The 230573-nt window shown below is 48.7% G+C and overlaps 5 protein-coding genes across 14 annotated transcripts; 2 read left to right on the top strand and 3 right to left on the bottom strand.

Moving 5' to 3' along the window:
• Positions 1–10836: 10836 nt before the first annotated feature.
• On the bottom strand, positions 10837–39740 carry C11H6orf89 (chromosome 11 C6orf89 homolog). 5 transcript variants are annotated; one of them, XM_030870885.2, is made up of 10 exons: positions 39607–39740; positions 36152–36243; positions 35070–35177; positions 31461–31668; positions 30791–31004; positions 19411–19565; positions 19141–19280; positions 17850–17979; positions 14865–14988; positions 10837–11993 (listed from the first exon to the last, which is right to left on the bottom strand). In XM_030870885.2, exons 4-10 carry the CDS (start codon positions 31647–31649, stop codon positions 11899–11901), a joined length of 1047 nt encoding a protein of 348 aa, XP_030726745.1. In that variant the 5' UTR covers positions 31650–31668; positions 35070–35177; positions 36152–36243; positions 39607–39740; the 3' UTR covers positions 10837–11898. The 5 variants fall into 5 exon arrangements, with proteins under 5 accessions (XP_030726745.1, XP_030726747.1, XP_030726746.1 ...); XM_030870887.2 differs by lacking the exon at positions 35070–35177; XM_030870886.2 differs by lacking the exon at positions 36152–36243 and having other exon boundaries at positions 39607–39702.
• A 3956-nt stretch (positions 39741–43696) lies between these two features.
• On the top strand, positions 43697–71449 carry PPIL1 (peptidylprolyl isomerase like 1). Its single transcript, XM_030870904.2, has 4 exons — positions 43697–43992; positions 46504–46658; positions 63383–63451; positions 63992–71449. The coding sequence occupies exons 1-4, from the start codon at positions 43937–43939 to the stop codon at positions 64210–64212; spliced, it is 501 nt and encodes a 166-aa protein (XP_030726764.1). The 5' UTR covers positions 43697–43936; the 3' UTR covers positions 64213–71449.
• Positions 71450–78813: 7364 nt separating this feature from the next.
• On the top strand, positions 78814–180980 carry CPNE5 (copine 5). Of its 5 annotated transcripts, XR_009565803.2 has the most exons (23): positions 78814–79561; positions 93491–93531; positions 95546–95592; positions 119989–120092; positions 121558–121597; positions 121812–121888; positions 123656–123715; positions 125856–125906; positions 126192–126255; positions 137580–137683; positions 142463–142567; positions 149937–149978; positions 152048–152123; positions 156111–156164; positions 159440–159501; positions 162611–162657; positions 164279–164460; positions 165370–165497; positions 165738–165840; positions 166612–166669; positions 167099–167172; positions 176918–176994; positions 180655–180980. XR_009565803.2 is itself a non-coding variant. In XM_060307813.2 (22 exons), the coding sequence occupies exons 1-22, from the start codon at positions 79467–79469 to the stop codon at positions 168604–168606; spliced, it is 1830 nt and encodes a 609-aa protein (XP_060163796.1). In that variant the 5' UTR covers positions 78814–79466; the 3' UTR covers positions 168607–169665. The 5 variants fall into 5 exon arrangements, 4 of the variants coding, with proteins under 4 accessions (XP_060163796.1, XP_030726752.1, XP_030726753.1 ...); XM_060307813.2 differs by lacking the exons at positions 176918–176994; positions 180655–180980 and adding an exon at positions 168388–169665 and having other exon boundaries at positions 125859–125906; XM_030870892.2 differs by lacking the exons at positions 176918–176994; positions 180655–180980 and adding an exon at positions 168388–169665.
• Positions 178095–203078, bottom strand: RAB44 (RAB44, member RAS oncogene family). Its single transcript, XM_030870890.2, has 13 exons — positions 202861–203078; positions 195799–195910; positions 193927–194101; positions 192523–192669; positions 191766–191856; positions 191266–191361; positions 189081–189268; positions 187016–188478; positions 183638–183719; positions 182472–182586; positions 181297–181398; positions 179661–179737; positions 178095–178185 (listed from the first exon to the last, which is right to left on the bottom strand). The coding sequence occupies exons 1-13, from the start codon at positions 203065–203067 to the stop codon at positions 178095–178097; spliced, it is 2946 nt and encodes a 981-aa protein (XP_030726750.2). The 5' UTR covers positions 203068–203078.
• Positions 203079–218473: 15395 nt separating this feature from the next.
• On the bottom strand, positions 218474–226899 carry CDKN1A (cyclin dependent kinase inhibitor 1A). 2 transcript variants are annotated; one of them, XM_030870906.3, is made up of 3 exons: positions 226792–226899; positions 221542–221997; positions 218474–219995 (listed from the first exon to the last, which is right to left on the bottom strand). In XM_030870906.3, the coding sequence occupies exons 2-3, from the start codon at positions 221984–221986 to the stop codon at positions 219946–219948; spliced, it is 495 nt and encodes a 164-aa protein (XP_030726766.1). In that variant the 5' UTR covers positions 221987–221997; positions 226792–226899; the 3' UTR covers positions 218474–219945. The 2 variants fall into 2 exon arrangements, with proteins under 2 accessions (XP_030726766.1, XP_030726767.1); XM_030870907.3 differs by having other exon boundaries at positions 226779–226861.
• Between the last annotated feature and the right edge of the window lie 3674 nt (positions 226900–230573).

The following is a 230573-nucleotide window of genomic DNA, read 5'->3' as shown; positions in this document are numbered from 1 at the left end:
CAAACAGGGAATCTTCACTATCTTTGCCAAGAGTGGGGCCCCAAGGTCAGGCCAGCCTCCAGCCAGCCCACAAGCTGTGGGTAAATCGTGCGCTTCTCGGGCTGAGCTGAGCCCCTACACTTCCCTCCGCCCATGATGAACACAGAGAGAAAATGGCTCCATTCTTTGGAACCACAGACCATTGAGAGAACTTCGTAAGATGGCTTTTTTTCTTCCTTTTGAGAAAAAAAGGTAAGTATGAAAAAAGAGAAGACACTAGTCATAAAAGATCAAGACAATGAAACAAAGGAATAAATATAGAATCTGAAACAGAGAACCTAACAAATGGAAAAGAAAAAGTAGTCATTTTAAAGAAAATACAAACCACCTTCCCCAGAATGAAGAATGGAATTGCAACTCAAAAGAGCATACTTTGGGAATTCCCTGGCAGTCCAGTGGTTAGGACTTGGCACTTTCACTGCAGGGGCCCGGGTTCAATCCCTGGTCGGGGAACTAAGATCCCCCAAGCCACACGCAGTGTGGCCAAAAAAAAAAAAAAAAAAAGAAAGCGCACACCTTTTTCCAGGAAAAACTGATAAACAAGAAAGAAGGAGGAGGACTTCCCTGGTGGCTCAGTGGTTAAGAATCCGCTTGCCAATGCAGGGGACACGGGTTCGAGCCCTGGTCCGGGAAGATCCCACATGCCGCGGAGCAACTAAGCCCGTGCGCCACAACTACTGTGCCTGCGCTCTACACCCCGCGAGCCACAACTACTGAGCCTGCATGCCACGACTACTGAAGCCTGCGTGCCTAGAGCCCATGCTCCTCAACGAGAAGCCACCGCAATAAGAAGCCCGCGTACCACAACAAAGAGTAGCCGCCGCACGCTGCCACTAGAGAAAGCCCTCGCACAGCAACGAAGACCCAACGCAGCCAAATAAATAAATAAATACATTTATTTGGGGGGGGGGAAGAAAAAAGAAGGAGGAGGAAAGGAGAAGAAGGAGAGGAAGAAGAATGAGGAGCAGGGGGGGAGGGGAGGAAGAATAAGAAAGAAAAAGAGGGGAGGAAGAATAAGAAAGAAAAAAAGAAAGGCACCTTCATTTTAAAGGGGAATCTTAGGCTGGCCTGTCTTGTCCCTACCAACAGTCAATGCTGCCAAATGACAATGGAGAAATGCCTCCGAAGTTCTGAGCAAAAGGAAATGTGATGCAAGAATACTTTACTCAGCCAAGTCATATTCAAGCACAAAGACCACAGAAACATTCTCAAATACAGAAAACACAGCGTTGATGAGCCATCCTTGAAAAACTTAGTGATGATTCAGCCAACTGAGAGTTTAAAAACAACTCAGGAATGAAGAAGTGATGGTAAAAGTACTGGTGATGAGTCACAAATCATTTTACATATAAAGTGAAGGCTAAATAACTCTGAGAATTATGGTTTCAGAGCAGAAGGAAAGGCAATAGACCCTGATAATGTCAATGTAGTTATAATTCACACAAATTGGGAAGTAGAGGAAGAGATGAGGTTGGTAAAAGAGCAGGCTATTCCCTTATCTTCAGAGCCTTGAACCATGACATCTAAAAAGGAAACCTTATTAAGAACAGCTGTAGTTTCTCAATGTTTCTCATCATCTTAACTTCACAGAGATCTTTTAGGAATTAATTTTTTTTTTTTTTGTGGGAAAGAAATGTCTACTTCACTTTCTTTTTCTTCTGTTACATTCACATAAAATTGATGTAGTGTTTTTATTCTTTAAATGGCATGACTGGGCCCATTTTAATAAAAGCATTTCTATCTAGCCTTCTAACTAGAAATACCCTCGAGATACCTAGAATGCTGTTCACCTAAAGTCAGTAGTTATCGCTGGGTGGAGGTTTTCATAAGATCAAACTGTCTTCAATTCTTTATAAGATGAATCATTTTTATAGAAATAATAAAAGTCATTATTATGAAAAAATAAGATTGGTGAAATATCTATCTTCAACATGGTACCTAGAGGCTTGTCAGTTTGATTTATTAAGAAAGCCTAAAGTACATGTGTCATGTTGAAGGAATGTGCCCTAATACAATGGAATTCAAACTGAGCAAAAGGACATATTGGAGTATAAAAATATTATCATGGGATAGGAATTATAACTTCTAATTTAAAACAACCTGGATGCAACTAGATCTGCAGAGTCAACGCAATCTCAATCAAAATTCCAGCAAGTTATTTTGTGAATTTCGACAAACTGATTCTGAAGTTTACGAAAGGCAAAGGACCCAGAAGAGCCAACTCAATATTGGAGAACAATAAAGTCAGACAACTGACAATACTGGACCTCAAGACTTACTATAAAGCTACAGTAATCAAAACAATGTGGTATTGGAAAAAGAAGAGACAAAGTACCAAGAGAGCAGAGTAGGGAGCCCAGAAATAGATCCACATAAATATGGCAAATTGATCTTTGACGAATGAGCAAAGGCAATACAATGAAGCAAAGACAGTATTTTCAACAAATGGTGCTGAAAGAACTGGACACCCACACGCCAAAAAATGAATCTAGGGCTTCCCTCGTGGCGCAGTGGTTGAGAGTCCGCCTGCCGGTGCAGGGGATGTGGGTTCGTGCCCCGGTCCAGGAAGATCCCGCATGCCGCGGAGTGGCTGGGCCCGTGAGCCATGGCCGCTGAGCCTGCATGTCCGGACCCTGTGCTCCGCGATGGGAGAGGCCACAGCGGTGAGAGGCCCGTGTAACGCAAAAAAAAAAAAAAAAGAATCTAGACCCAGACCTTATACCCTTCATAAAAATTAACTCAAAATGGGTTATGGACCTAAATGTAAAATGCAAAACTATAAAACTCCTAGAAGATAACATAGGTGAAAACCTAGGTGACCTTGGGTATGGGGATGACTTTTTGGATACAACACTAGAGGCATGATCCATGAAAGAAACAATTGATAGGCTGGACTTCATTAAAATTTTGAATTTCTGCACTATGAAAGATAATGTCAAGAGAATGAGAAGCCACCAACTGGGAGAAAATATTTACGAAAACATACGTTTGATCAAGGACTATTATCCAAAATATACATAGTCTTAAAACTCAACAATAAAAAAATGAACTACCTGATTACAAAAGGGGTCAAGGTCTGAACAGACACCTCACTGAAGAAGATACACAGATGGCAAGTAAGCATATGAAAAGATGTTCAACATCATATGTTATAGGGAACTGCAAATTAAAACAATGAGGTATCACTATACAACTATTAAACTGGCCAAAATCCAGAACGCTGACAACACCTAATGCTGATGAGGATGAAGAGCACAGGAACTCTCATTCATTATCAGTGGAAATGCAAAATGGTACAGACACTTTATAAGAGCTTGGCAGTTTCTTACAAAACTAAACATTACTCTTATCATACGATCCAGCAATTGTGCTTTTTGGGTATTACCCAAGGGACTTGAAAACTTATGTCCCTACAAAAACCTGCACATGGATGTTCACAGAAGCTTTACTCATAATTGCCAAAACTTGGAAGCAACCAAGTAGGTGAATGGATAAACTGTGGTACATTCAATGGAATATCATTCAGCGCTAAAAAGAAATGAGCTTTCAAGCTATGAAAAGACATGGAGAAAACTCAAATGCATATTTCTAAGTGAAAGAAACCAGTCTGAAAAGGCTACATATTGTGTGATTGATGTCAACTATATGACACTCTGGAAAAGGCAGAACTATGGAGACAGTAAAAAGATCAGTGGTGGCCAGGGGTTAACAGGGAGGGAGGGTTGAAGTGGCAGAGCACAGAGTATTTTTTAGGGCAGTGAAACTATTCTATATATTATATTGTGTATGATACTATAATGATGGATACATGTCAGTATACATTTGTCCAAACCCACAGAATGTAGAACACCAAGTGTGACCCCTAATGCAAATGGACTATGGATTCTGGGTGATGATGTGTCAGTGTAGGTTCACTGATTGTGACAGATGTACCACTGTGGTGCAGGAAGTCAGTGGTGGGGAAGCTGTGCCTGTGTGGGACCGGGGGTATACAGGAACTCTCTGAACTTTTTGTTCAGTTTTGCTATGAACCTAAAACTGCTCTTAACACACACACACACACACACACACACACACAAAACACACACATAGCCTGGATGCTTCTAGGAATTATGGATGGTCTAGTAGAGGTGGGACACAGGAGATGAGGAGGGGAGGCAAAGCCAAGAAGTGGAATGAGGCTGGAGGGGCCAGCCAGGACTTCTTGTCTTGTGGGTAAGGGAGAGCCATTGAGGAGTGCTGAGCACGGAAGTGAAGTAACACGTGCTTTAGAAAGATCACTGCGGCAGCTAAGTGGACGGTGAATTGGGATGGTGGGATGTGCGTGAGAAACAAATGAGGTGGGGGGTCGGGGGGGTGGGAGGGAGGTCCAAGAGGGAGGGGATATAGGTATATATACAGCTGATTCACTTCATTGTACAGCAGAAACTAACACAACATGGTAAAGCAATTATACTCCAATTAAAAAAAAACTGGAAAAAAAATAAAGTCATGAATTCACCGCCTAAAAAAAAAGAGAAACATATTAGGCAATTACTGGCAAAGCCTAGGAGTGAAACAGCAAGGTTCTAAACTGAGGCAGTAGCCAGGGGGTTGGACATGTGACAAGGAGGCAAACGCTCCAGAGCTTGGTCCTGACCAGAAGCAGAGGTGCTTTGGGAGACAGCTGATGGAGATGAGCTCCTGACACTTGGATTTACAGGACTAGAGCTCAAGTGAGAAGTGGGCTGGGCACGGAGGTTGCCCATGGGTGGAAGGTAAAGCACAGAGTTGAGATCTCTCCCGGGGAGAAAGAAAAGAGGAGAACCCAAGGGCAGACTGGTAGGGGAGACCAGTGTTTCAGAGACAGGCAGAAGATCCTACAGCGGAGACAATTGGAAAGAGGAGGTTCAGGAGGGGAGTAGTGAGTTTCACAGAAGCCGAGGGAGGGAGGTGTTTTCCACAGGTCAGTGTCAAGGGCTACAGAGGGATTGAGAAAGAAAAGGACTGAAAACAGGCAACTCTGCCACCTTTTTCCATGGAATCAAGCCTTACTTTTATTTATTTATTTATCTACCTACCTATTTATTTATGTTGAAGTGCAGTTTTCAAGCAGGTAAATGAATAGCACTGTGGAATGGGATAATTTTTGAAGAACCTACATGAGACTTGGAGCAAATGAGAAGGGATATACATTTTTTAAAAACAAGTATTTTAAAAATTAACTGCAGACTTCTTGACTTATAATCCGGATAATCATTTAACAGGATGTGACTTACCAACAAGACAACGGTTGAATTCATACCATGGAATATTAGCCATTAAAAAGAATGGATTAGAGAGCTATGCCAGCTGACTTGAAGAGAACTCTGTGGGGTATTGAGTAAGAAAAGCAAGAAACATCAAGTGCCTGTAATATGATCCCAATATTGGCAAAGCAATGACAAAAATCTTATGATTTCTGATTGTGATTAGAGAACAAGGAAGAAAGTGTGGAAAGATACATGGCAGGGTATGGCTGTGTATATATTACATTTACCTGACATGGGAAGGGAGGGAGAAGGGTGCAGCAAGTAATAAAAGAAAACAGGACACTAAACACTATATAAGAAATGGCCATATTTATGCATTTATATAAAACTATGCATATATTAAAAAGAAATTATAAAAAAATGAACACACAAAAATGACTTAAATCAAATCTCGATTGAGTTGAGTGCTGAGTGGCCCTAATCTTGTGGCAGCGGAGGTGAGCCAGCAAGGGGGCCTGGCTGTCCTCCTGCAAGGACCAAGGACATCCACGGATGAAGTGACACTGTGAGGGCACCTGGGCCGTGTGCAGCCGTCTGGGAGAAGGAAAATGGCGTTGAGGGTCTCATTTGAATTTGGGGCAGAGTGCAAGAACAGGGGAGAGTATTAACAGGAGGACTGAGATTTGAGAACTCATGGAACAGGAGATCAGAAGTCATTGTGGGCAAAGGGTTAGAACAGGGATAACAGAAGAATCTGTGAATGCAGGCGAGTACAAAGCCGGGTGTAGGTGTTAGAAGGACCAAGGCCCATGTGGACAGGTAACCCGGAGGCCCACAGAAGAGCCTTGAGGCCTGCCTCACGAGTAGGATGTGGCTACAAGTCTCCGAGTTATGGGCGAAGAGAAAACTGGAAACCAAAGAATGACATCAAGTACAGGAAAGTTCTTATCAACCAATGTACACACTTTTAATTGCAAAAAGTAAAAATTTTTGTTACATAAAACTTTAATTTACATACATTCTTTACAAGTTTGCAGGACATTAAGTTATGGTCAACATTCCACACTGAACACAGAGTAAGAGCTTAGACCATTTGGAGCACTCGTGGCGGGACAGGTGTCCCCCTTCCTCTGCTCACTGGGACCACCCAGGCCCACCACCCTGGTTCCCTGAAGACGAGCTGCAGCCGTCCTGGCTCCCGTCCCTGATGGCGGCGGGGAAGAGGCTGAGCACTGAGTTCCTGCTTCCCTTTGCCTCTCCAGTGTTCTCCCCCAGCCTAGGCGTCTGTTACTGACCTTTCCCCAGGAGGGAGGGGGAGGAAGAGACCACAGCCAGCACTTTTCTGAGGGTGAAACTATGGAGAGAAGTTAGGAGGGAAAGTCGCCTATGAGGCTGGGGCTTCTCTGGGAATGCCACAGGTCTGTCAGTTTCCGTCACCAATTTTCATAGGTTAAGTGCGAGTTTGTTCCTTGACAGGCTGGAAGTGCTCTGAGGGGCTGAAGTTTGAAGGGTGGGACACTGCTGACCTCACCTACCCCACAGAGCTGTTGTTAGGAATAATGAGGACAATTATGCCTGGCACAAAGCAGATGTCCCAACACTCCAATTTCTGTCTGAAACTCTAAATTGGTTTCCCTCCTCAGCACGGGTGCTTGCAGCTGTGGCTCACTCTTGGATTGATGTGGGCTGACTGACAGATTTCAGCTGCATGAAGACAGGAGGAATGGCCTGTGGGCAGCCCCACCATGTCTGGACAGTTCCAGGCCTCCACTTGCAGTTAACATTTCTTCTCTCTACTATTCTGAAGAGGGCTGGACATTTCACAGTCTCCAGAGAGGGAGAAATAACAGATTTATAGCTCTAATGCTTAAATTACGCAGGACAGGGAAACCAGACACTAGAGGACCTGGACCATAGACGAGCTGGCTGGAAGGTTTCTCACCAAGGCCAGCACTTAAAGCCACGTTGCGCCCGGTGGGTGGACTCGGATGTGGTGCACAAGGGAGACCGCCCGTCCATCTTCTCTGAGATGCTTTTGCAGAAGAAGCTGCTGGAGATATGGGGAGGCTGATGGCGACACAGCACGTTCCCAGAGCCTCCCATTTTTCATTTGTGACAGGGCTCTCTCCATAAGCGCCTGACCTTCATAGCCTCCTGGCTCAGATATGCGTCTGCTCTGGACCCAATATACGCAGGTCCAAACGTGGAGAGGCTCTCAAACCAAAATGCTATTTTAAAGCACATCTCTGGCACTCCCGTCCTTCAACCAATTTTAGTGGGTGAAAAAGTTTAAAAATGAAAGTTAATGAGTGTGGAACTTGTAACTCAGGAGAGTTTTTCTTCCATCGATAGGAGAACTCAAAAGCCTAAGAGATTCCTGTTTAATAATTGATTCTCAAAAGGTAGACAAGAGCGTCTTTCTCCTTGCAACCAGACTTCACTTTCCCCTACGACCTGGCCTTCTGCTGGACAAGGATTAGATGAGAAGCAAACATCTGCTTTGAGGTTTTGAATTTTCACAATGGAAGGCACTGGTTAATGAGCAAAATATCATCTAGACTGTACTAAAATGATTGAGGCCATCACCTGCAGCTGAGGAACTATTTTGTTTTAAAATAATTGTTCCTACGCTGAGGTGTATGCTGGGTTTTGGAAGAAGGGAATAGAAAACCGAGAACTCGAAAACAAGTGATGTAAACTCCAAGGGGACCCACAACCGGAATTGGGCAGAGTCCTTCTTCTGGTCACACATCTGGAAACTTGTGGTGATGGGAAGATGGCTGGACATGGTTGTGTTCCAGCCACATTCACTCTTAAAAGAGCTTTCAGATGGGGAGGGAAAAAGTGAAAGGCTTTTTACAAAAGTCATCTGTTAGATTCTCTCCATTTCTGGCTAAAACAGTTTTGAAAACAAACCCTGAAGAGTTCCCGGCTTGCTGACCCTGCCCCTAGGTTCTCCCACCTGGCTGGGCACACCTGAGTCAATTAAACCCACAGCTTCATTCCTGGGCACCATACTTGCTGTAGCAGGAAAATAATGTGGAACCATTATTGGTGGAACCAGCCATCTACAGGACAGTCCTCAGCCCCAGGACTGTCCTGTTTCTTTACTTGTAAAATGAGGATCTAATACCTGCTTTACAGGACTGACAAAAGATCAGAGATCATGTATATCGAGACACTTTTTTTTTTAATTAATTAATTAATTTTTTTTTTTTGGCTGTGTTGGGTCTTTGTTGCTGCACGCGGGCTGTCTCTAGTTGTAGCGAGCAGGGGCTACTTTTCTCTGTGGTGCATGGGCTTCTCATTGCGGTGGCTTCTTTTGTTACAGAGCACGGGCTCTAGGCGCGCAGGCTCAGTAGTTGTGGCGCACGGGCTCAGTAGTTGTGGCGCATGGGCTTAGCTGCTCTGCGGCATGTGGAATCTTCCCAGACCAGGGCTTGAACCCATGTCCCCTGCATTGGCAGGCGGATTCTAAAACACTGTGCCACCAGGGAAGCCCCTCGAGACACTCAAGCTGGAATGGACTGGACAAATGTTACTATTTCTTTCTCTCAGAAAATGACCCCAAATTTGTCCACTGCATAGACGTTTTGTATTTTGCCGAAGAGGCAGATTCTGTTTTCATAAACCAGTTATTTCACTCTCTCCTTTCCTTGAAAAATTGAGAGTGGCGAGAGGATAAGTTCTACCTCTCTTCATAAGCCAGAACAGGTGTAGAGTCTGTTCAACACCTGACTCCTGGGGACCTCAGGACACCTGGATATAATACTTCAAACTGGTGCCAAAGCAGCCTTTCTCCCCTGAGAGTTGAAATCTGGGGACACGAGCCTCTGCTCTGGGAACTGACAAGAAAGGGAACCTAACCCATGCGCGGAGGTCACCGCATGTGACCTCTTACTAAACAACTCAAATTCATGAGAGCAAGTCCCTCTGTTTAAAGCAAGCTCTGCGGTTTTGCTCTTACTGTGGTGGTAGAGATGGGGAGTTATGTAGTCCCACCAGCCCCCCGACCCTGTTTCCTCATCTTTATGACCCTTTTCCCACACCGGGAAACGTGGAGGGACTTTTGCTGCTTCAATGGAGGAGCTGAGAGCTAGGTGAGCAGGGGAGATCCTGCGGCACCCTCACACAAAGACTTGGATAACTAGAAAGGAATTGGCCGGCAACCCATTGATCATTGACTGGTCAGTGGTAGATTCTGCTTTTCAGAATTACCTTGAGAAAAAGGTGAATTACTTCTCAGTATCCAGTAATTAAAAGTGGAAAACCTCTTTGGAGAACTTCTCCCCTAACATAAATCTATATTCAATTCTGAACTGGACAGATTTTTAAATGATTTTAAAAAGTCTCTACTTATCTGCTGCCATACCATTCTTTGTTGAACTGTAGACAGCTCAGGGGACCTCCCAGAGGATGACTCAGAACACCAACACATACAAGGGTTTTTCAGTTTTGAGCTGAGGAAGGTATTTTATGAACATTTAAGGTGTAAAGGGCTGGAGTAAAATGGGGAAGGAACACAGGGTAATTCATAAAAACACAAATTTCCATCAACAAAACACTTACTTTGCTCCTAAGGAACCCTGTCTTTTGTTAACCCAGAGGACCTAATTTAAGGAAAACGCTGAGAGGCCTCTGAAGAACTTGTCTAGGTATAAACCTTCCCCTTACGCAGTAGGGGTAAGGACACTGAAAAGGCTCAAAAAACTTGCACAAAGCTGGCCTCCAAATGATCTCTCTGATCTAAAACCTCTTAAATTGTAACTGCTTAGCAGCGTGACTTTCATATGGACACAAAGTTTTGTTTTTCCTGTATCAATTCACACAAGGCCTGATTCTTTTAAGGAAAAATTCCCTCAGGTACAATTCATCCTAGTTTCACTCAAGACCATGGAGGAGGCTCTGAGCTTTTCCACCCTGGACTCTGCGAACCCTCCATGTCCTTTACAAGCCCACACACAGGCCACTCAAGCACCTGACGATCCTCACTGCTGCTCGTGAGATGTGTAGAGAAAGAGGGCCTGGGGACAAGGTGCAGGGGTGCCTGCAAGGATGAAGACCCCATAAGGAGTCACACCCACCCTCTTCCCTCACCACTGTCTGCCTCTGGTCTGTAACTCGACACAGACACCTCCAGTATCTGTTTGATTTCTGCAGTTCAGAACCAGGGCTGCAGTGTGGTTTGCTTTTTCTTCAACTTGGCAATGGCATTTTCAGAAGCCAGATTTTTAAGAGTCGATAAAGGAATAATAAAGGGAAAAAGGAAACAAGAAAAGAGTGTCCTTCTTTACACACTTAAGACACACTAAAAGCACTTGGGGAAAACAATGAGCACAGTGAATCATCCAATCAAAAGAACATGATTTGGGCTTCCCTGGTGGCGCAGTGGTTGAGAGTCCACCTGCCGATGCAGGGGACACGGGTTCGTGCCCCGGTCCGGGAAGATCCCACATGCCGCGGAGTGGCTGGGCCCGTGAGCCATGGCTGCTGGGCCTGCGCGTCGGAGCCTGTGCTCTGCAATGGGAGAGGCCACAACAGTGAGAGGCCCGTGTACCGCAAAAAAAAAAAAAAAAAAAAGAACATGATTTTATAATTTCACAAAAAATAAAAACACCTCACCTTGGCTCCCAGTACAGAGAGAGAAATCATTTCAAGACAGAGGGTCACACAGTCGTACGCCCAGCTGGCCAAGACTCTGGGTCTGGAGTTCCTTCCCCAACCACATTACAACATCAGCTTGACACGTCTGTAAAACATCTTTCCTACAGAAAGTTGGACCCTAAAGATCAAACCCGGGGAGGCACCCTCTCCCCCTCCGAAGACAGTTGGTAAAAGCAACATAGTTGACAAGAGCAGTGCTGCCTCAGCAGTAGAGGGCGCTGGCCCATCCAAGGGAGGGAGACCAGGAGCCCAACTTCTGAGAAGCCATCCAGATAGGCAAGGGAGAAGGGGAGGGAGGGGAGAGGCATAAGAACTGATAGAATGGAGACAAGAACTACCTTAGGAATTACCATTTCAATTACAATCAGACTCCGACCTGGCATCGCTGATACTCCAAGAGCCATGGACACTGGGAAAGAAGTGCACTTCTTGAGTGCAGTTTGAGGTTATTTGATCCTTTTTCACTGGTTCTAGATTCCATTCTGCTTGGGAAACTGCAATGACTTCTTTAATCATCCATGGCTTTCCAAAAAAAGTACAGGGTGGTGTGACCAGGAAGAGAGGACAGGCAGGCCCACCTGGTAGAGGATGGCTCTAAAGTCAGGACCTGGTGACTGCCCTCTCGTGGCCAGGGAGCCAGCAGAGGGGATCATGTCATGCAAGTGAGGGAAGGTATCAACCGTGCTCCCTGCCTGAAGGGCAGCCTCAAGGCTTTGGTGCCAAAAGGCCTGGAAGAGGCCAGTCTCTCACAGATGGGTATTGGCAAGGTCCTGGCCAAGCAACTGGGCTGGAAGAGTTGGGAGGGCTGGGCTCTGGCCTTTGCTTCCAGCACACAACTGGCTCACACACGCATGCACAGGGCAGGCAACCAACCCCTGGAAAGTGGTTTCATCGTTTTTTGTTTTTATTTTCCCCCTTTCGATCCGGTCTTCAGCTCTCAAACCTGTTCCTTTAGTTCTGTTTCCTACAGTTCTGAGAGGGTGGTTCCATCACAAATGACCAAAGGCTGGACCCCTCTGGCTATAATGTAGACCTTCCAGTGGGTGGCGCCAGCATAGCCTTGAAGGGAGACACGAACAAGGAAAGCATGTGAATGTCAGGCCTACCCGTGGGCACGAGCAAGGCAGGTCCACCAGAGCTGCCCTCAGACTCACCTACAGACTCAGAGGCAATGCTTGCTCTGGAGGTCTTTTAGCTCTTCCTGGCATAAGTATCCCCAGTTATTATCAGTCCTCTCTGTAACCTGACAGCCAATAGGAGCCACTATGAACCAAAGTGCTTCATCACCAGCCCTCACCTGGGTAATTGTGAATCACCATTCAGCAGGTTTACAAAAGCAGGATGCTCTAGATAAGGCTGATATGGGACATCAATTCTCAGGTCTCATTTTTTTCAGCAAGAAGACAGAACGGGTTCTGAGGGGCGCCAGGACCCCCTATCCAATTCTCCTGAGGTTATACATAATATGGTCTCATTACAGAACTTCCAGATTAACCCAAACCAGTATTTCCTAAATTGTATTCTGCAGACAGTAGCATCCCATAAAACAGTCCAAGGAAAAAGGGTTCCCTGGTCAAGTAAGTTTGAAAAACACTGGATTTCTCCAAGGCTTCTCAGAGCCTTTTGTACACTAATGTATACTATGTTTCAACAAGACAGGCATTTCCCAAAGTCAATGACTCAAGAGCCCTATTTGCCAAGGGTCTTTCCAAGGGGCTCCTGTTTGCCCCCTAGGGTCATGAGTGATCCGAAGAATCGATTAGGAAACACTGACCTATATCATTTGAGTGACAGGAATAGGCTAGGAAGGTAATGTTACACAATTTTAACACTTCAATAACTTCCTGATGGAAACATTTCTAGAGAATGATATATACCACCCATCTTTAAACTGACAGTGCTGAACGGATGTGCCCTCTACTTGGTGACTCCAGAAAGGTTACTACGAGCCGTGACTGTACCATCATGGCAGGTGTGTGGGCTCACCAGCATCAACCTCTGATGCCCGACTGACACCCACGTCATTCTTGAAAACGCCGCCCGTCACAGGTTTTCTGGTGATCCCCTTCCCCTCCGCTTTCACAGGATAATGCTTATTTTGTCAAAAAAACACAGAACCTGCTTGTCACAGTGCTATTCTTAAGGGTCTCTTAGGTGCAGGAGCTGCCACCTGTCCTACAGCCACTAAATTAGTCTCCTCCACTGTCAGGGTCTGCTTTCTTGCCCTCATTTTTCACTGTGGCAGCTGCGGCCACTGCTTCTATTTCTGCCGCTGCTTCAAGTGTCCACTGTCCTCCTCCGCCCTCTCCACCTCCACTCTTCTCCTGACTTGCCCGCTTCCCCTTGCTCTGGTCCGTCTCCATTAGTTCTCAACGTTCCTGTCATGTGCTGGCCTTCATGGACACTGCCGACCACAGGGCTCCTTCCCCTCTGGTCAGCAGTCTGCCGGTAACAGCACAACAAGCATCAGGCTCTGGATTTTAAGCTGTTCTGGACTAGCCAAAGCAGCCTTTGTGGCGCAAAGCTTCTTGAATCACTGCCACTCACCCATCTTTTTTTCTTTTTCCCTAATTCTATAATTGGCATTCTGGATGCTTGTGGGAGCCGAAAACATGGAATTTGGATAACTCAAGTGTTTCTGTAGCTGTCTGAACTGTCAGGCGTTTGTAGAACATAAGACAGAAACTTTTTCAAGCACAACTACACACTCCAAACCCAGAATGCCATACAGACTTGTGCAGCATCACTCCACTAAAGGAAGACGGTTTTGGAATAATTTCCACATAAGAATCCTCTTTTCCGCAGTAATTCTCAAGTGCCAGACCAGCTGTGCTCCATTATCGGTTAATGCTTAATTTGTGCATTATTTTTATTTTTTCATTTTTAAATGGAAATAAAAGTTATGTAACTTGGTTGGGTTAAAGTTTGGCAGTTCGCAGTCTGCATCCGACCTCCAAATGAGATGAGAGGTTTCTAGGGATTGGGGTCTTCCGAATAGATAAAATTAAAAGAAATCAACTGGAAAACCAGTCTGGGCTCTGCCAGGAACTCCAGGGCTCCCCTAGGTTTTGTGAGGCAAGAAAAACAAGGAGGATGATGGTGATGCTTGCTGATTTATGTGCTTCTGCCAAGGAAATTCCACTGTCAAACTGACAGCTACTGACAGCAGTTGATTCAAGGCTGTTTCTTTGGAACGGATTTTTAGAATATCAGGTACAGAACAAGTCACATTGGGAAATCATGGAGCCAAGGGTGAGTGATGACTGTGAGGCTGTGACCTGGCTGTGGGACACACACGGAAGGCAGTATTTCCTTGGGTGGCTGCTGCCCTTACATCCTGCCTGCATCATTTTATTAGCAAAATAGGCACAGAAAGGCTTTCCTCAAATCTGAACTGTACCTCCTCTGGCCTGACTCAGTGAAAGGAGTCACTTGACACTGATGCTTTGCCTAACTGATGGTGGGGCCTTGAGGTGGTCACCTCTCCTCTCTGGATCTCAATCTCCTTATCCGTAAAATAAAGGATCACTCTAAATACTCCCCATAATAATTCGTTCTAAATTGAAATCTCTAAAGCCAATGGAGGGAATTCCCTGGCAGTCCAGTGGTTAGGACTCCATGCTCTCACTGCTGAGGAACTGGGTTCGATCCCTGGTCGGGGAACTAAAATCCCACAAGCCACGTGGTGTGGCCAAAAAAAATAAATAAATAAAGCCAATGGACACATACATTCTAAATGTGCATACATTTCTCTCTGCTACATTTTCTCACTACATCTAAGCATAAATATTGACCTTTTTAATAAAAGAATGCTATTTTGACTCTACTTAATGAATCTTTGTGAAGGCAATATTTAATTTTTAGAATGTTTTTTGAGTTAAAAAGTAAAAAGACCCTCCAGTGACCTTGCCCGCCGGAGGCTCCACCTACCAATATCCCCTGGCTCTAGTGGCATCGCCATGGACTGGCAATGTCTTCGGCACTGGAAGGGAGGGATGAGTTGCAACATGGCCTCGCCGCTGCCAATGGTAAACAGGTCATGCATCCTATGCATCTGGAGGAAAAGACATGGGGGAAGAAAAGGAAGGAAAGGAAAACAAAATAAAACCCCTGAGCACGGGACAGTAATACACAAAAACTCTTACACATATGGCTCTGAGCTTCCTCGCAGCCTAAGCAAAGAGGAAAACAGTACCAAGAACACAATTCACAGTTACGTCCAAAAGACAAAAACAAACTAGTTCCTCCTAAGTATGGCATCTCCTGGTACTGAGACCAGGGTAAGATTTCTTCTATGGTTTTTCCTAAAGAGACATCGTGTAGTTTTGTGGGCAGCATCCTCAATGACAGCCCTGTAGCAGAAACGGCACGAGCTTCATAATTCACAACTATTTCTAGCCACAGTTTCAAAGTAGGTCAAAGGCAAAGTATCTAATTGTATTTTAACAAAAGTCTAGCAGAGGCCAACACGTGGTGATCTAAATAGGCAATCTTCTGAGGGTCTGGTTTGACCCAGATAGATAGTTTGCATATCCTTCGGACAACGGTCCATGGAACATTATCACTTACTGTTAGGCTTTTGACAGCAGCAAGTTCAAGTTTATACTTTTTGGCAAGACTCAAGTGAGCAGATACATGTTGCTACTGATTAAAAACTAATGACAGTAAGATCAGCCTCTGATTTTGAAAGCTAAGGAGATAACAGGATATACACCTACACAGGTAACTACTGCACTCCTGAGGGCATAATACTGCTACCAACAGGCATTAGGTGCAACCTGCTGTGCACCAGGTAGAGCTGTGAACCCTGGGGTTGGGGAGGGGCAGGGAGTAGAGATAAAGGGAGAGGTTGGTCTTGCTCAGGCTTCTCTTCCTGTCTAGATGGTGAGAGAAAACCCTAGCGTCTCCCGTTCCCTCCCCTCTTCCCCCTCCTCCCAGCCCCTGCCCTCTAGGGAAGCTCTTTATATGCCCTTATAAAGCAGGGGTAAGAAGTCTGACTCCCTGGGCCACATCCTGGTTTTTCCTTCACCGCTTGGGTCCTCTAGAGCCTTGGGATGTGGCCCTATCTTCTCCTGCTTCCCAACCCTGGTCTCTTGGTTGCTCCCACAGGCCCTGGCCATGACTCTGTGTCCATGGAAACGCTAGAGCCATTTCAACTGCTGCTATAGTGACAGAAGGAGGACTAGTGTCTTGAGCTGGCCTGTGACTAACTGGTAGTAACACTGGCAGAAGCCCTGACATATGCAGTCTTGAAAAAATCCCAGAAGACAAAAATAAGTGGATGTATCTCTGTTTCATATAGGCCTGAGGGGGGTGGGACCATGTTCCTCCACATTCAGGATGAGGAGGAACTGACAACGGGATGGAGTGGGCCAGCCCTAGGCAACACCGTGGGGTGGGTAAAGTGGGCCTTGGAGCCCCTCACCCCTTCCCCCAGGGCCTCTCAACAATCAGCCCCCACTGCTTATCTTCTATCCCAAGGCTTCCTCTTGAATTCTGGGCCCACAGACATGTGACTTTACCAGGGTCCAGGGCACAGGGATGTGGACCAAGGGAGGAGTAACAAGGCTGTGGAGGAAGGACAGCCTGGGCCAGGGTGGGGAACAGATGCTCTAAGAAATCAGACTCTCAGGATTTTTGACTATTTGGGCCACTCCCCTTCCCAAAACATCCTTGAGAACTGCAACAAGATGACTCTGACAGTCTGTGTAACTGTGTATTTAACCCTTTGGCTGGGCTCCTTGGTGTCCCTGTTAAGCAGACTGGTGAAATTAACTTAAGGTTCAAGTGGGAAAACCCAAGATAAAGATCAAGGCCCTCACCCAGAATTATATCATAATTATGAAGATGAAATCATACTAGGGCCCCGAGTTCTAGCCGAAAACAGCAGGATAAACTTCTTTAAAATCTGAGGCAACAGCCCAGCACCTCCACCCTACAGCTGGCAGACAGAAGTTCTTACTTCTAGATGGAAGGATTGTTTTTAAAGGCTTTGAAATTCCTTTAACACGATTCAGCAAATTGGAGCCAAACAATAGTGTCAGGAGGTTAAAGACACAACCCAGAGTTGGTAGGGTCACAGTTCAGCAAATTTAATTTTTTAATAAAGGAAAATTCATCCTTTTAATTATTCCAAACCAATCCAGGCTCAAAAACCTTCTTCAGGAATGAGACTCAAAAAAAGAGCAATTCAGAGAAAAGTAAACAGACACAAACACAGAACAGCTATGCCCAGTCCGCTGGCCCCAGAGACGGTAAATGTGGGCTCTGGGTACTTGGCCACGGACTGAGATGAGAACCACTACCACACACACTGGGCTGCCTGCCTCAGGCACAGGCTTGTCAGCCTTTTTGTTCCCAAACCTCTCCATGCTCCCAAGCTTTTTGCTTTCCCGGTTCTCTATCTGAAGTTTCTCATTTGTTTTTTTCTGGGGAAAGCCAACCTGGGAGTGGAGGGTGAGGAGAGACCTCTTATTAACTTGCTGTGTTCTTGGGCAAATGACACTCTCTCTGGGGCTTAGTTTCCTTCTCTATAAAATGAGTAAGCTGGACTATTCATTTACATACTATTCATTCATAGTCTGCCTGCTTTCTACTTGGAGGTAGGGAAGTCAGACTAACGGGATGCTCAGGACCCTTCAAATTTTAGGATTTTACTTCCTTTAATATAGAAAAGTAACTTGCCCCCAGGTGTTAAGGGCAGGAAATACATCTGCAAGGTAACTAGACTTTCTGTAAGTGTGTCTTCAGTAAAAAGTCAGGTCTGTTGGCAAGCAGGAGGAGGAGAGAACTTTAGATTATGTGGCTGACCCCTCAATTCAGCCCCTAAGTTGACACACAGGGAAGGCTTTATGACATCAGCCCAGGTACCAAATGAGAAAAATTCTAGAGCCAAGTCCTCTCAAAATTTCCTACCTTACTCCCCACAATAGGTTCTGGTTGAAGAAAGAAGCACTTTTTCAAGGAGGCTTCTTTTGGAAACGGCAGGTAGGTGAACACAGGAAAAAGCTCACGTAAAAGGTGTGATCTGTTCAGAGGTCTTCTCCTGTAAAATGTGTAAAAGAGAAAAATGTAGTTAAACTGGGCAAGCCAGCCTAACTCCGTGACTAACAGAGAGCTCGGCAAGGGTGGGAAAACTGTGGGCGGTGGGTGAAGAGGGAAAAATGTCAGGACGATATCTGAAGTATTAAGTCCATGAAGAACAGTCATGCCAAATCAATTAATAGTAAAATGTACACACACACACAAACTCTACTGCCATGATTTGTCTGTGTGGGTGGGGTGTTTATAAAATCCAGCTAAAACAACATATAGAGGGAGAAAAGAAACACTCCATTCATCCTCTCTTGGCAAAGAGACTGAAGTAACAGCAGACAGGGCAAGATAGAAGAAGGGAGGAGGAGGAAGCAAAAGTCATGAACCTTCTGAGGTGGAGCAGCATGAGGGAGGAAGCCTGTATCAGCTTGTTACACCGAGTATTTGATCATGTAAATAAACGGCATTTAAAGAAAGGCGGAAGCACAGAAATCATCCAACAAAAGGCCTGAAAAAGCAGTTTTAATTCTCTTCGGAATGGTTCTAGAAGTAAACTGGCCTTCCTTTTCTTCTAGAAAACAACTTCACCTGAAGAAACAGACCATGTCTTCTATAGGACACAGCAAGGAACAAGGAGATAGACCTGGGTCTCAATTCTGGCTGGGTGACCTTAAGCAAGGTACTTAACCTGATTCCCACTTTTCTGATCTGAAAAATGACAGTGATAATTCCTACTTCCCAGAGCTATTATGAGCATCACCAATGAGTAACAGATACTCAGTACCAAGGCACACAGCCTGGCTGCCAAGAAATAACTTTCCCTTTTATTCTTTGTGCTCTCTCTGCAGTCCTCAATGCTCAGGACCCACTCAGCATGAACACAAATGCTAACCACATACTTAGAAGTAAATTATGAGTCTATCAGGCAATCTCGGTGTCCACCACAGTGGTGCCCCTCTTGACACACCTCTTTGGACTCACCCACTTTCTCTCATCAAGTTTGCAACAGTGCACCCCTGAGTATCATTTGACTTGAAGAGTATATTGTAAAGTGCTTGCACAGTGCTGGGCATAGTAGCGTCTTGGCAGTAATTATCCATAGTACGGTTCTGACATTTGGTCTGCCCCCTCTCTGCACACATGCACGCTGAGCGGCCCTTTCCACACTCACCATGGGTAAGGAAACGGGAACCACCGTTCAGGAAAGCAGCGCCACCACTTGGTGAAAAACCCTTCGGTGAAGCCTTCTGCAACCTCAGGGTACTGGCACAAAAAGCGCTGAAGCCCCTCAGATGACAGGGGTTGTCCGGTCTTGGCAAGGCAGAAAACAAAAGTGCAACAAGACAACACGGAATTACTAATCACGAATGTCACAGCGCTTGATGTTTCCTAGCCATGAAATGGGTAATCGATCAGTGGGAGAATCTGCCTTCTTGCTCACCTTGATCACCAGAGGATGGAGTCTCTCAAATTTCCTTGGGGTGTCTTCCAGGAGCATCACCTTGAGGGGTAATTTCTGGGCACAGCCGGTGCAGTTGGCAGGGATGGGGTCCGACTCATTCTGCTCACACTCATTGGTCCACCAGGGGTCAAAGTCTGAGAGAGGATGAGATATGGAGAAAGCAGATAGAGCTGGTAAATCTAGTCGCCACAGCAATGGAAGCAGAAAGACATAAGAATAATTTTAAAAGCTAACAGTGTTATCACTGTGACCTCTGAAAAGGTACATATCAAAAAAAAGGTACATATCAAATACATTAACCCCAGAGAAGGGAACAGAGGGCTTAGGGGCCAGAGGTGGAAAGGAGAGGTACTTTTCTCTGTATACTCTTCTAGGCTTTGTGGAAAATATTTTTTAACACATACAAGTATCTCCTAAGTGAAATCAACAACTGAAGTCGAACAGTTTGAGGAGCTATATTTGGAGACATGGGGTTGGAGATGCAGTTCTTCCACCGTTTTCTAACCTGCAACCCATAGGTCTGACCCGGCTACAGCACATGGGGGAGGGGCAGGCAGGAAGGGTGGTCCCGTCGTCAGTGATGAGCCCCTCTGCATGCATGTCTTCTCTGACACCCTAGGCCCTGGGTTCACAAGTACAAGTGGAGGCCAGGACGGCTCTGGGAAGGAAAACTGAGAAAAGGGCACAGACAGTAGGGATGGAAAGGAGAGACAGGACTTTTCAGGGGCCCATCTTTGGAGTAGTGAACTGCATCTGCCCGTTAAGCACTCTGTCCGAGCTCAGGGTGGGTAGGGGCTACTAATCATGGTTTCTAGCCCCAAGGACTGCAGGTTGGTCAGAACTAGAAGAATGCCCCACCCAGACCCTGATGTGACAGCTTGCTGGCTCCCCACACCTTTCTCTGGTCCTTCTGTGAGGGGTTGGCTCTGTTTCTATGCAGCTCTTCTCAGTTTCTCTGTGTTCCTTCCCTCTGAGACTATTCTGTTCATATTATTATTACATTATTTCTTGTTTGCTTTCTGTTCCGTTCTGGGTTTCACCTGTGTTCTCTGAGATAGATGTTTCTTTCCTTTTTTTTTTAAGATGAATTTTCCCCCAATATTTTATTATGAAAGATTTCCAGAATACAATAAAGTTGAAAGAATTTTGCAGTAGATATCAGTATATCCACTACCTAGGTTCTACCATTAACATTTTACTATGCTAGTTTTATCATATATCACTGCTACTTTATTGCTTACAGAAGGGATTTAGAGAGACAAGTAGTAGCTTTCTAACCAACAACTTCCTGTTCTGAGTCACACATAAAAGTTAAAGTATAGTAGACAGTACTGTATTGGTCAAGAAAGAGTTGTAACTGTTCACATGTGTTTCAAACAAGTGGGGCTTTTCAAATACCTCAACTAACAAATCACCATCTCCCTTTAGTTCATTTAAATGTTCATATTTTTACTCATTTGATTAGTAGTAAAAGAACTGAGATATTTAATGTTAAATTGCTTTATATTAAATCATTACATATAATTGAGTTTGTGATTGACTTTATTCACAACTAATTCTAAGGGACCAGATACAACGTAACCATATAGCACTTTAATTTTAGTATTTGAAGCATACATGCTGGGAGGCTAATGTAACATAGCAGGTCTTTTGAGTGGCCATTGTTGACTGCCCAGAATCCCAACATCTCAGTTTTCTTGAATCTGCTATAGTTAACAGAGAACATTTCATGTAAAAAAAATATGCTAGAGAATTGAGATAGATGTTTCTGATAAACTCTAATTTGAATCCAAAATGTTTCACCACATGGTTTCTGATTAAAACCCAATGGAAACCCAATCAGGAGAGAGCCTACAACAAAAGACGACAGACAACCAAATGTGGCCGAAACCAAGTCAGTTCTTTAAACCAATAAACACATGTGGAAACCGACTCTTAACCACAAAACATTTTCTGTAGTCAGCAGAAGGCAGCAGTCGTGCAGTATAAGAAATCCTCATGGGGGGAGGGCTGTGTTTGTTCTCAGCACGTCTCCTGAGCATCCTCCGTCTCCTGCAGACATAACCTGTGTTTCCCTGAGGCAGTTGCCACCCACTCTTCTCATCCAGGGGACTACGCACACCTTGGCACACACAGTGTTCACCATGAGCTCCAGGGGCAGCAGAAAACCCTTTCGTGGAACTTGTTTCAGTGGCACACTGAGGCTGCAGTATGCTTTTTTTTTCCAGTGGCATACTCAGGCTGCAATTAAAGTGTTTTTTTTTCCCTTCTGGAATATTTTCAAATGTTCCTTATTAGAGGTCAAATATGATGAATTCTTGCCAAAATACAAGAACTCTGGGTAATGGACATACAATGAGGTATAAATAATCATAACAACATGTTACAATTATACAGCATTTCCATTTCCAAAGTACTTGTGAAGGAGGGGGTAGGAAGCGGAAAGAAAACTTAACGTGCTCAGCGCCAAGCCCAATACGAGTCATTTCTGCAGGTAATATATCGTTTACTCTTTACCACATAATTACTGAGGAGGCACTGCTATTCTCATTTTACAGATGAGCAGACTGAGACTGAGAGGCAAGAGGAATTACCGAGGCACCTGGGTGCAGTGGGAAGAGCACAGGGGATGCGGTGGGGCGGGGATAAGAGGAGAGAGGCTGCTGAGGAAGACCGTGATGAGGACTTCTAGGGCTTCCTTCTAGGAAGGTTATTCTGGATTGTGACTAGGGTGTCCTGGAAGAGAGAGGCTGGGAAGAGGAAGACCCGGTTATACTTTGTTTTTGTCCTTTTTTGGGGGCGGGAGGGGTTGTACTGTGATGAGAGGTGAAATACGAGAGTCTTTTTTCTTTTAAAAAAAAATTTGTTTTTTGGCCGCAATGTGCAGCATGTGGGATCTTAGCTCCCCAACCAGGCATTGATCCCACACGCCCCTGCACTGGAAGCACGGGGTCTTAACCACTGGACTGCCAGGGAAGTCCCTATAATGAGAGTCTTAGCTGAGGTAGTGGGCTTGGGAAGAAAGGGGTGATTCCGGAGGCAGTGATAACACAATCTACGGCTCTAAGAAGCACTATGGAGAATGTCTGTGCAGGCTGAGATGGCGCAAGAGCTCCTCATCTAAGGGAGACACTGGAGAGCTGCATATATTTATCATCACATTTTTCTGTAGTAATGTGTCATATTCCAAATGAATCCATTAATTATGACAATCTTCCCAGGAGATAAGAGTAAAGTGTCAGGAGAAATTCTTCTAATTTATACAAAGGTGCTTCATGGGCTAGTAGCAGGCAGTTCTGAACCTAAGGGTATCAAGAGATTATTATTATTTTTTTTTTTTGCGGTACGTGGGCCTCTCACTGTTGTGGCCTCTCCCATTGCGGAGCACAGGCTCCGGACGCGCAGGCTCAGCGGCCATGGCTCACGGGCCCAGCTGCTCCGCGGCATGTGGATGATCCTCCCGGACCGGGGCACGAACCCGCGTCCCCTGCATCGGCAGGCGGACTCTCAACCACTGCGCCACCAGGGAAGCCCAAGAGATTATTTTAACTGTAACTTATTTTAGTTTTATTCTGAGCTTTAGATATTCTTGGGATTAACAGGTAGAGATATGTGAAACGCAGGTGGAGGAAGAAAACCCAAAGAAAGTCAAGAAAGGAAAAGAAAACAATAACAGATAATTTAACAAGGTGGCAGAACACAAGATAGAGATCTGTAGACATGTAAACATCAATAGTGTTCTTACAGTGCTGACCATAATCATTTAAAAATGGAAATGGAAAATGATCTCATTGATAAAAACTGGCAATAAATTTAACAAGAAAGGTAAAACTAGAAAATTTTACTGAAGGATATAAAATAAGACCTAAATAAACATATCATACCATGATCCTCGATGGGAAGACTAAATATCATAAAGATGTCAAGTCTACTCAAAAAATACATATATGAACCTTAATACAACTTGGATAGAATCCCATCAGAGTCTCTTACTGGTGAAGGTGCAGATGGGGTGGGGTTGTGACCACGGCATTCTAAAGTTCATCTAGAAGAGAAAATGTGTGAGAATGGCAACAGGCAACAACCCGCCCCCTGACAAATTAACTCTGGGAAATACTTAAGTGCCAGAAGGCATGCCGGGGTAATGCAAATGAATCCCGAAGTATGGTCACGGCTTAAAATCTACAGCGGATACTCCCCTCAGTGCACAAATAGAGTCAGAGACTATATTAAGAGCCTCATGTGACAGACACTAGGCAGACTGTGGACCTGAGGACCCTCACCTCTGAGTGCTCATGGGTCACTGGAGAGCTCGAGCCTCTCTTTGTGCCACACATGAGGAGGGCAGGACTAGAGGGAAAGGGCATTGCTTTGCTCTCTCTGTGTAGATAATATGAACAAGTAATTCACGAAAAATAAACACAAATGGCCTAAAAGAAACACATGAAAAGACATCCAACTCCACTAAAAGGTGACTTAAAGTGAGATACCACTTTTCAGTTTCTTGACTGGCAAAACAACGGCAATATCCAGTGTTGATGATCTACATATGCTGTTAATAAAAGTTACACATCGGTGTAAGTTTACGTAGATAATTTGTTAGTATTTATTAAAATGTAAAATGTGAATGATCTTTGACCCAGCTATTCTACTTCCGAGAATCTATCTTACAGAAATAATAGTATATGTATATAAAAGTGTGTGTATATGAATGTCCCAAGTCTTTTTTTTATAATAGTAAAAAATCTAGAAACTGTTCAATTATGGAATACTCACAGAATGGAATAATATAAAATCCTGAAAAATGTGTATACTGGGTTGAAGAGCGTCCCCCTTAAAATTGAAGTCCTTCTGGAACCTCAGAAGATGACCATATTTGAAAATAGGGTCCTTGCAGATGTAATTAAACATGAGGTGGTACTGAAGTAGGGTTGGTCCTAAATTCAATCTAAATGGTGTCCTTATTAGAAGAGGAGAGGACGCACAATGACACACAGTGGGAACATGGCCCTGCAGAGATGGGGACTGGAGTTATGCTACCACAGCTAAGGAATGCCAAGGATTGATGGCAACCACCAGAACCTGGAAGAGGCAAAGAAGGATTCTTCCCTAGAGCCGTTGAGAAAGAGAAGAGCCCTAAAACACCTTGATTTTGGACTTCTAGCCTCCAGAACTGTGAGAAAATTAATTTCTATTGTTTTAACCCACTTGCCTTTGGTACTTTGTTACGACAGCCTTGGAAACTAATACAATGTGTCTAGCCAAAAATATGGACATAAGCCCTTTCTTGCATGTGTGACTCAAAAACTATTTTATATTTATAGATATTAAGTATAGCTATCTGTACAGCCATGGAAAAATTCAGAAAGATGTATATCAAATTATTACCAGTGGTTGCTTGGGTGGAAGAGTTAGAGGGATAGAGGTGAGAAAATTCACTTCATTAAAAGTATATTTTTAAAAATCAAAAATCTCATACCTCTTTTTGTTTTCGTATGTAAGCATTTTTTTTGGCTGCGCCGGACGGCATGTGGGATCCTAGTTCCCTGCTAGGGATTGAACCCTCACCCCCTGCATTGGAAGCACAGAGTCTTAACCACTGGACTGCCAGGGAAGTCCCTGTATGTAAATGTTTTATGTTATTTTCCAAATAAAAATGTCTTTGGAGGGAATTCCCTGGTGGTCCAGTGGTTAGGACTCCACATTTTAACTGCCGAGGGCCCAGGTTCAATCCCTGGTCAGGGAACTAAGATCCTGCAAGCCGTGCGGCATGGCAGGGGAGAGGGGCGGAATAGATATATGTATATGTATAACTGAATCACTTTGCTGTACACCTGAAACTAACACAACATTGTTAACAACTATGCTTCAATATAAACTAAATTTTTTTTAAAAAAAAAGGTCTTTGGAAACCATGAAAACTCAAGCTGAGATTGTTACCTTTTAATGTAGAGTTCAGTCATCTTGGAAGGCAGGCCCCTGGAGAGGTACCCGACAGAAGAAGAGGCACTGTGGCTAGGCTGGCGGCCAGCCAAGGAAGAGGGGAGTGATGAGGAAAAAGGATCACTGGAAAGGGGTAGTTTATACCATCCCTCTGAATTACGGGAGCACACTGCAAGAGGAAGAGCTACTTTTGATTTCTCTGCAGGCTTCGTCCTCAAGGTGGATAAAGAATGTGCTTATATTTGGTCTGAGGGACTGAGGAATGGCCAGGCAGTGAGTAGGGGGCAGTGTACAGTTGGGGCTCTTTCTCCCCTTCGCATAGAATTTCCAAAAACAAGGAGAAGTGCCCAGACTTCAACTTGGCCTCCATCTCTCTGAAAAGGTTTTATCTGATGTGTGCACTATACAACTGGCTGGAGCCAACATACCACAGAGTGATCAAAGTCCCATGCTAGAAAACAGCCAGTAGCACACAGCAAACCATCCCATGCCAACCCAGGCCACAACTTTTCTTCAATTACCTAACATGCTGCATCTCACTTCTCTGCAGCCCTCCTCTGCTTCTATCCACTCCTCCAGCACCAGACAGAAAGGCGAGTGGAAGCTGGATAGCGACTTCCTAACTTTCTTTTGATTTCCAAGGCTTCTTTATGCAAGATATCCTTCTTATACTAGCTATTTCATACTAAAAAAAGGTGTGACAAAGAAGTGAAACTCCACGTCTAAGAGTTCAATAGAACACCATGGTCTGTATTCCAAATTTCTCACCGTGATTATGGAATCATTTTGCTGTCTGAGGTGTCAAAAATGGTCTTGCAGACAAAACACAGCCTTGAAGTTAAGAAAGGCAGAAACTGTAACCGCCCAGCCTTCTCTGCAAGTTGGGCACTCTGCAGAACAATGGCGAGCCAAGACTGTCAGGAGGCTTCCTGGTGCCTGAGAGTTGTTTACAAAGAAAACGCACTCAGGCTGGCTCGCTGTGGACAACCATAACATACTCTGGAATTCTAAGTGGAGAGAGTCCTTTTACACAGACTATTAATCTGGTGAAAAGCAAAAAGCAAAAAAATAAAAAACAGATTTCTTTCCAGGACCAAAAAAACCTCCCTCTGGGTAAAAAGGATAGAGAAGGAGAAAGGCACAAAGCCAAGACTAGCTCCGCAAGAGGAGGGGGACTGTTTTGTTCACTGCTCTGTTGAGAACAGTTGCTGGTGTACAGTAGGGTCTGAATACACACTCACTGAATGAATGAATGAATGAATGAATGAATGAAACCTTGACTTTTCAGAAGCTTTAACAATAGGATTAAGTCCATGGGGAGAAAAATCAAACAAGTAATCTGAACTTGGAGAAACCTCAAAATAAGGATTAAATAAATATAACCTCATGATTTCTTAGATTTCTCATATTAGAAACGTATCCAAGAAAACTTGCAAAAGTCCACGACAAAGTCTCTGTGACTTTCACTGGTAGGTGCTCAGTATTTAATCAGGCTACTCTCCAGCAGCTTGTTTTGCTTAGCACTTCTAGCATCCTGGGCATGAGGCAGGGGTGAAGTCTTGACCTTGGCCAGGCCCCCTGCATGGGTGGTAATAGGCCCAGAGCCACTTTCATATACCGTAGGGATGGAAGGAACCCAAGAAATCATCTCGCCAACAGCTTTGCCTTCAGGAAGCAACACGTTTGAACCATTCCAAACCAGAGAGTCCATCTATTTTTATAAGTTCTCCTTGTATAAAAATTTGTCTCTAAATGTGAGACTTTTGGCAAGTTAGTCAACCCCCTTGCTCATCAGCTTCCTCATCTTTGAAATGGACATAAAAATATTAACTACCTTTCGTGACTAATGTGAAGACTGAGGAATACATGGCACAGTACACAGCATAGTGCCAAGTATACTGTAAGTGCCCGACAGAGCTGTTATCACTTTACTCTTTTATTTGTAAATAAACAGGTCCTAGCATTTCACGCTGAGCATTGGCCTGGACTCTAATTCTGATTAGGTCCTTACCTTAGTTCTAAGTCAGTGAATGATCTGCTATTCCCCAAACTCCTTGATATTGGTAGATCTACTTCAACCTTCCCTTGAAAGTTCATGGGTACATAAAGTTCCAATTATGCAGTACAGATACGGAGATGCAGCTTCTCATTGTATGTGAGAACTGTCCCAGGCCTCCTCAGTATATATGGATGTTACAATTACAAATTATAAATGCCCCAAGTAAACAAAATAGTTGGGCCTAACATTCTGGAACCTGGCTTGAATGAGGGCAGAGGCAGCAGGCAGTAACTGTAATGTGCTAGACTAAAGAAACTAAGGTTCAAGTGCTAGTCTGTCACATCTAGCTGGGTAAGCAAGCTATTTCACCTCTCCTGGTTTCAATTTCCTCTTTACAAAACAGGGGTATGTACCAGGTCAACTCTATAAAGTTCCTTTTGAGCTCTAAGACTCAATGATTCCACAGAAGGGTGAAAGCCAAGAGGGTGGCTGGCAGGGTCAAAGCAGATATAAAGATATGAGGCCAGGGGCGGGGGTGGGTAAGAACTAAGAATGTGAATGTGAAGAGAAAACTGCAGGTTAATAAGAGAAAGGACTTAGTCAAACAGTAAGTCAAACCTTACCTATAAGGGTGCAGACTGGGAGGATGAGCTGGGCTGAATGCCTAGGAAAAGACTAGTTCAGGAAAATTCTAAAGGGCCAATGGCTTGGAGGACCATTTATTTTTGGACGTGCAGTACCAGCCAGAAAGAACCTTATTTCTTCGGGGACTAGGGAGCTGAGAGAGAAGGCATCTGGTGACCTGAAAGAGTGTTGAATTCCAAAATCAAACTTACAGCTAGACTCTTCAGGTATACCATGTAGCTACAAACTACTCATATCAGAGGTTAAGAGCTCAGACTCTGAAGATGGGCGGCCTAGGTTCAAATCATGGTTCCATGACTAACTAGCCTTATTAGATCAGGCAAGTGAGCTAATCGCACTCTACTTCAGTGTCTTCATCTGTAAAACAGACATAAAACCAGAACCTACTGCATAGGGATATTGTAAAGATCAAATGAGCCAATATATGGAAAGCCCTTTGAACAGGGCCTGGCATCTGGTAAGTACTAAATAAGTCAGCTTATTTTCTGCTGCAGAGTGGGATGTTTACATGACTCACTGCAGAGTCACTTCATTCACTCCATGAAGAGGAGTTAGGGGCAGGGTATCCTACCCAAGGCTGAAACTTAGAAAAAGAACAACTTCTGTTGCCTTTTGTTCCCTGGGTAGAGTCAAGCGGAAAACCCACCAGTGGTCAGGAAGAAACCTAGCAGCACTGGAGGTGGTGAAGCCGGTAGGTCACTGCTGCTCCCTTCAAGGAGTGTCAGATGATCCCCGGGAGCATTAGGCCAGCCCTTAAGGAAACAATATGCTGAAGGGCTTTCCCAAGGGAGCTACATTCACTTTACATTCTCCCTCGACATTTACTTTAAAGGTATTGCTAAGTAGTCCTAACTGAAAGGCAGCTGCTTTGGGGTACCATGACAATAGGAATGAGTTATATATTTTTTACTTTTCTGGCCCTCTTTCAGGCCCAGCAGTTTGCCCTTCTTATACCTAGTTCTCCCCAATATGTTTCTATTCACCACTTAATTATGCATTCTTAAGTTTCCTTCCAAGTGCTAAGCAAAATGCTGTTAGTTTTACATGTCTACAGCTTCCCAGAATTATCACACATAGGAAAATAGGGTGCAGTATCTCCATTTACAAGTAAAAGCAGCACTTTAATAGAATCAACAACATTAAAGACCTAAAACCACACCCTTCCAATGCTCTCTCTATACAAGTGAGCTCTAAGGACTCATTTTTATTTCTATCTGCAAGGCAAAATATTCATTTGGAGTGGCCAAACAACCTGGCTTGTTGACAAGACACCTATGTTTCTTGACTTTTTAAACTCCGATACACAGAATGAGCAATCACTGTCCATTGACTATTATTGCTTAACTCAACAGTCTGTGGAGATGTGCTTCATAAGATGGGGAGAAAGAAAGTAGGTGCCATCAACTTGGTCCTAAAAATTGTTGACTTCATCTCATGTGCCAAAGAGTAGAAAACGACTTTAGGGAGGCTGTGAGGGGAAGACAGGAAAGGCGGCAGATGCATCCGAGGCAGCAGCACAGGCTGGCCTAACTGACACGTTTCTCTGGCTCTTTCCCCTACATGCTCTGGACCTTCCTGATAGGAGCTGGAAACTTCATTTTTTTGAGCTTTGTTGTTTCAAAAACAACCTCCCCAGTAAATACAAGAAAGTTATATATTTGGAATTTAAATGTTTAAATACATAAGCTGATTTTTTTAAAAAACTTACGAGGCTGGGTTTTTGTTTTACAATGTTCCTTTCCTCTGATTTTGATATAATTCTCGAAATCTTTCCATGATTTCCTCAAGTGCACAAAAATAGCTTTCAAAGGAGACCCAAACCAAGTGATGATTTTTATGACTGATTAGATATTGGCTTAAAGAGTAGCATTATGATTATAAAGCTTAGTTTCAACTGCTAAATATTTTTTGAAAACACTGAAGAGAAAATATACTTCCTCAACAGTTATGCTGAAACCTAAAGGTTTCAGAACACAGTTAAACAAAAAGTTCTATAATCCATTTGTGATATTAACTTACATATTCCTTCATACAGGCAAATAAGATAAACACTAAGATAAAACAATAATAAATGAATAAAATAAAATCCCCAAATAATACCCCCTTATTCTTTCTCAAAAGTAAATTTCGAATCTTACCACATTACACTATTCTCAAAAGGGAACTCCTCAAATGGTCTATCGGACCAGGAATTCCTATGCTACCATTGATACATTGTTACTAAATTTAAGTGCTTCTTTAATTCAACTTATTGGCAAAATTGTATACGCAGGAGCACTACATAGTGAACTGTGAAACAGAGAGAAAAGACTCAATTGAAAGAGAGGGATATACCTAGACAAAAACCTAGCCAACAGGCTAAGGATTATTAGCGGATATGGACTCAGATGCTTTCAATAAAGCAGTAGCTATTTATTAAAATCTATTATGGATAGGGATCACAGGAGAGAAAACAGTAGAGTAAGATACACTCAAATCCCTCCTATGAGCGAAAACACTCATCCCCATCATGTGTGTTTTATAATCAGGGGGCTTGAATTTGGCTCCACCCGGTGTGTTTCTCTGACAAGCTTCTTAATCCTCTGAGCCTCAGTTTCTCAATCTGCAAAATGGGGTAATAAAACCCATCCCATAGAGTTTCCCGGAGGATTGAATTAAATGAGACAACATAGGGAAAGTGTCTCTCATTAGATGTCAGTAAATGTTATTTCCTTTCTCATGATATACTGCCAAGAAAGCTGTATCTAATAAATAACAAATGCAGTATTCTACCTGGAAAGGGTCGGTCTGCATCACCCCCATGCAGAGGAACTCCCTTATTTTCTGGCATATACTTCTTGGTAATGGGCAAAGACATCAGCCGGATGTGATGGATGAGTGAGCGCCAGGTATGAGCTCCAGAAAGCACTGGTTCAGGTGGTAATGGGCTGAAAGGTTGAATCACAAAGTAGGCAGTGAGCAAGATTAATCCCAGGGTTACGACGACCTACAAGGAAAGACAGGAAATGGATTAATAATTGTTACAGCAAACAAAATACTTTTAGGCCAAGGAAAAAAAACAGGCATGTTCTACTATTTCCAGTGTGCTTTAAGAACTAATCCATTTTCATAAACAAGCCATTGACATTCACTTCTGAAAGCATTTAAAGCTTGAGAACTGTGAGGACTGCAAGGCTCACCAAGCTTTTATCATACAGACCAGGGGCTATTTCCATCATTTAAAAATATACACCGACACAGTTAATGATAAATACACATCTTTCATCTAGAACATTTAACAAAGTAATCAAATTTGCTAATAACACATCGTAACAAAGAGTAAAGGCCAATTTATTCATAGAAAAACCAAGGTTCAGTGGTGGAATCAGTCAACAGTAATATTTGGGGAGAATGTTGAAGAGTTTGTGCTCTAAGCTATTTCCAAGTCAGAACACATTTTTACCTTGTACACAGCTAGAAGGAGGGGATACTGGGGTGGCCCCCTCTGAGGTTCATTCTTTTCCAGTAGCTGTCTGATAAATTTTTCAATTGCTTTCTCTGACATGCCACACTGATGGCCCGTCTGTCTTACCAAATCAACAGTCTCTGAAAGTTTGTCATAAATGCTGAGCTCATTAGCAGCAAGATCCATGTCTTCTAATACAAAATCCCTGAGAGAGAAAGAAAATGAATGCAAAAAGAAAGATGGTTTCTTTAAAGTACTTCCTCCACAAAGTTACTTCCTATAGAACAGTGCTTTTTGACCAGCTTTTTGACCACCTGTGGGGAAGGAACAATTCTTCTGTAAAACACAATGAATACACTGAGACAATGTCAAGATGCAATACAAGTTTTTAAGTGTTTTTTAATTGTGGGCTAGTAATAAATGGTTCACAGGCCAGCACTGGTTTCCAAACACTTTGAGGAATACCTGTCCAGAGCACAATAAATCCCTAATGGGACTCAGAAACACTAGTGCCATCCAAAATGATTTCTGAAACCAATCACAGGAGATCTGCTGCTGGTAATTTACTAAAATAAAAAGAAATGGAATATGGAAAGTGTTGTTGATCAATTATTTCTTTCCTTTCACATCAGATGAACCTTTTAGCAACACAAGGGGAGGAACTTATCACTGAAGGCAAGATTTACAGAGGAACACATTGATATGCTTTGTTCCTGACAGACCAAGAATTTCAGACAACACAAAACCATGGCATGGTAGCGCTTCAGACTTAGCAGGTTGCAGTTCTCGTGCTTTTCTGCAAATACAATCTCAGACGATAAAGGGCATTCTGTTTATATTTTACATACTTAAAGGCCTAAGATCTATAACTCATTTCAAAATTCAATTTGCATTCTAATAGTTATTTTAAAGCCAGATTGTTTCACAGTGGTCATAGAATCAAAGGCAAAAAAGAATTCTCTCTGTATCATGTTTCACAGTGGCCACAGAATAAAAGACAAAAATTAAAGGCAAAATAGAATTCTCTGTATCATTTGTAAAATGAAATAAAAAAGTTCTTTTTAAAAAATGCTTGTGCTACAGAACAATGTTTTTCTTCATTTGTAGGAGGAAAAGCAGTGCTTGGGATCTGTGCTCTCTTCTGTTGTTTGGGTTTTGTTGTTTTTGTTATTTTCTTGCTTTTACATTGCAGAGGGTCCTCTTATTTCACATATTTCATCCCCAAGGTGTTGCTAAGATCAAAAAGCACTGACATGGTACAACTATTTCCTCAGTAAGGAGATGCTGCCCCCTGTAGAACAGAGGACAACAGTCATGAAGCTCCAGCAGAAGAGGTCTGCACTGCCACAAACCAGCACACATCCTGGCATAGCTCCTCTTCTAACAATGCCTCCTCTGATGACTCCTTCCCTTTGGTCCTCTTTCTATTAACCTTTTACTTCACTGGTTCTTAACTGCGCCTGCACATTAGAATCACCTAGAGAGCTTTTAATGAATGCTCATACCAGGGCCCCAACCCAAGACCAACTAAATCAGCGTCAGACTTCTAATGGTGGATTAACAGGCAGGTAATCTAGACTTTGGGGATTGGGGGAGGGAGGGAGGAACCCCACATTAAAGGGGACACAACCTTTCTCCAAACTCTCTGCCGTTGCTCAAACTGTTTTTTTAAGACCACAAAGGCCTTCATTTCAAGGTTCAGGTAAAAGGATGGTGAAAACTCTATTTTAAAATGTGTAGTTTTGGGAATTCTGTGGCGGTCCAGTGGTTGGGACTCAGCGCTTTCACTGCTAAGGGCCCAGGTTCAATCCCTGGTCGGGGAACTAAGATCCCACAAGCTGTGTGGCGTGGCCAAATAAAATAAAATGTGTATTTTCCACAAATGGTGCTGGGACAACTGCATATCCACATGCAAAAGAATGAAGTTGGATGCTTCCTTATACCACAGACAAAAATTAACTCAAAACGGATAAAAGACCTCAACTTAAGAGTTAAACTATAAAACTCTTAGAAGAAAACAAAGGGGGAAATTTTTATAACACTGGATTAGGCAATGGCTTCTTAGACAGGACACCAAAAGCACAAGTAGCAAAAGAAAAACAAATTGGACTACATCACAATTAACAATTTTTGTGCTTCAGATGATACCATCAAGAAAGTAAAACGACAACCTACAGAATGGGGGGGAATATTTGCAAATCATATATCTGTTAAGGGACAGGTATTCAGAGTTCATAAAGAATTCTTACAACTCAATTATAAAAAGACAAATACCCAATTAAAAATGGGCAAAGTATTTGAATAGATATTTCTCCATAGAAGATATACAAATGGCCAATAAACTCATGAAAAGATGTTTAACATCATTAGCTATCAAGGAAGTACAAATCAAAACCACAATAAGATACCACTTCTCACCCACTGGGGTGACTATAATCAAAAAGTCAGATAATAACAAGTGCTGGCAGTGGAACTCTTGTACACTGTGGCTGGGAATGTAAAATGATGCAGCTGCCTTGGAAAACAATTTGGCAGTTCCTCAAAAACTCAAATGTAGAGTTACCATATGACTCAGGAATTCCACGTGTATGTACCCACGATAATTTAAAACAAATATCCACACAAAAACTTGTATGTGAACGTTTAAGCAGCATTATTCATAATAGCTCAAAAATGGAAGCAACCCAAATGTCCATAAATGGATACACAAAATGGATATTAATAATATCCATACATCAATAATATTCATACCATGGAATATTACTGGACAATAAAAAGGAATAAAGTACTGATACATGCTACAACATGGATGAACCTTGAAAACATTATGCTAAGTGAAGGAAGACAGTCACAAAAGACTACGTATTACATGACTGCATTTATATGAAAAGTCAAGGATAGGCAAATCTATAAAAACAGAAAATAGATTAATTAGGGGTTGCCTAGGGGAGGGGGTGGGGAGGAATGGGGAGTGACTGTTAATATAGGGTTTCTTCCTGGAGTGACAAAAATGTTCAAAACTAATCGTGATGGTTGCACAACTTTGTGAATATACAAAAACCACTGAATTGTACATTTTATAATGAATTTCATGGTGAATTTCATGGCATAGAAATTATATCTCAATAAAGATGTTGTAAAATGTGTACTTATAGAATCTGAACTTACCCTGTTGTGGCATTTATTACACTCATTGCTACGATTTTGGCTAAGTCACTCGGTCTATTTCCTCATCCAAAAGATAAGAGGATTGAACCAGAAAATTTTTCAAGTTTCCTCTAGCTCTAAAATTCTAGGAGTATATGAATATTTCAGGAAGCAGAAAAAATTCAATACATTAGAAGTTAAAGCCTTATGTCCAATTGCATTCCTATATTACCATTTCTTGTTATGCCATCTGATATGCCAGGTGTTGTGCTAAGCACTGCAGAAACATTATCTCAGTAAATCGTCACAGCAATCCCATAAGGTAAGTGTGATTAATCCCGTTTCACAGATGTGGAAACTAAGGCTCAGAAAGGTTTCATAACTCGCCAGGATGTGAACACAAGTGTGCCTGACTTCAGGGCTGGTGCTTTTAATCTTTATGCACGCTGCCTCCCTTACCAAGTATGTTCCTATTCTGAGCAGGCAGTTCCGAAACCACAACACCGTGTCCCTTGATTATCACAAATGAGTGGCTGAAAACTGGAAAGTGATCGACTACAATGATTCCTGAAAAAAGAATAAAGCAATAACTTATTACAATATTTTTCACATCTTGCTTTTGTGACCAGTGATTCCAGAGACACAGCATTTTCCTGTTTAAATGAACAAAGATATTCCAAGCAAGCAAGCAAGCAAGCTACAATAAATTATCCAACAATACCCAGTCAAAATCCATTAAAACTCAGTAGAGGACCAGAAAAGGAAAGCAGTGGGAATTCTAAAAAAAAAATTCCAGTAAAAAACTTTAAAGATTTGAGAGATGGGGGCACCTGTAGGTATCCTCAGGGAGGAGAGAACGTCACATTGGTGTGCACTTAGGGGCACCGTCAAGGGGAAAGAAGAGCAGGTGAGGCTAAAAGGAGAACCAACTATCATCGGTTTTGAAGACTGTTTCACAATCTTTGTAAACCTCTACCCACTTGTGATACGCATAAAAATCTCATTAAACTCCCAGTTTGTGTTGCAAATAGGGTTTTTTTTTATTTCAAGTACACAATGGTAATATGATACTGAATACATACATTTTTGCAAGCTGTACATCCTTCTTCTCCGAGATTCTGACACATTTCTCAAGTTATCAGAAGGGTAGTTACTAATAATTTAGTGAAGTTTTCAAGAGCACATGGAGGTCTTGATAAAAAGCCTTCCTTTCGCCTTTGGTAAGATCAGTGGTTCTCAACTGGGGGCAACTCTGCCTCTGAGGGGATATTTGTGATGGTCACACTTGAGGGTACTACTGGCATCTAGTGGCTATGACGTTAATTAAACGACAAAAAAATCTTGTCCCTTTAGGTCAGACTATAGAGCAGCTCCCTTGCTGCGATCTGCTGAAAGTCAACCCTCAACACGACAGTTTGTATTAAAAACAAAAACAAAAAACTTGTCCCTTAAAAAAAAAACACACAAAATCATGGCTAAGCATCAAGTATATTCATTTAGACTGAGTGAAATCAGCTGAAGCTTCATGGCAATCCCTTTACCTCCAGAAAGAAGGTCCAACTCTGGCAGAAATGAGCTTTGCCACAGAGGGAAGTTCCGATGAGCGAGCTTGACTCTTAACAGTGGCTTATACCTGCAAGGGCACAGGCAGAATCACTTGCAGAGTTGCAAAAATCAAGGTATCATGCACCACCTTGGATATACTGAATTGTCAGAACCTTGGGAATGGGACCCAGGTGCAGATTTCAAACCTCTTCCCTGCTGATTACAGACACACCCCACAATTAGGAGACATTGCTGTGGAACAGTGGAATCTCAACTGGGGTGATTCTGCTCCAGAATCATAGCTATTAAAATGAATAATTCTCTAACATCACCTAATATCTAGTCCACAGTCAAATTTCCCCCAAAGGTCCAAAAAAAAGAAAGAAAGAAAGAAAGGCAAGCCATATAACTTTTTAGAAGTCTAGGATCCAACCAATGATCACATTATCACAGTGAGCTGTCATGTCTCTTTGGTCTACTTAAATCTACAATAGATGCTGGTGTGTGTGTGTGTGTTTTTTTTTTCTGGCCTTTTATGACATTGACATATTTGAAGCAGGAATCCCATCTTTAAACATATTTCTACTTATTCCTATCTTCACCACTTCTAGTTTCTACCATTAAAAAAAAAAAATCCTTCCTCTTCAGATTTCCAGAGCTCATACTCTTCCTCCCTTCAGAGCCAAGCTCCCTTAAAAAAAAAAAAAAAAGTATCACTTCACCTTCTTGTTTCTCAGGTCACCATTCATTTCTGACCCCCTCATGCCACTGATACTGCTCTCACTAAGGTCACCAAAGGCTTTCTACACATGCCAAGTCCAAAGGACGTTTCTTCAGTTAACACCTTATCTGACCTCTCTGCAGCAGCTGCCACTGCTACCCATTATCTCCCTCAAGGGCTCTCAAACCCTGGCATAATTCTCTTGTTCTCTTCTGAGTCTATGTCCCGGAATGTTGGTATTCATCATGGTTGTCCTTGACCGTCTCATTCCCTCCATGGCTTTAACCACCAGCTATTAGTGATTTCCAAATCTCTTCTCCAGTCTAGAACTCTCTCCAAAACTCAAGACCCATTTATCTAACTACCTACCAGACATCCGGGCCCAAATTTCCTATAGTCCCCTATATGTAATGTGTTCCTGACTTATTTTTCCCCTGCAAACCATTTCTCCTACTATATTCCTTTTCTTAATTAATGGAAACACCAGTTCTCCAAATTTAAAACCTCTCCTCCTGCTTCTTCATCCCCACTAATGAACCAATCACCAAATCCTCAATTCTACATCCTGTATAGGTCTCACATTCATCACCTCCTCTTCAGCTCTACGTGAGCAGCAGTCAAGGCCCTCAACATCTCTCCCACACACGATCACAAAGATATATTTAATCTCTATATTTCCAATCCTCTTTCTCCTTTCTGATCCATCCTCTACAAGTTATTTTTCTAAAACACAAATTGGTGCACATTGCTCATCTATTTAAAGCATCCTCCTTGACTTCCCATGCCCTGCTAGGGAACAATTTAGCATGGTGGTTAAGAACACAGGCACCAGAGTTAGAAAAAGCTGAATGCAAATACTGGATTCTCCATCTACTGTGTGGCCATGAGTCACTGTTTACCCTCTTTAAGCCTCAGAGTTTTCATTTATAAAATGAGGATAATTGTGTCTTTCCAACCATGTTGTTAAGGGATTATAAGGTGATGTATCAAAAACATCTGTCTCAATACCCAAATTAAATACTTAATAATTATTATAAGATGAAGTCCAAATTACTTAGCATGGCCCTTTATGATCTGGTTACTGCCTACCTGTTCAGTCTCATTTCCCATTCCTCCCTCACAGTTTTCATTGCCATACTATTTCACATCTTTTTGCTTTTGTACACATAATTTCCTTTGCTTACAAAACCTAGCCGCCAGTGCTTTGCCCAATGACTGAACGCTATCCCAACCTTCATTTTTGCCCTATGAACCTTAAACACAACTCTATCATTTTGTATTACATCTACTTCCTTGTCTTCCTCTCACACTAAATTGTTTCTTGAAAGCAGAGATAAGTGGAGAAAATAACAACACAAATAACAGACATGGAAATTCACCTCAGAGACATGGAACCTTATCAGTGTCTGTTGAACAAATTTATAGAAAGGACCTAAAGTGATCATTCTGTTCTCAAACTAATTTGATGTAAGTAATGGTTCATTTATTTTACTTTTTCTTATTTTTTAAAAATACATCAGCCTAATGAGAGGTTAGGTGAGCAAGTTAGGAACTTTACACTTGGATATTTTTTGTGGAGTTTGAGAGCAGCTGTGGAAGAATAGGGATTCACACTGGGTCTTGAAAATTGTTTTGGTCCAAAGCAGAAAGGGTAAACAGGGCCTATAGTATTCAAGCTGGGCGATGTGAACTTCAGTCAAAACTTCAATGTAGGGCTTCCCCGGTGGCGCAGTGGTTGAGAGTTCGCCTGCCGATGCAGGGGACGCGGGTTTGTGCCCCGGTCCGGGAGGATCCCATGTGCCGCGGAGCGGCTGGGCCCGTGAGCCATGGCCGCTGAGCATGCGCGTAAAACTTCAATGTAGCAAAGCTAAATTTGGTTAAGGCATGTTGTTCCTTAGAGGGAAACTGTGATAACTCAAACTCAAATAAGCAAACTTATTAAGGGAGAGATGCCCAAAGAACATTTCACCATGGGAACAACTAAATGAGCAAACAGAAAAAGCCAGAATAATAAGTATCTGGGAATAGTCTCTATTATAAGGAGACGACCAAATACTTTAAAAGAAGTATACTGGTGAATACCAAGGCTATGCAGGCTCTTAGACCAGAAAAAGTGTGGCTTGAAGGGTTAATGGTCTTAAAATACTACGCGGAACACGAGGCAGGCAAACTTCCTTGTTCTAAAAGGAGATTACAAACAGCTCATTTACTTGGGTTAATAAACCAAGTCATATTCCTTTCTGAAATCCGAGATGCCATGTTTATCATATACCAAGATCACACTTTAAAAAAGCATTCTCTCCCTAACAATTATTAGAAAAAGATGTTTCGGAGGGGGGTCGGGGAATCTACTCTCAACCTACCAAAAAGAAAAAAAATTAGAAATCTGTCAAAAGGGCAGTGAACTCTAGACTTTGCTAGCACCGCTGTGTTGGACGCTGCTTATGACGCCCGCGAAACAAGTTCAATTAGGGTCGAACTCGCTTTGCTCACCCCGGCAGAGCCAAGGAAAAAAAGAGGAAAAGTCACAAGGGAATCGACCCCGGGGGAGTTGCAGGAGGATGCCGTCAGTCTGCAAAACGCCAAAGGCTCAGAAAAGGGGTCAGCGCAGGGGCAGGAGTGGCAGTGGCCCCGAAAGGTGGGCTGCGCGAGGATGTCATAGACGGGTGCGGTGACGAGGCTGTCACGAAGCTGCCTCCCCCCTCCCGGCCTCGGGCCCGAGTCACTCACATGCGGGGCCCGCGCCCCCTCGGGCTCCTCCCGCCTCGGGGACACTAAACTGCCGGGCGTGGAGTATAGGCCGACAACTTCCTGCTTCCGGGCGCGCAACCCGGAAGCAACTCCTACGCCAAAGGCGAGGCAGCGCTCTTTCTACCCGCCCCACGCTTCCGCCAGAAGCCGAAAGCACAAAGACTCGGAGCGCTCGGGAACTCTCGCGAGATCTGGAGAGAACGGGTTCCTACTCCCCCTGGCGTTGTTTCTTGCTCCTCGGTCCTCTTCAGTTCTTGCCAGGGTTTCTTCTCTTCGTGGGCTACCACGGACTTCATAGCTGAACTGATTCATTCAATGAGCGTTTGCTGAGCCTACTACGTGCCAGGCAGCGTGTTAGGTATTAAGGGGTGGGAGTGGGAGGGATAATGTAAATAGTGGGCAGGCCCTTACCCTTGGGATCTAAAAGAAAGGCAGGCAAACAAATCACTCAGATTTACACACTGCCCACTCATTAATGTTAATTGAGAGTTTACTCTTTGCCAGACATTACGAAGGACTTTACATTCGCGAAACTGCTTCATCAACCTCCATTTACCCTCATACCAAACAAGCTGAAGTTTATGGAAAGGTTAAATTGCTCGAGATTACACTGGAAGCTCCCTCTGTTCAGGTTCTGGTGTGGAACAGGCCGTGTGAATGTTGAACTGAACTGAATTAGGACATGGTCCCTAACATGGGCTGTTAACAATCTTCTCGGTGAGAAGAAAATCTGACACAAGCAGTTAGACAACGATGGAAGGCGGCACTGAATTAAAGACCAAGAAGAGAGAAGGGGAGAGAGTCTGCTGTAGACAGAAAGAGTAGAGAGGTTTTCTGAAGGAGTTGGAACAAGGACATGGGCGAAGTTTGGGAAAGCATTGCAAGGAAAAGGACTAGCTTGGGCAGAGGTCTGGAAGTGGGAATGCTGGTGCCACATTTAAGACTTGGATAATAAAATAATAGGAAATCAGGCTGGAGAAGTCAGTGAGTGGTCAATGATGAAGGGCCTTCAAGCCCAGGCCAAGTGATTTGGGACTTTAATGGGCAAAGGGAAGCCATTTAATACTTCATGGCAATATCTTGTAGTATTTCGGGAGGAGGGCTTTGGCTGCTATGTGTAAGATGTATTAGTGGGGGGAAGCCAAAAGGCAGGGAACCCAGCAAAGGGGCTTCTGAAATAATCCTGGTGCTAAAGGTCTGAAACAGCGGTGGGAATGGGAAGGAAGGGATACAATTTGGGGATCTTTGGAAAAAAGAACTGACACGTCTTGATGTGTCACTCATAGGGAGCAGAGAGAAAGAGGATGATCTTCAGGTTTCCAGCTCAAAAAATGATGTTTCTGTAAAAGTTTATAATTTTGTTTTTAGTAAGGGACATTTATTCAGAAGACACATTAAGCTTAGATACAGAATAAATGAAGTATTATACAAGCTACAATTTAATAGTGAATTTAGAAAAGGAATCCACGCCTCTTTGTCAACTCTGTCCTGAAGTCACTGACACCTAGTGTTCTCTTGGGGACAAAAAGGCCAACAAATACTGAGCCTCTTGAGGAAGGATTTGGAATGAGCCAGCAAGATGCTGTCTTATTCTTGTGTTAAACCCCAATACATCCTCATTGTACCCTAAGCCTCCCAAGATATACAGTAAGGAACTACATAAAGTCCAAAGAAAGGAAACTCAGATAACAGACAGAAAGGACCAATGATGAAAACTTTTCCATCCAGCTCAAGGGTCATAACACAAAACTGCAGGAAGTCTAAAATTAATTATACCTTACATTAGCACAACACTCATCAGTCTAAAAAGCTATTTTCTGTCCATTAGTCATTCAATGAAAGCTGAGCATCCTATGTTCAGTCCTCTTCAAGGAGGGCACAAAGATGAAGGAGGCACAGTTATACTTTCAAGGAGCTCACTGTCTACTTTGACCTTTACAACCTTGTATACCCTTATTCCTGCTTGGCAATTAAGGAAACTAGGATTGAACTGCGGTCAAGAGCACAGGCTCACAGCTGTGGTACTTTGAGCAAATTATTTAATCTCTGTAAGCCTCAGTTTCCTCAAAGTAAAAAGGGAGTAGTGATATCTACCTCCTGTGGGTTTGAAGATTAAGTGTTGTCAAAAGTTCAGAAATAAGCTACAAGGATATATTGCATAGCACAGGGAATAGAACAATATTTTATAATAACTATAAGTGTAGTAAAACTTTTAAATATTGTGAATCACTAGGTTATACACCTGAAACTTACAAAATATTGTAAATCGACTGTACCTCAGTTTTTGTTTTTTTAATTTTTATTTATTTATTTATTTATTTATTTATTTATGTCTGTGTTTGGTCTTCGTTTCTGTGCGAGGGCTTTCTCTAGTTGCGGCAGGCGGGCCTCTCACTGTCGCGGCCTCTCTTGTTGTGGAGCACAGGCTCCAGACGCGCAGGCTCAGTAGTTGTGGCTCACGGGCCTAGTTGCTCTGCGGCATGTGGGATCTTCCCAGACCAGGGCTCGAACCCGTGTCCCCTGTGTTGGCAGGCAGATTCTCAACCACTGCGCCACCAGGAAACCCCTGTACCTCAGTTTAAAAAAAATTTTTTTTAAATCTTTGGCTGCGTTGTGTCTTCATTGCTGCATACGGGCTTTCTCTAGTTGCGGCAAGAGGGGGCTACTCTTCGTTGCGGTGCGCAGGCTTCTCATTGCTGTGGCTTCTCTTGTTGTGGAGCACGGGCTCTAGGCGCAGGGGTTTCAGTAGTTGTGGCATGTGGGCTTAATTGCTCTGTGGCATGTGGGATCTTCACAGACGAGGGATCGAACCTGTGTCCCCTGCATTGGCAGGCGGATTCTTAACCACTGCGCCAGCAGGGAAGTCCCTGTACCTCAGTTTTTAAAAAATTTCAGAAATAGCAGAAGTAAAACACTGGATCACTGGCATAGTAGTTAGTAAAAGTTTATTGCACACACACACAATCACACACACACACACACACACACACACAACAGTTTGCAAACTGGGGCACTCAGAACGTGGAAAGAGGCTCAAAGGTATATTTTTATAAAGCCTCTTATACAGTGAGGAGGCAGTGGTTGTTTATTCTTCACAGTGGTTGGTTATACTATTAAGAGTTTTCCTAGTGATAGGGAATGGGTTAAAAGTGGTTACCTCACATTAATTTTGGGGAAGTTTAGGTTTCGTTTATGATTTTCAGAGGCATTAACAAGAAGGGGCCCAAGTTAAGTTTTGCTTGTTTTACAGAATAAGCTAAATTAAGTTTTACTTGTATGACTAATCTGATTTGTCTGCTCAGGGAACTTCCAAGTCTGGGCTCCATTTGTGTTTGATTTTTAACAATGTGAAAGTACACAATAGTCCTTAGCTGGATGCCAGGCACAAAGTAAGCATTCATTTAGCCATCATCATTAAGTGGTGTGCAAAGCATTTACTATATGTTTATTTACCCCATTTCCTTTTTGTCCTCCCTCCAAACCTCGTCTCATTGCCTCTACTTTGCTTCTCTTTGATCCTGAGCAAACTCTAACAACCTTGGAGCATCATCTATCCCAGCCACAGTCACTCTAAGCCTTGCTCTAGCCCTAATCTATTTGATCTTCATTCTCCTGTCTCTCCCTTTCCTTATCTCTCATTTTCTTCCCTGTCCGTCCCTCTCCCCTCTCTCCAGACTCTGCTTTTGGAGTCTAGAAGCTCTGATTTGCGGTATGGCTATGGACAAATAAGTCATTTAATTGCTGAGTCTCAGTTTTCACATCTGAAAAATGGGAATAACAACATCTACTTTATATGATTGTTTTGCGCAGTAGATTATAATGTTCAAGTGCTCTGTAAATATACAGCGCCTTACAAGCGTTAGTTACTGGCGTCTCTCATCTTTATTCCCTTCCACTCTTCCTCTCCTTAGACTGTGGGACTTAGTGAATTCTTCCAAATGAAAGGTTAGGATTTAACGCCAATAGAAGTGCAGATTTGCTGGTTGGTCACGCCTTCCACGCCTAAAAGAACCAATCAGAGCGTCCGGAGAGTGGCGCGGCCTCTCTCCACTAGGAGTCCACCTTTTATAGAACTTGCACTTTTCTCCGTCCTTGCGGACAGCTTGCTTTCGCCTTGCACCCCAGATTCTCGTCCTTGGAGGTGGGGGTCCCTCCCCTTCCTCGTCTCAAGCACCCAAATTTTGGCATCGCTCGAGGTGAATGGCGGGAACCGGAAGTGTGTGCAGCGGCGGCGGGTACCCGGCGAATCGGGTCCCAGGCGAATCGCCGGAAGTAACAATTGCTACGGCAGGTTTCCCCCAGCTTAGCTATGGCGGCGATCCCTCCAGATTCCTGGCAGCCGCCCAACGTATACTTGGAGACCAGGTGAGGGTCTGGCCTCTGGGCCTGGGCTGGCGGAGGCGACGCGGAGCCCAGGCTTAGCCGCGGGGCTGGGTTCCCGGCGCGCTCCTTCGGGAGGCCGACCTCCTCGTGGAGCCGCGGTCGTGGGGGCGGCCTGAGGGCTGAGTGGGGACCGCCGCTGCCCGCGTCCGAGCTCCGCACCGACTCGCGCTGAGACTTTAGCGACAGAGGCCCGATTGCCTTCCTCTCACCCCTCCGTTCATTCATCCTTTCATTCAACTAACGTGTATTGAATCTACAGGCCGGGGACGTAGGATCTGAGGGTCAGAGGTGGATAAAACACAGCCTTGCCTTTAGAAGCTTACAGTATAGTGAAGGAGACAGATTTGTAAATATTAAGGCTGTAAGTAGCACAGTTGTATAAACAGATTTTTAGGAGAACACAGGAAGAAGCACATTTATTCTCTCCTATCAAAGAGTGATAACATTGAGCACAAACAGCTAGTGCCGTGCCCCTGATGTGTAGCATCCCATTTAGTTTAATCCTCTTAGCAACTCAGATCATGTAGGTACAATTCCAGCTTCTCTCCAGTTTTAGCAGGAGAAATGTCAAAATTTGCAGAGTAAGTGGCTTGATTAAACCCATGTAGCTAGTAAGTAGGGGAACCTCATTTGGAGCCTGGTCTGTCTGCCTCACGTGCTAGGTTCTTTAGCCCCATTCATTCCATTACCTCCTTGGAAAAAGTTAAAAGTGATCTTTCCAAAGTAGAACAAATAACCTTAAGTAACTTCTTACTACTACAACAGTATAAAATTGAAATTCTGTAGTATGACCTTCATCCTGGCCTTTGCCTACCTCTCTCCCTACATCTGCTGTTCTCACATCAGCAGCCAAGGTCCAGCCATCGTCTTTCCATCTTTCTATTCTTGCTCATGCTGCTTTACCATCAGAGCACAGTTCTCTCAGATGCTGCTCTTGCCCCTTGGCCATTTTCCCCACCTTCTTAATGAGAAAATTCTACTTTTTCTGGCCTCAAGTTGAAAGTATGTTATTTCTGAATTCACCTGTTAGTTTTTTTAATTACAACATAAATCAAAATTTAAATCCAAGCAGTTGTAGAAGTGTATAGAATAAGAAGTGAAAGCAACTCCTCTCTGTAAAAATACCATTAATAGTTTGTTGGATGACCATCCAGATCTTTTTCTCTGTACACATAGGCATCTCTTTTATGTTCTATTTTTAAAGAATAATAAGATTGTATGAACATATTATATATATATATTTTTTCTGTAATTTGCTTTTCTTTCGCACACTAGTACATGCAGCCTTCGGTAGTATGGATATTTCCTAATTTAGTCATTCCCTCTTTGAAGACTTAAATTGCTTCTCATATTTTTTTTTCTTAGGACAAATACTGGCATAAACATCCTTGCACATATTGTATTCTTAAGCATTTTTGTAAGTTTCTCCATCGAATAGAAACTTAGAAGTTGAAATTGCTGTCAAAAGGTATGCACATTTCAAACTTGTATAGGTATTTTCTGATTGCCATTCCAAAAAGTTATTCCCTGTATTTTACAAATATCCACCAGAATGTTGCTCCGTGAGAGGAAAAGCACTTAGAACTGTATCCTGCACAGAGTAGTTGTTAATCCGTGTTGAATGTTAGGAGTGTGAAGGATGAATTGCCAGTAGAAAGGCTTTTAGAAAGCTATGTTCTAGCACATAGTACATTTATTAATAGAGTGCTTACACTGTGCTTGGCACTGGGTATTCATGCTATACAGAGTTGACTCAGTTCACACATTCTTGGAGCTTAAAGTCTAGGTGAGTGATGACATGGAGGGGAAGGCACCTGTCCTAAGTCTTACTTCTTCCTTTTCCTTAGCACTACTTCTAGGGGAAAAGCACTTATCACATTGGGCAGGTATAAAGCTTTGAAGTAATCAGATTTTGCCTTTGTTGTACCCTTCCTAAATACACACAAACTGTACCTTTTTTTTTTCCCATTAATTTTTTTAATGAATAGGTAGTAATTTACGTAGCTCTAAACTACAAAAGCTTAAAAAAGATATTCACTGAAAACCTTCCTGTCTCCCATTTACCCACTTTCCACCCCCACCCAGAAACTTATATATGTATAAATAAATTTGAATTCCCAATTTTTTAATGTCCAACTTAAAAAAAATTACAAATTAAGTGTAAGATTTTTTTCCCCTAATTCAGGGGTTGGTTATATTGGTTTCCAATGATCAGTGATTTCTTGTATACAAGGTGTTAGAATTTTTAGTTGTCCATGGTTATTTTGCTTAAAAGAAGTACCAGAAGCCCCTGCATGTTTTACTCAAAGGAGGTATCTGTGTTTATGTTATTTGCATTGTGTTGTTTTCCTTTGCTGAGCATGAAATCTGATATTTATCGTAATTTCATGATTTATAAGCTTGAAAAGGAAGAGTCATGGAGCAGTCCCATAACGTTTCTGTCTGCTGTGACCTTGTTCTTGACTGGAGCTCTACTGTCCTCTCCCCCTGCAGCATGGGGATCATCGTGCTGGAGCTGTACTGGAAGCACGCTCCAAAGACTTGTAAGAACTTTGCTGAATTGGCTCGTCGAGGTTACTACAATGGCACCAAATTCCACAGAATCATCAAAGACTTCATGATCCAGGGAGGTGACCCAACAGGGACAGGTACAGTTAAGTCAACGTTAGTTTCTGAAGCCTCATGCTGTTATAACTGAGTAGAAGGTAGCCAGGGCTCTCTTCCACATACCAGGGACTGGGTTAGTTGATTCTGGTGACTACTTCTGCCCTTGCTAGCACACCCCCTTCCCCAAACACACACAAGTGGAATTGACCAGAAACCAATCTTGACTCCCGGACTTTATAGAGTTTCTCATAACTTCCGTGTATTGCTTACTAAGAGCAAATAATGTTTGCCTGAATTATAGTAATGCATAGAGTAGTCTGGATAATCAGGAGGAAAGAAGGACATTTTCAGTGTTTTGAGGAAAAGAGAATAGTGGTTTCTTAGATTGATTCATTCATTTAACAAATACTGAGCACCTGCCTTGTGTCATATATTTTTCTGAGCTCTGGGATATGGCTGTGCCTAGAGGAAAAAAACAAAAAACTTCCTGCTCTCAATAAAGCAGGAAAAGGATGTGGGGATGGGATTTTAGTAGAAAGGTCAGGGAAGTCCTGTCTGAAAGATGTGGTTGGAACAGAGATCTGAAGGAAGTGAAGGAATGAGCCTTGTGACTGAGAGAAGAACATTCCCATGGAGGGAAGAGTAGACCCAGAGGCTGTGAGTCAGGAGCCTAGATAGGAGATCATGTAGGACCTTGTAGGGCATAGTAGAGACTTTGGGTTTTATTCTGAATAAGATGGGAGCCATTAGAAGGTTTTGAGCAAAGGAGTGACATGATCTGACTTATTCTTTAAAAAGATCACTCTGGGAATTCCCTGGCAGTCCAGTGGTTAGGGGTCTGTGCTTCCACTGCAGGGGGCACGGGTTCGATCGCTGGTCGTCAGGGAACTAAGATCCCACATGCTGTGTGGCACAGCCAAAAAAAAAAAAAGGTCACTCTGACTGCTGTTTGGAGAATAGATGATGTGGGGCAAGAGTGAGAGCTGGGAACCAGTTAGAAAGCTGCTGTAGTCATCCAGTCTAGATATATGTGGTTGGACTAGCCTAATAGTATAGACGGTGGTGAGAAGTGACTGGATTCAGGTTATGTTTTGATAGAAATGGAGCCAGTGCTGAGGTTGGAAGCTGGGAAGGACAGGCGTGTGAGAAAGAGATGGTCAAGGATGACTTCAAGGGTTTTAACTGGAGTTTAGTGAAACGTGAAGGTGGAGAGAGGAGCATGTTTGGAGGGGGAACATCAAAAATTTGGTTTTGGTTCTGGACACACTATGTTTGAAATGCTTGTCAGATCTTCTGGTGGAAATGTTGATTAATGGGATATGAGTGTGGAGTTCATGGAAAGGTTGGGGATGGAGGTATGAATTTGGGAGTTATCATTGTTGAGTTGGGATTTATTAGTGAAATTGGTAGATGCCAACATTTATAATTTTCAAGGGCCCTTGCTTCCCAGTCTGCATTTTCTCTCTGGCTAATTCCTATTCCTGCTCTTTTGCCTTTAAATAAGCTTGGTTCTCTCTGTGGCAGTTTTTTCTCAGTCTTTTTCTTCCTTGTCATTCTCAGTTGTCCTTTATCCTTTATGATGAAGAGGCATTCTATTTTTTCAATATATATGGACGCATTTCAAAATATAGAATATAGAGGAAAGTAGAAAAAAGAATGGAAAAATCACTCATAAGAGGGAATTTCCTTGTGGTCCAGTGGTTAGGACTCTCTGGTTGGGGAGCTAAGATCCCGCAAGCCACGTGGCGTGGCCAAAAAAGAAAAGAAAAGGAAAAAAAAATCACTCATAATTTTAGCTCCTAAAGATTCCTAACCACCATTAGCTATTCCCCCAATGTCCCACCTCTCAGAAATGATGAACATTAACTTTTGGCGGCCATTATTCTAGACATCTTTCATTTCAGATACCTAGTTAAAAGGATGGATAACTAGCTAGATGGAAATAATTTCAAGAGAATAGGCTATGTCATGCATGCTATTGTTTTTAAAACAAAAAGTATTTAATTTTGTATATACTTAACAGAAAAATTGACTTCCTACTGTGAAAGATGAGACAGTTAGTACTTAAATTTCTACCCATTCGTATTGTCTAGGGAAAACTTAGTTTTACTTGCTTCCTATGTTGGGAAGAACTCAGTTCTTCCCTCCTGGGTTTTTCCTTTACTTTTATATGGTCGCACAGAACACTTCACTGACACTTCTGGTCACCAAATGTATGGAATTTTTTTCCCCACAACAAGCAGTTCCCTGTGACACCAGCTGTGTTTGATTAATTTGCTAGAGCAGGTCAGAGAACTCAGGGAAACCTAAATGCTTACTTACATTTCCCAGTTTATTCAAGGATATTGTAAGGGATACAGATGAACAGAGGTGCTTCAGGTGAGGTCTGGGAAGGTGCTGAGAATGGGAAATTCTGTCCCCATGGAGTTGGGGTACATCACCCTCCCAGGGTGGATGTGTTCGTCTGCTTTGAAACTCTATAAACCCTGTACTATTGGGATTTTATGGAGGCTTCCTCATGTAGGCATGATCAATTATTAGCTCCATTTCTAGCCTTTCTCCCCTCCTTCCCTCTCTGGAGAAGGGGGTGGGGCAGGCACTGAAAATTCCAAGCTTCTAATCATGACTTCGTCTTTCTGGTGACCAGCCCCCATCCAGGATCCACCCAGAGTCACCTCATTAGAACAAAAGATGGTCCTAGTGCTGTCATCACTTAGGAATTTATAAGGGTTTCAGGAGCCCTGTGTCAGGGATAGGGTCAAAGACCAAATATTAGAACAAGAGATGCTCCTGGTGTTCTTACCACTTAGGAATTTACAAAGGTTTTAGAGGCTCTGTATATATAGATACATCTTTTTTTCTGTTATCGCACACCTGTCCTCCCTCCCTTGCTCCCACTTTTTTGTTGTTAGTTTTATTTTTCCTTATCAGAGTTTACAGCATTTTCCATTCTGCACCTGTGAGTCCCTCAGTTACAGTGTGGGTTCTACATTTCAGAGGGTTCAGTGCTCACCACTAGGCTTTTCTATTCACGAGTGGTAAAAGGCAGAATTTATTGTTGAGTGGTTTTTATTGCAAGGGCTGGAAGGTGTTATATTTTCAAACTCAATCATGTTTGAGAATTTCTGCCAGTTACGCTTATAGTTGAAAAAGATCATGGGGCTTCCCTGGTGGCGCAGTGGTTGAGAGTCCGCCTGCCGATGCAGGGGACACGGGTTCGTGCCCTGGTCCGGGAAGATCCCACATGCCGCGGAGCGGCTGGGCCCGTGAGCCATGGCCGCTGAGCCTGTGCGTCCGGAGCCTGTGCTCCGCGGCGGGAGAGGCCACAACAGTGAGAGGCCACGTACCGCAAAAAAAAAAAAAAAAAAAAAAAAAGGATCATGACTTATTTACTGTTCTTGGGCCAGACTAATTCTCTCAGATCTTTTTAGACAATTCTGCTCCATTGCCTTCTGGTTTTGAACCTGGCTTTGGAGAATACTGAGGCCAGATTTACTCCTTCCTTCAGTTCAGGGAAATTTTTTTATTTGTATTTCTGAATATTTTCTCTGTTACACTTACTGGATTTTCTGTTTCAGGAAACTAGTTATTCTTTATTTCATTGCCTTTGCCTTCCATATCTGTCACATTTCTCCTGAGTAAGTTAGATGATGTTTTTCTATTTTTTCCTGCATCCACTGAAATAATCTCAGACCTTTACTCTGTGCCTTATTCAGTTTTGAGGCCTGTCTGTTCTGTTCTTTACTGCTCTAATTTATTTATTAGAGCTGTCTTGGTGTCATTTGGCTCTCAGTCTGTTTTCTCAGCTCTGCAATCTTTTCACCTTATTCTGTTGATTTGTTATCTTGTCTTAGAGCTCTTGTTTTCTTGGATTCTTATTTTTGTTGAAGCATCTGTAGCTGAGACAACCATGGAGAAGCCCTTCTTGGATTATATTTTCTCCCTTCTTTTTTTTTTTTTTTTTCCGGTACGCAGGCCTCTCACTGTTGTGGCCTCTCCCGTTGCGGAGCACAGGCTCTGGACGCGCAGGCTCAGCGGCCATGGCTCACGGGCCCAGCCGCTCTGCAGCATGTGGGATCTTCCCAGACCAGGGCGCATGAACCCGTGTCCCCTGCATCGGCAGGCGGACTCTCAACCACTGCGCCACCAGGGAAGCCCATATTTTCTCCCTTCTTTCTCTCCTTCCATTTGTTGTGTATGTTTGCATAGTCTCCGTGCCATTTCTTGTTGTCAAATCCACGCTTAACGTCGGAACCTGCATTGACCTTATCTTTTATTTGCTTGGGTACAGTGTAAGTGGATTCTCTTTGTCACTCTCCCTACCTTTGTGGGACCAGTCATCTTCCCCATCCCAAATGCTAGGTTGCTTTCTTTCCATTTTATTCTAGCCTGCTGAGGGTGTGGGAGAGAACACCAGCTCAGCCCACAGTGAGCCCCTGTGGGAGGGCTGACTTCTGTTCTATCTTCCCAGACTCCATGCCGATGGTGTCCCTCTACCCCCACCCCAGGCCCTGGGTAGCCCCTGAGTACAGCTGTAGCAGAGGAAAAAGAGGCCTCATACCTTTTTTTCGTTTTCAGCTGGGTTTCTATAACAGAAGACATATTAGCGAGAGAAAAGCATACAAATTTATTTAATATAAGTTCTGCATGACATTTCCTTTATAGGAAAATGAAGACCTGAAGAAGGGGTTACCTTGAGCGTTTTTAGGCTAGGTTTGTTAGAGTGGAAAGTTGTGGGAAAATGTGAGCGGACAAAAGGGGTATGAGTATAAGCTCAGTGTAGTAAACTAGGGGAGACTTAGCAAGGCTTGTTCATTCAGATTCCTCTTGGGTGTCCCTCTTTCATGAAAGTAGGGATGTTCCTTTCCTCCAAGTATATGGAGGGGACCTCTCATTTGAGAGTCTTATGACCCACTTCAGAGGAATGTCAGAAAGTCCTTCCTGCACCTGCTGTTTCTCACATTCCTTCAACTTGAAATACTCATTATGCCAGGGTGCCTTATTTTGGAGTAGCATGTTCTGATCCCTGTCATGGCCCTGTGTTCCTCCACCTGACTAAGGTGGTCGTTGCTATTATCCTGACCTGCCACTCCTGAGCGCCTGTGGTGTGTGGGCTTCTGTCTTCAAGGGCTTCTTAACTGCTTCAGGGTTGTTCACCCACTCCCCTTGTTGGCTTCTCAAAATTGGAGGGTATTTGTAAGAATTCTCTGGGTGACACTCCTCCTTTCCTGATTACTACTTTTCAGAAGTGCAGGCAGAAGGATCTCTTATTTCTTTCCCTGACTGACTCTTTTCAGAATCATTGGAATAAGTTTGTCTCCTTTTTCTTATTTGGTTGTTGCTGATGAATTTTTGGCTTTGAAAGAAAGTGAATTTTTTGTGTTTGCTTCATCAGTTATTGGGGAAGGCTGAGTCTAATTCTGCTTCAGTCCACTTTCTTTATCTGAAAATGTCCTGTCAACACTTTGTTGTACTTCTTTCCTGTCTTCTTCCTCTTTCTTGTTGTTATGAGATAAAATTTTAGTTCATAACACCAGTGAACTGAGAGTTCTTGATTAGTGTACAAGAATTGGAAGTGACTCAGATGTGAGTGCTCTTGTCAGAGCTTCCTTGTATTTCTGTAATTAGTTTGCAATCCTTCATAATGTCACATTTCCATGAGGTAATTTTAATGAAATTGAATCACTCAAAAGATTTCCAGATAATTGTGTCCAGCCTCAAGTATAGTGAGTGGTTGAGCTAAGCCTGTTGGCAGGCTTATGGTGGAAGGCAAACAGGAGTTAGGCCCTCCTGGGTCACTAGTATGGACTGCTGGCTGACTAGGTAACGTAATTTTTGCTTAACATCTCAGATGACCAGCATGTGGCATTCTGGGCTCTTCAGCAGGTCGATGTAGCTTTTCTATCCCCGATGTATCCTTTCTGTCCCTCAGTCCGGCTCCTCTGGAACTATACTTTCCATGTCTTTCTTTCTTTTTTTTTTTTTAATTAATTAATTAATTTTTGGCTACATTGTGTCTTCGTTGCTGCGTGCAGGCTTTTCTAGTTGTGGTGAGCAGGGGCTACTCTTCATTGTGGTATGTGGGTTTCTCATTGTGGTGGCTTCTCTTGTTGTGGAGCACGGGCTCTAGGCGCGAGGGCTTCAGTAGTTGTGGCACATTGGCTCAGTAGTTGTGGCTCGTGGGCTCTAGAGCACGGGCTCAGTAGTTGTGGCACACGGGCTTAGTTGCTCCGTGGCATGTGGGATCTTCCCAGACCAGGGATCGAACCCGTGTCCCCTGCATTAGCAGGAGGATTCTTAACCACTGTGCCACCAGGGAAGTCCTCCAGGGTCTTTCTGATACACCTTTGCCGGATGTTTTCTCAATTCAGATGTCTTTGACCTCCTGCTTCATTTTAAACCATTTTTCTTCTTTTAAATTTCCTTTATTGTAATAACTCTATGCTGGATCTTCTCTTAGCCCTCTGAATGTCTTTTCTCTGTTTTCTACTAACTTCTTCTCTTTATCCTCTTCCTATAAGACATGGCATCCTATCAAGCTCTTCCTTTCACGTTTCCAGCTCTGCACTTAGCCTCACAGTGCTCACCAGCTGCCGTGATTACAGTGATTAATTACGTGCTGATTATGCTGTGTGTCACCCTCATTCTGATTTCATCTCACCTCTTAGTAGCTCCAGGAACACCTGAAATTTAACGTGTTGAACAGCAAGCTCTTGTTAATTTTATTCATTTGATGAATATTTGCTAAGAATCTGTGGGGTATCCTGTACTATTCTAAGGCCTGTGAGGAGTATTTAAGCATTAGAAGCCAAGGCATTTTTCTCTTCGTTGCAGAGAACCCTGCCCTGCCAAGAAGACAATGTATTCATTATAAGAGACAACTAGAAAGTAATAATATGATAAATATGCAAATGCATTGTGGTATGCTATGGATTATGTATAGAACATTTGTTGGAATAATTCATAATGAGAGAAAAAGTACAGTGGAATGGGGTTAGAATGGGATGGAGTAATATTTTGAGGTGGGCCTTGAAGGAAGTGTAGAATTTTAACTTTTGACAGGACAGGGAAGGGCATTTTATTGATAGATTTAGGAAGAAGAGTGAATACAGAATGGAGGCACAAGTGACACACCTGTAGGGTGTGAAGGAGAACCCACCACCCCAGGTGTCACGTCTCATGCTGGACTGGCTCTGTGACGTGACCCAGCCACCTCTCCACGCCCAGGACAGATGCATAAAATGTGATTTCTAAGACCCCCGAACTGCATGCTTAGGGGAGAGTAAGGGAGGAGCAGTTTGGGGCAGAGTGCACAGAGTAGTAGGAGACAGCATGGGGGTTAAGATTGGGCCAGTTCGGGAGTTCAGATTTGAATTAGCATCATTCGGGGACCATATGGGACTCTTGATAAGAAAAATGTGTGAGGTCATTTAATCCAGCCGTGATATACGGCAAGGTAGTGTAGTGTGGGGGTGAACAGAGGGTTGAGGAGCCCGCTGGGCTTGGGGTTGAATCTTGGCTTCACACGAACACTTACTAAGTGTTATGTTAGACAACTTATGTGACCTTGCTGAGCCTTCTTATATATAAATGGGGAGTGTGGTTATATGTACCTCATGAGGGTTTTTGTGAGTAGTAGATGAGCAGATGTTTACAAAATTGTTAGCACAGGTTCAACACAAAATAGGAGCTCAAAAAAGTATGGGTGTTTATTATTTATTTTGGTTGTTAATTCATTTAACAAATGTCTGTTGGACTCCAGGCATTATTCTAAGAGCTGGGGATAAAATAATGAATAAGAAAGCCCTTATGGAACTCTCATTCTGGTGGGAGAGGCAGTGAACAAATAAGTATGTAGTACACTGTCAGGTTGTACATGACAAATGATATGGAAAAGGGGTTAGAGCAGGGATTCTCAGCCTTGGCAGTACTGACATTTTAAGCTGGATAATTCTTTGTTGTGGGGGCCGTCCTGTGTATTGTAGAATGTTCAGCTGCATCCCTGACCTCCACTCCCTAGATGCCAGTACAAGTCCTCGGTGTGACAGCCAAAAATGTCTCCACGCATTGTTCAGTGTCCCCAGGGGGCAGAGTCACCCCTGGTTGAGAACCACTGGGATAGTGAGGGAGGTGTTACTGTGGATAGTGTGATTAGGGAAGACTTCTCTGATAAGAAGGAATTTGAGCAGAGCTCTGGATAAAATAAAGTAATGAACCATGAGAATGTCAGGGACAAGGACAATCCAGAGGGAACGGCAGTCAGAGGTCTTAGAACCAGAATGTGCTCTGCAAGAAACAGCACAGAGGCCACTGTGGCTGGAGCAGGTGAGTGAAGGGGAGAGTGGCAGGAGGTATCAGAGAACCAGATCATGAAAAGTCTTGTAAGTTGTGATGAAGACTTTGGACTTTGTCTGAAGTGTGATGAAATGTCACTGGAGGATTTTGAGCAGAGGGCTGCCATGATGAGACTTGTTTTAAAAGGATCCCCTGACTTCCACATACAGAATAGACTGGTGTGGAAAGCAGGAGGCAAGGCCGGAAGCAGGGAGATGAATTAGAAACTTTCATTGTTGTCAAAGCTAAAGCTTATAGTTTGCACTATGGTGATAGGGGTTCTGTTGGTTCTGGTCCTCTGGGAAGCACATGCCAAGACAGAGTGAGAAATCCAAGAGATTTAATGGGGTAACACTTGTGAAAGGTAAAGGGGGGAGGGAGCAAGTGTTGGAAGGAGAAGTCTTCACATAACAGTGCAGGTCTAACGTCTGTGAAAGGAGAGAGGGAAGTGGAGAAGGAGCCAGTAGAGGAAAATGAAGAGCTGCCAGTAAGGTGGGATTTCAAGAAAGGTGACATCAACTGTCTGATGTTGCTGTTGGATCAGGCAGGGTGAGGCCTGAGGATTGACCAGTGGATTTAATGACAACGTGGTGGTTCTGATGACCTTGACAAGAGCAGTTTCAGGGAAGTGGTGAGGGCAAACATCTGAATGGAGAGCGTTCAAGAGGCTGGAGAAGAAGTGGGATGGGTTTTTTCTGGAAATTGATGAAGAGAAATGGGGAGATACTTGGAAGACAGTGTTGTTGTCGTTTTTCCAAAATGTGAAATAGTAATACCATGTTTTTATGCTGATAGGAGTGATCTCTCAGAAAGAAAAACTGATACAGGAGAAGGGAAAATTGTAGCTGTAAAGTTCCTTAAAGGTGAATGGGATTGATTAGTATGTGGTGGTGGGATAGTCATTCGAACAATTTATTTATACAGTGTATTAATAATGGATGAAGCAAGGTAAATGGGTAGAGATGTAGGAAGGAAAGTGGATTTGGTGATGAGAACATGTGAAAGCTCTCTTCCTTTTTCTCAGTGAAATAAGAAGCAAAGTTATCCACAAAGAGCAAGGAGCAGAGGGGGAATGGTGGAGGTTTGAAGACAGAGGAACTGGCGTAAACTTGGGCAGACTGCCTCCCAAGGTGGACTATTGGTCACAACCTGCAGTCGTCTCTCAAAGAAAATGCTCAGATTATCTGAGTTAAAGGAGGCTCCTCATCACTGATACTACTGTGTTTGCTTCATGTTATATACTACATGGTTTCCATGCATTGTCTTATTTAATTCTTTTAACAGTCCTATGAGACATAAGTGCTACTACTGTTCCTATTTTTTGGACAAGGAAACTGGGGCTTAGAGAGGGTAAGTATATTGCTTAAGGTTACACAGCTAGTAAGTGGTGGAGTGGGAACCGAAATCCAGATCTCTCTGACCCCAAAGGCAAGTAAGGAAGAGAGGACTCTATCTTAAGAGCTAAAGCTTCTTGGAGAACTGTAGTATTGTTTGCTGTGTTAGATCTGGTATCTGGCATTTGCCCTGGTAATCCAATAGTAGCTCCACTAGTCAGTTCACCCTTTCTGCTGTTACTAACAAAGTGATTGTATCAATTTGGGATGCTTCTGGCTGCAAGTAACAGAAAACTCAACCACAGAGGCTTAAACAAAGAGAGCTTTTGTTTTTCTCACATAACAAAATGTCAGGAGGTAAGCGGTTGCAGGCACTGGTTCATCTGCCCAGCAGAGTTGTCAGGGACCCAGGCTTGCTGTGTCCTTCCACTGCAGCATTCTCAGTGTGTTGGCCTTTGGTCTCAAACTTGTCTTATGGTTGCCAGGTGGCTGCTGCTGCTCCTGACATCACCTCTGCTTTCAAAGAAGGAAGATGAGGAAAGAGCTATGGGTGAAAGACAGGAGTGTGTTGTCCTTTTTTAATCAGGAAAGCTATAGCTTTCCTAGAAGCTCTACTCAGTGGCTTCTGTTTAGGTCAGTAAGTCAGAACTGGGTCATCTGGCTACCCCTCGCTGCAAACGGGACTGGTCAGTACCTGCCTTTTTTGTCTCTGAGGTTGAGGTAGGCCATGGAGAAGGGGTTGGAAATGCTCAGAGGATATCTGCGGTATCTGTTAGAGGCTCTCTTGCTGGAAGAGAGGCTTTGATTGGTTTGGTTAGTTGCCTTCTTGTGTCGAATGCCCCAGGTAGAGCTTTCACGTGGGCCTCCTAATGGCTAACTGGCTGACCTGTGGCTGCTTTAGGGCTGGATATTAATCCGTGATTCCATCAGCTGTGGCATGGGAGTGGTAGGCACAGGTAGCACCAAGTATGGTAATCTTTGTGTAAGAGACCACTCTCCATGTCTTAGATGCCACTCTAGTTCATCTTGAGAGGTTTCTACAGTCAGTGAGCAGGAGAAGGAGGAAGCACATCAGAGCAGTCTTGGGGATAAGACAGGTTTTTTGTTTTTGTTTTTTAAAGAAACAGAAAGCACAGATCATAAAGAAAAAAATTAAGGAATTTCAACTGCAAAAAATTCTTTGCATGAGAAGATCCCATTAAAAGAGTGAAAAAAGTAGGAAGATGGTGGAAGAGTAAGACGCGGAGATCACCTTCCTCCAAACATTTAGAGAAGAGCTAACACCTATCCTTCTCAAACTCTTCCAAAATGTAGCAGAGGGAGGAACACTCCCAAACTCATTCTACGAGGCCACCATCACCTTGATACCAAAACCAGACAAAGATGTCACAAAGAGAGAAAACTACAGGCCAATATCACTGATGAACATAGATGCAAAAATCCTCAACAAAATACTAGCAAACAGAATCCAACAGCACCTTAAAAGGATCATACACCATGATCAAGTGGGGTTTATTCCAGGAATGCAAGGATTCTTCAATATATGCAAAACAATCAATGTGATAAACCATATTAACAAATTGAAGGAGAAAAACCACATGATCATCTCAATAGATGCAGAGAAAGCTTTGAACAAAATTTAACACATATTTATGATAAAAACCCTGCAGAAAGTAGGCATAGAGGTGAACTTTCCTCAACATAATAAAGGCCATATATGACAAACACACAGCCAACATCGTCCTCAATGGTGAAAAACTGAAAGCATTTCCGCTAAGATCAGGAACAAGATAAGTTTGCCCACTCTCACCACTCTTATTCAACATAGTTTTGGAAGTTTTAGCCACAGCAATCACAGAAGAAAAGGAAATAAAAGGAATCCAAATCAGAAAAGAAGAAGTAAAGCTGTCACTGTTTGCAGATGACATGATACTATACATAAAGAATCCTAAAGATGCTACCAGAAAACTACTAGAGCTAATCAATGAATTTGGTAAAGTAGCAGGATACAAAATTAATGCACAGAAATCTCTGGCGTTCCTATACACTAATGAAAAATCTGAAAGTGAAATCAAGAAAACATTCCCATTTACCATTGCAACAAAAAGAATAAAATATCTAGGAATAAACCTACCTAAGGAGACAAAAGACCTGTATGCAGAAAATTATAAGACACTGATGAAAGAAATTAAAGATGATACAAATAGATGGAGAGGTATACCATGTTCTTGGATTGGAAGAATCAACATTGTGAAAATGACTCTACTACCCAAAGCAATCTACAGATTCAGTGCAATCCCTATCAAACTACTACTGGCATTTTTCACAGAACTAGAACAAAAAATTGCACAATTTATATGGAAACACCAAAGACCCCGAATAGCCAAAGCAACCTTGAGAACGAAAAACGGAGCTGGAGGAATCAGGCTCCCTGACTTCAGACTATACTACAAAGCTACAGTAATCAAGACAGTATGGTACTGGCACCAAAACAGAAAGATAGATCAATGGAACAGGATAGAAAGCCCAGAGATAAACCCATGCACATATGGTCACCTTTTCTTTGATAAAGGAGGCAGGAATGTACAGTGGAGAAAGGACAGCCTCTTCAATAAGTGGTGCTGGGAAAACTGGACAGGTACATGTAAAAGTATGAGATTAGAACACTCCCTAACACCATACACAAAAATAAGCTCAAAATGGATTAAAGACCTAAATGTAAGGCCAGAAACTATCAAACTCTTAGAGGAAAACATAGGCAGAACACTCTATGACATAAATCACAGCAAGATCCTTTTTGACCCACCTCCTAGAGAAATGGAAATAAAAACAAAAATAAACAAATGGGACCTAATGAAACTTCAAAGCTTTTGCACAGCAAAGGAAACCATAAACAAGACCAAAAGACAACCCTCAGAATGGGAGATAATATTTGCAAATGAAGCAACTGATAAAGGATTAATCTCCAAAATTTATAAGCAGTTCATGCAGCTCAATAACAAAAAAACAAACAACCCAATCCAAAAATGGGCAGAAGACCTAAATAGACATTTCTCCAAAGAAGATATACAGACTGCCAACAAACACATGAAAGAATGCTCAACATCATTAATCATTAGAGAAATGCAAATCAAAACTACAATGAGATATCATCTCAGACCAGTCAGAATGGCCATCATCAAAAAATCTAGAAACAATAAATGCTGAAGAGCGTGTGGAGAAAAGGGAATCCTCTTGCACTGTTGGTGGGAATGTAAATTGATACAGCCACAGTGGAGAACAGTATGGAGGTTCCTTAAAAAACTACAAATAGAACTACCATATGACCCAGCAATCCCACTATTGGGCATATACCCAGAGAAAACCATAATTCAAAAAGAGTCATGTACTAAAATGTTCATTGCAGCTCTATTTACAATAGCCCGGAGATGGAAACAACCTAAGTGTCCATCATCGGATGAATGGATAAAGAAGATGTGGCACATATATACAATGGAATATTACTCAGCCATAAAAAGAAACGAAATTGAGCTATTTGTAATGAGGTGGATAGACCTAGAGTCTGTCATACAGAGTGAAGTAAGTCAGAAAGAGAAAGACAAATACTGTATGCTAACACATATATATGGAATTTAAGGAAAAAAAATGTCATGAAGAACCTAGGGGTAAGACAGGAATAAAGACACAGACCTACTAGAGAATGGACTTGAGGATATGGGGAGAGGGAAGGGTAAGCTGTGACAAAGTGAGAGCGAGGCATGGACATATATACACTACCAAACGTAAGGTAGATAGCTAGTGGGAAGCAGCCACATAGCACAGGGAGATCAGCTCGGTGCTTTGTGACCGCCTGGAGGGGTGGGATAGGGAGGGTGGGAGGGAGGGAGACGCAAGAGGGAAGAGATACGGGAACATATGTATATGTATAACTGATTCACTTTGTTATAAAGCAGAAAAAAAAAGTGAAAAAAGTAAACTGGAAAAAAGTATTTGCAAAAGCATTAACTGACAAAGGATTAGTATCTAGAATAATCCTGCTAATAAAAATATATAAATTTTAAAATGTGAAACCACTCGGTAGAAATGTGGCTGTTGACAGGAGGGAAGCTAAATAGCCAGTAAACAGGAAATTACGCACAGCTTCAGGGAAACGCAGTTTAAAACACACAAGAGATCTGACACCTTTCAGACCGACAAACATTAGAAAAAGCCTGGCAAAAGGACCTCGAGCAGTAAGGGTAAGAGTGAGAGCACTGTGGGTGGGGCGCACATTGGGGCCACTTCTGGCAAGATAGTTGGGGAAATCTAGTAATGGTGAAATGCTGATACACTGTGAGCCTGCATATCCCCCATGAGGTATAGTCCCTGAGAGCTCCTGCACTTGTGTTTGGGAGACAGTATAAGAATGGTATTGCAGCATGGTTTATGATACCAAAAACAATGGAAAGATACTAACTATCCATCACCGTGAGAAAAGATGGTGTTGTAATCATTTAGTGGAACGAATGCTACAGAGAGCTGCATGGAACAAAATGGATGAATATCACCTACAGTGGTGACCCAAAAAAAGCTAACTGAAGAAGAATATATAGAGTATAATACCATTTATATAAACCTAAAAACATGCAAACAACAGTACATTTGTTTAGGGATACATACAATATGTAGTAGAAAAGAAAATGCACGGAAATGACAAACTCCTGGTCAGAAAGGGTAGTGGTGACCCGAGAGGAAGATGAGATCCTTCACAGCAGTTGTTAGCTCTTGGGGGAGTGGTGGAGTTGGGGTAGGGAAACAGGGTGTGTGTGCCTGGGGTCTTCGACTGGATTGGCCACACTTTATTTCTTGAGGGGAGGCTGCACAGTTGTTTGTCGTATTATTCTTTGTATCTTTTTATGTCTGAAATATTAAATACATTGAATAAATGTTTAAAGGAGAGGGCAGAAGAGTGGAAGGACTTTGAGGGCACAGAGTTTGGAAAACAGGCCTGTGCCTGTCTCCCTTGTATCTGTACTAGAGGAGGCACACAGCACGTTTTTACCACAGAGCTTCCTAAGTTTTGGCTTTATATGTGATCATTGACATCTGTTGCCTGCTGTGCACCGGAGAACTCTTTAATCACTCCCTGTCCATTTCTCCACTATTCCGCATGCCCAAAGGAATGTTTTGATTGGAATTATTTGTCTTTCTGACAATTTGCTGCAAACCCTACTGAGTTGAATTAGGTTATGAAAAGATAACATATTATGATTAAATGGTGCCTTCGAGGCCCAAACTACTTGCAGTTGGTCAAACTATGCCTAGTGAGTGAAGTGGGGCTTCCATGCCCTTTCCTCTCATCTCCTTCCGATTGCTTAAGCCCCCAGGCTTTATCTGTGGCTCTTGACTGGCCTATCCTGTTTGTGGTGCCATTCATATGTTGGGTTTCAGTTCCTTGAGAGTGGGGCCCTGAGGTTCTGGCAGTCCTTGGCTTGCAGAGATCACACTTCCAAGGCTCAGCCTGCAGACAGACAGTGCACTGCTGAGTTTCATCCTCGTCATGCTCATTCAAGCCCTGGAGGTAGGGCTTGACCTTAGTTTGTCCCCATAGCCCTCTTTCTCCTCTCTCATCTTCAGCCCTAGCACTTCTACTAACCAACCCCCCACCCCAAGCTCAAGCAGGAACCTTGACTCTGTAGTCAGAGGGAACATACTGGTTATATAATTGCTGTTTGGAGGTATACTGGCATGTTGGAATTTTTGGAATGAATTTTTACATAGTTTGGTAGTTCAGTAATTTTCCAGAAGCATGGGTAGCCTGGGCCAGGTGGGAGGTTTCCCCAACTCTGTTAACATTCACCCCCATTCCTCTTTGCATGAGAACAGCGTTTTCTTCCTGAACCGGGGGCTGTGACAGGCTCCCTGTGGTGGAGCATCCTAAAAGACACAGCAAAGGATTTTTTACCATGGAAACACCTTAGCAGGGCCCAGGGGCCTCTGGGGGTGGACATGGTGCTTTAACATGCTACTTTCACAGCAGGCTGTAAGAGGAAGTGAGCTCCTTGCCTCTGGCCTGTTTCCTGTCTGCCAGGCAAGCAGAGTAAGCTGATAAATCTGTTCACTTTGTTTCAGGCTGTTTTGTCTTGACTGGTCAACTTGGAGAAACCAAAGTAGTTCAACAAGACATATGGTTGACTAAATAATTAAGAGAGCTATCTCCTATTAGGACATTTTTTCCTATGGAAAAATCTTATTTAACGTACCATTTTTCTCTAACAACAAAACCTGGGTGCCCAGAACAGCAAGGGTATGGACTCTTGTGGATATATAAATAACCTGTGATGTTGCTAGCAAATCATTCCCAATGCCATGTTTCTTCATATTCTCCTTACAGCATACTGCTTCTCCTCCCAATGAATTCTCCCTACTGTAAGATTATTCTTTTCTGCCACATTGCCACCCAGCACTGTCCTTGTTTCTCCTTAAGCTAGTTATCTTTGACTCAAATGAATTTTATTTTCCTTCATCTAGGTTAAGGATGACAAATAGGTTTCAATTCTTATGCTGCATCTGATCCATTAAAAATGGCTGCCTGGATTTCTGGGTTGGTAAGGATTCAGAGGCCAGTCTAAGCTCAGCAGGGAAGAGTGCTGATTGATTAGCAGTGTCTGTGATGGGCATAGGGTTAGGACTTGGAGCACTCCTGTCTAAAGTACCCATAAAAATGTAAAAAATCAGGAAACCTCTTAACACATCAAACCATGAATGGTGGTTATTTGTAGATGGTTAGATTACAGGGGACTTTAATGTTCCTTTGATAATGATTTATGTTTTCTACATTTTGACAGTGAAAATGTATTACTTTCATAAGCAGGAAAAAAGCACTCAGTGTTATTTTGAAAAGAAACGTCTTACCTAAATGAAACCAGTGATTTGAATGTGCTGTGCCAATGCTTGATTCTGCTGCTGGGCTGTGTAGTTGCAGTGTACTTAGCACAGTGCTAGGCGTGCTCACTGATTTTCCTCGTCTGTACTCCAAAAGTCATTAAACCCTGGACCGTAGTTCTTGGTGTGAGGTGGAATGTGGGCTGATTGGTTTCCTGTCTTCTAACTGGCAGGTCGAGGTGGTGCATCTATCTATGGCAAGCAGTTTGAAGATGAACTTCATCCAGACTTGAAATTCACAGGTAGGTATATGACCTGTCTGGACTGGGTAGGAAGAGGGAGTGGATTTTAAAAGCTCACTCTTTTGGCTGTGATTCAAGGTGAATGCCTGACACCGTGGCCTGGTGCCGTGTAGCTGCCCAGCTGCAGAGCCACAAAGAGCTCTGGTGGATTAGAGCAAGCGGCCTCAAGAGTCCTGAGCGATTCAGAGTGCCGATCTGAGTGATCTTGATTCTAACTACTTGTTGAATGTTGCTGTTACCAGCTTCCTCAAAGAAGCAGTTGACCTTCTTGAATTTTTGAGGGGAATTGAGAACATGGTCCAGAGTTAGCAGGGATCATCATGGATAGAGGCTAGGGAGTAGGTGAAGACAAGGAAGATGAGGCCATCGGGTAGTGCAGTTGTTAGCCCTTGTGCAAGGGCAGAGAGCCTGCCCTGAGGGGAAGGTTGTCTGGTCGGGTGGTTGGTCTGGCTTCTTTTTATCCCTAGGCTGGTGTTGCAGATCCAGGCTGGAGCTATGGGGGTTATTCATACTCTTTCCTCTCTTCCTTTTTCCCGCCAGGGGCTGGAATTCTCGCAATGGCCAATGCCGGGCCAGACACCAACGGCAGCCAGTTCTTTGTGACCCTGGCTCCCACCCAGTGGCTTGACGGCAAGCACACCATTTTTGGCCGTGTGTGCCAGGGTATAGGAATGGTGAATCGAGTAGGAATGGTGGAAACAAACTCCCAGGACCGTCCTGTGGACGATGTGAAGATCATTAAGGCATACCCTTCTGGGTAGACTTGCTGCACTCTTGGGCACACCCAGGTCTTCTGAGATGGCCCCAGTGAACCAGTTTCCAGATGACCTAGAATGACACGTAACTGTAAACTGCATTTTGGTCTTGCAAATCTGAGGCGCTGAGGAGGCCTGGGGCCTTGGGTGAGTTAGAGATGGAAGTGTATTTTAATAGGATGCTTCTTTTCTCTTCCCCAGTGCCTGTGTTGACAGAGCATTTGCAGAAATGCCCATGCGTGATTGTTCACAGGTTACTGCTCACTGCAAATGACCCATACTGCTCCTTCTTGTGTGTATCTGCTCTATACACTTGGAACGAAATGAAGCCAACTCTGTCATTTTGCAGTGCCTAACCAGCCTCTTCTTGCAGAAATTTATATTCTGGGCTACACTGCAGTCTTTGGTGGCTGACAGCCGTAGAATTCAGAACCAAGTAGTGTCTATCAGCCTTCTTAACTGTGTGCACCCCCTATTTCAGTCCTTTGCCTTTGTTCTTCCAGGGATTGTATGCATCCTATATATATTTTCCCTCTCAAAACCAGAACATCAACACTGCTGTTTCTGACACTTAGACATCCCACGCAAAGCCACATTGAATTTTTGCCAAGTGAAAAATGCATCCAACAATCAAGTTTCTAAGAATGTGTCAAGTGGGGAATGATAATGTGTAATAATTGAGAAATTAATTTATTAAAAAGAAGCAGAAGCATTGACCATTTTTTCCCCAGGAAGGAGTAGAAATCTATAGTGAGCATACGGAAAGACTATGAATTCTTCTTAAAAAGCAGTATCCTCATAAAGGAGAAGCACCACTTAAGTTTTTTTTTTTTTTTTTTGCGGTACGCGGGCCTCTCACTGTTGTGGCCTCTCCCGTTGCGGAGCACAGGCTCCAGACGCGCAGGCTCAGCGGCCGTGGCTCACGGGCATAGCTGCTCCGCGGCATGTGGGATCTTCCTGGACTGGGGCACGAACCCGTGTCCCTTCCATCGGCAGGCGGATGCTCAACCACTGCGCCACCAGGGAAGCCCACCACTTAAGTTTTTTAACCTAAGACTTTAGAGAAACTAGATAAGAGATTTTATATATATATTTTTTAATCTTTCTGATTTTTTTAGGGAGGGGGCGGTGAGAGAAAGGAAGTTAATACCTATGGAATACATAGAACTTCCAAAATAAAATGCCATTGATGGTTGAAATCACTGCTGTAGTTTGATTTTAAATATTGTAAGAGGTTCTAACAGCCATTTGGACCTCTGAACCCTTTCAAGTAGTATTGCAGGACTGATATTCAAGTTTTCATATCATTTTAGGTTTTTGCATCTCTAGTAGACTTCTCCCATCCAATAGTAGGTTTGACTTTAAAAAAGCAACACCAAAGAAAGAAGTAAGTGATGTTGATTAGCATTTCTGAGTGAGGGGGAATCCCCTGTAGATTAACCAAGTGGATGTGCTGAGAGACCTGAACCATTCCCTGAACTTGGAAGAGATACACCTGCATGTCATCACAAGCCCAGAGGCAAAATGTGTTGTGGTGTTTGTTTTCTTTTTTTTTTTTGCGGTACACGGGCCTCTCACTGTTGTGGCCTCTCCCATTGCGGAGCACAGGCTCCGGACGCGCAGGCTCAGAGGCCATGGCTCACGGGCCCAGCCGCTCCGCGGCATGTGGGATCTTCCCGGACCGGGGCACGAACCCGTGTCCCCTGCATCGGCAGGGAGACTCTCAACCACTGCGCCACCAGGGAAAGCCCCATTGTGTTTGTTTTCTTAAATGGGTAGTATGTTGATTGAAAAGGGGATTATAGCTTAACTGTTCATCCTTATCACTCTACATATTTTGGAAATGGTGATTTACTTTATGGAATGGCCAAACAAGGTTCTGTTCCCCAAGCCTTCCCCATGTTCAGCCTCTTTCTCCATCTTTCTGTCTCTCTTCTCTGAAAAACAAAAAAGCAGAACCCATCAACAAACTATATAAATGACTTTGTAACCTCCCAGAGATGGTTTTGGGGTATAGAGTACTATTCTGGGAAAATAGAAATACATTTCTTTCAGCCTGGACTGGGTGGACATAATTGGACCCACCTCTAGGAGCAAGGAATAAGACACTCAACCACTGACCTTCCAGAATTATAATCCTGAAAATCCCTGCTTTCACCCAGGTCATTGAGAGAGGTGGAAACGTATTATCGCTACTTTGAGAAGTAAAGAAGGTTGTGATTACACTGGGAAGAGCTACACAGGCACAGCTCCTTGTTTCTGGATAATATACCAAATGTATGCCAAGGTGATCACACATGCAACATATGCCAGTTTTCATAAAGGATGTGACCTCAAAGAGTAAAACTTGAACTGTTTCAGTTTCCAGTGATTCTGCCAGTTAGCCAGAGATATAGAAATTCCTGACTCTGTGTAAAGGGAGCTTGTGTAAAAGGAATCCTGGTTGATCCCTTTGTCATACGAGTGTCTACACCCTCTCTGGAAAAGTACAGTTATGACAAGTCTTGTGGAAGTGGGGTGTGCTAGGGCACAGATAGCTCATTTCAGTCACAGCTCAAATAGATCAAGGTGAAGGTAGGTTACACAGAGAATGCAGGATGAGTTTGTAACTTAGGTGGAGATTAATGAAGATAGGTTGTGGGACTGTGAGAGCTAATCAAGGGACAGGAGATATATAGCTTTGGTGGGAAGGGTAGGAGATTCCAGACTTTTTAGAGAAGGCTTGAAGTTGGGAGTAGATAAGCCAACGAAAGAAGCCTTCAAACAACTGCCCATGGGATGGGTTAGAAGTTTGGTACCCAGACTGGAAAGTGCGTGGCCCCCAAGGGTCTTAGCCCAGGGCTTCTCACTCTTTGCCACACTCAAGAATCACTGGGGAGCCTGCTAGAAAGCAGATCCAGATTCAGCATCCGACTAGAGATTCTGGGTTTCTAACCAGCTCCCAGGAGATGGTGACTGCTGGTCCAGATACTACACTTTGAGTGGTGAGAGCCTAAAGGTCATGTTTGTCAACGTGAAATTGGGGTGGGGAGTGGTTCCTAGAGCATGGAGCAATCAGGACAGTAACCTTTTCTTCTGCCTCCTAGACCAGTAGTGGTCTTAGAAAACGGAAGGGGTTCAAAGCTCTTGGCTTTGGCTGCTAAGATTGAGCTTTAAGAAACAATGCTCTTCCACCTTCCGTTCTCATTTAGTACACCGCGGACATCAGGCCATGTGTGACACTAAGATCCTGTGAGGGTACCAGAGGGGGTGAGATGGTATGGTTCAGTAGATATCACAGAAATTCAGGGGAGAGAGAGGTCATCAGCAATTATGACATTGAGGATAAAGGGCTCTGGAACCAGACTGCCAGAGTTCAGAGCCCAGCTTCACTGCTTAGCAGCAGTGTGATGAACTATTAATAGTTTCTTAATCTCTCTGTGCCTTAGTTTCCTCAACTATAAAATGAGGATAATGGTCCTAACCTCATAAGGCTATTGTGAAGATTAAATGAGCTAGAGCAGGTACTTAGAACAGGGACCAGCATTTAGGAAACAGCTGTCCTTATTACCGGCGGCCCTCGAAGCCACCACATACTTCTGCCTTTTCACACCAACGTTTCAGCAGCCTGACCTTGCACACCTCTCCCTCCCGCTGGGCTAACCTCTGAGAGCAAAAGCCCTTGTCTTATTCCCCTCTGGGAGTTCTCTTAGCACCTTATGCAATTCTTTGAGGTTATTGCTGAATAAATGAAATTAAAAATTGTTCTCTGTCAGGAAAAGATTTGAGATCCATTTGCAGAAATAATAGCATTACCCCAAGTCTCCAAACCCAGGCTTTAGCTGGTATGGTAGCAAAGCCTTTCCACTAAGCCCTGTGGAAGTCCTCAGCTTGATTTATTTTTGGACTGTGTCTCCAGAATATGTCAAAATAGCTTTCCCTGCACAAGGGAAACGATTCCTACCCTCAGATCCTCGAGCCAATCTGAGCTGTCACCGTGGCCCCTTCTGGCACTACATTCTTGCAACGTGTGGAGGAGGAAACATTGAAGAGCACATTTGTTTAAGTGGCAGAGTTTACTGCCTACAAAGCACTTCATGGCCTCAGAGCCCTGTTGCCTGTAGGGTAGATTACTATTTTTCCGGTAAATATCGGATAGGGATCTTCCAGCAACATTTTTTTTACAGATAAAAGAGGGGAGAAAAACAACAAAAAAAAGAAGCAAAGTATAGGGGAAGAAAGCATGTTAGGGTCTCACTCTAAGGCCGGCTTGGTCTGATTTTGAAAAATGGGTCCTTATTTGTTCTTCCAAGTAGGTAATCCATGATCCCTAACTGTCTGAAACCACAGATGGCCAGTTTTGGGTCAGGTTTGTGGACAGTGAGATGTGAGGCTTTTGTGTGACCTTGGGTGAATCACTTTACCTCTGAAACTTGGTTTTCTCATTCATCAAACGAAGATCAGAGCAAGGCCCCATTAGCCCTAAATTTCTGAATCTAGGTCATTCTGAGAAGATTCCTTCAGCTGCCGAATTTCCATTTAGAATGCTGTTTTGGAAATTTGCCACTAGAGGCCAGTGTGAATACAGTTTAGCCTTGCAGCTTCTTCAAACGGCAGATGCCTACCAATGCCTTTTCATGATTCTAAGCCAGGCCTGGCACCCCTTGGGTGTGGAAAACCAGCAGCTGCTCAGACTGAGTGGGGCCAGAATTGAGACATCAGCCTGGCATTGAAAAGGCCTGGGAAGACTCTGTCGGCACAGGCCCGCCAGCCCTCTTTCCTGTCTACTGGACTAGACGGAGGAGAAGCCCTCCGTGCATGGTGAGGGTGCTTGAGCCCCTGTGCCCGGGGCCTGGTTCTGTAGCATGCCTCATTGTAAAGAGCCAGCTCCCTCTTAGCCACTTAATATTGCACTTTACAGTTGAAGCCATTCATTCAGCAAGTAATCTTGGAGCCCCTCTTTTAGGTCCAGCAATAGCAAATATTTTCAGAGTCAACCAGAAGGAACCTTAGAGGACTTCCCTGGTGACGCAGTGGGTAAGAATCCGCCTGCCAGTGCAGGGGACACAGGTTCGAGCCCTGGTCTGGGAAGATCCCACATGCCGTGGAGCAACTAAGCCCGTGCGCCACAACTGCTGAGCCCACGTGCCACAACTACTGAATCCCGTGCTCCTAGAGCCTGTGCTCAGCAACAAGAGAAGCCACCACAATGAGAAGCCTGCTCGCCGCAACTAGAGAAAGCCCGCATGCAGTAACAAAGACCCAATGCAGCCAAAAGTAAATAAGTGAATAAATTTATTTTTAAAAAAAAGAACCTTAGAAGAAATTATTGCCCTTTCTCTGTTCCATGGTCTGTGGAAGCTTCTTATATGTATTTTTCTCTTAATCTCCAAAGCCATCTTCTGTGGTTGGCATTATTATGCCCATTTGCAGGTGAGCAGACTGCGGACCAAAGACAAGTAGCACTGAGCCTTGTACAAAGTGAATGAATGTATGGAATAACAGGCCCAGTGTTGCAGGGCTAGTAAAAGGCATGTCTAGGACTTGAACTTGAGAACTTCTGATCCCAAGTTTAGCCCTTTTATCTCTACCTTTGATGTACAGAGGAGGAAGATGAGGTGCAGAAAAAGAGAATGATCTGGTGGCAGGGTAGGCATTAGGACCCGAAACTCCTGCCTTGCAGTCTCTCCATCCTAGAGCATCCTCAGCCCAAGCTGGCTGGGAGGCTCCAGCCTTAGTTATCTCCAAGACCCTTCTAAGCAGAGCCTGCCAAGGCACAGCAGGAGGGGAGAAGGAGGGAGGGAGGAAAGGAGCACAAATGACCCTAATCAGTGTGTTTATTGGATCATAACTGTATTAGCCTCACCACTCAGCTAATCTCATAGACTCACTTTCCTCTTTGTGAGGATCTGGCCACAGCTCCATTAAAAGCTGCTGGCCTGAGTACCTGTGAGGAAGCTCTTGTACAGCAGAGGTGGTGGGGAAGGAGGGAGAAAGCAATATTTCTACTTCCTCGTTATGCTGACGGGGAAAACGGCCATTTCACATTCACTGTATAAGGAAAGCCCCCAAGGAAAGGGAGTCCAAGGTTCACAACTGTCTTTGGAAACATTCAGCTCTAAGAGAAAATGTTCCCTTTGTGCCTCCCCTTTTTGAAAGCATTTGTGATACTTTAAGAGAAAACGAGAAGGGAAGAAACTCATGTTTGGGGAACATACCACATGCCAGGTGCTTTACATGTATTATTCCATTTAATCCTCTGAAGGCCTGTGAACAAGACATCATAATGTCCGTTTCATAGATGAATCCGTTTCATGGATGAAGCTCCACGTCAGATGGCTGGGTTTTGGCAGAGCTGAGCTTCAGGCTTGGGGTCTGCTGTCTCCCTCGGTCATACCCGAAACTCCCACAGGAATGGTTTCCATACCATTCTCTGCCCCCTCCTCCCTCCAGCTCAGAAAATATGGAAACTGGTTTTCGAGCCAGGTCATTGTGTAACCTTGGCAACTTCCTTGAGCCATAGTTTTTCCATCTATGGAATGAGAAGGCCAGACTTGGTTTCTCTGGTCTAAACCTGGGCAATTTTATGATGGTATTTTCTTGCAGCACATTCTCATCTAATTGGACTCTTATACCAGTTTGGAGGGGATGGGCGTATGGGTATCATCATCCCCATTTTTTAAGCTAGGGGAACCTGAGAAGCAGAGATAGAATGAGGGGTTCAAGGTCATAACATGAATGGTTGGAATGGAGACAACCCAGCACTGCCTCTTGCCCCCAGGCAGGCGGGCAGGCGGCCTCTGAGAGGCTGTCAGCAGCAGCTCCCAAACCCTGACACCTGAGCCTCACCCTGGCTCCTGATAGAATTATCAGAGAACTGGGGAACACATACTTACTGTAATCAGAGCAACTTTTCTTAGCTAGGGGTGGAGGAGGCAAGATGTGAAGTGTGTCTGATGAGCTCCTCTTGCAGTGCAGAGCCCAGAGTTAATAAAACTCAGGGAAATCACATCAGGCAGCTGGAGATGCAAGCAGACGGGCTCCAGGGGCAGGGCCACTGGGACTTCAGCTTCCACACAAAGCCAGGCTCGTGGCATTTTGTGCACATTTCAGTTTTCTTCAGCAGCCAGGCAGGCAGATAAAAGCAGCTTGGCATGAAAATGAATTTAGCGCTTGGGGAAAAAAAAAAAGAATGTTTCACCCTTGGTGGCTTTTCAGACTGCCCAGTGCAGGTACAGCCAGGGGACATGCTAAGGAGCAGCAGTGTAGGGAAAATCCGAGGGCGGGGGTGGGGTGGGAAATAGCCCCCTGCCCCACCCCATCAGCCTGAGGTGGGGAGGGGCACAGAGTCCTGAGGCCTAGGCAGACCCTCAACTGTGGCAGGGGAGAAATGGGAGGGATTTGGGGGAATAGACTCGATCAAGCCTTTCCAGTTGAAAGTCCAGCTGTTTCATCCCTCACCCAGGCCAATCAGGAAATCATCAAGTGTGTTGATGGGAGGCTGGGACTCAAGCAACTGTGGTAGGGGAGAAATGGGAGGGATTTGGGGGAATAGACTCGATCAAGCCTTTCCAGTTGAAAGTCCAGCTCTCTCATCCCTCACCCAGGCCAATCAGGAAATCGTCAAGTGTGTCGGTGGGAGGCTGGGACTGCAGGGAGGGACATAGGCTGCTTTTAAGCTTCTGAAGATTCAAATGCGAGGATTCATTCTCCAGTTCCCAAGATGCGAAAATAAGAGGAAATGGGCTGATATCAAGTGGAGAGAGAGTTCAGGAGGCCCAAGAGCAGACTGGCCGACTGGGGGGTAATATATTCAAATGTAATCAAATCCAGCAAAAAGGAAGAGAGGGAAGCTGAGGCCTGGGAAAGGCTAGGCTGTGGAGGACCAAGATCCAAGACCAAGACCTTCAGGGCACGCCCCCTGCTAGGCAGGAGAAGAGAGAAGTGTCTACCTAAGAGAAGTGTTTTGGAGGTTCAATGGAAGGAGAAACTCGGTGACCTTGGGTGAATCCAGGCTAGCTTTCTGGAAGAGATTTTACCTGAAAGAAGCGTAGAATGTGGGCCTGGTGGAGAGGAAATGGCAGGAAGAAAGGCCGGGGGCAACCATGTGGCTGGTCCTGGTTGGGTGTAAAAGGCTGATGTTGGGGGTGGGGAGATGGAGGTTCACATTGGCCCTATCGCGAAAGGCCCAGAGATAGGACACTTGCATTTATAAATAAAGTCAAGGGGACCCATCCCTTCTTGAAGGAGCTGAGATGAGAAAAAAGGTCTAGGAGTTGATTCTAATCTGAACTCCTGTTAGTTTTTACCTCCAGTTGCTGCTTATTAGCAAAACAACCTTGGGCCAATTTCTTTCCCTCTCTAGGACTCAGTCTTCAGATTTGTAAAATCGAAGTGAGTTGCATTATCTTAAAAGTCCTTTGCAGCACTGAGGTTTCCAATACCGCAACTAACAATACTGAGCTAAATACTGGGTTAAATGTGTGTGTGTGGCGGGGGGAGGGTGCACAGTGACACGCTGTGATGTCTATGCTGGACAGGGTGAAAAGTGGAAGGGACAAGGCTCTGAGCACAGATCACATGGTGCTGGGACTAGGTCCCATGGACATGCGAGGGGCTGTCTTGCAGACACTGAGTCACCTAGACAAGCCCTGAGTGAAGATTGGAACAAGAGAGGCTGGTGTCAGGCGAAGACAGGGGCTTTGGTCTCACACAGTCCTGGGTTTGCATCCTGTCTCTGCCACTTAACCGTGTGAGCTTGGGCAAGTTAAGGCCCGTATTCTACAGATTCCTACAGCATAACTCAAAACGAGTGCTCCAATTCCACTGGACAGGGCTTCTGAGGAGACTGGGTCTCCCTCATCTCTCTATCCCTGGCAGTGAACTAGCCCAGCTCACTGCACAGGGTAGTAAAGTTTTATCAAACGAGACAATAGCATCATAGTTATTGTGAGGATTCAGTGTGTGATGGATGTTAAATTCTTATTGCTAAGCTTATTACATGGTAGGTTCTCAGTAAACAAAATAAATAGATAAGAATCCCTTCCCAGGCTTCCCTGGTGGCGCAGTGGTTGAGAGTCCGCCTGCCGATGCAGGGGACACGGGTTCATGCCCTGGTCCGGGAAGATCCCACATGCCGCAGAGCGGCTGGGCCCGTGAGCCATGGCCACTGAGCCTGCGCGTCCGGAGCCTGTGCTCTGCAACGGGAGAGGCCACAACAGTGAGAGGCCCACGTACCACAAAAAAAAAAAAAAAAAAAGAATCCCTTCCCTTCTCTGTGCTACTGGTCAAGGAGCCCAGAGATTCTCAATCTGATAGTTGTCAATTCAACAACTGAATTCGTAATAGATGCTCAATAAATGCTTGCTCAATAAATGGAAGGCTAGATGTGAGATGTATGTGGTAGTGAAGACTTGGGCCCTGTTTGGGACTGCTAGGTGGAAGCCAAGGGTCCTCATGAAGGAGTCAGTGTTTCAGAGGGGAGAGATGAACTTTTCATGTAGTCATACGATCAACTGAGCACCTATTACGTGCTAGGCACTGTCTTTGGAGCTGGGAGTGTAACCATGAACAAGGCAAAGTTCTTGCTTGCATAAAACTTGTATTCTCATGGGGGAACAGACAAGGGTACTGCTCTGAGGAAAAATAAAGGAGGGTCAGGGGGCTGAGAGTAACAAGGTACTGTGTTAGGTAGTGTGGCCAAGGAAAGCCCCCTGCAGGGAGGGGATTTGGGCAGAGACCTGGGTGACCCGGGACAAGTGTTCTAGGCTGAAGGATCAGTAGGTACAAAGGCCCTGAGACAGGGGCCTGCAGGGCCCATAAAGAGGCCAGTGTGGCTGGAGTGAGGACTGTGAGGGGGAGAGAAGGACGAGATGAAGTCAGAGAGGTCACAGAGCCCATGGCCCATCAAGTCCTTTTACCACAGAGAGAGATGGAAGCCAGGGCAGGGTCTGAAGCAGAGGAGTGACATAACCCGACTCTGGTTTCAAGTGGATCCCCTGTCTGGTGTGAAGATTCTAGTAGCTAGACTGAAAAGGCAGGGAGGCCTCCCTCACTTGGAAAAACAGGAGAGGCTGGAAGGAGGAGCACAAGAGAAGTGAGAGAGGAAGCCCAGGGGTGGGAGTGGGGGGCGCAGATGGGATCCTAGGGGCGGGAAAGGCTGCTGCACCAGCAGCTGGAAGGCCCTGGGGCTTCCCTTTGCCCAGATGACTGATCTAGCCATGCTGTGATGTGGGGAGAGGCAGAAAGGAGGGGAAGGGTGGGGTTCCAGTTGGGATGGTGGGGCATCTCCAGGAGGAATGGGGGCTGGAGGTGTGGAGAGCCCTGTGGCCAGCTTGTGCCTCTTCCTCCACCCCAGCAGAACATGGCTGCTCCTCAGACCTTCTCAGGCAGGTCCGCACTGCACTTGGGTGCCTGACCTTGCTGTTCTTAGTGGAGTTTCTTATTGAGGGAAGAGTCAGGTGACCTTGAGTCCTTTACTCCCCCTCTCTAAACTTTTGAGTGAAAGAAGGGGTTTAACCTAGATGGTCTCCAACCAAGCCCCTTCTAGCATTTCTATTAATGGATGGAATCAGACACTGCATCTCCCCTACCTCTCTACTGCCACAGTGGTTTCAGGTTCCTGTCACGCCCTCTGTCTTTCCATCTCCCCAGGGCTCCCATGTACAGTGGTGCAGGGCATTCACCTCACAGGGGCACCCAGCCAAGGGAGTAAGTGGAGGCTCAAATCAAGCCCATAGTCTGCTCCACAAGCCATGTGCCCTGGCTGGCTCAGGGATGCATTTACCCAAAGTAAAGAAGGCCTTTTTCCAGCTTGTTCTGAGGTGCAGTATGGTTAGCCCCCACTCCCCTGTCCCATGCTCACTCCATCTTCTGCTCCTCTGTGTTCCTTTTGTCTTACCATCCCCAGCCTCAAACAGGGCAGATCTGAGGGCAGCATTTACACGACAGGCCTGGGGGAGGGTGGAAGACAGCAGCTGCCTCATCTGTGAGCTCTGCCTCCCAAGCCCTGTGGTGCTTTTCCTCTCCTTATCAATGCTGCGGGTTGCCTCTCGAAATTGCTCTGCCGTCATTAACACTGTGGATTAGGTCAGATGAGAGTATGTTTGCAGTCTTGGATGGCAAAGACAAAACGCTGATGCTGATTATTCCAAATCTTCTGGACATGGCCCATTCTGTGCTCACAGTTTGTAATCAGAGGGACAAGCATTGGTTACATGGTGGGGTGGGCAGAGCTGTGGTTGGCTCTAATCTGGTTGCCAGGCCCAGACAACACGTCTGCAGTGCCTGATGGCCTGCCGGCTGGCTTGCCTAAATATCACAGGTGACCTCAGTTACTTGACACTATCATATCCCTCAAAGAAGAAATGACCTCTCCAATGTCAACACCCATAGACTGCTTTTGAACCATCAGCAATTCATTTGCACGAGCACTGTGAGCATTTTGCTCTGGGCCTGATCAGCAAGTTTTGTGTTCTGCGGTCACTGGTTAGCTATGTAACTATGGGGTGTCTTTCAGACCACCTCTCCTTCAGTGTCCCCTTCTGAAAAGCCTCTGTGCCCAGAGGAGGCCAAGGCCCATGGCCTTGCATCATGGCCCCTCACCTTCTGCCCTCATATTCTATCTCTGCCACTTTCATCCTGTGCTCCAGCCACACTAGGGTCCCCAAACACAGCTCTCTGGCCCTTAATCATGCTGGTCCCCTGCCAGGAGCACCTGTTCAGCCTTGTCTTCCAGGCAGAAGTTAGTTCATCATCCGTAGCAGCCACCGTCCTGTCTGTACCCTCACCTTTACCACTTCAGTGCACTCCAGCCCCACATCCAACTGTCAGCACCTGTACTTCTTTGCCTGATGCTTTCTCTGGCTTCTGGAACCTGCATTGCCACTTTGTGCTGGTCAGGCCAGAAGTGTCAGGGAATTAAAGCCCTCCAGAAGCGGCCCTCAGCCACTGAGCCAGTGACTGATGAAAGTTGGTGTATACATACCCCTGCTCCCTCGCCCCTCTGGTGGGCTAAGTGTGAGGTGTGTTTTGTATGGTCTCCTAGAGCTTCTCAGTGGGAATGAGCCTTAGTTGCCCACAGTGATAACTGGTTTGATAAACCACCCTTATAGGCTGCCTTCCTTACCTCACCTCCACACTCCCCACATAGCATTTCCTTAATCTCCCCAATAACCTGCTCACATTTAAATCTTTCTCTCGGGGTCTGCTTCTGAGGGAACCAAACAGACATCATCAATGTCTATCTCAGTGTCACCTCCTTTTTGCAGTTGCTCCTGACCCTCCCTTGTGCCCATTCCTGGGGTAGAGCTGTTGGTCACTCTTCTCTACTCTCTGGGCCCTTTATACCTACCTCAACAGCATTCCTCATGCTGCATTGTCATTTATTTTCTGCATGTCCTGGGGTCCCCACTGGCCTGGAACTCTTTGGGGACAGATACTATGTCCTTTTCACCTCTTTATTCTCTGAGCCTAACACAGCACCTAGCACAGAGACGGTGCCCAGTATAATTTTTTTTCCCCAAAGAGCCAGCCATGGAAATGCAATGACTGAGGGGGAACGGAGAGAAACAGACAAGTTCCAGAATTTTTCTAGAAAGAGAATCAGGGGATGCTGTCACATTACAAGGTTATGTGACCAGATGCTGTCACATTACAAGGTTATGTGGTAGAACTTCAGTCTCACCACTCACCTGCTTAATTACCTACAGTGGGTCCCACCTGTTGTCCTCCTCAACTGGGCCTAATTTCATGGATGACTTTTAAGACCCTCCATCATCTGGCCCCATCCTAGGAGGCAGTCAAGGTTTGTTCAGTCAGGCTTTGGTCTCAATGGCTGGGGTTCAAATTCTCACTCTGCCAGTTCCCAGCTGGGTGATCATGGGCGAGTTACTTAGCTTCCCTGGGATAATAATACCTCATGCCTGTACTTATTTTGAGAATTTATACTCACGCATAGTCCTTGTGAATATATTTAAAACCACTGAATTGTACACAAAATGGTGGAATTTTGTAGTATGCAAATAATATCTTAAAAATTAAGCATGGTGTCTGGCCCAGGATAGTCTCTTCGAAAACGGAATGGTGGTTATCACTGTTACCAAGGAAGTTTTCCAAGGGGCCCTAGCACCTGGCCAGGCACAGGGCAGGTATTCTGTAAATACTGGTAGAATGAATGGATAACATATTCCACAAGTATGTCTGGAACATGTGTAGGACAGGTATGGGGTGGGGGGAGGGAACAGAGAGTCCAAGCCCAGTTTTGCATCCTTCAGAAAAGGAGGCCCGACTTATCCTGCAGAGAGGGTCTTAAGCCCAAACCGGAGAGTGGAGCCTTCTGACGCAGCAAGCCCCCGCTGCCCTGGGCATCCCAGCGCCTTTGTTCTTGCTGTCGGGTCCCAGGTTGCAGAACACAGTGCAGCCAATCCTGAGCCATGGGTAAAAGGAAAACACTTAACCCGGGCCGATGAATGTGTTCTTATTTATCTTTGACTCTGGCTGTATCTGATGTTCTGGGAATTGACTTCAAACAGAATCTCGAGGCGCCTGTTAAGGCGCAGCTGCCAAAGCCAGGCCCGCGGGGCGTGGCTTTTCCAGGGCCAGCCTCAGGCTCTAGGCCTCGCCAGGACCCCTCCCCGGGGCACAGGGGCGCGTCGCGTCCAAACGCCCGCCCGGCGGTGGGCGCGGAGGAGGTTTCAGCTCCGCAAGGGTGAGACTGAGGCTGAGAAGGGGTCGCTGGAGATTTCCTGGAGACGACCCTCTGTGCGAAGCCCTGGAGAGACGCCACAGCGCAGCAAACCCAGAAGGGCGAAACTGGGGCAGGGTGGGGCCGCAACGGGCCTGGCTGGGAGGGGGCCCGCCTGAGAGGTGCCTCAACTCTCTCCTCGCTCCCACGGCTGGGATCAGAGCCCAGCACACAGCAGGCGCCTACTTGGTGCAGGTTGCAGAGAACCCCCGAGGATCTCGGGCCGCCCTCTGTCTGGCTGGAGGAAGCTTCTAGACCTGGGGGCTGGTTAAGCCGTGTGGTCACGACGGGCCGGGGATGGGGAGGGCACTGTCGCGTGGCTTAGGTGGCTGACTTCGCGTGGCCAGGCCCGGCGAGAACCAGAGGCGGATGGGGGAGCGCCCATGCACCCACTCTGCCTAGGCCTAAGGACCCTCACTGGGAAACCGAGGCGGCTCCTCCAGACACCGGGGTCGGCCCCACATGCTTCCCCAGGAGATGTGTAATCTGTTTCTGGACTGAGACCTGCCCTCCGTTGGAGCGCACCCTCAGCAAAGATCCCCCCCTCCAAACCTCTGGTTGGGGGTTGCTGTCTCTTTTGCACAGGTCCCTCCCCACCCCCGCTCCGCATAGACCCTTCTCATACAGATGCCCCTTGGTTCACACATCCCTTTCCCTCCCCGGAGATGGAGACCCCTCAGGGAGGTGGGGAGTGGAGGGCGGGCGCAGACGGAGACGCGCACGGCCGAGACCATCTCTAGCTGTCACTCCCCAGGCTCACAGCATCTGGAGCCGCGTCTCCACGCCCGCCACACGCACAGAGATTCACATGCTCGCACGGACACATTCACACTAGCGCGCAGACCCCGCCCGCGGCCCCGCCCCGGCCCCTGCGGGCGTCCCCTCCGGCGCTCGCGCACCCGGCGCGCAGCCCGCCCCGGGTGGCGGGAGGCGGCGGCTTCGGGCAGATTTGATTTTCCCGCAGCCCGGGAGCCCCGGAGCCAGAGCCCGAGCCGAGGAAGTGGCGCTCGCAGCCGCGTCCCCACCCCCGCCGCGGAGACCCAGCGAGAGGCGCCGCAGCCCCTGCGCTCCGGGCTCGCTCCGCGCTGCCTGAGTTCGGCCACCCCCGCAGCTCGCGCCCCATCCGGCCCCCCACACCCCTCTCCTTCTCCTGCACCCTTTCTGTCCCCGCCCCAAGCTCCCCGCCCCTCTCCCGGTGCCCCCTCCACGACTCCGCGCGTCCCTCCCGGTGCCCTCTCCCCGCGCTCCTCCGCCTCTCCCGGCTGCGCCTCAGCTCTCTGTGCTCTTTGCGCCTCTCCGCTGGGCCCCCAGCCTCCTCGTCGCGTCACCCGCGCCCCCTCCTGTATCCTCTGCCCCCGCTCCCTCCGCCCCGCTTCCCTCTCTCACTTCCCACGCCCCCTCTTCGCTCTCCTCTTTCCTCCCTTTGCCGCCCAGCCCCGGCTCCGGAGTTGGGGGAGAGCCCAGGGTTTCGGTTGCTCCGGAGGAGGCGTGAATCGCGCAGGGATTTACTAATTTGGGGTGGAGGGCGCGGTGGGCTATGGAGCAGCCCGAGGACATGGCGTCGCTGAGCGAGTTCGACTCCTTGGCGGGCAGCATCCCGGCCACCAAGGTGGAGATCACCGTGTCCTGCAGGTGAGCCCGCTGGTCCTGGCCCCCGGCCCCGCCCCTGGCCCCGGAGGCCCTGCGCCCCTTTGGCTCCGACCATCTACCTCCGTGCGCCCCCTTACAGAGTGACCTCTTCTCCAGGACGCCCCTTTGCCTGTCCTGCAAGAGCCCCTGCCCAGCCACGGGTGGCGACCGCGGAATGGGAAGCCAGGCTTAGGGTCGTATCCCAGAAAGTTTGCACTCTGGGCTGTTGTTGCGAGGAGAGAAGACACAGGAACGGGGGTCCAGACGCCCGTTTGGGAAGAGGGAGGTAGTGAAAAGACATAGCAGGGTCTTCACAGCAGTCTATTTCTGATCATCCCCTCCCCAAATCCAGAAGAGAATGATCTGCCTCATCCCTCCCAGGCGTGCCCAGCCTCTGCCTTTTGTGCCCTCCTTCCCTCTCTTCTCCCCCCTCCTTTGCCCCAACACCCTCACCCTCTCCTCCCTTACCCACCCACCATTCTAGACCCCAGGATTTGAAAGCCTTTCTTCACCTCCAACAACAAAACTGACTCTCAGGAAAGGATCAGATTGACTCATTCGTCCTGAGATGTGGATAATTGATAACGACTTAAAGTTGCACCATTAAAAAAACAATAACTGGGGGTACAAAATCTTAAGCCAAAGGACTAGAACGTTGAGTGTGGAATTTTAGAGTCCAGCAGGGGAGGGGGAGGAGAGTTTTTGTGGGCTGCCACCCCCAAATCCTCAGTCGTGTCACACAGGCTTTGGGAGTCACTTCTTCATCTAAGCTGGGTCTCCCCCAGGTTCTCCTATGTGAGAGGAAGGCTGCCACAGGCAGTAAGGGATACAAGTGGGGAAGGGGGAATTTATCCCTAGTGCAGGCACCCTGTGGCTGGCCTAGGGTCACTGCCTTGCTGGGATTGTGAGGGGGCACTGTGGCCTACGCAGAGGCTACCTCTTGAGTTTCTGCTGGAAATTCCATTCCCCTGCCCCAAGTGACCAACAGCATTTCCGGGGTCCTGGGTGTGCACTTGTTCCAAATCGCCCAGGCCTCTCTTTGATCAGACTTTTCACCCACCCTCATGGCACCCCCAACCCTGTGTTCCCAAGTTGTGGCATTGGGGAGGTGTAGGTGGAGCCAGGGGAACTGGGCTGGGATGTGAAAGAGGGAAGGAATTGGCAGAGGGCTGCGGTTTAGGGTGAGTGGGAGTGAGGGCTGATGAAGTTGAACATAGCTGGCCCCTGCATCAGGCCCTTCTGGGGGCTCCTGTGATAACACCACATGTCTCCCCTATGGTCCCACATACGGTTTTGTCAGAATTATCTCCCAAGGCCATTTGCATCTTGCCATTACTCTGCTGGGAGATTCCTGACTGCCCATTAGCGCCGGCCTCACCTCCTCAGCCATCCACAGCTGCCCCAGCCTGTCCTCCCTTCGCTGCTGGTGCATAGCCCTGCGCCAGATGCTCCTTCCCAGCCTTCAGTCATGCCTGTGTCGGAGCTGTCTCGGGAGGCTTTTCACCTCAGAGCCTCTGAACAGCACAATCTCCATCCATATCTCACCCTGCCTTCATCTCTGCCAGTTCGTGTCCCCCCATCCTGAAAAGCCCGGCCTCGTGCTCCGCACTTCCAGCCATCCTTCTCACCCTTGAGAGACACGCAGCCCAAATCACGGCCTTCTGTGTTCCCTGGGTCCTGAGCACTCAGCCTGGGCCACCGGGTCTCTCACATATTGAGCACAAAACCTCTGAAGACATCTCAGGTGTGCAGACTTCATTCCTCTTCCCCCAAAGCAACTTTGTAAGCATTTGAGGGCAGCGATCCCCACCCTGACTCAGACCCACGAACCCCGAGGAGGCAGAGGGCACAGGGCATTGTGGCTTTGGAATCAGATTCTTTAAAATGGAATCTGCTCTACCACTTGGGGCAAACTTTTAACCTCGCTTTCCCCCATTTGTCAAGTGCAAACAACGAACCTGTTATTCGTGGAGAAACCTTATTCACAGAGGTACCCCTCATGCTTGGAAGCATGGCTGGCATGTAGCAGGTCCTCACCGAATACTGTTGGAGGACTTAATTTACAGGAGTAGAGGGTCATGAAGCATCCAGCATGCTGCTTTGCACTTGCTTCGCACACAGTAGGTGCTCAATAAATAACTACAGTGATTATTGTAAGGCAGTAGCACTTGGCCCCTCCTGTTTGCTCTCTGGAAGCAGAGGTGTCCAAAGACTCAAACCTTTTGCCTAAGCAGTACCTAGGGATGCGGTTGAGTTCCTGGGGGATGTGGTTCTGGGATCAACCCTGGTGTTCATTCCCTTTCATGGGACATCAACCTGAGAAGGGCATGACCCAGGCTCTGCTCCTGCCCTCCCAAAAGCCAGAGAGTGGGGAATAATGAGTTTTGGTAGGAAGGGGTGAGGAGGGAGGAGTCACCTGGAACGGAAGGGAGGCAAGAAAACAATGTGGATAAACTTGAAATTGTAGATCCATCTGTTTGCCTCAACAGGTCTAACTATCCAGTTTCTAGAACAGATCGAGAGAGGGAGAGAGAGAAAAGGAAAAGGAGGCAAGAAGGAGGAGGATGGGGAGGAGGGAGAGCTGCACAGAGTGGCTCTCTCCAGCATATTCTATACTCCATGGCCACCAGTTAATGAGAGCCAAGGCCTCCTCCCCTGCATCTCATGGTCAGCATTGACTGAGCCCGGGGGAGGAGGCTACAGGGTGCCCCTGCCCTGAGCATCTAGGTGACACCTGCTGGTGGGCAGGGAATAGTAGGGCAGGCAGAGGGGTTGGTGGACTGAGAGCTCCAGGGGGCTTCAGAATGGGCAGCTGGGGATGAGGGGGCCAGTGTTTCAAAGGAACTGGAAACTAGGATTCCTGGGAGCTAGTTCCCTTCCCTTCTGCTCCTTAGGAAGGTCCCTGCCATCCCCTCCAGCCCTAGGAGGTCTCTGCTGTTGCCTAGGGGAGGACCTGACCCCCACCATGCCTATCCTAGGACACTTCTAGCTGAGCAAAGCTGTCTGGCACAGGGGCATATCTGAGCCCTAGCACAGGACCACAGCAGAGGCCCATCCAAGCCTCTGCTGAAGGCAGGTGACACTGTGGGATGGATGTGTTTGGGCCCCTGCTTCTTTGTGTTGGGTGTCTCCTGGGCTAATCTATAGTCTACTCCCAAACAATTGTTTTCACTGATTTTGGTAAACTCGGGCCAAAGATTTTAAAGCCTCTGGTTGTCTGGCTCAAGGCTTGTAAGAACATGAGTCTATGGGGTCTGTCTACCTGGGTTCAAATCCCTGTGATTTTGGGTAAAGCACTTAACTTGGGCTGTGGTTTCCTCACCTGTAAAGTAAGTGTAATAATCCTTATCACAGTAGAAGGAGTAAATGGATTAAGCCATGAATAGTAATTTATGTTGCCTATTATTTGACACCTGAAAGTAAATAAAAATCTGTCTCTATAGCTGGTTTGTTTGGGTCCTGGAGATCTGATCCATCTAGAAAGTTCTATTTCCCCCCACCCCCAGCTTTATTGACATATATTTGACATACTGTGTACATTTAGAGATTCTGAGGGGTTGTTTTGGGAGTAAGGTAGATGGTTTGTGAAACCAGATTCCAGCAGACATCGTAGAAAGTGTGAGCCACGAGCTTCTCTTTTCTCTGTTGGTCTGTTCCAGACCTTTCCTGACTTTATTAGCCTCCCTGCAGACCCAGTCAAAACTCACCTGTCCAGTGTCCTGTTCCCAAGGGCCCCACTATTTCTCTATGCCTCGTCTGATGCAGGGATCCAGACCAGCGTGTTGGTTAGAAAGAGCAATTTGCATTTTTTATGTAACAGGAAACCTGTGCACTTCCACGGGGTCTTGCTGGCAGAACCACTGAACGATTCTACATGGCGGGGCTCCTGAGACCCACAGGGAAGGCAAGGAGGGGACAGTCCAGAGGCAGGTGGTGGCTTAGCCCTGCTGGGATCTCTCAAGCAGCTGCCCTCTCCCCTCCAGCTGACGTGGGGCTGGTGGGCAGCTGTTGCCTCTGCCCCAGAGATGTTGTTTTCTGCTGTCTGTTCAGGTTGGCGTTTTGGAGAGGCAGCCTAGCTCAAGAGCTGTGCCCTCAGCCTCTCAGAAGGGGTGTGAATGGGCTCAGAACACTGTCTTCTGACAGGCAGGGGGAGGGTGGCTTTGGGGGAAGGAGGAGCCTGGGGGCAGTGTGGCAGCTGTTAGAGCCATTGCTAGGAAAAAGAGGTCTATTCAGCCACTGACTACATTAAGATACTGTTTAGTGGAGCCAGAGGAATAAAAACAGTGGGATTTATTGAGTGCTTACTACATGCCAGGCATTAACATCTGTACTAGGCTGAACCATATGCAATTGCCTGTAGTCAGCTGTTTTTAACCTACTCAAATAGCAATTTGGTACAAACTCAGACTATTATATTAGTTTTCAATTGCTGCATAACAAATCACCATAGTCCTAGAGCTTGAAACAACAGCCATTTATTACCTCACAGTTTCTGTAGGTCAGAAGCCCAGGCACAGCACAGCTGACTTGTCTGCTCTGGGTCTCTCCAAGCTGAAATCAAGGTGCCTGCAGGGGCTGTGATCTCATCTGAGGCTTGGGGTCTAAGCCAAGCTCATTTAGGTTGCTGGCAGAGTTTAATTCCTTGCAGCTGTAAGGTTAAAGTCCTGTGTTCTTTTTGGTTGTTGGTTTGGGGCTCTTAGCTCCTACAGGCTGCCCTCAGGTCCAGCCATGTGGGCCTCTCACAACATGGCAGCTTCCCTCTTCAAAGCCAGCGGGATAATCTCTCCAGAGTCTGCTACTTGATATAAAGTAACAGAAGTGAGTATCCTATCATATTCCCAGGTCCCACTCACACTCAAGGGGAAGGGATTGTGCAGGCTTGCACACCGGGGGTGGGAATTGCAGGGACCATCTTAGATTTCTGCCTACCACAATTACTGCATCTTTTTTAAGCTTACAACAATCCTATGAACTAGAAAGATACTAGTAGTATTTTCCCCTTTTTGCTGATTAGGAAATCGGGGCTCAGGTTAAGGAACCGGCCCAAGGCTGTACAGTTAGTGTGTTTTGGAGAAGGGGATCCAAATCCAGTTTCCTCAGACTTCAAAACCTTGAGAGCCTCTTGAGTTTGAGGATTGGGGTCTCCAAGGATGAGAATCATGGTAGGGCCTGGGTACCAACCATGGTAGATGTAGCCAAGAAGTAGGTACTCTATCTGCAAGGATGAGAGGCCTTCCTTGCTCAGGGATGCCAGGCAAACCCGGAACCAGAGGAATCCCTAGGGAGCAGAGACCAGAAAGAGTCATGGGATTGCAGCTGGCCTTCCCTGGCATCTAGACCATAGGGTAGTAGCTTACCATCTGTCCTCTTCCAGCCCACAGGTCTCCCTGCTCAGACCTAAGTCCATTGCTGGAGATGACCTACCATTGGGAAGAGAGGGTGGGGAGGAGGTGAGGGGAATAAGGCTGGAACAAGTTTTGGGCACAGAGGAATCAGATTCAGTTAGGAATGCTTTGGCTGTAGGTAACAGAAAATCTGATGGTAGGTCAAGCCCAAAATACATTTATTTTTCTCAGATCACAGTGAGTCTCTACGTAGGTTATCTCAGTTCCGATTTGTCAGCTCACTTTGCCATCAAGGATGCAGCTATCTTTCTATTCTGCCATTATCCAAATGGTGGGCCTCATTGTTACAAAATGACTGCCTCTTTTCTAGGTATCACAACCACATCCAAAGACAGGAAGCAAGACATTGGACCAAAGGCCTCTCTCTGAAAATTTCTTTTTATCTAGAAAGCACAGTCACTCCCAAAATCTCTCAGCAGACTTCCCCTTCTATTTCAGTGGCCAAAGGCAGGTCTCATGTCCACCCCAGGCCAGTATATTAGTCAGTTTGGCTGGCAAAACAAAATACCATAGACTGGGTGACTTAAACAAGAGAAAGAAAAATTTATTTCTCACAGTTTTCAAGGATGGAGGTCCAAGATCAGGGTGTCACATTCTGGTAAGCCCTCTTTCCTGGCCTCAGATGGCCACCTTCTCACTGTGCTCGCATGGCAGAGAGAGAAGGTGAGAGCAGAGAGCAAGCTCTTCTTATAAGGGCACTAATCCCATCATGAAGGACCCACCCTCATGACCTCAAATAACCCTAGTTACCTCCCACAGACCTCATCTCCAATACCAGCACATTGGGGGTTAGTGTTTCAATGTATAAATTTGGGGGGATACACAATCAGTCAACAGCAACAAAGGACAGGAGCCTACCTTCTCTGACTTTAGGCCATCTGCATCAGATAACTGAACCAGCGTGGATTCTATTAGGAAGGGAGTGAGGAATGCTTGCTGGGTGGACAGCCATGGCCTCTGCCACAAGGAGGCTTTCCAGGTGACCCACAGAGTATCTGAGATCCCTGGGGCTACAAGGGGCCTCGAGTTTGGTGTCTTTGAGGACTGACTCCTCAGATTTTCCTGCAGTCAGTGGACAGCCAGTGTTAAGTGACTGGGGACTGATTTTCCAAGCACAGCTTGGCTGGACCCCTGACAACCTCTTTTCCTGCTAGTTTCCTGGTCAAGAAAAAAAGACTTAGCGTGATTCCAAAACATTACAAGGTGCCTCTGTCTCCTAATGTCACTCACCTCTGCTGGCCTAGCCTAGTGCTCCCAGTAGGAGAAATTTTAAGACTTGATGAATGGGATGGGGGGTGGGCGTGAGGGAAAGAAAAATCAAGCACACTTCCTACATTTCTGTTGTAAGCTATTGGCTTCACAACTGCACAAGGCAGGTATGTGACTGCGTGCACAGATGAGGAAACTGAGGTTAAGTAGCTTGTGCAAGGTCACAGAATTACCATGTGGCTGTGTGGAGATTCTAGTTTGAATGGATCTGAGGCCAGAGCTCAGGCTGTTTTTCCTCGGTCACGTAGCTTAAGAGGGACAGTTATTACAATAATTAATAATAACAAAACTGCAAATAGCTCCAGGAAGGAGAGCTCTTTAAGCCACGTGAAAATTGCCTTTTAGACCTTGCTGAGGTTGCCTGGCAGGGAGACAGTGCACGGGAGTGAGGAACAGGATTTGAAAGGGGAGATGGGCGAGTGCCAGGGGCTGGATGCCAAGGTCCCTCTCCTTTCCTGGGATTACTTCTGCCTGTTAGGACAGGGAGCAGGGCAGGGAGAGATGGGAAGCCCTCCAGTCCTCTTCAGCTGTTCCTTTGAGAGCACCCCTGATGAAGCTGGGGGTAGGAAACGGGAGAGTGAGGATGTGAGGGGCGCTGCTGGTGGGGATTTGGGAGACCCTGGATTTTAGTAATGCAGGCACCTCTGAATGGTCTCCGACTTCAGAGTTCAGTTTTGGTGCTCCTGGCAAGCTGGGTGACCCTGGCACACCTCAGCCCCAGCTGTCTTGCCTGTACAATGAGGCAATGTCTACCTCCCAGCATTGATACGTAGGGTGAACAGGGTGTCATAGGTTAAGTACACAACAAAGGATTTGGTGCCGATTATATCCACGGTTAATGTGGCCCCCTCCCACCCTCTTTGCCTGCTTGGGGTTAACCAGATGTTTGGTGTTAAAGTGCTCCATGGAGAAATAGGGTGCATCTGGAGGGCCCCTCAAGCTTCGGGGCCTCTCCAGCCTCTTCAGGATTCCTGTTTCTCCCTGATAGTGGTTTACCTGTCCCCAGTCTGCTCTCCTCAATGAAGGCTATACAACAGAGAGGTGGACCCTGATGGGCGAGGACATGAAGGTGCTCGAGGTCCTGATCAAGCCCAGCAGTAGGGAGCAGGGAGGGGAGAACATGGGGATTCCCTAGAAGCCACCTTATTCTCCACAGGGCTTTTGTGAGCATTTATTGTATGCCAGACACTTAAATGCAAGTTAGTATGTGCCAGACACTGTTCTGTTTTGCATATATGAACTCCATTAATTCTCAGAAAACCTGTAGGAGAGAGGGACTGTTATTACTCCCACCTTACAGATGGGGATACTGATGCATAGAGAGGCTAAGTGAGGTCATACAGCTAAGGGGTAGAGCTGGGTTTTGGACCCAGCATTGAAGATCCAAGCAATGTGCTCATCACCACCAACTTTTTGTCAGAGGTTGGAGGGATGCTTAGGGAGGCTTGTTGCAAAGAAGTTAAACCATATTTTTGGGGACTTCCCTGGTGGTCCAGCGGTTAAGAATCCACCTTCTAATTCAGGGGACGCGGGTTCCATCCCTGGTCGGAGAACTAAGATCCCACATGCCCCGGGGCAACTAATCCTTTGCGCCACAACTACTGAGCCCGCACACCATAACTAGAGAGCCCACGCATCACAACGAAGAGCCCTCACGCTCTGAGTCTGTGCACCACAACTACAGAGAAGCCCGTGCACTGCAACTAAGACCCGACGCAGCCAAAAATAAATAAATTAATTAAAAAAAAAAAACCCAAAACAAACAAACGAAAAACCCCCATATTTCCTTAGCCTTTGAACTTCAGGAAGCTCTTTGGGAATATGATGAAAATTCTGCAAAAAAAAGAATGCATCCATATGGACCAATATGCCACATTTTGCTTATAGTTTCAGGGGGATCCATGGACCTCTAGGGACCGCCAGTCCAGGAAAAGCTGAGATGAGTGTTCTTGGTGTGTTTCCTTTTATTCTATAGCCAGAGTCATTTGCTAGTAAATCCACGGAGCGTGTATGGGCTTCGTTTAGAGACGACCTGAATGTGTGATAATCAGTTCACTGAGTAATTTAGCACAGGAGGGACTGTGTCTCCCCGCTCGGACTTCCTGAGGCATGGCTGTGTCTCTTCTCAGACTGGGACTCCCTGAGGGCAGGGCTGTGTCTCCCCTCAGACTTTTGCTCCCTGAAGGGAGGGCTGTATTCCCCCTCAGAGTAGGCCTCCTAAAGGCAAGGCTGTTTTCTCCCTCTCAGACTGAGGCTCCCTGAGGGTAGGATTGTGTTTCCACAGACTGGGGCTCCATAAGGGTCAGGCTGTGTCTCCCCTCAAAGTGGGACTCCCTGAGGCAGGACTGCGTCTCCTCTCAGACCGGGGCTACCCGAGGACGGGGCTGTGTCTCCCCTCAGACCGGGGCTTCCCGAGGACGGGGCTGTGTCTCCCCTCAAACCGGGGCTCCCCGGGGGCGGGGCTGTGTCTCCCCTCAGACTGGGGCTCCCGGGGGCAGGGCTGCGTCTCCCCTCAGACCGGGGCTCCCCGGGGGCGAGGCTGTGTCTCCCCTCAGACCAGGGCTTCCCGAGGACGGGGCTGTGTCTCCCCTCAGACCGGGGCTCCCTGAGGACAGGGCTGTGTCTCCCCTCAGACCGGGGCTCCCTGAAGACAGGGCTGTTCTCCCCTCAGACCGGGGCTCCCCGGGAGCGGGGCTGTGTCTCCCCTCAGACCGGGGCTCCCCGGGGGCGGGGCTGTGTCTCCCCTCAGACCGGGGCTTCCCGAGGACGGGGCTGTGTCTCCCCTCAGACTAGGGCTCGCTGAGGACAGGGCTGTTCTCCCCTCAGACCGGGGCTCCCCGGGGGCGGGGCTGCCTCTCACCTCAGACCGGGGCTACCTGAGGACAAGGCTGGGTCTCCCCTCAGGCTGCAGCTCCCTGATGGCATTGCTGTTTTTCCTCCGACAAGATTCCCTGAGCGGAGGGCTGCATCTCTTCCTGTTTCTGACTGGAGAGCCCCAGCTTGTATTCTGACTCTTGTAAGCTTCTCATTGCGAAGGTGTCACCCTCAGGCCCTGTCCTTTAGCACCAGGCAGGAGTTCTCACTTCAGCCTTTCCAGTGCTTTCTGTCTTTGCTGGGGTCTTCTCAACGCCCAGTGCATGGTCGTTCTTCCTGCAACCGTTTTTGAAATGATTTTGGGGGGGAGAGCAGTGAGGAAAAGAGCATTTTGCTCTGCTCCCTGATCTTGATTTAAGGAACAAAAGAAGCCAAGCTTTAGGCTGTCACTAGGACATCTGAAGAATTTTATGCTTTTTTTGGGGGAAAAATACATTTGCCTGTTGGAAAAAAGTCTCTTTGAGCTCTCCAAAGAAAGATAGTGGAGAAAAGCACTTATGGTCTGGTCTCTCTGTGTCCTTGCGGTTTGAGCCCTGCTTTGCGTTGGAAGACCTGGTTTTTTACCCCTTGGCTTCTTACTGGCTCTGTGCCTGTGGGCAAGTCACTCACCATCTCTGAGCCTTGGAGTCCTCAGTGGATCAACCCAACAGGGCACTGGGAGTGTATATGATGGGATGGGCTTCCTGGGACCTGTAAGGAGAAGTGGCTTGTGTCACCTGTCCCGTCTCTCCATTGTCACCACGTGAGCCTGAGCACCCACCAGGAGAATGACCGCTCCGCTCAGCACCAGGCCGATGAGGAAGACTCACCTGTGTGATGCACCTCACTCTGTCCAAGTGCTCCACAGCAGTCCTAAGGGAGGAACTGTGTTCTAACTCCACTTTACAGGTGGGGAAACTGAGGCACAGGAAGGCAAGTAACTTGTCCAGAGGTGGGATGTGAACCCAGCTTATCTGGCTGCAGTCCATATACTTAACCATTAGGCTCTACAGCTAAGAGGAAGTATAGGGGCCGGCCCTGAGCATGACCATGTTGGGAGACAAGGGGCTTGCTCACCCATTGGCCATTCCTTTTGGTTTTCCTTCATCCATCCAATTTGCCAGGACCCTGCTCTGAGTCAGGTGCTAGGCTGGCCTGGAGCAGAGTTGGGGACCCTGCCCCGTGTGAGAGACAGAGGCACCCCTGATTTTGCAGTCCAGGGTGTGCTGAGTATGGTAACGGGTCCTATAAGTCAGAGGATGGCACAGTACAGGCCAGAGAGAGCTCAGAGGAAATGGTTGTTGGTCAGTGTCTGTCCAAGGAAGGCAGAATTGAGGAGAATGAACAGGAATGGTTCTGGAAGGATGGTAAGGATGATCTCAGCAGAGTAGGGGGAAGAGGGTTTGCATTATCTTCAGGTGCCATAGCCAGGATGACCCATGCCACGAGGCTCAGTGAGAGTCCGGAGGGTCACTGGGCAGGGAGCCACCGAAGCTAGGTGGCTGGGTTCTATTTCTTAGTCCAGCTGTGTGCCTCTCGCCCAGGCAGGTCCCATCTGCTTCTCTTTCAAGATAAGACCCCATATCTGTATCTCTCTCTCTTTCTGTCAATCTCTCCCTCTCTCTTTCTCTTTCTCTCTCTCTCTCTCACACACACACACACATACACACACACACACACACACACGGTCTCACTCTCTTTCTCACTAGCTTAGACATGACTGAACCTGAGTTCCAGAACTAAACTTGGAGGAGGCACAGACCTTGGAGAAGTCAATTGCCTTCTCTCCGAGTCTCACACTCCTGATTTATAAAGGAATTAGAAAAGGTGACCTCTGAGGTTCCTTCCAGATTGAACATTCTAGAATTTTATGTAATTATAGAATTTCATTACAGAATTCAAAGATAAACTTCAGCACTTGCTTTAGTAGGAGTCCCCCTCACCCCGCCCCCTCTTCCTCCATCCCCCAACCCTCTGTATTACTTTCCAGCTCCTCACCGCATCTCAAGTTCCACCACTGTAGAGGCATCTTTGGAATTTAGGCATTTTGTCCTTTGTTTAAATCAAGACAGACACTCCTGCCCCGAATCCTAGCACACTACAGGAGGGGAGGGTCAGCCCAGGTCCAGGTCAGCCCATCTCGGTGTGGATGAGCATATATCAAATTGGTATCTTACCTGTAGCTCCTGCTGCCTACTTTTCAGAGCTGCCTGTGTATCATTTCATCTGATGCTCACGGCAGTGGGCTGGGAGGTTTATCAGAAGGTTTCCAAAGGGACAGCCGCTGGGAGCAGGTCTGAGAGAGGGGTGATGGAGGCCAGCAGAAGGGTCCTGTGCCTTTGGGTCATAGAGGGCTAGCAGGGTAGCTGCCTCTGGGGAGAGGACCCTGAATGAAGAGACTGGAGCAGAGGATGGGAATCTGGTCGGGGACCAGAGCTGGTATGATTGATGAGCACCATCTGGGACCTCCCCGGGTAGCAGAGGATGCCGTATCCTGGCACCAGGCTGCTGTTGCATCTATCTGTCTGTTGGTTGGTCTTTGGCTCCCACCTCAGAGTGGGGAGCATGGGTGGTGGGGTTGACTGTGGGTCAAGTTGTCCAGACAGGCTGTCACTGCTGATGGCTTCAGTGATGGTGACTTAGGGTGAGGTCTCCTTCTAGACCTTTCTGGCTTTGCCACTGCTTGTGCAGCATGGCTACTCCCTGCCCCTCCCTGGACCTCAGTTTCCCCCTCCTCAAGGAGAAGGTGGAACAGATGATCCTGAGGGGCCCATCCAGCTCTGATATTTGGAGTTGGCTGGCAGGAAGCCACATAGCCTAGTGTTTCTCCTCTCTGGGGAAAGGGTGCAAGGGACATCGGGGCCCGTGGGGGAGTAGGGGAGTGGAGGAGGGGACGAGAAGACCCCCGGGGACATCTGGGAGGCAAGTGGGACATGGGTAAGATGGTTGGCAAGGGCAGAGCTTGACCTTAGGACAGTGTATGAAGGAGTCAGTAGCTCCAACAGGTGGGAGGGCTCACAGGAAGCCCCTTCAGCAAATAAAGCCCTTGCTCGAGTCAACAAGGGTCTTCAATGAGTGGGTCTCCCGGTGGGCACCTCTGGGAGGCTGTGTGAAGCACAGCTCAGAGCTGTCCCGGGGGGGGGGGTCAGGAAGCCGGGCATTTATCCTCCAACTCCTGCCCGTCATTGGCTGCCGTGGGGAGTGTAAACTTCCTGGTATTTGCAGCCCTGCCTCCCCGAGAAAGCCCTTGGAAGAGAAGTAGGAGGAAACTGTGGGTGTGTACAGGAACTAGGAGGGCTGAAGGGGTAGGGCCGAGCATCAGCAACCTGCAGAGCTGGCACTCTTCTCTCTATTGTACAGATGAGGAAACAGACTCAGAGAGGTTAAGTCACTTCCCAGCCAGAGACCAAGTTTTCTTTGAGCCATGTTGCTTCCTGACAGCAGTGGGTCACTGTGGAGTGAGGGACACCAGATGTGCAGGAGATGCCCTTGCCTGATCTCCCTATGATCTCCCATCTGTGAGATGGGATAATGCTTACCCAGTACTGATCTTGCAGGACAGAGTGAGAATTGGGAGCTAATATTTGCAGAACGCTTAGCGCAGTGCCTGGGGTTCAGTGAGTAGGAGCCACGATTGCACAGAGGCAGGGAAGGAGGGGCTCCGCTCCTGTTGTGAGAGCTCTCTGCCTCCAAACATTGTGTCCATCATTTTTTGTTTGTTTGTTTTTTTGGCCACGCTGTGTGGCTTGCAAAATCTTAGTTCCCCAACCAGGGATTGAACCTGGGACTCTGGGAATAAGAGCGCGGAGCCCTAACCACTGGACCACCAGGGAATTCCCAGTCATCTTGCTGCATGAGTTCACATCTAATTGTTAGGACCATGTGTTAGCTCTGGCCTTGACCACAAAAGGACCCTGTTCAAATGAGTCTGCATCCCCTGGGAGGTATCATTAATTAATCCACTGGCACAGGTGAGATGATTGAATAAACTGGCTGTAAGTAGAGCCCTGAGAGAATGGTACATTAGTGGCTTGATTTCACTTTATTTTTTCAGAGACAGAGAAGTGGTAAAAGGAGAATTTCTAGAACAATTTCTACAACATTGGGCAGATTGTGTTTTGGCCCAAGAGCAAGGGGCTGTGGGATCCAGGGCACCAGGGTCCACAGGAGTGTGTGTTGGTGGCAGGGGGTGAGAAGCAGGAAGCACCACACACCCTAGGAGCTGAGCTGAGGAACCTCTGGGGCCCAGCCAGCTCCAATGACCCCTAATAAACTGTGCTGAAGGAGCCTCCTGCTTCCCATTTGCCTGAAGCCAGGCCCGAGGCAGCCTCTGGATCTCAGTAACAGCCTGAATCCCCTGAGATCCTTGGGCTGTGCTAACTCCTGCTCTCTCCCCCTCTTTCAGGAACCTTTTGGACAAAGACATGTTCTCCAAGTCTGACCCATGTAAGTCCTGCACTGACAGTAATAACAGTAACAACAACAGCAACGGCATTGTTTTATTTTTTTCTTTTCCATGATAGTTTATTCCAAGATATTGAATATACTTCCCTGTGCTATACAGTAGGACCTTGTTGTTTAACTATTTTATATATAGTATTAATTCCAAACTTCTAATTTATCCCTCCCCCCTACCTTTCCCCTTTGGTAACCATAAGTTTGTTTTCTATATCTGTGAGTCTATTTCTGCTTTGTAAATAAGTTCATTTGTATCACTTTTTAGATTCTACACATAAATGATATCATATGATAGTTCTCTTTCTCTGTCTGACTTACTTCACTTAGTATGATAATCTCTAGGTCCATCCATGTTGCTGCAAATGGCATTATTTCATTCTTTTTGTGGCTAATATTCCACCATATATGTGTACCACATCTTCTTTATCCATTCATCTGTCCATGGACATTTAGGTTGCTTCCATGCCTTGGCTATTGTAACTAGTGCTGCTATGAACATTGGGGTGCATGTATCTTTTCAAATTAGAGTTTTCTCCAGATGTATGCCCAGGAGTGGGATTGCTGGATCGTATGGTAGCTCTATTTTTAGTTTTTTGTGTTTTTTTTTTTTGTTTTTTTTTTTGCCGTATGCGGGCTTCTCACTGCCGTGGCCTCTCCCGCCACGGAGCACAGGCTCTGGACGTGCAGGCCCAGCAGACATGGCTCACGAGCCCAACCGCTCCGCGGCATGTGGGACCCTCCCGGACCGGGGCACGAACCCGCATCCCCTGCATCGGCAGGCAGACCCCCAACCACTGAGCCACCAGGGAAGCCCTATTTTTAGTTTTTTAAGGCACCTCCATATTGTTTTCCATATTGGCTGCACCAATTTACATTCCCACCAACAGTGTAGAAGTATTCCCTTTCCTCCACACCCTCTCCAGCATTTCTTCTTTGTAGACTTTTTGATGATGGCCATTCTGACTGGTGTGAGGTGATACCTCATTGTAGTTTTGATTTGCATTTCTCTAATAATTAGCGATGTTGAGCCTCTTTTCATGTGTCTATTGACCATCTGTATGTCTTCTCTGGAGAAATGTCTATTTAGGTCTTCTGCCCATTTTTTGATTGGGTTGTTTGCTTTTTCTGTTATTGAGCTGTATGAGCTGTTTGTATATTTGGAAATTAAGCCCTGTTGGTCGCATCATTTGCAAATCTTTTCTCCCAGTCTGTATGTAGGCTGTCTTTTTGTTTTGTTTATAGTTTCCTTTGCTACAACGGTATTATGACTACTACAGTAGCCAACACAGGAGCCTGTACTGAGTGCTCACTATGTACTAGGCATCGTTCCCAGTACATCAAGGCTATCTAATGTTTCACAGATACTGTCTGGAGAAAGAAAACTTGGAGGTCTGACCCTTCCCAGCCCCCGTACTTGTGAAGCCTCAACACAACCAAGTGGGCAGGGAGGGCTCAGAAGGTCTCAGCCCCAGGGAAACCAGTGCATTTAAGATCCCCAAATATCTGTGGCCTAGGGGGATGAGCACTGATTTTGGAGCCCAGGGTTCTAGCCCTAAGCAATGCTGCTCAAGTATATGACCTCAGACAACTCATTGGCCTCCTCTGATCCTCAGTTTCCCCATCAGGGAAGTGGGGCTGATGATAATAATAGGCCCCATGAGGCCACCTTGGGCTCTAAAGGGACAAGCGGGTTTCAGATGCTCTCTCCTGCCACACCTCTGCCACTCAGTCCTCCGTCATGCACACCTGTCTACCTGCCTCACACTTTACACTTGCTCTAGCCTAGATGTGAGTGACCCCGGCCCTCCTCCCAAAGGGTACCCCTCCCAGGCACACCTATGTTCTGGGCCCCCTCCTCCAAGCCGACCCCACCCAGACCCAACACTGCTACCCAGGCCGTAGTGTCCTAAGGCGCCTGACCCTCCAGGGCCCTCCGCATCTGGGGCCCACACCTTCCTCTTGGCCTGGGCTGTTAACCCTTTTTTCTCTCCTCTCCTCACAGTATGCGTCATGTATACTCAAGGGATGGAGAACAAGCAGTGGCGGGAGGTAGGTACAGCCCCTCTCCCACCGTGGAAACATCAGCCTGTTCCTGATTGTCTGTCTGTCTGTTCATCTAACTCTGCAGTCATCCCACCTGATGTGTTTCCAACTTGAGCATCTAAACCCCCGTGAAGGATAGTAAGGCGTGCAGAGTGTTGTCCTTGCTGATGCAAGAAGAGACTAAAGGTGGAGAGAAAGTTCCTGTCCTCAGGGAGCCCCAGTCTGAGGGGGGAGACAGGGAGTCCAGGCCCACCAAGATCATGACCAGAGACATGGGTACAGCCTCTAGCACCATGTCTCAGCCAGAGCAGCCTTCCCGTGGTTTTTGACTAATGTGAGTGAGTGTGGCTTTAGTTAGGTGATTCTCCTGCTCAGAAACGTTTGGTGACTCCCCTCTTCTTTGAATCAAGTCTCAGCTGCTTAGTCTGACTTCCAAGCTCTGCCATACCTCAGGATGGCCCGCTTTTCCAGCCTTGTCTCAATTCCATTGTCCCCACCAGAGGCCTTTTGCCCCTTGTGATAGGGTGTTTAAGGAGAGGGCAGACTTGAAGTGCTCGCTCTTAAGAATCACAGACACTTTTAGTGGGTGGCTGCTAGATACCTTCAGTCTATTCCCCACCCAAAAGCCAGAGGAATCCTATTAAAACCCAAGTCAAATTCTGTCCCTCCTCTGTTCAGAACCATCCGGTAGCTCCCATCTTGCAAAACTAAAGTCTCTGTGGTGACCCAACAGGCCCTACAGGATCTGACTTCCTTTACCTGACTGACCCATTCCCTCCTGCTCATCCCCTCCATCACTCCACTCCAGCCACACCTGCCTCTTCCTGCCTCAGGACCTTTGTACTTGCTGTTCCTTCTTCCTGGAATGCTCTTTCCCCAGATGTTCACGTGGCCCCTCCACAGTTCCCTCAGATCTTGGCTCAGACATCACCCTATCAAGGTCTTCCCTTGGCTACCCCATCTAACATTTCAGCCTCTCCACCCTTTCCTGCTTAATTTTGCCTCCTTATCACTTTTCACCATAAGCCATAAACGGTACTCTGGTTTACTTATTTATCTTGTTTGTCATGTGTCAGCTCCATGAGGGCAAGGATTTTCATCTGTCATTAACTCTTACATTTTGAGCACCTGGAAAGATGCCCAGCACACAGTAGGTGTTAATAAATGGCTGTTGAAGGAATGACTGGATTAGGAAAAGGAGCCAGGTGACAGAGGCTGGCAAGGATGTGGCAGCTGTTGTCTCGTTCCCGTCTCTGCTTCCTTCTTCCCTTAGACCTACTGTGCCAGCTGGTTTTCAGGTGCAGAGAATAAAAGGGGGAACTGGTCAAGGGGGAGGGTCCTTGCAGCCCCTGGCTCCTGTCTGAACAAAGAAGGAGCAGACCTCCTTACTCTTAGAGAAGAGGATCTGGCCAAGCAAGGATGAGGTCAAAGTCTGGGAGGTGAAGAATGTTTTCTTCCAGGGTTGAGGAGGTGGGGGTGAATTTACTGGACTCAGAGCTGAAGGGAGTTTCCCGTGACCTTCATATGAGCTGTGCTCATTCCTCCTGGTGATCAGAAGAGGCCCAAGGATGGGACGAGAGGGAATTTGACCTTGGCAGCCCTATCCATGCCCTTCTCTACCCAGACCTGGGAGGGAGGCCCAGGGGCTCTGGATAGAGACTCAGCTTGGTGTCTCCACTGAGAGAGGGAAGTACCAATGACTAATGGAACAGAGGCAGCTCCAAAGAGCAGAAGGACACAGGTCCAGACCCCAGGGCCTGCGGAAAGGGAAGGAAGAGGAGTGGTGCGTGAGATGACCAAAGCCAAGAGCCCACAGGGGCGGTGGTCCCAGGTGACTTGATGAGAATGAGAACGGCCAGTAAAGCTTCAGTAACTCAGACTTCAGAAACGAACCTCCCCTTCCTCGTTGGTGGACTGACTGGAGCATCACCTGCCCTGCTCCCTGATCTGCCCTCCCTCAGGCTTGGCAGAAGCAAGCGGCCAAAGGGAATGAATTTTATCCATAAAGTGTATGGGAAATATTTCCGCAGGGGCTGGGCTAAAGTTGACTTTTTCTCCCTCTCCAATACTCTAAGCCAATTAAAGCGTAAACCAGATTGCTGGGGAAATGTTTAGCTTAAAGGAACTAATTACTTTTGAGACCTTTTGGCCGAGCTTCATAGAGAACAGTAATGTCCTAACGTCTCGGTGATTCATTCAGGAAAGTCTGGAAGGGCTCTTCAGAAGGGTGCTGCTCCATGAACCCTTAATTACATCCTGTAATGAGACTTGTCTCATTTGGGTCAGGGCCCACGTTGCATCTTTTTTTTTTTTTTTTTGGTTATGCCTTGCGGCATGCGGGATCTGAGTTCCCCAACCAGAGATTGAACCCATGCCCACTGCAGTGGAAGTGCAGAGTCTTAACCACTGGACTGCCAGGGAAATCCCCATGTTGCATCTTGTTATCACACACACTGCAGGGTGGAGCAGAGGAATGGGTGATAGGCCTTGGAATCAGATACACCTGTGCTTTCACTTCTGGCTCCAGCCCTTTCTGGAACAAGTTACTTTTTTTTTAAATTAATTTATTTTTTTCCCATTAATTAATTAATTAATTTATTTTTGACTGTGTTGGGTCTTCACTGCTGCGCACAGGCTTTCTCTAGTTGCGGTGAGCGGGGGCTGCTCTTTGTTGCGGTGTGTGGGCTTCTCATTGCCGTGGCTTCTCTTGCTGTGGAGCATGGGCTCTAGACACGTGGGCTTCAGTAGTTGTGGCATGCAGGCTCTGTAGTTGTGGTGCGTGGGCTTAGTTGCTCCACATCATGTGGGATCTTCCTGGACCAGGGCTCGAACCCGTGTCCCCTGCATTGGCAGGCGGATTCTTAACCACTGAGCCACCAGGGGAGTCCCTGTTTTTTTTAATCACAGTGTTTATTTATTTATTTTTCTTTATTTCTTTATTTTTTGGCTGCATAGGGTCTTAGTTGTGGCACTTGGGATCTTCATTGAGACATGCAGGATCTCTTGTTGCGGTGTGTGGGTTCTTTGCTGTGGCGTGTGGGCTCCAGAGCAAGTGGGCTCTGTAGTTTGCGGCACGTGGGCTCTCTCGTTGAGGTGCGTGAACTCAGTAGTTGTGGTGTGTGGGCTTAGTTGCCCCAGGGCATGTGGGATCTTCCTTCCCAGACCAGGGCTCGAACCCACGTCCTCTGCATTGGAAGGCGGATTCTTTACCACTGGACCACCGGGGAAGTCCCCTGGAACAAGTTGCTTTTAACCTCTGTGTTTCCACATATGTAATACGGGGGTAACGCCTACCTTGTAGGCCTGTGGTGAGGGCAAAGCAAGATGATGGATATAACATACCTGCTGTGTAGTCATTGTCTGGTAAATATCATCGTACAACATCATCCAGAGTGTTCGGGCCTTACTGGTCCCTCCCCCACTTCAGTCAATATTTACAACAGTAAGCATTCTTGAGATGGGGCGGGGGGAAGAGGGAGATAAGCCGAAAGAAAAGTGTTTCACCAAAAGCGCAAGCTGGAACTAGGGAGTTTGCAGCCTAGAAGGGGAGATTCCCATGCATGAATGATGCTAACAGAGGATGTGATGAGAGGTATTGATGAGAATAGAATGGGAGTTCAGAGGAGAGAAAATTACAGCCAGAATGTCATTTGGATTTTTCAGTGGAATTTGAACCTCAACACCAGCCATCTGGCTAAGGGATGCATGATGTGGAGCAGAGGAGAATGTGGGTTGGAAGGAACTTCAGGGCTCAGCTGGTTCACCCTCCTCATCCTATAGAGGAGCAGGACTGGCCTCATGTGTTGGAATCAGGGTGCTGGACCCCAGTGCAGTGGCAGCGTCCACTTGGAGGAGCTGAGTCGATCTGGGTTTCAGTGAAGCCGGGGGGCATACACAAGGGCCCAGCATCAAAGATGGTGGTGAGGGCTTCCCTGGTGGCGCAGTGGTTAAGAATCCACCTGCCAATTCAGGGGACGTGGGTTTGAGCCCTGGTCTGAGAAGATTCCCACATGCCGTGGAGCCACTAAGCCCGTGTGCCACAATTACTGAGCTTGTGCTCTAGAGCCCGCAAGCCACAACTACTGAGCCCACGTGCCACAACTACTGAAGCCCGTGTGCCTAGAACCTGTGCTCCGCAACAAGAGAAGCCACTGCAATGCGAAGCCTGCGCACCGCAGCGAAGAGTAGCCCCTGCTCGCTGCAACTAGAGAAAGCCCGCACACAGCAACAAAGACCCAACGCAGCCTAAATAAATAAATAGATAGATAAATAAATAGATAAGTAAATTTGTAAAAAAAAAGATGGTGGTGAAAGCAAAGGCATGGAGGTGGCTGGAGTAAGCAGGCCAGTCCAGGTCCTGCAGAGTTGGGAGATATAATACAGGGCTAATTATAAAGGAGTGGGTGGGGTTCAGGGAAACCAACGTGGGCTGGTGAATCACAGGGGCTGGGGACAGTGGGACTACTCCAGACCTGAGGAGGTAAGGGGTGGGGGTGGTTCCTGGAACCCCAAGGGAGCTTGTCTACAGGAGCAGGGGCCCTCAGTGGAGGGACATGGTCAGCCTGGGCAACCTCACTCTCTCCCCACCCTCTGCTCTCCTGCCTTCACCTCCCATTGGTGGAACCCCACTGGAAGACTTAGAGTGGGGGGCGGCTGTTGATCCAGTCCACACTGGATCCCGGGCATAGAGCAGGGTGGGGAAGGGCTGGAAGTAGATCCAGAGGGCCAACGGAGACCATCCAAAACAGAGGGTGAGCAGATGAGTGAGGCTGGTGTTCAGGGTGTGAGGCTGGTAAGATACAGGGAGAGGCAGCTGAAGGGAGCTCCTGACTCTCAGGCTGAGGACTGCTGGGGTCATAGGGTCAGAATGTCAGAGAGGAGACTGACCCCATTTACAAGAGACCATCAGCGCCATGCCCAGCCTTCAGGGGTGACGGTGGCAGAGCTCTGTTGCATGGGCTACCCCTGGGACACAGGCTTCAAGCTATTTCTGTAGGAGGAAAGATACCCTCAAACATATCAAGGCCCTACTTTGCCTGATTCTTTGTGTGACCTGCAGAGGAAAGTATCAGGAAGGGAGAGTTTAAAGAATAATCCAGATCCATCTCTATGGAACTGTCCCTGGGATGGAAGCCTGTTTTTCCTAGTAAACATGAACCCATTCCCATGGCTCCACCTGCTAGTTCATTGCAAAAAGTCTCTCTGTTAGTGGAATCTTGGCCAAGAGATACTCATTCCATGGCCGGAGGGAGTCAAGTGCAAGCACAGCAGTTTCCCTAGGCAGGGTCTCCCATGTTTGCATAAGACCACAGAAGGATGAAAGCTGCTCTCGCAGCCCCTGGCTGCCTGGTTTCAGCTGATTTTAACCGTTTGGGTCATTGTAATGCCTTCTGAGAAAGCTCCGTCTTCCCATCACCTAAATCTGTCACTGCACTTTGTGAAAATTGACTCAAGATGTAATTTTAGCCCAGGAAATCGACCACTATTTGCATCAAGGCTTACTAAGCCCTTCTGCATGTCCCAGGAGAGGCAGGATGGCCAGGTAGGAGGAGTCCCAGAAACTCTGTCACTAGGAAGAGGGAGCTGTGCTTGGTTCCCCATTTGAAAAGCGTAGGCGTGCAGCAAATAATAATAATAATAATGAATTTCACATTGGGAATTCCTTGGCAGTCCAGTGGTTAGGACTCCATGATTTCACTGACGAGGGTGAGGGTTCAATCCCCGGTTGGGGAAATAAGATCCCACAAGCCCCACAGCCAAAAAAAAGAAAAAAGAAAAAAAAAGAAAAGTGTAGAGGTGATCCCTGCCCCTCCCTTGCCAGGTGGCTGTCCAGGCTGAGGGCCCTTCAGAAAGGAGGAGATGGGTATCATGGAATCTTAGGGTGTCCCGCTGATCAACCCACACCACCTGCAGAGCATGTGGCCCCAGCCGCCACGCCCACATGTCCCTGCCTGAGCGCTCAGTCTATTTTTGAGCAACCTCAGCCTGCTGAACATCTTAACACCAGCTGGGAATGACAGTTCATCTCTGAATATTCGGGATGATCTTCCTCGGAGCATCTTGACATGAGCCTCCACATAAATTTGGCTCAACTTACTGTGTGCTGGGAGATGAATGCTGGGGACACAAAGGGTGACCAGACACTATCTACAGCCAGAGCTCACTTTCAATTCAGGGAGGTAACAAAAACAACAATAACTGCAATAGTAATGCTAATAGCAAACATATCTAACAGTGATGTACCAGGCACTGTTCTAAAAAGCATTTACTGTAGTAACTCATTTGATCCTCACAACAAACCTATGAAGGAGGTAGCAGCGGCATTATTACTGTTATTATTATTATTGGCCTCATTTAACAAAACAGGAAACTGAAGCACAGAGTGGTTAATGTGAAAGTAGTTTCTAGAACATGACGTCAGAACTATAATAGAGTTATACATAAAGGGCATAATTCCACTCGTTCCTAATTCCACACTCCTTAGATGTGCAAGTAAGTTGATTTTCTCATTCACATATTCTTTATTTTTTTAAAAAAATTTATTTCTTTAATTTATTTATTTTTGGCTGTGTTGGGTCTTCGTTGCTGTGCGAGGGCTTTCTCTAATTGCAGCAAGCAGGGGCTACTCTTCGTTGCAGTGCACGTGCTTCTCATTGCAGCAGCTTCTCTTGTTGTGGAGCACAGGCTCTAGGTGCGTGGGCTTCAGTAGTTGTGGCATGCAGGCTCAGTAGTTGTGGCTCGCGGGCTCTAGAGCGCAGGCTCAGTAGTTGTGGCTCACAGGCTTAGTTGCTCTGCGGCATGTGGGATCTTCCCAGACCAGGGCTCAAACCTGTGTCCCCTGCATTGGCAGGCAGATTCTTAATCACTGTGCCACCAGGGAAGTCCCCCACATATTCTTTCAATGTTTGAGGACAGCTCACATGGCCCTGTTAGTACGCTTTGGGGCAGACCTAGAATGTGACCATTTCTATCAAGAGTTCCTCTTTATATAACTGTCTCTTGTCCCTTTGCTAATCTGGGCACACTCCCTGGAACACACGTCCATTTGTCAATGTTCTTCCCAAAGTGTGTGTCCTGCACCATTCCCTTCTCCAGCTCAGAGCATCGTGGGCTGGCTCCCTCCTCACAGGGGCTTGGACTAGACAATCATGCATTCTGTGTGTTTGTTTCCAAGGGTTATATATCTATCGACATTACCTAGAATTCCACTGGCCTTTTTGTCAGGTGTCTTCGACTTACTTCATATTGAGTTTGGGGGCTCCTGTATCCTCCTCAAACAAGCTGCTATCCAAACAGAATTCCTCCAGCTCAGATTTGGCAATTGAGTTTTTGAATCTAAATGTGAAATTTTACATTTATCTCTGTTACATGTCATTTGGCAGATTCAGTCTGTTGTTATGGTCTGTGAAGATCACGTTGAATTATGGTTGTGCCTCCTGGTCCTGGGTCAGGGGCAGTCATTGTCCACGCGAGTGATAGGGGTTGAACGGGATGGAGTGCTGTGGTCCTCCACTAGAGACCTTTTCCCAGATTGATCTCAGTTACCTAGTTGACCTTTGGGGAGTGCTGTTCAGCCACCTAGGATCTGCATAACTTTGTTATAACCCATCTCGTATTTCTGCGTCTGGTCCCTAAGGACGTCATGAATAACAGTCAAATACCTTGTCAGATGACGCCCTGAACTTGATGCCCATCCCAGCTCTGAGATTTACCACATGACCTGGGTGAGGTATTTATCTTCTCCAAGTCTCATCTTACTCATCTGTAAAATGGGGTTAGGAGAGCTTCTTGGAAGGACTAACTAAGATAATGCTTGTGAAATGCCTGGAAATATCAACTGCAGTGTGCCATTGCCCAGCTCGGGCCCCTGGGCGCCCTTCACAGGGGGAATGACCACACTTGGAGACCCTGGGAACTAAACCAACCCTGCCCGCACCAGGAACCCAGGAGCAACAGCCAACATTCTCAAATACTCAAGCTTCCTGGGAAACCCGAGTTCCCTCCTCAGCCTGGGGCTGTAGGACCTGATTCGCTCCAAGGAGTGAGGGCTTCCAGGGGGAGAGGGACTTGAAGGGAAGCATCCCAACCATGTGTGTGAGGAGTCCTTCATCAGAAGGGGCTCTTTCAGGAAAGGCCGGACACAGGGATGTCATCCCTGTGTCGTGCCCAGAGCATTGTAACATGACATACTGGCCACGAGGATGGTGGCTGCGGATGGTGCAGGAGACCCACTCCCAGACTCTGTGGCGCCTTTGTCCCCTGCTGGTGTTTATCCTGGGTATCTCCTCTCAGTCTGCCCACAAAACTCTGCCTCTCTGGTGGTGGCCTGTCTGCCTCCTGCCCCCTATCAGACCCCGACTATCCTCCCTGGCTCTGGCCCCAAAGGTCACCCCCAGGCTCATCCCCAAAGTCTCCTTTTTAGCTCCTCCTGAACAGAAGAGGGCTTTTTCCTGTGGCTGTCCAAATGACAGCTCAGGAATTCACCCATTTCTCAAGGCTCTAAGACAAAACATCAACTTCTTAGCCTGGTGTTAGAGCCTCTCCCATTTGGACTACCCTAAGCATGGCCATAAGCCAGGAACTACCATGGATTCAGCCCTTGCTGTGTGCTCTGCTGGCGCATCCCTAATGCTGCAGCCAACTGTGAGGAGATGTGATTGGCCCAGATCACAGGTAGGAACTGAGACGGGAAAAGCTGAAGTGGCTTGTATAAGGCCATGCAGTTCATCAGTGTGGGGCTGGGACTCAATCTGTTATGAAGCCACCTAACCACAGCTGCCAGTTCTTTGGGGCAGCGACCTGCAGCCTCCCACAGTCAGGAGTGGATACAGGCACATCTCTGCTTCCGCTCAACCTCGACGCCAGGGCCTACACAACCGTGAAAGCAGGTCTCAGGCTGATTTCTGCCTCACGCACCTGTGAGTTAGATTGAACCGTATGAATCTGCAATTTGAAAATTTTGGCAATTTCATATGGTCTAACAGTTAAGGTTAGACTCTAATCTAATATTAGTAAGTGGCCGCTAGTCACACACCTGTCCTTACAAGCTCAGAGAGGTCCCTGGGCCTGCCTCTTGCCTGAAAGGCTTCTGAAAGTCGGCCAAGGGATGATGTTCCAGGGTTGGTAAGGATCAGGCCACAGCAGGCTCCATCTGTGGGAGAACCCAGGGGTATCAGAAGCCCAGGCCCACTCCCAAGGCGTGAGGTCACGTCTCTGCAGATTCTCACTCCCTGCTTGTGCAAGTGCTTAAGTGCTTGTACAGCAGTCCTAACCATCCAGGTGTCTCACTACCCCTTCCTGTTGGTTGTGAAAAATCATTGCTAACATCCCTCTGTTAATAGGGCTCTCCAGTACCCAGGAGATAACGTATTAGAGGTGAGGCCTCCTAATTAGGGTCTTTCAAATGTAACTCCCACTCATAAGATGGATGAAACTCATTAAAAAATAATCTAAAATAATGTGTTACAGACAGTAGAACAAAACCCAAGCTGTTTGACTCCAGGCTTTTCCCTCCCTACCTCAGGGCCTGTTACCCGCTATCTTAGGGAAGAAGCTCTTCTTAGCTCTGTCCCTCTCCCTGCATCCAAACACTCATAGCCCCCAGTCTGGTGTACTGCCCACCCTCACTCTATTCCTCCAGAGGAAATACTCCACCATGCCCTTTCCTTTAGCCAGCTCTGATCCACCTTAAGCTGTCTCTGAGCTCCCCAGACACCTCTGTCCCAGCAGCCATGATTGCTCCCTGAGAACTCTGATTATTTAAGCTACTCAAAGAATCAACCAAGATGTATGGAAAATCTGTGTGACAACAGGCATCCTTTACTGAGTGCCTGCCATGTGTCCAGCATCTCATACTCATCATCCCTAATCCTTATAACAACTTTGCAGGCAGGTACAGATTATGCCCAGACCACGGAGGAGGGGTGGGATCCTGAGCACTTTTAAGAGTCAGACAAACCTGGGTTTGTTTCAGGACCCTGGTACTTAGAGCTGTGTGGCCTAGACACTTGTCCCCTCTGAGCCTCAGATTCCTCACATGTAATATGGACAACTAACAATACTTACCTTCTGGATTGTCTAAGGATTTGAGGTAACATAGGATAAGTTGGAGGAGCCAGGTAGGCACTTGGTAAAAGATAGCTCTTGTTAATAGATCACTGATGGTGCCGGGCAATGTACCAGGCAGTTTATATACTTTATCTCAGGTAGCCCATTCTATAAATAGCAGTGTGGAGGCCAAGAGAAGGGAAGTAACTTAGGTAAGACCCTGTGGTATCCTCCAGGGTGCAAAGCTGTAGCAGGGAGGTCCCTGCCCTCAGAGACCTTACAGGGAGCTGGGGAGAACAGACACATATATAGAAGGATTTATTTATTTATCTTTTAAATTTTATTTTATTTATTTTTATTTTTTGGCTGTGTTGGGTCTTTGTTGCTGCATGCAGGCTTTCTCTAGTTGCGGCGAGCGGTGGGTTCTCTTGTTGCGGACCATGGGCTCTAGGCTCGCAGGCTTCAGTAGCTGCAGCACGTGGGCTCGGTAGTTGTGGCTCATGGGCTCTAGAACACAGGCTCAGTAGTTGTGGCGCATGGGATTAGTTGCTCCGCGACATGTGGGATCTTCCTGGACCAGGGCTCGAACCCGTGTCCCCTGCATTGGCAGACGGATTCTTAACCACTGCACCACAAGGGAAGCCCTATAGAAGGATTTAAAAGCCTCATTTATTCATCTTGTTGAGGGTGTTGGAACAGATCCTCTCTGAGGCCCCAAGTTTCAGAGCACAACTAGTCCAAGAGCCTCCCAAGTAGTTTAGACATGAATTCTCAGCACTTCACAGCAGGGAGAGATCAAGAGGGCTAGGGAGGCTTCCAGGGGGAGACAACACCATACTTTGGACTTGAAGGATGGTGGGAGGAGGAAAGGGCATTCCAGGAATGGGACCCGACATGAGCAAAATCTGGGGGTGGGAATGGCCTGCGTGTCCATGAGCTAGCTGGCTGTGACTTAGTCCAACTGCAGCCAAGTGTGTGCTGGAGGGAGGTTAGAGATCAGCTCCAGAGGGGAGGGCGGCGCCCCCCTGGGAGCCCTGTTGGGAGTATGTGGTCTTAGATTTTATCACGGTTTCCAGAATCAGTAGTCAGGGAACTGGCATTTATTGAGCACTTACTATATGACATACACTGATCCAGGCATACAGTGGAGAACAAGACAGGCAGAGTCCATGCTCTGGAGAGGCTTAGTGTAGTCAGCAAAGAAATTGGATAATTTCAGGTACTGGTTGATCAGTGCTGAGAAAAAGATAAGACAGTGTGATGAGACAGTGACCTGGGAAAAGGGAGCTGCCTTAGTTAAAGGGGCATCAGGGGAGGCCCTGCTGAAGGGCTGGTGATGCGAGTTGAGCCCCAAGTGGTGCCATGCATTAGTCTGGTGGTGGGGAGGTTCCAGGCAGAGGGAACAGCGAGTGCAGAGGCCCCAAGGTGGGAACAAGCTCTTTTCGTCAAAGGACCAAAAGAAAGACTGGTACAGTTTGAGTGGTGTGAATAATAAAGACAGTGGGCCGTATGGTCACAGAGGTTGCACGGGCAGATCCTGCAGGGCTTTGTAGGCCATGTAGGAGTTCAGACACTGCTCTAAGTGTGATGAGAAGCTATTTGAGGGTTTTGAGCAGGGGAGTGATGTAGCCTGTTTATGTTTCAGAAAGATAACTCTGTCCCCTGTGTGCAGAGCAGATTGTAGGGGAAAGGGCAGCCGCAGGAAGACAATTTGCAGTGTTTGTGGAGCTCCTGGGATGAGATGGGGTGGGCAAGGGCAGTGGGGATCCGCTTGATCCAATGGCCAAGAGTTTAAGTGTGAAATGAAATGACCTTCCACCCACTAGGCTGTGAGCCCAGTTGGGATCCCTGATGACCAGAACAGGACCTGGCCCCCGTCATAAAATGTAGACCTTTATCAAGAGATTTAAAGTAATGAATGGACTGTTATTGTTACTAAAGCCCAAAGCAGGAGGCTAGCCTCGCTAGGAGGTGGATTCCCAGGCCAGCATGGGGTTGGCTTTCCGACTCTCCCCTTTTTGCAGAGAGGAGTCTGCCTCTGCAAAGAAAGGTCCCTCTTGAGCCTTGGGTCCCTTGGGCAGCCTTTAGTGGTTTTTGCTCTTGTCACACAGCTGCATTTCCAGGGCCTTGACTCCCTGTCATCAGGAGCAGGCAGTCTAGGACCAAGGCCTTACTTCAGGGACCAGGTGAGTCCACAGGTACCTTTTCCCAGTTTTAAGTTTAGGGCTTTAGAACCTGCTTACAATGTCCCTTCAGATCCTGTCTTTTCCACTCCCCATAACCTCTCTCAATCCTAGTTTTTTTCATCAGCAAAATGGGACCCTGGGACCCTGATGCCTGCTCACTGGGCTGTGATGGGACGTAATGACAGAATCACCTCAGTGCCTTGTTGTGCTCAATACTTTAAATAGTATTATTATGCAATACAGTCAGACAAAGCTATGAGGCGGCTCTGTCCCCCGTCCTGCTGATCCTCAATAGGAGGATGACTGACATTCCTACTGCCCATGCAGTCTCCACCTCAGCAGCACCGTGTGATCTGCCTTGCCCTCACCACATCCCAGATGAGGAAGCAATTGGATGGAGGGGTCCTTGCTTCGTCCAGTGACTGCTAGCAAGTGGCAGAGCCGGGGTGTGATGTGGTCTTGAGTCTGAGTCCAGGCTCCTTTCATCTGCCCAGGCCACTGACTTTCAAAATGGGCTTTTCTGGCTCCAGGGTTTGATGTGGTGCCTCAGGGTCCAACTGTGAATCTGTGTGTGGCTCCTGCCACCCCTTCCCCCATTCAGCCAGAGGTGTTTGTTAGTTCTGTGTGATACATTAGACAGGAGCCTAAGATTCCCTTTAAAGAAAGGAGTCTGCCTTTCTAGTAAACCCCGAGGATCTAGGCCAGGTCCCTTGGTAGCTGATAAATCTATTTATTCCTTGGCGTTAGTGTCCAGGCACACTTCATAGCTGCAGCTGAACTGTTGAGAGCGCGGGCTCTGAAGTCAAGGTAACTGGGTCCAAATCCAGGCCACCACCTTCCCAGCTGGGGCGCTTAGGCAAATGCTTAGGCTCAAAAGCCTGCTGTGAGGATTAAAGGAGTTAACTCATGTAAAGGGGCTGGCACGTAGAGAATGCTCAATAATGGCTCTTCCTGTAAGAAGCCCTTAAGTGAGAAACCACCGATGCTATCATTTCACTGATGGTGTATAAGGAAGGAACCACTGATGCTATCATGTCAGATGTCATGATGCCATTTGATAGGAACCATAGACATTTTGGGGTGTGCTGGGGGACAGGTGCTATTGTGACAGGCTTTCTCAGGCTCCCCCATTCCCCCAAAAGCGGCTGCTCAGGCAGGACCAGAAGCACAAGCCAGTGGAGAGTGTTTTGCCGGCAGGTTGGCAGCCAGGCTTATTGGTAAAAGGGCCACTCCCCCAGGAGCTGGGACAATTTAACAGATTATCAGAAACAATGGCTAATTAGGAACTAAGCTTTTTGGCAGGAAGTCTTTTATTATAAAGCTTGATAAAATTTCACAGGCCACTGCTGGTGTCTGGGGCCAGAACAGGAACCTTCTCTGTCCAGGCCTGAGCACTGGGAAGGCCATTGGAGCCTCAGGCCCCCCATCTCCCCCTCTGCCCTTCCTCACCTAGAGGCCTTGACAAAACAGGAAATGGTCTGGGAGGCCACCAGGCCACAGAAGTCATGGTTCACTCCGTGTGCCTTTAGGTAAGCCCCATGCTTTCTCTGGGCCTCGTTTTCCTTACTCTCTAAGGAAGAGATGGCCACAGGATCCTGGACCCCTCCCGTGAGAGAACCTGAGAGAAATTTCCAGACCCAAGACGGTGGTGGACCTGGCATGGGACTTCTGTGCCCCTCTGCACAACCCATGCCCTCCTGCCTGATGCCCAGACCTCTGGCCATTCTCCCCAGCCCTGGACACCCACCCAGTCCCCTATTCCCAGAGCCAAGCAGATTCCCTCGTCCTATTTGTATTTGAGTCAGATAGATTTCTGGCCTCTAATTTTAATCCCAGTGAACATGATTCATGAGGATCCAGGGGCTGGGGTCTGCAGCAAGATGTTAGACTCTGCCGTTAAGGAGCCATCAGTAATATATGAAAATTATAGGGGAGCTCCGGCTGGGGAAAGGTGGGCAGCTTGGAGGTAGAGAGCAGCCTGTCAGCTCTGGCCTCCTTCTGTCCTGGCCAGCACAGTCACCGGGGGCTTCGCAGCTGGGGGGGAAGGTCTCTGAGGCTTCATCCAGCTGTAATTTGTAAAAAGGCAAGAGCTGCTTAAATCAGGGGCCGTTAAGATTGTTCAGGCTTGCAGAGCCACCCACTCACTACTGAGGCAGAGGATCGCAGTGAACACCGTGATCCTGTCACTCCTGGGAGCCCTGGCCCTCCCCCCGGGCCTCCTGGAGCTCTGCTTCTTCATGTGTAAAATGGGGATGATAATAAAATCATCTCCATGGGGGTCGGGGGGGGGTTAAATGAGATCATGAATGTGTGGAAGTGTTGTGAAGATGAGAAGTCACGATACAAAGCGGAAGGAGGAGGAGGATTTGATGGAAGGGAGAAACCTGGGAAAGGGGGGCATAGACAGGCCTCTGGGACAAGAGGGCACTGCTCAGAGCCAGAGCCCCGCCTGGCCTGGGCTCTTGTCACTGCCCGTTTCCTAATCAGCTATGTGACCTCTGTCAGAGCACCCCATCCCCGCTTCCCTGCCTCTCTTTTCTCATTGGTTGAGAGGATTTGGTTCCTTCTGGCCCTAAAATCTTCAGTTCTGAGTCAATTTGTTAGTCAATGAATGTTCACAGAAATCATAGGAAGGACCAGGACTGTGGTGTGTGTGTGTGTGTGTGTGTGTGTGTGTGTGTGTAGGGGTTAGAGGTGGTGTGGAGGTTGAGCAGAGGAATAGATCGGGGCGCTCACCTGTGCCACCTGACCTGTAGAACCACCCAATTCCACAGGAAGAATTAACCAGGTGGAAGGGACAGTCAGCACTGAAGAAGTTCAGAGGTTGGGCTGGGGTAAAGACTGATAGGACATATTCCCAGCCTCATTCACAGTATTAACCTCTTATTGTTGAGTGACTCAATCAACTCCTAATTGATTAGGAGCCAGAATGCCTGAGTTTGAATCCTGTTCCTTCCACCCATTAGCTGTGTGACCTTGGGCAAGTCACTCAGTCTCTCTGAGCCTTATCTTAGTTTACTTTTCTGTAAAATGAAGATGATAATAGTACTGCCTCATAAGGTTATTATGAATATTAAATGAGTTAATATATGGAAAACACTTAGCACCTGGCACCTGGTAGGGCTTGGTGACAGTTGTCATCGGTATTGAAGACCAACTGGGCAGCAGATGCTCTGTGCAGCCTTTCATGCACATTTCCCTCTAGCCTTCCCCTGGAGAAGGAAGGATGTTCTGTTTTAGCGATGGGGAAATGCACCTTCCGAGGGGTTACCCAGGTGGTCTCACATAGATAATAAGTAACAGAACCCTGGCCAGTGGGGCTCCTGGGCCACTGGCCTGGCTACCCCTCTGCACCTCCCTGGCTCCAGCCATGGGCATCTGTGGGGAGTTGACCGACATGTTGGGAGACATCCCTGAGCTGCTTGCTGTCACTGCCCCCAGCAAGTGGGTTGTGAGGAAGAAGAAGAGGACCAGATTTTGGAAATCTGGAAGCAACAGAGAGAGCCTCTTCCCAGGCTGCCTTTGTTCTGCATCTCCAGTGTCTGAGCTGGGGATGAGTGGGCCAAGGGCACCACTCCCCCCATTCTCACTAGCAGCCTCCTTGCCCAAGGGCTCCTCCTGCCTTCCCTTTCCTGCAGTGGCCAGAGTGAATTTTCTTCTCTAGGCCTGGGTGGCTAAGCAAAATTTACACATTCTACTTCCTTTTTTCTAACTGAGGCCTGGGCATTGCTAGGTGTTGAGGGGAGCCCACAGGGAGGGCAGAACCTTGATCTTAATGGAGCAGCTAGTTTGCAAGAGCAAAGGGCCAGCCCTGAATTTTCCCCTCAGCCTTACCCTGTATGTGGAAGTTATTTGGAGAGAAACCACACAGAACTGGGACCTCCAGGGGACTTAAGCACAGAGGACCCCTTTAGATGGAGGATAGAAACCTTCTCAGGCATGGAAGATGGGTAGGAAATGTTAGCAGTTAGGGCCAGGAGCATCTCAGAGACAGGGCAGAGTTCAGAGACTTGGGAGGTATATACCTCCTGGGTGGTTGGGCCAGGGTTTGGGATTTATAAAGAACCAGAGTGTGGAATCACAAATTTACAGAGCATGTTTTATGTCCCAGGCTCTCTTCTAAGTATATTACATACATTAAATCATTTAAGCCTCCAACAACTCTATAAAGTGTGGATAAATGGTCATTTCCATTTTATGGAAGAGGAAATTAAGGCAAAGAGGTGAAGGTGTTGCAGGAAGGGGGACCCCTTCCAGGGCCCAAGGGTGGGCTCTTGTCTAACACTCAGAAATTAATTGTCTGAGGAGACACACACACTGACAAAGCAAAAGACTTTATTGGGACGGGGCGCCTGGGTGGAGAGCAGCAGGGTAAGGGAACCCAGGAGAACTGCTCTGCCACATGGCTCACAGTCTCAGGTTTTATGGTAATGGGGTTAGTTGCCGGGTTGTCTCTGGCCAGTCATCTTGCTTGGCCCAGACTTGGTCTGACTCAGGGTCCTTCCTGGTGGTGCGTGCATCTCTCAGCCAAGATGGATTCCAGCGAAAGGATTCTGGGAGGTTAGTAGGACATATTATGGGCTGGCGTCTCCTCCTTCCTTTTGGCCCCTCCCAAATTCTTCCAGTTAGTTTTACAAGACGTATTATGGGCTGGCATCTCCCCTCTCTCTTTGGCCCCTCCCATATTCTCCCAGTTAGTTTTCAGCAGCAGTACCATGTTCCTTATCAGGACCTCCTGTTGTGAGAAACTTATGCAAGTGGTTATCATGGTGCCTGGCCAAGGTGGACAGTTTCGGTCAACGGTTCCCTAACAAAGGGATTTGGCCAAGGTCACACAGCCAGTGAATAGCAGAGCCAGGATTTGAAACCAGGAAGCCTGGCCTCAGACTGCTCTATTAACTATTTCACTTTACTGCCTTATGTGCGAACCCCCAAGATCTGCCTTCCAAAGCTAGAATTAGTGGTTCTTAAAGCTTTCTGCTTCCCTTTGAGAAATTGATGAAAACCATGGCTTCTCTCCCCAGAAAATGAGCACATGTACAGATATTTGCATTCAATTTCAGGGTATCACAGCCCACTCAGAGCTGGTTCTAATCTAGCGGTTGCCCTTCCCTGCTGGGCTCTCTGACATCTGTGTGGATGGGGCCGGGATGGCTACTTTCTACAAAGCAGAGGCTGTGGTGAGAGCCCTGGACCCTGAGAGTCCCCACCAAGGCCCACAGGTAGGATGGCTGGGTTGGGACCCTGCATCTCTGAGGGCTGTCACAGACCTTGGGTACCTAGGCTGCATGGGCAGGAGTCACACACTTTACTGGTGACATGAATGTTACCGTGTCTAAGAAGAATGGGGTGGGGGTGGGGACCATTCTTGGTTTGTGTTCGGGTGAGTTGGAAATGGTATGAGTGTGTGAATGTGTTTGTGAGAGAGAAAATATATCAGTCAGGGTCCCAGCAGGAGAGAGAATTCTACTCAGTTGTTTTCACTGAAGAGATTTAATGGATTTCTTTCAAAGGTATGGGTGAGGTTGAGGACACCCACAGGGACAGTGCAGCACCCAGGGCCTGGCAACAACAGGGAGCTGTTTCCACCCAGGCTTGAAGGGGCAGTGGGAGGAGACAATGTTATTGTGTGTGAGTGAGAGGTGAGCGTGGTGGTGGGTGTGGGGTGAGCAGCCCCTCCCAGAACCATGGTGCTGAGACTGGGCCAGAGACGGAGGAAATAGCCCACATTCTCTCATCTCCCGTCTCCCATCTGCCATCTGCCATCTGCCAGTGCCTCCCACTGGCCAAACCCAACTGGAACCCACAGAGCAAGGGAACCAGGTGATGGAGTTTGATGGGAAGCAATCTCCTGGAATGGAGAAGGAGCTGGGCAGGGTGGGGCGGCAGCAGGAGACTCTCCAGCATGGAGAACAAGCCTCCAAATCCGTCTAGGACTAACTGCCAGCTCAGTGCCCCCTGCAGGTCAGGAGGCCCATGTCTTGACACAGGCTTGCCCCTTCCCGGCCTTGTAGTTGGATGTGGGAAGGGAAGACCTTACTGCCTGACCTGGGTTCTCAATCCCAGCCTTGCACTGGCCCTTGTCCCAGGGCAGTTTGGTGGGACAGCTGCCCACCTGCCCCCATAAATCTCAACTTCTAGCACAGCCCCTGGGAGCCACTTAATTTAGTCCTCACAGAAGTTTCAAGTCTGCCTCCCCTCTGAGGGTCTCGCTCAAACTGATGATATGTAATTAATGCTGCTTAATTGATATTCTTGGGACTTAGTCATAGGGGTTTTAGGAACCCTTGGGAGCATCTTTTGTGACATGTCAGGAGCTTTTCCCACTGAGTTTTGTTGCCAGGGACAAGAAGTAAGCTTTTCAGAGGGTGAATACCTTAATTTCCAGGCTTATTTCTCATTTGTACTTTCTCCTCTCTGGGAGGCTGTCCCAGCCCCTGGGGTCAAAGTCCCCTCACCTCCCCGACTGCCCAGCCCCTTCCCCAATTTCATACCACAGCCTCCCCAGTCCACACTTGCCACCTACCCAACAATTCTCTAGGGTTCTCTGCATCAGAATCACTTGGTAAAACAAAGCAGATTTGGGGCTTCCCTGCAGCTTTGTTCATCAGAGAATTCCTGTGCCTACCAGTGTTTGGTGGTCTGTGCCCCAGACTTGAGCAGTGTCAGGCCCCCTCCCATCCTTAGAGCCCAAGTGTGGACAAAGGGCTTCAGAATGGAATGGAGGGAGGGACAGGCCCTTCCAGGGACCTGGAAGGGCGTTCAGGGCTGGCTTGGCTCAGGATTACAGAGTGGTGAGGGGTTAACCTACCTTCCCCTCCTCCCCAAGCCCCCCTTAGCAGAGTCAGATCTCGTGCCTTTGCGTGCTTCCCGCTGCTTGCTAAAACCTCATCTCTCCAAGTCCCTTCTGGCTTGAAATCTCTAATTCTCTATGTAGAACGAAATACAACCAAATTAATTTTTTCTTTTTGTTTTAAAAAAAACATCAGTTCAGCTGTGATCTGACCGTCATTAATAGGGGTATAAATTGGATCTGACACGGACCCAGTGGCTTCTTGGATTTTTAAAATCCAAGTTTTCACATTTTTTTTCCCTTTGTTATTAGCCCAAGTAATGAAGGCTATAAAACATCTTTAGTAAGTCCCTGGGTTTAAGATTTCATTCGCAGTAGTTTAGGATGTGCATATATGTTAATTACCCCTGGTCCTGGTAATTTATCACCGCCCAGCCAGGCTCACTTGTCCCCTTTCCTGCTCTAGGAGATATTGGGTGCCCTTGGAGTCCCCCTCCGTGTCCTGTTTCCAGGGGAACTCCATTTTCTTCTCCAGCAGAGATCAATCTCTAGGGAATTCCCCCCTATTGCGCTTCAAGTGCCATTTTAAAAGCAGCGCTGTCATCTTCCCTAATGGGTGTTTTCCTTGGAGTCTCTGCCGGGAGTGGAGGGAGATGGAAGGATGCACAAAGGAATACTTGCCTCTTCTGGGCTGGGGTTTATATAAAATCCTGCCGGAGGGATTTTTTTATTGTGTTTGAGAGAGGAAGGCAGTGCATTGAGGAGGAGGTAGGTCCCTTTCTTAAGAGGATTCTCTCGAACCTGGGTGTTTTCCTGGAATAGTCTACATTCTAGAAAGCTATTAGGAGAAATTTTCTTTGCATCTGAAGACACGCGGGATTAAGAATTAGAAAGGGCAGGAGAGGAAAATGCAGGAACTGTTTTGCAACCAGGGTTATAAGATCGTTATGGAATTTGTGGGGTGGGGCAGGAACCCAGTCTTATTCAACTCAATGTCCTTACCATGGCCTTGCACACAGGGAGGCTTCTATAAATGCTTGTGAAGTAAACCTCATCTTTATTTGGCTTTCATAATGCTTGAGGACTCTTGGCAGTTAGATGAAGTAAAAATATAATAAGCCTTGGGGAGTATCTCTGTGCTTCCTAGAGGAGATGCTGCCCGATTCGTGAGTCATTTAATAAAGCCAATTAGATCTTCAAATTAAAAAAAATATATATATATACATGTATATATATATATATATATAAATATAAAATGAGCTTTGGAGTTAGACATTCTTAGGTTTAGATCCCAGCTGTGCCTAGCTGGTGTGAGCTTGGGCAAGTCGCTTAACCTCTCTGATTTTCAGTTTTCTCACTTGTAAAATGGGTAAATGGTCACAGGGTTTTTGTGAGAATTGAATGCAATAATTCAATGATCCACTTGATCTACTAAGCATTCAGTAAGGGGCTCAGTAAATGTTAGTTTTCTTCCTTCCTCCTACCATGTTCCTACTGAGAGTCTGTGGTTCTCAACTCCATCTGCATCTTAGAATCATGTAGGAAACTTTTAAAAAATACAGTTGTTCAGGCCCCACCCATTGAGATTCGGATTTAATTGGCCTGTGGTAGGGCTTGAGCATGGATGGGTTTTTTTGTTTGTTTGTCTTTTTTGCCGCTCCTCATGGCTCGTGGGATTTTAATTCCCCTACCAGGGATTGAACCCTCACCCTTGGCAGTGAAAGCGCAGAGTCCTAACCACTGGACCTCCAGGGAATTCCAAGCATGGGTATTTTTAAAAATCTGTTAAAGGATACGTTTTTTTAAAGACAAAATCACGATTCCCGTAGAAATATAAAATGAACACACGGCAAAGATTTATTCAACTTATTAATCAACGAGGGACCCAGAAAGATGTTATAACTGGTTCAAATAATTCCAACAACACACACATATATGAAATCAGGAATACTGAAATGAATTTACAAATAGCTGCAAAATTGGTCTGTATCCGCAGGGTAATAATCAAATAATCAATTGCTTTCCACTGAGGAAAATCCATTTGCATTTCTATGGATAAAATCATCTGCATTACTCTATGCTTTCTGTAATTTACGGAGTTGTAAAGTAGCTCAGGGATAATGAACCATGCAGACCTCTCTGAAATCAGATACCCGGACTAGTATGCGAAACAGGATGCCCAGTGATCTGCTTTTTTGTACATTTTAATAACTTTCACACTTCCCCAGCTAGGGTGGAGCACCCTGCCTTAGACCTTTGTATATAGTTCTGTTAACAGTGTTGTCACACTGTATTGTAGTTATTTGTTTGAGTTGTCCCACCTATGATAGAGAAGTCCTTAAGTACAGGATTCGTGTTCTATTTATGTTTGTAACCCAGCACCCACCACACTGCCTGGCCTACTTTATAAGTGCTTAAAAATTGTTGCATTCATAATTGGATTGAGTTGGATAACTCTAAGAAGCAAGCAGAACGAGTATTATTCTCCAACTTCTGATGAGGAAACTGAGGCTTTGAAAGTCTCCGATCAAGTCACACAATCAGCTTGTGATGAAGTTGGGACTCAAACCCTCTCATTGATTTCCTCATTCAACCTTTCTTCATTCAACAATGAGTACCTACTGTATACCAGTCACTGGGAGCAGTGGGCTTCTGCTGTCCTTGCCCTCAGGACCTTATATGTAGGGTAACATGGCTTAGAGAACGTGAGCCAGAATGCCTGGGTTGTGCCTTGAAGTCAGCAATTATTAGCCATGTGACCCTGGACAAATTACTTGGCTTTTTGGTGCTTTCATTTTCTCATCCATAAAATAGGGAAGCCTGCCATAAAAGGATTAAATAAGGTAATATGGTGTGAAGTGTTTACTGCAGCTGCTGGTGCTATAATCATGTGGGACTGTGAGCCTGTGACTCTGTTAAACACTGTGTCAGGTCCTGAGCTGCAAAGACGAGGAAAACTTGGATCCCCGCCAACCCATTGCTTGAGAAGCTCAGTCTAGTGGGATGGAAAGAGTAGATCATTATTAGGTCTTGTGATGAGTGCAGCCATAGGGATATGAGGAGGATTATGGTAGTGCAAGGGAAGGGGTGGGAGTTAGAGAGCTGGACTTTCAGGGAGCTGAGTCCTTAAGCATTAGCGATTGGCCTACCTGGGGTACCTGCCAGGAGGTGGCTATTGCAGTGATTGAGGCGAGAAAATGAAGAGTCCTCACCAAGGGCACGGCAGAGGAGGCAGGGAGAGGGGAGAGATTTAGCTGATGGAATTGTTGGGAATGAGAGATTGATTCGCTGTGGGCCTGAGGGCAGGAAGGTGCCAAATCTAGTGCTCCCCAGATGACCCCACACTGCCCTGAGTGGGAGGTTCTCTTTGCAGGTTTCTAACTTACTTCAGGGGAGAAGGGGACACCTAGCTATGTCCCAGACAACTGGAAACATGTTAAGAATGATTGACAACCTATTTAAAATATTTTCATTTTGTCTGCCTATCTTGTTTAGTTTGGGGAATATCATGCTCTACCACCATGGAGTGTACAGTGCTTTTGCACTTTATCTTTTAGACCCATGTCCCTTTTTAAAAATAAAGTCTCACCAAAAATATCTAGTGGATTGAAGACGTAAAAGAGCTGCTTTGATGGAACTGGTAGCCCGGAACGGTGCCTACACTGCCCCCCCTCCATGACATGGGAAGGCTCCTGGGAGCTCCCAGCCCTGTGGACCACAGTCTAGCCCAGTAGTTCTCCAAGGGAGGTCCCTGCACCAGCAACATCAGTGTCACCTGCATTTTTAGAAGTACAGATTCTGGGCTTCCCTGGTGGCACAGTGGTTAAGAATCCGCCTGCCGGTGCAGGGGACATGGGTTTGAGCCCTGGTCTGGGAGGATCCCACGTTCCGCGGAGCAACTGAGCCCGTGCGCCGCAGCTGCTGAGCCCGCGTGCCACAGCTACTGAAGACCCTGTGCTCCGCAGCAAGAGAGGCCTCCGTGATGAGAGGCCTGCGCACCACAACAAAGAGTGGCCCCCGCTCACTGCAACTAGAGAAAACCCGCGCGCAGCAACGAAGACCCTACGCAGCCAAAAATAAATAAATAAAATAAATAAATTTATTTTAAAAAAAGAAGTACAGATTCTTAGCCCTCATCCTAAACCCACTGAATCAGAACCTACAATCTATGTTTTAACAAACCCTTTAAGTAATTCTCATGCCCAGAAATGGGGAGTGACTTGCTTTAAGTCATTCAGGGAGTTTAATGGGATATAATTATTGAGTGTCCAGTGTGTGCCAAACTCTAGTGTATATGTTGCAGGGGTTACCAAGAAAGTTAAGTCTCTGAATTAGTTATGCACTGCCGAGTAACAAATTAGCCCACAGCTTAGCCACTTAAACAACAGGGTCATGGATCTGGGTGTAGCTCTGTGGAATCCTTTACGTCAGGGTCTCTCACAAGGCTGTAGTCAAGGTGTTGGCCAGGGCCTCAGTCTTCTCAAGGTTCAGCTGGGGCAGGATCCACTTCTAAGTTCACTCAGTGGTTTTTGGTAAGATTTAGATTCTCAGGGGTGGGTTGGCTGATAGCCTTGGTTCTTTGCCACATGGGTCTCCCCATAGGGCAGCTCACATCATGGCATGTGGTTTCATCAAAGTGAGCAAGCAAGAGAGAGAGGGCGCCTAAGATGGAAGCCATAGTCGTTTATAACATAACCTTGGAAGTGACTTGTGCTCTAGTCCAGTCTTCATTAGAAGTGAGTCACTAGCTCCAGCCCATATTCAAGGGGAGGGGATTGCACAAGGGCATGAATGCCACGAGATGGGACCTTAAAAGATCCCACAGTCCCTGTCTCTGCCTTGCATTTACAATTGGGGCATCAAATCAATACACACCTAATGCGGAATCAGTCAGAGAAGGAAGGTGGTCATAGAGGTGGCACAAGTTCAGTGGTGGCTCAGAGAGAAGTAATTCTCTGGTTGGAGGAATCAGGAAGATTTCCTGGAGGAGGCAGCATTAACAGCAGACCTTGAAGGATTGGAGGATGTGCCATTGGCTGAGAAGGGGAGGCCAGGTGGAGGACACAGCCTAGGCAAAGGCAGTGAGGTGAACAAGTGAAGGGCCTGCTCAGGTATCCAGGTATCAAAACCATCTCACTTGAGTGGAGCCTATATAGAGAAAGGGAGAATAAAGTGACAATGGAGATTGGAGCCATAGGTGGACAGCTTCCACTGTTAGATGTGGGAGCTCTCCCCTTGATGGGGGGGGGTGGGGGCAGGAGCTGGGAGAGGCATGGCTTCCATCATTACCAGGTTCAGGACTGAGGGGCTCCGAGCCCAGTGCTCCCCTGTTCCACCAGCCTGGCCGTGAGATCCACGCCCCATCTCCTCTTGTAGTTCGGACGCACTGAAGTCATCGACAACACACTCAATCCCGACTTTGTGCGCAAATTCATCGTGGATTACTTCTTCGAGGAGAAGCAGAACCTCCGTTTTGACCTGTAAGTAGAAGATCGTGCTGAGGATGGAGCTGGGGAAGGAACCATGGATGGGAGGTGGGGCTACAGGACCTGTAGTGGGGCAGGAGTTTCCTCACGAGGGAAGGTAGCGGGGAGCTGTGATAGTAGAGGAGCTCAGGGTTGGCCTAGGATAAAAGTGACAATTAGCTGAATCCAGCCCCACCTTCATCAGGAGGTGGAAAGAGGTGGGAGGGGGAACAAAGGCACCCCCCCATTTGTCTCAGTGTGGGAGGGTGCTGGGCAAGCTACCTGATTCCGGGGGTGGTGAGGAAAGATCTTGGGGGCAACCCAGCTCTAATTCTGGGGAGCCCTTTTCCCCCCAGCTCCCCATTGACTTCTCCCTCTGTAAAAGCTTGTTCTGGGAGAGGGTCCCCTCCAGTTTCCCCTCCTGCAGAGGTGACTTGGCTGATGGGGCTCAAAGCATCTGTGTGTTTATCACAAAGATGCAGAGTGCCCCTCTCCTGAGGTTAAGGATGATGGTGGGATTTTAGTCTGATGAGCAGGTGGAGGAGTGGTGTTTTGTTGTATTTTCAGGATCTAAGGTGATTAGAAAGGATTGTGCCCTAGAGAATTGTGGACTGAGTGGGGAAGAAAAGAGGGGTTGGCACCTGAGAGAGCAAAGGAAAAAAATGCAGTGAAAGGAAATGACTTTGGAGGCAGCAATAGAAGGACTTGAGGCCCAGAGCAGTCAATGCAGCCCATTGTAGGGAAGTCACCTGGTGACACTTTGGAGAGAGAAAGTGCTCTGGGAAGGGGACTGGCACAAAGACGACTGCCCCTCAGTAGGAGTTGTCTGTACCTAGAATGACTGTTTGGCTGCAGTAATGGCCAGTGTGAGTAGAGGCGGAATGCAGGAGGGAAGGGCTGCAGGTGAGGCTGTGGGTGAGCCAGCCCCAGGTGAAGAGAGGTGCCCAGCTGCAGGATCAGCTGCCTGTGGCGGGCTGAGGTACAGGTATTCATGCCTCCCTCTTTCCTGAGTGCTCAGGCCTGAGGGCAGGTTGGGCAGGCCTGGGCAAAAGGGAACAATCAGGGAAGGTCAAAGGCAAGGTACTGAAGTCCAAGGGCAGCTGAGCCTTAGCTGGGAAGATGGGAGAACAGTCAGTGAAGAGCAGGCTGGCTCGGGTATCTGTGAACCAGCCAGGGTGGCAGAGCAAGTTTATTTTATTCTTTCAATTTTTAATGAGGTATAACATACATAGTGAAGTGCCCAAATCTTAATAGCGCTACCCCAATGATGCATTTTGATATCCATTTCCCACCCAGATCAAGAGACAGACTAGCACCTTAGAAGGCTCCCATTTGCATCTCCCTGCTATTACTCCCAGAAATATCCACTGTGTTGGTGCCTGGTTTTGGGGGAGCAGGGGTCCTGGCTCAGCTCAAGAAGTCAGGCAATTTGGGGCAGGATGCCCCAGCTGCCTTCACCATCTCTCTGTGTTCCCTGCAGATATGATGTTGACTCCAAGAGTCCTGATTTATCCAAACACGTGAGTTCTGCCAGTGCCTGCCCAGCAATTCTGAAAGTCTCTTAAATGCCAAACTCTGAGTTGGCCTTGGGCTTCACTGTGACACAGAATGTGTCTGATGCTGCATCCTGTCATTTCAGAGCCCTCATACTTCCAGGGGTGAGGTGATGGAGGAGGTGGGATGGCTGTGAACAGAGTGGGTGACAGTGGTCTTTTCTGTACCCTGGATGTGCAGGATTTTCTGGGCCAGGCCTTCTGCACCCTTGGAGAGATTGTGGGGTCCCCTGGGAGCCGCCTGGAGAAGTCCCTCACGTAAGTGTTCAGGGGAGTGGGACCTGTATGGTTTGCTTCCTCAGTGATGGGCCAACTTCCTGTTTATCCCTGCTGAGGGCTGGCTCAGGGGAGGGGCAAAGCAGTCAGCCAGTCATAACAGACAATCGGAAATAAGGAGACCTCATGGGCCTTGCCCTTGCAGGGCTTTTAACCCAGTTATCTTGGAGGGACCCTGGCTCAGTTATTAGAACCCCATGTTCCTTAGCATGGCCCGAGATACTATCTACCCCACTCTCACACCCCACCCCATCATTGTACAGGGGAAGAAACTGAAGCCCAGAGAGGGAAATTGATTTGCCCAAGGCCACACAACTAGGAAGTAGAAGAGCTGGGATTTGAACCCAGGGATCTACTCACAAAGAGTATTCCTCAGATTGTTCATACCTTGTTGAGGCCAGAGCTGGGCATGGTGAGGCTCTCCCTATCCCACCCTGCCCTTGCATCATAGGGTTTTAAGTGCTTTTAGGGGAAGACTATTACACTGAGCAGGCTCTGGGATGTGGAGTCCCAAGGCTTGTCACAGTGGAGCCTGAGGGTGGCTTCAGGGACCAGCCAGGTTGGCCAGGTGATGGGGTGACCTCTCTTGTCCCTGTATCAGGAAGCCCCAGGAGTAGGGCCCAGGCAAGAGAAGGCTGCACGCTAAGACAAGTGTCCAGGTCATAGGGCAGGGTGGGCAGAAAAGCCCCGCACTTGCTTCTGCCAAGTTCACCCTGGATGCTGTCCCCTCACCGTGATCAATAACTGCAGAAGGTGTTATTGTGTGGGGGTGGTCTCTCTCCCAGGCCCTTGTCTCTGACCCCCAGTAACTGTGTGGCAACTTCAGGGTCCCCAGAAAGGGCTCACTATCCCCACAAACGTCTCCTCCTCTGGGTTCACAGAAAATAGTGATAAATAGCTATCATTTATTGAGAACAGGGAGTAAACTTATGTTTGGGGGCTCTGAAGTTTATAGAGTTTGGGGTCCCGGGAGTGAGTTTGTGTCGGCCCCTCTCAGCTCCCCACTGCCTGGATCAAATGCACATGAGTTATTTGGGTCTGTGCTGTCCCCTGACCCACCTTTGGTGGAGGGACACACCTTCAAGAGGGATCAAGGAAGACTTGGGATAGGGGATGGCTACTGAGAGGAGCCTTAAAGGGTAAGCGGGATCTAAAATGCCGAGATGCTGGGTGTTGGTGAAGGAGGGGGATCTACTCTCCCCACTGAAGACACGTGAAGTTTTCATGTGTCTAAGTCTAGTTGTCTCCCAGGCTAGACCTATGAACGGCTCCCTTTCATTGGGCATCTGTTCTGAACCAGACAGTCTTTTGTCTCCATGGCCTCATGTGATTATCTCAGCAATCTCCCCATTTCACAGCCCGAACACTGAGGCTCAAAGAGGTAGAGCAGAGTTTCTCAAACTGTAGCAGGCATCAGCATCACCTGGAGGGCTTGTTTAGTACAGACTACTGGGCTCCAACCCCAGGTCTGGGCAAGGGCCTGAGAATTTACATTTCTAACACGTTTCTAGGGGCTGTGATGCTGCTTGCCTGGGGACCACACTTTGAGAACCCCTGGGGTGGAGCTGCCCAGGGCTTCACAACAAGGTTTGGGAAGAAGACCTCTCCTTCCTCTGGCCTGTGGCTCTTGGTCCTGGTTTGATGTTTGACCCAGAACAGAAACCTGTCTCCAAGAATCTAGATGCCAAGGGCTCTGGCCTCTCAGAATGGGGATACTCAGCTCATGACCTGCCCTCTCTCTCTCCACAGAATAGGAGCATTCAGCCTGAATTCCAGGACAGGCAAACCCATGCCAGCTGTATCCAACGGGTAGGCCACCAGACATCTCTAGCCCTGGAGTCCTCAGACATTCAGCCAGCTCTGCAGAGGGGGCCTCAGAGTCCTGGCCCAGTCCCTGCTCCTGCCACTGTGCCTTTAGCCCTGGTCAGGGACACAGAGAGGGTCCTGGGTCCCTCCTAAAGTGGCACTTTGGGCCACTCTGCAGCTGGCCCTCCCCCCGTCCAGGCTAGACCTCCAGCATCCCCAGCCCCAATGGCTCATAGGACTTCAGGGAGCAGGGTGGGGCTTAGAGGTAGGGGCTGTTTCTGGGAATCAGCAGGGGCTGGGCACTCTTCCTTCCCTTCCTCTCTCCCGGCCAGTTTTCTTCCACCTCCCACCTCCTCTAACCCTTCCCCTCTCTTCTCTTCATCTCCTCCCCATCTTCTTCTCCGTTGCTTCCACTGCTGGATGTCAACCTGCTCACAGAGTAGGTTCCGCTAAATCCTTACTCTCCGCATTTGCTTACCAGCTGTGGCAGGCTGGCCTTGTTCCTCCAGCCCCCACCCTGAACATCTGCTTTTGGCTGGCCTCACGCAGATATGGCAACCAAGACCCTCCCACTCTTTCCCTTTCCTCTCCTGGTTGGAGAAAGGGTCCTCACCTGGCAGGGGTGGGGGAGCCAGGGTAGGGAGCATCTGCTTGGGGGACCAGCCTGGAGGTACCTCTCGAGACGAGCACTTTGGCTGAGTAAGCAAAGCTCCACTAGCCTTTGCAGAGGGCTCCTAGAAGTTGGGGTCCCAGCAGCTGGATTGGCCACCAGCCTAGCGGGATGTGGGAAAGAGGCCTTCAGGGGACCCAGGGATGCTCACAGCCCAGGAAGTATATGGATGCTAATTTATAAGAAGAGTAGAGAAGCAGCAATTGGAGAGGGAGCAGGAGTCAGAGAGAGAAACAGAAAGGGAGAGCAAGAAAGACCAGAAGGATGGAGGGAGGGAGGGAGGGAGAGAGAGAGAGAGGCCAAGCGAGCAGGTGGGAGCAGACTGGGGCTTGAGAGCGTGGAAGGAAAGATTGGAAATAGAAGAGGGGCTAAGAGGCAAAGAGAGGAGCAGATGGAGAACCATTGGACAGAGGAGGCTGGTGTGAGGATTCTATCTCCCTGGTCAAACAAATCAATCTTTACTAGCAAGGAGGGCCAGATTGGGAGGCGGGGGAGGTAGGGAGGGGCTTTGGGTTACTCAACTCAGCTGCCCAAGTCTAGGGGGACAAGCTGTCAGGCACCGCCACCTGCCTATGGCAGGGGAACCTCGAGATGCAGCCTCTGCTCTGCTCACCTGATTTGGAGAGATTTAGGCTGTCTCATCAGCCCTCAGGGCCGGCTCCCATGCCTCCCCTGTTTGAGAACCTCTCCCTTTAAGGGCTGGCACTGGGGAGAGCTCCATCAGTGGTTCTCAAAATGTGATCCACAGTCAACATGCTGGTGACCCTTAGGCTGGCCCAATTGTGGGGCTGGATTTTATCAGCTTTGCACGATTGTAAAGGAAACCAGGCAGGGAGAGAAATGGTGCTCTTGAGGGCCTTCTCTGTGCCAGGCACTGTGTGTGTGCAATATTAGTTAGTAAAATGGATGCTACAATTACACCCATTTTATGGGCCATGAAACTGAGATTCAGAGAGGTGTAGTAGTGAGCCCAAAGTCACACAGCTACTGGACAACGTGCCATTTTCTTCTCCCTCCCAGTGGGCCCTGGCTGCACTGGGACCCCCCTGGGTTAGTCCTAAACAATTGGAATGGGATGGGATGGTGCCTGGGGGAGGGGGCCCTCCTGATCAAAGGAAGAGGTAGTGCAGATCCCCTGGGTAGAGCTCCACCCTGGGAATTGCCCTCCTAGAGGGGATTCTCTGGGTGGGTTGACTTCATGTCCCGGTTGCCTCCCTCACAGAGGAGGCACATGGTTGGCCGGGATCTCTCTCCCCCAGAGAGACCCCAGCCAAGAAGTTTAAGGGGAGGGAGCCATGGGAGAGGGCCCGGCAAGCTGCCACCAAGAGTATACCAGCCCTCCTGCTTTACCCCCTTTTACTGCTCTCTCACCTACGATGAATCAGAGTGGCTCAGAGCTGGAATGTTCCAGGACTCTGGGGATCAGCTGGGTGCAGGGTGGGGTGGCTAGCCCACGAGGTCTTTTGCCCACAGAAGTGGTCTTTGGATGGAAAGTTTGAGGACCACTGGTCTGGAAGCCTCCGGGTGAGTCTGGATGCTTTTCCAATTCTAGGACTTTCACTGCAGACAGTACCCTTCTTGGAGGGCTCTTGGGGAGCAGGGGGCGGGGCAGCTCCAGGCCTGGGGGCCTGGCCCAGGAAGCAGTGCCCTAGGCCACAGGAGACTGTGTCTTCTTAGGGGCTTTGGGGCAGATCTGCTGGATGGTTGGGGGTGGCGGGAGGAGGATGAAGAGGGCTGATTCAGGGAGAGTTCAGGCTTGTGGCTCTGTCTTTGTCTGACTTTCCATTCTTTCATCTTCTCCTCTCCCAGTGGTGTCCCAGGGAAGAAATGTGGCACCATCATCCTGTCCGCTGAGGAGCTCAGCAACTGCAGGGTGAGTGGCAGAGGGACTCCAGGACAGGACCTGGTGGGGGTGGGGTTGAAGCAGTGACAGAGAGCAAGCTGGCCTCTCTGTGACCGTTGTGTGTCATTGGAGGGACTGGGGGAAGACAGGGCTCCTCAGTCTGACCTGGCTGTCGTAGAAGTCCACAACATCGGAGCTAGAAGGTGTCTTCCCTTTTTACAGCTGAGCTGAGGCCCAGAGACAGGAGGAAACTCGCCCACAGTCAGCAGCAGAGCTGGGCTGGGAGCCCTGGTCCACTCCCCATCATGGCCACCACTCACTTGTCCTTGAGCCAAGATTGCCTTGGCACTGACACTAGCAACAGAGGGGCCTTTTCTTGGAGCCTGGGCGCTTGGCATTTAGTTGTCATTTTTCACTTTTAGCTCTGGAGTAGGGTGACACCCCTGCATGGGGCTGAGGGAGAGAGAGCATGTGGGGTGTGTGTGTGTGTGTGTGTGTGTGTGTGTGTTGGGAAGCCAGAGTCTGCAATCCTAGCAAAAATCCCTTTGTTTTGCTTCTTCTGTGGGACTGTGGAAAAGAAGGAGATGGGGACAGCTGGCAGGTAGCTGAGCACCCAAGAAGGGACTCAGGGGACCCAATAGCTAATAATGCTGATAAAATGCAGTAATGGTGATAGTTTCTGTCTGTCAATGTCTGGGCATTTTACATGTTATCACTACTTCTGACAACAATCCTAAGAGGTAGGGTAACCATTGTTATTCCCATTTTATGGATGAGGAAAGTGAGGTTCAGAGAGGCTAATCACCTGTTCAAGGACAATAAGTGGTAGAGCCAGGGTTCTAATCCAGGTCAGCCTGATTCTGAAACCCAGGCTTATTCCCCTAAACTACCCAGGCTTGCATGCCCCTTAGGTTAATTAGGAGCCACAGGTGAGAACATAGAGGGTCATAAGGAGAAAAGGAGGAGACAGCGACAGTGTGAGCACAAGACCAATTCTGGGGTAACCTGGGAACTCAGCTTCCTTATGGGGCTGGATCCAGCTCAGATTAGAGGGCCTGGGAGGGATGAGGAGAAACAGCATTTTCTGACCTTCCTGGGAAGGCAGTATAACTATTGTATCCATTAGCTATCAGTATTTACCATATTAGAAGTTAAAATTGAGGGACTTCCCTGGCAGTCCAGTGGTTAAGACTCCGCGCTTCCACTGTAGGGGCGCAGGTTCAATCCCTGGTTGGGGAATTGAGATCCCACATGCGGCAGCACAGTGCTGCCAAAAAAAAAAAAAAAAAAGAAATTTAAATTATGTATTAATTCATTTAAAAATAACAATAATTTAACCCATTATAGGTTAACAGAAGTAACATCTTTTTTGAAAAATAACTATGTTTTCCAAAATAAAATTCATTTATTGAGAAGAGTGCTTTGCTTTATATTTTAAAAAATCACTTTAACGTCTGGCTTAACAGAAGAGCTGGATTTTCATATCAGCTTCTGCAGTCAATCTGTTATGATATCACTGTTGGATAACTTCTAGAAAACTCCATGTCTTATCAGCATTATTATGAAAATAGCTTTGGCCTCGTGGACTCCCTTGGGGGTTCCTGGTCCATACTTTGAGAACTACTGGTGTGTATGGAGGTATAAATTGTTAGCCAATATTAATTGAGCGATTATTCTGAGACACACACTGTGCTAAGTGGTATATAGTATCAGTTTATTTATCTGATGTATTATAATATGTAATGTAATCCGTAGAATGATGTATTATAATATCTGATGTATATGGTCCTCATTTTACAGAGAGGTTAAGGGACCTGCCCAAGGTCACACAGCCACTGAGTAGAAGAGATGTGAGCCCAGGCAGTCTGGTCCTAGAGCCAGGGTCTTTAATGACTAGGCTGTAGTGCCCCAAACTCTGCTTTCAGGGCCTTCCAGTTGGAGAATAAGACACAGAATTGTTAGGACAGGGCACTATAACAATGACCAAATCATCTCAAACACAATTGCTCAATCTGGTTTCTCTACTTGTCTGTTTACCTCAGTGGGTCTGGAGGAACTTGACCGCAGGACTAAACCTCCCCCTCGTATACACCCAGGAGAGGGCGTGGCGTGCAGTAGGTGATCACAGGGGTTCTTTTGTGAATCTGTGACTGAATGAATAGGAAGCAGGTGATGATGAAAACTCCTATGCCTATATATGCTGGCGACCTCAACGCTGTTAGAGTCCCAACAAGGGAGAGAATGCAGCTGATGCGTAGACTAGAGCTTCTGTTCAAGCTTCCTGAGCCTCAGTTTCCCCACATGTATGCTGGGGCGGATAGGGTGGCAGTGAGGATTAAAGGAGATTGTGAAGGGACTGTGCCTAGCAGGGGCTGGGCTCCTAGTGGGTGTCTGGGAAAGGTTGAATCTGAATTCCCTGAAGCCTAGATTCAGTTTGCCCCCATGCTTATAACTCAGTTGGTGACTTCCTCCCTAGTTTATAATTAAATAAAGTAATGCAAGTGAAATTGCTTTGGAAATTCTAAAGCTCTGGACAATGCTTGGTGCTGTTATTGGTCTACTTTTCCGGGATTGGTAAACAGTCTGGGTTTAATACCCCTTAGGCTCTGCCTCCTCCTCCTCCTTCCCCACTCCTCCCTTCCCCGCCTTCATCCAGAGATGACAGCAGTTTCTTTGATTTAAGCTGTTTCAGAGCAAGTGGGGGTTGGGGGGGGCTCCCTCCCTTCCTCTTGATATTGTCAGCTCCTTTTCTTTTGGGGCATCTTTGGCTGAGTTCTGTCTTTCCCTAGAATACTTGCAAGGAAAAGAGACTAATTCCCAGCATCTGGCTGAATTAAAATAATTACATCTGAACGGCTTTGCTTCTGTCATTCCAGCATTCAGTAGGAGGATCAAAGGAAGAGGGTGGAGTCTGAGAGATGGTTTTTCACCAGAGCAGGGCTTCCTGCTCAAATGGATATATTCTGCCAAAGCAGACAAACCCTCCCTTCATCCATGGGGATGGTGTGGGCGGGCAGGGACCAGCAAAAGATTAGAGTAGACTCCAGCGGGTCACCAGCATGCTTTGATGGGTTATAGAAAAGCCCTTCTCATCTGGAATTTAAATACCAAGAAAGTGCCAACAATCCGAATTTGATCCAAAATATTATTCAGTGATACTTGATATTGACAACGACGAGTTAATCTCCTGAAGGGGCTCTGAATGACCCAAGAGTTCATTATGCTCATCAGTAAAACAATGATTTTTCCGTGTAATACTGAGCAATATTTGCATAGTCCTCACAGTTGACCAAGACTCTCATGTTAACAGTCTATTTGATTGTCACCATGGGGCTCAGGGCTGGGTAGGTGTGAGTAACCCAGTGCACAGATGCAGAGAGGTTGAAGTGACCTGCCTAAGACTGCAGGATTCTAGCCCAAGCCTTGGTTCAGGGAGTCTTTCCCTCACCCAGGGAAGTCCCGAGTCTTCATGGTACATGGAACAGCTGTGGGCTTTGTGGTCTTTGTCAGGCCAGTAGCCTTTAGCAGGCATGGTGAGTGGCTGGGCTTCTGGAGAGAGGCAGTGGGGTGTTGCGGGTGCAGGGAGCAGATAGCTCCTTGCCTTCCCCTCCCCAGACCCTTAGCTACCCTTAGGGCTGCCAGCCACCCAGACCAGCCTTGCTCTGGAGCCAGGAGGTCCTGGCCAGATGCACATTCTCACTGCCTCCCAGTCAGGTCCCTGTACACACTGGCAAAAGTGTGGCTCACCTCTCACAAGCCAAGGGAGTCAAAGCTTCACACTGCAGCTGCCCCTCCCCCACCCCTTTTAGGTATCACCAGCCTGCTCGTGTATTCATTCATTTCATTTCATCAGATATGCTTTGGCTCAGTTCGTGCCCTCCCAAAGTTTCCAATTTAGTATGAGAAAGAGAGACAGAAATTGCCAACCAGCAATCACAGCACAGCAGTGGTCCTCAACCCTGCCTCTTTTTTTTTTTAAATACATTTATTTATTTATTTATTTTTGGCTGTATTGGGTCTTCGTTTCTGTGCAAGGGCTTTCTCCAGTTGCGGCGAGCGGCGGCCACTCTTCATCGCGGTGCGCGGGCCTCTCACTGTCACGGCCTCACCCGTTGCGGAGCACAGGCTCCAGACGCGCAGGCTCAGTAGTTGTGGCTCACGGGCCTAGCCGCTCCGCGGCACGTGGGATCTTCCCGGACCAGGGCACGAACCCGTGTCCCCTGCATTGGCAGGAGGATTCTTAACCACTGTACCACCAGGGAAGCCCCCCTGCCTCTTTTTTATAACAAATATTTTATAGCACTCTTTAGTATCTTGAAGGAAAATTCATGGATATACTATACACTATTCCAAAATACATACAGGTGAGGCAGTGAGCCCTTGCAGCTACCTGGGGGGAGATGGATCCAGGCAAAGAGGTTAGCTCTTGCAAAGGCCCAGGGGCAGGAAAAGAGTGATGAGTGACATCAGAGAGGCAAGGGTGTGGGTGAGTGTGGAGGCCAGGTTGTGTGGGACCTTGTGGCCGGGGAGCTTAGCTTTGAATCCTGTTAAAGTCAGAACTCTCATTTTTCTAAAGACAAACTTTAGAGAGAGCCCAGTGTCTCTATATGGGAGGCTCAGGAAGAGTCCTGGGACGGAGGGAGAAAGGTAGGAAGAAAGAGGTAAGGTGAAGTGGGGGGTAGTGGTGAAGGTTTTCCGAGTGTCAGAATATGCAGGTTGATGTTTGGGAAAAATGTGTGTGTGGCCAGCACAGGTGTAAGTGTCCTTCATGATAAATGATCAGGATTCAGACATCACCTTTTAAAAAAGTTAATTTGTAATGTTTTGGTCTTAGAAATTATCTTTCTGGTTAAAAAAAAACAGAATGAAAGAAAACAAAACAAAAACACTTTTCCTGATGCTAGAAAAATAACATGTTTCTAACAGACAGTTGGAAAATACAAAGAATAGAAACATCAACAAGAGATAATCACTGTTGCCATTTTGATGCGTTTCCTCCAAGGCTTTTTTTCTGGGCGTACAAATATATAGTTTTTTCTTATAATTAGTAGAATATGGTAACCAGATTTATTTTCCCATGTCACTAGATATTCTTGGAAGACATTTTTAATAGCTGTATATCACATTTCTGTTTATGGATGGGCCATAATTTATTAAAGCTATTCTCTTAAAGGAAACAGTATAATTATTACTACAGTGAACATCCTCATAGCTGAATTGTTCCATTTTTCTTTGAACTTTAGTTGATGGATTTTGGTTAGTATGCCAGACACACAGGCTCAATGAGCAGGAGGAAAAACGGTCAATCTGGAGTATTCAGCCTCTGAATGACCAAATCAACAGTTACACAACTGATTGGATTGCTTGAGAAGTCAGTCATTAAGACAGGAGAGAAAAACCAGCTTGACCTCAAGGTGGTTATTCCCGTCAATGTGTAGCGACAGGCCTAGCCTCCTAGACCAACTTTAATACTCACCATCTGCATTAGAATAAACTCTAGCCTATGGAGTCTTTGCTTCTATCCCTGAATGCCTACACCCCAGGCAGGCGGGGGCTCTGGGCCCCTCTATGAATGCAGAAGCCCTTCTGAAGGTCACTGGTCACGGAATCACCCCCAGCTCTGAGTTGTGTTTCTCCCTACGGGAATGCTAAATTTCAGAGTTGTGGCTAATGATTCTTTATTTTTTAATTTAATTTTTATTTTATATTGGAGTATAGTTGATTTACAATATTGTTTTAGTTTCAGGTGTACAACAAAGTGATTCAGTGATACATATATATATATCCATTCTTTTTTCGGATCCTTTTCCCATATAGGTTTTTTCTTTTTAATCAATGTCTTCTTTTTTCAGACTAAAAAAGGCAATGTACTAATTCCAGGAAATTTGGAAAATGCAGCAAATATTAAAGAGAAGACAGTAAATGTCACCATGGTTCCACCATCTATTTAAAAGTGCTTCTTAGGGTATAGCATGTGAGCAGTAGGGCAAAGTGGTTAGAACTTGGGCTCTGGATCCAGACCAAATGCCATTGCTTACGAGCTCTGTGACCCTGGGCAGGTTACTTGACCTCTCTGTGCCTCAGTTTCTTCATCTGTAAAATGGCTTTATTCAGATTTTTGATATTTTATGTATCATGGATTTTTGCATTGATTTTGATTTTTTAAAATATCGCATTAGGGACTTCCCTGGCAGACCAGTGTTTGAGACTTCACCTTCTAATGCAGGGGGTGCGAGTTTGATCCCTGGTGGGGGAGCTAAGATCCCACATGGCTCGCAGCCAAAACACCAAAACATAAAACAGAAGCAATATTGTAACATTCAATAAAGACTTTAAAAATGGTCCACATCAAAAAAATCTTTAAAAAAAAAATCTCATTAAAATCTTTCATTATTGAGATTTTTGGAGTCCCTTAAATTTTGCACTTGCCTTATCCTTGCTCTGATCCTGGGGGCTGCCAGCAAGACCCAAGCCAGAGCAGCCTTCCATTCTCCACCCCCCACCCCCGGCGTGTTGCTACCCTCTCCCAGCCTTCAGCCCACTTGCTGACCTCCTGGGTCAGGGAGGCCTAACATGCTAGAGTTGGGCCAGGCCACCATCCCAGAGAGAAAGGCTGTTTGCTGTGGTCTCCCAAGCAGCCTGATTAACATGCGGAAAGATGCAAATTGAGGCAATCCTGCTGTTTTAGAAGAACTTAATATGTTTTTTTAAAAGATAGGGTGAAAAGGCAGAAATTGCAGAAAATTATATATTGCGGGAGCTGTTTTATCATCTCTGCAGTTGATTCCAGAGATGCTTCTGGTTTGGGACAGGCATATCATGTGTTCAGAGAGCCCCACTGCCAGGCTGAGAATGTCAAACAGCAGGACCTCTGACCCTCAGCCAGAATTTGCTGCTCCCTGATCCTGCTGGCCCAGTGCATTTTATTGCCGCTTCCCTAGCCTCTTCCTGGGGTCACATGTATATCAAGTGTTGATTCATTCATTAACCCTTATTTAAGGGGAACAGTTGAAGCATAGTAAATAGGACTATTGACATAACCCAGAAGCACCTTCAAAAGCAAGTCCCCAAGCAGCTCCATGCTCCTTGTCTCACAGGCTCCCCATGGGCCACACACCCATTAGGGAGGAACCTTGCCTTGGTTATAGCCTAGAAAGCTCTCTGAAGTTCTGTCTTATGCCCACGGATTTGACAATGGCCCCATACAGTTTATCATAATGGGCTTTTGGCGAATGTCTCTGGGTCTGTGTGGCGATAGGGAAGGCAGATCATGTTGAAGAACAAAATAAGCTCCCAGCAATGCCTCACACATATTTGCCATGGGGGTGGGTGGGGGAATGAGATGTGGCTCACTGGTGGATGTTTCCAGTTAGATGAATTTCAGAGTCAGTCTTTTTTTTTTTTAGCTAGCTTGCATAGAGGAGACTTTTCTAAAATGGATTTCACACTTCCTGACTTCTCAAACTGAGGCTACAAAACATAACTAAACTTATCTTGATGATTCGGGGTCATCATTTGGAATCTCAGTTATTAATCTTCGGAGCCAGACTGTCTTGTTTCAATCCAAGCTTCTCCTCTTACTAAGCTTTGTAGCTTCAGGAAAGGGTATTAACTTCTCTGTGCCTCAGTCTCCTCAGCTTTAAAATGGGAATAACGATTGTAGTTATCGTAGATAAACACGAGTTGAACATTGGCAATTCCATATGGGTCAGCCCGGGAGTAGATGGCACTTGGCGAGTGTTGGCTTCTATTCTTTTAGCTGTTCTATGCTGGGCACTGTGGACTGGTACTTAACATATATCATCTCCCTTGGTCTTCCCAACAGTCTCACAGGGGGCATTATTACTCCATTTTTCCAGAGGAGAATACCAAGACTTAGGTTAAATTGCTTGCCCCAGGCTGCTCAGCTAGGAGATGGCAGAGCTGGGGTTCCAACCAGGTGTCTGTGGCTCCTTTGTACTGTTCTCTCTGTCAGGTGCTGTGCTGGGACCATGGCCCTCCCAGTGGAGCACTAAATAGTCCTGGAAGTTAGGGTCTATTAAGTTCTGCATTAATATTTTTCTGATATTCCTGCTCCCCTCCCTGACCTTGCAGGGCCCGCAGGGGTCCTTCTAGGAAGGAAAAATAAGAGCTTTGCCTCTGGATTTTGTGGCATCTGTTTTGGTTGTTTCAAATATATGTGTGTATTTCATAGTCAACCAGTATAGGTGTCATGTGCAGGTTGCCTGTATCCATTCAGGTGAAGGTGTCACACAGGTGACCTCCAGATGTGGGAGAGGTCACTGTGATAACCACCAAGCTATGCTGGAGGGATCCTGGATCCCCAGACTGTCCCCTGAGCACCAGCCTTCCCTAGATGCCGCCCCTTTCCCAGTACACTCCCTGTGGCATCAGCGCCAAAACCTAAACCGCCCAGTTGAAAAGGACAGTGGTGATCATCCTGTCCAGTGCGTCACTTTATAGATGAGAAGACAGGCTCAGAGGGCTTGAAGGACTGCTGGGACAAACTAGAACTCGGAGCTTTGCATTCCTTGCTGGGGCTCCTACTCAGCAAAGTCTGGTCTGTTTTCTGATGCCGCTGATGGTTCCATCCATGGGGAGGAGCCAGGGCCCACTTTATGGGCATGTGATCTGTTCAGTCACACAGGACCTGCTCTTGGTTTAATGTTCTGCCGTTACAGTCTTGAAATCTCTTAATACTCTTTGAACAAAGGACCTCACATTTTCCCTTTTTACTGGGTCCCACAAATTATATAGCCAGTGCCAGGAGGAGCCTACCAGGTCCTAGGCTTCCTCCTCTTTCTAGGCCTTGGGATGGAACTCCCCAGGGAGGCGTTTAAAGTGCTCCCTCCATCCAGCATGGGATGGGATTGGAACTTTCTCCTGGGGAAAGATAGTGACTGCTGGGGATGGACTTAGAAGGCTAGATATCTTTCTGGGAGGGTGTGAGGGAAAGCCCTGAAGTCTAACTGCCTTTGTTACCACCACTGTGTGATCTTGGACGACCTCTAAAAGCCTCAGTTTCCTCATCTGTAAACTGGGAGACTAGAGGAGTTACTTCATACTGTTATAATGAGGATTCAGTAAAATAATATGTGTAAAGAGAAGGCTTAACACAGCACCTGGCATCGAGTAAGTGCTCGGTAAGTCAGCCATTCTCTATTCCAGGTCTGAAGTCCTAGATTCCTCAGGAGGCTCTCAGATTCCTGGGGCTTCTAGGCCTTGGAAGCCCCCAATCCGGCCTCCTTGTCCCTCTCAGGTGGGCGATGCTGAGGGACATGATAAAAGCCATCATTACCTGGGTGCCTCCATGTGCTGGCCACTGTGCCCCAGCACTGCCCCTCAGGGCCTCCCTTCAGGAGACCCTCTCAGCCCAGGCCAACCCGAATCCAGCCCTGACCCGAGTCAGAAGAAATCAGCGACTCTAAAGATACAGGGAAGCGGGTCTTGTGAACTATAGTGTGCTCTGTGCTGGAAGAGGCATGACTTTGAAATCATGTTGAGTTCATACATGTTGAATTTCTGTTCCACCAGTTGCCAGCTGGTGATGTTGGGCAGGTTACCTAGCTCCCCCAACCCCCAGCGTCCTCATTTGTAAAAAGCAACAAAGGATTATTCTGAGGGCTAAATATGATAAGGCTGTAAAGCACTGAGTTCAGTGACAGGCCCACACAGATGGTATCTAATACATGTTTGTTGAATGAATGAATGAGCAAGTGAATGGAGGGATGCTCTGTTTGCTGTTGTCAGATGTCCTTGAGGGAAGGCATATGAGGTGGTAGAGGTGGGAGTGGGGCAGGGACAGAGACCACACACAGTGGGCGGGGGGAGGGGAGAAATATCCAAATCATCATAACTTGTACACACACAGTACTTAGTGTGTGCAATATACTGTTCTCAGCGCTGTACTCAATTAACTCATTTCATTCTCACAAGCCTATGAGGTGGGCCTTGCCTGTACCCCATTTTACAGATGAGGAAACTGAGCACAGAGAGGGTGAGTAACTTGCCCTAGATCACACAGCTAGTGAGGGGATGGAACGGAAGCAGGCAGCCTGGCTCCAGAGACCATATTCTTAACCATTATATCGTACCCACTGCCCCAACCTTTGACCATGTCCTTCAAGTTGTGAGAGGTTGCATCTTCATCCCTGCCAGCATTTTGGTCCTCACTGGGCTGTAGGACACTGATCTCCAGAGACCCTCTTCGCCACTGAGAGGAAGCGGGCAGCGTGAGAGAGCTGGGTGGCTTGCTTCCTGCCTCGCTTCCCTCAAGGGCCAGGCCAGGCCCCAGGGACTATTGACAGAGCCTTGAGCTCTGGCCGGTTGGCAGCTGACTTGTCGGGATGCAGAGCTTTCAGGTTGAAGAGACCACAGGGGGATGGGCAAAGAGGAGGACACGGGGGCATCTCTGCCCAGTGCCCTGCTGGCTGCAGCGAGCTGAGCGGCTAGGAGCCGTGTGAGAGGAGAGGTCAACCGATTCTCACTAGGCCTGGTACCTTCCTTATGCTCTTGGGTTGAGTGTTAGGTCTGGGTCAGCCAAAGCTGTGAACTAGTCAGGGGAGTCAGAAACCCAGGGCTCTGTTTGATAAACTTGTAGGGGTTGCTCCCTGCTCTGAGCTTTAGGCTCCTCAGCTGTAAAATGGGGGGGTCATGGTCCAGCTATAGCTACCTCAGGGTTAGATGAGCCTCTTGTGAGTCAGTGCATGTGAAAGTGATACGTAAACTTGAATGTCCTCTAGGAACCATACAGTCATGTAAGGGAGTGAGGCGATGTGGCCAGCGAGGGCTTGGGGTTAGGGCTTGGGGTTAGGTGACCAAGCTCAGAGTGGCTTGAGTTAGTCATTGCACCTCTCTCTGAGCCACTCAGTACAATAGCGATGATACCTTGTGCATGAACCTTGACCGAGTGGGTGACGTGCCTGCACTCTGCTCCAGACTTCGCACACTTGATCTCATTCAGCCCTCACCACAGCCCTTTGAAGTGTGTACTGCAGTCAGCCCCATGTTACAGAGGGGAAACTGAGGCTCTGAGAGGTTACCTCCCTTGCCTGGTCACACAGCTACAAAGTGGTAGAGCCAGGATTCAAACTGGGGCAGCCGGCTCCAGAATCCACCTGCCTCACTGCCCGGCTGCTCCACCAGACCTGCCGGGTGGGGTTGTTTGAAGATGAAATGAGACCCTCCTAAGTGTTAGCTCAGGGCCTGGCATGTGGTGCAGGGCAGGAGCTGCTGTCCTTTCTAACTGGCTTGGGGCCCAGAATCCCCAGGCCCTGGGGCTGTGTCCCCGTAGGGACGGGGCCCCCCTCCAGCCTTCTGTGCCTCACACCCCTCTTCTCCCTCCTTCCCACCAGGATGTCGCCACAATGCAGTTCTGTGCCAACAAGCTGGACAAGAAAGATTTCTTTGGGAAGTCTGACCCCTTCTTGGTGTTCTACAGAAGCAACGAGGATGGAACGTGAGTTCTCCGGCAACGCTTCACCCCCACTTCTGGGGGCATGGGCTTTGGGGGGAGGGATGGACTGTGGTGACTTGCCGGGCGGGGGTGGCTTGGGCCATCTCCTCCTGCTGCTGCCCTGAGGCCCCTGCTCTAGAGAGGGCAGGGGCTCTGGGTGGAAGTCAGGGGCTCCAAGGTAGTACCCTGGCCACGCAGATGGGGCTGGTGGGGGATAAGGGGCAGACTGCAAGCCCACAGTGCCATTCTGAGGGTCATTACTAAAAGGCTGGCGCTGGGCATGTCAGAGATGGAGGGAGCGGGCAAAAACAGGGCTAGGGCAGGAATGAGGGGCCCCTCTGATAGTCTATTCCTTCTTCCACATGCATCAGTCTACATCTCTAAGCCTTGTCCTCGCTCACGCACAGCCTTCCTAACACCCCACTACACATATTCCCCCCCCTACTTCCTACTCAGCAGGGCAAATCTGGACCCCCTTCCCCCCTTGGCCCCAGACTTCATTCAAAATCCCTCCCATCTTTGAAGCCTCCATTTCCTTCTCTCCTCTCCCTAATCTGGAAGCCACCCACAATATGATGGAAAGACAACTCGTTGGGCAATGTAAGAGGTCAGTGATGTACACAGAGGGACAGATTCTAGGTTGAGGGTCTTGGGACGTAAGTCCTCTTTTCCAACCCGCTCTGTGACCCTAGACAAGTATGCCCCCTCTCTGGGCCTGTTTTCTCATCAGTAAAATGATCTGGTTAGATTAGGTGGTCTCCATGGTCTCTAAGCACCACAGCTCTGGAAGGCTGCAGCTGCTTAGCTGGGATTCTGCAGAATGAGGAAGCGATGGGGCCAGGGAGGTTAATTAGAGAAACGCTGCTGGAGAAGGGAACTAGGAAGAAGGTTTTGAAGGAGAGGAAAAAAATGGGTCCACGGGGTTTGGGGTTTGGGGGTGGGGGGAGGAGCAGGGAAGAATAACATACTAGAGAAACAGTGTGTGCAAAGCAAGTGTGCCCTGAACAGAGGGCAGGGAGGCCTCGCTAAGTCCCCTAGAATCTGAAATTCTGGGTGTGTGCGTGTGTGTGCGTGTGCGCGTGCGTGCGTGCGTGTGTGTGTGTGTGTGTGTGTGTGTGTGTGTTGGGGGGCAGGGCAGCAGCAGGGAGGAGGTATGTTTCAGTCGAAGGGAAAACTGATCTTTAAACGAGCGTACAAAACAAGGGAAATTAGGTACGATAATTTGCATAACAAAAGGATCCTTTGTCTCACCGTAGGACTCTTAGCAGGATTTCTTTAAATAATTCTTGTTGACTTTGACTTGATTTGAGGGAGGGAGGAAAAGGTCTGAGTAATGTTCTGGGTGCCCATGGAAATGTCCATGCAAGTCCCCTCCAGAAAGGAGGGCAGGGGCCGCCCCAGGGCTTGTCTCAGCGGCGAGGGCTGACTGGCCAGCAGGAGGGAGGGATTTGGGTTGTGGAACAGGAGATGGACATGTTGCAGAGTGTTTGCCAATGATTATTCTAGCAGAGCGGTGTGTAGGTTGGGTGGGGAGGGGGCGGGGGAGAGGGAGAGACTCGTGACTGACGCGGTGAACAGGTGGGAGGTGCTGCGCCAGGCGAGCTGTGGAAATGCAGGGGAGGAGGCAGGGAGGGGAGGACATGGGCAAAAGGGCAGGGCAAGACCTGGCTCTGCGGAACTTGGGTGGGGACCGCCCACCGCCCCCTCCCTGGCAGACGAGCTGCGGGGAACCCAGACTGTTGAAATTGGCAAAGGAGCTGGTCAGATGGGGCAGGCGATGGGGGTTTATTTGGGGGTGAGTTTCACTTGAAGCATGGGCTGGCTCTGTCTGGGGTGAGGGGACACCAAGGGCAGCTGGAGAAACCGATCCAGAGGGACCACAGGGAGTGAAATGTCAGGCCTGCCACGCCAGGAGGGAAAAGGGCAGGAAGCATCCACGGAGCACCCGTGCTCCTGGCACTGCATATACCTTGTCTTCTTCAATCAGAATCACTGGTCTGGGAGCAAGAATGTGGTGATGGAGAGCCGGGCTCGGCCAGTCGCTGCCAATCATTAACTCTGTAATTTTAGGCACGTGTCTAACCGAATGGAACTTTATGTGATGGTGGAGATGTTCTGTATCTCACTGTCCCTTATGGTCGCCATCAGCCACGTATAGCTGCTGAGCCCTTGAAAGGGGCTAGTGCGACAGAGGAACTGAATTTTTTATTTCATTTCATTTTAGTTAATTTAAATGTAAATAGCCACGTGAGGCTAGTGGCTACCATTCTGGACAGTGGGGCCCTACCCTCTGCGTTTCAGTTTCTTGGTGTGTGTGATGGGGAGAATCATAACACCTCCCTCCCAGGGAAGCCGTGAGGATTAAATGAGTTAATTCGGGTTATTAGAACAGGATCTGGCAGCGTTAGTTACGGTTCTTTGGGAAGCTCAGTCACGTGCCCAGGGCTGCACAGCTGGAGGTAGTGGTCCTGGGACCGGAGCCCACATCTGTCTGACCCCGTTGGTTCACACTCTCACCCCACAGCCACGTCCCGAGTGTGTGTTGAAATGAATTGAGTTGAGCTGGGAGATGACTGCAGGGACCATTTCCACACTAGGGCCTTGTCCCCCATGGCAAGTACATCAGGGGATCGAGGGGCCTGTGGATTTAGTGGTGGAAAAGGCGGGGGGCTTGGGGGAGTTTAAAGAAAGTGGTTTCAGGCAAGAGTCTGAAGCAGAAAACAGACCATACAGGGCTCAGGAAGAAAGACCTAGGGAGGAAATGAGGCTAATAGCTTAGAAGACTTGGTCAGGCACTTTGGCTGGCAAGCGAGAGGAGCTAGAGAAGGCAGTGGTTCCAAAGAGGTGGGGAGACGGGGAGGGTCCACAGCAGGTCTGTGCGACTGTTGCAGGTGGGAGGTTAGGGCTCCTGCAGGGTGCGAACCCTCCTCCCTTCACCACCAGTTGCTGCTCCTGCCTCCTCCCCCAGTCCAGGCTCCTCTTCCTGCCTGACCTACTGCCCCAGCCATGGGCAGCTGTGGCCCCTCCTTTCCCCGTCCCCATTCCTGTCCCCATCACCAGCTCTGGAGTGTGTGGGGAGGTCTCCCACATGTACCTCACACTCCAGTGGGTGGGCGAGAAGGAGCACAGAAGAGAAACGCTGAGCCATGGTGACAGGAATGACATTTTGACTTGAAAATTGCCAGAGAAGAAATGGCACAGGCTGTGTGGGTATGGGCGGTGCCCAGGCACCTTCCTGGGTGACCTTTCCAAGCCAGGAGGTAGCTGGGGTGGATGCTGGGAAATCTCATGGGGACAGCCCCTGCCCTGAGCTCCTCTCTGGCTTCTCGCTGCCCCTCCACGTGGCAGGGCAGGCTTCCACGGCGGGGCCAGTCAGGCACGGCATGGGGAGTGGGCAGGGGCGCTGGATCGGGGCCCAGCTGGGATTAAGCCAATTCTGCACTTTCAGTTTGCAAAGCAAGCTCATGGATTCAGACTACAAGAGCTGAAAGGGTCTTAGAGATCATCTAAGCCAGGGGCTTTAATTTCACTGGCTTGAAATGCCAGTGAGAGCTATGGAAACTCTCCTCTGAGAAATACATTTATTCATTAGTTCATTCTGAAAAAAATATTACATGAACACCTTACTAAGTGCCAGGTGCTATTCTGGGCACTAGAGATATACCAGTGAACAAGGAAGACAAACCCTTGCCCTTATGGAGCTTACATTTTAGTGACAGACTATGAAAGAAATAAGGAGAAAGACAGACCATGTCAAATGTCAAATGGTGACAGATGGGATGGAAAAAGCAGTATGGAAAGGGACTAGGATATCTCAGAGTCAGGGGACCAGGGGGTATAAATTTTAGATAATGGTTCTCAGGGCAGGTGCTCATGTCAAAGAGATGACAGTTGAGTGAAACCTGAAGGAAGTAAGGAGGTGAGCCGTTAACATGGAAATTTGGGAGAGAGTCCTTCAGACAGGGGAACAGCAAGCACATGAAACTCAGGCACCCAGTTCCACTGACGATTTCAAGGGTTCACAGACCCCTAAAGCCCATCTCCAGATCCTTCCATGGATCTCAGATGAAGGAAGTCTAATAGTGGCCAACTCCCTGGGTTTACAGGCGAGGAAATAGAGGCCGAGAGGGGGACAGTCTTGCTCAAGGTCACGCAGAGAACAGGGGCCAGAGCCACATCTCCTGACACTCTTACCTGGTGCAGGAATCCTTTTTGTAGTGTTATCAAGAAATGGCTGTCTAGGAATAAAGACACAGATGTAGAGAATGGACTTGAGGACACGGGGAGGGGGAAGGGTAAGCTGGGAAGAAGTGAGAGAGTGGCATGGACATATATACACTACCAAATGTAAAATAGATAGCTAGTGGGAAGCAGCTGTGTAGCACAGGGAGATCAGCTCGGTGCTTTGTGACCACCTAGAGGGGTGGGATAGGGAGGGTGGGAGGGAGATGCAAGAGGGAGGAGATATGGGGATATATGTATATATATAGCTGATTCACTTTGTTATACAACAGAAACTAACACACCATTGTAAAGCAATTATACTCCAATAAAAATGTTAAAAAAATAAAATAAACTGAAGTTTATACAAAGATAAAAAAAAAAGGAATGGCTGTCTAGCTTCTACCTGGATGCTGCTAGTGACAGGCAGCTCATCACCTCACGAAGCCATTGTTTCTACTGTCTGGCAACTGCAGAGATTAACAAGCCAGCCCCTCTGGTGATCTGAATTCTGCCTCCCTTGGAGTCAGGACTGACAGACTTCCCTCTCTTCTTTGCCAGGTTCACCATCTGCCACAAGACTGAGGTCATGAAGAACACCCTAAACCCAGTCTGGCAAACTTTCTCCATTCCTGTGAGAGCCCTCTGCAACGGGGACTATGATCGGTGAGATGAGAAAATGTCCCCTGTCCCCAAGCACAGGTGCGGGGGGCACGGTCACGTTGATGAGGGCCATCCCATCAGTACAAGCGAGCAGAGCCTCCTGGAGCTGCGTGCTGGTGGCCCTGCACAGGGTGGAACTGGGGATCCCTCTGGCTCCCTGCCCTTCCCTCACCACACCCCGCCTTTTTTCCTCCCAGTCTGACTTTCCCATTGGTGGAAGCCCTCCCAGGTTGGGGGGATGGGAGGTACCAAGGATTTCAGAGAAGCCCTGGTGTGTGTTGGGCGCCCTGCCCGGAGCTCAGTAGCTGGTCTTTTCACTGTGCCCAGTGAGGGGCAGGTGGGGGCCAGATGGCGGCTCTAGATGCATGTAGAGGTGACTTCGTCCCCAGCAGCTCCAACTCCTGGCTGAGAGACTCTGGGGAGTCAGGATCCCAGGATATGCGCTGCCAGATGAGTTGCCATAAATGGAGGTGAGGGATGCAGTGCAAACAGCTCATGGAATTTTTTGACGCTACAAAGCCTACTCATAATACACCTCATCATTGTTTGAGTGTAGATTGTTGAGTATAGATACGGATACCTAGTTTCCAATCCTGACCCTGTGACGAAAAAAGCACTCTCAACCTGGGCAAACTTTGACCTGTCTGAGCCTCAGTTTCCTTATCTGTAAACTGGGTACCTAAACATCCACCTACCTTGTAGGGCTGCTTTGAAGCTCACAACCTACATGTAAGGCTCTGGTATACATAAAATACCATTCAGCATTTCATCCACAAACGTTTATTGATGCCCTACCATGTGACAGGCACTGCACTAGATGCTGGGAAGTCAGGAGGAAACAAAACACACAGTCTTCACCCTTCACCCAACCTCTTGGAGTTTATATGCTAGCGGGGGAGGCAGACATTAATCCAATAATTGCACAAAGAAACATATAATTACAAATTGTGGCAAGTGCAGGGGGGAGAGGGGACACGTAGGATGGGAGCTGTAACACGGTATTGGTCTGTGTTAAGTCACAAGAACCCAGCCTGGTTTCCTGGTGGTTGCTATAGCAGGTGGGCGAGCTGGCAGGGGCTTCTCGGGCAGGGCTGTCCAGGCAGCCCTGAGGAAGCTGGGCCTCTGCTGGCCACTCTGACAGGAGCCCTAGGGTGTCAGAACAGATACCTCAGGGCATCCTGGCTGGTGGCATTGGCATGGGCTCCCTGGCACTCTGTTCACAGTGGCTACTGACAGGGTATGTGCGGTGGGGTGAGGGGACAGGAATGAGCAGATGGATGGCCTCCAGGCACCCCTGTCTCTCTCCCTATTAGGCTGCTGATCCAGGAGATGAAGTGGCTTCTTTTCCTGCCTCGGCTGGGACAGAAAAGCCACAGTCTGTTCCATAGGTGGTCATTGAGCACCTACGATGTGCTCAGCACTGCGCCTCCAGCTGTGTGGCATTCAAGGGAATGTAGCCGCATTTCTGTCTTCAGGGGGTTTACAGGGAGCTCAGATGTGCACACATATATTTTAGACAGTTAAATAGTTGTGCAAAATGAGACTGGAAACAAAAATAGGCATTTCAGCCAAACAAACCCCCGTTCCGTGTCTAGCCAGGTCCTGGGGCTTCCCCTGGTGGGGAATGGGAGGGGTTGAAGCAACAGGGTCTAAAGGAGGCTCAGGGCAGGGTGGAAGGTTGCGGGGGCAGCGTCAGTTCCTGGGGACAAGGGATGTAGGAAAAATGGTTGGGATAGAGAGGAAGGGAGCGGAAATTCAAGGTTGGGGGATGGGAGAACATGGCAGCTCCATTCTCATAGGGGTGGAAGGAATTGGGATTTCCGACTGCACTGCCTAGAGGTTTCGGGGTTTGTCCAGCTGACCCCCCACAACCTGCATCCCAGGGAAGGCCTCCTAGGGCCTCAGAATCCAGCCTTGTAAGGAGGTCAGCCCAGCTCAGAGGCCTGGGCTCTCCGGTCAGCCATCGGAGGAGGTGCGGGTGTGGGGGGAAGGTGCAGGCTTTGCGGAAAGCCCAGGTGGGCTCCCATCCCCCTCCCAGGCTGAGCCCTGGACTGGTTTCCCTCCAGGATGGCTGGGCAGCTTGGGCCCTCCTCCAAAGCCAGGGACAGATTAACTGTGATGTGACTGACAGTGGTGCTAATGGAGGTGTCAGGTGTGTCACACTGGCCTGGTAGGCGAGTAGACCTGCCCCCTGCTGAGCCCTAGGGTCACCCACATACACAACAGCCACTCAGGAGGTGCAGGCATTTGGGAGGCCCCCGTAGGGCAGGACAGGGTGGGCCTTGTTCAGGAAAACAAGGCCGCTTTCCTCTACTTACGAGGCACCTCTTGAAGTCTCACAGTACACATTGGGTTTAATCCAGCAGCCCTGTCTTCCAGGCCAGCCGGGCACCAGACACCGTGTTGGGTGCTGTGGACACAGTGAGCTCTCAGACCCAAGTTTCCTTCTGAGGTTGCTCCCAGGCCAAGGTGGGAGACATGGGTCATAATAATAACAGCAAAGGCTCCTGTGGCACTTCTGAGGTAATTGATGTATGTGAACTAATTTAATCCTCCCAACAATTAGTACCTCTTCTGGAAAAGGTACAAATACTATCCACATCTCGTAGGTAAGGAAACTGAGGCCCAGAGAGGTTAAGTAACTCACCCAGGGTCTTACTGCCAGTAGCATCAGAATCTGGACCCAAGCAGGCTGGCTCTAGGATCTGTGTTCTTAAACTCCAGCGCTCTGCTGATGAATGGTCAAGGCGTGGGGTGAGTGGGGTGGGACACTTGGAGGACAGCTCTAGGAGAGTTTGCTCAGGGGCTTGAGCAGGTCTGCTTCGAGATAGGAGGTAGAAGGAAGACTCAAAAGGCCTTGACAGCTGCCTGGATATGGGAGTGAAAGAGACGTAGAGATTATTAGGGTTTGGAGTTTGGAGGATGAGAGACGATGGTACCACTAGTGGAAATGGGAAGTGTGACAGGGAGCCAGACTGTGTGGCTATGGGACAGGTACAGTGGTGTTCTTCCCAGGGGAGAGGAGAACAGAGGTCTGGGAGTCCCCAGGAGGGGGGCTGGCAGAGGTCAGGAGTAGGGGGATGTCAGAGAGATAAGAAGGGACCAGGGGGAGGGCAGCCATAGTCAGGGAGCTGAGAGAAGAGAGTTCAAACAGAAATATCAACTTACTATTGTGAAAAAGAGGGCCAGGGGGTGAGAACCAGGGATCTGCTGAGAAAGGGCCGTTTTCTTGGAATGATGGGGGTGGAAACGAGTTAATCTCATTAAGCTTTACTGAGTCTTTAGGACACGGGCCAAATTGTGTCCTAATTGGTTTAAATACAGTATCTTATTTTGTGAGTTTAAATTTCACAATAACCCTAGAAGATGGGTACTAATGACATGCCCATTTCACAGATGGGGAAACGGAGGACCACAGATTATGTCATTTGCCAGGGCAAGGAGAAGGTGCATGTCCCTTCTCCAGAAGTCACTTCTGGGCTGGCCCTCTAATTTGGGGTTCCCCTGGTTTGGGGTCCCCCGCCTTTGCTGTGTTTCCAGTCCACACAAGACCAAACCCAAGTGACCCAGCTGAGCAGAACCTGAGTCAGAGGAAGTGGACTCAGGGTCAGAATTAATCTAGCCCTCCAGTGGGGTGAAGTGAGGTGAAGGGTGATGAAAGCACTTCTCCTGCCTTCCCTGAAGTCCCCCTGCTCTGTCCTTGAATATTCTGCGACTTGAGGATTTGTCCCTGTTAAACCAAATTCCTCTGTGTTGGGCTGCTATCACTCACTCACACCTTCATGGTGAATAAGTAGGTTTTAAAAGGGTGTTAAGCGTACTGGGTCTTCACCTGGAGAAGGGAGAGGGTTCCCAGGAGCTGGGGGGCTGTCACATCACCCAAACTTCGGCCCCCTGGATTGAACCAGTTGCTTCTCCTTTGAACCCCACCACACGCTGAGCACCGGGAGGGGCTGGGCCCAATACTATGGCTTCAGTTAGGAGTGTCTTATCCCTGGTTCACACATGCAGAAGCTGAACTCAGACACAGGAGCCACAGTCAGTGCAGTACAGCTGGGGTTGCACAGCACCTCTGCCATCAAGCCTCACTGCCTGGGCCTGTGAGGCTCGATGCTCTTCTTCCTCCCAGCAGCTTCTCAGAGTAATGGACTGACTCAGTTAGTTTAGGGTGAACCCCTCAAGGCCTGTCGGCCCTCGGGACTTGTAAGCATCAGGGAAACATACCTTTTCCTGTTTTCCCTGCCTGGGAGAGGGAGAGGCTCATTAGGAGCAGACCTACAGCTCGGTTCAGAGGAGGCTATGGACAGAGCTGCTTGGTGTGCTGGGGGGCAAGCCTGGAGTCTTTGCCAGCGTTCCCCATCCTTGCTGGCCTGCTGGGGCTCACACACCCCGCTCTGTCACTCCTGCCCCACGCGTTCAGAGACCCACAGGACACTGGCTCCCTGCCAAGAGGCCTGGTGCTGCTACTGACCAGCTGTGTCTGGCTTTTGCTTCTGCCTTCCCCTGCCTCTGGGCACCTCCTTCTTCCCCAGTTCTGGAGATTTCGGTCTCCGAGCTAATCTGACTCCCTGCAGCCGTCCCTGGAGCCTTGGCTGTGATTGCTACTGGGGTGAGTTGGCACAGGAATCTCATACTCAGTGGTCTCAACCTCAGCTGCAAGTTCAAATCCCCTGAGGAGCTTTTTTTTTTTTTTAATTTATTTATTTAGGCTATGTTGGGTCTTCATTTCTGCGCGAGGGCTTTCTCTAGTTGCGGTGAGCGGGGGCCTCTCTTCATCGCGGTGCGCGGGCCTCTCACTGTCGCAGCCTCTCTTGTTGCGGAGCACAGGCTCCAGACGCGCAGGCTCAGTAGTTGTGGCTCACAGGCCCAGTTACTCCGCGGCATGTGGGATCTTCCCAGATCAGGGCTCGAACCTGTGTCCCCTGCATTGGCAGGCAGATTCTCAACGACTGCGCCACCAGGGAAGCCCCCCTGAGGAGCTTTTAACAATTCCCCTGCACAGGCTGCACCCCCAGAACAATTGATTCTGAATCTCTGGGGTGAGGCATCAGCATCAGGATTGCTAAAGCTCCCTGGGGGATCCGATGTGTAACCAAGTTTGAAAACCAGTTAATTTCATCTAGAGAGGTTAGTGGCTCTGGAAGCACATTAGAATCAGCCAGGGGACTTTTAAAAACTACCTGTGCCTGAACCCTATCCAGACCAATTAAATCACGCCTTCTGGCAGTGAGATTAAAAAAAAATTCTCCCCAGTGATTTTTTTGGGTATCCAAGGCCGTGGCTATGACTGGGGTCCTCCTATAGCCTCTGAGCACGTTGGCTGTCACTGATCTAGTCACCTGAGGGACTGGTGTTGGTGGTCTGTTGTTGTGGTGTGCCCACGTGCCACAACTACTGAGCCCACGTGCCACAACTACTGAAGCCCACGTACCTAGAGCCCGTGCTCCGCAACAAGAGAAGCCACTGCAATGAGAAGCCCACGAACCGCAACGAAGAGTAGCCCCTGCTCGCCACAACCAGAGAAAAGCACGCGCACAGCAATGAAGACCCAATGCAGCCAGAAACAATAAATAAATATAATAAAATAAATAAATTTATTGTAAAAAAACAAACAAACAAAACTATCCCAGGTGTGGCCCAAATGCTAAAGTGGAGAGGAGGCTTTTTTTTGTTTTAATTTCTTTTGGGCTGTGTTGTGTCTCCCTTGCGGTGCGCGGGCTTGTCATTGCGGTGGCTTCTCTTGTTGCAAAGCACGGGCTCTAGGCACGTGGGCTTCAATAGTTGTGGCTCGCGGGCTCTAGAGAGCAGGCTCAGCAGTTGTGGCGCACGGGCTTAGTTGCTCCGCAGCATGTGGGATCTTCCCGGACCAGGGATCGAACCCGTGTCCCCTGCACTGGCAGACGGATTTCCAGCCACTGCATCACCAGGGAAGCCCAGGAGGCATGTTTATAGAGATCCAACGCATGCCAGGCAGTTTTACCAATTTGTCTCCACAGCTATTCTGTAGGGCCGTTATTATCCCTACTTTAAAATGATTTTGTGGCTCAGAGAGGTTAAGCGACATCTCCAGGTCCCAGTGCAAAGGGCCCAGCATCCAAGTCCACACCCCAGACACTTTCTACTCTTTCCAGATCACCAGCCTACCTTCAGAGGCCTAGATTTTATTTTTCTTTCCATAATAATTCTCCTCAGAGAGACATAGTTTTTTGTTTTTCACAAAAATTTAAAGGATTCCTCTAAATGGTGGGCTTCTATGCCTGCCCCATTTTACATTTTGGTAACAAAAATCCAGTTGCTGCACAACGTACTGGGCATCCCTTCATTTCCTGAACAGTTTCTACCCTGATGCGGGAGAATCCGCATCCCACCCCCATGCCCCATGGAGGCTCATCTGAAGGGAGACAGCGCCTCCTTCTGGGGGTTCTGGAACTCCAAGGCCGGCTCCCTGCAGACTTGAGGAGATGGGCCGCGGCCATGGGCCAAATGATGAGATATTCATAGAACACGGGCCTGGGCAGCCGCCTCTGTGTGCCCCATTTAGAACTGAAGGCTGGAGACCCAGCTCCCCCATGCCTCTTCCACCTCTCCAGACCCTGACCCTGCAGAGGGACCCGGGCATCTGCCCCATCCCTGGGCATCCCTGGAGGACTGCTGGTACCAAGGGTTAACCTGCAACCTCCACCTCCCTCCTCTGCCTCTGGTCTGCTAGCCTGTTGCCATAGAAACAGGCTAAAAATAAAATGGGCTCCCAAAGCCCAGCCCCAAGCTCAGGAGTCAAAACAAACTAATTAAAGCAGACAGGCTAAAATGTGAAGATAATTACACCCTCACTCAGGAGCCAGTCTGGCATGGAAAAGCTCAGCAGGCCATCCTGAGTCAGGACCCCTGCGTCCATCCCTGACATGCGGGGTAGCTCCCCACCACTCAGACTCCTTGAACCCCAGGGTCCCACCAGGAGAGCCCACCCTGCTTAGGCCCTGGATCTACGGAGCACCACACTCACACTCTAACGGCCCCACCCCTGATAAACTGCAGTATGGCTTCATGCTGGGATCTGTGCCCCATCTGGGGTGGCCAAGAGAAGGTGGGGTGAACTGAAGTCTGAGGCTGCCTTTCTACATCTTCCCTGAAATTCAGGGAAGTCCCAGTGCAGCTTTGGAGCTGCCTCTGTCCCTAAGACCTTTAAAGGCTTCAAGATAGTTCCTTTGTCTCCTGGGCTGCTGCCTCTTCACCGAGGGCCCTCAGAGCCAGGTGGGTGTTCGTCCATCCCCCTTTGGCCCAGGAGCGTGAGAAGGCCACGCAGGTGGCCCCATTCTCAGGCTACGCAGGTGCTGGGTCAAGTCCATCCCACCATGGGCCCTTTGCCTTACAGGACCATCAAGGTGGAGGTATACGACTGGGATCGAGATGGCAGGTAAGCTGGCAGAAGGACAGAAGGTGAGCAAGGAGGGGGACAGCCCCTGGGAGGAAGGTGGATCTTGCCCTCTCATGGAGAGAGCTATGCCCAGGTCCCCACCCATGGCAGCTTGGGGGGTGAGGGGCCTGGGTTTCCTGTGGAGGGACCACTGCCTCGGTGGCTCTTCCATGCCCAGCTCCACTGAGGCACCAGAGGGCCTGTGTCCTGCAGGACATGGTGCAAGGGGTGTAAGAGGCCTCTTTTCCTCAAACAGCTGCCTAGCGGCCAGCCAGTGTCTAAAATCTCCCCACATTTGGAAGAACGTAGGATTTTCTGAAATGTGCGTGTTCTAAGGTACAGGCAGATATTAGTGACCTCCTGAGCATTCATGACCACGTTTTCTGTGTGAGGCTAAGCATCGTGCGGTGACTGAAGTGCAGAAGATGAGCTTGGCTCTCAGAGACTCCCTGAAATCTAGCAGGAGGCCCTTGACTCCTCAGAGGAGTTGTTTGTGGGGAGCAGGGCTGACGGAGTGGGATATGGGAAAGGCGAGCATATGAATGGACCCCGGAGCGGTAAGGCAGAGCCTGAGTAGGGCTGAGCCTAACCTTGGGGAGGCCAGGGGCTTCCTCTTCTGTGTATCTAAGTGCCCCCAAGGAGCCAGTATCACTGGGAATTCATAGACGAGGAACAGAACAGGCCTCTCACAACTTTAGTAGAACCCTCACCGGCTCCTGCTTGTCTGTTGAACCAAATCCAACCAAATCCAAGTATGTCATACTTCCTGACTTTTGTGAGCCCTCCATCCTGTGGTGCTACCAGGGGGGTCATAGAGGGGCTTTAAGCCCTCTGATCTCCACTGGTGCCTATCAAGTCTGTGACATGGATGGGGGATGCCGTGAAGGGCTGTGCAAGTACAGCTCTAAGTTAGGCCGGAGCTCCTTCCAAGGAGCTCACCTGCCCAACACCTTCCTGTAGAGAAACTCTAGTGCCAACACTACTCTGCCAGCTCACTCTGTCCCCTCCTCTCTTTGCTTTAACCACATCACAGGCAAGTCAGCTTCAGGCTTCCACCCACGATTCACCTCATCACCTTACCCTGGAGTTCCTCATACCTTTCCTTTACCAGGGAAGCTGGAGACAGCTACCAGACGCCATTGGGTCCCACCATCAAGGAGCTCATAGTCTGAATGCTGAGAGCTGTAAATATGTAGACAAAAGACAGTGTGGACTCAAGGTGGGGCAAGGCCCCAGGGGTACCTGCTGGGCACAACACTCCAGCAGGCATTCCTGGCCAGCATGCTAACCACTGCCCTCTATCAGGGAGAGTGGTGGCGAAAGGCAGCCAACCGCAGGGCAGATGGGAGTTCTGCTTTGTACAAGGTTTTGCTGCACTTACTGTCAACACATGCTTGTGGGGCAGAGATGCAGAAGGTGTAAACACTGCAGAAAACACCTCAAGCTGCCTGGACGGACCTAAAGCTAATTGTCTTTTCAAAAAATGTTATTGGAAAAATGTCAAGTACACAGAAAAGTAGAGAGAAGAGTTTAATGAACACTTTAAGCCTATCACCTGAATCTAACAAGTGTTACATGTTGCCATAGTTGCCTTATCTATGTTTTGATGTAGTTTAAGTTACAGTTCATGGCATTTTTACCTCTAAATATCTCATTGAGAATGTCTAAAAAATAAGGGCATTTTTCTAAATAACTACAAATGTCATTATTGCACCTGACACATTGAACAATAATTCTTGAATACCATCTAATATTCATTGCATGTTCAAATTTCCCCAGTTGTCCCCAAAATACATACTATTGCTCGTTCGTTCAAATAAGAATCCAAGTATTAGAAGTGGGTCCTATTCTCCAGGACCCTGCTCTTTGCTGGGTGTCTGTTGGGTTTCTTGCTCCATGGGTGACACTGGACTCTTCCCAGGGGCCCACCCTCTCTGCTGGTGTGTACCCCTGGAGCAGAGGCCCCGGGCAGAACTGAGAGCCAGGGGAAGGGACATGAGAGGCGGGGGGATGAGCAGAGGCAGCGCACAGCCTGGGCCTCGCCGTTCAGCAGCAACTTTCCCTTGCAGCCATGACTTCATTGGGGAGTTCACCACAAGTTACCGGGAGCTGGCCCGCGGGCAGAGCCAATTCAACATCTATGAGGTGAGGCAGACACCTGAAGGCTGGGGTTTGCTCTGACTATATGTAGCTCCCAGTTGCTGAGGACTAACAGTGAGCCATGGCTGGGTTTTTTTGTTTGTTTGTTTTTTTGCGGTACGCGGGCCTCTCACTGTTGTGGCCTCTCCCGTTGCGGAGCACAGGCTCCGGACGCGCAGGCTCAGCGGCCATGGCTCACGGGTCCAGCCGCTCCATGGCATGTGGGATCTTCCCGGACTGGGGCACGAACCCGTGTCCCCTGCATCGGCAGGTGGACTCTCAACCACTGCGTCACCGGGGAAGCCCGTGGCTGGGGTTTTTGCATGTTCTCCTGTGAGGTGGGTGTTATTGTCCCATTTCACAGTTAAGGAGACTGAATCGCAGAGAAGTGAGGGGACTTGACCAAAGCCCAGTAAGTGGCAGACTCAAGAGGCAAACAACCTAAGCTTATCTGACTCCAAATCATTGAGTTATAGTGCCCCCCCTGAGAGAGCTCTTCCAACAAGGAGGGGGAATAGAAGTGCAGGTGGGCAGAGGGTGGGGAACAGTGTCAGAAGGTTCTAGGCCCAAGACCTGAGGTCCTGAGTTCAAGTAGCCTTCTGCCTTTAATCAGAGCAGTCTCAGGGCCTGCAGAATATCTTCTCTTTTCTGGAAGGAAAGAGAGGAACAGGACTCAGGATACCTCCATCTAGACCAGAGAACCTTGGACAAGACACCCGGTCTCTCTGGAGATAATATCATCTGCCCTCCAAGGACACTTTCTACTGCTGAGCCTTTGCCTGTGTGTGTGCTCCCTCTCAGGATACCCTCCCACCTTCCACATCTAGCTCAGGTCCTACTCCTCTGGTGGCCTATTTTCTCCCACTTATGAACTTCATGGACAGCATAGTTCATGCCAGACCTACTGAACTGCAGATACTTATAACCCTAATTTACAGCCCAGGGTTCATATCCTGACTCCACCATGTATTAGCCCTGCGACCCTGGCTGAGTTCTTGCCCCACTCTGTGCCATGCACACTGAGAATTAAATAAGTTACTAGAACAATGTCTGGCCACTAGTGAGCATTACGTCAGTGCTATCTCCTAGTTTCATCTGTTGAGCGCTTGGGTGCCAGGAGATTTACATTTTACAACCATCCTACAAACTGGGTCTATCCTTACATCACTCAGCTAGAGCTGGCTTTGACTCCCATCTCTGAACCCTAATCCCTGTATGCATCTACTCCCTCAACCTGTATCTCTGTTCCGAGTGGGCAGGTCTTGTGTTCCAACTAGACTGAAGCTCCCCAAGGGCAGACAAAGTGACAGCCCTTCCTGTTGCCCTGGTCACATTGGCCTGGGCCCTCCTGGGCACACAGTAGGTGCTTATTATACATTCACACTGAATTCAATTGAACAAGGCTATTTGTGAGAATGGAACGTGATGGATTTCTTTGAAAGAGCCATGATCCTCATAGTTAATTGCTTTGCTTTTTGTAAGGACAAAGGACGGAGCCGTCTCTGTCCCCTCACCCAGGCAGAGAGAAGCACGCTCCGTCTTTGGACTCTTTTTTTTTTTTTTTTAGCGGTACACGGGCCTCTAACCGCCGCGGCCCCTCCCGTTGCAGAGCACAGGCTCTGGACGCGCAGGCCCAGCGGCCATGGCTCACGGGCCCAGCCGCTCCGAGGCATGTGGGATCCTCCCAGACCGGGGCACGAACCCGTGTCCCCTGCATCGGCAGGCAGACTCTCAACCACTGTGCCACCAGGGAAGCCCTGGACTCTTTTAAGGACATTTTTAGGGAAGTGAAGGGAAGGGGTCAGGTCTCCTGGAGTTTGATTCTAAGGATGCTTGACAGGCTCAGATGAGGCCACGATCTCTCAGGCTTCAGTGACTTGTTTTCTCAGTCATTGGTCCCTGCCCCCTTGCAATCAATGAGAGAAACTGCAGCGCTGGCAAAAAGAAGTGCTGTCTTTACACATCTGAAACGCCATCAGGTAGAAAAGGAATTAACTCTGGCAGCCCTGGGGCAGGCCTTGCACCATGGTGGGCATCCCTGGGAGGCCGGTTTGGGCTCAGGAAGGCCCTTCTAGAGTCAGAAGTGCCTGAAGAGAGAACAGGCTTCTGCCAGGAAAGATCCTCATCTCAGGCCCCAGCATCAGCCTGGGTGTCCAACGCATATGCCCAGCTGTCTTCTGGCCACTCCTTAGACTCAGCCTTCCCAAACTGAATGCACTGGCTAAAGTCCCTGCAGCCCTCCTCTCCCCCTGGCCAGCCAGCTCCTCCTCCTGTGTTGTCATCACAGCGGCCATGGCACCTGGGGAGGCATCCTTGACACCTCCTGCCCCTCATCCCACACCCAGTCCATGACTGAATCCTACTCCTCCTGCTACCTAAATATCCTGACATTTGTCCCCTTCATTCCCGTCTACCCCCACTGTCACCGTCTCCCCTGTGTAGGGACTTTGTGACAGCCCCATAATGGCCTTTCCACCTCCTTCCGTCCTCCAGTCAGTAACCAAATATTCCTCCAAAATTGTAATTGACCACATTGCTGCCCTGCTTAACCCCCGACTGTGCATGTCACCCACTGCCTCTGCCTGGTTCGCACAGGGGAGGGGGGAGACTCCACACCAGCTGAGATCCTAAAGGGACCTTTACCTACAAGGGGAGTCCAAGCTCCTTCACACAGGTGCCATGCCCCAGTGACCCGCAGTCTATGTGCAACTGGGGGGGCGGGGGAGGGCGTGTGTAAGCAGCCGTATACATCACAGCTCTAGGAGCCCCTGCGGTCTAGCGCTGTCCGCTCCCCTCTACCCATCCCCACTCTCAGCCCCATCATGCCATCTGAGGCTCTCTGAACCTCCATGCTGTCTCAGTCTCCGTGGCTTCATTTGTGCTTGTGCCTCCCTTGGGGTTCCCTTTGCTGTTCTTGCCTCAGGAAGCCCCCACCTGCACACCCACTCTACCCCAGGGTCTGAAGTGGATGCCTCTCCTTGGTGCTCCTGCTCTACCCCCCACCCCACTCCCATACCTATTACCTGTTTATCATACTTCCTGCCCCCTCAAAGACCACGATGTCCTCAGGAATGGGGGCAATGTCTTACCACTGTATCCAGAGCCAGCACAGCTGCTGGTCCTGGGAGCCCCTCAGTGCCCCTTGCACAGGAGGGCAGACCCCACACCTGCCCTGGAGACCCTGGGGATGTGAGGAGAGGGAGAGGAGGAGGCTTAGAACTCCAGCTCAGGAGTTGGGAGGTTGCTAGGCTGGCCCCTAGGGGGTGCAGCCGCTTAGGGCTGGAGAGGCTGGTGGGGTGGGGTGGGGGTGGGATGGGGGAGGGGCTGTGTGCCAGGTTATGCATGAAACCTCAGAACAAACAGGATGCTTTCTCAGTGCCCACTTCACAGAAGATCTGAGAACAAAACAGTGCTTTAATATTAAAACAGTTATAATTAGAGAGTGGAAATGTGGCATACAGGCAGATTTAAAGATAACAGAGCAGACTTCAAAGAAATGTGCTTGTGGCCAGATTTTTCGGCGATGCCCAGGCCCCCAGGAGTCCGTGTTCATTCTCCTCCACTGGGAGGGCTACTTTGGGGTAAAAGTTCGAGATCCGGTAAATTCTAAAAGTTCCACACCCTCATAGAACAGGTTGGGAAACTGAGGCGCAGTGTAGTCTTGGGGCTGCAGTGTGCCCTCATTTCGACAGGCTGCCTAGCAAGCTGTCGTCCCGTGAATGTCAGTGAGCACCATGTCATCTGGGTGCCTTTCATGCCTGTGGTGGCTCCAAGGTTATTCTGGGCTTCTCTCCCCAGGCTCTCAGTTTCCACCTGCACAGCCTGCTAGCCTCCCACCTGCACTTCCCACCTGTGCCCGAAATCCAGTTCGTTCTTCCTTCTGTGTCTACCTAGTCACCCACGACTCCTCCCTCTCTCCTGCCTTCAGGGCCACGCCCAGCCCTGACTGCTTGGAAACGCTCCTTCTTACCTGGTCACCGTTTTTTTCTGCAGGTGGTAAACCCGAAAAAGAAAATGAAGAAAAAGAAATATGTGAATTCTGGCACAGTGAGTAGCCACCCCCTTTCTGCCATGGGTGTAGACATCCCGAGCTAGGTCTGGTGGCAGGAGTCATGTGTGTCTGTGTGTGCTCCTGCAGGGTGTGGGAACGAGACCTGGAGGGTTAGGGGTGGGGAGGGATGGGGCCGATGGAGCAACACGAGGTAGATGTGTAAGAGACACATCAGGCCCTGTGATACAGAATGAGAAATCCCAGAGAGAAACTACCATGGGGACTTCCTGTGGAAGGAAGAGGAAAAAGAGTCGCATTTATTGGGCCCTCTGGGAAATTCCCCATTTAGGTGCTTTTCACAGGTTGTTTCCTTAAGAGGCAGACATTATCATCACCTCATCATGAAAGCGGAAACCAAGGCTGCAGGCAGGGAAGTGACTCAACCAAGGTCACAGAGCTAGAAGGTGGTAGACATGGCAGTGAGCACAACAATTAAATTCAGAGCTTGCAGCTGTTGTGGGCTGTACCCCTGCTTAACCATGACCATGCTGGGATTATACCGGCCCAGTGGCTTGTGGGGGCTGATCTTCAGGACATTCGTGCCTTTCTTCAACAAATATTTACTGTGTGCTACCATGTGCCAGGTGCCTTTCCAGACACGAGGGATACAGCTGGGAACAAGAAAGACCCAAATCCCTGCCCTCCTGGTGCTTATTGTCTAGTGGGGGGGAGACAACACGAATATACACACAAATACCTGTGTGTGTCAGGTGGTTGTGATTGCTGTGGGAGGAAGTAGGGTGAGGTAAATGGATAGGGAATGCAAGAGATGAAACTACTATTTTATTTAGAGTAGTCAAGGAAAGCTTCTCTGAGAAGGTTACATTTGAGCAGAGATTTAAAGAAGGTGAAGGAGCAAGTATTGAGGATATTGAGGAAAAAGAATTCTAGCTGTAGGGATCAGCATGTGCAAAGGCCCTGAGGTGGAGTCCACCAGTGCATTTATAGAACAAACCAATGTCTTTGCAGTGCAAACGCACCCAAGTCTGTACCCTTCGTGTCCCTCCCACTCTAGAGGGCCACAGCCCCATCACCTAATACAGCCAGATGTAGCCATTTGAGTCAGGCCAACTGCAACTCCAGACTAGAAGAGGTCACAGACAGGGAACTCCAGCGTTCCTCCAAGGAACCTTATTTTCTCCATCTGTAAAATGGGGCTAATACATCATCCCTCCCCTGCTTAATGCACAGGGTGGCTGTGGCAGACACATGGGAGATGCAGGACTGTAAACTGCAAAGTACTCTGCTCCTTCAGAGGGGGCTGACCACTGCTTCTCTGATTGTAATTGTTTCACACGCAGGCTTGGAGTGATAGTTCTTTTGTCTGAAGCTGCAGTGTTTCTCAGTGGGGATGCTATCAGTATTTGGGGAAGAATAATTCTTTGTCTCACAGGACTTCCCCATACATGGTGGGATGCTTAGCACCCCTGGCCTCAGCCCATAGCTAGCAATAGAGCCCCAGTCATTGTGAGACCCCAAAACTCTCCCTCACATTCCCAAATGCCCCTAGGAGAGGCAACACGTTCCCCAGCTAAGAAATATTAGATGTACAGCTGAAAAAAAAAAGGTTGAAAACCACTGATCTCATCCAGCTTTCTTACTTTAGAGAGAAAGAGACTGAGGCCCAGAGAGGAGATGTGATTTGTCTCAGGTCACACAGTGAGTTAGCGACAGAGCAGGACTGGGCTGAGGTCTCCTGACTTTCCCTTGCTCCAGTATTTCCTAATCTTTACCATAAAAAAATCACTCAGGGTCCAGGATGCTTGTTAAAATACAGATGCCCAGGCCAGTTCCCTGGGGTTCTATTTTAGGAAAGCCAGGCTGGACCCCAGAAATCTGTATTTTGTGCTTCTCATACCTTACTTACTATGTGCAGAGTCTCCTGGGGATCTTGTTAAAATGCCAAGAATCTGCGTTTCTACTCAGCATCAAGGTGATTCTGATACTGTTGTTCGGGGACTGTACTTTGAGTACCAAGTCCCTGGGTCAATCCATATGGCCAGGCAAGTTAGGCAATTACTTCGTCCCAGTGCCTGGAGCAGGGTTCAACTCTGGCTGCAGGTTAGACTCATGTGAGGACCTAAAAAAAAAAAAAAAAAAAAAAATCCAGGGCTGGAGCCCTATCCCAGAAATCCTCATATTATTGGTTTGGGGTCCTCACTCCAGCTGCAAGATGTTTTAAAAGCTTCCCAGGGAGTCTAGTGACCACAGTCAGAGTAGAGGCCACTGTCATAGTCCATTCCTAGAGAAAGGAGGCTTTGTCCATCCAGGTGCCTAACACTGTAACCACAGCGAGTGGGGGTCTCCAAGGCCCAGCTCAGTACTCACAGACCCTCCCATTATTCGGGCTAATGGCTGGTCCCCTTTGTCAAGCAGAGGCACTACCTGGCCTCCCACTGAGTTGATAAAGATGACTGAATCTGTACCAGGAGGGGCCACCCCAAATCCTAGAGTGGAGTTGTCTGACACAGGTAAAAGGTTCCCTGCCCCAATCTTCCCTCATTGAATTGATTTTAGCTGCCAACCTTTTCACTTGTTTCCACCATCCTAAATCATTTTCATAAAGAGCTGCCACGTAGCTACCTGTCTTTGGAAAGCTGTTGCCAGAGAACTGCCAGGGGCATAGATCAAGAGACCTCTGCTTGGGAGAGGGGGCCCCAGATGCTCAGTTACCTCCAGGGAAAGGACAGGCTGTTTAGCAAGAGGGTCTTGTGTCTGAGAGGGTAGAGATCAAGATGCTGGAGGGATGAGGTGGGACAAGTAAGATTTAAAACAATTGCAGACCAAAGAGACACATTTCAGGATTAACAGTTAGCGGAACATGGAAGCATGGAGCTTGTCAGCATTGACAGAGCTTAGTCCTATGTCAGGAAGACCCCCCCCTCCCTCCACACTCCACACCCGTGTCCACTCAGGGGAAACTCGATTCCTTGGCTTGAGCCCCTGTACTCCAGTGACAGAGACAGGGCCCTTCCAAAGATGCAGTTGGCATCAAGGTCAAGAGCACAGGGTCTGGCTCCAGACGGACCTGGGTTCCCATCTCACTCGGCCATGTCCTGGTAGTGTCCTTGGACACACCGCATCTCTTCTTTGAGCCTCAGTTTCCTTGCTTGTAGAATGGAGATAATAATAGTACCTCACAGAGTTGTTGTGGGCACTGTTTGCAATGAAGCAGGCAAATGCTGGCGCGTGCTGGGTGCTCCATAGCTGTCAGCAATGCTCTCCCTCTGCCTAGTGCTCCCCGCTGACCAAGCGTCTTTTTGTTTTCAAGGTCACACTGCTTTCTTTTGCTGTGGAGTCAGAGTGCACATTTCTTGACTACATCAAAGGAGGGTGAGAAGAGATGCAGCCTGGTTTCTTCGGCCTCAGGGAGAGGGAAGGGGCCCCGCACATCGACATGAGCAGCTCTGGCCCCACCTGGCCTCTTCAAGGCCATGGCCGAAGACCGCGATCGTGGGCTCTGAGCAGACCCTCAGACAACTCACGCAGAGCCCTGCATGCCCCTGATCCTGAGTGGCTGCAGAGGGCACTACTGAGCCGCGGAGGCCAGCCTGGGTCCCGTGAGGTCCCTGTACCGAGATGGGACCTGCAGGTGGTAGGGACTCCATGACAAAGAGAAATGGGCTTAGGGAGGTGGAAAGAGCCCCGGTCTAGGAGGCAGGAGGCCCAGGCCCTAGGCCCCTCTTTGCCTTGAATTTGCTGGGTTACTTTGGGCACATCACTCTCCCTCCCTGGGCATCAGTCTCCTCTGCACAGAGAGTTGGAATTAAGTGAATTCTAAGGTTCCTTCCTGCTCTGAGCTTCTGATACCGATGGTCTCTCTGGTGGGGGGTGGGCAGTGATTAACCTTCCCAGTGTCATTAGAGACCTACAAAGGGCAGGAGGAACTGGGAAATGAGCCAGGGATGGTCAAACACAAGTTTAAGGAGCAGAAAGAACCAGAAGGGTCGGCATCCAGGCAGGCAGAGAAGCCTGGTGGCTCCAGCCAACAGCTCATGGAAAGAGAGCCTGACTCCAAGGTGAGGTCCTACCCAGCACGCTCCCTGCCAGGACAGGTGCCAGGGCCGGATGTGGGTAGCCGAGCCCACAGGTGCAGCCAGGTGAGTGATTACACCTGTCTGGAAAGGAGACAGGCAGGGCGGTTGCCAAAGGCTTATCCCAGCCAAGCGGGCTCTTGGCCGCCTGGTTCTCTGGGGCAGAGGGAAAAGTCAGGCCCTGGGAAGCCACACTTACTTTCTCATGACAAGGTTCCCTGCTGCCTTGAGCCTGCAGCGCCCAGGTCTCGAGCTCTCCTCCTACCCCCTGAGCACATGACCTTCCTGCAGTCACCCACAGGCTTTCCTGCCCCTCCTCCATGCCTTCTCCAGGCCCTGCCCTGGCTCCCTTCCCCCATCAAAACTGCTCTATCTGCTCTCCATCTATTAAGCAACCACCCCTTATATTCCATGGTAATTTTCAAACAATCCTCATCCTGTTTATCCTTCTCATTTGCATAGTGCCCCCAATTTACAGAACACAGTGGGCTGGGTGAAGATGATCATCTCCATTTTACATGACGTGTCCAAGGCCCCAGCACTTAGTCGGTAGCAGGGTTCTTTCCGTCACCACATGCCACATTTCTTCCATAGTAATGAGCCCACCTCGCAGCTCCCAGGTGAGGTGTGATAGAGATGGATGAGTTGAAGGGCTGGGTGCTGTCTCATTGAGAAGGAGCTCACAGAGGCAAGCCCTGGCTTTCGTCCTCTGCTGTCTTCACACTCACCTGAGTGAGAGGCCGATGTGTGTGTCCAGGCAGGCAGCTGCTGGAGGCCTCTGTCTAGGGATTCTCTCCTGCCTGGCCTCCCTCCCCCGCCACCCTGGACCAGGAGGAAGGCTGTGGGTTCCTCTGCCCCCACGTCAGAGTCCGAGATGGAGCTAGTTGCTGAGCAGCCTGCAAGGAGTACCTTTTCCACAAAAGTAGCTGCTATCCAGTCCCTTCCTTCTCTGAACTGTTTCAGAACCCAGAGCAGGTTTTTACTTAAGGAGTAAAAAAAAAGCCTGACTCTCCCCTCACCCTTTATTTGGAAGAGCCAGGCCAACAATGTCCCTCAGCTGTAGTCCTGCAGGCCAGAACCACCTCTTGTTGTCTTGTGGCTCCTTCTCCCTCAGAGCTTGGAGTCTACTGAATGCTCTGTCCCCAGGCAGTGGACGAGGGGGAAAGAGTGTGGGGAGGACTGTCTCTGGCCAGCAGACCCTGGGTGGGGTCTCCTGCTAACCATGTCCTTCACATTTCCTGGAGATTGAAGGGTCCCTGAGCAGCAGCTCAGCTGTGATGAAGTGGAAAGAGGGCTGTGCTTTCTGATAGGGACCATCTTCTAAATGCAGGTGAGGTGAGCCCTGCCTCATCTTTTTTTTAAAAAAAATAAATTTATTTATTTATTTTTGGCTGCATTGGGTCTCCGCTGCTGCGCGCGGCCTTTCTCTAGTTGCGGCGAGTGGGGCTACTCTTTGTTGCAGTGCGCAGGCTTCTCATTGTGGTGGCTTCCCTTTGCTGCAGAGCACGGCTCTAGGCGTGTGGGCTTCAGTAGTTGTGGCTCACGGGCTCTAGAGCACAGGCTCAGTAGTTGTGGCGCACGGGATTAGTTGCCACGGCAGTAAAAGTGCCCAATCCTAATCACTGGACTGCCAGGGAATTCCTAATTATCTTTTCATCTTGTGATTCCCCCAAGCACCTGAAGGATTTGCTAAAAGAGATTCCTGCACCGCACCAAGGGATTTGGATTCAGTAGGTCCACGGGGGGCCTGAGACTCCTCACAGATTCCCAGGTGATCCTGATTCTGCTGGTCCGTGGGTGCTCTTCCAGTAGCGCTCCTACAGAATTTCCCACAGACCCACAGACTGGCTTTTACTGGCCGCATCCCCCATGGTGTTATTTAACATATTCCTCTATCCCCTGCATTTCCTGTAAACAACGAGTAGATAGTTCTGGAAGCTCAGTTAGATTCCAGTTCAGTTTTTTGGCAAGACAGCTTCATTTGTTCTTCCCTCAGGAGATGCACAATGCCTTTTTGTCTTTCTTTTTTGCCAAATAAGTTTTAACCCTGAATCTGACTCCAAATTTGCACCAGGAACACAGGGAAACCCTACTTCACTGGCCTCAGGTGGACTCAGGGGCAGGGTTTGGAGAGGAAATAAGAAATCACAGCCATGTGCCCAGCAGAACATAATCATCTTCAGAGAGCTGTCACACTGCCTAACTCTTTTGATGCTGACAACAGCCCTTTGGGGGAGGGTGTAGCTGATGATACTATCCCGGTTTTCCAGAACTGGAGATGAGTGACTTCACCAAGGCTACATACCTGACAAGCAGTGGGGCTGGGGTGGAAGCCAGGTTTCTCGCTCCCTGTCCAGTACAGGCCTGCCTTTGTCCAGGTTACTCTCCTGCTGTTCTTCCTCTTCTAGGACCCAGATCAACTTCACGGTGGCCATCGATTTCACAGCCTCCAATGGTGAGTGGGGGCATGGGCAGAGGAGCTGAATGGGGGCTGGGGGCCTGGAAAGGGGAGGGCTTTTCAGGGCTGTGGTAGTTGGCCCTAGCTGGGAGCAGATCTCCCATACCCTCTGGCCTCATCCTCACCGCAGAGGAGGAACTTAGGCCTAGAGGACCAAAGATGCAGCCAAGGTGGCGAAGGTACCCCCAGATTGGATCATGGTCACTAACAAATCTGGCCTCTGGGCCTACATACCCTGAGCCACAGCCTTGCCCTTGAGGATACCCACTCTCCTTAGGGCAATAGGACAGCTTCTCTGGGCCCATGGAGAGCCCTGGAGCAGAGGTATTTCCTCACAGGATCAGATTGCACAGCCCCTGTGCAGTTCACCCCACAAGCTGGAGGGGAGAGCCAGAGGCAAGACTGAGCCTTGTGGTCCTCAGGGAGGCAGGAATGCCCAGGAGCTCCGATCCTCACCCTTGCTCGGGCTTCCTTCCTCCTCTGACATTCTCCAGTGTCGGGCTGTGACCAAGTGGCCGGGAGCAATCAATGCCAAACTTTACACTGTTAGAAACATCACAACCTTCCTTGGACTCTGGACCCCCATTAGCAGTGCTCAATGCTCATTTTTGTGCCAATCAGAAGATGCCCAGGTCTCGTATTCCACAGGTGTGTCAGAAACACCCCCCCTCATGGCTGCGGGCCCTCCCATCACAGAGTGGTGGGATGTCAGAGCTGGGAGGGGCCGTAGTATTCATAACAGTGAGGAGAGTTATAATAACATCTGTTTAATCCTCACAACAGTTCTGTGAGGTGGGGACTGTTATTACCCCCATTCTACAGATGAGGAGACTGAGGCTGAGTGGTTAAGAAACTTATGCAGGATCACACAGCTGGTAGGAGGCAGAAAGGATTAATACTTGACTGTCTGTGCTGTACTGCCTCTTGTTAATAAACGAGTAACTAAAATATGGACAATATTAGTGGTGACAAGGGCTGTGGAGAAAAACAAGTCAGGAAGAGGGATAGGGAGTATGGAGGAGGCTGTAACTTTCAATAGGCTGCTCGGGGAAGACCACAGCAGACCTCAAGAGGTGAGGGAGCAAGCCACGTGCACATCTGTGGAAAAGCGTCCCAGAGCAGAAGAAACAGCCTTTGCCGAGGCCCTGAGGTGGGAACGGTGAGAGACCAGAACTGAGTGAGTGACAGGATGGTAGAAGATGAGGAGAGGGGTAACCGCAGGCCAGATCAAGTGGGGTTTTGTGGGCCCTTGTAAGGACTTCAGATTTAATTCCTGGTGAGACGGGAGCACTGGGGCATTTTGAGCAGAGAAGAGGTGTGATTAGCTGCCTGAGTTTTGACGTAGACTCACTCTGGCTGGTATGCTGAGTATGGACACAAGGGTGGAAAGACGGAGATTGGGCTGCTGTAGTCCTATGGGCAAGAGGGTGGTATCATGGAGGAGGGGAGAAGTATAGGTGGGATTCTGGATGTATTCTGAGGGTTTAGCAGCCATGATTTGCTAAAGGATTGAATGTGTGGTAAGAGAGAAAGAAAAGGGTTCCCTTGGACACCGCATTCTGAGCCTGGTGACTTGGAGTGTCCAGGCCGGCAAATGTCCCCATGGCCTGTCTTGCAGGGAACCCCTCGCAGTCCACGTCTCTGCACTATATGAGTCCCTACCAGCTGAACGCCTATGCACTTGCACTGACCGCCGTCGGGGAGATCATCCAGCACTACGACAGCGACAAGATGTTCCCCGCCCTTGGCTTTGGGGCCAAACTACCCCCTGACGGCAGGGTATCCCATGAGTTCCCGCTGGTAGGAGGTCCTGGGAGAAAGGGCTGAGGGCTGACCAGGCTGGGGGTGTGGTGACGGGCCTGGGGTGGGGGGCATTCCCATCCTGCCCGCCTAGGGACTTGAGGTGCAGTCTTTGCAGAGGTAGGCTGCCTGCTGGATGTAGGGGAGCTTGTGTCAGAGCTTCCAGAAACCCACTCCCCACCTCAGTCACGAGCACGTCCCCTCCAAGTCTGAAGCCGTCCACAGTGGGCTCTGCCCTCCTTTTCCTAACAAGACCCAGGTGGAGGTGGAGTGGGGATGTGGCTGAACTATTCCCCAAGGCCCCAGAAATGAGGCTAAAAGGTTGTGGGTTGGGTATGGACAACTGTGGGTAGTTCCAGGAGTTCCCTGGGTTGGTCTGAAATGGGGGCCCTGTAGAGATGGCTCCTCAGGCCACCTCCTTTCCCTCCCTCCCATGAGCTGGGGACACTCAGTCAGTTGCTGGATCACTCACAGCAAATGTCCCTCCCATGCCCGTAGGGTGCCAGGCACTGTGCTGGGCACAGGACACAGGAGGATGGAGCAGCTGCTGGCCCTTCCAGAGCAGCTCAGACTCTGCAGTCATTTTAGGGGGTGGTGGGTTTGCCCGAGTTTCCCTAGGCATCCAGGGCTCTGGGGGTCAGGGGGATGCTGTCTGAGCAGGTACAGGGAGTAGGGCAAGGAGCAGGTCTGGACCCTGCTCACCTAGAGCATGTGCTGCCCTTCACGGTGGGCCCCGAGTGCTCCCTCCCCTGCCCCGAGCCTCCGAAGCCCCACCAGAGAAGAGTCTAGGAGAGCCCAGGCCTGCTGACCTCCCCAACCCTGGCTCTGCCCCCACAGACCACCCAGCTTTCCTCCTTCCCATCCCTCCTTCCTTCCTGGGCTCAGCCTCCTTGCCCTCTGTGCCCCCAGAACGGCAACCAGGAGAACCCCTCATGCTGTGGCATCGATGGCATCCTGGAGGCCTACCACCACAGCCTGCGCACGGTGCAGCTCTACGGCCCCACCAACTTCGCCCCCGTGGTCACCCATGTGGCCAGGTGAGTGTGGCGGTACTGGACCATCCCCACAGCTTGCAAGGTGCTTCCTTCTACCACTGTCCTCCCGGGAAGGCGGGAGGGAGTGTCCCTTCCCACTGATTTGCTTTTCAGGGAAGCCTGACCCTAAAGAGACCCCCTCCCACCGAAGAGCTGTCCCCACTAGTGTTAAGGGTCCTTGTGTTGGGGGGATGACACGCCCAGCGTCCCACCAGACAGACCTCTGACCCCACCCTGCCCCAGGAATGCGGCCGAGGTGCAGGACGGCTCCCAGTACTCGGTGCTGCTCATCATCACGGATGGGGTCATTTCAGACATGGCACAGACCAAGGAGGCTATCGTCAACGTGAGCAGGGATGGGGATGGAGCATGGGGAAACCTGGGGGTGCACCTCCCCTCCTCCTTTAGGGAAACCCTTGGGGCATGACTTCTCCTCTCCCTGCCCTCTTTGGAACCACTCCTGGCTTCTTGCTGTAGAGCCTAGAGGGCCAGCAGTAGGGTTTTGGGGGTAGAGGGTGTTCCGGCTGATAAAGGATCTGGCTGGCGAGCTCTCTACCTACCTCTTCACATCACACTGGATGGTCCACTCCATCCAGACTCCCATGGTGCCCTCATTAACCCATCTCTAGGGCTGCTGCCCCAAACCCCAGCCTGGCTTGGCCAGGTAGAAGAGGAGGGAGGTCCAAGGAGCGGGAGGCCCAGGAACATGGCTCTCCCTACCGGGTCGTCTCCCTATATAGGGGCCCCAGCCACAGCTGGCCCTCCCTCTGGGCCCACGTAAAAGCTGTCCCACATGATGGAGGTCCAGAGGCAGAAGAGGGGACAGGAGTGTCTTGCAGAAGCAAACCTATGACCCATTTCTCCCTCTCCCTCCTGCCCTCTCCACCCCCTCTTCCTCTCTGGTATCCCTGTATCCTTGGCTATCCTCTCTCCTTCCTCCTCCCCCTTTTCTGTGTTTCTCTGTGTGTCTCCATCCTTCTCTCTTCCATTTCCTCCCTGTCCTCCTGCCTTTCTTCTTTTGAATCACCCCTTCCTGTCCTTACCTGTGATCTCCCGTTTCTTGTAACTGGCGCCTCGGCTGGGTACCACCCCGCCTACCTCCCATGTTGTCTCCCAGGCTGCCAAACTCCCCATGTCTATCATCATCATCGGCGTGGGCCAGGCAGAGTTTGATGGTGAGTCCCCACCCCCCTAGATGTTCCCCCCAGAGGCTTCAGGCCCTTGGAAATGTCCCCTCCCAAAAGAGTGAGAGCTCACACTGGGGTGTGTGCAGCTATCTGGACGAGCAGGCAGGGTGTGAGTGTGCGTTTGTTTGCACAGGGAGGGGTGTGTCAAGGTGTGTACCGCACACCCACACACCAAGGCTGTGGGGAGGAGGCCCCAAGTCACTCCTCCCTGCTCCACCCTGGGAGCCTGTGGAGGGTGGGGGAGTGGCACCATGGGCTAGAAGTCAGAGACTCATGTGATTGGGCTCCTCCTATCTCCTGGCCTCAGTTTTCTCATCTCTAACGTGGGGGTCTGGGCTGGCGGTCTCTGTCCTGCCAGGCCCAGGTGCCCACGAATTAGTCCCCCCACCCCATGCCTTTGCCCCTCCCCCCCCACAGCCATGGTGGAGCTGGATGGTGATGACGTGCGGATCTCCTCCCGGGGAAAGCTGGCCGAGCGGGACATTGTCCAGGTGAAGCCCAGACCCTGCCTGCCCCACAGAAAATGCAAGAGCCCCTCTAGGCAGGCTGACCTAACTCCCCCTTCTAGGGGCTTCTCTGGAAAGGGGCCCTGGAAGGAGGCACTGGGAGCCCTAGAATGGCTTGGCCACACAGAAGGAAACAGGAGTCAGTCTTAGGGCTGGACCCACCTCTACCACGTCTGAGACTCACCCCTAACACCGTGTTGCCCTGACTGGAATGCTCTGCCATGCCCTCCCTAAGCCCCAGGCCTCCAGGGTCTCCTGTAGAGCACAGAGGCCTGATTACTTGTGCCTTCTGTTATTTTCTGCTGGGCTGCCTTCCTAAGTGAGATGGCAAACCCCATGAAGCGAGGGGAGGTGTCTTTAGTGTTGCTGCAGCCCTTTCCAAGAACGAATGTTGCTTGGTTGATTGAATCAATACCAACGTCTCCATGTAGGATGGCAAATGTAACGAGCAGACAGGTCTTTGTCCTCAGGGAATCCCAGTCCAGTCAAGCCTCAGAATGCACGTCAGTAAGCACATCCCTTGTGAATCTCTTGCACACGGAGTCCCTAGTGCTTAGGAGATTCAGAATAAAAAACCCAACATTCTCCATACCACCCCCTCCCCCATTAAAAAAATTAAGGGGGAGGGGCCATTCCAGGTGTGGAGACCAAAGACAGGGAGCTAGAAACTGGAGCAAGGGCAGTCTGGGAGGTGGGACCTGTGTATGCAAAGGCCTGGAGGCAGGAGTGAGCCTGAGGCACTGGGAAGGGGGGCAGACATCTCCTGGGATAAAGCCAGAGGGGCCCGACTGTAGGTGTTGGCCCAGAAAGGGAAGAGCAGAAGCAGAGACAGAGAGCACCCTGCAGGAGAGGTGGGAGGAGACCCGCAGGGCCCATTTTCCAGAAGCCAGGGGATTCCTTCAGCATTTCCTGAGTGCCTGCTAAATGCCTCTGCTTGGTGCCAAGACTGCAGAGATGAAGGGATCTTGTTCAGTGGTGTATTGTTTCCTGGCATGAATAGGTGTGCAGTAAGTTATTTGTTGAGTGAATGACAGAACAGGGACTATGATACAGTCCCTCAGAGAATTCACCATGACGGGGAGGGCTTGAGTGAAGTGGGCAGAGGCTGGGGAGAAGTGGGACAGGATCCCAGACCTGGAGATTTGGGGGACTGGTGTCCAGAGGGAGACCTCGCCTGACCCTGCCTCCCCTACTGGACAGTTTGTGCCCTTCAGGGACTATGTGGACCGCACGGGCAACCACGTGCTGAGCATGGCGCGCCTGGCCCGCGATGTGCTGGCTGAGATTCCTGATCAGCTGGTGTCCTACATGAAGGCGCAGGGCATCCGCCCTCGCACCCTGCCCGCGGCCCCAGAGCGCTCGCCCCCGCAGTCCCCCACCCGCACGCCCCCTGCTTCCCCCCTGCACACGCACATCTGAGCCTTGTCTGCTCAGATGGCTGGGGCTTAGGCCAGTAGAAAGGGAGGCGGGGTACCCAGACCCAGCTACAGACCATCCTGCCCAGCCTTTGGAACACGTGTGCCTGGGAGGCCCACAGGGGGTGGGGCTTCTGGAGACTCCTTCCCATACTGCCCAAGCCCCTAGAGTTTGGGGGTACGGGTGGTGGAGGTGGGGATCTGGGCCCCTGCTCTTCTCTCCTTTCATTGACACCTGGTTCTGGACCAGCCAGGAAGATGTTAATCAGGACGACTGGGGTCCCGCTCAGCCCACCTGAGCTATTACCTGGGTAGTCCCGTCTGCTCCTATATCACCCTGAAGCCTGGGCTAAGCCTCCCACCTCCAGGCCCCCTTCTCCCTCCCCTCCTCCTGTGGTGTCTACTCCCATACCTGGCCCCTGACCCCCACCCAGTATCTATCCTGTCCCATTTCCGGTGAACCCTGTGAGGCTGCTGGGTTTGCAGGAGTGCCTAAACATGTGACCCCTCGTTGGGACCCTTGCATGAATTGGGAGTCCTACAGACCCATGAAGGGGATGCTGTGATAGTAGATGGAGGCCACATGGTGGGCAAGGAATGGAGACTTTTCAGGCACAGAGTCGTTTCTGGTGCCTCTCAAGCCCAGTATGACTCTGGTTCTAGAACACAGATCCACAGGCCTCTCCCTGGTCTGAGCCCGTAGGTACCTCCACAGTTGGCTCCTGGCTCCAGGAATCCCCCTTTCTCCCCGGAGACTGCCCAGGGTCCTTGGGGCACCATCTTCTGCTGCCCACCTGGAGGCCTGGGCAAGAAGCAGCCCAGCTCCAGCACTCCCACACTGCCCCTCTATCCTATGGGGATAGGGGATGGGAGTCCTGGGTTCAAGTCCTGCCTCCAGCCATTGCCGGCTGTGGGAACCTGAACAAGTCCTTTCTACTTTCTGGGTCTCAGTTTCCACATCTGTAAGGCAAGAGGGTTGACCAGATGGCCCTGGGTTTACCTTTAGCTCTGATACCCTGAGAGTCCACATTCATCCCACGCCCAGCTTCCCCCATCCCACTCCTCACCAGTGCAACCCCTTAAGGCCGTCTTGGTTTTAGGGTCACCCTGTTCCATCCCATCACCCTAAATCCACCCTCGTCCTTCAGCCTTGGGCTCTGGCATCTGAGCCTGAGCCCTTGCCCCTGCTGTGGGAAAGGTGAGAAAGATGATCTCATCCCTGGGCCCACCCAGCTGCCCAGCCTTTACCCACATGGTCATGCATGCCAGTCCCTCCTGCCGCATGGGGCTCCTCAGCCCACTGAACCTCCCGTTCCTGGGTGGAGACCAGGCCCTACCCCGTCTGTTGCCAGACGCTGCTTCCCTTCCTGTCATGCATGATGGTGGTGTTTCTATGCTGTCTGGTCCTGTGCCTGTCTCTAAGACAGTCTCTGTGTGGAATTTGCCTTAAACTGAAGTAAATTTGGTTCTTTTACTAAAGTTCCTTGTTTTCCTTTCTCCTGTGAAAAATAGCACAGATGTTGCTGTGTGACAGAGTTCAGGTTCTCCTCTCTCTTTCTTCCATCCTTTTGTTCAAAAAAATGTACTGAGCAACTACTGTGTGCCAGGGTCTATGCTAGGCACTGAGGATGCAGCAATGAACAAAACATAGGCCCTGTCTCCACATGGAACTTACAACAGACACACAAATAGGACAGGGGAAACACAGTAAGCACATAATAGGTAAATAATGTAATTTCTGGTGGTGATAAGAGTCACAAAGAAAAATAAGAGAATAAGAGGATAGAGAATGACAGGATGATATTTTAGATGAGGTGGTCAGGGAAGGAGGGCCTTTCTGAGGAGATGACAGTTAGATGAGCCCCGAGAAAATGAGAGAGGGAGGCATGCTGATATCTGAGGCACAAGGGCTCCAAGGAGAAGGAGCAGCAAGTGCAAAGGCCCTGAGGTGTGTTTGAAGAACATTAAGGAGGCCAGTGTGGTTGAAGCTGCATTAAGGAGGGGAGAATGCAGGAGATGGGGTTGGGGGTAAAGAATCTGGAATGTGCAGGGCCTTGCAGGCCACAGAAAGGCCTTCAGCATTACTCTGAGTGAATCAGGGAGCCACTGAGGAGGTGAGAGAGGTGAGTAACATGATCAGATTATTCCGTGGGTGACTTTACTGCATCTGATCACTCATCTCTCAACAAGTATTTACTGAGCATTAGTGCCAGGCCCTGCTCAGGTTGGAGACACTGTCTCACACACAGTTGCACCCTCATGGGCCTAACCCCTGCTCTGGAGCAATAAGCAAGGAGATCCTACCACCCTGGGGTATCAACACCAAACCAATGAGAGGGACCAGGATCTGTGGCCACCAAAGCGGGGCTCTTGGGGCAGCCTAAATGCCACACAGGTCATGTGCCCAGGATGACTTACTGCTCCTCTGTGTGATGGGACTGTCACTCCTCCCTTGCGGGATCGTTGTGTGGTCAGAGTGACACGTAGATGTGCACGCATGAAGCGTGTGACATTCCCAGGGCCTGCTGCACTAGGTGCACAGTAAACACCACTTTCCTCCTTGTCCCTCTTCACATATAAGTCCCTGTGACCATGAGGGACCAGGATCACAGGGAAAGGGGATTTCTCCCTTCTCTGGGTGAGTTTGCTCTCAGATGAGCCCTCCAGGCAGCCTTTCCCGACCAGCACATCACAAGAAATTGGTGTTAATTATACCAAAGTTTGGGACTTGCTTGCTTCTTAGATGATTTTATGGTAAATTAGAGCTGATTCACCACGGTCCTTATAATTAGATGCCCCTCTGACTTGCATTCCGATCCACTTCGAGTGGGTACCGGCTGGAGTCATAGCTCGAGAAGAAGAAAGTTCCCATAACCAGCAGCCCGTTTTTACCTCACCTTGGGCTCCCGTGGGAAAGCATCGGGAGGAGAAGGCCGCCTGGCAGGGCAGTCGAGGCTCAGAGCTGCTGCCACTGGTGCACCGAGAGTGTCTTTACTGTGCTCAACACGGTAGCTGGGTTCTTTCCCAAGGTGTGTTCCACGGAACACTGGTTCCCTGGCATGGGTTTTGGGAAACTGCCCACTCTGAGCCCCTCTCAGAGAGTCCCCATGGCCTTCAGGGTATTAGAGGCTTTGATTAGTCCTGTGGCAAAGAGACTATTTTGACTTGGTTCATCCCAGTGTTTTCTAAGCGTTTTGACCATGGGGTCAGGGTGTGTGTGTGTGTGTTTGGCTGTAACACTATCACCAAGCAGAACATGTTGTCTTGGGAATTTCAGTAGAGACAGTCTCCCTGGTTCCCAGGCCAACACAAAAGCCTGAGGCTTTTTCCCAGGAGGCCAGAGGAGGTCATGGAGTTGGGGAACTTCTCAGAGGGGATGGGGTAGGAGAGGTGAAGACCTCCAGTTGCCTCTGGAGAGAAGGAAGGGGCCTCAAAAGGGGCCCCTGCCCCTGCCACATCAGGAAGAGAAACCACAGAGAAGAAAGGAGGGCGTTTGGAAATTCACAGGCCCAGACTCAGGGCTCCATTTTGACTTTACTTTATGATATTCCTTTATTGGGCTGAGAGGTGTGTGTGGGACAGAGCTGGGGGAGGACAGGCAGAGAAGGGAGAGGCAACTGAAGGGTCCCCCTGGGCTGTGAGCCTCTACCCAGGCAGCCCATTCAATCCCCAGGCCTTACCCCAGGATTGAGGACCCCAGGAATGATCAGCCCCCAGATCATTCCTCTACCCACTTCTCTGCCTTTAGAAGTCCCTTTACCACTCTCACTTCAAATGCCCCTGAATTAATAAAAATAAGATTATAATAATAGTAATGACCAACACTCATATGTACTTACTAAGTACCAAGCATTCTTCTAAGCACTTTATATGTATTAAGAAAGTTTACCTTCATAACAACACCATCAAGAAGGTACTATCATGATCCTATTTTCCAGATGAGAAAACTGAGGCATAGAGAGGTCAAGGGACTTGTTCAAGTCATACTACTAGAAAGTAATGGAGCCTATAGTTATCTGTCTGAGCCCCAAGGTGGAATGGGATCAGCGACCTAGTTGCCATTTAATTGCTGTGTCACCTTTGCTGGGCTACGCCTGCCCTCTCTGGATCTTAGTCTCCCAACTGGTAAAATGGAGGGGATGGGATCTATGTCATAGGGGTCTCCCCACCTCTCTTGAATCTCAGCTCTCCCATCAGCCTAACCTCTCAGACCCCCGCCAGACCCCATAGGCTTCCTGGGGCCCTGTTATGTCCAGGCTGGATTCTCTCTATCGCCACACCAGCCCCTCCCACATCCCTGGGATGCCTGGCTGCCAATGGCCTGCAGAAGAGGTCCCTGAGCCTTGCCTGGAAGGGGCAAGAGAGGTAGAAGCAGAGGATGGGGCTGACAGCACAGTTGGAGTAGGCCAGGATGGTGGAGAGGCTGGATGCCACAAAAGCCACCAGCATGGCAGGCAGGTCACCCACAGCTGCCACATAGCCTAGCACAGAGCAGGGTCCCCACATCTGCATGAAGACCACCGGCACCACAAGGATGAGCCCTGTGTTCTCCCGGTGCTCCCAGATGTTCTACCCCCTGGGGCTACGGGTATGTCTCCACAGGAGCCAGCCCAGGTGGCTGAAAGAGGAGCCCAGCCCCATCATGCAAGGCAGGAAGGCCAGAGCTCCCAGCAGGGTGAAGTAGCAGGAGGTCTGAGCAGGGTTCAGGAGCAAGAGGCAGGCCTGGGCCTCCTCCTCCACGACCACTCGCTGGAGCAGCCAGTTGGGTAGCGATGCAGTGAGCCCCAGGACCCACGTGGCCCCACAGAGCAGCAGGCGGACACCCAGGCCAGACGGGAGGGCCGCGTCAGGCCAGGCCACTGCCACGTGGCACAGAAGAGCCATGGCCACCATGCCATAGAAGGTGCAGAACATGGTGGTGGTGTTGGCAGCCTGGCTGATGGTGCAGATGGTGGGTCCCAGCCACCAGTCCTGCCACAGGAAGCTCAGCAGGAGCACAGGCACCACGCCGGCCAGGAAGAGCAGGTCAGACAGCGTGATGCTCGCCGTGAGGCTGTTGGTCAAGGTGAGGAGTGGGTGGGGGGCGCCCAGACCCCGGCCCACCGCCAGCAGCCCCACCTGGGGACGAGGCCACAGACCCCGGCAAAGAGGAGTCGGAGCAGTCGCTCAGGTGTAGCTGTGAGCCCGGCGGTGGACGTGGTGTTGGCCTCCATGCTCCTGCTCTGGACACACAAGGACAGGATAGAAACCTGCCCGAGGGCTGCCTCCCTCTTTCCCTGTTGAGCCCCCTCCTTTCACAGACCCCTGCACACAGTGGGTGCCCTTGGCATGCACCAGCCCCTTTAGACCTCACAACAACCCATCAATTCCCTGGGTTCAAATCCTGACCCTGCTCCTTGGGAGCTCCATGATCTCGGGAAAGTTACCTCATGTTTCTCTACCTCAGTTTCCTCAACTTTAAGGAAACGAGGAAATAAAGGAAACAAAACAGGTGTCAACAGTAACTGTCACTAAAGGATGAGATTCAGGTAATTTTCATTTTCTTCTTTTTAATTTCTGTGTTTCTAAAATTTCTGCAGGGAGTACAAATTGAATCTGATAAACATTATTTACATATTTAGCATATATATTTAGTATATATATTTATTTATTGTGTGTATATATATATATATTTTTTTAACAAAACCTTGCCCTGCCTGTGAAATGAGCAAGTTTTTTTTTATATCTTTATTGAAGTATAATTGCTTTACAAAAATGAGCAAGTTTTAATTTGAAGTTCAAGTGGGAAAATGAATGTGCAAGTGCTTTGAGAAGGTATAAAGCCCCAAGCAGTGGTTCCCAAGCATGTCTACACATTGGGATCAGTTGAGGAGTTTCAAAAATACTAATACATGGGTCACACCCCCAAAGACCCGATTTGATTGGTTTGGGCTTTGACAGTTTTGAAAGAACAGCTTGGGAACCTGAATAATCTGAATCCAGTTTCCCCTGCGGCGCCCCAGGCTCCACCAGCCACACCCCAGCTGCTCCTCAAGTGTATCCGGAGATTGACACCTCAAGGCAGAGAGCTGCACCAGGGGCACCATGGCATGGGGACAGGAGTGGGATCCCCAAATGTGGCGCCTTAGAGGCACATCTTGGTTTGGAAAGAGAGTGGGGTTGGGGCTCAGGGAGACGGGGCGATGGAGCATATCAGAGGGAACCACTGCCTCTACGGTCATGCTATGCGGGTTACCTGGTGGGGGGCGGGGGGAAGTGCTGCACCCCAGCTGTCAGATCTTCCTCCTCACCCCTACTCCATCCCACATGCTGAGGACATGGGGAGCCCCCAAATGAGAGAACTCAGGCTGGGAGATGGGGTCAAGGCATCCCAGAGTTGGCTCAGGGGCTGATGTCGTCATCCCCTTTTCTCCTACACCGGGGGTGGAGGCTGGAAAACCCTCTGGTAGTTGGCTCAGAGCCAGGGCTGGGGGTCCCCTAGGTCCCTCCTGCAGAACCCTGCCTGGAGGACTTGCTTGGTCTCCGGGGCCCAACGACAGCCACTTGCCTGAAAACAGCTGAGAAGAGACCAGAGGGGGTCTCTATAAATTCTGCCACCAAAGCCGCAGATCTCAGACTCTGGTTCCAGGGGCTGCAGGGGAAGGACAGTGTTCCTGAGCCACTCTCTAGGCATTTGTCATTGCTTTTTTATTTCTTCTACATGGCCCAGGCTTGCCTGCTGATAATATGAAATATGATTGGAGAGGAGGGGAGGGAAAGGGATAAGGAAAAGGAGAAGGCTCGAAGGACCTTGCCCCTGCTCTGTCTAAGCATCCATGCCTTCCTATAAGAAGCTCTATAACTTCAGGGTTAAGCTTATGGGGCACTGGAGCCTGGGGTTAAAACCTTGCTCAACCACTTGCTTAGCTATGTAACTGTGGGCAATCTACTCAATCTTCTATGCCTAACTTTCCTTATCTGTAAAATGGGGATAATAACAGGCCCCATCTTAAAGGGGTGATGTGAGGATTAAACGAGGTAATACAAGCTAAGTGCTCAGAACAGTGCCTGGCACATAGTAGGTGCTTGGCAAATGATGGCTATTGTTCTGATCCTGCCCAGCCTCAGTTCCAAAAAGCTCTCTTCTCTGACACCCCTGCCCAGGCTCCATCTTATCCCCCTGCCCTCCCCTTCTTATTCCACACCCTGAGACCCATCAACCTAGTCCCACCCTCCATTTCTTAATCAGCCTCAAGCTAAGTTATGACCAGAGCCCCCTTGGCTGACATGCCCTAAGAACTCAGCACTTGCCTGGAAGTTCACTCTGAAGTCTACCTTGAGTCCCTCCTGCTGCTCTCCTCACCTGCCTTGTGCTGCTCTGAGGTTCCCGGGCCCTGCTTAGTGACTTGGAGCCCTCTGACACCAGGAAAGTCTAGCGCCCCCTCCGCAGCTGTACTCTGCACAGAAGCTGGATCCAGCCAGAGAAAGCCAGGAGAGGCCTCTGGGCAGGTGTGCAGACCCTTCTAGCACCCCACCTCCAAGGAACTTGAGCTAGCTGCCTGAGGTGGGATCAGAGCTGAGATGGGAGGGGCAGGCAGAGAGGCCATTTCTATACTGGATCCCCCAAAGAATAAGGGCTCTATCCACTCTACTGGCTCCCCCAGGAATCACACCCTGCCTACCTGCCTCATTAACTCACTGGCCCATAGGACAGAGATGCTGGTGCCTGCCAGATCCCCAGACCCCTGAGACAGAGCCATTAGCAACAGTAGGACCTGCCCCCCCCCGACTCTCAGCCAGGGCCAGGCATCATTTACTCCAGCTCACCTCTCCGTGTCTCTCTGTCTGTCTCTGTCTTTCTCTGAGCCTACTACAGCCTAGAACCTGCTCAGAACAGAAGGAGGCTTGTGGGCTGACAGGATCCAGGAAGGGAGAAGACATTGGAGCTAAGAAAGAATCAGTGAGCGGGACCAGTAAGAGAAATGGCTGGATCACAGGAATCATTCTGCCTTTACTAGCCTAGAGATTGAATGGGATCCATTAAGGGCATCTAATCTAACCCTCTGGTGGCTTCTGATACCTGAATCTTCCCCACCTCACCTCTTTGCCAAGTGTTACCTGGCTTTGGCTTGTAAGCCTTTAGTGACAGAGAGCTCAGTCTTTTAGAAGTGAGCAGAGGGATAGGGGCCAAGAGTGGAGACTCTGATTAAATTGATTGGAGGTCTCTTTCCTCTATCTCATTCCCTCCTCTTTCTCCTTCATTCTCTCTCTCTTACCCTCTGCCTCCGGAACTGTATTTGCTTGTGTCTATGCAACTGAGGTTTCCTCTGATTCAGCTGAGGAAGTCACCAGTACCTGAATGATTACAAAGTACAAAACTCAGCACCCTGCCCACACTGGACCGCAGTACCTGGTGAGCATTATTTTGGTTAACGGTAAGATGACACAATCGACATTTACAGCAAACACAGATGACAGGAGATAGTCCAACACCAAGAGGCTGTCTGAGACTCTCAAAGCACTCTCCCTAAGGGCACTGAAATTCCCAGCTCCGGGCTGTAATGTGCAGCCACCTTTCAGGAGGCAAATGTTGTGCAATTCTGGGAACTCTCACAAACGCTCCAAAGAGGGACCCTTGAATAATCTGAATCCAGTTTCCCCTGCGGCTCCCCAGGCTCCACCAGCCACACCCCAGCTGCTCCTCAAGTATATCCGGAGATTGACACCTCAAGGCAGAGGGCTGCACCAGGGGCACCATGGCATGGGGACAGGAGTGGGATCCCCAAATGTGGCCCCTTAGAGGCACATCTTGGGGAAAGAGTGTGGGGTTGGGGCTCAGGGAGACAGGGGGGATGGAGCATATCAGGGGCCATCAGAACATCGCTCTTCCCCAGGAATCGGCTTCTGCTCGAAAGAACCCCATGCTTGCAAACAGATACAGTGAGTGTGACAAGGTTCACCGGCTTTGCCACGCACGGAACAGTGGGGCTGCTTTAATAAACAGTGTACTTTGCGATTAACAGGCCATATCAATTTGTAATCAGCACCAAAGCAAGTTCTTTGAAAAGTTTCTCTCCCACGCTTCCACATTTGCTCTTATTTCTGACTACACAAGCAATACCCAATCATTATAGAAGATCTGAAAATACAAATACATATAAGAAGGAAAACACCCTCACACATTTACCTTGTAATTTTACCACCCAGAGATGTTTTGCCAATATTGTGGTGTATTTTCCTTAAGTCACTTTTCTAGACTCTTCTTTCTTTAAAGAGTTTTAACCTCCCCCCCTCCCCCCACTACCAGTCTTATTACTCAGAAAAGTCCTTTGGAGTACAAAGGGCAGCATTAGTGCAGCCACTCCCCTGGGATCCAAATCCTGACCCGAGGAGGATTTTCCTGAACTTCCAAGCTGGCTGTCTCTGTCATTGCTGTGTCCAGGCAGGTGGGACAGGACCCAAGGAACAGGAAACCCAGGGAGGTGGCCCGCCTACCCTGGCCAGGCCAGGTGCTCAGGAGCAGCAGCCAGCTCTCTTGGGTGGCCTCTCGGGGGCCACCTCCACCAGTGAGCCCTTCAGGCGGTCTTCTTGCATCTTGAGTGACCTGCGTGAAGATGCCTGGGCATCAGTCCTCTCTCTCACCTCCCAGGGGCAGCAGGGAGGGGCCCAGGGGTGCAGCTGGGGGGCTGCCCCCCCGAGCTTCCTCTCTCCCAGCTGCTGTGCCCCTGTCCTGCGTTCCACATGGCACCAGAAAAATGGGGCCACGGAGACTTCGGCCTCCTGTCTCTTTTCTGGCATTCTCTGTAGCCTACTGTGTGCCAGGCGCAAGGGACTCTGATTATGACAATGAAGCCATCATGTCCTTGCCTTGAGTAGTGAGAGAGACAGAGAGGGGAAGGGGCGATCAGGACCCAGGAATGGGGAGGCACACAGAGGGACTTCACACCAGGTCCTGGAGGGATTTAGGGAACAAGGAGGCAGAGATGGAGCTGAGACTGAGCAGTGGACAAGGGTTCACTAGCAGAAAAGAGGGAAGGGTGTGTTCTAGGCAGAGGGCAAAAGCTCAGCGTCGAGCGAGAGCTTGGGGGTTGGGGAAGCAAAGCCCCTTCGTTCATTCATTTATTCACAATATATTTACTGTGTGCCTGGCTCTGTCCTAAATCACAGAGCCTAAGGACTAAATGGCCAGAAAGAAGCCTTGGAGGCAGCAGGGATTCAGGGCTCTGCCGGCCAGGAAGCCACATTCAGGAACTTGGGCTTTTATCCTAAAGCAAAGGGAAGCCACTGAGCAGTTTCCTGTCGGAGGGATCTGGCGTGATCAGGATTGAAGTTTAGCAAGCTCACTCTAGCTGCTTTGTCAGAGAAGGGGCCCAGAGATCATCTGGTCTAATACCCCTCCCCCCTCACTCACTTCATTCATTTATTGAACACCTAGTATGTGCCAGGCCCCAGGAGGAGGGGCTGAACAAAACAGACATGACCCTGCCCTCCTGGAGCTACAGCCTGGTAGGGAAGGCAGGCAGCAAAAAGAAAACAGACAAATGCATGTGTAGCTACAGTTTGTCAAGAGGGGCTTTTTTGTTTTTTTTTCAAGAAGGGCTTTGAAGGACACAGAGAAGGTAATCATAGCGGTGGGAGGGGGTGTGGTCAGGGAGGGTCCCTCTGAGCGGCTGAAGCTTATGGGGGGGGGGCGCAGGCAGGGAGATGGCACTGGAGCCAATACAGGCCACTGAGAGGCATTTTGATTTTACTCTAAATGCACTGCATTATTATTACTATTTTTTTGCCGCACCGCTTGGCTTGTGGGATTTTAGTTCCCCAACCAGGGATCAAACCCGGCCCCTCGGCCACTGCACCAAGGCTCAGAGAGGGGACGGGAGATTTCCCAGAGGTGATGCAGCTAACAGGACTGGTAGAATTGGAGTGAGGAGACTCCGTGCAATGTTCTCTCTCCTTCCCCAGACTCCTGAGCCCTGTGCTTTCACAGGTGCTTCCTCAGAATGGGCCTTCCCCTCCCACATGAGTCAGCTGAAGGCTGTCCAGAAGATTCTGGGTGGGAAGCAGCAGGGCGGCACTCACCGGGCCAGGTTCACCACAGGCTCCAGGATGTTGTGACCCAGGGCAGCACTGCACTCTCCAAAGGAGACCCCCAGTTCCTGCAGCCAGACAGATAGGGGTACAGGTGCCATGGGGGAGACCACTGAGAGTCTAGGTGGCAGTGCCCACCACCAAAGACCTGATCATCAGACAGAGTCCCACCCAGTACACCCCCAGGCAACCCCAACCGGTGAGGCAGCCCATCTCCGTCTCCTTGTGGCCCATGGCCCCCAGCCTTGCCCCTCTGCCCACTGTCTCTCCACCCTGGCTGGACAAGGTATCAACGATGCCACCTAGAAAACTCCACAGCATTCAAAGTGATGGTGGGAAGTCTGTGTCCCAACTTGGAGAAGTGTCCTTGGGGACATTTTTAAGTCATTAGTTCTATGTATTTTTAATTTTAAAAATATTTAATTGGGGGAAATATTTGAAAATATAGCTTAAAAAAGTAGAAATACAAAATATAAAACACTCCTGTTAGTGTTTGAGTATATATTTCCATTGTGTTTTATATAACCCTTTTATTGGGGGGTGAGGGGGTGGGCTAAACGTCGTTATACTTTAGGTTAAACATATGAAAGTGCTGTTTTGATAGACACCAAACAGTCAAATATCAGATTTGACTGATTCAACCTAACCTATACCCAGAGATGCAGCTGCTTTTCTGACTTCACGTTATATTGTAAGCATTTCCTCCACACCCTTAAATATTTTTTAGAACAGGATTCTTAATGGCAAATGCTAGCCTCTCACATGAAGCTCCACAAATAACCACCAAAGGTTTGCTCTTATAAATAACACTGTAAAGAATATCCTCATACAAATGTTCAATTATACATAATACACGGGTATCCAGTATGTCATTCTCTTAAGAATTATTATTTCTGACTCTTTCCTTAGGATAAATTGCTAGAGGAGGAATTACTGTGTCAAGGAGATGAGCTACTACTTTTTTTTTTTTTTTTTTTTTTTTTAGCTACTACTTTTAAGAGGAAAAAGTTCCCACCAACCAGGAGTCACAATGATGACCTCATGATCAGGAGAAATGAGAGAAGAAACAGGAAGGAAATACGATATGGAAATGCCAAGAGGGGTGGTGTCAGAGGTAGGGCAGGGAGGGAGAGTCTTTGTTCCACCTTTATTATTCTCCAGATTTTCTGGAATGTAGTTCAGTTCTATTCATAAATAAATAGTATCCACTGTCCGCTGTCTGGTGACAGGGCTTTTGATGCAATCTTCCCAGGGAAGAATTTGGGTCTTAAGATAGAATAAATTAGAAGGAATGTTATGTTAATTGGAGACCACAGATAAAATTAAGATTTGATTGGGAATTTTAAGTGAAGCTTAAAAAGATTTTGACTCTGAAGATATTTTTAGGTAGGTAGGGACACTATGGGGATTTGCTAATTCAACAGCGAGGTTCAACATCATGCCCACTGTTACCTTCTCGTGTTTGGGTCTTAGGCCCCGGGTGTGTGGGAGGCTGTTGGTCTTTGATGGAGCAAGGGCAGGAATGGATCCTTCTCTGTGGTATCAGCCAGGGTGACCTATTCATTACCCTCCAGGGAGGGGTCTGCCCAACCCAGGCTGGGGGAGGGGCTGATGCCCAGGTACTCACCTGGGCCAGTTGCTGCCCAGCCTCGGTGGACACTTGCCGTTCCTCCTCACAGTCTGTCTTGTTTCCCAAGAGAAGGATGACCACGCTGTCAGACACTGCATCCTGTGCACAGAACATCTTCCCTCAGCAACACATGTTGAGTGCCTGCTGTGTGCCAGGCCCTGGGTAGATTTGGCCATACTCTCCAGGAAGCTGACTGTGTGCCACTTCCCTCCACACATGCCCACCTTTCCATATCACACCCACTCCACACTCTTCCCACCTCTGACACTTTCCCTTCCATCTGCAGTGAACCTCTCTGCCTGCAAACATGTCACCCACTTTCCAAGGCCAACCTCAAAGTCACCTCCCCCAGGAAGCCTTCCTAGATTGCTCCTGTCCATGCTCCTCTTTCCTGCCTGTATTGAGCAGCCCAGCATTTGACTATGCAGGCTGCCTTGGCTCATCTCCTAATTGTTTCATGGATAATAATAATAATAGCTTCTGTTTACTGAGAGTTTACTGTATACCAGGTGCTGTGCTGAAAGCAGTTATATCAGTTAATCCTCACAACTGCTCTATGAGAAAAGTTGGGAAATTGAAGTTCAGAGAGTTTAAGTCACTTCTCCAAGGTCACAGAGTTGGGATGGGATAGTTGGGATACAAACCCAGGTCTTACCAGAACCCAGAACCCAGCTCCCCTCATGTATCACCTTATCCTGCTTCTCTTGCATCTCTTCAACTAGACTAGAAACTTCTAGAGAGAAGACAACATGTCTTTCTTCATACCCCTCTTCTGTGCTAGCACATACTGCAAAATTTCAGCATGTATACATACAGCAAGTAAGTACGTGGGGGAAAGAACTAGAGATGTGTGAACAGAGGAATGATTACCTAGAGTGGCACTAGACTTGCATTATCCCCAGGTGTTAAGAAGACATCACAGAGCTTCTGTATATAGGAAAAAATGGTCATAGGATAAAGGAAAGAGTTTGTTTTGCAGGCCGTACTATGTGGTTGTAGTTTCTTTGTACTACTATGTTCCCAGCCCATCCAGCCACATACCCTCAGTAGATTATGTCACCCATATGTTTGCTGTGTCAATTGTAATCCTGGGAGAAAAGAGGGAGTGGAAAGGATACAGCTTCCCTCTTGACTCCACACACTGGGGCCAACCCCAGCAGCCATCAACTCACCTGGAGACAGTCCAGCCAGTAGCGCACATGGGCAAAGCTCTCCTGGGAGGTGACGTCGTACATGAGCACCACTCCATCAGCCTTGCGGAGCAGCTGCCGCGTCATGCTGTGGTACCTACCCAGAGAGTCCGCATCAGGCCATGCCAGGCGGCCTGACCCCAAGCCCTGACCTCTCTAGGCCTCAGCCACTCCATCTGCTTCTAATTGCTTCCCAAAGAGAACGTGCATGTATTTTCCTTCTTACAGTGTGCTTATTGTTAATAGGTAACAGTCCTCATGGCTCAAATTTCAGAAGGTACCAAAGGGCACCCCGTGAAAAGTCTCTCTCAGCCAACCCCACCCTCATCCTGCAGCCACCCCCAGAGGCAGCCAGAGTTCCCCATTTTTTTTTTTTGATAGCAAGAAGTTTATTTTACCCATTTCTTAAATAGTTTCCCAGAGGTATTATATATATATATTGATACATAAATGTATATGTACACACACACACATATACCCATATACATACTGTTTAAACAAATACAGTGTAAAACACTGTACCTATTAATATTCAGTATTCTGTACTTTGTTTTAACCACATAATAAAATGTCTTGAAGATATTTCCCTATTGGTACATAAAGAGGGTCCTCCATCTTTTTTGTGTTCATAATATTCTATTGTGTGGAGAGACTCTAATATATTTAACTGGTCCATTACTGATGGTGTTTAGTTTGTTTCCAATGTTTCATAATATATACAGTGTTGCTATGAACAGTCTTGGTCCCTTTGATATTATAGTCATGTATGAGTTTATCAATAGAATGAATTTCTAGAAGTAGAACTTCTGGGTCACAGAAGATGTGCCTTTTCAGTTTTGATCACTACGGCTTAACCAGAAAGTGAAAAGCCAGCGTTTTCAGAAGGACAAGCGATTGGGTGGCTGTCCCCTGTTGGGATGGCCATCACAGGTGCCCTGCCATGCTGAGGGGAACTCTGGGTCTGCTGTCCTGTCTCCTGCATGGGATCTGGACTCATCTCTCCATCCCTGACCTCCTGAATCATCAGGGGTAGAAGCTGCATTTGCACTTGGTTGCCTCTTAGCCCATATTGGACTCCTCAGGGTCGGGGTTGCACTCCACTCCTCTGCAGCCCAGACTCAGCCACTAATGTCGACAGTGCTCGTTACCTCTCCTGGCCAGCTGTGTCCCAGAGCTGCAGCACAAAGCGCTTGTTGTCCACCAGCAGGTTTATGACCCGAAAATCCACTCCTAGGACACACAGAGGAGAGTCAAGCTTACTTGACTTCAAGTTACCATCCCAGACTTGCAGCTGAGGCCTGCCTGAATACATACCTGTCCCCAGTACCAGCCAGGGTGGGATGGGAACCTCCAGCTGCTGGGCTTCCCTTTTGCTCTCCAAATCCCATCCATACTTGAGGGCCCACATCCTCTATGAAGCCTTCCCTGACCACGCAGCTCCCACTGCACTCCCGCCCTGAGAGTTGGCCAGCGTGAGGCACCTTGCATTGTTTTTACCTCTACAAAAAAAATCTGTCTTCTCAACTGCACGGCAGTGTTTATTACTCAGGCTACTCAGGAAAATCAGTTTTGTTAATTTATTTTTTATAATACTTCTTGTTTCATTCCTAATTATTGCATGTATCTTCCCCCTTTACCCAGACAGCAGCCTGGGAGGGTGGAAGGAATGTTGGCTTCAAGGATGACCAGTTGGGCCGTGAGTTGTCCACCTTCTGCTGCTATACTGGCTGTGTGACCTCAGGCAAGTCACTTCACCTCTCTGAGCCTTCCTTCCTCATCTGCAAGGTGGCAATTTAAAAAGACCCACATCACTGGGTGGTTGGGAGGATTAAATGACTTATGTCCAAGGTTCAGCCTAATTTCTAGGGGGTGCTTAGGAGGTGGTAATTTTTATTATCACTATGAATTCTCATCTCCCTGAGCCCCAGCTCCTCAAATTTCACAGACCCACCCTTCCCTGTGTCATGGTTCTAGACACCTCCTGTGCCTGGAAATATGGTAGTAACAGTGAAGTCCCAGGGAGGTTTGGAATCTTTGGGAGCACCTTCCAGCCAACCTCCACTTCCCAGGGACACCAGGCCGGGTGGGGCTGATAGAGAGGGGCTGCTTTGTCCATGCTGAGCCCACTGCAGGGCCCAGACCAGCTCCGGAAAGGGGCATCTCCTCATATTATCCCTGAGCTGGTAAGACCTTCCTCAAGGTCTAGGTCTCTCATGCAGCCCCCAGAAGCAACTGCTGCTGTCCCTGGTGGTGACTGAAGCCACAGACCATCCCCCACACCCATGCTCTCCACAGGAAACTGGGAGAAGTGGCAGATGGGAGCCCTGACCTCAGCAAAATGCTGAAGCAAAAGTCTGTCTGTAGCATCCACTTTTCTTTTTTTTGGCCGCACCACGTGGCATACGGGATGCAGGATCTTAGTTCCCGACTAGGGATCGAACCCGTGTCCCCTGCAATGGAAGCGCAGCGTCCCTTAACTGCCAGGGAAGTCCCTCCATTTCTCCTTACTGCCCCCTTTCCTCCAGGTCTAAGGAAGCCCAGGGTCTGCAGGAGCTTCTGAGGTTATCCAATCCCACCCCCCGTGATGATATCCAGCCTCTGCTTAAATACCCACTGTGTGATCTATTGAGCAACCCTAACCCTAACTAAACCCTTGCATTTAGTAACTTTACTCCCACTTTCCACCTCCCTGCCCATCACCCTCCTCAATCCACCCATGTATCCCCGCACCCTCCCCGAAACATGTTACAACTTAACCACAAAAACTGTTAGAAATATAATGTTTTCAGCTTCCCAAGGAATCTGCTGTTTTACATGAACAACCCCAGGGAGAGGGCAAGGCTGAACCCATAAGAGGGTAAAACTTCTGGAGTGGGGGCGTGTGCTTTGAAGGCAGGTGGCCCTGGGTATGAACTTTGGGGCCCAGGTAGGGCAAGAAATTTAACTGGGTCTTCAATTCTTTGTCCTCCTCATCTGTAAAATGGGGGCAGATACGGAGAAGCCTCAAAAAAATGCACAATCAGCTATAATTTGATGGGCTCTGGCTCTGGCTCTGGTCCTCCACCAGCCCTGTTCTCAAATGGAGGCAGGTGAGAAAGGGGGGTGGGAATGGAGCAGGGTGATGCTGAGTGGGGAAATGTTTATGGCTGAGGAAGCTGGAATCATCCCCAATGATAGTTAAACCAGATGGATGACAGCCACCAAGGGCACCAACCCACAGCTAGCAGTGGGACAGATTTGGATCACACACCTGGATCTCAGGTCCTCCCAGCTGGCTAGCAGTGCATGCAAAGTTGCCTTGTCTTTTTACAGTTATGCAATCTGTATTTTTCTCTACTGAATTTTGTGGAAACTTCTTACCACATAATAATGGGAGAGGCTCAATCACAGGGAGGGCTGATGTAAGGAATAAGGCGTGTATGCCTGGTGCATTGTAGGTGGTCAGTAACCCGTAGCTTAGGTGATTAAGGATGGTGGCCTTGCAGACCCTGTGACCCTGTTCAACATCAGACCAGGCCTCCTATGGGTCCCCTTTTCCTGACAAGTCTGCATTTTTAATTGGCAGAGAAAATTTCAAGAACTTGTCCTGGAGGGCATCTCTTACATAAAGTTTGAGAACTTTATCCACTGGTCTAGCACTGATCCCCATCAGCACACACGCTGGTGGGACACAAAGACGTGGACCATTCCGACTTTGCTCCTAAGCTGGCTGTTCCCACAGCTCTTTTCTGTGGCTCTATGCAATGTTCAAGTGGCCACATATCCCAATATTTTTAGAGAGAGGAGGCTTTGTGCTATGGGACATTTCATTTGCAAAAGCCACTGAATTAGACATTATCAAAAATTTACTTATAATAATAACCATAAAAATAACTAATATTGAGCACTTAATACATGCCAGATATTATTCCGAGAACTTGGTATGTATTAACTGAACTAATTCTCACAGCCCCTCTATGAGGTCAGCACTACTGTTGCCCCCATTATGCTCAGAGGGGTTAAATAATTTGCTCAAGTTCATACCACTAGTAAGTGGCAGAGCCGGGTTTTGAGCTCAGGGACCTGTGTTCCTAACTTACCCCACTCTACAAATACATTCTGCGTAAAATATTCAACTTGCCAAAGGCCACTTCCTGCCACAGTCTGGCTGACTGGCCTAGGGTTGGTCCTGAGCAAATTCAAGCAGCAGGGACCCTGCGGTGGCCTGCCCAGGGGCCACATGGCGGGAGACCTGCTTATTTTCACCATCAGCCAGTGCTGGCAGCTAAATTGCAGGGTGCTTTGTTGATGTGGCAATTATTAGCTAATCAGATCAATGCAGAAAAAGCCAATTACCTGTAATTAGAGATGATTAGTAAAATAGCCAGATTATGCCCATATAAAATAACGTCTAATGCAGGGCCTGTGGTGAGGGCAGAACCTACAGCTTCCTCAGGGATGGCTTGCTCTGGGCCTGCTCCAGCTCTTCAGCCTGGTCCCCCAGGTCTCCCCTCCCTCCTCTGCCGCCCTCCCCAGGTGGCCCTTACCCACAGTAGCTGTCAGCCCAGTGGCGAAGGTGTTCTGGTGCAGCAGGTACAGGAAGGATGTTTTGCCCACATTCGAGTCTCCCAGGAAGATGACGTGGAAGGCGTAATCAGGATTGGCCAAAGGCTCACTGGCCGTGCAGTCCCCTGGGGATGGGGTCAGCCCAATGCCTCTGGAGTCCATTCCTGGATCTTCAGGACTGTTCTCTGCCCTTGGCTCCCTGGATTGAAGGGGCCCTGGTTCTTCTACTGCGTGAGCGGTTGTAGGTTGGGGCCTGGGCTGGGCTTCCAGCTCAGCCCTGGTGGGGAGGGTTTGTGTGGGCTCCTGGGGCCCTGCTGCATCCCCAGGCTGAGCCCCTGTGTGGGGAGAGCCCCTTGAAGGTGATGGTTTTTCAGGAGCTGGGGCTTGTGCCTCAGCCTGAGCCTGTGCTCTGTCAGGTGGGAGAGGAGCAGGTGGGGAATCGTGCTGGGGGAGTTCCGGGTGCCCAGTTTTCAGGCCATGAGCCTCAACGGACAGCTCTGACCTGAAATCCTGCCCTCCCTGGTCCCCTGCTTTCCTTTCGTCAGCCCTGGGCTCCTCTTCCGGACTCTGGTGGGGTAGGGCAGGCAGCCCTTCAGGCCCAAGGACCTGGCTGTGAGCTTCCTGTAGTCCCCCAGGACAGCCCCCCTGTGCATCTGGGCTCAGCTTGCCCTGCTCCCATCTCTCAGTGAGAACCTGACCCACAGGCTCCAGGCCCTGGGAGGGCTCATCCAGCCCTGCTGTGAGGTCTCCAGCTCCTGAGGACCCCAGCCCTGGCTCAGATCCAGCGGCATGTGGGTCCTGATGGAGGGCCTCTCTCTGCCTGGGTGGCTTGGCTGGGACAGGCCCAGGCCCGGAGCCCTCGTCATCTGGGTACGAGGCCTGGAACTGTTCACTGGGCCCAGCTGGGGCCTGGGGAGGGGGAGAGGTCACATGAGGAGGGGCCCCATCCTCCAAAGGAATGAACACTTTGAGCACAGCTGCCACCAGGCCCCCTGACTCCCCAGCTGGAGCCCCTGGAAGCCCCCAGCGGAAGTGGACCCCAGGGCTAGGCCCTGACTCCTCCTTAGGTTCCAGGCTGGGGGGCTCTCCAGTCTGCTCTGGGCTGATGTCCTGCCCCTCTGGGTTCACTCCTTTCTCTTCCTCAGTCCCGGAAGGCACCCCAGGGGGGCTTCCTGGAGACCCATCTGGATCTGAAGGTGGCTCCTGACCAAAGAGAGAAGCACGCGGCTCCGGGATGGAGATCTGCCTGACCGCTTGGGGTGTCCGGGGGCCTGAGGAGGCTCTCGGAGCTGGGGGTGGGCTCCTGGAGAGCTGCAGGGCACTGAGGCGGGTGCTGCTGAAGCTGCTGAGGAGCTGGTCCCAGTCATCGCTGTCCCCAGTCAGTCCAGGCAGGGGAGCCTCCTCAGAGGAGACTGAGGCCTTCTCCTCACCTGCTCTGGGGACACTAGAAAGGGTGCGGGAAGCTAAGGTCAGGGGAGGGGCAGGTAGAGGTCACACCTACACTGTCGGCATCCATCACCACTAGGTGCGCACCTCACCGCTAGTCCTTCCTCCCAGTCTTCCCTTTGGCAGTGCTTCTGTCCTGGCACACACTCCCTACCCTTCCCCACCTCCAATCCTGCTCATCCTTCCAGGCCTATATGGAGCCTCACCTCCTCCAGGAAGCCTTCCCTACTCTTCTGGCCCATCCCACTCCTCTGACCTGTAACGAGTAGAGTGGGTGCTGTATCCACCAAGGATCCAGCACTGCACTAGCCTGTGTGTGTGTGCATCTCTGTGTGTGTGTGTGTGTGTGTGTGTGTGTGTGTGAATCCCAGCTGTGTGATTCATATGTCATGTGTGTCTGGGCACATGACTTTCCCCCGTCTGTCTCCTCGTCTGAGAAATGGGCATGATAATCCTAGCCTGGCAGGGCTGTTGTGAGGTTTAAGGAGGGAGTCTGTGTGCTCTGGGCACTGAGCAGAGCCTCAGAGAACTCAGAGCCGCCCTCCCCTCTTCCAGGAAGCCCCTGGTCTCCAGCCCAGCCCAGGGGTGGCAGCTACTTGCCTCGGTTCCTCCTCCATCTGCCAGGACACATGGCCCTTGGTGGCGTTCAGGTGCTCCCTGGTCACCTGCAGCTGCCCCCGCACCTCTTCCAGCCTCCCAGCCAGGTCACGCTGGGCCTCCCGAAGCTGCTGGTTCTCCGAGCTGGCCTCCTGGTGTGTGCTGCTGAGGCGGTAGAGCTGGGCCTCCAGCTGCAGGAGGTGGAGGGTGAGGAGGAGGGAAGCCCAGGTGCCCTTCAGGGGAACAAACAGCCTCCCAAGGCCACTGTGGGGCACAGACTCCAGGCTCCTGGACACCCAGCTTAAAACATAGGATTGGGGCAGGGGGCGGCTGTTACCCCCTCACTGGCCTAATTAGCTCCATTACCTCCCACCCGGGAGAGACATTGGAATTTGGGGGATGGGGAAGAGAGAGGGAACTGTGTAAGAAACACACACTGCCAGCACCGCAAGAGCCTGAAGCATACATGGGATCACACCCTCCTCTGCTCAGCGTTCTGCAGTGGCTGCTCCTCTCTGAGCGCATCTGGTCTGCAGGTAGCTCCTGATCCAACAGCAGGTCACAAGACTGGGAGATGGAGAGCTTCTTGACCATGCCGTATGGAAGGTAAAGGCCTCACGATAGCCTCCAAGGCCTTGCACAGTCTCCCCCCCCAACCCCACCTCTGTTACATCTCTGACCTTCTCTCCCACTACCACCTCCTCCCCCACCTGCTCCCTCAGTCTGTTCCAGCCCACAGGTCTCTTTGCTGGTCCTTGAACATTCACAGCACATCATACCCACCTCAGGGCCTTTGCACTTGCTATTCCCTCTGCCTGGACTGCTCTTCCCCCAGATACCACATGGTCCACTCCTCACCTCCTTCAGGTCTTTCCTCCAAGTCATCATCTTAATGAGGCCTTCCTTGACTCCCCTATCAAAACCCTTCTGTCCCCCTGCCCTGCTTTACTTTATTCTCCTTAGCACTTTCACTATCTAATATGTTATAGATTTTACTTGCTTATTTAGTTTATCATCTCTCTCTCTGACTAGACAATAACTCTACGGACAGGAGTTATTTGTGTCTATTATGTTCCTCAGAACCTAAAACAGTGCCTGGCACATAGTGGTTGCACCATAAATAGTTGTTGGGTGAAGGAATGAATAGCCTTGGGGGGAGAGGCTTCACATCCACAGGGGACAGGACAAAATGGTCCCATGTGGAAAGTCTAACCTCTTCCCTTGGCAGAAGGGGCCCGCCTCAGTTTCCAAGGAGCAGCTACTGCAGAGGCACCTGGGAAATCAACCCATGTCAGGAGGGTGAGACCAGGTAGCAGGACCAGCCAAGGCAACAGTGGGGAAGACTGGGAACCTGGTCCAGTGCTGAAAGAATGCAGGTTGTCCTGGTTACAACAGATGGTGATTTTACTAAGGTCAGTGGTCTGAAAGTTGAGGAGGGAGGAGACAATGGGGCAGGGTCTCACACCCAAAGGCTTAGCACAATGCCAACTGGAAGTGACTATAGGTTATGAGACCTGAGGTGTTGGGGTAGCAGGTATTCTGACCAGGAAGCTAGGTCAGGTTCAGCGACAGTAACAACTGTGATATGTAAAGCACCTACTACCAGCCAGGCACCGTCTTAGGCCCTCAAATACAGTATCTCTCATCATCACAGCAGCCTTCTAAGGCAAAAGTTCTGATCTCCATTTCTCTGATAAGGAAACCAGGGGTCAGAGAGGTTAAAAACCTGCCCAAGGTCACTCAGCTGACAATGGAGATGGAAGTTGAATACCACCCTATCACCAAGCTTCTCCAATGCTGAGACTTTGTATTTGCCCAGTGCTTTCCTGTTTCAAAATGCTTTCCCATTTATTACCTCATTTGACACAACTAGCTGGGGAGATGCAGTAGATGTGGCTATTCCCATTTTACAGATGGAGAAACTAAGGCCAGGGCAAGCAAAATTATTTCCTCGGATTTGCATGGTTTTTAATTGGAACAGCAGGAATTTGAACTTGGACCTTCTGACTCATGTCCCAGTACTTCCACTGCAGTACCCAGCCTCATCTCAGAAAAAGGCCAGAGACATCGCTTTCCTAGGGGCCAGCTCTGATGCAGGAGCCCAATGAGCCCAGGGAACCCTCAGGAGATGGGTGTCAGGGTCTGTGAATCATCAGAAATTGGGCTCCCGGGGAAACCCGTCACTCACCTCCTTCTGGCCCTCAGTCAGGCGCTGCACCGCGCGTTCCTTGGCCTCCAGAACCTCCTGCATCTGGGAGCTGAGGGCCAGGCCCCGGGCGTCGCTCTGGGGAGCAGAAAGGTCTCAGCCCCTGTATTGCCGAATCTAAGACCCAGCTGGGCTGGGCTGGCTCTCCCCACACTTCACCTCCACCCAGGCCTAGGGTGCAGGGTCCAGGATGTCTCAACAAGGAGGGGTCTAGGACAGCTGCCCTGGCTCAGGCAATAGGAGACAGAAACCCAGAGAGCAGGAGTGGCTCCGGGAGACACGCGAGACCTGGCAGAGGTGAGCAGGGGGCCCAGGCTCAACACTCCCCACCCCACCTCTCTGAGGAATACGAGCTCAGGGATGTGAGAAGATCTCCTCCCAGCAGCCTCCTGCTGCCCCACACTGGCCAGTGGCCGGCCCGCTGCTTGGCCAGCAGGGGAGTTCAGGGCCGGGGGAGAGGTTGGCTGTCGCGGAGAGCCTACCTCAGCCTGCAGCTGCTGCTTCTCCTGCCGGATTTGCTGCTCCATCTCCTCATAGAGCTGCTGGACCTCGCGATGGTGGTCAGAGTCCCGCCTGGAAGGGGTGGGGGGGTGGGACCAGGCAGCCCATCAGCACCCTGGGACCCTGCTGCTGGCAGAGGTGGTCTGGGCCTGGGTTTGCAGTCTATGCTACTGTCCACCTCACTCTGCCAGCGGTCACTGACCCCCGTCGCCCTGAGAACAGTCATCCCAGTAACAGCTCCTGACATATATGCCCTTGATATTGATCATCTGATCCCGTCATGCCGACTCCCATAACCATCATCAAGATGTTGGTTCCTGTGGCCCTGTCTCATAGTCCCCAAAGCCCCATCACTCTGTCCCCACTTCCCGCTGTTGCTGTCCTCCTACCCCCATAACTCAGACCCCCTGGCAAGGCTGTGCCCATACCAACCGCAAGATCACCACATGCATTGTAATCTATGTGAGTGGTGACCTGGGGTTAGGTGCCATAGTGGCCCTGCACCAAGACACACTGACCATTCCCTCTTTGGCTGAAGGCCTAACTCTGTCCTCCCCAGTAGGTCCCCTCTGTCACCCCTTCTTCCAGGTCAGCTCTGCCCGTCTGGCTCCCAAGCCCTGCAGTGGACGCCTGGCCTCCATTCTTTGGAACTGAGAGAATTCAACTAAGATTCAACTAAGATGTAAAGAGCACCCACTGTGTGCCAACACCGGGCAAGGCACCCCGGCCCCAACTCACTTCCTCAGGGTCAGTTCCAGAACCTCCTTGTCAGTCCGTGCTTCCTGCAGGCGACTGTTCATCTTGGCCAGAAAGCCCTCCAGGTTGCCTGCCAGCTGGGGCTCCTCCTGCTGCAGCTTCTTCCATAGCTGCCAGATTTCCGCCTGCCTGGGAGGGGAGGATAGCCAGAGATTAGACACGGGGCGGGACCAGGAGGCAGGGGGAGCCCCACTCCTCGGTTTTAATGGCAACACTCCAAGAGACTTGGGCACCTGGGCCACGAAAATCTATTTACACCCTACAAGGTGAAGCTCAAATGCCACCTCCCCCAGGAACCTTTCCCAGTTGTGCCCTTTCCCTTTGTGAATCCCCACAACACTTTGTCTCTCTATGGTTTGGTGATTAATTGTGGGGTGGGGGAACTTGAGAGTCCGATGGCCCAGGGCTTCCATCTGTCTTCTCTCTTCTCCCACTCTAGCTGTGTGACCTTTAGCAAGTCCCATGCCCTCTCTGAACTTATTTGTAAAACAGCCACTGGAGAATGAGACACACCCAGTGAAAGCACCGGCTTGGGGTCTGGCACCCAGTTGGCACTCAGTAAATGCTGCTTTCACATGGATTTAACTAAGTCATGAAGACAGATGCCTGAGGGCTGAGCCCAGGGCAAAGCTGCCAAGTGGGTAAATCACTCCCCACCACACCTGTCCCGCCAGGCTGCACCCCAATCCCACCCTGCCTGCCGCACAACAGCTGCCCCACCCTCTGAGAGCTTGTCCTCACAGAGCCCTGCGGGGCGGGAGAACCTGGGAGAACCTGGGCAGACAGGCGAGGGTGATTCCCTTGCTGGTTCTAACAGACCCAGTGGGACCTGGGGGGTGTGAGAGGGGCATTTCTAGGCAGGAGCCCCTTCTCTAAGCATGAGTGAACGCCAAAAGCCCAGAGCCTGAGGCAGTCTCCAAGCTCTCCTGTCTCCAGTCCTGCCCAACTCAAAGCATCACCATGCCTGAAAAGCATCCCCCATCATACCCCTGGAGGACCCTCTTTTTGGCACCCTCGGGGAGCTTTGTATTTTTAAGAATTGAGTCCCCTTAGGGAGCTGACCCTTCAACTCGCTAATCCTTCTGAGGAGTGACCATGTAGGTCAGGACAGGGAGGGAGAGGTTGAGTGGGATGGACTCCTAGTGGGTAGGCTTTCTCCACACGTGGCTTTAATCCCACAGCAGCTCTTATGCTCACTCTGTGGCCGGGGAAACAGAGGTCGGAGGTTAGGCTACTTGCCCGCAGTCGCACAGCTAACAAGTGGCTAAACCAGGATTTCTGCCCAGCTCTACCTGGTGGCTCCCACTCGACCTTGTGTCCAGGAGAGTCCTCACCCCCACTGACCAGCAGTAGCTCTCCCTGCACCCACAACCATGCTGGCCTTACTCGGGAAGTGAGTGGCTGGCTTCCAGTTGCTCCATGAAGGCAAAGAACGCCTCCTTCTCCTCAGTGTCGGCCTCCTCCTGCACTGGGAAGCTGGTGGCTACAGATCCTCGCTTGAAGGACTGTGGCCTCCTTCTGTGGAGCTTGTGGGTGCTCGGGCTAGAGCCAAAGATGCTCTCTGTGAGACAGAGGGGTGCAGAAGGGAGCAGAGTGGGGCTCGGCTCAGTCCCTTGACCTCCCACCTTGCCTTGCTCCAGTCATTGGGGAAATCATTATATCTGTGTCAGTCACATTTTACAGGGCCAGTGTCATACATTCCTCACATCAACCTTTGGAGTCTACTCAAGGTAGACACTGTGTCCCTTTTACAGATGAACATCTGAGGTCCAGAGAGGCCAAAAGACTTGCTGGAAGTCACACAGCAGCTCCACGGTGGCCAACACAGTCTTTTCACTCAGTCAAGGGATATTTATTGAGCATCTACTATGTGCTAGGGACAAAATTGGCCAAAATCCCTGCCCTGGTGGAGCTGACAGTCCATGAATGCTGAAAAGGACACTTTTTTTTTTTTTAAGTAGATGTGCCAAGTGAGCTAAAGGAATGAACAGGGTAATTTCCACTGAGAGACTAGATAGAGTCTACTTTAGAGGGGGTGGTCAGGAGTGTCCTGAGGAAGTGACACTGGAACTGAGATGTGACTAACAAGAAGGAACAAGCAATGTGGATTTCTAGGGAAGCATATTCCAGGCTGAGAGAGCAGCACATGCAAATGCCCTGAGGTAAGAGCCAGATTGGCATGCTGGAGGAGGCGAGTGGTATTGAGTGAGCCCAAGAGATTGGAAGGGTCTGGATGGTGCTGGCCTGTAGGCCCTGGGAAGGGGGTTGAATTTTGTTCCATAGACCTTGGGAAGTCCCCAGTATAGTGGGCACAATGGACACAGATGTGAAGATGGCCTCTTGGGGCTACATGGACAAAACGTTCCCTCTGCCCCACTCCCGATTCCAGACCCTCATTTCCCTTCCCTACTCCTGTTTCTCAATCACCAGAACTGGAGCAACCACCTCCTGGGGCGGCCCCAACCTATAAATGCAGATTCCTGGCCTCCCTTCCTGTTGTCCCCCAAACTCTTGGACACTCAGCAGACCTGAGAACTCCAGATGGCTTTGCAGACTTTAAAAGCTGAACAGTGCTTTTCAGGGTCTCTGCAAGGACACCACTCCTTCCATTCCCTGGGCCAGAAGGTCTTCCCCCATCAAGCTCAGCAGGAATATTGTCCATCTCCGGCTTTGGTGTCATTAGGTCTTTCTGGGCATGTCTTGAGAAGCCGGTGTTGGAGTAACCTTGGCCAGTGAGGGCTAAGGAAGGGCCAGGGAAGCCCCCACCCACTAAACATCACCCTCTGCTGCTCCCTGGGGCCTTGATTTCCTTTAACCAAAGCTAGAATATGACCTTCTTCAGGCAGAAACAAGGCCTGTGGTCTCAAGAACAGGTGGTGCTTAACCTCTTGTTCAAGGGAAAAATTTACTGGGGAGATGACAAGGGAGGTATCAGAAAGCCAGCCTGGAGGCCTCTCTGGAGGAGGGGGATGCTCAGGGGAGCTGCCAGCTAATAAACTGCTCTCTCTGGTGGAAAGGAAGTCAAGTCTCCTGGGCTAGAGTCTTCAGGCTCAGCTCTGCGTCCAACCAACTGCCTTCCCACTCAGGCTAAATGTTCTCATCTCCACAGAAATCTGTATCATCATCCATGCCCAGAACTGCCCTTGGGCATGTTATGAAGGTCCTGTGATTGGTAGGGAGTCCTGGGGTCTTTCCTGTCTGCCCAGCCTCGCCTCATGCTGGGCACACTCCCCAGAGGCCCTCCCAGGACAGACATACTGAGCCCAGAGCTGAATTCTTCAAGGGAGAGGCGTCCCTTCCGCTCCACATCCACCCAGTCAAAGATCATCCCTGGCTCCTCCTTGCTGTCCAGGAAGCTGAACTTGGCCACCTGCAAGGAAGAGGTAAGTTGGGCACTGTTCCCACTGGGGAGGGCTCTGGGCCACCCTCAGAAAAGAAGAGGGTGTTTGTCTGTAGCCATCTCCACCTCCCCTCTCCCCAGTTTTGGAGTCCCACCGCCAACCTGACCTCAAGGCAGACCCTTGAGGCTCTTGGACCCTATCCAAGGCCGCCCTCTCAGCAGTGCCTTGAACTTCATCCACACCTTTTCCCTTCCTCCATCCAACATCAAAACCTACCTGTTCTGAGTCTCATCCCTTTAGGACTCTAACAAAGGACAGTAGCCAAATTTCCCCAGAATGTGTTTATCAGTCTTCAAAAATTATCTAAAGCTGGGCTTCCCTGGTGGCGCAGTGGTTGAGAGTCCGCCCGCCGATGCAGGGGACACAGGTTTGTGCCCTTGTCTGGGAAGATCCCACATGCCGCGGAGCGGCTGGGCCCATAAGCCATGGCCGCTGAGCCTGTGCGTCCGGAGCCTGTGCTCCGCAACGGGAGAGGCCACAACAGTAAGAGGCCCACGTACCACAAAAAAAAAAAATTATCTAAAACTATTCAGTGATGCAGTATAACAGACTATGTTCTGCATTAAAATATTAATATCTAGTTTAAAATTTTAATTAGAACTTGGAGGACTTCCCTGGTGGTACAGTGGTTGGGAATCCGCCTGCCAATGCAAGGGACACGGGTTTGAGCCCTGGTCCAGGAGGATCCCACATGCCGCGGAACAACTAAGCCCGTGAGCCACAACTACTGAGCCTGCACTCTAGAGCCCATGAGCCACAACTACTGAGCCCGCGTACCACAACTACTGAAGCCCATGCGCCTAGAGCCCGTGCTCCACAAGAGAAGCCACCGCAATGAGAAGCCCACGCACCGCAATGAAGAGTAGCCCCCGCTCACTGCAACTAGAGAAAGCCCACACACAGCAAGAAGACCCAATGCAGCCAAGAATAAAATAAATAAATAAATAAATTGATTTTTTTTAAAAAAACTCAGAATTGCTTGTTCATGTTAAATACAGAATGAATCCTAGATTATTTTTTATTACATATGGGTTAGGATTAGGCTCAGATGCATTCAGCAAAAACAAACTAACAAACGATAACAGAAAAACTCAAATAGCTGAGGCTTAAATAATAAAAGCTGAGATAAGTAATCTGAAGTATTCGGGCCAGGGCTGCTGTGGCAGCTCCACTATGTCTGCAGGGCCTCAGACTTCAAGCTCGAGGCTTAACTGTCCCTCAGTTCCACCCTCTACATGAAGGTGCAAGAAGCCTCCGGAACTCAAAAATCTCTATTCCAGACAACAGGGTGGAAGAAGCAAGAAATAAAGGTGTCCTCCTTTCCTCATATGAAAATAATTCCATCCCACCTTTCCCAGATGCATATATTTTACATAGCTGCAATCATATTATGATGTATATAATGCTGAACCTTTTTCTTATCCATAATTTCTTCATATCCGTAACTCTCATTGAAATTGCTCCTTCATACTCTTGAATGGGTGTTCCAAAAGTACTTAACTTTTCCCCTATTCTTGGACATTTTTTGGCTCTGTTTTCATTTCTATAAATAAAATGCAATGAATACCGAACAGAAAATTATCTAAAACTTGAAAATAAGTACAAAAAGTGGACAGCACATCCTTTCAGTATTCTACAGGGGGACCAAGGCCACCCAAGCATCTTCTAGATTCTGTGAATGTACTTAATTCAACACATGGTACTGATTAGGGGTCCCAGACTAAATGAAGTCACACGTTAACTTGTAGATTTTGTCCAGGAGAGATGTAAATAACTTTTGTCTGACAGAACAGATAACCCCAAAGATTTATGGCCTGTTGTACATTAACCAACTTTAAAAAAATCTATCTCAGCAATCCGATTCTAACATTTCTTTGTTAAATTGTCCAGCTTTTAAAATGCTCTTTCAACCATTCATAACATTTCTCATTAATAAATGAGTTAAATAAAACCTCTGGTATAGACTCATTTTATTTTTGTCCAAGGGTCATGATTTTACCTTTTTGGAAATTCTACTTTGACAGTTTTGGAGGTTCATGGAGATGCCCCCGTGGACTCAGCTGTCAGAACTCAGTAAACTGCATTGCTGGAAAAAGAGCCCCAGATGGACTCTGGGAACCCAGGAACTTTTTTCATTGGCTCTTGAAGGGAATCTCAAGTGTGACAGAACTTTAAGTTTGCTGACTCTGTTTCTCTAGTTTTTACATTTTTGTTTTTACTGATTTTCTGCTTCTGGTTTTGGTGGTAGCCATGATGGGGAATTCCGTTTTATGGACTGACCATTTGGAGATCTCCATGGGATACATGAAGGAGACCTAGTGTCTGTTGGTTGAGAGACAACGGAAAATCTGGTTTGCTAATCCTTTGTTGTTGGTGGTGGTGTGTTTGTTTTTCTAGGTGTGACCTCAAATCGGTTAAGAATTTTGAGCCCGCTGGGGAGGAGAACAGCTCTTTGAAATCTGAACTGGAGAGTTTTTGTTTCTGTGTTTACTTTTGACCTGTGGCTAGGGTTGGAGAAAAGAAGCCCTGTCTGTGTGTCTACATGTCTGTAATTCAGAACGGCCCTTAACTCTCATTGTGAGTGTGAATATTTTTCTGTATCTGGGTATTAATGACTTAGAGTACTACATCTCTCACAGGGGTTCTGTGTGGATTGGTTTGTAGAGACAAATAAGTGTTTATATAAATCTAATGGCCCCCAAAGTCACAGAAAAAAAAAAAAAAGAAACTGAACTTCTAATGCTTTAAATGTGCTGGACTTAAAAAAAAATCCCTCTTACAAGAAATTGCTAACTCAGAAAACTTTTAAGGAGCCAGGTTCAGATAATTAAGGTGAATCTTTGACAAATTAAATTAAATTGGTTTAGGACTTCCCTGGTTGGTGCAGTGGTTAAGAATCCACCTGCCAATGCAGGAGACATGGGTTCGAGCCCTGGTCTGGAAGATCCCACATGCCACGGAGCAACTAAGCCCATGCGCCACAACTACTGAGCCTGTGCTCTAGAGCCCACGAGCCACAACAACTGAGCCCGTGTGCCACAACTACAGAAGCCCGGGTGCCTAGAGCCCGTGCTCCACAAGAGAAGCCACCGCAATGAGAAGTCTGCGCACCGCAACGAAGAGTAGACTCTGCTCGCCACAACTAGAGAAAGCCTGTGCGCAGCAGCGAAGACCCAACACGGCCAAATAAATAAATTTGTTTAAAAAAAATCAATCAATCTTGTGAAAGTTTTACTGCCACATGTTATATTAATGCAAAACTAGAATTTGGCTCCATCTCTATTAAAATGATAAATTGGTCTTAGAGCTCTAGGCAAGGGATAAAGAGGGGTGACTATTAATCTTCTGTGTAAGTTGCCCGGAAAACTGATTCCATGTCTCAGCAGAATAATTTTCTCTGCTTTATTTTGGCTTTATTGTGTTCTAATTTTCTTTAAAACAAAAAGCAGAGCCACTTCGCCTATAAAAGAGCTAAATATCCTTGCAATAGTGTTGCCTTCTATGTTTATTTCAAAATGTTTTATTTTATTGTCACTTTGATTAAATAGGAAACCAAGTACTATTTCCCAGAATCCCATGATTCTGCGGGCCTCTCACTGTTGTGGCCTCTCCTGACGCGCAGGCTCAGCAGCCATGGCTCACGGGCCCAGCCGCTCCGCGGCACGTGGGATCTCCCCGGACCGGGGCATGAACCCGTGTCCCCTGCATCGGCAGGCGGACTCTCAACCACTGCGCCACCAGGGAAGCCCAGGATCCCATGATTCTATCTTAATCTAGTGCCCTATCTTCTGTGATGGCTCTTTTGGTTTTGCCTTCCCAACATCAGATCCTAAGTTTAGAAAAAAATAAAATTAAAATGTCAGGATACTTTTCTCTTTATTTATTAAGTACCTCAACACTATTATAAGAGCATCGTGGGAAGAACTGTCAGATCAGAAAAGATATTCAGCCTTTCCTAGGCTAAGTTTACATAGGTAAAACACTCTTAATATAAATATTTCAGAAACTGCATGCTTTAGGGGAAGGCCCTAGAGATTTCTCAATGTCTTTACTATGCAAAATATGTTCTTATCTTCAGGGGAAACACTAATCAAACTCTTATGAAATAGTTATATACCATATCCCAATAGAGCATTTTACTCTCTTCCATTCTGATATTATTAGTTACTGTAATAACTACAGGCTTTCAGTCTCATTACTAAACACATTTCTGCTTTCCTACCCTTGCCTGAAGGCTTGGTTACAAGCTGCAGGGTAGTTTGTGTCTTCCACAAAGCACACACTCAAAGTCTTGTGGAAAAGGACTGTACCAGGTTCTACGAACTATTGATGCTTTACTTGGGTACAGGATTCCAAGCTGGCATTAGCCGACCTTCAGACCAAGCCAGTGGATCACAATTTCTAGGACTCTTTTCAGTCCAGAAGCAGCCAGCTCACTCAAGATCCAGTAGATGAAGAATTAATTACATGGAACTGAATGAATCGTTAAAGGAAATCGAGTTGTGGTTATTTGCTGGGAATATAGTTGATATTATTTTTTTATTGTTTTATTTTTATGGATGTCTGAGGAAATCTTCTCTCTGTCTTCTTGAGCTGTCTCTAACCTTCAGTTTAGGAAATTATGCTTTCATAAACTGAAATTTAACATTTTAAATGGTATCTGAATCTCACTGACCCCCTCCTGATTCAGAAACCAATACTTCAATACTTTTCCTGAATCTCTTTCCTTTCTCTGGCAATATAGTTATTTACACAGTTTCAATAAGAATCTGTCCTCCTTTTTACTGGGATATAGTTGAATAGATCAGTTGTGTAACTGGATGTTGTATTAAAAGATGATTCTCATTTAATCAATTGTGACAAGTCCACTGTAAGGTGCACTTGTCGAAGCAATGCCTGCAAAGCTCTCTCAGGAAGCTGGCCTGGGAACAGGTGATAAGGAAGGTTACTTCTGGGCAGGAGAGGGACCTTAGAAAAATTGGGAACCTCAAGAAGGGAGGAAGTCCCTCACATTTATAGGTGCTGCAGGTGAAAGATGCTAGAGAAAGTTTTATGCTTGGTTTCTATATTAGTAGGGAGGCCAACTTGTTCCAGTTTGCCCAAGACTTTCCCAGTTTCAACACTGAAAGTCCCACATCCCAGGTACCCCTCCAGCCCAGGCAAACTGGGACAGATGGTCACTCTAGGTAGAAGAGCGAATAACAGAGGTTTTAAAAGTCCAACTTAAGATTCCATATGAAAACTTCTGGACAGAAGCTAAAATGGCTCAATACTTCAAAACTCTAGATTTGCAAAGCCCAGTCCAGGAGGTCCACATGCTTTATTTGCTCCCTCACTGCATCTAAGGAAATGATCGAGCCAAATCAACTGAGATCAGACTGTTTTATGTCAAAAATAAAAAACTTTGGAGATTATTTATGATCACAGGAAATTATCTGAAACTTGGAAATAAGGCAAAAAGGTAGACAGCACATCCTTTCAATACCATATGGGGGTAAAGACTACCCAAGTGTTGTCTAGACGAGAGGAATGCACTTAGTTCATCTCATTGTTTACCTTTCATTAGAAGTCCCAGACTTATCGAAGTTACTTGTTAACTTGTAGATTTTGTCCAGGAGAGGTGAAAATAATTTTTGCCTAGTAGTACAGATAACCCCAAAGATTTATGGCCTGTTGGACATTAGCCATTTTTAAAACTGAACTCAGCAAACTTATCCTAACACTCTTCTGTCAAATTGCCTATAAATATTCCAGCTTCTCAAATGGTCCTTGAACCTGTCCTAACATCTTACTGGTTCCCTCACTGATTGATAATAATAATGAATTAGATAGATCTTTGATAAGTATTGATTTTATATTTACTCAAAAGTCTTTTTTTTTTAACCATTTTGAAAATTATATGTTAACATCAGCCATTTTTATTTTTTTGTGGGCCTGAGGGTGGAATATAAGAAGGGTCAGTTTTGATGGGGGAAGAACAAAGTCTTGAGCATAGAGCAGTATCAGGAGGAGACAACAGGTCCAGTGAGACTCCGGCAGCCCACATAGGACCCTTTGTAGAAAATGAAGAGAAACCAAAAAAAAAAAAAAAAATCCAGCCAATCTTGGTCTAGCTCACAGCCTAAGATTACTTCTTGGCATGTACAACCTTGGCTGGTCTTCTGTTGCATTGAAGTTTGCAGTCATTGACATTGTTTGATTTCCAGGGCCCTGACTGCTCCCCAAGATAAACTTCCCTGCTCAGTGGGCCTAAAATTATACCATTTGCAATTTAAGAAAAAAAAAAAATGTCATGAAGAACCTAGGGGTAAGACAGGAATAAAGACACAGACCTACTAGAGAATGGACTTGAGGATATGGGGAGGGGGAAGGGTAAGCTGTGACAAAGCGAGAGAGGGGCATGGACATATATACACTACCAAACGTAAGGTAGATAGCTAGTGGGAAGCAGCCGCATAGCACAGGGAGATCAGCTCGGTGCTTTGTGACCACCTGGAGGGGTGGGATAGGGAGGGTGGGAGGGAGGGAGACGCAAGAGGGAAGAGATATGGGAACATATGTATATGTATAACTGATTCACTTTGTTATAAAGCAGAAACTAACATACCATTGTAAAGCAATTATACTCCAATAAAGATGTAAAAAAATTAAAAAAAATAAAAATAAATTATACCATTCTCAAGTTACTTCTTTGGCCTAAAACCTTTCCTTTGTTAATATGCAAATATTTCTGGAAGAGGGTAACACAAAAGGCCTTATCAATCATTTACACATTAGTATGAACAAATGCCTAGCCTTTCCTAAGAGCAAATTTGAGATGAGAGAAAGCGAAAACAGCAGGCAAGCTCTGCTTTCCTGGGATGGGGAGTCTCAGAAGGCTGTGGAAAAGGGATTCAGGGGGATGTGGCCTTGGACTCACCGCCAGATCCTCTCGAGTGACAAAGCCCCTCTCCTTGGCACCACAGTCCTGGAAGAAGCCCTGCAGTTCTGCAGCTGACTGGGAGGACCAGGACTCTGGCTCGGGGGCCACAGAGGCATCCTGGCCATCAGCTGGCTCTCGCATCTGCCGCCGGCGGCTGGAGCCTAGCTTCCGGCTCTTTCGGGGCACTCTCTGTCCACTCTCCATGGTGCTTTGGCCTGGGGACAGAGAGGTGAGGGGACACTGGGCTGCTGAACACAGTCACTCCCTGCTCGAAACGCTCCCATGACTCCCCATCACCCCTGGAGAAAATCCACGGTGGCTGATGAAGCCCTGCCTGATCTGACCTGCGCTGGCCTCTCTGACTCATCACCCACCCCCAGCTGACGGCCTCCCACACATCCCGCTCAGGGCCTTTGCCCTTTCTGTTCTCTCGCCTGGAATGCTCTTCCTTGAGGTATCCACATGCCCTCATCTCCTTCAATTCTCTGTTCAACTGTCAAAAGTCTTCTCTGGGACTTCCCTGGTGGCGTAGTGGTTAAGAATCCACCTGCCAATGCAAGGGACATAGGTTTGATCCCTGGTCCTGGAAGATCCCAGATGCCGTGGAGCAACTAAGCCAGTGTGCCACAGCTACTGAGCCTCCAGTCTAGAGCCCACGAACCACAACTACCGAGCCCACACACCACAACTACTGAAGCCTGCGCGCTCTAGGTCCTGCATGCCGTAACTACTGAGCCCACATGCTGCAGCTACTAAAGCCTGCGTGCCTAGAGCCCGTGCTCCGCAACAAGAGAAGCCAGCGCAGTGAGAAGCCCGCGCACTGCAACGAAGAGTAGCCCCCGCTTGCGGCAACTAGAGAAAGCCCACGGCAGCAACGAAGACCCAACGCAGCCAAAAAAAAAAAAGTCTTCTCCGGCCATCATAGGTTCTATTGCCTTACTTGGGGGTGGTTACACAGGATGGTCCAGGATCTCACTGTCTGAAAGATCAGAAAGAAGCAACTTGCTGCTCTACCAGCTTATCTCCTCACATCACAGCTTCCAGCAGGGGCTCTCTCCATCCTCCCTTCCTCCCTCTCTCAGCCTCACCTGGCCTCCAACCTCTTTTTCCTCCTTAACAACGTTTCTCTACTCCTTCCACATATGCACCAGGGAATCCGTAGCTCCCCCACATGGCTTTTATGGCCTTTCAAGACATGCGCATCCTTCACCCCCTCACCTCTGCATCCCATCATGGTCCATGTCATCCTTTCTGAACCACTCGCCATTCCTGGAATGCCAGATTCCCTCCCACGCTTGCTCCCTTTGCCCCAAACCTCCCTGATTCTCTCATCCCCTTGCCTAGCTGATACCTCTTCCCCCTTCACCTTAGAGTCTAACCTCCTCCTTGAAGCTCCTCCATGCTTCAAGCAGGGTTCATGCCCCTTTATCTGTGACCCCATGATGTTCTGGGCTCCCCCTATAGGAATATTATTCTGTGCCTCGGTCCACACTGCTCCCAGCTCCCTAGCACATAGTAGGTGCTCAAGTAAGGGTTGTCAAATTCATTAATTGGGCTACTTTCATCTGTCACTCAAGGTCAGTCCATTGATAAGGATTTTGATGGATAAGGATTCGTCCAGGTGAGACCTCAAGGTAGAGAGAAGGAGGCTGGAGTCTGGAAGGAGTAGAGTCTGGTCCTAGTGGGGGGTGGCGAGGGGGAGGTGAGAATAAGTCTGGGGCACGTAAACCTGTATAGGGTGGGAAGGGTTTGATGTGCACATAGGCAGCTTCCTGCAGGTGCTGAGACTTGAGCCAAGCTCTAAAGGAAGCGGGTAAGATTTAGAAACAGCGAACAGCATGTGTGAAGGGACTGATGAAGCAAGAGCACTACACCCACCCTGGACTTTTCCTGTTGGGGTCAAAGGTCACAGACAGGCTGAGTGGAGGGATCATGGACTCTGCCTCAGGGATAATGGGCTCATTGCAGGGGTCTGGAGCCACTGGTCTAGCCTCCCCTTGGGCAAGTTCCTTCACACAGGTTGCATAGAAACTCAATGAAGCAATTCCTCACCCTTGGGGAGGCCCCAAACTTTAAAAGTGAAGTAGAGTCTCTGACTCCTTATCAGTTATTGCCTCTTTCTCTTCCCTTTCTGCTTTTTCTCTCTACCTGTTTCTCTCCATATCTCTTTCTGTCTCTCTCTCGGGGACTTCAAAGTCTGCTTCAGATGCAGCTTTAAGATTATAGATGTAAAACCACAGTGGTGTGCTGGAGGCACACATTAGAGCTTTGCAAGAGCCAACTGGGTACCTCTCTTCCCAATCAGCGGCCTGCAATCACCCGCTGTGGGAGTATTTACACCATGGGAATCAGCAAATGCTACAAGTCAGGGGTTTTTTCCCCCAAAGAACAGTTACCAGAACATCTCTTCTGCCCAAACCCTTCCCAAGATCTAGCATGCATTTAAGCAACAGCTGTTCACTGAGCACCGACCGAATGCCAGCACAGTGGAAAACGAGCCTGCTGTGACGTGTGAGGCTCCATTAGGCAAATTAGGAAAAGTGCCCCTTCCTCTGGGCAGATGCAGCCCAGTGCCAGGGCCCACGGGTTGGCAAGTGGACTGTGGGCTGGATTCCAGTCCCCACTCACCCCCTTGGTCAGGCACCCTTGTACAGGACACAACCTACATACCCAAGTGGAGCCCCTGGCCCTGTAGTTATAGGGGTGGACTAACTCCTGGTCTCCCCTAGAGGCACTCACATAACCTCATGCAGAAGAAGACACAAAATTAATTACAGCACAGTGTGGAAGGGGCAGTAGACCTGTATGCCAAGTGCTGTGAGAGCACTGCGAAAGGAACAACTCGCCAGTGCCTATCAGGGAGGACTTCCTGGGGGAGGTGACATAATTTAGCAGTGAGTTCCAGGGCAGGAGAGATCAGTTTTAACCCTGGATCGCCTCATGATACCCAGCCTTGCTCTGGGCAAGTGTTGGACCCTCAGTTACTCACTGTTTCCTCCGCTGACACACACTGTCCTTCAGAATGCGGGTTGTTCTACTAGATAACTGAGTACACTCAAAAAAAGATTAGTGTCGTAAAAGAAAAAATAAAGCAGGGGGACTGTTCTATATTCAAGAGAATAAAGATAAATGGCACCTGAATATATTATGCAATCGTTAATTGGATTTCCCTTCAAAAAACAAAACAGTAGGGGGCTTCCCAGATGGCGCAGTGGTTGGGAATCCACCTGCCAATGCAGGGGACATGGGTTTGAGCCGTGGTCCGGGAAGATCCCACATGCTGCGGAGCAACTGAGCCCGTGCGCCACAACTACTGAGCCCGTGCTCTAGAGCCCGTGAGGCACAACTACTGAGCCCACATGCCACAACTACTAAAGCCCGCACGCCTAGAGCCCATGCTCTGCAACAAGAGAAGCCACCACAATGAGAAGCCTGCACACCGGAACGAAAGAGTAGCCCCCACTCGCCGCAACTAGAGAAAGCCCGTGCACAGCAACGAAGATCCAATGCAGCCAAAAATAAATAAATTAATTAATTAAAAAAAAAAAAAAACACAGTAGGAATAAGGGACATTTTGGGGGCAAATGGGGAAATTTGAATATGGACTTCATATTAGATGATATTCACTGAGCAATGTGGAATTTCTTAGGTGTGGTACAAGTGTTGTGATCATGTAGAAGAATCTCTTTGTCTTTACGGGATCCATGCTGAAGTGTATAATGTCTGCATTTCACTTTCAAATGGTTCTAAGTAAATACATAAGCAAATGAACAGGACGTAAGTGTGGGTGGGAGGGGGAGAGTAAATGGGGCAAATTGTTAGCCATCTGTCCAATAGCATTCATTGAACTATTTGCTCAACTCCTTTGTAGATTTGAAAGATTTCTTAATAAAAGGCAGGGGAGATAGGAATTCCCTGGTGGTCCAGTAGTTAGGACTTCATGCTCTCACTGCCAGGGCCCAGGTTCAATCCCTGGTCGGGGAACTGAAATCCCGCAAGCCATGGTTTGGCCAAAAAAACAAAAACAAAACACCGGTGGGGGGGAAGCCAAGAATGAGATTCCAGGGGTTAGAATAGAGAATTTCCTCCACAAATCTAACTGTCCTTCTGCTAGTATCTCCCACTCCCCCATCACCCTTAATGTTGCCCCTGGAAACAATGATGAGATACACACCCCTCCTTGGGGTGCATCTGTCCACACCCAGAGGTCAATATCCATCCTCACTCACCATCCCCCTAAGAGGGGAGTTCCCTCCGTCCATGACCCCACGACCCTCCAGTGGGCTCGGCCTTGGGCCTTGTGTATTGTAATCAAAGAAACACTCACTGAGTGTCAGTACCAGAAGAGAGTCCAACCCACCCTCTTGACCCATAAATGTGGAAAAAGTGGCCAAGAGAGGCAGTGACTTCTAGTCCCATTGCTTTAGAGTCAGACAGACTCTGCCTCCTGAGCCCTGCCGCTCACTGGCTGTGTGACCTTGGGCAAGTCACATAACATCCCTGTGCCTTAGTCTCCTCACTGGAACATGAGACTAATATCTACCACACAGGGTTGTTGTGAAGATGAGAGGAGACAATTGAAGTGGAAACACCCCTTCCCATTCCCAGCAGAGCCCACCTCCCTTCTGGCTTTACTTACTTTCTTTTTATTTTAAATTAATTTACTTATTTATTTTTGATTGGGGATCTTAGTTCCCCGACCAAGGATTGAACCCATGCCCCCTGCAGTGGAAACACAAATTCTTAACCACTGGACCACCAGGGAAGTTCCCTGGCCTTATTTTCTCTTAGCGCTTGTCCCCTTCCCAGAATAGAGTATTTTTATTCATTTATTTGGTAAAATTTGCGTCTCCTCTTACTGAAACAGAAGCCTCATGGGAGTAAGGAATTTACTCTTTCATTCACTGCTCTATCCCAAATGCCTAGAACAGTGCCTTGCATACAGCTGGCGCTTAGCAAATATCTGTTGAATATATAATCCATGTAAAGCGCTCACAGCTATGCCCCGAAAACAGCAACCACTGGGTAAAGTTAGCCATGACAATTGTGGTGACAACATGGATGAGGATGAAATTCCATCTGCGTCTCATAAAAGTTGGGTGCTGTACAGATACGATTTATCCCCACTCAGCAGACGAGGAAACTCAGGGAGGTAGGCTCCGAAAGGCAGAGACCTGCCCAAGCCATGATGTCAGAAGCAAATCTGGCACCAGATCCACTCTCCTGGTTTGTCATGGGACAGACTTGCTCCAAGACCACTCCTTGGAGAGGTACCTCCTCGGCGGACAGGAGGCCCCTCTGTGGATCACAGACACCTGACAGAGCAGCCATGATGGGACAGGGCTTTGGAACAGGGCAGAATGGGCAGGCTTTGCTCGGGTCATGAGACTTGGGAACTCAAGTTCCACGTGTACTTCTGTTGACAGAGATAACACACACATGAGATAACACACACATGAGGCAGCAAGATAAGATTCCCAGTGCGGAAGCTTCTAGAACTGAAGTGCTGGGGGAAGAGTCTACTGTGATGTGGGTGTCACATCACTGAGTCTGTCAGGCTCCCACAAGTGAAGGGAGTTAGAATCCCGAAATAGATTCCCTGCGACCACATCGCAGGACATGGGGTGCTCTTGACATCACTGTCCGGGAGTTCCTAGTCGAGCTGCACCCTATTTCCATCAGTCCCCTGGCACTTTGTAAGAAAGCAGCACTTCCTGGACACCTCACCAGTCCCCACTACGCCAAAGGCCTCAGCATCAGCCCTCTGAGTCTGTCAATCCTTCTCTCCCTAGAGGGTACTTGGTGGCCCCCTCCTTGCCTGTCAGGAGGCCTAGGGCAGAAAGGCAGCAGGTGACCTACCGCCAGTTCTGTCTCAACATACCTGTCACCATCAGTCAGGGACAGTGGACTGCCCCCTCACGGCTTTGCAACGTGCGCCTAAAAACAGTCTATGCCCCCATCATGGCCAGGTATGGCCACTCAGAGACAATGGGGACGTCCTTCAGTCAGTCCTCACGTGTGTACATGTGTGTGCGCACATATATGTGCGCGCGCGCACACACACACACACACACGCACACACACACACACACCGCCCTCACGGTCAACTCTCACAGTCAGACAGGACACCCCTCACGGCTGCTGGCGTCTACGAAGGTCCCTGCCCTCTCAGAGTCACTCAGAACAACACCCTCAGAGTCAGCCCGCAGGGGCAGCCCTCCTTCAGAGGCCTCTCCTCTGCCATATTCCCCTTATTATTATTATTTTTTTGGCCAAGTGCTGTGTCTTGTGGGATCTTAGTTTCCCAGCCAGGGATCGAACCCAGACTCCCAGCAGCAGAAGCGCAGAGTCCTAATCACTGGACCGCCAGGGAAGTCCCCACATTCCCCTTATTGATCATCATTACCTCATCCTTGTAACAGTGGGAAACCTCATCCTGGCCAGGAGCACACATACATACACGCACCCCCAGCACTACTACCTCTCCCCACTTCCTCGCCCAAGAAATCGTATAAAGTTTGAGGCCAGACTTGAGGGCAAATGACTCCTGCTCCCAGGCATCCCAGAAATCAGCTCCCCACTGTAGGATTCGGTTCAGCAAGCAGGCACCACAGGCTTTCCCTCAGGAAGGGGAGAGTCTTGTAAGAAGGATGCTGTAGGGGACAGGGACAGAATCACAGCATCTGTGATTGCCTTAGGGCCTCTCCCAGTTCCATCATTCTCTCTCCAAAGGGCTGAGGAACTGGGTAAGCTCTTCACTCCAACTACTACAATAACTATAAGTAATAGTGATAGTCACAGAACCCAAATTGTCCATGTCAGTGGGTCTCAGAGACCTCCTAGTATATTTATCCTCTCCCTTCCCCCCACTAACCTGATAGGGAAACCGAGGATCTGAGAAGCCAGGTGACTTGTCCAGGGTCACATGGCCATTTAAGGGTAGGTAATCTATTCAAGTCTCCTGCCCAAGTGCCTTCTGCTAGATGCAGAGAGGTCCAAATTCATGAGAAAAGGGCTTAGCCCTTTGCACCTCGTTCCAGGAGCTGGGTGGGGACCACAGCTCCCTCCCCAATCCTCACCCCGCCAAAGAAAAGAAGCATTGCAACTCCAGGGTAGCTCCCACCTCTCAGAGGCTCCCAATCGTGCATGCAGCCCCGTGCCTCCTGGACCCGGTAATGAGGCAACAACTGCCTCCAGGAGCCCACGAGCTCGGGAACTGTTAACAGTCTTGAGTCTTGCTTAATCACTCTTTCCGTTCCCCGAGGAGCCAATCTCCTGTGTTAATCTATGGGACTTCCTGTCAAAGTGACCACTGGTTTCACTTTCACCATCTTGCCTGGTACTCCCAAGGAGCCCTAGCCCTACAATCTTAGAACTGGAGAAAGCTGGAGCTGATGGGGAGCCACAGAAGCTCTTCAGGGTAAGGTCATCCAGTTCTCAGTGGCAAAGACAGAACTTGGACCCGAGTCTCTGGTTGCCAGAGTGATGCCTCACCTTATCCCAGCAAAAGTGTTGAAGGGCACAGTTATGGCTAAAACTGAGTGTATACACCATGGCTTATCTCAGATCCTCATTCTCAGACCACGTCTTCAAAATCCAGGGGAGGCCCACACCCAAAGCATCTTTTAGGGAATGTCTAACCTAACACCAAAATATATTGTAGAGCTACATCCATCAGAACTGCATGGTACTGGAGCAAAAATATAAATGGATGGACTGATGGGACAAAATAAAGAATAGAAAGGGGGACTTCCCTGGTGGCGCAGTGGTTAAAAATCCACCTGCCAATTCAGGGGACACAGGTTCAAGCCCTGGTCCGGGAAGATCCCATATGCCATGGAGCAACTAAGCCCATGCACCACAACTACTGAGTCTGTGCTCTAGAGCCCATGAGCCACAACTACTGAGCCCACATGCCACAACTACTGAAGCCCGTGAGCCTAGAGCCTGTGCTCCACAACAAGAGAAGCCACCACAATGCGAAGCCTGCGCACCACAACAAAGAGTAGCCCCCACTCACTGCAACTAGGGAAAGCCCGCGAGCAGCAATGAAGACCCAACGCAGCCATAAATAAATAAATAAGAATAGAAAGGAACAGACTCACTATATATGGGAATTTATTGTATGATAATGGTGGCATTTCAAATCAGTGGAGAGGGACTTCAAATCAGTGGAGAGGGACTTCCCTGGTGGTCCAGTGGGTGAAACTCCGTGCTCCCAATGCAGGGGGCCCGGGTTCAATCCCTGATTGGGGAACTAGATCCTGCATGCATGCCGCAACTAAGAGTTCGCGTGCCACAACTAAAGATCCCGCATGCCACAACAAAGATCCCGCGCACTGCCGCTGAGACCCAGTGCAGCCAAAATAAATATAAACAAAGAAACAAAAAACAAATAAATAAATATGTTTAAAAAATAAACTTAAAAAAACCCAAATCAATGGAGAAACAATGGTTTATTCAGTAAACTGTGGGAAGAATGGGTTAGGTATCTGCAGAAAACAAAGTTGGAGCTCTAACTCTAAAATAATTCCAGATCAAAAGTTTCAGCATTAAAAAAAATCGTACAATTATATGTTGTTTGCAATTTGCTTCAAAATAGTCAAGGGATGGGGGAATGTGTGGGACGTAGGTGAAATGAGACTGGCCCTGCCCTATTCTGACTGCTGTTGAAGTTGATGAGGGTAACTCTGGCTCCTTCTATTCTTCTCTCTACTTTTGTGTATGTTTGAACAAATGCCAAAAGAAATTATTGGATAATTTAAAAAATACTCTTGGAGCATTTAAGGCCTTTCCAGCCATATCAAAAAGCATTAGAAGCCATAAAATAAAAGACTGAGGCAATCCACCAGATAGAAATTTTTAAAGAAAAAAAGAAAACAAATGAATGGCAAGAACAAAAAAAATTACCATTGACAAATAAAAAGGCAAACAAACTAAGAAAAAATAGCACAGAAAGTAAGCTAATTTCCTTTTTTATCATGAGCTCTTGCAGATCAATGTAAAACCAATAATGCATTAGAGAAATTGTTATCATATATGAATAGACAATGCATGGGAAAAAATATGGCTTTTAGACACATGAAAAAATGTTTACCTTCACTCATAATAAAATAAATTTAAAAAAAAACTACAATGAGATAGCATTTTAAGTTATCCAGTTGGTAAAACAAAACAAAACAAACAAACAAAAAAATAACGTACCATGTTGTAAAGGATGTAGAAAAACATTTTCACAGATTTTTTGTAAGAACATAAACCAGTACACCTTTCATGAAAAGTAATGTGATAATACCTATCAACATTTAAAATGCAAAAAGCTTTTTACTCAGCAATTTCAGTTCTAGTCATTTGTCCTACGGGTGATGTACAAAATGACGATTTAAAAGGATATTCATTACAGCATTGTCTGTCGTAGCAGAGGATTGGAAACAACCTAAATTTCCACCAACAGGAAACTAGTTAAATAAGTTCTGATATGTGCATATGATGGAAAATGAGAAAGATCCGGGTAGACTGATATGGAATAACCTTCAAAAGATATTGTTGTTGTTTTTTTAATTGGGGTATAGTTGCTTTACAATGTTGTGTTAGTTTCTTCTATACAAAGAAGTGAAACATCTATATGTATACATATATCTCCTCCCTCTTGGACCTCCCTCCCCACCCCCATCCCACCCATCTAGGTCACCACAGAGCACCGAGCTGAGCTCCCTGTGCTATACAACATGTTCCCACTAGCTATCTATTTCACACATGGTAGTGTATATATGTCAATCCCAATCTCCCAATTCATCTCACCCCCTTCCCCCTCCCCACCATGGCCACAAGTCCATTCTCTATGTCTGTGTCTCCATTCTTGCCCTGCAGTTAGGTTCATCTGTATCATTTTTCTAGATTCCACATATATGCCTTAATATACGATATTTGTTTTTCTCTTTCTGACTTACTTCACTCTGTATGACAGACTCTAGGTCCATCCACGTCTCTATAAATGACCCAGTTTCATTCCTTTTTATGGCTTTTTATTCCATTGTGTATATGTACCACATCTTCTTTATCCATTCATCTGTCGATGGACACTTAGGTTGCTTCCATGACCTGGCTATTGTAAATAGTGCTGCAATGAACATTGTGGTACATGTTTCTTTTTGAATTATGGTTTTCTCAGGGTATATGCACAGTAGTGGGATTGCTGGGTCATATGGTAGTTCTATTTCTAGTTTTTTAAGGAACCTCCATACTGTTCTCCATAGTGGCTGTATCAATTTACATTCCCACCAACAGAGCAAGAGGACTTCCCTTTCTCCACACCCTCTCCAGCATTTACTGTTGGGATACAGCTTTACCTAAGACTGAGAAAACCTAAGTTACATCAAAGACTGAGGAGGGACACAGAAGAAGACAGGTGCCCTAAAGCCTCCTCTGAAGAGTTGTCATGGCAGCAGTGGCCCTGGGCGAGGCACTTCCCCTTTCTGGGTTACTGAGCAGGCAATATGACCTGGGTCATCAGCGTGAATATCCTGGTGCCCCACCACTTCATAGGGGTGTGACCTCAGGCAAGTGACATAAAGGTTTGTTGCCTCAATTTCTTATCTGTAAAACAGAGGCCATAATAGTGCCCACCTTGGTTGTGTATTGTAAGGATTCAGTGCTATATAAACCCATATAAAGCATTTGGAACCGTGTTAGGCAGATGATAATCAATGTCAGCTGTTGTTACTTTGTGGGGTTTTTTTTGTTTTGTTTTGTTTTTGATGGTTTGTTTGTTTTTTTTATTTATTTTTTTATTTTGCGGTACGCGGGCCTCTCACTGTTGTGGCCTCTCCTGTTGCGGAGCAACAGGCTCCAGACGCGCAGGCTCAGCGGCCATGGCTCACGGGCCCAGCCGCTCCGCGTCATGTGGGATCTTCCCAGACCGGGGCACGAACCCGTGTCCCCTACATCGGCAGGCGGACTCTCAACCAACTGCGCCACCAGGGAAGCCCAGCTGTTGTTACTTTTGTGCTTGTTAATAGGAGACTGAGAGAACCTCCAACTTCTCCATCCTAGCAATTTTCAGGTGGCCTTGTTCACACGCCAGACTGGCTGTTGAGTGATGAGGGGCAGTGAAGTGAGAGCTGGGATCGGGGGGGGCGGATAGGGTTGAGGATTGGGGCTGGGGTGGAGTTTGGGAGACAAATGCTCAGGTCAAGACGGAAATTCAAGCTGCAGTGAATCATTCAAAAAATATTTATTGAGCACCTATGATATGCTGGGAACTTTCTAGGTGTTGGGATACAGCAGTGAATACAAGAGGCAAAGACCAACCCTCAGGGTGCTCGTGTTTCTGTAAGCTGGGTGGGAGGGGGTAAAGCTACAGTGATTTTTGCCAGCTTGCTCACCTGGGCCCTAGGCTGGCTGAAGCGTAGTTATAGCAGCCACTGCTGATGCCCCACCTGCATCCCCAGGCCCATGTCTGTGTTCACTGGAAGTTGTGGTTAATAGTTCCTGACAGGGATATAGCTTCTCACCTCAAACGCTTCCATCCTTCTCATTTTCTCTGGCATCACAGGAACTAGATCCACCCAGGGAGCAACCTGAACTTGCTCCTGGAGGCTGCCCTCAGTCAGCCATGGCTGGCGTCAGTGCTTAAGTACCTGAGAGATACCCAGGCAAGTACCCCCAGGGACAATCCTAGGGCGCATTCCACACGGTCTCCTCAGAGCTCCCAGGTGGACACAGCAGAACTTGCTCACCAGCACCTCCAGTGGCTTTCTCCTTTCCTGTCCCGCACTCTCCGCTCTCCCACTTGTGCTTCCAGCTTCCGCTCTCCCACTTTACTCCCAAGTAAACCACCTACACATACGTCCTTGTCTCAGGTTGCTTTTGAGGGAAAAAAGTCTAAGTTGGTAGCAGAAATGGCAGGAGGGCTTCTGAAAATGGATCCCTCACCAGTGAGATGACAACGGAGGCCCGATGCCAGCAGTGAGTGGGGTGGTGATAACCCCCAACCCCACATAGGCTGCAGCCTCATGGTGACAGAGACCCAGCTGTGGGAGGCAGACCGGGGAGAGGTACAGAAAGATATGGGGCCATGGTAATTATGAGGATTGCAAGGTTGGCTGGCTTCTGTTGACTGCCCTAGAAGTCTTGAAGAAGGAGAATCACAGACTCAACTCAGGGCAGGCTGTGTGGGACAGGAGACCCCCATCAGAGCATTCTAAATGGCCCTCATCTCCTGTGGCCCAAGAGCAGTCTGTGCTGATAATCAGCGCCAGGATCTAGTATAAAGGTGGTGGAGCTACAAGAGAGACCGGATGCACAGCCACAGCTGGTCCTGGAATGGAGATGTTTGTACGGATGAACCTTATACTCCCAGCTTCCCCTGAGCCCTCCAGGCCTGCAGAATGCCCCCTCCCTCTCTAGAGGAGAACACTCTCCCGTCACATGAAGATTCACCCCACCTCCCCTCTCTGCCTCTAGACAAGAGTCAGCAAAACACCTTAAGGACAAGAGAGTAAATATTTTAGGTTTGTGGGCCAAGTGGTCTCTGTCGCAACTACTCATTTCTGCTTTTGTACTACTTAAAGTGCAAAAACAGCCATAGGCAACAAGCAAATGGGTGTGTCTATATTGAAGTCAAACTTTATACCAAAATGGTCAGTTGGTCCACAGAGTAGGGGTTCGCCAGCCACTTCTCTTAGACCAATAATTGGGTCAGGTCTCAGCGTTGCCCAAGCAGGAAAGTACAGTTCCTGCTACTGGAGGAAACAACTTAGCAAAAAGCTACAGGTGTGGCTGGTATGTATTGGTAGGAACAGGGAAACACATGGAAGAGATCTCAGGGGTATGGGACTGGGGCTGAGGGAGATGAGGAATACAAGATGGCTAGAGAGAATGTTTATTGAGGCCTCTCTCTTGATTCACGATGAAACATCCTGGGGAATTCCCTGGCAGTCCAGTGGTTAGAGCTCTGTGCTCTCACTGCCGAGGGCTCGGGTTCAATTCCTGGTTGGGGAACTAAGATCCCACAGCCATGCAGCGTGGCTCCCTCTCGGAGTCCGATGGGTCCAATGAGTCTGTGGCTATTTCCTAGCCCCTGAATGCAAATTGGTGTGGATGTACTTAGCAGCTAACAGAACCCTCACATTGGTTCCCTAATCTGTGGAATAAGAGCCATTAGGGAAAGGACTGAGTAGCAGTCTCTTAAGTTATCCCACTGGTCAAGATAGTAAATCAGAAGCAAGACCACAGCCCTGGTGGAATTACAAAGGTTAGTCCTACCTTCAAAAACGTAAAGGACACAGAGTGTTTCCCAATCTACCCCCCATCTTGCTCTTACAGAAACCAAATGTAACATGGTGATTGATGATTATCCATGAGGCAGCCCTAATGGCAGCCATTATATCAGATATGGTATCTTTACTAGAATAGTCTCCGCGGCCTCTGACTGTAAGAAGCTAATAATACGGCCAATGCATTCTTTCCAATCCATATCAGAAAAGCAGATCAAAAGTGTGTCATGAGGACTTCCCTGGTGGCACAGTGGTTAAGAATCCGCCTGCTAACGCAGGGGACACAGGTTCGAGCCCTGGTCCGGGAAGATCCCACATGCCGCAGAGCAACTAAGCCCATGTGCCACAACTACTAAGCCTGCGCTCTAGAGCCCACGAGCCACAACTACTGAAGCCTGCGCACCACAACTACTGAAGTCTGCACACCTAGAGCCCGTGCTCCGCAACAAGAGAAGCCACCACGATGAGAAGCCCATGCACCGCAACAAAGAGTAGACCCCACTCACCACAACTAGAGAAAGCCCACGGGCAGCAACGAAGACAAAGCCCAACAAAACCAAAAAAAAAAAAAAAGTGGGTCATGACCACATTCCACACAAATATTCAGAAACCTATCATGTTAGTTTTTTTTTAAAATAAATTTGTTTGTTTTGGCTGTGTTGGGTCTTTGTTGCTGTGCGCGGGCTTTCTCTAGTTGCGGTGAGCGGGGGCTACTCTGTTGCGGTGCACAGGCTTCTCATTGCGGTGGCTTCTCTTGTTGTGGAGTGCAGACTCTAGGCACACAGGCTTCAGTAGTTGTGGCACACAGGCTTATTTGCTCCACGGCATGTGGGATCTTCCCGGGCCAGGGCTCGAACCTGTGTCCCTTGCATTGGCAGACAGTTTCTTAACCACTGCGCCACCAGGGAAGCCCCATTAGTTAAGTTTTAAATGGTCAAATGAGTTGGGGCATGCTGAGACACTCCCTCTATAGTAAAGGACAAGTTATTATACTGTGGACATCCTACCACTAAAAAGAGGCATAGCGCTGGTGGCCAATAAGGATTTTGGAGGCAGTATACTAAATACTGATCCAGCCCATCATATACTCTATGACTTGTTTAAGTGGAGTCCAGAGCAAAAGAGGCTCTGCAATAGGTCCTTGATATGGGGCAAGCGCTTGGGATGTATGGCCCAGCATATCCCACGATACTAGAAATATCCATGGGCGATAAGTAAACAGTGTAAATTCTCCAAAAGCCCCAAAGGCAGAGCCTCATCTCAGACCCCTAGGATTCTGGAGCAAAGCCACGCCCTGTACAGCAGAGAATTAGTCAGCATTTGAAAAGTAGTTCTTGACCAAATTGCACAATCCAGAGCGAACAGATCATTATTGTTTTAAGCTACTAAGTCTTAGGGTTGTTAACTATGAATAGGTAATCAGAAGATGCAGTAAGAGTACTTTGTTCTTTTTAATGTCATATAGTATTCCACTATATACAGATACCACAACTTATGTATCTTTTCTTATGTTATGGACATTTAGGTTGTTTCTGGTTTGGCTCTGTTATGAATAATGCTGCTATGAACATGTCTTTTGGCAGAAATGTGTACTCATTTCTCTTGAGAACAAACCTAAGAATAGAATTTCTGGTCACGGGGCAGGCATGAGGGAAGGCATCTTCAGGAGATATTGCCAAAGAGTTTTCCAAAGTAGTTAAAATAGTTTATAGTTCCATCAGAAGGTATAAGAGTTCCAGTTGCTCCAAATCCTTGCCAACGTTTGGCATTGTCAGTCTTTTTCATCTTAGTCATTCTGGTAGGTGTGTATCTTATTGTGGTTTTAATTTGCATTTCCCTGATGAGTAACAATATATTCTTTACTAAAAAAACCACACACACAAGAAACCAAAATGTTGACAGTGGCACTCTACAGAGGTGTGATGATTTATTATTTTGTTTTGTTATTGTTGTCTGCTTTTTGTTCTGTAGTCTTGGTCTTTCTATTTGCTAAGCTTTCTGCATTTTTAAAATTTAAGTGCTTAATTTTTTAAATTATAAAAACAATCCAGGGCTTCCCTGGTGGCGCAGTGGTTGAGAGTCCGCCTGCTGATGCAGGGGACACGGGTTCGTGCCCCGGTCCGGGAAGATCCCACATGCCGCAGAGTGGCTGGGCCCGTGAGCCATGGCCGCTGAGCCTGCGCATCCGGAGCCTGTGCTCCGTGACGGGAGAGGCCACAGCAGTGAGAGGCCTGCGTACAGCAAAAAAAAAAAAAAAAAAAAAAAAAAATCCAAAAAACCTCCACCTACTTGTTCTTATAAATAACAAGGTATATTGACGACAACAGTAATATTACAAGTGAAGTCACCAGAAATATTTATTGAGCACCTACTGTATATCCAGCACTGTGGGAGGGGCTTTGAAGGACACAGGGCAGTACAGGACTTATTCTCTGCCCTTGAGAGGTTTACAGTCTAGGTGGAGACAGAAGAACCAGGACATATGGGAGCCAGGAGAAAACAGTCCAGGCCAGGATGTTACAGGAGCTGGAAGGTGTCTGGGGTCAGAGCCACCAAGTGGTTCAGTGCCAGGAAAGACAACAACTCACAGCTCCCGGGCCCATATCCACCCACTTAGTGTGCCCTATCCATAGCCTCTACTCCCGCCATCATAAAACACCTAACTCCTTGTTCAGTTGCTATTCAAAGTGCAATGAAATGGGGGAGGGGTGGGGCAAATGGAAAACGTCCTTGGATGAGTTCCAGGGGCTGGTGTCACAATCTCCCTCCTGCTTCTCACCCACATACCCCTCACACAGAGAGATCCCCATTCAAGGAGGCCTGTCTGACCATCCAGGACCACCACCCCAAGAGCTAAGAGGAGGGGGTGGTCACTGCTTGAGCTGCCTGAGGTAGAACTGAGGAACCCTACTTCTAGCGTGCCCCTTCCCCTTCCAGTCCACTGAGTTGGGGGGACAGGCACCCCGGAGTTGCCACCCAGGGCTGAGAAGGTACAAAAGGGAAAGGACATGGAGGAAGGGAGAGGAGCAGAGAGGGACTGAGAGCCCAGCTGGGAAAGAGGGGCCTCTGGGGCCCCTAGAAAAGTGCAGGGGAAGGCGAAGCCAAACACTGAGGCCGGCTCCCCCACGGGTGGAGGGGAGGTGGGGTGGTCTGCTACGGGACCCGACCTTCCCCACACCTTCACGGGACCGAGGGGGTTATCAAGGGCCACGAGGGTATCAAATCCCCAGGCCTGTTCCAGGCTGTGCCCACTTCAAGGTCACCCTGCCCAACCTTCGAGGGGAGTGAGGGGACCTCAAAGTTTCGATGATGCTCCCCACTCTGTTGGGTCCCCTTCAAAGTGCTATCTGTTCACTTCTCAAATTATAAGGAATTCAGGTCTGAGAATGCGGGAAAGGGGTAGAATTTTGTAATACCCATCAGACGGTGAGGGGAGGGAGCCAGGTACCTCCAGAGAGTACCACCCAGCGGGTGAGGGTCGTGCCAGCCTCACCGTACCTCAGGGAGAGAGGAAATGGACAGCAAAGGATGAGGAGGGCTTAAATAAGAGTTCACATAATAAAAATACCTAGCACTCTAATAAGCCTAGTTTTCTGCTACCTAATTTTTTTTTAAATAATTCTAATGCCAGAGGCTGGGGGTCTGAGGAGGGTGGGGGCAAGCAGGGTATATACATGAGGAGGAGTTTAAATTAAAACACAAATAATAATTAAGACACACAAACTGAAGGAATCAGGCAAAAGATGTAGAAGAGGCCTACAGTGGCCCCCTTGTTTCCAGGATGACCTAGCTTCCAGCGGCTGGGTTAGGGCTTCCTCTTGGAGCTGATCAGCCGGCGTTTAGAGTGATAGAAATCTGAGGAGAGAGAACAGAAGTCAGCCAGGCCAGGAGGAAGAGGGCCCAGCAGAACCACCCATCCAAGGCAAACTGCAGAGGGGCCAGGGACCCCTCCCCAGGGCCAGAGGGACACACTGCCAAGTCCAGGGAAGAACTGTGGCAACTTCTGGCCCATCTCCCAGAGGAGCATTTCCAGAGCATCCCACCGTACTTCACAGATGTGATTAATAATAGGACCTACGCCCATGGGCCGGCTGTAAGGCAAGCTGCCCTATACAGTAGCCACTAATCTTATGTGGTTATTTAAATTAACTAACGTTAAACAAAATGCAAAATTCAATTCCTCGGTCACACTAGCCAGATGTCAAGTATTTGGCGGCCATGTGTGGCCAGCAGCACTGGACATTTGCATCTTTACAGAGTTCTATCAGAGAGCACTGCTCTGGGGATTGCATTAGATAATCCATGAAAAATGTTCTGCACAATGCCTGGGCTGTATAAAGTTAGCTATTATTATTATTATCATTATCAGTATTAGTTCTGACCCAGCTGCAAATTAGCTGTGGGATTCTTGGCTGCATCTCTCCAAGCCTCATTTTCCTCACCTATAAAATGAGGATAACACGGGTATGGTGCTCTGAGGATTAAATGAAATGCTCTCTAAAAGACTTTGGTTGATGGGGAATTCCCTGGCGGTCCAGTGGTTAGGATTCCACACTTTCACTGCCAAGGGCCCAGGTCCAATCCTTGGTCAGTGAACTAAGATCCTGCAAGCCGTGCATGGTGAAGCCAAAAAATAATAATAATAATAACAGTAATAATAATAAAATTTTAAAGTAAAAAATTAAAAAAAAAAAAGACTTTGGTCGAAGGCCTGGCAAAAGACTTTGGTCAAAGGCCTGGCATACTTAGCGTTCAAATGTCAGTATCATTCATTCAGTTTTCCTCAAGCACCTGCTATGTGTCAGATACCATCCTAGGTGCTGAGGATTCAGCAATGAACAACAGAGCTACAGATTCCTTTCTTGTGGAGATAATATCCTAGTTGGGGAGATGGACAATATCAAGATAAGGAAGTAGCTGTTGATAGTTTAAAAAGTGCCAAAAAGAGAAAAATAGGCAGGGAAGGGGGGCTGGAGGTGTGTATGTGTGTTGGGGAAGGGGAGTTAAGTTTGAATAGGACAGCCGGGAAATTCTCATTAGCTTTCTCTCCACTGCAAATTCATTGCGGGACCTTAGGCAAATCATTCTACCTCTCTGGGCCTTGTTTCTTTGCCTACAGAAGGATGGCAATAATGTCTTATGGTATAGGATTGCTATAAGGACTGAAAGAAATCTAGAAACTTAGCAAAGGGCTTGGCATATAATCAATGTTCCAAATAAATGTTAGCTGGTTGTTCTTGGCAGCAGGCTAGCTGTGTGACCTCAGGCAAGTTACTTCCCCTCTCTGGGCCTGTTTCCCACTCTGAGGTATGAGGAAGCTGGGCCAGATAGTTCAGCCCTTGCACCATGAATTCTGGGAGTCTTGATCCCTTGCAGTATCCTTCTCTGCACTTGTCCTCACCTGTCATGCTGGTCTGTCGCCGTTTTCGTCCCTGGGAGGTGCCCGGCCCTCCCGGGGACCCCTCAGGCCGCTCTGGGGAGCGAGGCACGAGCGTGCAGGACAGTGACAGGTCCACGTGGTCCTCCTGAGATGTCCCCTGCAGCAGGGCAGATGAGGTGCTCGGCCACTTGCCCCCTCCCAGGTCGTCCCGGGTCCCCCGGGGCCCTGCAGGCAGGTAGAGCTTGGGCAGGCCAAGGCCCCTCACACGCTCCCAGGTGAAGTCACCCTCCAGAGGGGTCTCGGTGACAAAGTCGAAGTTCCATCGATCTCGGGCCTCCTGCACGCAGCTGGCCATCAGGGCGTCGCAGTCCCGGCGCAGCTGCTCACTGTCCACCGGGCCAAAGAGGCGGCGGCACGCCTTGCTGCCGCGTGGGATCTGATGGGCATCCCTGGATGGCTCTGACATGGTGCCTGCAGCTGGAACACAAGTAAGACCCTGGTCACTGGAGAAATCAGACCCTCCCTTACCCGGCCGTGCTTCACTCTGTAACCTCAGGCGAGGTCTTCCTACTAGAACGTGAGGTGAGACGATCACTCTGGTTCCTTCCAGCTAATTTCCCCCCACTTCCCTCCCACAGGCTCTCCCAACCCCCCAGCAACACACACAGGGCTGGGGCAGAGCTCAGCCAGCCTGGCACCCCAAGGTCACTGGGGAAGCAGGCAGCTGAAGGGCAAGTTTATGTATGTCAACAAAGGCAGGTTTATTGCAATAGCAGGGATCAGGGTCCTGTTTACCACCAGGTATTATCAGGTAAAATGAATTTGTTTTCCCCCCTGAGGTGTCCCTCATGGGTGTGAATGCCCCAAGTCTGTGTGAATTGCCAGAGTCCAGCAGTTTCCTAACCCCAGACCTGGCCAGGAGGTCAATTCCCAAGTAAATGGACAGCTCCTCGAGCCTCCTGAAACCCTCCATCTAGATGCTCATGTGGAGTAATCCTGCTCAGCTACTTAAAACCACCCTGGACTTTGGGGTAAAAAACACCTGGGTTCTAGGGCTTCCCTGGTGGCGCAGTGGTTGAGAATCTGCCTGCTAATGCAGGGGACACAGGTTCGAGCCCTGGTCTGAGAGGATCCCACATGCTGCGGAGCAACTAAGCCTGTGAGCCACAACTACTGAGCCTGCGCGTCTGGAGCCTGTGCTCCGCAACGGGAGAGGCCGCGATAGTGAGAGGCCCGCGCACCGCGAAGAGTGGCCTCGCTTGCCACAACTAGAGAAAGCCCTCGCACAGAAACGAAGACCCAACACAGCAAAGATAAATAAATTAATTAATAAACTCCTACCCCCAACATCTTCTAAAAAAATAAATAAATAAAAATAAAAACACCTGGGTTCTAGTCCTAGCTCTGCCACTTACTATCTCAACTTTAAAAGTCACTTAACGTCTTTCGGCCTCAATTTCCTCATCTGTAAAATGGGACTGCATGCAAGTCTAAAGCAGGGCTGTAGAAGCATGCTCAAGCAGTTGATCCGTGGGTCCCTCCAGGCAAGGCAGATGGAACAGAGTTGGGAGGCTGTATCTTGGTGGTTAAAAGTGAGGGCTCTGGAACCAGGCCACCTGGGTTGGAATCCAGGCTCTGCTGGGTGAACCTGGACAAGTGGCTTCACTTCTCTGGGCTCTATTTTCCTCATCTATAAAATGGAGACAGCAATAGTGAATGTCTCAGAGGACAGATGTGAGGATTAACTGAGTTAATGTAGATAATGTGCTTAGAGCAGTACCTAGTATATAGAAGTGCTTGGAAAATATTATTATTATTTCTCTCTGCCTTTAGTTCTGCCTGAGCTCCTCCCCATCACTCCACCTGGGCCACTGCCTCCTTCAGACAGCAGCTGACAGGTGTTGTGCGCTGAGGGCCTTTCCCAAGGATGTCATCATGCAGGCAGCCTGGGGGTGAGGAGCAACTAGGCAGGGCAGGGCAGGGAGATGACTTCTCCCAGGCTGAGCCACATCCTGCCAGGCACATGAGGTGACCTGAAGTCTAGACAACATGGAAGCCCCTGCCCCATTTTGCCTGCATCCAAAGAACCCATTTTTCAGGCAAAGAAAATTAAAGGCACCCGTCTACCTGGTTCCTCTCCTCCCACGTCAGGAGAGGGAAAACTAAGGATGAGTTTGCCCGTGAGGGAGTGCTGGCACCTACCTGCCCTGCTCCGGCCTGACTCCAGGATGAGCTCCTGCACGACCTTGACAGGGACTGGGTTTTCTGGGGACAAGTCCTGCTTTTCAGGCTCTGAGGGTGAAAGCTCTGCTGCGTGACCTCCTGGGACAGGAAGCCCTGAACCCACACCACACCTACCCCTCCACACTCCACCTCTCACAGTGAGTGGAGCCCTCAACGCAATGTCTTAGCTGATAGGGGAGGGGAGGCACTAGGTGACCTCAGATCAAGTTAAAAGGGCAGGAGTTATGAGACTTGCCCCAAAACTACACAGTTAAAAGGATCAAGGGCCACTGCCACATAGAGAGGGGTAACATAGTGCAGTGGGCAAAGCCCACAAATAACCTTTGCTCACTCTCTTCAGGGAAGGATTGAGATTTATTTTTATATTTTATGTGCCAAGGCCTGTTCTAAGAAGTTTACAAATATTAATTTTCTGAAAAAGTGAGTACATTAGCTCTTTTACCGAAGAGGTAACCAAGGTGCAGAGAAGTTAAGTAACTTTCCCAAGGTCACACAGCTCACAAGTGGCACAGCCAGGATTTGAACCCAGGCCTGAATGCCCTGGGTTCTGTGCTCTGGTGTTGAACCCTACTCCCTCTCTAATTTTGAGGTTTCTTAACCAGAGAGCCACTTGAGCTTTTTCAAAATGTGGACTGACAGGCCCCTCCTTCCCCAGACCAATTAAATTCAAATGTTTGACAGCTCTCCAGATGGGCATGTTTGGGGTACCAGCCAAGAGGGGACACACAGAATGTCCTGAATAGACACTATGGATCTCAGTTCTTCATTGGTACATGGAGGAGAAGCCCACCTAGGGCTTTATCAGGGAGCTGGATATTCCCTAGTTTCTAGGAGCTGAAGATGGGACCAGAATCCAGGCAGGGACCCTCTCTACTTCTGCTACCCCTTCCCTTACGGCTCTCATAGGCTCCCCACCAAAATCTTCTCTCATGCCCATTATTATAACTCCCACCTGAGAAAACAAAAACCCTTGTTTTACAAACAAGTAACTGAGAATAGCTTCCTTTGTTGGCCTTCCTGCCTTCGACTTCAACCATATTTTCATACTCAAATAAATGGTTAGCTCTCAGTAAACACTGCTGAACCAATAGGGTACTCTTTTTAAGAGGCGGGGGAGCGACCTCAGATCAGCACTGGAATAGCGGCGGGAAGCAAAGGCGGGTGAAGCCTCCTTCCGCGGGAAGGCGTGTTTGCTATTAGCGCTGGGGCCAGAAGGGGGCGCTGGTCTACAGGAAATCACGCGCGGGATGGGAGGTGCGTGGGCAGAGCCTGGGACAGCGGCAGGGAGTAGTGATGAGTCAGTTTCCTGCAAAGAGCTCCCAGCCCGCCAAAACTTCGCTTCCACTCCGGCTGCACGTCACCCCAGGGTGAGGAAGGGGAGCGGGAGGGGGAGCGGGAGCCGCGAACACGTCACGCTGAGCCAGCTAGGCTTCCAAAACCCCCGCCACTGTTGGGAAACCGCGCGCTCTCGCGCCGTCTCTTGTGACACACACGCGCGCGCGCACACACACACACACACACACCGCAAGCACAGGCGCGCCGAGATCTGGTCCCTCCACCTTATCTCCACGCCCAAAGCAGGGGATGAGTCAGATCCCTGGAAAATAAAAATAGACGGGAGCAACGAAAACAAAACCGCTCTTAAGTCCTCCCCGAAACGCAACGTGGAGGAAGGGAAGGAAGGAGGGAGCTGCCTGGGCGCCCTAAAGTACCAAACCAGTTCCAAGATTCTCGTCCCCACGGGGAGGGCGCGTGTCCCCCGGGGGCCCCTGACAAGGCAGACAAGGCGGACGCACCGTGGTCCGCGCTGGGCGGCGGCGCCCGAAGGGCGACTCGCCCTCCTGCTCAACCGTGTCGCCCTCGGAGAGGGAATTCTGGACTAGGTTGGGGGCGCCCGGAGCCCCCGAATGCAGGCGACGGAGGTCCGGAGCGGCGTCGCACCCCGAAGCCCCATCCCTCAAAGACACGACCCCTCACCCCCTTCCTCCCTTGGCGGGGGCTGTGTGCCCCGCCGCCCCGCAGAGCAGGGCTCGGCCCCCGCCCCTGAATCCGTCCGTCCGACCCAAGGGCAGGCTGGGCCGGGGTTCTCCCGGCAGCGGTGGGAGAGACGTAGGTCCGGTTTCTGTGCTTCCCTAACTGACTGGCTGGCGCAAGCCCACTCAGCGCCGGGCCGCGGCTCCGGGTCCTCGAGGGCGCGCCGCGGGGCGGGGACTGGACACCCGGTCCTGGACCTCCTGGTGTCCCGGCTTCCCTGGGAACACTCTGTGCCAGCCAAATAGGTCACTGTGCTGATGGGGGGACAGAGACCGTGGAGAGGCAGGGAAGGGGACTTCTGGAGGAGCCGCCGTCTCCCAGCCCTGGCGGGGATCTGACCTCACCCGGCCCCGTTCCCTGGGGTCTTCTTGTCACCGTGAGTCACCTCCTCGCTAGCCCTTAAGGGACGTGTCCCGACACGTTCCCAAGGGCCGGAGACACAGCCCGCGCTGACCTCAGCGCCCAGCCTATTGGCGGACACGGCAGCGTTGGGGACCCAGACCTCGGTTCTGGGCCGGGATGGCACCGATTGGATCCGAGAGCCGCCCGGGAGCGGATCCCAGATGAACCTGCTCGGCTCGGCTTTCCCCACCCCTCCCGGACCCCTCCGCGGACAGGGCTTCATCCTCACGCCGCAAGCGCACCAAGCCTGGGGCCCCGAGCTCACCCTCCGCCCGGTCCACGCCGTCCCTCGCCCCAGCTGAGCTTCAAGCGGAGGGAGCGTGGCGGGGATCTCTGAAATTAGTGCTCCCTCTCCCCGCCCGGAATCTCCGACACATCCCGGCCCCTGTCCCACGCGCACATATAGACTCGGGTGTGCGCAAAACCGAGCCCCAAGCACGGACCCACGCACGCCATTCACCTGTGAACACAGTACACACACGCTGCTGCGGACATACACCCACGGAGGTGCGCGGACACACACGCGGACACGCTCGGCTCAGCTCAGAGCCGCAGCCCGGGATTCCCTCTTGCCTGACCTGGCTCTCTCACCTCCTCTGAGGGTCTCGGTGTCTCAGTGAATCCGCGCCCAGCTCCTCGTCGCCCAGCTACCGACTCGGGCAGCTGCTCACACCTAAGCTGGCGCCGCCTGCGTTCCCCTTATAAAAGGGCTGGAGGCGGGACCGGCCGCTCCGCCCACAGCGCGCCGGGGACCGGCCTCTGGGGGGACAACTGCGGCTCCCGTGCGCTCGCAACAGCGCTCTGGAAACCTCTGCGGCCAACCTCGCGTGCTGCAGGAGGGCGCTTCCCTCTCCCCACTACCCGCGCCTGGGTTTGTACGCTTGACACATTTCCCCACGAACTGCGCTCCAAATCTGTTTTTTTCAGTTGGGGAGTGAGTTGCCGCTCCTCCGGAGGGGACGACATTGTAAGTACAGGACCGAGGAGCCCCCTCTCTGGCCCACCACCAACTGACTCTGGGCAAGGGTTTACCCAAAGCAGTTGAATAGACCATGAGGAGTGTCATTAATAAATAAAAATCCTTAAATGATTTAAAAAAAACACACCTCACTTTGCAATTCCCAGAAAAGCCCCACTACACCACCTCTATTCCCATGGATTCCTCACTACAGCACCTCTGCCCATTACCTGAGGCACCCAGAGACCCCAATGAAGCATTCTTGGAGGCCAGAAAGGATTCAATTCCCTTTATTTCACAGATAAGGAAACCGAGGCCCACAGAACTAAAGGGATGAGAAGTTATTTGTCAAATGCTCCAGGGAAGAGAGGACTGGGCACGCTGCTAAGAAAGGGCCAACCTGGTCTCCAGGGGAAATGGGACACTGAACTAACTTTCCCACCCCCTCGTCCTCACTCCCTACACCCACCTCCCTCTCACCTCAGCAGAAGAAAGCTCTGTGATTGCAGCAGATTTGATGGCTAGGAAGGGGAGAAAGATTTGGTGGGTGAGTTAGCTCCTGGGTAGTCCCCACACAGCCCACATACGCTGCTGGGAAACCGAGGCTCAGAGTTCAGTGGCCTGACTCATAACACAGCAAATAAATGGCGATGGCTGGAACACAGGCCTTTTGTCTCTCATACAGAGCCCTCTGCTTGTTGCCCTCTCTGTTTCAGTGGCTCTAGAATGAGGGAAATGCCCTGCACCCCTCATTTCGAGGCAGTATACTGAGGCAGTATACTGATGAAAGACAATTCTGGAAACGTCCACTGGTGCTTCTGACAGATACAAAAGCAAGTGAGGTGCCCCGCTGTTCCACACCCCTAGCCCCACTTGCACCCCACCTTTGCTTCCTCCTTCACCTAAAACATTTGCAGTTTCTCCTTTTAAAAAATTGCAGAGAACAGAGTGTTAATCTGAACAGAAATCTACTAAGAAATAGAATCCAGGCTTGGAACAGCTACAATTACTGACATCTAGGGCTGTTCAGTGTCTGGAAATCTCTGCCCAGACATGCCCAGTCTATTTCCTCTAATGCAGCTGACCTCAGGAAAGACAGACCTCCTTCTCCTCTACTGCTGGGACAAGAGCCTGGGTAGGGGTAGGAGGGCACATTACCAGACCCCCTTGCCTACCTAATTTTGGAATCAGGCCAGGACTTCAGAAGGACCTCAAAAAGGCCAAGATCCCAGGACCAGCCCCCTTCTCTCCCAGTTCCACCCTCCCCAGTTCCACCCTCCCCACCTCCAACACACCCGTACCCACACCACCCAAAGGCTGGGTTGTCAAATGTCCAGCAGAAGACGGGCATATCCTCCAACTGCCTTGAATCCCCTTGGCTTTCAGACATTTCAGATAGACTTGACATTGTCTGTCTGTTTACTTTGGGAAAAAAATTTAATGAAGGCTTGTATTGAATTATTTAAAGTTTTGTGGTCCTGAGCTTCACAATGAAATAATTCTTTTTGTTGTTTTTGTTGGGAAGTGAATTTTTTTTTATAACTTCTAGCTCACCACCACCACCACAACAGAATTCAACAAATATTTATTAAGCACCTACTGAGTGTCTAGTACTGTTCAGCACTTAAAAAAAAAAGTTTCCAACCATACACTTGAATGTGTAGCCAGGTATGCTCTTAAAGGAGGACTTCTGCCCTGAAGAAGCAAAGAAGCAGGTTGTTAGAAGCCACATGCAAGATCTAACTCCCAAAACACACACACACACACACACACACACACACACACACACACACACACACACACACACTAGATCCCAGGCCAGTCCCAAGGGATCTGCTGCAAATCACATATTCTGTTCAGAGGAACTCAGACCATGGTCTCCCTAGGGTCTCTGGGGGTCTCCTGTCTCCTACCACCCCCCTCTTCTCTGAAAGCAGGAAGCCCCAAGGACAAAACAGCCACCAGCTTCTTCTATGCCAGGGCTCAACATGTTAGGACATGTTCCTGAGGGCCTGAATGCTAGTCAGGACCACAGCCTGCTGCCCGGGCCTGCTCCCAAGGAAGCAGGCAGCTTAGGGATGTAGGGAGACTCAGCCTGAGAGGCCGGATGATCCAGGTCAGCCCCCATCCAGGAGGGACGTGATGACGGAAAGGAAAGGTAGAAGCCCTAGCCTGAAGAAGGAGGATGTAAGGAAGGCTCAATGGTGGCCACAGGAGCTGCCCAGAAAGCAGGGGGAAGTGCTGGGAACAATGTCACTGTTTTCTCAGAAAAGGCCTGCGGAGTCCCTAACAGGGGCTGTCAGCTTTCAGTGGAATTCACTTCCACACAGGCTTCCAAGAAGTGAGACCCCCAGAGAAGTGGCAGAACAGAGACATTATTATATTATTGAGCAGAAGTCCCGCTTGCTTTTTTTTAAAGGAAGAATGAGATTGGGAGCTCCCCCAACTCCACCCCCCGACCTTCTGGGGGTTTTACCCAGCCAGTACAAAGATCAGAATTGACCATACAGTGAGGTAGAAGAATTTGTGACAGAATTTGTGCCAAATACTTCCAGCTTCCCTGAGCTAGCAATTTCACCTTGTCTAAGCCTGAAATTTCACCATTAGAAATTCATTTCTATAGTATTAAGTTCTGTTCTTCATTAAATAAGATCATATAGGCAAAATGCTTAGCATAGTGCCTGGCACATAGAAATCAGCACGGCAAATGAGTGCCTGAATCCTGCAGAGGGTTCTGGGTGGCACAGCACAGTGTGAATGTGTTGATCATATCATTTAGGGACTAGAAGGTGGTGAGGGAATGTTGTGAACACAGGCCACCTGAGGAGTGAAGGGCTCCCTGTGCCTTTGCACATATTGTTCCTTCTTCTTGGAATGAGTATTCCTGACCAATATGCCCCACCTCCACTCCTTTCTCCACCCATTGAACTCCTACTGATCCTTCATGACCCGACCTATATGACCCCTTGGGGCAAGGCTTTCTCAGGGCTTCCTCTGGCTCCCAGAGCCCCTGGTAAGCAATACACTCCACTGTGCTTTACTGGCTTGCCTGGTTCATGTGCCTACTGCATCCTCTGAGATGGGAACCTAGAGAGGATGAGCCCATATTTTATTCATCTTTGTACCTTCAAGGCCTAGCAGCCTCAGCCTAATCTCAGTGAATATTTATGGAAGAGCCATTTTTGGCCTGCACTCTGAGGTTAGGCTTCAGTGCCTCTGCTTCTCAGCCCTCTCTTTTATTTATTCATTCATCTGTTTACTCATGTATTCATTAAAAAATAATATAATTAACACTCACTGTTCAACCCAAGAATTAGAACATTATAAATCATTGATACCTTCCTGTGATTTCCTCTCTTATGCTGACCCTTCCTCCCCTACCCCAAAATAAACACTATCTTGCAGTGTACACTAT

Source organism: Globicephala melas, chromosome 11, assembly GCF_963455315.2.
Source record: "Globicephala melas chromosome 11, mGloMel1.2, whole genome shotgun sequence".
Classification (NCBI taxonomy): Eukaryota; Metazoa; Chordata; class Mammalia; order Artiodactyla; family Delphinidae; genus Globicephala; species Globicephala melas.
The sequence above is the reverse complement of the archived record's forward strand: the minus strand, read 5'-3'. Positions and strand labels throughout refer to the sequence as shown.

Excerpts from the sequence above, each read along its gene's own strand:
- RAB44 (XM_030870890.2), bottom strand. The coding sequence starts at position 203,067 with ATGGAGAGTGGACAGAGAGTGCCCCGAAAGAGCCGGAAGCTAGGCTCC. Across the intron at positions 195,911-202,860 it reads TCACTCGAGAGGATCTGGCG|GTGGCCAAGTTCAGCTTCCT; the intron begins GTGAGTCCAAGG and ends TCTTCCTTGCAG. Across the intron at positions 191,362-191,765 it reads AGCAGCAGCTGCAGGCTGAG|AGCGACGCCCGGGGCCTGGC; the intron begins GTAGGCTCTCCG and ends TCTGCTCCCCAG.
- CDKN1A (XM_030870906.3), bottom strand. The coding sequence starts at position 221,986 with ATGTCAGAGCCATCCAGGGATGCCCATCAGATCCCACGCGGCAGCAAG. Across the intron at positions 219,996-221,541 it reads GCGACAGACCAGCATGACAG|ATTTCTATCACTCTAAACGC; the intron begins GTGAGGACAAGT and ends CTCTCTCCTCAG.
- C11H6orf89 (XM_030870888.2), bottom strand. Across the intron at positions 19,566-30,790 it reads TGCAGACCGACCCTTTCCAG|ACTTTGACCCCTGGTGGACC; the intron begins GTAGAATACTGC and ends ATCCTCTCTCAG. Across the intron at positions 19,281-19,410 it reads TCCATCCTCTGGTGATCAAG|ACCGGACAACCCCTGTCATC; the intron begins GTGAGCAAGAAG and ends TGCCTTGCCAAG.
- PPIL1 (XM_030870904.2), top strand. The coding sequence starts at position 43,937 with ATGGCGGCGATCCCTCCAGATTCCTGGCAGCCGCCCAACGTATACTTG. Across the intron at positions 46,659-63,382 it reads AGGTGACCCAACAGGGACAG|GTCGAGGTGGTGCATCTATC; the intron begins GTACAGTTAAGT and ends TCTAACTGGCAG. Across the intron at positions 63,452-63,991 it reads TCCAGACTTGAAATTCACAG|GGGCTGGAATTCTCGCAATG; the intron begins GTAGGTATATGA and ends TTTTCCCGCCAG.
- CPNE5 (XM_030870892.2), top strand. The coding sequence starts at position 79,467 with ATGGAGCAGCCCGAGGACATGGCGTCGCTGAGCGAGTTCGACTCCTTG. Across the intron at positions 93,532-95,545 it reads GTTCTCCAAGTCTGACCCAT|TATGCGTCATGTATACTCAA; the intron begins GTAAGTCCTGCA and ends CTCTCCTCACAG. Across the intron at positions 165,841-166,611 it reads CCAAGGAGGCTATCGTCAAC|GCTGCCAAACTCCCCATGTC; the intron begins GTGAGCAGGGAT and ends GTTGTCTCCCAG.